This window comes from Phyllobates terribilis, unplaced genomic scaffold (assembly GCF_046119375.1).
Source record: "Phyllobates terribilis strain yellow unplaced genomic scaffold, ASM4611937v1 Scaffold_12__6_contigs__length_324123572, whole genome shotgun sequence".
Taxonomy (NCBI): domain Eukaryota; kingdom Metazoa; phylum Chordata; class Amphibia; order Anura; family Dendrobatidae; genus Phyllobates; species Phyllobates terribilis.
In genome coordinates, this window is record NW_027362772.1 from 85827981 (window position 1) to 86116338 (window position 288358).

The 288358-nt window shown below is 53.5% G+C and overlaps 1 protein-coding gene across 4 annotated transcripts; it reads right to left on the reverse strand.

Annotated features, from left to right (window-relative positions):
- Positions 1-40209: 40209 nt before the first annotated feature.
- On the reverse strand, positions 40210-190317 carry EPHB2 (EPH receptor B2). 4 transcript variants are annotated; one of them, XM_073656023.1, is made up of 16 exons: positions 189889-190317; positions 130181-130245; positions 115527-116211; positions 71953-72108; positions 70434-70769; positions 62388-62512; positions 61080-61242; positions 60893-61001; positions 60610-60725; positions 54203-54325; positions 53757-54004; positions 51205-51420; positions 50810-50959; positions 50405-50598; positions 50066-50221; positions 40210-42829 (listed from the first exon to the last, which is right to left on the reverse strand). In XM_073656023.1, the coding sequence occupies exons 1-16, from the start codon at positions 189944-189946 to the stop codon at positions 42721-42723; spliced, it is 3009 nt and encodes a 1002-aa protein (XP_073512124.1). In that variant the 5' UTR covers positions 189947-190317; the 3' UTR covers positions 40210-42720. The 4 variants fall into 4 exon arrangements, with proteins under 4 accessions (XP_073512124.1, XP_073512125.1, XP_073512126.1 ...); XM_073656024.1 differs by having other exon boundaries at positions 60610-60722; positions 189889-190316; XM_073656025.1 differs by having other exon boundaries at positions 60658-60725; positions 189889-190309.
- Positions 190318-288358: the final 98041 nt, after the last annotated feature.

Sequence of the window (288358 nt, forward strand, 5' to 3'; positions counted from 1 at the left end):
CCCCAAACCACAATATCACATAAATACTGGTATACTGCCACCACCGATCGCTTAACAGGTGGATCGGGTACCCATTAGGTAACGTGAATTAGCGGGTGAGGAACGTGTTTGCTCGACATAGGACAAGAAGGACGAAACTGGTAAATAATTAATGATTTACTCCCAAAAGGTGGGCAGTGTTTACAAAAGATATACAAGATATTACAAAAGAGACAATTTACATATATGCATAAACAGTTATTAAAATAAAAGGGATAAGTAATAGCAAAACCTGCTTCACAAGGTGATGGTCTCAGATTCTGTGGGGGGGACGGCTCCCCGGAAATTAGAGGTGATTCTTCTACGCCGCGTGGTGTGCGTGCGTCCGACGTCCCTGAGAAGAATGACCTGAAAATGTTCGATTTGCTTTTTAGTAACAGGGCCAAATTATTAGGCACCACCCATTTTGTCTACCTCACACGGGGGCTCGGTTTTGTGAAAACACCCAGCTGCATAGAACATAGAAACCATCAGATTTCATATCTTGGTGTGGGGGGGTCCCACATCCAAGATGGAGACATCATGTTGGCCGTCACAAATTTTCACGCAGATGGATATTAAACAGGACCTCTCTATGATGCTCAGAAGCTAAGAAACCAATTCCTCGATTTCTGGGGGTATCCCAGTTATGAAAAATATATCATTGTAACCAGGAAAATGTGAACATTCCAAAAATCTGGTCCCTGGGTTAGTGACCGTCATGTGGGTTTTTAAATTCTACATTAACTGTACAAGCTTTTAAACAATGGGAATTTTGGAGGGAATAATCTAGTTTGAGCTAGAAGCTGTGCTACACTGAGGGTTTACGACGCTAATAAAAATTCTTAGGGTGGGGGCCAGCACTGCAGTTCTATGTCTTCTTACAAACGGATAGGGGGTGGGGGGTTTTCTTTTTTAAAACATCTCTCATTTTTAAAATACATGAAAAAATACCTTTTGCCTGACACTCGGTGATTCTCTACGTGTTGGTTCAGTTCTTGTAGCTTCTTTAGACTTTTGGTTCAGTCCTCGGTGATTCTCTACGTGTTGGTTCAGTTCTTGTAGCTTCTTTAGACTTTTGGTTCAGTCCTCGGTGATTCTCTACGTGTTGGTTCAGCTCTTGTAGCTTCTTTAGACTTTTGGTTCGGTCCTCGGTGATTCTCTACATGTTGGTTCAGTTCTTGTAGCTTCTTTAGACTTTTGGTTCAGTCCTCGGTGATTCTCTATGTGTTGGTTCAGTTCTTGTAGCTTCTTTAGACTTTTGGTTCAGTCCTCGGTGAATCTCTATGTGTTGGTTCAGTTCTTGTAGCTTCTTTAGACTTTTGGTTCGGTCCTCGGTGATTCTCTATGTGTTGGTTCAGTTCTTGTAGCTTCTTTAGACTTTTGGTTCGGTCCTCGGTGATTCTCTACGTGTTGGTTCAGTTCTGGTAGCTTCTTTAGACTTTTGGTTCGGTCCTCGGTGATTCTCTACGTGTTGGTTCAGTTCTTGTAGCTTCTTTAGACTTTTGGTTCAGTCCTCGGTGATTCTCTACGTGTTGGTTCAGTTCTTGTAGCTTCTTTAGGCTTTTGGTTTAGTCCTCGGTGATTCTCTACCTGTTAGTTCAGTTCTAGTAGCTTCTTTAGACTTTTAGTTCGGTCCTCGGTGATTCTCTACGTGTTGGTTCAGTTCTTGTAGCTTCTTTAGACTTTTGGTTCAGTCCTCGGTGATTCTCTACGTGTTGGTTCAGTTCTTGTAGCTTCTTTAGACTTTTGGTTCAGTCCTCGGTGATTCTCTACATGTTGGTTCAGTTCTTGTAGCTTCTTTAGACTTTTGGTTCAGTCCTCGGTGATTCTCTACGTGTTGGTTCAGTTCTTCTAGCTTCTTTAGACTTTTGGTTCGGTCCTCGGTGATTCTCTACGTGTTGGTTCAGTTCTTGTAGCTTCTTTAGACTTTTGGTTCAGTCCTCGGTGATTCTCTACGTCTTGGTTCAGTTCTTCTAGCTTCTTTAGACTTTTGATTCAGTCCTCGGTGATTCTCTACGTGTTGGTACAGTTCTTGTAGCTTCTTCAGACTTTTGGTTCGGTCCGCAGTGATTCTCTAAGCATTTAGTTCCGTCCTTGAAGATTCGTTAGATTTTGGGTCCACTCCTTGGGGACATACCAGGTATTTGGCCCAGTTCTATGAGCTTCTCAAGTTTTTTTCTCAGGAGACATATTTTCTTAGAAGCAGAGATACATTTGCGATGCCATTAATGGTGCTGATGTTGATGGGTCAGGGAGCGATTATCCCGAGCAGTAATAAGAGTATGTAATCAGCAAGTGGTAATATGTGCGCTGTACGGTACATGATCGTTGACAGGATTCTGCATGGCTGACTGAGCCCAGACTCATTAAAGTCTAATATACATCCAGCTTCACAGGTCACGCCAGTCCTTGTATGGCTAGGACATAATTAACTCAAAGTCTGCCTTTAACCCATTGTGTTTGCAGAGGATGGATCTAAGTAAATGTTTGATGTTCTTCATTTTACTTCTTCAAGAAGTTTCATCACCCAATAACACTGAATATTAAGACCCAGTAGATGTGGTTGGCTGAGTGTCCCACGAAGAGGAAGACTGTTCTCCAAATTTACTGATTAACCCAAGAGTTGTAGTTCTTTATATGACTCTATACAACAGCAGAAGTCACAGTTCACATTAAGCCCTGCACTACAGGAGCTTACAATCTAGTAGATGAAGCGGTGAATGGTATGCCCTCAGATCACAATGCAGGAAACAGCTGTAAGGTTCTCTACGCTTCCATCTTGCCCTGCCAATCACTTTCCAAGATGGAGAGTGAGGAGGTCAGCAGACTGCAATATCCTCCTGGACTGGTGAGGTCCTACAGTGGTCTCTGCTACATCTGCTGCTCATTGTGTCTCTTGGATGCTTGATCAAATGGGTTGGCCACAACATGGCAGTGCACAATTAGAACATACGGGGCTATAATTGGCAGCTATGGTGGCTTCAGGACTTGGTGGTAAGATGAAATGTCAGATGGTGTGAAGCCCTCCCCACCTTCAGATCTATCCTGACCATGATCATCTCGCGAGACTCAACAGTGGGAGATGAAGGTCAGATGGTGTGAAGCCCTCCCCACCTTCAGGTCTATCCTGACCATGATCATCTCGCGAGACTCAACAGTGGGAGATGAAGGTCAGATGGTGTGAAGCCCTCCCCACCTTCAGATCTATCCTGACCATGATCATCTCGCAAGACTCAACAGTGGGAGATGAAGGAGCAGAGAAGCCTCGGAGATGGGGAAACCATTCCTATTCTTACTGGTCTAGATCCACCATGTTTGTTGTCCTAGCATCTAGACAATGTCATGAGTACGTTGCGACATGCAAAAAAAAAACGCCCTACAATGGGCGCCGCGTCTGTCACTGTGTCTTGTAAGAAGCGGGGTTATGTGGCGGTCATCCGATAGCGCTTGAGGCCTCCCACTTTCGTTGATGTAACCTAGAAGCAGGGCCTCCTCTCTTGTGCTCTTTCCCGCCAGCTTTCCTACGTCGCACTAATTCCTGAATCCCTGGTCTCTCGATTGAAAAGCTACTCGCTAGATCTGGCAGATCCCCGCCCCCACATCCCGCGGCGCTCTGTCGCTTAACGCATCTTGAACTTTCGAACTCAGACAAAAATTACGATAAAATAAAATCGGTCCAGATTATTTTTTTCGGTGCCCACCGCCCTTCTGTGTGGCTGTGTGAGCGAGTCGCACAGAGTTCAGTGCCCTTTCTCACGTTCTTTCTATAAAAGGGACATTCGGAAAAACATCACATACAATATCCGTCATCCCATCGACGGCGGCCGTGCATAAATAAGTTAAAATTTCTGTAGAAAAGGGCGTCAGAGGGAGGAACGAACACCTTCCGATACCGAGAGGAATAAAAGGCCTCTCGCTGATCTGTGGTGCCGCACGTGGACCAGTGTAGGGCCTTCATACAGGACCTCTCGGTTGGCGCTTTCTGCCTGACCAGACTGATAGATTGTGACCAGCCGTGGTGTGATTAGCGCAGTTGGTGTGAAGGGGCCGTCAGTGCAGATTGAGGTTAATTAGAGGCTCGTCCTTAAACAATGAGGCCCCTTATACAGTGGAGGGAACAGTGACCCTGAACCATTCATACTGCCAGGACCCTCAAACACCCAGCCACCTGCACTAAACCTCCCACATTCCCCAAACTGGGTCATCCTGAGAAGTCCTAGAGAAGGGTTGACGTTGTGTAGACAATGGGCACCGTGCTTAGCAGAAACCAGATGATGGACCTCACATTGTATTGTTAGACCAGCTCAGAAACGATATTCACTCTCGCCACCGATCCTCCGCAGGACCCGCTGCTGTCCTCCAGAAACGGCTGCTCAGCCGGTCACCGCCTACGGTTTTGACCCTTCTCAGCCACCAAGTGGCGATCTCATAGTGTACATCTTGATGATTGCTCCCCCCTAACATTACGGAGTATTAGTAATAGGAGCCGGGCTGACAACCCCTCACACCTGTATACAGGCTGGTTGTCAGATATTATATCAGTGATGTCATCACCAGGGGGCGGGGCTGACAACCTCTCACACCTGTATACAGGCTGGTTGTCACATATTATATCAGTGATGTCATCACCAGGGGGCGGGGCTGACAACACCTCACACCTGTATACAGGCTGGTTGTCAGATATTATATCAGTGATGTCATCACCAGGGGGCCGGGCTGACAACCCCTCACACCTGTATACAGGCTGGTTGTCAGATATTATATCAGTGATGTCATCACCAGGGGGCGGGGCTGACAACCTCTCACACCTGTATACAGGCTGGTTGTCAGATATTATATCAGTGATGTCATCACCAGGGGGCGGGGCTGACAACACCTCACACCTGTATACAGGCTGGTTGTCAGATATTATATCAGTGATGACATCACCAGGGGGCGGAGCTGACAACCCCTCACACCTGTATACAGGCTGGTTGTCAGATATTATATCAGTGATGTCATCACCAGGGGCGGGGCTGACAACCCCTCACACCTGTATACAGGCTGGTTGTCAGATATTATATCAGTGATGACATCACCAGGGGCGGGGCTGACAACCCCTCACACCTGTATACAGGCTGGTTGTCAGATATTATATCAGTGATGTCATCACCAGGGGGCGGGGCTGACAACCCCTCACACCTGTATACAGACTGGTTGTCAGATATTATATCAGTGATGACATCACCAGGGGGCGGGGCTGACAACCTCTCACACCTGTATACAGGCTGGTTGTCAGATATTATATCAGTGATGTCATCACCAGGGGGCGGGTGACAACCCCTCACACCTGTATACAGACTGGTTGTCAGATATTATATCAGTGATGACATCACCAGGGGGCGGGGCTGACAACCCCTCACACCTGTATACAGGCTGGTTGTCAGATATTATATCAGTGATGACATCACCAGGGGGCGGGGCTGACAACCCCTCACACCTGTATACAGGCTGGTTGTCAGATATTATATCAGTGATGACATCACCAGGGGGCGGGGCTGACAACCCCTCACACCTGTATACAGGCTGGTTGTCAGATATTATATCAGTGATGTCATCACCAGGGGCGGGGCTGACAACCCCTCACACCTGTATACAGGCTGGTTGTCAGATATTATACCAGTGATGTCATCACCAGGGGGCGGGGCTGATATCCCCTCACACCTGCATACAGGCTGGTTGTCAGATATTATATCAGTGATGACATCACCAGGGGGCGGGGCTGACAACCCCTCACACCTGTATACAGGCTGGATGTCAGATATTATATCAGTGATGACATCACCAGGGGGCGGGGCTGACAACCCCTCACACCTGTATACAGGCTGGTTGTCAGATATTATATCAGTGATGTCATCACCAGGGGGCGGGGCTGACAACCCCTCACACCTGTATACAGGCTGGTTGTCAGATATTATATCAGTGATGTCATCACCAGGGGGCGGGGCTGACAACCCCTCACACCTGTATACAGGCTGGTTGTAAGATATTATACCAGTGATGTCACCACCAGGGGGCGGGGCTGACAACCCCTCACACCTGTATACAGGCTGGTTGTCAGATATTATATCAGTGATGTCATCACCAGGGGGCGGGGCTGACAACCTCTCACACCTGTATACAGGCTGGTTGTCAGATATTATATCAGTGATGTCATCACCAGGGGGCGGGGCTGACAACCCCTCACACCTGTATACAGGCTGGTTGTAAGATATTATACCAGTGATGTCACCACCAGGGGGCGGGGCTGAAAACCTCTCACACCTGTATAGAGGCTGGTTGTCAGATATTATATCAGTGATGTCATCACCAGGGGGCGGGGCTGACAACCTCTCACACCTGTATACAGGCTGGTTGTCAGATATTATATCAGTGATGTCACCACCAGGGGGCGGGGCTGACAACCCCTCACACCTGTATACGGGCTGGATGTCAGATATTATATCAGTGATGTCATCACCAGGGGGCGGAGCTGACAACCCCTCACACCTGTATACAGGCTGGTTGTCAGATATTATATCAGTGATGTCATCACCAGGGGCCGGGCTGACAACCTCTCACACCTGTATACAGGCTGGTTGTAAGATATTATACCAGTGATGTCACCACCAGGGGGCGGGGCTGAAAACCTCTCACACCTGTATACAGGCTGATTGTCAGATATTATATCAGTGATGTCATCAGCGGGGGCGGGGCTGACAACCCCTCACACCTGTATACAGGTTGGATATCAGATTTTATATCAGTGATGTCATCACCAGGGGGCGGGGCGGACAAACCCTCACACCTGTGTACAGGTTGGTTGTCAGATATTATATCAGTGATGTCATCACGAGGGGGCGGGGCTGACAACTCGTCACACCTGTATACAGGCTGGTTGTCAGATATTATATCAGTGATGACATCACCAGGGGGCGGGGCTGACAACCCCTCACACCTGTATACAGGCTGGTTGTCAGATATTATACCAGTGATGTCACCACCAGGGGGCGGGGCTGACAACCCCTCACACCTGTATACAAGCTGGTTGTCAGATATTATACCAGTGATGTCATCACCAGGGGGCGGGGCTGACAACCTCTCACACCTGTATACAGGCTGGTTGTCAGATATTATATCAGTGATGACATCACCAGGGGGCGGGGCTGACAACCCCTCACACCTGTATACAGGCTGGTTGTCAGATATTATATCAGTGATGTCATCACCAGGGGGCGGGGCTGACAACCCCTCACACCTGTATACAGGCTGGTTGTCAGATATTATATCAGTGATGTCATCACCAGGGGGCGGGGCTGACAACCCCTCACACCTGTATACAAGCTGGTTGTCAGATATTATACCAGTGATGTCACCACCAGGGGGCGGGGCTGACAACCCCTCACACCTGTATACAAGCTGGTTGTCAGATATTATACCAGTGATGTCATCACCAGGGGGCGGGGCTGACAACCTCTCACACCTGTATACAGGCTGGTTGTCAGATATTATATCAGTGATGACATCAGCAGGGGGCGGGGCTGACAACCCCTCACACCTGTATACAGGCTGGTTGTCAGATATTATATCAGTGATGTCATCACCAGGGGGCGGGGCTGACAACCCCTCACACCTGTATACAGGCTGGTTGTCAGATTTTATATCAGTGATGTCATCACCAGGGGGCGGGGCTGACGACCTCTCACACCTGTATACAGGCTGGTTGTCACATATTATATCAGTGATGTCATCACCAGGGGGCGGGGCTGACAACCTCTCACACCTGTATACAGGCTGGTTGTCAGATATTATATCAGTGATGTCATCACCAGGGGGCGGGGCTGACAACCCCTCACACAAGTATACAGGCTGGTTGTCAGATATTATATCAGTGATGACATCACCAGGGGGCGGGGCTGACAACCCGTCAAACCTGAATACAGGCTGGTTGTCAGATATTATATCAGTGATGACATCACCAGGGGGCGGGGCTGACAACCCCTCAAACCTGTATACAGGCTGGTTGTCAGATATTATATCAGTGATGACATCACCAGGGGGCGGGGCTGACAACCCCTCACACCTGTATACAGGCTGGTTGTCAGATATTATATCAGTGATGTCATCACCAGGGGCGGGGCTGACAACACCTCACACCTGTATACAGGCTGGTTGTCAGATATTATATCAGTGATGTCATCACCAGGGGCGGGGCTGATATCCCCTCACACCTGTATACAGGCTGGTTGTCAGATATTATATCAGTGATGTCATCACCAGGGGGCGGGGCTGACAACCCCTCACACCTGTATACAGGCTGGTTGTCAGATATTATATCAGTGATGTCATCACCAGGGGCGGGGCTGACAACACCTCACACCTGTATACAGGCTGGTTGTCAGATATTATATCAGTGATGTCATCACCAGGGGCGGGGCTGACAACACCTCACACCTGTATACAGGCTGGTTGTCAGATATTATATCAGTGATGTCATCACCAGGGGGCGGGGCTGACAACCCCTCACACCTGTATACAGACTGGTTGTCAGATATTATATCAGTGATGACATCACCAGGGGGCGGGGCTGACAACCCCTCACACCTGTATACAGGCTGGATGTCAGATAATATATCAGTGATGTCATCACCAGGGGGCGGGGCTGACAACCCCTCACACCTGTGTACAGGCTGGTTGTCAGATATTATATCAGTGATGACATCACCAGGGGCCGGGCTGACAACCTCTCACACCTGTATACAGGCTGGTTGTCAGATATTATACCAGTGATGTCATCACCAGGGGGCGGGGCTGACAACCCCTCACACCTGTATACAGACTGGTTGTCAGATATTATATCAGTGATGACATCACCAGGGGCCAGGCTGACAACCTCTCACACCTGTATACAGGCTGGTTGTCAGATATTATACCAGTGATGTCATCACCAGGGGGCGGGGCTGACAACCCCTCACACCTGTATACGGGCTGGTTGTCAGATATTATATCAGTGATGTCATCACCAGGGGGCGGGGCTGACAACCCCTCAAACCTGTATACAGGCTGGTTGTCAGATATTATATCAGTGATGTCATCACCAGGGGGCGGGGCTGACAACCCCTCACACCTGTATACAAGCTGGTTGTCAGATATTATATCAGTGATGTCATCACCAGGGGGCGGGGCTGACAACCCCTCAAACCTGTATACAGGCTGGTTGTCAGATATTATATCAGTGATGTCATCACCAGGGGGCAGGGCTGACAACCCCTCAAACCTGTATACAGGCTGGTTGTCAGATATTATATCAGTGATGTCATCACCAGGGGGCGGGGCTGACAACCCCTCACACCTGTATACAAGCTGGATGTCAGATATTATATCAGTGATGTCATCACCAGGGGGCGGGGCTGACAACCTCTCACACCTGTATACCGGCTGGTTGTCAGATATTATATCACTGATGTCATCACCAGGGGGCGGGGCTGACAACCCCTCACACCTGTATACAGACTGGTTGTCAGATATTATATCAGTGATGACATCACCAGGGGGCGGGGCTGACAACCCCTCACACCTGTATACAGGCTGGATGTAAGATATTATATCAGTGATGTCATCACCAGGGGGCGGGGCTACAACCCCTCACACCTGTATACAGGCTGGTTGTCAGATATTATATCACTGATGTCATCACCAGGGGGCGGGGCTGACAACCCCTCAAACCTGTATACAGGCTGGTTGTCAGATATTATATCAGTGATGACATCACCAGGGGCCGGGCTGACAACCTCTCACACCTGTATACAGGCTGGTTGTCAGATATTATACCAGTGATGTCATCACCAGGGGGCGGGGCTGACAACCCCTCACACCTGTATACAGACTGGTTGTCAGATATTATATCAGTGATGACATCACCAGGGGCCAGGCTGACAACCTCTCACACCTGTATACAGGCTGGTTGTCAGATATTATACCAGTGATGTCATCACCAGGGGGCGGGGCTGACAACCCTTCACACTTGTATACAGGCTGGTTGTCAGATATTATATCAGTGATGTCATCACCAGGGGGCGGGGCTGACAACCCCTCAAACCTGTATACAGGCTGGTTGTCAGATATTATATCAGTGATGTCATCACCAGGGGGCGGGGCTGACAACCCCTCACACCTGTATACAAGCTGGTTGTCAGATATTATATCAGTGATGTCATCACCAGGGGGCGGGGCTGACAACCCCTCAAACCTGTATACAGGCTGGTTGTCAGATATTATATCAGTGATGTCATCACCAGGGGGCAGGGCTGACAACCCCTCAAACCTGTATACAGGCTGGTTGTCAGATATTATATCAGTGATGTCATCACCAGGGGGCGGGGCTGACAACCCCTCACACCTGTATACAAGCTGGTTGTCAGATATTATATCAGTGATGTCATCACCAGGGGGCGGGGCTGACAACCTCTCACACCTGTATACCGGCTGGTTGTCAGATATTATATCACTGATGTCATCACCAGGGGGCGGGGCTGACAACCCCTCAAACCTGTATACAGGCTGGTTGTCAGATATTATATCAGTGATGACATCACCAGGGGGCGGGGCTGAAAACCCCTCACACCTGTATACAGGTTGGTTGTAAGATATTATATCAGTGATGTCATCACCAGGGGGCGGGGCTACAACCCCTCACACCTGTATACAAGCTGGTTGTCAGATATTATATCACTGATGTCATCACCAGGGGGCGGGGCTGACAACCCCTCAAACCTGTATACAGGCTGGTTGTCAGATATTATATCAGTGATGACATCACCAGGGGGCGGGGCTGAAAACCCCTCACACCTGTATACAGGCTGGTTGTAAGATATTATATCAGTGATGTCATCACCAGGGGGCGGGGCTACAACCCCTCACACCTGTATACAGGCTGGTTGTCAGATATTATACCAGTGATGTCATCACCAGGGGCGGGGCTGACAACCCCTCACACCTGTATACAGGTTGGTTGTCAGATATTATATCAGTGATATCATCAGTGGGGGCGGGGCTGACAACCCTTCACACTTGTATACAGGCTGGTTGTCAGATATTATATCAGTGATGACATCACCAGGGGGCGGGGCTGACAACCCCTCACACCTGTATACAGGCTGGTTGTCAGATATTATATCAGTGATGTCATCACCAGGGGGCGGGGCTGACAACCCCTCACACCTGTATACAGGTTGGATGTCAGATATTATATCAGTGATGACATCACCAGGGGGCGGGGCTAACAAACCCTCACACCTGTATACAGGCTGGATGTCAGATATTATATCAGTGATGACATCACCAGGGGGCGGGGCTGACAACCCCTCACACCTGTATACAGGCTGGTTGTCAGATATTATATCAGTGATGTCATCACCAGGGGGCGGGGCTGACAACCCCTCACACCTGTATACAGGCTGGTTGTCAGATATTATATCAGTGATGTCATCACCAGAGGGCGGGGCTGACAACCCCTCACACCTGTATACAGGCTGGTTGTCAGATATTATATCAGTGATGTCATCACCAGGGGGCGGTGCTGACAACCCCTCACACCTGTATACAGGCTGGTTGTCAGATATTATATCAGTGATGTCATCACCAGGGGCCGGGCTGACAACCCCTCACACGTGTATACAGGCTGGTTGTCAGATATTATATCAGTGATGTCATCACCAGGGGCCGGGCTGACAACCCCTCACACGTGTATACAGGCTGGTTGTCAGATATTATATCAGTGATGTCATCACCAGGGGCCGGGCTGACAACCCCTCACACGTGTATACAGGCTGGTTGTCAGATATTATATCAGTGATGTCATCACCAGGGGGCGGTGCTGACAACCCCTCACACCTGTATACAGGCTGGTTGTCAGATATTATATCAGTGATGACATCACCAGGGGGCGGGGCTGACAACCCCTCACACCTGTATACAGGCTGGTTGTCAGATATTATATCAGTGATGTCATCACCAGGGGGCGGGGCTGACAACCTCTCACACCTGTATACAGGCTGGTTGTCAGATATTATATCAGTGATGTCATCACCAGGGGCGGGGCTGACAACACCTCACACCTGTATACAGGCTGGTTGTCAGATATTATATCAGTGATGACATCACCAGGGGGCGGAGCTGACAACCCCTCACACCTGTATACAGGCTGGTTGTCAGATATTATATCAGTGATGTCATCACCAGGGGGCGGGGCTGACAACCCCTCACACCTGTATACAGGCTGGTTGTCAGATATTATATCAGTGATGTCATCACCAGGGGGCGGGGCTGACAACCCTTCACACAAGTATACAGGCTGGTTGTCAGATATTATATCAGTGATGACATCACCAGGGGGCGGGGCTGACAACCCGTCAAACCTGAATACAGGCTGGTTGTCAGATATTATATCAGTGATGACATCACCAGGGGGCGGGGCTGACAACCCCTCAAACCTGTATACAGGCTGGTTGTCAGATATTATATCAGTGATGACATCACCAGGGGGCGGGGCTGACAACCCCTCACACCTGTATACAGGCTGGTTGTCAGATATTATATCAGTAATGTCATCACCAGGGGGCGGGGCTGACAACCCCTCACACCTGTATACAGACTGGTTGTCAGATATTATATCAGTGATGTCATCACCAGGGGGCGGGGCTGACAACCCCTCACACCTGTATACAGGCTGGTTGTCAGATATTATATCAGTGATGTCATCACCAGGGGGCGGGGCTGACAACCTCTCACACCTGTATACAGGCTGGATGTCAGATATTATATCAGTGATGACATCACCAGGGGGCGGTGCTGACAACCCCTCACACCTGTATACAGGCTGGTTGTCAGATATTATATCAGTGATGACATCACCAGGGGGCGGGGCTGACAACCCCTCACACCTGTATACAGGCTGGTTGTAAGATATTATACCAGTGATGTCACCACCAGGGGGCGGGGCTGAAAACCTCTCACACCTGTATACAGGCTGGTTGTAAGATATTATACCAGTGATGTCACCACCAGGGGGCGGGGCTGACAACCCCTCACACCTGTATAGAGGCTGGTTGTTAGATATTATATCAGTGATGTCATCACCAGGGGGCGGAGCTGACAACCCGTCACATCTGTATACAGGCTGGTTGTTAGATATTATATCAGTGATGTCATCACCAGGGGGCGGGGCTGACAACCCCTCACACCTGTATACAGGCTGGTTGTCAGATATTATATCAGTGATGTCATCACCAGGGGGCGGGGCTGACAACCTCTCACACCTGTATACAGGCTGGTTGTCAGATATTATATCAGTGATGTCATCACCAGGGGGTGGGGCTGACAACCTCTCACAACTGTATACAGGCTGGTTGTAAGATATTATATCAGTGATGTCATCACCAGGGGGCGGGGCTGACAACCCCTCACAGCTGTATACAGGCTGGTTGTCAGATATTATATCAGTGATGACATCACCAGGGGGCGGGGCTGACAACCCCTCACACCTGTATACAGGTTGGTTGTCAGATATTATATCAGTGATATCATCAGTGGGGGCGGGGCTGACAACCCTTCACACTTGTATACAGGCTGGTTGTCAGATATTATATCAGTGATGACATCACCAGGGGGCGGGGCTGACAACCCCTCACACCTGTATACAGGCTGGTTGTCAGATATTATATCAGTGATGTCATCACCAGGGGCGGGGCTAACAAACCCTCACACCTGTATACAGGCTGGTTGTCAGATATTATATCAGTGATGTCATCAGTGGGGGCGGGGCTGATAACCCCTCACACCTGTATACAGGCTGGATGTCAGATATTATATCAGTGATGACATCACCAGGGGGCGGGGCTGACAACCCCTCACACCTGTACACAGGCTGGTTGTCAGATATTATATCAGTGATGACATCACCAGGGGGCGGGGCTAACAAACCCTCACACCTGTATACAGGCTGGTTGTCAGATATTATATCAGTGATGTCATCAGTGGGGGCGGGGCTGACAACCCCTCACACCTGTATACAGGCTGGATGTCAGATATTATATCAGTGATGACATCACCAGGGGGCGGGGCTGACAACCCCTCACACCTGTATACAGGCTGGTTGTCAGATATTATATCAGTGATGTCATCACCAGGGGGCGGGGCTGACAACCCCTCACACCTGTATACAGGCTGGTTGTCAGATATTATATCAGTGATGTCATCACCAGAGGGCGGGGCTGACAACCCCTCACACCTGTATACAGGCTGGTTGTCAGATATTATATCAGTGATGTCATCACCAGGGGCCGGGCTGACAACCCCTCACACCTGTATACAGGCTGGTTGTCAGATATTATATCAGTGATGTCATCACCAGGGGGCGGGGCTGACAACCCCTCACACCTGTATACAGGCTGGTTGTCAGATATTATATCAGTGATGTCATCACCAGGGGGCGGTGCTGACAACCCCTCACACCTGTATACAGGCTGGTTGTCAGATATTATATCAGTGATGTCATCACCAGGGGCCGGGCTGACAACCCCTCACACCTGTATACAGGCTGGATGTCAGATATTATATCAGTGATGTCATCACCAGGGGGCGGTGCTGACAACCCCTCACACCTGTATACAGACTGGTTGTCAGATATTATATCAGTGATGACATCACCAGGGGGCGGGGCTGACAACCCCTCACACCTGTATACAGGCTGGTTGTCAGATATTATATCAGTGATGTCATCACCAGGGGCCGGGCTGACAACCCCTCACACCTGTATACAGGCTGGTTGTCAGATATTATATCAGTGATGTCATCACCAGGGGGCGGTGCTGACAACCCCTCACACCTGTATACAGGCTGGTTGTCAGATATTATATCAGTGATGTCATCACCAGGGGGCGGTGCTGACAACCCCTCACACCTGTATACAGGCTGGATGTCAGATATTATATCAGTGATGTCATGACCAGGGGGCGGGGCTGACAACCCCTCACACCTGTATACAGGCTGGTAGTCAGATATTATATCAGTGATGTCATCACCAGGGGCGGGGCTGACAACCCCTCACACCTGTATACAGGCTGGTTGTCAGATATTATATCAGTGATGTCATCACCAGGGGGCGGGGCTGACAACCTCTCACACCTGTATACAGGCTGGTAGTCAGATATTATATCAGTGATGTCATCACCAGGGGGCGGGGCTGACAACCCCTCACACCTGTATACAGGCTGGTTGTCAGATATTATATCAGTGATGTCATCATCAGGGGGCGGGGCTGACAACCTCTCACACCTGTATACAGGCAGGTTTTCAGATATTATATCAGTGATGTCATCACCAGGGGGCGGGGCTGACAACCCCTCACACCTGTATACAGGCTGGTTGTCAGATATTATATCAGTGATGACATCACCAGGGGGCGGGGCTGACAACCCCTCACACCTGTATACAGGCTGGTTGTCAGATATTATATCAGTGATGTCATCACCAGGGGGCGGAGCTGACAACCCCTCACACCTGTATACAGGCTGGTTGTCAGATATTATATCAGTGATGTCATCACCAGGGGGCGGGGCTGACAACCCCTCACACCTGTATACAGGCTGGTTGTCAGATATTATATCAGTAATGACATCACCAGGGGGCGGGGCAGAAAACCCCTCACACCTGTATACAGGCTGGTTGTCAGATATTATATCAGTGATGTCATCACCAGGGGGCGGGGCTGACAACCCATCACACCTGTATACAGGCTGGTTGTCAGATATTATATCAGTGATGTCATCACCAGGGGGCCGGGCTGACAACCCATCACACCTGTATACAGGCTGGTTGTCAGATATTATATCAGTGATGTCATCACCAGGGGGCGGGGCTGACAACCCCTCACACCTGTATACAGGCTGGTTGTCAGATATTATATCAGTGATGACATCACCAGGGGGCGGGGCTGACAACCCCTCACACCTGTATACAGGCTGGTTGTCAGATATTATATCAGTGATGACATTACCAGGGGGCGGGGCTGACAACCCCTCACACCTGTATACAGGCTGGTTGTCAGATATTATATCAGTGATGTCATCAGTGGGGGCGGGGCTGACAACCCCTCACACCTGTATACAGGCTGGTTGTCAGATATTATATCAGTGATGTCATCACCAGGGGGCGGGGCTGACAACCCCTCACACCTGTATACAGGCTGGTTGTCAGATATTATATCAGTGATGACTTCACCAGGGGGCGGGGCTGACAACCCCTCACACACCTGTATACAGGCTGGTTGTCAGATATTATATCGGTGATGACATCACCAGGGGGCGTGGCTGACAACCCCTCACTCCTGTATACAGGCTGGTTGTCAGATATTATCTCAGTGATGACATCACCAGGGGGCGGGGCTGACAACCCCTCACACCTGTATACAGGCTGGTTGTCAGATATTATACCAGTGATGTCATCACCAGGGGCGGGGCTGACAACCCCTCACACCTTTATACAGGCTGGTTGTCAGATATTATATTAGTGATGTCATCATCAGGGGGCGGGGCTGACAACCTCTCACACCTGTATACAGGATGGCTGTCAGATATTATATCAGTGATGTCATCACCAGGGGGCGGGGCTGACAACCCCTCACACCTGTATACAGGCTGGTTGTCAGATATTATATCAGTGATGTCATCACCAGGGGGCGGGGCTGACAACCCCTCACACCTGTATACAGGCTCGTTGTCAGATATTATATCAGTGATGTCATCACCAGGGGGCGGGGCTGACAACCCCTCACACCTGTATACAGGCTGGTTGTCAGATATTATATCAGTGATGACATCACCAGGGGGCGGGGCTGACAACCTCTCACACCTGTATACAGGCTGGTTGTCAGATATTATATCAGTGATGTCATCACCAGGGGGCGGGGCTGACAACCCCTCACACCTGTATACAGGCTGGTTGTCAGATATTATATCAGTGATGACATCACCAGGGGGCGGGGCTGACAACCCCTCACACCTGTATACAGGCTGGTTGTCAGATATTATATCAGTGATGACATCACCAGGGGGCGGGGCTGACAACCTCTCACACCTGTATACAGGCTGGTTGTCAGATATTATATTAGTGATGTCATCACCAGGGGGCGGGGCTGACAACCTCTCACACCTGTATACAGGCTGGTTGTCAGATATTATATCAGTGATGACATCACCAGGGGCGGGGCTGACAACCTCTCACACCTGTATACAGGCTGGTTGTCAGATATTATATCAGTGATGTCATCACCAGGGGGCGGGGCCATAAACCCTCACACCTGTATACAGGCTGGTTGTCAGATATTATACCAGTGATGTCATCACCAGGGGGTGGGGCTGACAACCCCTCACACCTGTATACAGGCTGGTTGTCAGATATTATATCAGTGATGTCATCATCAGGGGGCGGGGCTGACAACCCCTCACACCTGTATACAGGCTGGTTGTCACATATTATATCAGTGATGACATCACCAGGGGCGGGCTGACAACCTCTCACACCTGTATACAGGCTGGTTGTCAGATATTATATCAGTGATGTCACCACCAGGGGGCGGGGCTGACAACCCCTCACACCTGTATACAGGCTGGTTGTCAGATATTATATCAGTGATGACATCACCAGGGGGCGGGGCTGACAACCCCTCACACCTGTATACAGGCTGGTTGTCAGATATTATATCAGTGATGTCATCACCAGGGGCGGGCTGACAACCTCTCACACCTGTATACAGGCTGGTTGTCAGATATTATATCAGTGATGACATCACCAGGGGCGGGGCTGACAACCCCTCACACCTGTATACAGGCTGGTTGTCAGATATTATATCAGTGATGTCATCACCAGGGGGCGGGGCTGACAACCCCTCACACCTGTATACAGGCTGGTTGTCAGATAATATATCAGTGATGTCATCACCAGGGGGCGGGGCTGACAACCCCTCACACCTGTATACAGGCTGGTTGTCAGATATTATATCAGTGATGACTTCACCAGGGGGCGGGGCTGACAACCCCTCACACCTGTATACAGGCTGGTTGTCAGATATTATATCAGTGATGACATCACCAGGGGGCGGGGCTGACAACCCCTCACACCTGTATACAGGCTGGTTGTCAGATAATATATCAGTGATGTCATCACCAGGGGGCGGGGCTGACAACCCCTCACACCTGTATACAGGCTGGTTGTCAGATATTATACCAGTGATGACATCACCAGGGGGCGGGGCTGACAACACCTCACACCTGTATACAGGCTGGTTGTCAGATATTATACCAGTGATGTCATCAGTGGGGGCGGGGCTGACAACCCCTCACACCTGTATACAGGCTGGTTGTCAGATATTATATTAGTGATGTCATCACCAGGGGGCGGGGCTGACAACCCCTCACACCTGTATACAGGCTGGTTGTCAGATATTATACCAGTGATGTCATCACCAGGGGCCGGGGCTGACAACCCCTCACACCTGTATACAGGCTGGTTGTCAGATATTATATCAGTAATGACATCACCAGGGGGCGGGGCTGACAACCCTTCACACCTGTATACAGGCTGGTTGTCAGATATTATATCAGTGATGTCATCACCAGGGGGCGGGGCTGACAACCCCTCACACCTGTATACAGGCTGGATGTCAGATATTATATCAGTGATGTCATCACCAGGGGGCGGGGCTGACAACCCCTCACACCTGTATACAGGCTGGTTGTCAGATATTATATCAGTGATGTCATCACCAGGGGGCGGGGCTGACAACCCCTCACACCTGTATACAGGCTGGTTGTCAGATATTATATCAGTGATGTCATCACCAGGGGGCAGGGCTGACAACCTCTCACACCTGTATACAGGCTGGTTGTCAGATATTATATCAGTGATGACATCACCAGGGGGCGGGGCTGACAACCCCTCACACCTGTATACAGGCTGGTTGTCAGATATTATATCAGTGATGACATTACCAGGGGGCGGGGCTGACAACCCCTCACACCTGTATACAGGCTGGTTGTCAGATATTATATCAGTGATGTCATCAGTGGGGGCGGGGCTGACAACCCCTCACACCTGTATACAGGCTGGTTGTCAGATATTATATCAGTGATGTCATCACCAGGGGGCGGGGCTGACAACCCCTCACACCTGTATACAGGCTGGTTGTCAGATATTATATCAGTGATGACTTCACCAGGGGGCGGGGCTGACAACCCCTCACACACCTGTATACAGGCTGGTTGTCAGATATTATATCGGTGATGACATCACCAGGGGGCGTGGCTGACAACCCCTCACTCCTGTATACAGGCTGGTTGTCAGATATTATCTCAGTGATGACATCACCAGGGGGCGGGGCTGACAACCCCTCACACCTGTATACAGGCTGGTTGTCAGATATTATACCAGTGATGTCATCACCAGGGGCGGGGCTGACAACCCCTCACACCTTTATACAGGCTGGTTGTCAGATATTATATTAGTGATGTCATCATCAGGGGGCGGGGCTGACAACCTCTCACACCCGTATACAGGATGGCTGTCAGATATTATATCAGTGATGTCATCACCAGGGGGCGGGGCTGACAACCCCTCACACCTGTATACAGGCTGGTTGTCAGATATTATATCAGTGATGTCATCACCAGGGGGCGGGGCTGACAACCCCTCACACCTGTATACAGGCTCGTTGTCAGATATTATATCAGTGATGTCATCACCAGGGGGCGGGGCTGACAACCCCTCACACCTGTATACAGGCTGGTTGTCAGATATTATATCAGTGATGACATCACCAGGGGGCGGGGCTGACAACCTCTCACACCTGTATACAGGCTGGTTGTCAGATATTATATCAGTGATGACATCACCAGGGGGCGGGGCTGACAACCTCTCACACCTGTATACAGGCTGGTTGTCAGATATTATATCAGTGATGTCATCACCAGGGGGCGGGGCTGACAACCCCTCACACCTGTATACAGGCTGGTTGTCAGATATTATATCAGTGATGACATCACCAGGGGGCGGGGCTGACAACCCCTCACACCTGTATACAGGCTGGTTGTCAGATATTATATCAGTGATGACATCACCAGGGGGCGGGGCTGACAACCTCTCACACCTGTATACAGGCTGGTTGTCAGATATTATATTAGTGATGTCATCACCAGGGGGCGGGGCTGACAACCTCTCACACCTGTATACAGGCTGGTTGTCAGATATTATATCAGTGATGACATCACCAGGGGCGGGGCTGACAACCTCTCACACCTGTATACAGGCTGGTTGTCAGATATTATATCAGTGATGTCATCACCAGGGGGCGGGGCCATAAACCCTCACACCTGTATACAGGCTGGTTGTCAGATATTATACCAGTGATGTCATCACCAGGGGGTGGGGCTGACAACCCCTCACACCTGTATACAGGCTGGTTGTCAGATATTATATCAGTGATGTCATCATCAGGGGGCGGGGCTGACAACCCCTCACACCTGTATACAGGCTGGTTGTCACATATTATATCAGTGATGACATCACCAGGGGCGGGCTGACAACCTCTCACACCTGTATACAGGCTGGTTGTCAGATATTATATCAGTGATGTCACCACCAGGGGGCGGGGCTGACAACCCCTCACACCTGTATACAGGCTGGTTGTCAGATATTATATCAGTGATGACATCACCAGGGGGCGGGGCTGACAACCCCTCACACCTGTATACAGGCTGGTTGTCAGATATTATATCAGTGATGTCATCACCAGGGGCGGGCTGACAACCTCTCACACCTGTATACAGGCTGGTTGTCAGATATTATATCAGTGATGACATCACCAGGGGCGGGGCTGACAACCCCTCACACCTGTATACAGGCTGGTTGTCAGATATTATATCAGTGATGTCATCACCAGGGGGCGGGGCTGACAACCCCTCACACCTGTATACAGGCTGGTTGTCAGATATTATATCAGTGATGACTTCACCAGGGGGCGGGGCTGACAACCCCTCACACCTGTATACAGGCTGGTTGTCAGATATTATATCAGTGATGTCATCACCAGGGGGCGGGGCTGACAACCCCTCACACCTGTATACAGGCTGGTTGTCAGATAATATATCAGTGATGTCATCACCAGGGGGCGGGGCTGACAACCCCTCACACCTGTATACAGGCTGGTTGTCAGATATTATATCAGTGATGACTTCACCAGGGGGCGGGGCTGACAACCCCTCACACCTGTATACAGGCTGGTTGTCAGATATTATATTAGTGATGTCATCACCAGGGGGCGGGGCTGACAACCCCTCACACCTGTATACAGGCTGGTTGTCAGATATTATACCAGTGATGTCATCAGTGGGGGCGGGGCTGACAACCCCTCACACCTGTATACAGGCTGGTTGTCAGATATTATATTAGTGATGTCATCACCAGGGGGCGGGGCTGACAACCCCTCACACCTGTATACAGGCTGGTTGTCAGATATTATATCAGTAATGACATCACCAGGGGGCGGGGCTGACAACCCTTCACACCTGTATACAGGCTGGTTGTCAGATATTATATCAGTGATGTCATCACCAGGGGGCGGGGCTGACAACCCCTCACACCTGTATACAGGCTGGATGTCAGATATTATATCAGTGATGTCATCACCAGGGGGCGGGGCTGACAACCCCTCACACCTGTATACAGGCTGGTTGTCAGATATTATATCAGTGATGTCATCACCAGGGGGCGGGGCTGACAACCCCTCACACCTGTATACAGGCTGGTTGTCAGATATTATATCAGTGATGTCATCACCAGGGGGCAGGGCTGACAACCTCTCACACCTGTATACAGGCTGGTTGTCAGATATTATATCAGTGATGACATCACCAGGGGGCGGGGCTGACAACCCCTCACACCTGTATACAGGCTGGTTGTCAGATATTATATCAGTGATGACATTACCAGGGGGCGGGGCTGACAACCCCTCACACCTGTATACAGGCTGGTTGTCAGATATTATATCAGTGATGTCATCAGTGGGGGCGGGGCTGACAACCCCTCACACCTGTATACAGGCTGGTTGTCAGATATTATATCAGTGATGTCATCACCAGGGGGCGGGGCTGACAACCCCTCACACCTGTATACAGGCTGGTTGTCAGATATTATATCAGTGATGACTTCACCAGGGGGCGGGGCTGACAACCCCTCACACACCTGTATACAGGCTGGTTGTCAGATATTATATCGGTGATGACATCACCAGGGGGCGTGGCTGACAACCCCTCACTCCTGTATACAGGCTGGTTGTCAGATATTATCTCAGTGATGACATCACCAGGGGGCGGGGCTGACAACCCCTCACACCTGTATACAGGCTGGTTGTCAGATATTATACCAGTGATGTCATCACCAGGGGCGGGGCTGACAACCCCTCACACCTTTATACAGGCTGGTTGTCAGATATTATATTAGTGATGTCATCATCAGGGGGCGGGGCTGACAACCTCTCACACCTGTATACAGGATGGCTGTCAGATATTATATCAGTGATGTCATCACCAGGGGGCGGGGCTGACAACCCCTCACACCTGTATACAGGCTGGTTGTCAGATATTATATCAGTGATGTCATCACCAGGGGGCGGGGCTGACAACCCCTCACACCTGTATACAGGCTCGTTGTCAGATATTATATCAGTGATGTCATCACCAGGGGGCGGGGCTGACAACCCCTCACACCTGTATACAGGCTGGTTGTCAGATATTATATCAGTGATGACATCACCAGGGGGCGGGGCTGACAACCTCTCACACCTGTATACAGGCTGGTTGTCAGATATTATATCAGTGATGTCATCACCAGGGGGCGGGGCTGACAACCCCTCACACCTGTATACAGGCTGGTTGTCAGATATTATATCAGTGATGACATCACCAGGGGGCGGGGCTGACAACCCCTCACACCTGTATACAGGCTGGTTGTCAGATATTATATCAGTGATGACATCACCAGGGGGCGGGGCTGACAACCTCTCACACCTGTATACAGGCTGGTTGTCAGATATTATATTAGTGATGTCATCACCAGGGGGCGGGGCTGACAACCTCTCACACCTGTATACAGGCTGGTTGTCAGATATTATATCAGTGATGACATCACCAGGGGCGGGGCTGACAACCTCTCACACCTGTATACAGGCTGGTTGTCAGATATTATATCAGTGATGTCATCACCAGGGGGCGGGGCCATAAACCCTCACACCTGTATACAGGCTGGTTGTCAGATATTATACCAGTGATGTCATCACCAGGGGGTGGGGCTGACAACCCCTCACACCTGTATACAGGCTGGTTGTCAGATATTATATCAGTGATGTCATCATCAGGGGGCGGGGCTGACAACCCCTCACACCTGTATACAGGCTGGTTGTCACATATTATATCAGTGATGACATCACCAGGGGGCGGGGCTGACAACCCCTCACACCTGTATACAGGCTGGTTGTCAGATATTATATCAGTGATGACATCACCAGGGGGCGGGGCTGACAACCCCTCACACCTGTATACAGGCTGGTTGTCAGATATTATATCAGTGATGTCATCACCAGGGGCGGGCTGACAACCTCTCACACCTGTATACAGGCTGGTTGTCAGATATTATATCAGTGATGACATTACCAGGGGGTGGGGCTGACAACCCCTCACACCTGTATACAGGCTGGTTGTCAGATATTATATCAGTGATGACTTCACCAGGGGGCGGGGCTGACAACCCCTCACACCTGTATACAGGCTGGTTGTCAGATATTATATCAGTGATGTCATCACCAGGGGGCGGGGCTGACAACCCCTCACACCTGTATACAGGCTGGTTGTCAGATAATATATCAGTGATGTCATCACCAGGGGGCGGGGCTGACAACCCCTCACACCTGTATACAGGCTGGTTGTCAGATATTATATCAGTGATGACTTCACCAGGGGGCGGGGCTGACAACCCCTCACACCTGTATACAGGCTGGTTGTCAGATATTATATCAGTGATGACATCACCAGGGGGCGGGGCTGACAACCCCTCACACCTGTATACAGGCTGGTTGTCAGATAATATATCAGTGATGTCATCACCAGGGGGCGGGGCTGACAACCCCTCACACCTGTATACAGGCTGGTTGTCAGATATTATACCAGTGATGACATCACCAGGGGGCGGGGCTGACAACACCTCACACCTGTATACAGGCTGGTTGTCAGATATTATACCAGTGATGTCATCAGTGGGGGCGGGGCTGACAACCCCTCACACCTGTATACAGGCTGGTTGTCAGATATTATATTAGTGATGTCATCACCAGGGGGCGGGGCTGACAACCCCTCACACCTGTATACAGGCTGGTTGTCAGATATTATACCAGTGATGTCATCACCAGGGGCCGGGGCTGACAACCCCTCACACCTGTATACAGGCTGGTTGTCAGATATTATATCAGTAATGACATCACCAGGGGGCGGGGCTGACAACCCTTCACACCTGTATACAGGCTGGTTGTCAGATATTATATCAGTGATGTCATCACCAGGGGGCGGGGCTGACAACCCCTCACACCTGTATACAGGCTGGATGTCAGATATTATATCAGTGATGTCATCACCAGGGGGCGGGGCTGACAACCCCTCACACCTGTATACAGGCTGGTTGTCAGATATTATATCAGTGATGTCATCACCAGGGGGCGGGGCTGACAACCCCTCACACCTGTATACAGGCTGGTTGTCAGATATTATATCAGTGATGTCATCACCAGGGGGCAGGGCTGACAACCTCTCACACCTGTATACAGGCTGGTTGTCAGATATTATATCAGTGATGTCATCACCAGGGGGCGGGGCTGACAACCCCTCACACCTGTATACAGGCTGGTTGTCAGATATTATATCAGTAATGACATCACAAGGGGGCGGGGCTGACAACCCCTCACACCTGTATACAGGCTGGTTGTCAGATATTATATCAGTAATGACATCACAAGGGGGCGGGGCTGACAACCCCTCACACCTGTATACAGGCTGGTTGTCAGATATTATATCAGTAATGACATCACAAGGGGGCGGGGCTGACAACCCCTCACACCTGTATACAGGCTGGTTGTCAGATATTATATCAGTAATGACATCACCAGGGGGCGGGGCTGACAACCCCTCACACCTGTATAGAGGCTGGTTGTCAGATATTATATTAGTGATGTCATCACCAGGGGGCGGGGCTGACAACCCCTCACACCTGTATACAGGCTGATTGTCAGATATTATATCAGTGATGTCATCACCAGGGGGCGGGGCTGACAACTCCTCACACCTGTATACAGGCTGGTTGTCAGATATTATATTAGTGATGTCATCACCAGGGGGCGGGGCTGACAACCCCTCACACCTGTATACAGGCTGGTTGTCAGATATTATACCAGTGATGTCATCACCAGGGGGCGGGGCTGACAACCCCTCACACCTGTATACAGGCTGGTTGTCAGATATTATACCAGTGATGTCATCACCAGGGGGCGGGGCTGACAACCCCTCACACCTGTATACAGGCTGGTTGTCAGATATTATATCAGTGATGACATCACCAGGGGGCGGGGCTGACAACCTCTCACACCTGTATACAGGCTGGTTGTCAGATATTATATCAGTGATGTCATAACCAGGCGGCGGGGCTGACAACCCCTCACACCTGTATACAGGCTGGTTGTCAGATATTATACCAGTGATGTCATCACCAGGGGGCGGGGCTGACAACCCCTCACACACCTGTATACAGGCTGGTTGTCAGATATTCTATCAGTGATGTCATCACCAGGGGGCGGGGCTGACAACCTCTCACACCTGTACACAGACTGGTTGTCAGATATTATATCAGTGATGTCATCACCAGGGGGCGGAGCTGACAACCCCTCACATCTGTATACAGGCTGGTTGTTAGATATTATATCAGTGATGTCATCACCAGGGGGCGGAGCTGACAACCCCTCACATCTGTATACAGACTGGTTGTTAGATATTATATCAGTGATGTCATCACCAGGGGGCGGGGCTGAAAACCCTCACACCTGTATACAGGCTGGTTGTTAGATATTATATCAGTGATGTCATCACCAGGGGGCGGGGCTGAAAACCCTCACACCTGTATACAGGCTGGTTGTTAGATATTATATCAGTGATGTCATCACCAGGGGGCGGGGCTGACAACCCCTCACACCTGTATACAGGCTGGTTGTCAGATATTATATCAGTGATGTCATCACCAGGGGGCGGAGCTGACAACCCCTCACATCTGTATACAGGCTGGTTGTTAGATATTATATCAGTGATGTCATCACCAGGGGGCGGGGCTGAAAACCCTCACACCTGTATACAGGCTGGTTGTTAGATATTATATCAGTGATGTCATCACCAGGGGGCGGGGCTGACAACCTCTCACACCTGTATACAGGCTGGTTGTCAGATATTATACCAGTGATGTCATCACCAGGGGGCGGGGCTGACAACCTCTCACACCTGTATACAGGCTGGTTGTCAGATATTATATCAGTGATGTCATCACCAGGGGGCGGGGCTGACAACCTCTCACACCTGTATACAGGCTGGTTGTCAGATATTATACCAGTGATGTCATCACCAGGGGGCGGGGCTGAAAACCCTCACACCTGTATACAGGCTGGTTGTTAGATATTATATCAGTGATGACATCACCAGGGGGCGGGGCTGACAACCCCTCACACCTGTATACAGGCTGGTTGTCAGATATTCTATCAGTGATGTCATCACCAGGGGGCGGAGCTGACAACCCCTCACATCTGTATACAGGCTGGTTGTCAGATATTATACCAGTGATGTCATCACCAGGGGGCGGGGAAGACAACCCCTCACACCTGTATACAGACTGGTTGTCAGATATTATATCAGTGATGTCATCAGTGGGGGCGGGGCTGACAACCTCTCACACCTGTACACAGACTGGTTGTCAGATATTATACCAGTGATGTCATCACCAGGGGGCGGGGCTGACAACCCCTCAAACCTGTATAGAGGCTGGTTGTCAGATATTATACCAGTGATGTCATCACCAGGGGGTGGGGCTGACAACCTCTCACACCTGTATACAGGCTGGTTGTCAGATATTATATCAGTGATGACATCACCAGGGGGCGGGGCTGATATCCCCTCACACCTGCATACAGGCTGGTTGTCAGATATTATATCAGTGATGTCATCACCAGGGGCGGGGCTGACAACCCCTCACACCTGTATACAGGCTGGTTGTCAGATATTATATCAGTGATGACATCACCAGGGGGCGGGGCTGACAACTTCTCACACCTGTATACAGGCTGGTTGTCAGATATTATATCAGTGATGTCATCACCAGGGGCGGGGCTGACAACCCCTCACACCTGTATACAGACTGGTTGTCAGATATTATATCAGTGATGTCATCATCAGGGGGCGGGGCTGACAACCCCTCACACCTGTATACAGGCTGGTTGTCAGATATTATATCAGTGATGACATCACCAGGGGGCGGAGCTGACAACCTCTCACACCTGTATACAGGCTGGTTGTCAGATATTATATCAGTGATGACATCACCAGGGGGCGGGGCTGACAACCTCTCACACCTGTATACAGGCTGGTTGTCAGATATTATATCAGTGATGACATCACCAGGGGGCGGAGCTGACAACCTCTCACACCTGTATACAGGCTGGTTGTCAGATATTATATCACTAATGTCATCACCAGGGGGCGGGGCTGACAACATCTCACACCTGTATACAGGCTGGTTGTCAGATATTATATCAGTGATGACATCAACAGGGGGCGGGGATAACAACCCCTCACACCTGTATACAGGCTGGTTGTCAGATAATATATCAGTGATGACATCACCAGGGGGCGGGGCTGACAACCTCTCACACCTGTATACAGGCTGGTTGTCAGATATTATATCAGTGATGTCATCACCAGGGGCGGGGCTGACAACCCCTCACACCTGTATACAGGCTGGTTGTCAGATATTATATGAGTGATGACATCACCAGGGGGCGGGGCTGACAACCTCTCACACCTGTATACAGGCTGGTTGTCAGATATTATATCAGTGATGACATCACCAGGGGCGGAGCTGACAACCCCTCACACCTGTATACAGGTTGGTTGTCAGATATTATATCAGTGATGACATCACCAGGGGCGGAGCTGACAACCCCTCACACCTGTATACAGGCTGGTTGTCTGATATTATATCAGTGATGTCATCACCAGGGGGCAGGGCTGACAACCTCTCACACCTGTATACAGGCTGGTTGTCAGATATTATATCAGTGATGTCATCACCAGGGGGTGGGGCTGACAACCCCTCACACCTGTATACAGGCTGGTTGTCAGATATTATATCAGTGATGTCATCACCAGGGGGTGGGGCTGACAACCCCTCACACATGTATACAGGTTGGTTGTCAGATATTATATCAGTGATGTCATCACCAGCGGGCGGGGCTGACAACCTCTCACACCTGTATACAGGCTGGTTATCAGATATTATATCAGTGATGACATCACCAGGGGGCGGGGCTGACAACCCTTCACACCTGTATACAGGCTGGCTGTCAGATATTATACCAGTGATGTCATCACCAGCGGGCGGGGCTGACAACCTCTCACACCTGTATACAGGCTGGTTGTCAGATATTATATCACTGATGTCATCACCAGGGGGCGGGGCTGACAACCCCTCACTCCTGTATACAGGCTGGTTGTCAGATATTATATCAGTGATGTCATCACCAGGGGGCGGGGCTGACAACCCCTCACACCTGTATACAGGCTGGTTGTCAGATATTCTATCAGTGATGTCATCACCAGGGGGCGGAGCTGACAACCCCTCACATCTGTATACAGGCTGGCTGTCAGATATTATATCAGTGATGTCATCACCAGGGGGCGGGGCTGACAACCCCTCACACCTGTATACAGGCTGGTTGTCAGATATTATATCAGTGATGTCATCACCAGGGGGCGGAGCTGACAACCCCTCACATCTGTATACAGGCTGGCTGTCAGATATTATATCAGTGATGTCATCACCAGGGGGCGGAGCTGACAACCCCTCACATCTGTATACAGGCTGGCTGTCAGATATTATATCAGTGATGACATCACCAGGGGGCGGGGCTCACAACCTCTCACATCTGTATACAGGCTGGTTGTCAGATATTATATCAGTGATGTCATCACCAGGGGCGGGGCTAACAACCCCTCACACCTGTATACAGGCTGGTTGTCAGATATTATATCAGTGATGTCATCACCAGGGGCCAGGCTGACAACACCTCACACCTGTATACAGGCTGGTTGTCAGATATTATATCAGTGATGACATCACCAGGGGGCGGAGCTGACAACCCCTCACACCTGTATACAGGCTGGTTATCATATATTATATCAGTGATGTCATCACCAGGGGCCAGGCTTACAACCCCTCACACCTGTATACAGGCTGGTTATCATATATTATATCAGTGATGTCATCACCAGGGGCCGGGGCTGACAACCCCTCACACCTGTATACAGGCTGGTTGTCAGATATTATATCAGTGATGACATCACCAGGGGGCGGGGCTGACAACCTCTCACACCTGTATACAGGCTGGTTGTCAGATATTATATCAGTGATGACATCACCAGGGGGCGGGGCTGACAACCTCTCACACCTGTATACAGGCTGGTTGTCAGATATTATATCAGTGATGTCATCACCAGGGGGCGGGGCTGACAACCCCTCACACCTGTATACAGGCTGGTTATCATATATTATATCAGTGATGTCATCACCAGGGGCCAGGCTGACAACCTCTCACACCTGTATACAGGCTGGTTGTCAGATATTATATCAGTGATGACATCACCAGGGGGCGGAGCTGACAACCCCTCACACCTGTATACAGGCTGGTTATCATATATTATATCAGTGATGTCATCACCAGGGGCCAGGCTGACAACCTCTCACACCTGTATACAGGCTGGTTGTCAGATATTATATCAGTGATGACATCACCAGGGGGCGGGGCTGACAACCTCTCACACCTGTATACAGGCTGGTTGTCAGATATTATATCAGTGATGACATCACCAGGGGGCGGAGCTGACAACCCCTCACACATGTATACAGGTTGGTTGTCAGATATTATATCAGTGATGTCATCACCAGCGGGCGGGGCTGACAACCTCTCACACCTGTATACAGGCTGGTTGTCAGATATTATATCAGTGATGACATCACCAGGGGGCGGGGCTGACAACCCCTCACACCTCTATACAGGCTGGTTGTCAGATATTCTATCAGTGATGTCATCACCAGGGGGCGGAGCTGACAACCCCTCACATCTGTATACAGGCTGGTTGTCAGATATTATACCAGTGATGTCATCACCAGGGGGCGGGGAAGACAACCTCTCACACCTGTATAGAGGCTGGTTGTCAGATATTATATCAGTGATGTCATCACCAGGGGGCGGGGCTGACAACCCCTCACACCTGTATAGAGGCTGGTTGTCAGATATTATATCAGTGATGTCATCACCAGGGGGCGGGGCTGACAACCCCTCACACCTGTATAGAGGCTGGTTGTCAGATATTATATCAGTGATGTCATCACCAGGGGGCGGGGCTGACAACCCCTCACACCTGTATACAGACTGGTTGTCAGATATTATATCAGTGATGTCATCAGTGGGGGCGGGGCTGACAACCTCTCACACCTGTACACAGACTGGTTGTCAGATATTATACCAGTGATGTCATCACCAGGGGGCGGGGCTGACAACCCCTCAAACCTGTATAGAGGCTGGTTGTCAGATATTATACCAGTGATGTCATCACCAGGGGGCGGGGCTGACAACCCCTCACACCTGTATACAGGCTGGTTGTCAGATATTATATCAGTGATGTCATCATCAGGGGGCGGTGCTGACAACCCCTCACACCTGTATACAGGCTGGTTGTCAGATATTATACCAGTGATGTCATCACCAGGGGGCGGGGCTGACAACCCCTCACACCTGTATACAGGCTGGTTGTCAGATATTATACCAGTGATGACATCACCAGGGGGCGGAGCTGACAACCTCTCACACCTGTATACAGGCTGGTTGTCAGATATTATATCACTAATGTCATCACCAGGGGGCGGGGCTGACAACCCCTCACACCTGTATACAGGCTGGTTGTCAGATATTATATCAGTGATGACATCAACAGGGGGCGGGGCTGACAACCTCTCACACCTGTATACAGGCTGGTTGTCAGATATTATATCAGTGATGACATCACCAGGGGCGGAGCTGACAACCCCTCACAGCTGTATACAGGCTGGTTGTCAGATATTATATCAGTGATGTCATCACCAGGGGGCGAGGCTGACAACCCCTCACACCTGTATACAGGCTGGTTGTCAGATATTATATCAGTGATGTCATCACCAGGGGGCGGGGCTGACAACCTCTCACACCTGTATACAGGCTGGTTGTCAGATATTATATCAGTGATGACATCACCAGGGGCGGAGCTGACAACCCCTCACAGCTGTATACAGGCTGGTTGTCAGATATTATATCAGTGATGTCATCACCAGGGGGCGGGGCTGACAACCCCTCACACCTGTATACAGGCTGGTTGTCAGATATTATACCAGTGATGACATCACCAGGGGGCGGAGCTGACAACCTCTCACACCTGTATACAGGCTGGTTGTCAGATATTATATCAGTGATGACATCACCAGGGGCGGAGCTGACAACCCCTCACAGCTGTATACAGGCTGGTTGTCAGATATTATATCAGTGATGTCATCACCAGGGGGCGAGGCTGACAACCCCTCACACCTGTATACAGGCTGGTTGTCAGATATTATATCAGTGATGTCATCACCAGGGGGCGGGGCTGACAACCTCTCACACCTGTATACAGGCTGGTTGTCAGATATTATATCAGTGATGACATCACCAGGGGCGGAGCTGACAACCCCTCACAGCTGTATACAGGCTGGTTGTCAGATATTATATCAGTGATGTCATCCCCAGGGGGCGGGGCTGACAACCCCTCACACCTGTATACAGGCTGGTTGTCAGATATTATATCAGTGATGTCATCACCAGGGGGCGGGGCTGACAACCTCTCACACCTGTATACAGGCTGGTTGTCAGATATTATATCAGTGATGTCATCACCAGGGGGTGGGGCTGACAACCTCTCACACCTGTATACAGGCTGGTTGTCAGATATTATATCAGTGATGTCATCACCAGGGGGTGGGGCTGACAACCCCTCACACCTGTATACAGGCTGGCTGTCAGATATTATATCAGTGATGTCATCACCAGCGGGCGGGGCTGACAACCTCTCACACCTGTATACAGGCTGGCTGTCAGATATTATACCAGTGATGTCATCACCAGGGGGCGGGGCTGACAACCTCTCACATCTGTATACAGGCTGGTTGTCAGATATTATATCAGTGATGTCATCACCAGGGGCCAGGCTGACAACCTCTCACACCTGTATACAGGCTGGTTGTCAGATATTATATCAGTGATGTCATCACCAGGGGCGGGGCTGACAACACCTCACACCTGTATACAGGCTGGTTGTCAGATATTATATCAGTGATGACATCACCAGGGGGCGGAGCTGACAACCCCTCACACCTGTATACAGGCTGGAAGTCAGATATTATATCAGTGATGTCATCACCAGGGGGCGGGGCTGACAACCCCTCACACCTGTATACAGGCTGGTTGTCAGATATTATATCAGTGATGTCATCACCAGGGGCCAGGCTGACAACCTCTCACACCTGTATACAGGCTGGTTGTCAGATATTATATCAGTGATGTCATCACCAGGGGCCAGGCTGACAACACCTCACACCTGTATACAGGCTGGTTGTCAGATATTATATCAGTGATGTCATCACCAGGGGCGGGGCTGACAACACCTCACACCTGTATACAGGCTGGTTGTCAGATATTATATCAGTGATGACATCACCAGGGGGCGGAGCTGACAACCCCTCACACCTGTATACAGGCTGGAAGTCAGATATTATATCAGTGATGACATCACCAGGGGGCGGAGCTGACAACCCCTCACACCTGTATACAGGCTGGTTGTCAGATATTATATCAGTGATGTCATCACCAGGGGCCAGGCTGACAACCTCTCACACCTGTATACAGGCTGGTTGTCAGATATTATATCAGTGATGACATCACCAGGGGGCGGAGCTGACAACTCCTCACACCTGTATACAGGCTGGTTGTCAGATATTATATCAGTGATGTCATCACCAGGGGCGGGGCTGACAACACCTCACACCTGTATACAGGCTGGTTGTCAGATATTATATCAGTGATGACATCACCAGGGGGCGGAGCTGACAACCCCTCACACCTGTATACAGGCTGGAAGTCAGATATTATATCAGTGATGTCATCACCAGGGGCGGGGCTGACAACCCCTCACACCTGTATACAGGCTGGTTGTCAGATATTATATCAGTGATGACATCACCAGGGGGCGGAGCTGACAACCCCTCACACCTGTATACAGGCTGGTTGTCAGATATTATATCAGTGATGTCATCACCAGGGGCCAGGCTGACAACCTCTCACACCTGTATACAGGCTGGTTGTCAGATATTATATCAGTGATGACATCACCAGGGGGCGGAGCTGACAACCCCTCACACCTGTATACAGGCTGGAAGTCAGATATTATATCAGTGATGACATCACCAGGGGGCGGAGCTGACAACCCCTCACACCTGTATACAGGCTGGTTGTCAGATATTATATCAGTGATGACATCACCAGGGGGCGGAGCTGACAACCCCTCACACCTGTATACAGGCTGGAAGTCAGATATTATATCAGTGACGTCATCACCGGGGGCGGGGCTGACAACCCCTCACACCTGTATACAGGCTGGTTGTCAGATATTATATCAGTGATGACATCACCAGGGGGCGGGGCTGACAACCCCTCACATCTGTATACAGGCTGGTTATCATATATTATATCAGTGATGTCATCACCAGGGGCCAGGCTGACAACCTCTCACACCTGTATAAAGGCTGGTTGTCAGATATTATATCAGTGATGACATCACCAGGGGGCGGGGCTGACAACCTCTCACACCTGTATACAGGCTGGTTGTCAGATATTATATCAGTGATGACATCACCAGGGGGCGGAGCTGACAACCCCTCACACATGTATACAGGTTGGTTGTCAGATATTATATCAGTGATGTCATCACCAGCGGGCGGGGCTGACAACCTCTCACACCTGTATACAGGCTGGTTGTCAGATATTATATCAGTGATGACATCACCAGGGGGCGGGGCTGACAACCCCTCACACCTGTATACAGGCTGGTTGTCAGATATTCTATCAGTGATGTCATCACCAGGGGGCGGAGCTGACAACCCCTCACACCTGTATACAGGCTGGTTGTCAGATATTATATCAGTGATGTCATCATCAGGGGGCGGTGCTGACAACCCCTCACACCTGTATACAGGCTGGTTGTCAGATATTATATCAGTGATGACATCACCAGGGGGCGGGGCTGACAACACCTCACACCTGTATACAGGCTGGTTGTCAGATATTATACCAGTGATGTCATCAGTGGGGGCGGGGCTGACAACCCCTCACACCTGTATACAGGCTGGTTGTCAGATATTATATCAGTGATGTCATCACCAGGGGGCGGGGAAGACAACCCCTCACACCTGTATACAGGCTGGATGTCAGATATTATATCAGTGATGTCATCACCAGGGGGCGGGGCTGACAACCCCTCACACCTGTATACAGGCTGGTTGTCAGATATTATATTAGTGATGTCATCACCAGGGGGTGGGGCTACAACCCCTCACACCTGTATACAGGCTGGTTGTCAGATATTATACCAGTGATGTCATCACCAGGGGGCGGGGCTGACAACCCATCACACCTGTATACAGGCTGGTTGTCAGATATTATATTAGTGATGTCATCACCAGGGGGCGGGGCTGACAACCTCTCACACCTGTATACAGGCTGGTTGTCAGATATTATATCAGTGATGTCATCACCAGCGTGTGGGGCTGACAACCCCTCACACCTGTATACAGGCTGGTTGTCAGATATTATATCAGTGATGTCATCACCAGGGGGCGGGGCTGACAACCCCTCACACCTGTATACAGGCTGGTTGTCAGATATTATATTAGTGATGTCATCACCAGGGGGCGGGGCTACAACCCCTCACACCTGTATACAGGCTGGTTGTCAGATATTATACCAGTGATGTCATCACCAGGGGGCGGGGCTGACAACCCATCACACCTGTATACAGGCTGGTTGTCAGAGATTATATCAGTGATGTCATCACAAGGGGCGGGGCTGACAACCTCTCACACCTGTATACAGGCTGATTGTCAGATATTATATCAGTGATGACATCACCAGGGGGTGGGGCTGACAACCTCTCACACCTGTATACAGGCTGGTTGTCAGATATTATATCAGTGATGTCATCATCAGGGGGCGGGGCTGACAACATCTTACACCTGTATACAGGCTGGTTGTCAGATATTATATCAGTGATGACATCACCAGGGGCGGGGCTGACAACCTCTCACACCTGTATACAGGCTGGTTGTCAGATATTATATCAGTGATGTCATCATCAGGGGGCGGTGCTGACAACCCCTCACACCTGTATACAGGCTGGTTGTCAGATATTATATCAGTGATGACATCACCAGGGGGCGGGGCTGACAACCCCTCACACCTGTATACAGGCTGGTTGTCAGATATTATATTAGTGATGTCATCACCAGGGGGCGGGGCTGACAACCCATCACACCTGTATACAGGCTGGTTGTCAGAGATTATATCAGTGATGTCATCACAAGGGGCGGGGCTGACAACCCATCACACCTGTATACAGGCTGGCTGTCAGATATTATATCAGTGATGTCATCACCAGGGGGCGGAGCTGACAACCTCTCACACCTGTATACAGGCTGATTGTCAGATATTATATCAGTGATGACATCACCAGGGGGTGGGGCTGACAACCCCTCACACCTGTATACAGGCTGGTTGTCAGATATTATATCAGTGATGACATCACCAGGGGCGGGGCTGACAACCTCTCACACCTGTATACAGGCTGGTTGTCAGATATTATATCAGTGATGTCATCACCAGGGGGCGGGGCTGACAACCCCTCACACCTGTATACAGGCTGGTTGTCAGATATTATATCAGTGATGTCATCACCAGGGGGCGGGGCTGACAACCCCTCACACCTGTATACAGGCTGGATGTCAGATATTATATCAGTGATGTCATCACCAGGGGGCGGGGCTGACAACCTCTCAGACACAGGCAGGTAGGTTGTCAGCAGTAATTAAGGACGTGCTGTAGCATCAGGTGTGGATCTCATGTCTGATCACTTACTGCTACCTGTACACCAGTTTATAACTCCTCACACCTGTATACAGGCCACTAGAGGTGGGGAACGGGCGTGACGTGGCCACTAGAGGTGGGGCACGGGCTTGATATTGAGCTCGAGTGAGATGTGACCACTAGATGTAGGGCACGGGCTTGATGTGGCCACTAGAGGTGGGGCATAGGTGTGATGTGGCCACTAGACGTGGGGCATAGGTGTGATGTGACCACTAGAGGTGGGGCTCGGGTGAGATGTGGCCACTAGATGTGGGGCTCAGACATGATGTGGCCACTAGATGTGGGGCTCAGACATGATGTGGCCACTAGATGTGGGGCACGAGCGTGATGTGGGGCGCGCGTGATGTGGGGCGCGGACATGATGTGGGGCTCGGGTAAAATGTGGCCACTAGATGTGGGGCACGGGTGTGATGTGGGGCATGGGCGTGAAGTGCCCATTATATGTGGGGCGCGGACGTGACGGGCTTGGGTGAAATGTAGCCACTAGATATGGGGCGCGGACATGATGTGGCCACTAGATGTGGGGCGCGGACGTGATGTGGGGCTTGGGTGAAATGTGGCCACTAGATGTGGGGCGCGGACGTGATGTGGCCACTAGATGTGGGGCGCGGACGTGATGTGGCCACTAGATGTGGGGCGCGGACGTGATGTGGCCACTAGCTGTGGGGCGCGGACGTGATGTGGCCACTAGCTGTGGGGCACGGGCGTGATGTGGCCACTAGCTGTGGGGCGCGGACGTGATGTGGCCACTAGCTGTGGGGCGCGGACGTGATGTGGCCACTAGCTGTGGGGCGCGGACGTGATGTGGCCACTAGCTGTGGGGCGCGGACGTGATGTGGCCACTAGATGTGGGGCGCGGACGTGATGTGGCCACTAGCTGTGGGGCGCGGACGTGATGTGGCCACTAGCTGTGGGGCGCGGACGTGATGTGGCCACTAGATGTGGGGCGCGGACGTGATGTGGCCACTAGATGTGGGGCGCGGACGTGATGTGGCCACTAGATGTGGGGCGCGGACATGATGTGGCCACTAGCTGTGGGGCGCGGGCGTAATGTGGCCACTAGCTGTGGGGCGCGGACATGATGTGGCCACTAGATGTGGGGCGCGGACGTGATGTGGCCACTAGATGTGGGGCGCGGACGTGATGTGGCCACTAGCTGTGGGGCGCGGGCGTGATGTGGCCACTAGCTGTGGGGCGCGGGCGTAATGTGGCCACTAGATGTGGGGCGCGGACGTGATGTGGCCACTAGATGTGGGGCGCGGACGTGATGTGGCCACTAGATGTGGGGCGCGGACGTGATGTGGCCACTAGCTGTGGGGCGCGGGCGTAATGTGGCCACTAGATGTGGGGCGCGGACGTGATGTGGCCACTAGATGTGGGGCGCGGACGTGATGTGGCCACTAGATGTGGGGCGCGGACGTGATGTGGCCACTAGATGTGGGGCGCGGACGTGATGTGGCCACTAGCTGTGGGGCGCGGGCGTGATGTGGCCACTAGCTGTGGGGCGCGGACGTGATGTGGCCACTAGATGTGGGGCGCGGACGTGATGTGGGGCTTGGGTGAAATGTGGCCACTAGATGTGGGGCGCGGACGTGATGTGGCCACTAGATGTGGGGCGCGGACGTGATGTGGCCACTAGCTGTGGGGCGCGGACGTGATGTGGCCACTAGATGTGGGGCGCGGGCGTGATGTGGCCACTAGCTGTGGGGCGCGGACGTGATGTGGCCACTAGATGTGGGGCGCGGACGTGATGTGGCCACTAGATGTGGGGCGCGGACGTGATGTGGCCACTAGATGTGGGGCGCGGACATGATGTGGCCACTAGCTGTGGGGCGCGGGCGTAATGTGGCCACTAGCTGTGGGGCGCGGACATGATGTGGCCACTAGATGTGGGGCGCGGACGTGATGTGGCCACTAGATGTGGGGCGCGGACGTGATGTGGCCACTAGATGTGGGGCGCGGACGTGATGTGGCCACTAGCTGTGGGGCGCGGGCGTGATGTGGCCACTAGCTGTGGGGCGCGGACGTGATGTGGCCACTAGCTGTGGGGCGCGGACGTGATGTGGCCACTAGATGTGGGGCGCGGACGTGATGTGGCCACTAGATGTGGGGCGCGGACGTGATGTGGCCACTAGATGTGGGGCGCGGACGTGATGTGGCCACTAGATGTGGGGCGCGGACGTGATGTGGCCACTAGCTGTGGGGCGCGGGCGTGATGTGGCCACTAGCTGTGGGGCGCGGACGTGATGTGGCCACTAGATGTGGGGCGCGGACGTGATGTGGGGCTTGGGTGAAATGTGGCCACTAGATGTGGGGCGCGGACGTGATGTGGCCACTAGATGTGGGGCGCGGACGTGATGTGGCCACTAGCTGTGGGGCGCGGACGTGATGTGGCCACTAGATGTGGGGCGCGGGCGTGATGTGGCCACTAGCTGTGGGGCGCGGACGTGATGTGGCCACTAGATGTGGGGCGCGGGCGTGATGTGGCCACTAGCTGTGGGGCGCGGACATGATGTGGCCACTAGATGTGGGGCGCGGACGTGATGTGGCCACTAGATGTGGGGCGCGGACGTGATGTGGCCACTAGATGTGGGGCGCGGACATGATGTGGCCACTAGCTGTGGGGCGCGGGCGTAATGTGGCCACTAGCTGTGGGGCGCGGACGTGATGTGGCCACTAGATGTGGGGCGCGGACGTGATGTGGCCACTAGATGTGGGGCGCGGACGTGATGTGGCCACTAGATGTGGGGCGCGGACGTGATGTGGCCACTAGCTGTGGGGCGCGGGCGTGATGTGGCCACTAGCTGTGGGGCGCGGACGTGATGTGGCCACTAGCTGTGGGGCGCGGACGTGATGTGGCCACTAGATGTGGGGCGCGGACGTGATGTGGCCACTAGCTGTGGGGCGCGGACGTGATGTGGCCACTAGCTGTGGGGCGCGGACGTGATGTGGCCACTAGATGTGGGGCGTGGACGTGATGTGGCCACTAGCTGTGGGGCGCGGACGTGATGTGGCCACTAGCTGTGGGGCGCGGACGTGATGTGGCCACTAGCTGTGGGGCGCGGACGTGATGTGGCCACTAGCTGTGGGGCGCGGACGTGATGTGGCCACTAGCTGTGGGGCGCGGACGTGATGTGGCCACTAGCTGTGGGGCGCGGACGTGATGTGGCCACTAGCTGTGGGGCGCGGACGTGATGTGGCCACTAGATGTGGGGCGCGGACGTGATGTGGCCACTAGCTGTGGGGCGCGGACGTGATGTGGCCACTAGATGTGGGGCGCGGACATGTGGCCACTAGGTGTGGGGCGAGATTGCACCATCAGAGCTGCTCCCCACCGTGCGGCTACGTCCACATCTACACTCCGTCCCCTGCTTTGGTAATGCTTGGACGAGCCTACGAGTTGTCCGGGATCTTGCTCGGAGGCCCGGGTGGTCTCGGGCGTGCTGTCGCCCCCTCTCTGGGGGGTGTACACATGTGCAATGATGAAACGAAGCCTGGTGACCAGACGCTCTTATAAACAGTCTTTATTTCAGCTATTGCCAGTCATTTATGTGGCGTTTGGCGGGGTCCTCGCTGCTCTCCGCGGGTGGAGCGACTGGGCGAGACTCACAGTGTCGGCGTTTTTCATTGCTTGTGGGGTGGAGGCCATGGTCTACTTGACCGAGACCCCGATTACATCTCTGCTACTTTATATGCTGGTGAGATTCTAGATATCCGACCCATCCCCCCACCTCAGACAGGACAAGAATGGACGACTCCCCACATGATGAACAGCAAGAACACTGAAGACGTGGTGGCACTGCAGCTAGACCGGGGGGCAACACTGCAGCTAGACGGGGGGCCGCCCTGCTGGGGATCGGGGTCTGTTCAGTGTTCTGTGACGCTGGCTCCTGCTGTCTCTTCTGTCACATCCAGAAACACATCACAAAAGGAAGCTCAGACACTGGCCGGGATGCCGCCCAGCCCCCATCGCCCCCCAGGAGACGCACAAGCAGATGAGAAACGTTACTCCCCCATCATGAGGAAGAAGATGTGCTCAGACAGGAGTCACAATGGGCAGCTGGGGTAGGGTGGGCAGCTGGGGTAGGGAAGTCATGCTCGCACCCCCTAAATTGGATGCTCCTTCCCCGAGAAGCAGTGACAACCCCGTACAATAGGGTCAACATTATCCATGAAGACCCTGCTCCACCGCCATGGTCTACACCTGGTCAATGCTGGGTATCACCACCAGACCACATCCCCCCCCCCCCCCGGACCGGAAGATCGGGACACAGCCTTCATTACATCCGCTCCTCACTAATCAGTGTAGCCCTGTAGATAGACGTCCACACCGATGGCCATGACCAATGGAGACAGCTCTCTAACCACAATCATCTCCAGACTGGTGCCAGGTACTTGGAGAGGTGGCCATGCTGGGAAGGGCTGATAATACTGAACCGAAGAGCTCACACTCATGGGAGCAGAGCTCAGACTATACTGATAACAGGGGAACACGGCGGGCACCAGCTGGATTAGTGTCGCCATGATAACTGGAAGAGGTCACTACCGGAAGCATTATATCTCCTTCCACTGAAGGCTACCGGGGCCAGGAGGAAGGAAACATTCAATTCTCACTGCATGCTACCCCATCATCCCAACTACAACCACCATCAAGGGCAGAAAGAACGGACACAAACGCAACCATTTAATGTAGAAGGTGGTAGACTGAGGTGACCAACGTCCTGCAGGTGGAGGGGACCTGAGATGAGGAGCCATCCCTAGACGCAGCTGAAGGCATTGGCTGTGCTACACTGGTACCCATGGGGTTAATCTGGCCTTCAGTTCCGCCGCCGCACATCTGAAAAGCTTATATAATAAGCTGCAGACAGGGTGACGGATGAAGCGCTCGGTGAGGGCGGCCACGTTCAGTCCACCAGCCGCGGCAACGTTCAGTCCACCAGCCGCGGCCACGTTCAGTGCACCAGCCGCGGCCACGTTCAGTGCACCAGCCGCAGCCACGTTCAGTCCACCAGCCGCGGCCACGTTCAGTGCACCAGCCGCGGCCACGTTCAGTCCACCAGCCGCGGCCACGTTCAGTCCACCAGCCGCGGCCACGTTCAGTCCACCAGCCGCGGCCACGTCCAGTCCACCAGCCGCGGCCACGTTCAGTCCACCAGCCGCGCACATGCCGGACCATTGAGGTGGAGTTTTTGTGTGAGTGTTTTTTTTTTTTTAGGTCTCTTTTTCCGGCAACTTCTTTCCGTCAGAGACCGATATCCAAAAACAACGTAAAAAAAAAAAGTCTAATTCTTGTAAACAAAGAAACAGATCTCCCAACGACGACGACATTGACGACAGTGTTCACACTTCATAGTTTTGTCCTCTACGGACATAAAACGGGAAAGAAGACTTGTAAGAAAAAGGGGGTTTTGGCAATCGGAGGTGATCATGGAGGTTTGTGCAGAGGGATCAGACGTCACTCGTGGTGGATCCGGGGATCGGAATGTGGGGGAAATGCAAAAAAAACGCTTGGCAGAACGGAGTCGTCCGTTTATTACAAACACTACAAGTCTCAGCGGCGTCTTCCGTTTCATGGAAAAAGCTGCTTCTAGATAATTCTTGGAACATCTTCAAGATGAAGAGCTTTATCTTCAGATGGAGCGGGGTCCATTTAATGGAAATTAGCTCATCTGTCGCTCAGGTCATTCCCTTGACGAACGGCGCCAGGTTGGCCACGTACCGCAATCTCGCTTAGGACCGCCGGGCAAGTGGGAGCCTAATTCTTCAAGCCCCCTTTCACGTCTTATTGTAATTATTGTTACAAACCCAAGTTTAATGTTCCAAAAAATATTCTTCCCATCAGCCAAAGTCTGACAGTTCCCGGGGAAGCTCTGCGGTCCGGCGGCTCGGAGGGACTGGCGGTCCCATCCGTACCGGGTGCATTAGAGAAATGTCATTGTACCGGGGGTCGGGAGAGGAGGGAAGGCTCAGAACCCAAGTACATAGGAAGTGTGAGGATGAGGAAGCACTCGCCATTCCGCTCAAACTTCTACCGACTGGATCTGGTTCATCTGCGCTCGCATCACCTGAATGCTGTTGAGGATTTTCTTCTGGTGACCGGCCAACGTGACCCCGACCCGGAGGATGTCTCTGAAAGAAAGAGCAGAAGCCATTAGTGTGAGTGCACGGGCTGGAGGTAGCGGCCCCCCGAGCCCTGGTCACCCCACACATGGGCCATAGAGCGAAATCTACAGCACGAAGCCAGAAGGTGGTCAGAGGAGCCTTCAGGCAGGAAGGTCGGGCGCCAGTCATCCCACCAGGGTGCGGATCCATGGCTGACGCAGGTCTACCAGAAGGCCGAGGAAGCTCGCTCCGGAGGATCATGGACACCTCCAGCTCTCGGCCTCGGTGCCTCCAGGCCAGAACACGGCCTTCATCGTCTCTACTAGAGTTCTGATAACATCCTCCTCTCTACAGCATCCAGATCGGGGGTCCGTGAAGGTTCTGTTCACTGTACGATCCCTTCTATAAGGCCAAGACAAGACCCCCGTGATTCATAAACAGCTTGATATCAGACATGGAGTAGAGAAGTCGCCAATCACAAGCGGGGGTCCGTTCTCAGCAGCCACCCTGTCACCCGCGGGCAGCCTCATGAGCTATTAGCCCCTCTATTAGCCCTGAGCCCCCCGTAGAGGCTGTGTAGTGACCGGCGGGTGATCCAGGAGACGCTAATCCTGCAGGAATTCTCCGTCAGACAGGTCTGGAGACCCCTGTCACATGATACAGCGAGGGACGGCCACCCAAATATTCACCTGCAGGCTCACCCCCTCACCAGAGGCAGAGTCCGTACCGGATCAGTGCAGGGTCCATGGGGCTATAGGGACCATATACAGCAGGGACGTATAATATACAACCGGGACCTCCTATCTGTGACCCGCTGAGTGTATAGGGACCGTATACAGCAGGGACATATAATATAGGACCGGGCCCTCGTATCGGTGACCCACTGAGTGTATAGGGACTGTATACAGCAGGGACATATAATATAGGACCAGGACCTCGTATCTGTGACCTGCTGAGTGTATAGGGACCGTATACAGCAGGGACGTATAATATAGGACCGGGGCCTCGTATCTGTGACCCGCTGAGTGTATAGGGACCGTATACAGCAGGGACGTATAATATAGGACCGGGGCCTCGTATCTGTGACCCGCTGAGTGTATAGGGACCGTATACAGCAGGGACATATAATATAGGACCAGGACCTCGTATCTGTGACCCGCTGAGTGTATAGGGACCGTATACAGCAGGGACATATAATATAGGACCAGGACCTCGTATCTGTGACCTGCTGAGTGTATAGGGACTGTATACAGCAGGGACGTATAATATAGGACCGGGGCCTCGTATCTGTGACCCGCTGAGTGTATAGGGACCGTATACAGCAGGGATGTATAATATAGGACCAGGACCTCCCATCTGTGACCCGCTGAGTGTATAGGGACCGTATACAGCAGGGACATATAATATAGGACCAGGACCTCGTATCTGTGACCCGCTGAGTGTATAGGGACCATATACAGCAGGGACGTATAATATAGGACCAGGACCTCGTATCTGTGACCCGCTGAGTGTATAGGGACCATATACAGCAGGGACGTATAATATAGGACCAGGACCTCGTATCTGTGACCCGCTGAGTGTATAGGGACCATATACAGCAGGGACATATAATATAGGACCAGGACCTCGTATCTGTGACCCGCTGAGTGTATAGGGACTGTATACAGCAGGGACGTATAATATAGGACCGGGGCCTCGTATCTGTGACCCGCTGAGTGTATAGGGACTGTATACAGCAGGGACATATAATATAGGACCAGGACCTCGTATCTGTGACCCGCTGAGTGTATAGGGACTGTATACAGCAGGGACATATAATATAGGACCAGGACCTCCCATCTGTGACCCGCTGAGTGTATAGGGACCATATACAGCAGGGACGTATAATATAGGACCAGGACCTCGTATCTGTGACCCGCTGAGTGTATAGGGACTGTATACAGCAGGGACGTATAATATACAACCGGGACCTCCCATCTGTGACCCGCTGAGTGTATAGGGACCATATACAGCAGGGACGTATAATATAGGACCGGGGCCTCGTATCTGTGACCCGCTGAGTGTATAGGGACTGTATACAGCAGGGACGTAAAATAAAGGACCGGGACCTCGTATCTGTGACCCGCTGAGTGTATAGGGACTGTATACAGCAGGGACGTATAATATAGGACCAGGACCTCGTATCTGTGACCCGCTGAGTGTATAGGGACTGTATACAGCAGGGACATATAATATAGGACCAGGACCTCGTATCTGTGACCCGCTGAGTGTATAGGGACTGTATACAGCAGGGACATATAATATAGGACCAGGACCTCCCATCTGTGACCCGCTGAGTGTATAGGGACCATATACAGCAGGGACGTATAATATAGGACCAGGACCTCGTATCTGTGACCCGCTGAGTGTATAGGGACTGTATACAGCAGGGACGTATAATATACAACCGGGACCTCCCATCTGTGACCCGCTGAGTGTATAGGGACCATATACAGCAGGGACGTATAATATAGGACCGGGGCCTCGTATCTGTGACCCGCTGAGTGTATAGGGACTGTATACAGCAGGGACATATAATATAGGACCAGGACCTCGTATCTGTGACCCGCTGAGTGTATAGGGACTGTATACAGCAGGGACGTAAAATAAAGGACCGGGACCTCGTATCTGTGACCCGCTGAGTGTATAGGGACTGTATACAGCAGGGACGTATAATATAGGACCAGGACCTCGTATCTGTGACCCGCTGAGTGTATAGGGACTGTATACAGCAGGGACATATAATATAGGACCAGGACCTCGTATCTGTGACCCGCTGAGTGTATAGGGACCGTATACAGCAGGGACATATAATATAGGACCAGGACCTCGTATCTGTGACCCGCTGAGTGTATAGGGACTGTATACAGCAGGGACGTATAATATAGGACCAGGACCTCGTATCTGTGACCCGCTGAGTGTATAGGGACTGTATACAGCAGGGACGTATAATATACAACCGGGACCTCCCATCTGTGACCCGCTGAGTGTATAGGGACCATATACAGCAGGGACGTATAATATAGGACCGGGGCCTCGTATCTGTGACCCGCTGAGTGTATAGGGACTGTATACAGCAGGGACATATAATATAGGACCGGGACCTCGTATCTGTGACCCGCTGAGTGTATAGGGACTGTATACAGCAGGGACGTATAATATAGGACCAGGCCATCGTATCTGTGACCCGCTGAGTGTATAGGGACTGTATACAGCAGGGACGTATAATATAGGACCAGGACCACGTATCTGTGACCCGCTGAGTGTATAGGGACTGTATACAGCAGGGACATATAATATAGGACCAGGACCACGTATCTGTGACCCGCTGAGTGTATAGGGACCGTACAGAGTAGAGACGTATAATATAGGACCAGGACCTCGTATCTGTGACCTGCTGAGTGTATAGGGACCGTATACAGCAGGGACGTATAATATAGGACCGGGACCTCCCATCTGTGACCCGCTGAGTGTATAGGGACCATATACAGCAGGGACGTATAATATACAACCGGGACCTCCCATCTGTGACCCACTGAGTGTATAGGGACCATATACAGCAGGGACGTATAATATACAACCGGGACCTCCCATCTGTGACCCGCTGAGTGTATAGGGACCATATACAGCAGGGACGTATAATATACAACCGGGACCTCCCATCTGTGACCCACTGAGTGTATAGGGACTGTATACAGCAGGGACGTATAATATACAACCGGGACCTCCCATCTGTGACCCGCTGAGTGTATAGGGACCATATACAGCAGGGACGTAAAATAAAGGACCGGGACCTCGTATCTGTGACCCGCTGAGTGTATAGGGACTGTATACAGCAGGGACATATAATATAGGACCAGGACCTCCCATCTGTGACCCGCTGAGTGTATAGGGACCATATACAGCAGGGACGTATAATATAGGACCAGGACCTCGTATCTGTGACCCGCTGAGTGTATAGGGACTGTATACAGCAGGGACGTATAATATACAACCGGGACCTCCCATCTGTGACCCGCTGAGTGTATAGGGACCATATACAGCAGGGACGTATAATATAGGACCAGGCCCTCGTATCTGTGACCCGCTGAGTGTATAGGGACCATATACAGCAGGGACGTATAATATACAACCGGGACCTCCCATCTGTGACCCACTGAGTGTATAGGGACTGTATACAGCAGGGACGTATAATATACAACCGGGACCTCCCATCTGTGACCCGCTGAGTGTATAGGGACCGTATACAGCAGGGACGTATAATATAGGACCGGGGCCTCGTATCTGTGACCCGCTGAGTGTATAGGGACTGTATACAGCAGGGACGTATAATATAGGACCAGGCCCTCGTATCTGTGACCCGCTGAGTGTATAGGGACCATATACAGCAGGGACGTATAATATACAACCGGGACCTCCCATCTGTGACCCGCTGAGTGTATAGGGACCATATACAGCAGGGACGTATAATATACAACCGGGACCTCCCATCTGTGACCCGCTGAGTGTATAGGGACTGTATACAGCAGGGACGTATAATATAGGACCAGGCCCTCGTATCTGTGACCCGCTGAGTGTATAGGGACCGTATACAGCAGGGACGTATAATATACAACCGGGACCTCCCATCTGTGACCCGCTGAGTGTATAGGGACCATATACAGCAGGGACGTATAATATAGGACCAGGCCCTCGTATCTGTGACCCGCTGAGTGTATAGGGACCATATACAGCAGGGACGTATAATATACAACCGGGACCTCCCATCTGTGACCCGCTGAGTGTATAGGGACTGTATACAGCAGGGACGTATAATATAGGACCAGGCCCTCGTATCTGTGACCCGCTGAGTGTATAGGGACCATATACAGCAGGGACGTATAATATACAACCGGGACCTCCCATCTGTGACCCGCTGAGTGTATAGGGACCATATACAGCAGGGACGTATAATATACAACCGGGACCTCCCATCTGTGACCCGCTGAGTGTATAGGGACCATATACAGCAGGGACGTATAATATACAACCGGGACCTCCCATCTGTGACCCGCTGAGTGTATAGGGACCGTATACAGCAGGGACATATAATATAGGACCGGGCCCTCGTATCGGTGACCCACTGAGTGTATAGGGACTGTATACAGCAGGGACATATAATATAGGACCAGGACCTCGTATCTGTGACCTGCTGAGTGTATAGGGACCGTATACAGCAGGGACGTATAATATAGGACCGGGGCCTCGTATCTGTGACCCGCTGAGTGTATAGGGACCGTATACAGCAGGGACATATAATATAGGACCAGGACCTCGTATCTGTGACCTGCTGAGTGTATAGGGACTGTATACAGCAGGGACGTATAATATAGGACCGGGGCCTCGTATCTGTGACCCGCTGAGTGTATAGGGACCGTATACAGCAGGGACGTATAATATAGGACCAGGACCTCCCATCTGTGACCCGCTGAGTGTATAGGGACCGTATACAGCAGGGACGTATAATATAGGACCAGGACCTCGTATCTGTGACCCGCTGAGTGTATAGGGACCATATACAGCAGGGACGTATAATATAGGACCAGGACCTCGTATCTGTGACCCGCTGAGTGTATAGGGACCATATACAGCAGGGACGTATAATATAGGACCAGGACCTCGTATCTGTGACCCGCTGAGTGTATAGGGACCATATACAGCAGGGACGTATAATATAGGACCAGGACCTCGTATCTGTGACCCGCTGAGTGTATAGGGACTGTATACAGCAGGGACGTATAATATAGGACCGGGGCCTCGTATCTGTGACCCGCTGAGTGTATAGGGACTGTATACAGCAGGGACATATAATATAGGACCAGGACCTCGTATCTGTGACCCGCTGAGTGTATAGGGACTGTATACAGCAGGGACATATAATATAGGACCAGGACCTCCCATCTGTGACCCGCTGAGTGTATAGGGACCATATACAGCAGGGACGTATAATATAGGACCAGGACCTCGTATCTGTGACCCGCTGAGTGTATAGGGACTGTATACAGCAGGGACGTATAATATACAACCGGGACCTCCCATCTGTGACCCGCTGAGTGTATAGGGACCATATACAGCAGGGACGTATAATATAGGACCGGGGCCTCGTATCTGTGACCCGCTGAGTGTATAGGGACTGTATACAGCAGGGACGTAAAATAAAGGACCGGGACCTCGTATCTGTGACCCGCTGAGTGTATAGGGACCGTATACAGCAGGGACATATAATATAGGACCAGGACCTCGTATCTGTGACCCGCTGAGTGTATAGGGACTGTATACAGCAGGGACGTATAATATAGGACCAGGACCTCGTATCTGTGACCCGCTGAGTGTATAGGGACTGTATACAGCAGGGACGTATAATATACAACCGGGACCTCCCATCTGTGACCCGCTGAGTGTATAGGGACCATATACAGCAGGGACGTATAATATAGGACCGGGGCCTCGTATCTGTGACCCGCTGAGTGTATAGGGACTGTATACAGCAGGGACGTATAATATAGGACCAGGCCATCGTATCTGTGACCCGCTGAGTGTATAGGGACTGTATACAGCAGGGACGTATAATATAGGACCAGGACCACGTATCTGTGACCCGCTGAGTGTATAGGGACTGTATACAGCAGGGACATATAATATAGGACCAGGACCACGTATCTGTGACCCGCTGAGTGTATAGGGACCGTACAGAGTAGAGACGTATAATATAGGACCAGGACCACGTATCTGTGACCCGCTGAGTGTATAGGGACCGTATACAGCAGGGACGTATAATATAGGACCGGGACCTCGTATCTGTGACCCGCTGAGTGTATAGGGACTGTATACAGCAGGGACATATAATATAGGACCAGGCCCTCGTATCTGTGACCCGCTGAGTGTATAGGGACCGTATACAGCAGGGACGTATAATATAGGACCAGGACCTCGTATCTGTGACCCGCTGAGTGTATAGGGACTGTATACAGCAGGGACATATAATATAGGACCAGGCCCTCGTATCTGTGACCCGCTGAGTGTATAGGGACCGTATACAGCAGGGACGTATAATATAGGACCAGGACCTCGTATCTGTTACCCGCTGAGTGTATAGGGACCGTACAGAGTAGAGACATACATTACTGTGTGTCCTGGAGGACCCCAGCACTGAGCACGCCCCTCCAGATGTCCAGTCTTACTTACTCCATGATCATCTGTGATACGACATCGAAGGAGGTGAATCCGGCGCCGGTGAAACTCTCCTTGTATTGTCCCATCTTGATGGCGTCCAGCCACTCGTCCACCGTGTTGAAGCTGGTGTAATCCGGGACGGTGCGGTCCAGGAGCGGGAGCGTCACCCTGCGGGAACAACCAGGAGCGTGAGCAGAGTGGGCTAAATACACAGACCCCCACATAATAACCTACATCAGGTGAATACCCCCGCATTTACAGAACTGTGGGGGTCTCATGTCACCAATCATGGCTCATTGGTGGTCACCTAACCCTCTACCTGCCCCAGGAGATGAAGCACGGACGGCGTACCCGGAGGACAGAGGCGCCACGGCCTTCAGACTGTTTGGATTTCGGATCATCTTGTCCAAGGTGTTGACTATTTGCCCAAATTTTGGCCGATGGTTCCTGTCTTTTTGCCAACAGTCAAGCATTAGTTGGTGGAGGGCACTGGGGCAATCCATGGGGGGCGGAAGGCGATAATCCTGCTCGATGGCGTTTATAACCTGCAATACATGATTAGAGCATGTGAAGCCCCCCGTACACGGCCACCCACCATCACATGCTGAGGATACAGGGGCCCCGAGTCATTGCACAAGGTGCCGTTCCTGGTATGCAGCTCCACCGACTTCCTGACACCTCACGCTCAGCAGGTGACTTCCATGCTCGGGTACAATGAACCCCATAGCAGAGGTCGGTCGCCCTCCCCTGACTTACGTCCTGGTTCGTCATGTCCCAGTAGGGTCTCTCCCCATAAGACATCACTTCCCACATGACGATGCCGTAACTCCACACGTCGCTGGCCGATGTGAACTTCCGGTACTGAATGGCTTCCGGGGCCGTCCAGCGGATCGGGATCTTCCCTCCCTACAGAGAAGACAACGTCACAGCCAGTCAATATGGGGGCATGAATGACACCAGGACGGCATCGTACCCAGTATGGGCCATACATCAGGGGTCCTCATTATACTGTGACCCCAAAGCTTGCAGGACGTCATCCGGGGGGGAGAAGCTGAGGGAGTGGATCCTTCGTCATACGGTGGGTCAGGGGGGCCTCATAGTAATGTAAGATGGCATAGAGGGGCACAGCAGAGGCGGCAGACGTCACTCACCAGGGCGCTGGTGTACGTCGGGTCGGAGGTGTCATCTTCCAGGAAGCGAGATAAGCCAAAGTCAGAGACTTTACACACCAGGTTACTGTTCACCAGGATGTTACGGGCAGCCAAGTCCCGGTGGACGTAATTCATATCAGCCAAGTACTTCATACCCGCACCAATGCCCCTCAGCATGCCCACCAGCTGGATGACCGTGAACTGCCCGTCATTCTGCTGCAGAGAAAAAAGAACACACAATTGTAGGAAACCAAACCTCATAAACCAGCCACCCTGGTAGAGAAAGCGGACATTACCAGCCCACCGCCCCAGGAGCAGAAGACGTCACCAGCCCACCGCCCCAGGAGCAAAAGACGTCACCAGCCCACCGCCCCAGGAGCAGAAGACGTCACCAGCCCACCGCCCCAGGAGCAGAAGACGTCACCAGCCCACCGCCCCAGGAGCAGAAGACGTCACCAGCCCACCGCCCCAGGAGCAGAAGACGTCACCAGCCCACCGCCCCAGGAGCAGAAGACGTCACCAGCCCACCGCCCCAGGAGCAGAAGACGTCACCAGCCCACCGCCCCAGGAGCAGAAGACGTCACCAGCCCACCGCCCCAGGAGCAGAAGACGTCACCAGCCCACCAACCCTGAAGCAGAAGACGTCACCAGCCCACCATACGAGGAGCAGCGGAAGTCACCAGCCCACCACCCCAGGAGCAGCAACAGCCCACCACTCCAGGAGCAGCAACAGCCCACCACTCCAGGAGCAGCAACAGCCCACCACTCCAGGAGCAGCAACAGCCCACCACTCCAGGAGCAGCAACAGCCCACCACTCCAGGAGCAGCAACAGCCCACCACTCCAGGAGCAGCAACAGCCCACCACTCCAGGAGCAGCAACAGCCCACCACTCCAGGAGCAGCAACAGCCCACCACTCCAGGAGCAGCAACAGCCCACCACTCCAGGAGCAGCAACAGCCCACCACTCCAGGAGCAGCAACAGCCCACCACTCCAGGAGCAGCAACAGCCCACCACTCCAGGAGCAGCAACAGCCCACCACTCCAGGAGCAGCAACAGCCCACCACTCCAGGAGCAGCAAAAGCCCACCACTCCAGGAGCAGCAACAGCCCACCACTCCAGGAGCAGCAACAGCCCACCACTCCAGGAGCAGCAACAGCCCACCACTCCAGGAGCAGCAACAGCCCACCACTCCAGGAGCAGCAACAGCCCACCACTCCAGGAGCAGCAACAGCCCACCACTCCAGGAGCAGCAACAGCCCACCACTCCAGGAGCAGCAAAAGCCCACCACTCCAGGAGCAGCAAAAGCCCACCACTCCAGGAGCAGCAAAAGCCCACCACTCCAGGAGCAGCAAAAGCCCACCACTCCAGGAGCAGCAACAGCCCACCACTCCAGGAGCAGCAAAAGCCCACCACTCCAGGAGCAGCAACAGCCCACCACTCCAGGAGCAGCAACAGCCCACCACTCCAGGAGCAGCAACAGCCCACCACTCCAGGAGCAGCAACAGCCCACCACTCCAGGAGCAGCAACAGCCCACCACTCCAGGAGCAGCAACAGCCCACCACTCCAGGAGCAGCAAAAGCCCACCACTCCAGGAGCAGCAAAAGCCCACCACTCCAGGAGCAGCAAAAGCCCACCACTCCAGGAGCAGCAAAAGCCCACCACTCCAGGAGCAGCAAAAGCCCACCACTCCAGGAGCAGCAAAAGCCCACCACTCCAGGAGCAGCAACAGCCAACCCTGAAGCAGAAGACGTCACCAGCCCACCACCCGAGGAGCAGCGGAAGTCACCAGCCCACCACCCCAGGAGCAGAAGACGTTACCAGCCCACCACTCCAGGAGCAGCAACAGCCCACCACTCCAGGAGCAGCAAAAGCCCACCACTCCAGGAGCAGCAACAGCCCACCACTCCAGGAGCAGCAACAGCCCACCACTCCAGGAGCAGCAACAGCCCACCACTCCAGGAGCAGCAACAGCCCACCACTCCAGGAGCAGCAACAGCCCACCACTCCAGGAGCAGCAACAGCCCACCACTCCAGGAGCAGCAACAGCCCACCACTCCAGGAGCAGCAACAGCCCACCACTCCAGGAGCAGCAAAAGCCCACCACTCCAGGAGCAGCAAAAGCCCACCACTCCAGGAGCAGCAACAGCCAACCCTGAAGCAGAAGACGTCACCAGCCCACCACCCGAGGAGCAGCGGAAGTCACCAGCCCACCACCCCAGGAGCAGAAGACGTTACCAGCCCACCACTCCAGGAGCAGCAACAGCCCACCACTCCAGGAGCAGCAACAGCCCACCACTCCAGGAGCAGCAACAGCCCACCACTCCAGGAGCAGCAACAGCCCACCACTCCAGGAGCAGCAAAAGCCCACCACTCCAGGAGCAGCAACAGCCCACCACTCCAGGAGCAGCAACAGCCCACCACTCCAGGAGCAGCAGACGTTACCAGCCCACTACCCAAGCAGAAGTAGAGGCTATAAGCAATTATCAAAGCTCCAGATCAGGCACTACAGACCAACCATCACCCTCTATAGCGTCTGACAAGTCCGCACCCGGAGAAATGAGTCCAAGGATCCGTTCTCCATGAACTCGGTGATAATCATGACTGGCGAGCTCTTGGTAACCACTCCTTCCAAATGGATGACGTTGGGGTGGTCAAACTGTCCCATGATGCTGGCCTCACTGAGGAAGTCCCGCCTCTGCTTCTCTGTGTACCCCGACTTCAAAGTCTTGATAGCCACAAAAATCTCTCTCTTTCCTGGGAGCTTCAGGTGTCCGCTGCAAACTTCACCAAACTCTCCTATGGGAATCACAAGAGGAGAGAGACGCCGAAGTGTCAGAAGACGACAACCAGGCAGGAATCAACTACACACGGCACTCCGGGGAAACACAGCGCTCCGGGGAAACACAGCGCGCCGGGGAAACACAGCGCGCCGGGGAAACACAGCGCGCCGGGGAAACACAGCGCGCCGGGGAAACACAGCGCGCCGGCACGTACCTGCTCCAATCACTTGCTCGATTTTCACACACGAAATGTCAATTTCTTTAGCAAATTCACGAACGGCTTCATTGGGATCCTCATATGTAAAAGGATCTATGTAAATTTTCATTCCTGGTGTCACTGCAGTGGAAAACGAAATCTGAGAGACTTGGAGAATGGATAAATATAAAGCTGAGAGCAAGAGGGCTGGGATGGTTAGCGGAAAGTGGAGAGGGGGACGGAAGGTGAGCGGCAAGTGGAGAGGGGGACGGAAGGTGAGCGGCAAGTGGCTAGAGGGCCGGGAAGATGTGCAGCAAGTGGAGAGGGGGACGGAAGGTGAGCGGCAAGTGGCTAGAGGGCCGGGAAGATGTGCGGCAAGGGGGCCGGGAAGATGTGCGGCAAGTGGTGAGGAGGCCAGTAACGTGAGCGGCAAGTGGAGAGGGGGACGGAAGGTGAGCGGCAAGTGGCTAGAGGGCCGGGAAGATGTGTGGCAAGTGGCTAGAGGGCTGGGAAGATGTGGGGCAAGTGGTGAGGAGGCCAGTAATGTGAGCAGCAAGTGGAGAGGGGGACGGAAGGTGAGCGGCAAGTGGAGAGGGGGACGGAAGGTGAGTGGCAAGTGGAGAGGGGGACGGAAGGTGAGCGGCAAGTGGAGAGGAGGACGGAAGGTGAGCGGCAAGTGGCTAGAGGGCCGGGAAGATGTGCGGCAAGTGGCAAGGGGGCCGGGAAGATGTGCGGCAAGTGGTGAGGAGGCCAGTAATGTGAGCGGCAAGTGGAGAGGGGGATGGAAGGTGAGAGGCAAGTGGCTAGAGGGCCGGGAAGATGTGCGGCAAGTGGCTAGAGGGCTGGGAAGAAGTGCGGCAAGTGGTGAGGAGGCCAGTAATGTGAGGGGCAAGTGGAGAGGGGGACGGAAGGTGAGCGGCAAGTGGAGAGGGGGCGGAAGGTGAGCGGCAAGTGGAGAGGGGGACGGAAGGTGAGCGGCAAGTGGAGAGGGGGACGGAAGGTGAGCGGCAAGTGGAGAGGGGGACGGAAGGTGAGCGGCAAGTGGAGAGGGGGATGGAAGGTGAGCGGCAAGTGGCTAGAGGGCCGGGAAGATGTGCGGCAAGTGGCAAGGGGGCCGGGAAGATGTGCGGCAAGTGGTGAAGAGGCCAGTAATGTGAGCGGCAAGTGTAGAGGGGGACGGAAGGTGAGCAGCAAGTGGCTAGAGGGCCGGGAAGATGTGCGGCAAGTGGCTAGAGGGCTGGGAAGATGAGCGGCAAGTGGTGAGGAGGCCAGTAATGTGAGCAGCAAGTGGAGAGGAGGACGGAAGGTGAGCGGCAAGTGGAGAGGGGGACGGAAGGTGAGCGGCAAGTGGAGAGGGGGACGGAAGGTGAGCGGCAAGTGGAGAGGGGGACGGAAGGTGAGCGGCAAGTGGCTACAGGGCCGGGAAGATGTGCGGCAAGTGGCAAGGGGGCCGGGAAGATGTGTGGCAAGTGGTGCGGAGGCCAGTAATGTGAGCGGCAAGTGGAGAGGGGGATGGAAGGTGAGCGGCAAGTGGCTAGAGGGCTGGGAAGATGTGCGGCAAGTGGCTAGAGGGCTGGGAAGATGTGCGGCAAGGAGGCCAGTAATGTGAGCAGCAAGTGGAGAGGGGGACGGAAGGTGAGCGGCAAGTGGAGAGGGGGACGGAAGGTGAGCGGCAAGTGGCTACAGGGCCGGGAAGATGTGCGGCAAGTGGGCCGGGAAGATGTGCGGCAAGTGGTGAGGAGGCCAGTAATGTGAGCAGCAAGTGGAGAGGGGGACGGAAGGTGAGCGGCAAGTGGCTAGTGGGCCGGGAAGATGTGTGGCAAGTGGCTAGAGGGCTGGGAAGATGTGCGGCAAGTGGTGAGGAGGCCAGTAATGTGAGCGGCAAGTGCAGAGGGGGATGGAAGGTGAGCGGCAAGTGGCAAGGGGGCCGGGAAGGTGAGCGGCAAGGGGGCCGGGAAGGTGAGCGGCAAGGGGGCCGGGAAGGTGAGCGGCAAGGGGGCCGGGAAGGTGAGCGGCAAGGGGGCCGGGAAGGTGAGCGGCAAGGGGGCCGGGAAGGTGAGCGGCAAGGGGGCCGGGAAGGTGAGCGGCAAGGGGGCCGGGAAGGTGAGCGGCAAGGGGGCCGGGAAGGTGAGCGGCAAGGGGGCCGGGAAGGTGAGCGGCAAGGGGGCCGGGAAGGTGAGCGGCAAGGGGGCCGGGAAGGTGAGCGGCAAGGGGGCCGGGAAGGTGAGCGGCAAGGGGGCTGGGAAGGTGAGCGGCAAGGGGGCCGGGAAGGTGAGCGGCAAGGGGGCCGGGAAGGTGAGCGGTAAGTAGAGAGGAGACGAGGTGAGGAGGAGAGGAGTTGTCGGGATGCCAAATGGTGAGGGAGGCGGGCGGTGCAAGGGAGGCGGGCGGTGCGAGGGAGGTGCGAGGGAGGCGGGCGGTGTGAGGGAGGCGGGAGGTGCGAGGGAGGCGATCAGGGTGGACTGTGTTACAGGGGTGGCGAGCAGTATAAAGGAGCAGGGAGGTGAGCAGGGTGGACTGTGCTACAGTGGAAGCGAGCAGAGTGGACTGTGTTATAGGGGAGGCGAGAAGGGTGGGCTGTTTTACGAGGGAGGCGAGCAGGGTGGGCTTTTTTACGGGGAGGCGAGCAGAGTGGGCCATGTTACAGGGGAGGCGAGCAGGGTGAGCCGTGTTACAGGGGAGGCGAGCAGGGTGGGCTGTGTTACAGGGGGAGGCGAGCAGGGTGGGCCGTTTTACGGGGAGGCGAGCAGGGTGGGCCGTGTTACAGGGAGGGGCAAGCAGGGTGGGCCGTGTTACAGGGGAGGCGAGCAGGGTGGGCCGTGTTACAGGGGAGGCGAGCAGGGTGGGCCGTGTTACATGGTGGAGGCGAGCAGGGTGGGCCGTGTTACAGGGGAGGCAAGCTGGGTGGGCCGTGTTACATGGTGGAGGCGAGCAGGGTGGGCCGTGTTACAGGGGAGGCGAGCAGGGTGGGCCATGTTACAGGGGAGGCGAGCAGGGTGGGCCGTGTTACAGGGGAGGCGAGCAGGGTGGGTCGTGTTACAGGGAGGGGCGAGCAGGGTGGGCCGTGTTACAGGGGAGGCGAGCAGGGTGGGCCGTGTTACAGGGGAGGCGAGCAGGGTGGGTCGTGTTACAGGGAAGGCGAGCAGGGTGGGCCGTGTTACAGGGAAGGCGAGCAGGGTGGGCCGTGTTACAGGGAAGGCGAGCAGGGTGGGCCGTGTTACAGGGGGGGGCAAGCAGGGTGGGCCGTGTTACAGGGGGGGGCGAGCAGGGTGGGCCGCGTTACATGGTGGAGGTGAGCAGGGTGGGGCGTGTTACATGGTGGAGGCGAGCAGGGTGGGCCGTGTTACATGGTAGAGGTGAGCAGGGCGGGCCGTGTTACAGGGGAGGCGAGCAGGGTGGGCCGTGTTACAGGGGAGGCGAGCAGGGTGGGCCGTGTTACAGGGGAGGCGAGCAGGGTGGGCCGTGTTACAGGGGAGACGAGCAGGGTGGGCCGTGTTACAGGGGAGGCGAGCAGGGTGGGCCGTGTTACAGGGGAGGCGAGCAGGGTGGGCCGTGTTACATGGTGGAGGTGAGTAGGGTGGGCCGTGTTACAGGGGAGGCGAGCAGGGTGGGCCGTGTTACAGGGGAGGCGAGCAGGGTGGGCCGTGTTACAGGGGGGGGCGAGCAGGGTGGGCCGCGTTACATGGTGGAGGTGAGCAGGGTGGGGCGTGTTACATGGTGGAGGCGAGCAGGGTGGGCCGTGTTACATGGTAGAGGTGAGCAGGGCGGGCCGTGTTACAGGGGAGGCGAGCAGGGTGGGCCGTGTTACAGGGGAGGCGAGCAGGGTGGGTCGTGTTACAGGGAGGGGCGAGCAGGGTGGGCCGTGTTACAGGGGAGGCGAGCAGGGTGGGCCGTGTTACAGGGGAGGCGAGCAGGGTGGGTCGTGTTACAGGGGGGGCGAGCAGGGTGGGCCGTGTTACATGGTGGAGGTGAGTAGGGTGGGCCGTGTTACAGGGGAGGCGAGCAGGGTGGGCCGTGATACAGGGGAGGCGAGCAGGGTGGGCCGTGTTACATGGTGGAGGCGAGCAGGGTGGGCCGTGTTACAGGGGAGGCAAGCTGGGTGGGCCGTGTTACATGGTGGAGGCGAGCAGGGTGGGCCGTGTTACAGGGGAGGCGAGCAGGGTGGGCCGTGTTACAGGGGAGGCGAGCAGGGTGGGCCGTGTTACAGGGGAGGCGAGCAGGGTGGGTCGTGTTACAGGGAGGGGCGAGCAGGGTGGGCCGTGTTACAGGGGAGGCGAGCAGGGTGGGCCGTGTTACAGGGGAGGCGAGCAGGGTGGGTCGTGTTACAGGGAAGGCGAGCAGGGTGGGCCGTGTTACAGGGAAGGCGAGCAGGGTGGGCCGTGTTACAGGGAAGGCGAGCAGGGTGGGCCGTGTTACAGGGGGGGGCAAGCAGGGTGGGCCGCGTTACAGGGGGGGCGAGCAGGGTGGGCCGCGTTACATGGTGGAGGTGAGCAGGGTGGGCCGTGTTACAGGGGAGGCGAGCAGGGTGGGCCGTGTTACAGGGGAGGCGAGCAGGGTGGGCCGTGTTACAGGGGAGGCGAGCAGGGTGGGCCGTGTTACAGGGGAGGCGAGCAGGGTGGGCCGTGTTACAGGGGAGGCGAGCAGGGTGGGCCGTGTTACAGGGGAGGCGAGCAGGGTGGGCCGTGTTACAGGGGAGGCGAGCAGGGTGGGCCGTGTTACAGGGGAGGCGAGCAGGGTGGGCCGTGTTACAGGGGAGGCGAGCAGGGTGGGCCGTGTTACAGGGGAGGCGAGCAGGGTGGGCCGTGTTACAGGGGAGGCGAGAAGGGTGGGCCGTGTTACAGGGGAGGCGAGCTGGGTGGGCCGTGTTACATGGTGGAGGCAAGCAGGGTGGGCCGTGTTACAGGGGAGGCGAGCTGGGTGGGCCGTGTTACAGGGGAGGCGAGCAGGGTGGGCCGTGTTACAGGGGAGGCGAGCAGGGTGGGCGAGCAGGGTGGGCCGTGTTATAGGGGAGGCGAGCAGGGTGGGCCGTGTTACAGGGGAGGCGAGCAGGGTGGGCGAGCAGGGTGGGCCGTGTTACAGGGGAGGCGAGCAGGGTGGGCCGTGTTACAGGGGAGGCGAGCAGGGTGGGCCGTGTTACAGGGGAGGCGAGCAGGGTGGGCCGTGTTACAGGGGAGGCAAGCAGGGTGGGCCGTGTTACAGGGGAGGCAAGCAGGGTGGGCCGTGTTACAGGGGAGGCGAGCAGGGTGGGCCGTGTTACAGGGGAGGCGAGCAGGGTGGGCCGTGTTACAGGGGAGGCCAGCAGGGTGGGCCGTGTTACAGGGGAGGCCAGCAGGGTGGGCCGTGTTACAGGGGAGGCCAGCAGGGTGGGCCGTGTTACAGGGGAGGCAAGCAGGGTGGGCCGTGTTACAGGGGAGGCGAGCAGGGTGGGCCGTGTTACAGGGGAGGCGAGCAGGGTGGGCCGTGTTACAGGGGAGGCGAGCAGGGTGGGCCGTGTTACAGGGGAGGCGAGCAGGGTGGGCCGTGTTACATGGTGGGGGAAGCTGGATGATGGGAGGAGGAGCAGCATGACACGAGCAGATGATTTGATGGAGATCTACCATGGAGTGTGACAATCACATGAGCCCACCCCCCGACCTCTCCGTCTGACAACCCTATTTCTGTGCACGGCCACCAGTAAGAAGGGTGGCAGATGGGTGGTCACGATGATCCCAGGGTGGGCCGTGTTACAGGGGAGGCGAGCAGGGTGGGCCGTGTTACAGGGGAGGCGAGCAGGGTGGGCCGTGTTACAGGGGAGGCGAGAAGGGTGGGCCGTGTTACAGGGGAGGCGAGCTGGGTGGGCCGTGTTACATGGTGGAGGCAAGCAGGGTGGGCCGTGTTACAGGGGAGGCGAGCAGGGTGGGCCGTGTTACAGGGGAGGCGAGCAGGGTGGGCCGTGTTACAGGGGAGGCGAGCAGGGTGGGCCGTGTTACAGGGGAGGCGAGCAGGGTGGGCGAGCAGGGTGGGCCGTGTTACAGGGGAGGCGAGCAGGGTGGGCCGTGTTACAGGGGAGGCGAGCAGGGTGGGCCGTGTTACAGGGGAGGCAAGCAGGGTGGGCCGTGTTACATGGTGGGGGAAGCTGGATGATGGGAGGAGGAGCAGCATGACACGAGCAGATGATTTGATGGAGATCTACCATGGAGTGTGACAATCACATGAGCCCACCCCCCGACCTCTCCGTCTGACAACCCTATTTCTGTGCACGGCCACCAGTAAGAAGGGTGGCAGATGGGTGGTCACGATGATCCCATACATAGTGATGTGAAGACCACCCTCACAGGTTACATGGGGGTGGGATGGAGCGTGGTGAGGGTCCCTCGGGGGGACGGATGGGGGTTATGATTTGGTGAATACGTTACAACTTTAGGGGAACAAATTAAGCAACGAACCAAGGAGAGCGCGCGCCCCCACGCCTGGAGAGGGCAGGCGGTACGTACTGTGGCCACTGGTATAGTGCTGCAGTTTGTCTGTGTATTCAGAGTCTGCTCTCTCAAATCCTCGTCTTCTGGAGAAAATACAAAGCGTAGTTAATCCAGGGATCAAACCACTACTACCCCCATCAGATCATCTGTCCTGCAGAGGATCAGCATGGAACGGACGCCGTGTGCTGGACCATGGTACGGCGCCACGTGACGCTGCGGTCCTACTCTATACATATACGCCATACTCTACCTATTGCAGACAATAATGATGACGACCAGGGCGATGAGGAAGACCAGCCCGGCGGCCGAGGAGCCGATGATCAGCGGGAGCTTTTCCTGGAAGCTGCTCTGATACTCAGCTGTAACGAAAGGTCAGAGGTCACCCGCGGGCACCGCTGATGCCAGTGGCCACAGCCAGCACCCAGCTGAGCGCTCACCTTCCGTCATGGTCTGGAAATACATTTTGCCGCTGTATCTGCCGTATCCAGCCACGGTCCGCGCTCTCACCTGAAAGACGTATATGGTGCCCGCCTTCAGGCCGGACACAACCACCGTGTTGGTCGGACTCTTCACCACCGATGAGTTATGTTCTGTCAGGTCCTGCAAATACACAACGCGGAGGCTCTTACCCTGGAGGCCATACTGCTGTCCGGTGCAGCAAGGCGGCAGATACCTGACAATGAGACATCACCACATCCGGGGACGTCCTGCCCACACCCTCGGGCTGCAGGTGGACAAGGAACATTTCTGCCCTCTAAGAGGGGTGAACTCGCCTGTGTGGCACTGCTGGCAAACAGGTCCTCAGGTCTGATGGGTAATAACGCGCGTCAGGACCCACTACCCAAAGTGAAGATCGACTGCAGCTGGCATGAGCGCACCGAAAATACAGGGCATGAAGAGCGGGCGCTAAATGACTGAATGGTCACTACGGAGAGCGGGTGCTGAATGACTGGGCAGTGGGCACTGGGGGGAGCGGGTGCTGAATGACTGGGCAGTGGGCACTGGGGGGAGCGGGCGCTGAATGACTGGGCAGTGGGCACTGGGGGGAGCGGGCACTGAATGACTGGGCAGTGAGCACTGGGGGGGGCGGGCGCTGAATGACTGGGCAGTGGGCACTGGGGGGAGCGGGCGCTGAATGACTGGGCAGTGGGCACTGGGGGGAGCGGGCGCTGAATGACTGGGCAGTGGGCACTGGGGGGAGCGGGCGCTGAATGACTGGGCAGTGGGCACTGGGGGGAGCGGGCACTGAATGACTGGGCAGTGGGCACTAGGGGGGGCGGGCGCTGAATGACTGGGCAGTGGGCACTGGGGGGAGCGGGCGCTGAATGACTGGGCAGTGGGCACTGGGGGGAGCGGGCGCTGAATGACTGGGCAGTGGGCACTGGGGGGAGCGGGCGCTGAATGACTGGGCAGTGGGCACTGAGGGGAGCGGGCGCTGAATGACTGTGCAGTGGGCACTGGGGGGAGCGGGCGCTGAATGACTGGGCAGTGGGCACTGGGGGGAGCGGGCGCTGAATGACTGGGCAGTGGGCACTGGGGGGAGCGGGCGCTGAATGACTGGGCAGTGGGCACTGGGGGGAGCGGGCGCTGAATGACTGGGCAGTGGGCACTGACGTACAGGGATCACTGTACTGGATCAATCTTCGATACAACCAAAGATCTTACAAATGGGGCGGGACTGAACCACCCAGGTAATGGGGGCACGTGAGACCTACGCCAGTGGCGGCAGAGCTAGCACTCCACACCTTTTCATAGTACAGGAGCTCATAGTCCAGGATGACGCCGTTGGGCTGGTCCGGCTGTGACCACGACAGGGTGATGCTGTCCACGGCGCGGCTCACCTGGTGCATGATGGAGACGCTGGACGGAGCTGGAAAAGAGCAGAGCATGGGGGATTAGTGGTGGAGCTGCTCCTGAAGGCAGCGCTGATGCTGGGATTACTGGAGCAGAAAGTTCACCTCTCGTGATGACGGCGCCCCTGACAGCGCACGCCGCTCCGAACTAAGGAGCTGTCAGCTTTAATAGCAGCACTTGGCCTACTTGCCAGGTCGTGCAGCAGAGAACTCCGCACTGACCAGGAGCCTGAGTGCTGGGGGTGCTTTGTGCCTGGGGACTACAACCCCAAGTAGACAGATGACTACTTGACCTTTCTGAGGGGGGATGGGGTGCAAACAGGGATGTGACAATGTGGGGGGCTCGATCATTGACCATCCAAGCTAGGGGCATGAGAAAAGCCGATTACTGACAGTCCGGGCTTTGGGCACAAGAGGCACCAATCATTGACCGTCAGGACTGAGGGAACAGGAGGAGCCGATCATTGACCGCCAGGACTGAGGGCACAGGAGGAGCCGATTATTGACCGCCAGGACTGAGGGCACAAGAGGCACCAATCATTGACCATCAGGACTGAGGGCACAGGAGGAGCCGATTATTGACCATCAGGACTGAGAGCACAGGAGGAGCCGATCATTGACCGTCAGGACTGAGGGCACAGGAGGAGCCAATCATTGACCGTCAGGACTGAGAGCACAGGAGGAGCCGATCATTGACCGTCAGGACTGAGGGCACAGGAGGAGCCGATCATTGACCGTCAGGACTGAGGGCACAGGAGGAGCCGATCATTGACCGTCAGGACTGAGGGCACAGGAGGAGCCGATCATTGACCGTCAGGACTGAGAGCACAGGAGGAGCCGATCATTGACCGTCAGGACTGAGGGCACAGGAGGAGCCGATCATTGACCGTCAGGACTGAGAGCACAGGAGGAGCCGATCATTGACCGTCAGGACTGAGGGCACAGGAGGAGCCGATCATTGACCGTCAGGACTGAGGGCACAGGAGGAGCCGATCATTGACCGTCAGGACTGAGAGCACAGGAGGAGCCGATCATTGACCGTCAGGACTGAGGGCACAGGAGGAGCCGATCATTGACCGTCAGGACTGAGAGCACAGGAGGAGCCGATCATTGACCGTCAGGACTGAGAGCACAGGAGGAGCCGATCATTGACCGTCAGGACTGAGAGCACAGGAGGAGCCGATCATTGACCGTCAGGACTGAGGGCACAGGAGGAGCCGATCATTGACCGTCAGGACTGAGAGCACAGGAGGAGCCAATCATTGACCGTCAGGACTGAGAGCACAGGAGGAGCCAATCATTGACCGTCAGGACTGAGGGCACAGGAGGAGCCGATCATTGACCGTCAGGACTGAGAGCACAAGAGGAGCCGATCATTGACCGTCAGGACTGAGAGCACAGGAGGAGCCAATCACTGACCGCCAGGACTGAGGGCACAGGAGGAGCCGATCATTGACCGCCAGGACTGAGAGCACAGGAGGAGCCAATCATTGACCGTCAGGACTGAGGGCACAGGAGGAGCCAATCATTGACCGTCAGGACTGAGAGCACAGGAGAAGCCAATCACTGACCGCCAGGACTGAGGGCACAGGAGGAGCCGATCATTGACCGCCAGGACTGAGAGCACAGGAGGAGCCAATCATTGACCGTCAGGACTGAGGGCACAGGAGGAGCCAATCATTGACCGTCAGGACTGAGAGCACAGGAGGAGCCAATCATTGACCGTCAGGACTGAGGGCACAGGAGGAGCCAATCATTGACCGTCAGGACTGAGGGCACAGGAGGAGCCAATCATTGACCGTCAGGACTGAGGGCACAGGAGGAGCCAATCATTGACCGTCAGGACTGAGGGCACAGGAGGAGCCAATCATTGACCGTCAGGACTGAGGGCACAGGAGGAGCCAATCATTGACCGTCAGGACTGAGGGCACAGGAGGAGCCAATCATTGACCGTCAGGACTGAGGGCACAGGAGGAGCCAATCATTGACCGTCAGGACTGAGGGCACAGGAGGAGCCAATCATTGACCGTCAGGACTGAGGGCACAGGAGGAGCCGATCATTGACCGTCAGGACTGAGGGCACAGGAGGAGCCGATCATTGACCGTCAGGACTGAGGGCACAGGAGGAGCCGATCATTGACCGTCAGGACTGAGGGCACAGGAGGAGCCGATCATTGACCGTCAGGACTGAGGGCACAGGAGGAGCCGATCATTGACCGTCAGGACTGAGGGCACAGGAGGAGCCGATCATTGACCGTCAGGACTGAGGGCACAGGAGGAGCCGATCATTGACCGTCAGGACTGAGGGCACAGGAGGAGCCGATCATTGACCGTCAGGACTGAGGGCACAGGAGGAGCCAATCATTGACCGTCAGGACTGAGGGCACAGGAGGAGCCGATCATTGACCGTCAGGACTGAGAGCACAGGAGGAGCCGATCATTGACCGTCAGGACTGAGGGCACAGGAGGAGCCGATCATTGACCGTCAGGACTGAGGGCACAGGAGGAGCCAATCATTGACCGTCAGGACTGAGAGCACAGGAGGAGCCGATCATTGACCGTCAGGACTGAGAGCACAGGAGGAGCCGATCATTGACCGTCAGGACTGAGGGCACAGGAGGAGCCAATCATTGACCGTCAGGACTGAGGGCACAGGAGGAGCCGATCATTGACCGTCAGGACTGAGGGCACAGGAGGAGCCGATCATTGACCGTCAGGACTGAGAGCACAGGAGGAGCCGATCATTGACCGTCAGGACTGAGAGCACAGGAGGAGCCAATCATTGACCGTCAGGACTGAGGGCACAGGAGGAGCCAATCATTGACCGTCAGGACTGAGGGCACAGGAGGAGCCAATCATTGACCGTCAGGACTGAGAGCACAGGAGGAGCCAATCATTGACCGTCAGGACTGAGAGCACAGGAGGAGCCGATCATTGACCGTCAGGACTGAGGGCACAGGAGGAGCCAATCATTGACCGTCAGGACTGAGGGCAGAGGAGGAGCCGATCATTGACCGTCAGGACTGAGGGCACAGGAGGAGCCAATCATTGACCGTCAGGACTGAGGGCACAGGAGGAGCCGATCATTGACCGTCAGGACTGAGAGCACAGGAGGAGCCGATCATTGACCGTCAGGACTGAGGGCACAGGAGGAGCCGATCATTGACCGTCAGGACTGAGGGCACAGGAGGAGCCGATCATTGACCGTCAGGACTGAGGGCACAGGAGGAGCCGATCATTGACCATCAGGACTGAGGGCACAGGAGGAGCCAATCATTGACCGTCAGGACTGAGGGCACAGGAGGAGCCGATCATTGACCGTCAGGACTGAGAGCACAGGAGGAGCCGATCATTGACCGTCAGGACTGAGGGCACAGGAGGAGCCAATCATTGACCGTCAGGACTGAGAGCACAGGAGGAGCCGATCATTGACCGTCAGGACTGAGGGCACAGGAGGAGCCGATCATTGACCGTCAGGACTGAGGGCACAGGAGGAGCCGATCATTGACCGTCAGGACTGAGGGCACAGGAGGAGCCGATCATTGACCGTCAGGACTGAGAGCACAGGAGGAGCCGATCATTGACCGTCAGGACTGAGAGCACAGGAGGAGCCGATCATTGACAGTCAGGACTGAGGGCACAGGAGGAGCCGATCATTGACCATCAGGACTGAGAGCACAGGAGGAGCCGATCATTGACCATCAGGACTGAGAGCACAGGAGGAGCCGATCATTGACCATCAGGACTGAGGGCACAGGAGGAGCCGATCATTGACCGTCAGGACTGAGAGCACAGGAGGAGCCGATCACTGACCGTCAGGACTGAGGGCACAGGAGGAGCCAATCACTGACGTTCAGGACTGAGGGCACAAGAGGAGCCGATCACTGACCGTCAGGACTGAGAGCACAGGAGGAGCCGATCACTGACCGTCAGGACTGAGGGCACAGGAGGAGCCGATCATTGACAGTTAGGGTTGAGAAGGGGGAAAGAAAGGAAAAAGAGACCTGGCCCTGAAAAAAGAGAAGGAAAAGGAGTTACCTGGCCCGATACAAGAGGACAAGGAGAAGGGACCCAGCCCGGTACAAGAAGAGAAAGACAAGGAAGAGGTACCTGACCCAAAACAAGAGGACAAAGAGGGATCTAAAGGAGAACAAGGAGGAGGGACCCGGCCCTAATATAAGAGAAGGAGGAAAACGAAAAGGGATCCGGCCATGATACAAAAGGAGGAGGAGGGCTCGTACATTCCCGGATCAGAGCCTGCAGCAGCGGACCCCCAGCACTGAGGGCTCGTACATTCCCTGATGAGAGTCTGCAGCAGCGGACCCCCAGCACTGACCGCTCATACATTCCCGGATCAGAGTCTGCAGCAGCGGACCCCCAGCACTGAGGGCTCGTACATTCCCTGATGAGAGTCTGCAGCAGCGGACCCCCAGCACTGACCGCTCATACATTCCCGGATCAGAGTCTGCAGCAGCGAACCCCCAGCACTGAGGGCTCGTACATTCCCGGATCAGAGCCTGCAGCAGCGGACCCACAGCACTGAGGGCTCGTACATTCCCGGATCAGAGTCTGCAGCAGCGGACCCCCAGCACTGAGGGCTCGTACATTCCCGGATCAGAGTCTGCAGCAGCGGACCCCCAGCACTGAGGGCTCGTACATTCCCGGATCAGAGTCTGCAGCAGCGGACCCCCAGCACTGAGGGCTCGTACATTCCCGGATCAGAGTCTGCAGCAGCGGACCCCCAGCACTGAGGGCTCGTACATTCCCGGATCAGAGTCTGCAGCAGCGGACCCCCAGCACTGAGGGCTCGTACATTCCCGGATCAGAGTCTGCAGCAGCGGACCCCCGGCACTGAGGGCTCGTACATTCCTGGATCAGAGCCTGCAGCAGAGGACCCCCAGCGCTGAGCGCTCGTACATTCCCGAATCAGAGTCTGCAGCAGCGGACCCCCAGCACTGAGGGCTCGTACATTCCTGGATCAGAGCCTGCAATGAGAAGGGGTGTCCAAACTTTTGGTGTGTACTGTATATGTATACATACATACATACACACTAGTGTTCAAAAGTTTGGGGTCATTTAGAAATTTCATTATTTTTGAAAGAAAAGCACATTTTTTTTCAATGAAGCTAACATTAAATTAATCAGAAATCCACTCTATACATTAACAATGTGGTAAATGACTGTTCTAGTTGCAGACGTCTTGTTTTTATTGCAATATCTACATAGGTGTATAGAGGCCCATTTCCAACAACCACCACTCCAGTGTTTTAATGGTACATTGTGTTTGCTAACTGTGTAAGAAGGATAATGGATGTTTAGAAAACCCTAGAAAACCCTTGCACAAGCATGTTAGCCCGGCTGAAAACGGTTTGGCTGATTTGAGAAGTTGTAACATTGACCTTACTTTGAGCTAGTTGAGAATCTGGAGCATTACATTTGTTTGTTCTATGAAACTCTCAAAATGGCCAGAAAAAGAGAACTTTCATGTGAAACTCAACAGTCTGTTCTTGTTCTTAGAAATGAAGGCTATTCCATGCGAGAGATTGCCAAGAAAGTGAAGATTTCCTCCAACGGTGTGTACTACTCCCTTCAGAGGAGAGCACAAACAGGCTCTAACCAGAGTAGAAGGAGAGCACAAACAGGCTGTAACCAGAGCAGAAAGAGAAGTGGGCGCCCCGCTGCACAACTGAGCAACAAGACAAGGACATTAGAGTCTCTAGTGTGAGAAATCGACGCCTCACAGCTCCTCAACTGGCAGCTTCATTAAATAGTACACGCAAAAAACCAGTGTCAACGTCTACAGCGAAGAGGCGACTCCGGGATGCTGGCCTTCAGGGCAAAGTGGCAAAGAAAAAGCCATATCTGAGACAAGCTAATAAAAGCAAAAGATTAATATGGGCAAAAGAACACAGACATTGGACAGAGGAAGATTGGAAAAAAGTTTTATGAACAGACGAATCAAAGTTTGAGGTGTTTGGATCACACAGAAGAACATTTGTGAGACGCAGAACAACTGAAAAGATGCTGGAAGAGTGCCTGACGCCATCTGTCAAGCATGGTGGAGGTAATGTGATGGTCTGGGGTAGCTTTGGTGCTGGTAAAGTGGGAGATTTGTACAAGGTAAATGGGATTTTGAATAAGGAAGGCTATCAGTCCATTTTGCAACACCATGCCATACCCTGTGGACAGCGCTTGATTGGAGCCAATTTCATCCTACAACAGGACAATGACCCAAAGCACACCTCCAAATTATACATGAACTATAGGGAAGAAGCAGGCAGCTGGTATTCTATCTGTAATGGAGCGGCCAGCGCAGTCACCAGATCTCAACCCCATTCAGCTGTTGTGGGAGCAGCTGGACCGTATGGTGCAAAAAGTATATATACACACTGCCGGGAGTACAACTCTCTGCCGTACACTATATATATATATATATACACGGTGCAGATGATGCAGGTTTGGAGCCGCTGACCTGATTTCAGAGCGGAGATGGTATAACGGCATCAATTATAAATGTTACATCCAGGCTCCGACCACCCGGAGCTCAGCACCCAGCACAGGAAGAGGGTCTTACTGACCCCCCATGGACAGAACAGAGGCGACAAGCTTCTAACATTCCCTTATAATGCTTCAGCACGGATATCCCCCTCTATAGCGCTCCAGCACTGATATCTCCCTCTATAGCGCTCCAGCACTGATATCCCCCTCTATAGCGCTCCAGCACTGATATCCCCCTCTATAGCGCTCCAGCACAGATATCTCCCTCTATAGCGCTCCAGCACCGATATCTCCCTCTATAGCACTCCAGCACCGATATCCCCCTCTATAGCACTGATATCCCCCTCTATAGCGCTCCAGCACTGATATCCCCCTCTATAGCGCTCCAGCACTGATATCCCCCTCTATAGCGCTCCAGCACTGATATCTCCCTCTATAGCGCTCCAGCACTGATATCTCCCTCTATAGCACTCCAGCACCGATATCCCCCTCTATAGCACTGATATCCCCCTCTATAGCGCTCCAGCACTGATATCCCCCTCTATAGCGCTCCAGCACTGATATCCCCCTCTATAGCGCTCCAGCACTGATATCCCCCTCTATAGCGCTCCAGCACTGATATCTCCCTCTATAGCGCTCCAGCACTGATATCTCCCTCTATAGCGCTCCAGCACTGATATCTCCCTCTATAGCGCTCCAGCACTGATATCCCCCTCTATAGCGCTGATATCCCCCTCTATAGCGCGGATATCCCCCTCTATAGCGCTCCAGCACTGATATCTCCCTCTATAGCGCTCCAGCACTGATATCCCCCTCTATAGCGCTCCAGCACTGATATCCCCCTCTATAGCGCTGATATCCCCCTCTATAGCGCTGATATCCCCCTCTATAGCGCTCCAGCACTGATATCCCCCTCTATAGCGCTCCAGCACCGATATCTCCCTCTATAGCGCTCCAGCACTGATATCCCCCTCTATAGCGCTGATATCCCCCTCTATAGCGCTCCAGCACTGATATCTCCCTCTATAGCGCTCCAGCACTGATATCTCCCTCTATAGCGCTCCAGCACTGATATCTCCCTCTATAGCGCTCCAGCACTGATATCCCCCTCTATAGCGCTCCAGCACTGATATCCCCCTCTATAGCGCTCCAGCACTGATATCCCCCTCTATAGTGCTGATATCCCCCTCTATAACGCTCCAGCACTGATATCCCCCTCTATAGCGCTCCAGCACTGATATCCCCCTCTATAGTGCTCCAGCACCGATATCTCCCTCTATAGCGCTCCAGCACCGATATCTCCCTCTATAGCGCTCCAGCACTGATATCTCCCTCTATAGCGCTCCAGCACTGATATCCCCCTCTATAGCGCTGATATCCCCCTGTATAGCGCTGATATCCCCCTCTATAGCGCTGCGGTCCGCGCGGCGCGGCACTTACCGGCCTGGTTGGTGGTGATGTTCACGGCTGTGAAGTGCGGGGAGTACGGGCTTTGGTCGGTGACGCCGTTCACAGCCTGGATCTCGAAGGTGTACTGCGTGTGCGCCAGGAGGTCGCTGATGTAGACCCGCGGCTCGGTGAGGCCCAGCTGGCGGGGCGCAAACTGGACGTTGTCTCCGCAGCGCGTGCAGCCCCCGCGCCCCGAGCCACAGCTCTTACAGATGATGTTATACACCAGATCCTCCCGGCCCCCCGAGTCTCGCGGAGACGACCACTCCAGCATCAGGGAGGTCTCGTTAACGCTAGAGATGACCGTCTGTGGGGAGGACGGGGTCGCTGCGGAGAGCAAACAAAGAGACAGTCAGGGAGATACAGAGGGACTGTCCGAGAGTAGACTGCTAACCAGGAGAGAGAGACAGAGAGAGAGAGAGACAAAGAGACAGTCAGGAAGATACAGAGGAACCGTCCGAGAGTAGCCTGCTAACCAGGAGAGAGACAGAGAGAGGACCCCACTGACCATAAGAGCTTACACTCTACAGGAGAGAGGACCCCACTGACCATAAGAGCTTACACTCTACAGAAGAGAGAGAGGACCCCATTGACCATAAGAGCTTACACTCTACAGGAGAGAGAGAGAGGACCCCACTCACCATAAGAGCTTACACTCTACAGAAGAGAGAGGACCCCACTGACTACAAGAGCTTACACTCTACAGGAGAGAGAGAGAGAGAGAGAGGACCCCACTGACCATAAGAGCTTACACTCTATAGGAGAGAGAGAGAGGACCCCACTGACCATAAGAGCTTACACTCTACAGAAGAGAGAGGACCCCACTGACCATAAGAGCTTACACTCTACAGGAGAGAGAGGACCCCACTGACCATAAGAGCTTATACTCTACAGGAGAGTGAGGACCCCACTGACCATAAGAGCTTACACTCTACAGGAGAGAGAGAGAGGACCCCACTGACTACAAGAGCTTACACTCTACAGGAGAGAGAGGACCCCGCTGACCATAAGAGCTTACACTCTACAGAAGAGAGAGGACCCCACTGACTACAAGAGCTTACACTCTACAGGAGAGAGAGGACCCCACTGACCATAAGAGCTTACACTCTACAGGAGAGTGAGGACCCCACTGACCATAAGAGCTTACACTCTACAGGAGAGTGAGGACCCCACTGACCATAAGAGCTTACACTCTACAGGAGAGAGAGAGAGAGAGGACCCCACTGACCATAAGAGCTTACACTCTACAGGAGAGTGAGGACCCCACTGACCATAAGAGCTTACACTCTACAGGAGAGAGAGAGAGATGACCACACTGACCATAAGAGCTTACACTCTACAGGAGAGGGAGAGGACCCCACTGACCATAATAGTTTACACTCTACAGGAGAGAGAGAGAGGACCCCACTGACCATAAGAGCTTACACTCTACAGGAGAGAGAGGACCCCACTGGCCTCCATTTGTCCATTTATTAACTACCCTATTAACCTCATCCCCCAAGTCACATACTGGTACAGGGCATCTGTAAAGGGTCTGAGTCCGCTCGGTAGTAGCCCGTCCGGCACACACAATTGGTGGCCCCCTCAGAGGTGGTCCGGCTGTTGAAGGGGCAGTGTAGGCAGCTGTCATCTCCTTGGTTGGGTTTGAACATTCCTGTAGAACATCCTAAAAAAAAAAAAAAGAACATCACACAATGTACAGCTCTCTGCTCCTCATGGGGAGGGGGACACAATGTACAGCTCTCTGCTCCTCATGGGGATGGGGACACACACACAATGTACAGCTCTCTGCTCCTCATGGGGATGGGGACACACACACAATGTACAGCTCTCTGCTCCTCATGGGGAGGGGGATACAATGTACAGCTCTCTGCTCCTCATGGGGAGGGGGATACAATGTACAGCTCTGTGCTTCTCATGGGTGGACACACAATGTACAGCTCTGTGCTCCTCATGGGGAGGGGGACACACAATGTACAGCTCTGTGCTCCTCATGGGGAGGGGGACACACAATGTACAGCTCTCTGCTCCTCATGGGAGGACACACAATGTACAGCTCTCTGCTCCTCATGGGAGGACACACAATGTACAGCTCTCTGCTCCTCATGGGAGGACACACAATGTACAGCTCTCTGCTCCTCATGGGAGGACACACAATGTACAGCTCTCTGTTCCTCGTGGGAGGACACACCATGTACAGCTCTCTGCTCCTCATGGGAGGACACACCATGTACAGCTCTCTGCTCCTCATGGGGAGGACACACCATGTACAGCTCTCTGCTCCTCGTGGGAGGACACACCATGTACAGCTCTCTGCTCCTCGTGGGAGGACACACCATGTACAGCTCTCTGCTCCTCGTGGGAGGACACACCATGTACAGCTCTCTGCTCCTCATGGGGAGGGGGACACAATGTACAGCTCTCTGCTCCTCATGGGGAGGGGGACACAATGTACAGCACTCTGCTCCTCGTGGGAGGACACACAATGTACAGCTCTCTGCTCCTCGTGAGAGGACACACAATGTACAGCTCTCTGCTCCTCGTAAGAGGACACACCATGTACAGCTCTCTGCTCCTCGTGGGAGGACACACCATGTACAGCTCTCTGCTCCTCGTGGGAGGACACACCATGTACAGCTCTCTGCTCCTCGTGGGAGGACACACCATGTACAGCTCTCTGCTCCTCGTGGGAGGACACACCATGTACAGCTCTCTGCTCCTCGTGGGAGGACACACCATGAACAGCTCTCTGCTCCTCGTGGGAGGACACACAATGAACAGCTCTCTGCTCCTCGTGGGAGGACACACAATGAACAGCTCTCTGCTCCTCGTGGGAGGACACACAATGCACAGCTCTCTGCTCCTCGTGGGAGGACACACAATGCACAGCTCTCTGCTCCTCGTGGGAGGACACACAATGCACAGCTCTCTGCTCCTCGTGGGAGGACACACAATGCACAGCTCTCTGCTCCTCGTGGGAGGACACACAATGCACAGCTCTCTGCTCCTCGTGGGAGGACACACAATGCACAGCTCTCTGCTCCTCGTGGGAGGACACACAATGCACAGCTCTCTGCTCCTCGTGGGAGGACACACAATATACAGCTCTCTGCTCCTCGTGGGAGGACACACAATATACAGCTCTCTGCTCCTCGTGGGAGGACACACAATGTACAGCTCTCTGCTCCTCGTGGGAGGACACACAATGTACAGCTCTCTGCTCCTCGTGGGAGGACACACAATGTACAGCTCTCTGCTCCTCGTGGGAGGACACACAATGTACAGCTCTCTGCTCCTCATGGGAGGACACACAATGTACAGCTCTCTGCTCCTCATGGGAGGACACACAATGTACAGCTCTTTACTCCTCATGGGAGGACACACCATGTACAGCTCTCTGCTCCTCATGGGAGGACACACAATGTACAGCTCTTTACTCCTTTACTCCTCATGGGAGGACACACAATGAACAGCTCTTTACTCCTTTACTCCTCATGGGAGGACACACAATGTACAGCTCTCTGCTCCTCATGGGAGAACACACAATGTACAGCTCTACTCCTCATGGGAGGACACACAATGTACAGCTCTCTGCTCCTCATGGGGAGGGGGACACAATGCACAGCTCTCTGCTCCTCATGAGTGGACACACAATGCACAGCTCTCTGCTCCTCATGAGTGGACACACAATGTACATGCGTTTAAAAAGCTCTTATAATTTACATTCTACCGGAGCAGCGCTCCTTCAGTAGGGTAGAAGTTTGGGGTGGAAGTTCATATAATTCGGGATCAGTCAGGAAATAAGTAGAAGTGTTGCATATGGGGCAGTTGACTTCAACCCTCATCCTCGAGCAACCATCTGCAGCAGAGACCCCTTATTCCTCTGAATTCGCCACTCCTCCAGTGACAGAGATTAAAGAACCAATGGAGGGATTCACCTCGGCGACAATGGGACACGCTAAGAACGCAGGAGCTCCAATTTTCACCGATGGAGTTACTGACAGCCCTCTAGGTGACACGTTGCATCAGCTGCAGCATATTCTTGCATCATTTCTAATAAGTCAAGAAAACACGAAATCTTAACAGGACAAGACATGGGTGGCCGGGGCTTCCTGCAGCAGCTAGCAAACACATCCCAACCCCGACATCCTGCAGCCCTCAAAGCCACACACAGTCACTAAACACAATTTTTCCTAGGGACCATAAATTAGCGCTTCCAGTGTTGGGGTGCACTTGAGCTGCTGGTGTTTGGGGGGCCAGACACGAGTCAATGATGTTGTGAGGCTCACAAGCCGTCAATGTTGGGGGCACACGAGACACTGGTGTTGGAGCGTGGGGGAGGCTCACGAGCCGCCAGTGCCGGCGGGATTCATGTTCTATTTGGGGGGGAGGGTATAGGAAATACAGATTTTCAATATGGAGCTGCCTCTTTTTCAAGGAGCCAAAAGTAATTGGACAATTATCGCAGAATTTCTTTAATGGGCACAGCTTTTCGCTCTTTAATTGAGCAGGTAAAAGGTCTGGAGCTGATTCCAGGTGTGGCATTTGCATTTGGAAGCTGTTGCTGTGAACCCACAACATGCGATCAGAGGAGCTCTCAATGGAAGAGAAACAGACCATCATTAGGCTGAAAAAAAGAAATCCATCACAGAGAAGAAATGTTAGGAGCGGCCAAAAAATAAGAAAAAGCGCCCTGGTGACCTCGGGAACTCTAAAAGTTCTGGACGTCCACAGAAGACAACAGTGGTGGATGATAGCAGAATCCTTCTCATGGTGAAGAAAAACCCCTTCTCAAGATTCTCCCAAGTGAAGACTCTCCAGGAAGGTGGGGTCTCAGTATCTAAGTCCACCATAAAGAGAAGACTTCTTGAGAGCAAATACCGTGGGGTCACCACAAGGTGCAAACCATTAATCAGCCAGAAAATAGAAAGGCCGAATTAGACTTTACCAAAAAATATCTAAAGAAGCCGCCCAGGTCTGGAAAAGCAAAACCAAGATCACACTGTACCAGAATGATGGAAGAAAGTCTGGAGAAGGCTTGGAGCGGCTCCTGGTCCTCGGCACATCCTGTGTAACACATGGTGGAGGCGGTGTGATGGCGTGGGCATGCATGGCTGCCAATGGCACCGGGTCACTAGTGATTACTGATGATGTGCCATAAGACAGAAGCAGCCAGATGAATCGGTGTGTACAGGGCGATACTTTCTGCTCAGATTCACCCAAATCCAGCAAGACTGATTGGACGATGCTTCACAGGACAGACGGACAATGACCCAAAACATCCTGCGAACGCAAAGAAGTGCAATGTCAGAGTTATCACCAGATCTCAGCCCATCGAGCCGCATTTCACAGGCGGAAGACAAAACTAACGGCAGAAAGAGCCGCAAACAAGCGAGAAATGAAGTCACTGCAGTAAAGGCCGCAACGCCTCACACTGGAGGAGACCAGCGATGGTAACGTCCATGGCCTCCAGGCCGTCATTACTGCAAAGCCTCACAGCGGAGGAGACCAGTGATGGTGACGGCCATGGCCTCCAGGCCGTAATTACTGCAAAGCCTCACAGCGGAGGAGACCAGCGATGGTGGCAGCCATGGCCTCCAGACTTGAGGCGGTCATTGCTGCAAAGCTTCACACCAGAGGAGACCAACGATGGTGACGTCCATGGCCTCCAGGCCGTCATTACTGCAAAGCCTCACACCGGAGGAGACCAGCGATGGTGATGTCCATGGCCTCCAGACTTGAGGCGGTCATTACTGCAAAGCCTCACACCGGAGGAGACCAGCGATGGTGACGGCCATGGCCTCCAGACTTGAGGCGGTCATTGCTGCAAAGCCTCACACTGGAGGAAACCAGTGATGGGGATGTCCATGGCCTCCAGACGTGAGGCTGTCATAACTGCAAAGCCTCACACCGGAGGAGACCAGCGATGGTGACGGCCATGGCCTCCAGACTTGAGGCAGTCATTGCTGCAAAGCCTCACACCGGAGGAGACCAGCGATGGTGACTGCCATGGCCTCCAGACTTGAGGTAGTCATTGCTGCAAAGCCTCACACCAGAGGAGACCAGCGATGGTGACGTCCATGGCCTCCAGACTTGAGGCAGTCATTGCTGCAAAGCCTCACACCAGAGGAGACCAGCGATGGTGACGGCCATGGCCTCCAGACGTGAGGCTGTCACCGCTGCAAAGCCTCACACCAGAGGAGACCAGCGATGGTGACGGCCATGGCCTCCAGACGTGAGGCTGTCATTGCTGCAAAGCCTCACACCAGAGGAGATCAGCGATGGTGACGTCCATGGCCTCCAGACGTGAGGCTGTCATTGCTGCAAAGCCTCACACCAGAGGAAACCAGCGATGGTGACGGCCATGGCCTCCAGACGTGAGGCCGTCATTGCTGCAAAGCCTCACACCAGAGGAGATCAGCGATGGTGATGTCCATGGCCTCCAGACGTGAGGCTGTCATTGCTGCAAAGCCTCACACCACAGGAGAGCAGCGATAGTGATGTCCATGGCCTCCAGACGTGAGGCTGTCACTGCTGCAAAGCCTCACACCACAGGAGAGCAGCGATAGTGATGTCCATGGCCTCCAGACGTGAGGCTGTCACTGCTGCAAAGCCTCACACCGGAGGAGACCAGCGATGGTGACGGCCATGGCCTCCAGACTTGAGGCAGTCATTGCTGCAAAGCCTCACACCAGAGGAGACCAGCGATGGTGACGTCCATGGCCTCCAGACTTGAGGCAGTCATTGCTGCAAAGCCTCACACCAGAGGAGGCCAGCGATGGTGACGTCTATGGCCTCCATACTTGAGGCTGTCATTGCTGCAAAGCCTCACACCAGAGGAGACCAGCGATGGTGACGTCCATGGCCTCTGGGGATGGAAGATGCAATATTACCATAAACCAGCCATGACCAGGTGCTCCCTGAAAGATATCAACATAAACTGTTTTATGGTGATATCTTGCGGGGGGAGAGCACCTGTTTATGGCCGGTTCATGGCAATATCCTTCAGGGGGGGAGCACCTGTTTATGGCCGGTTCATGGCGATATCTTGCGGGGGGGGGGGAGCACCTGTTCATGGCCGGTTCATGGCGATATCTTGCGGGGGGGGGGGCACCTGTTTATGGCCGGTTCATGGTGATATCTTGCAGGGGGGGGGGGGGGGGGGTGTGGAAGCACCTGTTTATGGCCGGTTCATGGTGATATCTTGCGGGGGGGGGGGGGGGGAGGGTGTGGAAGCACCTGTTTATGGCCGGTTCACGGTGATATCTTGCGGGGGAGCACCTGTTCATGGCCGGTTCATGGTGATATCTTGCGGGCGAGCACCTGTTCATGGCCGGTTCATGGTGATATCTTGCGGGGGGGAGGAGCACCTGTTTATGGCCGGCCACGACCAGGTGCAAGATCTCACACAGAGGAGTGATCCACATTATCAGAAGTTGTCCAAAAGCCAAGGACCAACTGTGGAGGGTGACAGACCTGGAATAAGTAATGCACTCAGCCAGCATTGGCCTGTGTACACACACACACACACACACACACACACACACACACACACACACACACACTATATACAGTACAGACCAAAAGTTTAGACACAACTTCTCATTTAAAGATTTTTCTGTATTTTCATGATTATGAAATTTGTACATTCACACTGAAGGCATCAAAACTATGAATTACCACATGTGGAATTATATACTTAACAAAAAAGTGTGAAACAACTGAAAATATGTCTTATATTCTAGGTTCTTCAAAGTAGCCACCTTTTGCTTTGATGACTGCTTTGCACACTCTTGGCATTCTCTTGATGAGCTTCAAGAGGTAGTCACCGAAAATGGTCTTCCAACAATCTTGAAGGAGTTCCCAGAGATGCTTAGCACCTGTTGGCCCTTTTGCCTTCACTCTGCGGTCCAGCTCACCCCAAACCATCTCGATTGGGTTCAGGTCTGGTGACTGTGGAGGCCAGGTCATCTGGCGTAGCCCCCCATCACTCTCCTTCTTGGTCAAATAGCCCTTACACAGCCTGGAGGTGTTTGGGGTCATTGTCCTGTTGAAAAATAAATGATGGTGCAACTAAACGCAAACCGGATGGAATAGCATGCCGCTGCAAGATGCTGTGGTAGCCATGCGGGTTCAGTATGCCTTCAATTTTGAATAAATGCCCAACAGTGTCACCAGCAAAGCCCCCCCACACCATCACACCTCCTCCTCCATGCTTCACGGTGGGAACCAGGCATGTAGAGTCCATCTGTTCACCTTTTCTGCGTCGCACAAAGACACGGTGGTTGGAACCAAAGATCTCAAATTTGGACTCATCAAACCAAAGCACAGATTTCCACTGGTCTAATGTCCATTCCTTGAGTTCTTTAGCCCAAACAAGTCTCTTCTGCTTGTTGCCTGTCCTTAGCAGTGGTTTCCTAGCAGCTATTTTACCAAGAAGGTCTGCTGCACAAAGTCTCCTCTTAACAGTTGTTGTAGAGATGTGTCTGCTGCTAGAACTCTGTGTGGCATTGACCTGGTCTCTAATCTGAGCTGCTGTTAACCTGCGATTTCTGAGGCTGGTGACTCGGATAAACTTATCCTCAGAAGCAGAGGTGACTCTTGGTCTTCCTTTCCTGGGGCGGTCCTCATGTGAGCCAGTTTCTTTGTAGCGCTTGATGGTTTCTCAACTGCACTTGGGGACACTTTCAAAGTTTGCCCAATTTTTCGGACTGACTGACCTTCATTTCTTAAAGTAATGATGGCCACTCGTTTTTCTTTACTTAGCTGCTTTTTTCTTGCCATAATACAAATTCTAACAGTCTATTCAGTAGGACTATCAGCTGCGTATCCACCTGACTTCTGCACAACACAACTGATGGTCCCAACCCCATTTATAAGGCAAGAAATCCCACTTATTAAACCTGACAGGGCCCACCTGTGAAGTGAAGACCATTTCCGGTGACTACTTCTTGAAGCTCATCAAGAGAATGCCAAGAGTGTGCAAAGCAGTCATCAAAGCAAAAGGTGGCTACTTTGAAGAACCTAGAATATAAGACATATTTTCAGTGGTTTCACACTTTTTTGTTAAGTATATAATTCCACATGTGGTAATTCATAGTTTTGATGCCTTCAGTGTGAATGTACAATTTTCATAGTCATGAAAATACAGAAAATCTTTAAATGAGGTGTGTCCAAACTTTTGGTCTGTACTGTAATATATATATATATATATATATATATATATATATATATATATATATATATATATATATATATATATATATATATATATACACACACACACACACACACACACACACATATACACACATATAGGCATCATGGCGCCCCGGACCCTCACAGCGTCCTCTCCTGCCAGCAGCAGTCCCCCTCTCAGTGACGGCGGTAGACGACAGGCAGCAGGCTACGTGTAGACGATCAGACATGACAGCAGGGAGGAGGGAGGAGAAGCCGCGACAAAAGCCTCGGCAGCTGCGTGTTTGCAAACAGCGGAGCGGAGCTGTGAGAAGCGCAGAAAGCAGTAATTGTCTCTAATTAGAGGAGGTTGGAGGCTTCCAGCGCCTGACAAAGACGGCTCCTCCCGCCATCGCCACCGCCGCAAAGCCGCTCACAGCTACAGCGCCAACTCTGACACTCTGGGGACAGAAGACACCACTCATCAGCAAATGTCAGTTCAAACCGCCAGTGTCCTTCACTGGGCACCACTACGCCAACCTCAGGACACCGTGGGCACCTACACTGGGCCAAACCTCTGGGCACCTACACAGTGCCAACCTCTGGACACCCTGGGCACCTACACAGTGCCAACCTCAGGACACCGTGGGCACCTACACTGGGCCAAACCTCTGGGCACCTACACTGCGCCAAACCTCTGGGCACCTACACTGCGCCAAACCTCTGGGCACCTACACTGCGCCAAACCTCTGGGCACCTACACTGCGCCAAACCTCTGGGCACCTACACTGCGCCAAACCTCTGGGCACCGTGGGCACCTACACAGTGCCAACCTCTGGACACCCTGGGCACCTACACAGTGCCAACCTCTGGACACCCTGGGCACCTACACAGTGCCAACCTCTGGACACCCTGGGCACCTACACAGTGCCAACCTCTGGACACCCTGGGCACCTACACAGCATGAAACACTAGAGCCACCAGCCACAGAGGAGACACTGGAGGGCAGCGAGCAAGGTGTCAGGGTGGGGATAAGCGGAGCACAGCACCATATGGAAAGGAAGAGGGCAATCAGGAAACAACGAGAGAGAGAATGCAATCAGGAGCTGGCAAGGGGGGTGGGTGGCAATCAGGAGCTGGTGAAGGGGAGCAATTGGGAACCGACAAGGGGGGAAAGAACAATCAGGAACCGAGGATGGGGACAATCAGGAAACAAAGAGGGGGGAAAGAACAATCAGGAGCCGACAAGAGGGGGTAAAGCAATCAGGAACTGAGGATGGGGGCAATCAGGAACCGACGAGGGGGGAAAGAACAATCAGGAACCGAGGATGGGGACAATCAGGAAACAAAGAGGGGGGAAAGAGAACAATCAGGAGCCGACAAGAGGGGGTAAAGCAATCGGGAACTGAGGAAGGGGGCAATCAGGAGCCGACGAGAGGGGAAGAGAGCAATCAGGAGCTGAGGAAGGGGGCAATTAGGAACCAACGAATGGGGAAAGAGCACACATGGACCCTCATATCTTCCGTGTAATATACAACATAAATATAATCTATTACATGGAGGATATAGGATATGAGGGGCAGTATGCTATGATATATATATATATATATATATACACACACACATATATACATAACAGCTCTCATATTCTCCATGTAATATATCACATATATAGTCATGATTGTGTTGGGGCTAACCAGGTCCCTAGATGTACAGGTGCCCTAGTCTATCCTTATTCCCCGGATTACTCCTGAAGGTGGAGACGCTGGGTTCACGTGCCTTGCTATGCTCCTATATTAACCCTCATCTGTCCTCTCCCCCCCCACCCGGGGTAGTGGGAAGTTGAAGTGTATAGGAATACACTAACCAGACAAACAAGGGAAGATGGGCAGGGATAAATGAAAATAAAAACCATACAAAATACACTCGCCAAACAGAGTGGGACACAGGGGAGTTAAAAGAAGGGGAAACCAAATAAGAGAGTATGTGCACAAACAAACACCAAGCAACAATCTCCTGAACAAATCTCCAAACACCAACTCCAACCACGAACTACACCTCCAACTCCAAACCAGGCAGTAAGAACTAATACTGGCATTCCCTAAAGCTATGTGCACACTATGCATTTTTGATGCGTTTTCTTCCGCACAGAAATGCACCAAAAATGCTAAGTAATCCGTCTGCCAGCTAACGCAATGACAATCCTGATGTGCTGTGCACATGATCTGGAATTTTCCACTCAGGCCTCCGGCATCATTTTCATAACCAGCAAAGGAAAAGCCAACCACTGGGGGCTGCTATAACTGGTTGTGGAAGGGGCCATTAGCCAAAAATTCTCGTGCAGCGCCGGTGACGTGAGGTCACCGGAGCTAGTCAGCCAATAATTAGCGCTGAGCTGCAGGGACAGAGGTTACTGGAGTTCAATCAGCTGAACACTGCTGGGAGCGATCGAGCTCTTGTCAGTGTATAGAGTGCTGCCGGGAGCGATCGCGTTCCTGTCAGTGTATAGAGTGCTGCCGGGAGCGATCGTGTTCCTGTCAGTGTATAGAGTGCTGCCGGGAGCGATCGCGCTCCTGTCAGTGTATAGAGTGCTGCCAGGAGCGATCGCGTTCCTGTCAGTGTATAGAGTGCTGCCGGGAGCGATCGCGTTCCTGTCAGTGTATAGAGTGCTGCCGGGAGCGATCCCGTTCCTGTCAGTGTATAGAGTGCTGCCGGGAGAACATCGGGATTACAGCGGTAGGTGAATATAAAGTGTTTGGCCAATTTCCATGAGGAAAAAAACGCACCAAAGATGCACAGTGTGCTCATAGTCTAAGAGGGACCTCCGGAACCTCAGGTCCACGTTTATCAGGATGTGCCACGTGAAAAGAGCGGACCAACCTGGCCGCATAGACGTCAGATACTGGTACCCACATTCTCTCTTCAGAACCGTAACCCTTCCAGTGTACCAGATACTGAAGAGATCGACGAACCAACCGTGAATCCACGATCTTAGCTATCGGAAATTCCAAATTCCCATCAACAATGACCAGGGATGGAGGTGGTTGTGAAGGTTCAGAGGACACAATGTATTTTTTGAGACCCGTGAAACAAATTATAAGAAGAGAAAGTGGGTGACAAAGCAAGAAAAAACGCTACTGGATTGACGATGGCCACAACATTACAAGGACCCATCAACCGGGGTCCCAATTTCCAAGAAGGAACCTTCAACTTCAATGTTCCTACAGTACAATCACACCACATCAACACACAAATTCGGACCCACCAAGGGTCCTTGATCAACCACACTCTTATATCTGGACCCCATCTTCTTCAAATTATCAAGAACACCTTGCCACCATGATATAATAGAGGAAGAAAACCTCAGGTACTCCCGAAGAACGATCCCTACTGAAGGAGCAGATCTGAGAATGAAATCCGCATGCCCCGAAGAGCGGGGATTACCAGTAGATTCAGGAGTTTTATAGAGTCATTACACGCAGAGGGATCTATTATATAGAGTCATTACACGCAGAGGGATCTATTATATAGAGTCATTACACGCAGAGGGATCTATTATATAGAGTCATTACACGCAGAGGGATCTATTATATAGAGTCATTACACGCAGAGGGATCTATTATATAGAGTCATTACACGCAGAGGGATCTATTATATAGTCATTACACGCAGAGGGATCTATTATATAGAGTCATTACACACAGAGGGATCTATTATATAGAGTCATTACACACAGAGGGATCTATTATATAGAGTCATTACACGCAGAGGGATCTATTATATAGAGTCATTACACGCAGAGGGATCTATTATATAGAGTCATTACACGCAGAGGGATCTATTATATAGTCATTACACGCAGAGGGATCTATTATATAGTCATTACACGCAGAGGGATCTATTATATAGAGTCATTACACACAGAGGGATCTATTATATAGAGTCATTACACACAGAGGGATCTATTATATAGAGTCATTACACACAGAGGGATCTATTATATAGAGTCATTACACGCAGAGGGATCTATTATATAGAGTCATTACACGCAGAGGGATCTATTATATAGAGTCATTACACGCAGAGGGATCTATTATATAGAGTCATTACACGCAGAGGGATCTATTATATAGAGTCATTACACGCAGAGGGATCTATTATATAGAGTCATTACACGCAGAGGGATCTATTATATAGAGTCATTACACACAGAGGGATCTATTATATAGAGTCATTACACACAGAGGGATCTATTATATAGAGTCATTACACACAGAGGGATCTATTATATAGAGTCATTACACACAGAGGGATCTATTATATAGAGTCATTACACACAGAGGGATCTATTATATAGAGTCATTACACACAGAGGGATCTATTATATAGAGTCATTACACACAGAGGGATCTATTATATAGTCATTACACACAGAGGGATCTATTATATAGAGTCAAAACACACAGGGATCTATTATATAGAGTCATTACACGCAGAGGGATCTATTATATAGAGTCATTACACACAGAGGGATCTATTATATAGAGTCATTACACACAGAGGGATCTATTATATAGAGTCATTACACACAGAGGGATCTATTATATAGAGCCATTACACGCAGAGGGATCTATTATATAGAGTCATTACACAGAGGGATCTATTATATAGAGTCATTACACACAGAGGGATCTATTATATAGAGTCATTACACACAGAGGGATCTATTTCACGTGGTTATTTCTGTTAATGTTGATGATTATGGCTTACAGCCAATGAAAACACAAGTCATTATCTCAGTAAATTAGAATAATTAACAAAAAACACCTGCAAAGGCTTCCTAAGCGTTTAAAAAGGTCCCTTAGTCTGTTTCAGTAGGCTCCACAATCATGGGGAATTCACGGGAAAGAAAATGACCAAACTTGGGGGTCACCCTGGAGGACAGATATTACGATCCCCACCGGTGGCTCTTTGGTACCTTAGGAGTGAAGACGTAATTTAAAATAGAGTTTACAGGCCTCCGTGAAAACAAACTTATCCCGACCCCCAGAAAACCTATCCGGTAGAGCGATCTTGGGCTCCATCAGGGGTTGCCCGAGAACCGCAAGCCCTATTCCTGAGATGTTTAGGTGCTGTAAAACAACGGAGTGCAAGTCTGCCACCTCCAGGAAGAGTTGCTGCAACTGCCCTGTCAGAGCCGCTACCGGATCCATAATGGATCAAAAAAGGTATGGGCCAGTGTTAGTCACAATGGTGTTGGGACTATGTGTGCTAACCAGGTCCCTAGATCTAGAGGTGCCCTAGTCTATCCCTGTTCGCCAGATTACTCCTGAAGGTGGAGACGCCGGGTTCACGTGCCTTGCTGTGCTCCTATATCAATCCTTATGTGCTCAATCTCCCACTCAGGGTAGTGGGAAGTTGAGGTGTATAGGAATACACTAACCAACCAGACAAGGGAAGACGGACAGGGATAAATGAAAATCACAAACATACTAAATACACTCATCAAACAACAGAGTGGGACACAGGGGAGTTAAAGGAAGGAGAAATCAAATAGAGGATGGGAATGTGCATACAAACAAAACTCCAAGCAACAATCTCCTGAACAAATCTCCAAAGCCAACTCCAACCACACACTACACCTCCAACTCCAAACCAGGCAGTAAGAACTAACACTGACAATCCTGAAGTGCCAGAGGCGAGCATATATAGCAGAGGGAAGTGGCCAACACTGAACAGCTGAGACAATCCAGGGAGGAAAAGTCCAGGAGCTTCAACTGAACCGATTAACCCTTGCACTGCTAGCAAGGAAAAAACCTACACTGTTTAATGAGATGGTTAAGTACTTCTAACTAGTGAGGGAGTGCGTGAAAGCAGACGCTGCGGTCTTCTCGCCCCTCTCTCTTGCGGTATCCTGTGACATATATACTGTACAGCTCTCCTGTCCTCCATGTAATATGCAAATTCAAGAAAAAAATATGTCCAACTTCCCGATCCAACCGTGATTTTATTGTTAATCCATTAAATATATCTACACACGGCAGAAATGCAATAACTGTAGGGGCGACCCCGGGAGACCTCCGCGTTTATAGCGTCCATCATTCCTAGTCCTGGTATACAGATACATGTAGTCACAGTTTATATGTTCGGCCGCCCCATCGTGTGGACGTGTTGGTGGCGCCACTCGCCCTATTATCCAAAGGAAAGAAATGACGGCGCCGGAATCACAGAATCAGAATAAATCATACGGAGGAAATGGGATTATAATCACAAAAAGGAGGAGAAAAGATCCTCAGAATGGACGACCAATGAGGGACAGCAACGAGTCCGGATCTAAACCCCACTGATCCCCTGTGGAGAGATCTTACAACTGCTGTCGGGAGAAGAAGTCTTCACATATGAGACCTGGAGACGATTGTAAGAAGAGTCCAAGACCCCGGAGGAGGAGGAAGAAGAGTCCAAGACCCCAGCTGAGGAGGAAGAAGAGTCCAAGACCCCAGCTGAGGAGGAAGAAGAGTCCAAGACCCCAGCTGAGGAGGAAGAAGAGTCCAAGATCCCAGCTGAGGAGGAAGAAGAGTCCAAGACCCCAGCTGAGGAGGAAGAAGAGTCCAAGACCCCAGCTGAGGAGGAAGAAGAGTCCAAGACCCCAGCTGAGGAGGAAGAAGAGTCCAAGACCCCAGCTGAGGAGGAAGAAGAGTCCAAGACCCCAGCTGAGGAGGAAGAAGAGTCCAAGACCCCAGCTGAGGAGGAAGAAGAGTCCAAGACCCCAGCTGAGGAGGAAGAAGAGTCCAAGATCCCAGCTGAGGAGGAAGAAGCCGATGGTTATAGGAAGCGACTGGAGTAAATAACTGCAATCAAAGGGTGCGACCAAATATTAAGGAGGGGCAACAATTCTGTCCAGCCCATTTTTGGAGATTTGTGTGAAATTATGTCCAATTTGTCTTTTTTTCCCTCTGATTTGTTTCAATACACAAAGTTAATAAACTTCTGCCCGAGCCCAGGCACGGCGCCCCGCTCACGCCCCGAGCCCAGGCACGGCGCCCCGCTCACGCCCCGAGCCCAGGCACGGCGCCCCGCTCACGCCCCGAGCCCAGGCACGGCGCCCAGCTCACGCCCCGAGCCCAGCCACGGCGCCCAGCTCACGCCCCGAGCCCAGGCACGGCGCCCCGCTCACGCCCCGAGCCCAGGCACGGCGCCCCGCTCACGCCCCGAGCCCAGGCACGGCGCCCCGCTCACCCTCGAGCCCAGGCACGGCGCCCCGCTCACGCCCCGAGCCCAGGCACGGCGCCCCACTCACGCCCCGAGCCCAGGCACGGCGCCCTGCTCGCGCCCCGAGCCCAGGCACGGCGCCCCGCTCACGCCCCGAGCCCAGGCACGGCGCCTTGCTCACGCCCCGAGCCCAGGCACGGCGCCCTGCTCGCGCCCCGAGCCCAGGCACGGCGCCCCGCTCACGACCCGAGCCCAGGCACGGCGCCCCGCTCACGACCCGAGCCCAGGCACGGCGCCCTGCTCACGCCCCGAGCATTGAGGTTCTGGGGTGCAGAGTTACGGCCTCTACACAATAACTCCGCTGCTCCCATAGGTTTTCTATGGGATTCAGGTCTGGAGGAAGTGCAGGCCGCTCCATGACTGGATTAATGATGTTATTCCAGTAGTAGGGGCCTGTCACAAAGTGTAGGGCAGTTCTGTGGTGACTATACACACGTGCCCACACTGTAACACCACCACAGGCTCTTCTACTGACAACAGTGGCGCTGTTGGACCAGGTACGTACTACTATGCGCACTGCGATCAGGCCGCACACGAGCGGTGCGATCGCTGTCAGGTGTCCGCTGATTCTCACAGCTGACACCCGGTGCTATGTGTCAGGAGAAGTCCAGCACCGCTCCCGGCACATTAACCCCCGCAATGCTGCACGGCTTCCCACGCCGTCTCTGCAGGGTCCCGGTGGTTGTCATGGTGACCCGATGTCGTCATGACCAAAGTAACTTCTGCCTGTGCAGCGCTGACAGCCGGCATAGCACAGGGATGCTGCTGCATCTCTATGCTGTGCAAGTGATCAACCTGTAAGAAATAAAAGTCCCATAGTGGGATAAAGTGTAAAAGTAAAAACAAAGTGTCAGAAAGTGAAAAAAAAGAACGAAGCAAAAAACATTGCTTTATCATCATACCGCCGAACAAAAAGTGGAATAAAAAGCAATCAAATAGGTGAATGTAAATATAAATGGTACCGCTGAAAACGTCATCTTGTCCCGCAAAAAACAAGCCGCTATACAGCTCCATCAGACAAAAAATAAAAAAGTTATAGCTCTCAGAATAAAGCGATGCAAAAAAAATATTTTTTGCATAAAAGTTTTTATTCTGTAAAAGCGACAAAACATAGAAAAACGATATAAATGTGGTACTGCTGTAAACGTACTGACCCGAAGAATGAAGACGTCTAATCACTTATACCGCACTAGGAACGGCGTAAAAAATAAACGCTAGGGCTGGGGTTAGGTACCCCTCATTTAATGAAAGAAAACCCCCACAATGGTCACAGAAAACTTGATAACTTAATATTTTGTTGAACCTTTTGAGGCAATCACTGCAATCAAACGATTCCTGTAACTGTCAATGAGACTTCTGCACCTCTCTACAGGTATTTTGGCCCATTCCTCATGAGCAAACTGCTCCAGTTGTCTGGTGGTTGAAGGTTGCCTTTTCCAGACGGCATGTTTCAGCTCTTTCCAAAGATGCTCAATAGGATTTAGGTCAGGGCTCATAGAAGCCACTTCAGAATAGTCCAATGTTTTCCTCTTAGCCATTCTTAGATGTTTTTAGCGCTGTGTTTTGGGTCATTATCCTGTTGCAAGACACATGACCTGCGACTGAGACCAAGCTTTCTGACACCGGGCAGCACATTTCTCTCTAGAATCCCTTGATAGTTTTGAGATTTCATTGTACCCTGCACAGATTCAAGACACCCTGTGCCAGATGCAGCAAAGCAGCCCCAGAACATAACAGAGCCTCCACCATGTTTCACAGTAGGGATAGTGTTCTTTTCTTGATATGCTTCATTTTTCCATCTGTGAACATAGAGCTGATGTGCCTTGCCAAAAACTTCCATTTTTCTCTCATCTGTCCATAGGACATTCTCCCAGGAGCTTTGTGGTTTGGCAAATTCTAGTCTGGCTTTTTTAAGATTTTTTTTTTTCAACAATAGTGTTCTCCTTGGTCATCTCCCATGAAGTCCACTTTGGATCAAACAACGACAGATGGTGCGATCTGACACTGATGTTCCTTGAGCTTGAAGTTCACCTTTAATCTCTTTAGAAGTTTTCCTGGGCTCTAATTACCATTCGTATTATCCGTCTATTTGATTTGTCATCAGTTTTCCTCCTGCGGCCACGTCCAGGGAGGTTGGCTACAGTCCCATGGATCTTACATTTCTGAATAATATGTGCAACTAGCCACAGGAACATCAAGCTGCTTGGAGATGGTTTATAACCTTTACCTTTACCATGCTTGTCTATAATTTTCTTTCTAATCTCCTGAGACAACTCTTTCCTTTGCTTCCTCTGGTCCATGTTGAGTGTGGTACACACCATGTCACCAAACAGCACAGTGACTATCTGTAGCCCTATATACAGGCCACTGACAGATTACAAGATTATAGACACCTGTGATGCTAATTAGTGGACACAACTTGATTTATCATGTTCCTTTTGTCACATTATTTTCAGGGGTCTCATCATTTCTGTCCAGGCCTCTTTCATGAGGTTAATTTTTTTTTTAAATTCCGTGGAAGCAGAAAAGCAATGTCTGACCTTCATTTGTTCATTTTCATGGATTTTTAATTCATTATTACTTTTGTCAGATTCAATTTATTTCTGTGACCATTGTGGGTTTTGCCTTCATTAAACGAGGGGGACCAACAATTTTGACCACGCTCAGTAGTGACGGGGGCTGTAGAGTCGGAATCAGGGAAATTGAGGAGTTGGAGGTTTGGCTTACCGACTCCACAGCCCTGATATTAGCGGGTGAAATAAGTATTGAACACATCAATTTTGTAAGTAAATCTATTTGTGAGGCTGGAGACAAACTAGCGAATCACATCCAGTGCGAGAGCAAATGACACTTGGCTCCTGCTCTGCTGCGAGTGTGATCCAAGTGTCAGTGCTTTGTGCTCCGAGTGTCTCGCAAGAGAGGATCACAGAAATTAATTTCTCCATCTCCTCCATTGCCTGTGTCGGCAGAAATCGCACTGCACTCGGATGATATCAGAGTGCAGTGCGATGTTTCACACGCAACCATAGACATATGGGTGCCTGAGATCCGAATTTCGAATGCAATCGCAGCATGCTGCGTTTTTTTTTCAGTCGGAGCAGGAAAAAAACGCTATTGAGAACACAATGATAGGATTAAATTGGTACGAATGCAATCGCGATTAATCGAGCATCCGATTTAATCGCAAGTGGAAATGAGCCCTCAAGGTGCTATTGACATGAAATTCTCTCCAGATGTCGGTAACAACCCGTCCAATCCATACAGGAAAGAAATCACCATATATGTCCATAAATTCTGTGTAATAATGAGAGATGACACCGGGAGAAGTACTGGGAAATGTAATTAATACTTGGTACAAAAGCCTTTATTGTTTCGGTACATTTGTCCATTCATCCTTCCTTCAATTATATTAAGTTTGCCAGTGCGGTATCCTGAAAACCAGCCCCACACTATGATGATCCCACCTACACACTTCACTGTTGGTATGGTGTTTTGGGGTGATATGGCCTCCAAACATGGTGTATATTATGGCATCTAAAAAGTTCAATGTTAGTCCCATCTGACCAGACTATATTCTCAGTATTTTACAGGCTTGGCTAAATGTTGAGTAAACTTTAAACACGCTTGAACATGCTTTTCGCTCAAGCGATCGAATCTTGCGTGGAGAGCGTGCATACAAGCCATGGAGGTTGCGTGGAGAGCGCGCATACAAGCCATGGAGGTTGCGTGGAGAGCGCGCATACAAGCCATGGAGGTTGCGTGGAGAGCGCGCATACAAGCCATGGAGGTTTGGTGGAGAGCGCGCATACAAGCCATGGAGGTTTGGTGGAGAGCGCGCATACAAGCCATGGAGGTTTGGTGGAGAGCGCGCATACAAGCCATGGAGGTTTGGTGGAGAGCGCGCATACAAGCCATGGAGGTTTGGTGGAGAGCGCGCATACAAGCCATGGAGGTTGCGTGGAGAGCGCGCATACAAGCCATGGAGGTTGCGTGGAGAGCGCGCATACAAGCCATGGAGGTTGCGTGGAGAGCGCGCATACAAGCCATGGAGGTTGCGTGGAGAGCGCGCATACAAGCCATGGAGGTTGCGTGGAGAGCGCGCATACAGGCCATGGACGTTGCGTGGAGAGCGCGCATACAGGCCATGGAAGTTGCGTGGAGAGCGCGCATACAGGCCATGGAAGTTGCGTGGAGAGCGCGCATACAGGCCATGGAAGTTGCGTGGAGAGCGCGTATACAGCCATGGAAGTTGCGTAGAGAGCGCGCATACAGGCCATGGATGTTGCGTGGAGAGCGCGCATACAGGCCATAGAAGTTGCGTGGAGAGCGTGCATGGAGGGCGAGTACTTACTTCTAGTTTTCTGTGAAACAATTGTACCTGCTGTTTCCAGGTCTTTCTGTAGCTCTCCACAGGTGGGCTTTGGCACTTGGACAACTCCTCTGATAATTCCTTTCATGCCTCTGTCTGAGGTGTTGCGGGGGAGAGCCTGGTCGTGGCCGGTTTATGGTGAGATCTTTCGGGGGAGAGCTTGGTCGTGGCCGGTTTATGGTGAAATTATGTTTTTTCCACTTCCGGATTATGGCCCCAGCAGTGCTCACTGGAACCTTCATGAGTTTAGAATGTTTTCTGTAACCAATATCATCAGAATGTTTTACAACAATAAGGTTGTAAAGGTCTTGAGACAGCTCACGGGTGTTATCCCTCATGAGATGTTTGTGTGGTACCTTGGTAATGAGACACCTTGTTATAGGCCATCAGATGAACCAGCTGATATTATTTGTCACCAGGTGGCAGGATTGCTTTCTAATTCCTAATAGATCTCAGCCGGCGTCAGCACTTTCCAGGACACTTTGCTCCTTTCTTTCTTCAGTATTTTTCCCGGTGTCATTTCTCATTATTACACATAGATGGTGGCCCGATTCTAACGCATCGGGTATTCTAGAATATGTATGCGGCCGACTGGGCGCAATCAGCAGAACGTTGTTTGCCGCCTAAATCGCTGATTGGTCGCAGCTGGCAACCGCGACCAAGCAGCAAAATGGTGTTTAAATTTGGCAGCAATATCGGTGATTGGTCGCGGGTGGCGGCCGCGACCAATCAGCGAACTGTGTTAGTGAGGACCGGACAGCGTGTTTAAATTTGGCGATATGGTCGCAACCAATCAGCAAAACGGTGTTTAAATTTGGCGCCAATATCGCTGATTGGTCGCGGTTGCTGACCGCGACCAATCAGCAGAGGGGTGCTTAAATTTGGCGCCAATCTCGCTGATTGGTTGTGGTCGGCCGCGACCAATCAGCAGAGCGTTGTTTAAATTTGGCGCCAATCTCGCTTATTGGTCGCAGCTGCCGGTGGCGACCAATCAGCAGAGCGGTGTTTAAATTTGGCACCAAAATCGCTGATTGGTCGCGGCCAGAGACCAATCAGCAGAGCGGTGTTTAAAGTTTCCGCCCATATCGCTGATTGGTCACGGGCGTCGACCGCGACCAATCAGCGTCGTATTAGTGAGGACCGGGGAGCGATGCTGCCTGTGCGGCTACTTCCGCTGCAAGAAGCTGGGAGATGAGCGGCTGCTCGCAGCAGAAGCATCCCGACCGGCGGCGTCGCACTCCGGTCCTCCGTTCACACTTGCCCTCCGGAGATCAGCGGGCCAAGCCGCTGATCTCCCGACGGTAGCCGCATGGAGGTGAGCGGCGCAGCCTGTCAGGGTACTTCTGCTGCCGCTGATATCCCTGCTGCATCGCCGCTGACTTCCGTCCGGCAGATGAGCCGCTAAGGGCCGCCATCTTTTTCTGAAATCCCGCGTCGCTGATAGGCCGCGGCCGGACCAATCAGCGACGCGGGATTTCCTGGACAGACGGGATAAGACTATATATATATGTATATACAGTACAGACCAAAAGTTTGGACACACCTTCTCATTTAAAGATTTTTCTGTATTTTCATGACTATGAAAACTGTACATTCACACTGAAGGCATCAAAACTATGAATTACCACATGTGGAATTATATACTTAACAAAAAAGTGTGAAACAACTGAAAATATGTCTTATATTCTAGGTTCTTCAAAGTAGCCACCTTTTGCTTTGGCGACTGCTTTGCACACTCTTGGCATTCTCTTGATGAGCTTCAAGAGGTAGTCACCGGAAATGGTCTTCACTTCACAGGTGTGCCCTGTCAGGTTTAATAAGTGGGATTTCTTGCCTTATAAATGGGGTTGGGACCATCAGTTGTGTTGTGCAGAAGTCTGGTGGATACACAGCTGATAGTCCTACTGAATAGACTGTTAGAATTTGTATTATGGCAAGAAAAAAGCAGCTAAGTAAAGAGAAACGAGTGGCCATCATTACTTTAAGAAATGGCACCCTGGCACACCAGCCTGACTAAAGAACTGCGACGGGCCTCCAGGGTTGCTGAACGTAGATGGAAAAGGTCCCACTCCCATGAGCACTTCTTCGCATTCAAACAGTCCCTCACTACCTTCAAGTCACACTCACAAACATATTTTGCATCTCTCATATCCTCCCTGTCTCACAACCCTAAACAACTATTCAACACCTTCAATTCTCTCCTCCGTCCTCCAGTGCCTCCTCCCTCTCCTCTTATTTCAGCCGAAGACTTTGCCTCATTCTTCAAGCAGCAGATTGACACCATCAGACAAAGTTTTTGCCTAAAGCCCCCACAGGCCCTCCCCACACCTACTCAACCCTCCTCCTCCAAAACCACATTCTCCACCATTTCTGAAGATCAACTTTCCTCCTTACTCTCCAAATCACACCTCACCACCTGTAAACTTGACCCAATCCCGTCCCACCTCGTCTCAAACCTTACCACTATCTTCATCCCAGCCCTAGCCCACCTCTTCAACCTGTCACTAACAACTGGTGTCTTCCTCTCATGCTTCAAACACGCCTCAATCACACCCATCCTCAAAAAGCCCTCCCTTGACCCATCCTCCGTGTCTAGCTATCGCCCCATATCACTTCTCCCCTATGCCTCAAAACTACAGGAACAACACGTCCATTCTGAGCTGTCCTCCCACCTCTCCTCCTGCTTCCTCTTTGACCGCTTACAATCTGGTTTCCGACTGCACCATTCTACTGAAACGGCCCTGACTAAAGTCACCAACAACCTACTAACCGCCAAATCTAAGTGACACTACTCTGTCCTCCTCCTCCTAGACCTGTCATCTGCCTTTGACACAGTGGACCATTCCCTCTTACTCCAGACTCTCTCATCTCTCGGCATCACAGACTTTGCCCTATCCTGGATCTCCTCATACCTAACAGACCGGACATTCAGCATCTCCCACTCACAGACCACCTCCTCATCTCGCCCCCTATCTGTCGGTGTCCCCCAAGGTTCAGTCCTCGGACCCCTGCTCTTCTCCATCTACACCTTCGGCCTGGGACAGCTCATAGAGTCTCATGGCTTTCAGTATCACCTCTGTGCTGATGACACACAGATCTACCTCTCTGGACCTGATATCTCCTCCCTACTAACCAGAATCCCACAATGTCTGTCTGCTATTTCATCCTTCTTCTCTGACAGATTTCTAAAACTTAACATGGACAAAACAGAATTTATCATCTTTCCACCATCTCATTCAACCCCCCCAACTGACCTATCCATCATAGTCAATGGCTGCCCACTCTCCCCAGTCCCTCAAGCTCGCTGCCTCAGGGTAATCCTGGACTCTGATCTCTCATTCACACCACATATCCAAGCCCTTTCCACCTCCTGCCGACTCCAACTCAAAAATATCTCCCGGATCCGCACATTCCTCAACCACGAATCTGCAAAAACACTAGTGCACGCCCTCATCATCTCCCGCCTCGACTATTGCAACCTCCTGCTCTGTGGCCTCCCCTCTAACACTCTCGCACACCTCCAGTCTATCCTAAACTCTGCTGCTCGACTAATCAACCTGTTCCCCCGCTATTCTCCGGCCTCTCCCCTCTGTCAATCCCTTCACTGGCTCCCCATTGTCCAGAGACTCCAGTTCAAAACCCTAACCATCGTATACAAAGCCATCCACAACCTGTCTCCTCCATATATCTCTGACCTAGTCTCCCATTACATACCTGCACGCAACCTCCGATCCTCACAAGATCTCCTTCTCTACTCCCCTCTTATCTCCTCCTCCCACAACCGTATACAAGATTTCTCTCGTGCTTCCTCCCTACTCTGGAACTCTCTACCCCAACGTATCAGACTCTCGCCTACCGTGGAAACCTTCAAAAGGAACCTGAAGACCCACCTCTTCCAACAAGCCTACAACCTGCAGTAACCACCGCTCCACCATACCGCTGCACGACCAGCTCTACCCTCACCTACTGTATCCTCACCCATCCCCTGTAGACTGTGAGCCCTTGCGGGCAGGATCCTCGCTCCACCATACCGCTGCACGACCAGCTGTACCCTCACCTACTGTATCCTCACCCATCCCTCGTAGATTGTGAGCCCTCGCGGGCAGGGTCCTCTCTCCTCCTGTACCAGTCGCTGTCACATTGTGTTCAAGATTATTGTAATTGTTCTTGTATTATACCCCTTTTTCACATGTAAAGCGCCATGGAGTAAATGGCGCTATAATAATAAATAATAATAATAAATAAAGGTCAGTCAGTGCGAAAAATTGGGCAAACTTTGAATGTGTCCCCAAGTGCAGTTGCAAAAACCATCAAGCGCTACAAAGAAACTGGCTCACATGAGGACCGCCCCAGGAAAGGAAGACCAAGAGTCACCTCTGCTTCAGAGGATAAGTTTATCAGAGTCACCAGCCTCAGAAATTGCAGGTTAACAGCAGCTCAGATTAGAGACCAGGTCAATGCCACCCAGAGTTCTAGCAGCAGACACATCTCTACAACAACTGTTAAGAGGAGACTTTGTGCAGCAGGCCTTCATGGTAAAATAGCTGCTAGGAAACCACTGCTAAGGACAGGCAGCAAGCAGAAGAGACTTGTTTGGGCTAAAGAACACAAGGAATGGACATTAGACCAGTGGAAATCTGTGCTTTGGTCTGAGGAGTCCAAATTTGAGATCTTTGGTTACAACCACCGTGTCTTTGTGCAACGCAGAAAAGGTGAACGGATGGACTCTACATGCCTGGTTCCCACCGTGAAGCATGGAGGAGGAGGTGTGATGGTGTGGGGGTGCTTTGCTGGTGATACTGTTGGAGATTTATTCAAAATTGAAGGCATACTGAACCAGCATGGCTACCACATCATCTTGCAGCGGCATGCTATTCCATCCGGTTTGCGTTTAGTTGGACCATCATTTATTTTTCAACAGGACAATGACCTCAAACACCTCCAGGCTGTGTAAGGGCTATTTGACCAAGAAGGAGAGTGATGGGGGGGCTACGCCAGATGACCTGGCCTCCACAGTCACCAGACCTGAACCCAATCGAGATGGTTTGGGGTGAGCTGGACCGCAGAGTGAAGCCAAAAGGGCCAACAAGTGCTAAGCATCTCTGGGAACTCCTTCAAGATTGTTGGAAGACCATTTCCGGTGACTACCTCTTGAAGCTCATCAAGAGAATGCCAAGAGTGTGCAAAGCAGTCATCAAAGCAAAAGGGGGCTACTGTGAAGACCCTAGAATATAAGACATATTTTCAGTTGTTTCACACTTTTTTGCTAAGTATATAATTCCACATGTGGTAATTCATAGTTTTGATGCCTTCAGTGTGAATGTACAATTTTCATAGTCATGAAAATACAGAAAAATCTTTAAATGAGAAGGTGTGTCCAAACTTTTGGTCTGTACTGTAATATATATTATATATATATATATATATAGTTAGTTTATAGACATCTATGGTGATTTCTTTCCTGTGTGGATTGGACGGATTGTTACCGACATCTGGGGTGAATTTTAAGTCATCTTTACCAATAGATTTACAGAGAACATTGGTGATGTGTTCAATACTTATTTCACCGCTGTATATAGGTTTTATTTATTTTACTCATTTTTATTGCGCCACTAATTCCACAGCGCTTTACAGACATTATGGGCACTGTCCCCATTGGGGCTCACAATCTACATTCCCTATCAGTCTTTGGAGTGTGAGAGGAAACCGGAGAACCCGGAGAAAACCCACGCAAACACGGGGAGAAGATAAACTCCTTGCAGATGTTGTCCTTGGTGGGATTTGAACCCAGGACCCCAGTGCTGCAAGGCTACAGTGCTAACCACTGAGCCACCGTGCTGCCCAAAGACCTTAAATTTTCGGAGACATGTCCTGTGGTCATGTAGGACCTACTCCTCATCTGGTGATGGGCTGCCATACCCCCGATCAGATATGAATCACAACAAATGTCAGCCGAGATTCACCAGCGTCTCCCATCCACACTCCACATCTTCCCTGGACTCCCCCGCACAAAGTTTATGAAACCAACAGCAGGAAAGACTAGATTACTTACCGGTAATCGTGTTTTATGGAGTCCACGACAGTACCCACTTGAGAGATTTTCAGAGAACCATCACTTGGGAGGGACCACCGTTTTGGAGGACAGATCTCCCGAAAACCAAGTCAGAATCAGAGGATAAGTCAAGTCTATAGTGGATGGTGAAGACCATGTAGCTGCCGTACATATCAAGTCGATTGGGAAGTCAACCTTCTCAGCCCAGGAGGAAGCTATGGCCCGTGCGGAATGGACCCTCTCGCCCTCTGGGGAACTTTCACCGAGTAGGCCAGACATATGGCATCCCTGATCCATCGAGACAAGGTGCTCTTTGTAACTGCAGACCCATTCCTGTGGTCCTCAAAGAACACGAACAGAGTCCTACTCTGCCTCCAGGACTGGGCTCTGTCTATGTAATGTAGGACTGACCTCCTAACGTCTAAAGTGGGAAACTTGTGTTCTTCAGAAGTAGAAGGGTCGGAAAAAAAGGAAGGAAGAAAGATTTCATGACTTCTATGAAACCTGGTAGCAGCTTTAGGAAGGTAGGATGGATCAAGTTTCAGGATTATCCTATCTGGAAAGACCGACAGAAAACGAGGATCAATAGACAACTGTTTTAGACATTTTAGAGAGGCTGACTCTAAAGGCTCAAAATGGTGGACTTATGAGGGCCTCAAGGACAAGATTTAAGTCCCCGGGAGGTAAACGAGCCATGTGAACAGGGGTGCTACGCTCACATGCCGCGATGAAACGAGAGACCCATCTATCACCCGCGATATTATAGCTGTTTAATGCCCCTAGAGCTGAGGTGTGAACCTTCAGGGTGCTAACTAAAAGACCCAGCTCTCGAGCCTTCTGAAGAAACTCCATGATTGCTAGTATTGGCACCTCATTGGAGAAAGGTGCAGTATGAAATTCTAGGAATTTCATCCACACTCTATTGTATAATATGGTTGTGGAGTCTTTCCTACTTTGGAGAAGGGTGTTGATCAGGTTGTCTGAAAACACTCTTAATTTTAATAACTGCCTCAAGTTCCACGGCGTCAAGTGGAGACACCTTACCCGAGGATGACGGAATGGATCCTGAGATAGCAGGCCCGGACCTGATGGTAGGATCCAGGGGTCTGACACCGACATGGTTTTGAGCCATGAAAACCATGGTCTTCTGGGCCAAAAGGGAGTGATGAGGATTACCCTCGCTCCTTCCTCCCTGATAACTACTGGAAGCAGGTTCATTGGTGGAAACGCATAAGAGAGATGAAAGTCCCAAGGAGTCTGGAGAGAGTCGACCATCTCTGGATGGTCTGCCATGTTCAGGGAGGCAAACCTCTTGACCTGTCTGTTGGCCCTGGTAGCAAACAGGTCCATCTCGGGAAGACCCCACAACTTCACTATTTTCCTGAAGATCAGGTGACAGAGGACCCACTCTCCTTGGTGGAGATTATGGCGACTTAGGAAGTCCGCTCTGGTATTGTCCACGCCTTTGATGTGAAGGGCTGAGAGAGAGAGAGAAGATGGGATTCTGCCAACACGAGGATCTCCACCGTAGTAGACATCAGAGTCCTTGATCGAGTTCCGCCTTGTCGATTGACGTATGCGACGGACGTGGCGTTGTCGGACAGAATTCTGACTTGAGACCCCCCGCAGCTGTGGGAGAAAGTGATGCAATGCCCGTTTGATGGTTTTTAATTCTCTCAAGTTTGAGGAGTCCTCTGCTTCTTCTAATGACCATCGACCTTGGGCTAGGTTGGTCCCCAAATGGGCCCCCCATCCTACAGGGCTAGCATCTGTCACTACTACTCTAGAGGGCTTAACTACCCACTTAACCGTCCTCGAAAGATTATTCAGACAGGGATCTAACCACTTCTAAGGATAGAGTCAGGCGGCCATTAAGACGGGCCTGTAACAGTTCTTCTGCACAGAGGACTTCCGGTGGAAACACCTAGTATGAAATTGGGCCCACTGAACCGCTGGGATACAAGACCCAGAAATGACTGAGGAGACTGTGGGACCAGTCTGGATTTTTCCAGGTTGATCATCCAGCCCAGAGCCTGCAAGGATGAAATGGTATTAGCCAGGCGATCTCTGCATTGGGCAGCGATCATCCTACCACCAGATAGGTACGGCACAATGAGTGTGTCCTGATGACGTAAGAAGGCCATCACCTCCGATATCATCTTGGTGAAGACACAGGGAGCCATGGAGAGGCCGAACGTCATTGCTGCGAATTGAAAATGGCAGAGATGTCTGTCCATGATGGCCAGATGGTAATAAGCATCCTTTAGGTCTAGGACAGCCACGAAACATCTAGGAAATAAAAGCCTAATCGTAGATCTTATAGACTCCATTTTGAAGGTATGGAAATGTAGAAAGGAGTTTAATCTCTTCAAATTTATGATGGTTCCTATAGAAACCATCTGGCTTAGAGACCAGGAACAAAGGGGAGTAGAACCCACTTTCTTCCTGTTCCGCTGGAACTTCTATCAGGACGTTTTTGGAGAACAGGCTCTGGATTTCGAATTCGAGAGCCTACTGTTGTCTGGGAGAGGACGGAGAAGTTGCTATAAAGGAGTCCTGAGGGATCTGACGAAATTCCAGCTTTAATCCTGATGAAACTAGACTAAGAGTCCAAGCATTAGAGGCAATTTTCCCCCATTGTTGGTCAAAGAACTTCAACCTTCCACCCACCGCAATATCAGGTCTAGCTGAATTTTTTTTGCCGTTCTTTGAGGAGGATCCTCCAAAACAGGGCTCCTTTTTGTTTTGTCTACTTGGTCTCCCACCGGTCCCGGTCCTTTTTTTTAGAGCAAACAGACACCTTTTGAAGGCCCTCCTGTAGGATGGAACAGATGGGTTAGGCAACCCCTTCTTTCTTTCTGCCGCTTTGGTTAGAATCTCATCCAGAACCTTGCCAAACAGGTACTCACCTTGAAATGGCAGTGTGCACAATTTGAATTTTGATTGGCTAAAGGGTTGGAAGGGGGATGCACAAAGGGCACGACGATAACAGTTTGTAAGGCCTGCTGATCTGGCCGCCAGCCGCAGGGAATCCTTCGAGGCATCTGCTAAGTAAGCAGAACCACCTCGTATCAACGGGATAGAGGACAACAACTTCTCCCTGGAAACCTCGTTCTTGATCTGGTCTTCCAGCTGATCTACCCAGACCAACATAGATCTTGCTGTACATGTGGCAGATATGGCTGGTTTAAAGGCTCCCGTGCAGGCTTCCCATGAGCGTTTGAGCAGCATCTCTGCTTTACGATCTAATGGATCCAACAGTAGCCCAGAGTCTTCCACGGGCAACGTAGAACATTTGTGCGAAGAGGCGACAGCCGCGTCTACCTTCGGAACTTTTGTTTCTACCATTCCCATCGTATTCCCTACCGATTTGACTAGGTTATCCATGCTCTCTATGAGAAAGCAGGATCTCCCCTCCTCATCAGATAATGATGACGAGGGACTAGGAGATCTAGCCTGGTTGCTATCAGAAGAGGAGGTAGAAGGGGAAATGTTTTTCGATTTTGACTTATGCTTCCCAGGGTGAACTACATCCCTGAGGGAATGGAGTTCCTCCCTAATTATGGCATGTATGTCTGTGGATTTAATGGACGACTCCTCCGGTAGTCTGGTCTATACAATGCCGAAACAGCCGCTTAGAATAAATGTCAGGAAGGAGCTGCGAGCACAAAGCACATTCCCTGTCTGACCTTTTGGTTCTTTAAGCCTAAAAAGGGTGTATACAGAAAGAAGGGGAATCAGCTTAGTAGGTAGAGAGACTCATAGCACTCACTCAGTGAAGCTTGTTAATGTGGTACCGGTTTTGGAGGTGGAAGCACAGCACGAGATGAAGGCGGACCAGATTTCTTATTCCGCTCACTCCTATCGGTGGAGTCATCTTCTTTGGGGCGTCCACTGCTGCTCTTAGATCTGCTCTGCATATGCACATCCACCACAGGTGGGTGCACTTCCACACCTCCCTGGCCCACCCGGAAGCAGTATATAGCACTTCCGGGTTCAGAACGCTAAATGACCAGTGCGCATGCGCTGGGGCCAAAACCTGGAAGTCCCAGCTGCTGGAGGCGCAGGGCGGCTGATGCTGATGTCCGCACCCTGTGCCTCCTGGATGAGTGCAGCCTGTTGCTTTAACGCACCGTGTTCTCACGAGTCAGGGCGGCCTACCCCGAACGCTGACTTCGTGACATCCATTCCTCAGACGAGGGGATAGTGTCAGGCTGGGCTCTCCCGACGCTGCATCTGGTGCCTCAGACCCTGCCGTTCCCACAGAGACCGCACAGAGGCTGATTGGAACCAGGTAAGCCTTCTTACTGCAGGTTCCCATAAGGACAGGAAACCAAACTGAGGAGGCGAGGGGAACGCCCCTTTTTATCCGTAGGTTTCCTGCCCCTATGGGCGGATCCCCTCTCTCAAGTGGCTGCTGTCATGGCGAGAAGAAAATACTATTTTGCAAGTAAAAAGCTTTCGTCCGCCCCCACGGCATCGGACCCATATCGTCCGCCCCCACGGCATCGGACCCATATCGTCCGCCCCCACGGCATCGGACCCATATCGTCCGCCCCCACGGCATCGGACCCATATCGTCCGCCCCCACGGCATCGGACCCATACTCCATTCCATAGTATCACCCAAAGTGAACTCACAGGAGCACGACCAAGAAGCAGCGCGGATCATCTTTTCCAGCAGGAATCCGGCCTTACAGACCAGAGATGAAAATGAAGGGACTCTGCGCCCTCGGACTCTGCACCCCCATGTCACCTACTGTGAGACACAAGTCTGGATCCAGTGGACAAACAAAACAGCTGCCAACAAGAATAAATCACAAGGATCTCCGGGACAGAGACAGAGGTCTCCGGGACAGGGGTCTCTGGGACAGGGACAGAGCTCTCCGGGACAGGGACAAAAGTCTCCAGGACAGGGACGGAAGTCTCCAGGACAGGGACGAAGTCTCCGGGACAGAAGTCTCCGGGAGAGCTCTCAGGGACAGGGACAGAAGTCTCCAGGACAGAGCTCTCAGGGACAGGGACAGAAGTCTCCAGGACAGAAGTCTCCAGGACAGGGACAGAAGTCTCCAGGACAGAGCTCTCAGGGACAGGGACATTAGTATCCAGGACAGAAGTCTCCAGGACAGAGCTCTCCGGGACAGGGACAGAAGTCTCCAGGACAGAGATCTCAGGGACAGAGACAGAAGTCGCCCGGAGAGCTCTCAGGGACAGGGACAGAAGTCTCCAGGACAGAGATCTCAGGGACAGAGACAGAAGTCTCCAGGACAGAGATCTCAGGGACAGAGACAGAAGTCTCCAGGACAGAAGTCTCCAGGACAGAGATCTCAGGGACAGAGATCTCAGGGACAGAGACAGAAGTCGCCGGGACAGGGACAGAAGTCTCCGGGACAGGGACAGAAGTCTCCGGGTGAGCTCTCAGGGACAGGGACAGAAGTCTCCAGGACAGGGACAGAAGTCTCCAGGACAGAGCTCTCCGGGACATGGACAGAAGTCTCCAGGACAGAGCTCTCAGGGACAGGGACAGAAGTCTCCGGGACAGAGATCTGCAGGACAGAGCTCTCTGGGACAGGGAGAGAAGTCTCCGGGACAGAGCTCTCAGGGACAGAGACAGAAGTCTCCGGGAGAGCTCTCAGGGACAGGGACAGAAGTCTCCGGGACAGGGACAGAAGTCTCCGGGAGAGCTCTCAGGGACAGGGACAGAAGTCTCCAGGACAGGGACAGAAGTCTCCAGGACAGGGACAGAAGTCCCCAGGACAGAGATCTCAGGGACAGAGACAGAAGTCTCCGGGAGAGCTCTCAGGGACAGGGACAGAAGTCTCCGGAACAGAGCTCTACTGGACAGAGACAGAAGTCTCCGGGAGAGCTCTCAGGGACAGGGACAGAAGTCTCCAGGACAGAAGTCTCCAGGACAGGGACAGAAGTCTCCGGGAGAGCTCTCAGGGACAGGGACAGAAGTCTCCAGGACAGGGACAGAAGTCTCCGGGACAGAAGTCTCCAAGACAGGGACAGAAGTCTCCAGGACAGAAGTCTCCAGGACAGAAGTCTCCAGGACAGAAGTCTCCAGGACAGGGACAGAAGTCTCCGGGAGAGCTCTCAGGGACAGGGACAGAAGTCTCCGGGACAGGGACAGAAGTCTCCGGGAGAGCTCTCAGGGACAGGGACAGAAGTCTCCAAGACAGGGACAGAAGTCTCCGGGAGAGCTCTCAGGGACAGGGACAGAAGTCTCCGGAACAGAGCTCTACGGGACAGAGACAGAAGTCTCCGGGAGAGCTCTCAGGGACAGGGACAGAAGTCTCCAGGACAGGGACAGAAGTCTCCGGGACAGAAGTCTCCAAGACAGGGACAGAAGTCTCCAGGACAGAAGTCTCCAGGACAGGGACAGAAGTCTCCGGGAGAGCTCTCAGGGACAGGGACAGAAGTCTCCGGGACAGGGACAGAAGTCTCCGGGAGAGCTCTCAGGGACAGGGACAGAAGTCTCCAAGACAGGGACAGAAGTCTCCGGGAGAGCTCTCAGGGACAGGGACAGAAGTCTCCGGAACAGAGCTCTACGGGACAGAGACAGAAGTCTCCGGGAGAGCTCTCAGGGACAGGGACAGAAGTCTCCAGGACAGGGACAGAAGTCTCCGGGACAGAAGTCTCCAAGACAGGGACAGAAGTCTCCAGGACAGAAGTCTCCAGGACAGGGACAGAAGTCTCCGGGAGAGCTCTCAGGGACAGGGACAGAAGTCTCCGGGACAGGGACAGAAGTCTCCGGGAGAGCTCTCAGGGACAGGGACAGAAGTCTCCAGGACAGAAGTCTCCAGGACAGGGACAGAAGTCTCCGGGAGAGCTCTCAGGGACAGGGACAGAAGTCTCCAGGACAGGGACAGAAGTCTCCGGGACAGAAGTCTCCAAGACAGGGACAGAAGTCTCCAGGACAGAAGTCTCCAGGACAGGGACAGAAGTCTCCGGGAGAGCTCTCAGGGACAGGGACAGAAGTCTCCAGGACAGAAGTCTCCAGGACAGGGACAGAAGTCTCCGGGAGAGCTCTCAGGGACAGGGACAGAAGTCTCCAGGACAGGGACAGAAGTCTCCAGGACAGAAGTCTCCAAGACAGGGACAGAAGTCTCCAGGACAGAAGTCTCCAGGACAGGGACAGAAGTCTCCGGGAGAGCTCTCAGGGACAGGGACAGAAGTCTCCAGGACAGGGACAGAAGTCTCCGGGAGAGCTCTCAGGGACAGGGACAGAAGTCTCCAGGACAGAGCTCTCTGGGACAGGGACAGAAGTCTCCAGGACAGAGATCTCAGGGACAGGGACAGAAGTCTCAGGGACAGGGACAGAAGTCTCCAGGACAGAAGTCTCCAGGACAGGGACAGAAGTCTCCGGGAGAGCTCTCAGGGACAGGGACAGAAGTCTCCGGAACAGAGCTCTACGGGACAGAGACAGAAGTCTCCGGGAGAGCTCTCAGGGACAGGGACAGAAGTCTCCAGGACAGAAGTCTCCAGGACAGGGACAGAAGTCTCCGGGAGAGCTCTCAGGGACAGGGACAGAAGTCTCCAGGACAGGGACAGAAGTCTCCGGGACAGAAGTCTCCAAGACAGGGACAGAAGTTTCCAGGACAGAAGTCTCCAGGACAGGGACAGAAGTCTCCGGGAGAGCTCTCAGGGACAGGGACAGAAGTCTCCAGGACAGGGACAGAAGTCTCCGGGAGAGCTCTCAGGGACAGGGACAGAAGTCTCCAGGACAGAGCTCTCTGGGACAGGGACAGAAGTCTCAGGGACAGGGACAGAAGTCTCCAGGACAGAAGTCTCCAGGACAGGGACAGAAGTCTCCGGGAGAGCTCTCAGGGACAGGGACAGAAGTCTCCGGAACAGAGCTCTACGGGACAGAGACAGAAGTCTCCGGGAGAGCTCTCAGGGACAGGGACAGAAGTCTCCAGGACAGGGACAGAAGTCTCCGGGACAGAAGTCTCCAAGACAGGGACAGAAGTCTCCAGGACAGAAGTCTCCAGGACAGGGACAGAAGTCTCCGGGAGAGCTCTCAGGGACAGGGACAGAAGTCTCCGGGACAGGGACAGAAGTCTCCGGGAGAGCTCTCAGGGACAGGGACAGAAGTCTCCAGGACAGAAGTCTCCAGGACAGGGACAGAAGTCTCCGGGAGAGCTCTCAGGGACAGGGACAGAAGTCTCCAGGACAGGGACAGAAGTCTCCGGGACAGAAGTCTCCAAGACAGGGACAGAAGTCTCCAGGACAGAAGTCTCCAGGACAGGGACAGAAGTCTCCGGGAGAGCTCTCAGGGACAGGGACAGAAGTCTCCGGAACAGAGCTCTACGGGACAGAGACAGAAGTCTCCGGGAGAGCTCTCAGGGACAGGGACAGAAGTCTCCAGGACAGAAGTCTCCAGGACAGGGACAGAAGTCTCCGGGAGAGCTCTCAGGGACAGGGACAGAAGTCTCCAGGACAGGGACAGAAGTCTCCGGGACAGAAGTCTCCAAGACAGGGACAGAAGTCTCCAGGACAGAAGTCTCCAGGACAGGGACAGAAGTCTCCGGGAGAGCTCTCAGGGACAGGGACAGAAGTCTCCAGGACAGGGACAGAAGTCTCCGGGAGAGCTCTCAGGGACAGGGACAGAAGTCTCCAGGACAGAGCTCTCTGGGACAGGGACAGAAGTCTCCAGGACAGAGATCTCAGGGACAGGGACAGAAGTCTCAGGGACAGGGACAGAAGTCTCCAGGACAGAAGTCTCCAGGACAGGGACAGAAGTCTCCGGGAGAGCTCTCAGGGACAGGGACAGAAGTCTCCAGGACAGGGACAGAAGTCTCCGGGAGAGCTCTCAGGGACAGGGACAGAAGTCTCCAGAACAGGGACAGAAGTCTCCAGGACAGAAGTCTCCAGGACAGAGCTCTCAGGGACAGAGACAGAAGTCTCCAGGACAGAGACAGAAGTCTCCGGGAGAGCTCTCTGGGACAGGGACAGAAGTCTCCAGGACAGAGCTCTCAGGGACAGGGACAGAAGTCTCCAGGACAGAGCTCTCTGGGACAGGGACAGAAGTATCCAGGACAGAAGTCTCCAGGACAGAGCTCTCAGGGACAGAGACAGAAGTCTCCAGGACAGAGCTCTCAGGGACAGAGACAGAAGTCTCCAGGACAGAGATCTCAGGGACAGAGACAGAAGTCTCCAGGACAGAGATCTCAGGGACAGAGACAGAAGTCTCCAGGACAGAGATCTCAGGGACAGAGACAGAAGTCTCCAGGACAGAGATCTCAGGGACAGAGACAGAAGTCTCCAGGACAGAGATCTCAGGGACAGAGACAGAAGTCTCCAGGACAGAGATCTCAGGGACAGAGACAGAAGTCTCCAGGACAGAGATCTCAGGGACAGAGACAGAAGTCTCCAGGACAGAGATCTCAGGGACAGAGACAGAAGTCTCCAGGACAGAGATCTCAGGGACAGAGACAGAAGTCTCCAGGACAGAGATCTCAGGGACAGAGACAGAAGTCTCCAGGACAGAGATCTCAGGGACAGAGACAGAAGTCTCCAGGACAGAGATCTCAGGGACAGAGACAGAAGTCTCCAGGACAGAGATCTCAGGGACAGAGACAGAAGTCTCCAGGACAGAGATCTCAGGGACAGAGACAGAAGTCTCCAGGACAGAGATCTCAGGGACAGAGACAGAAGTCTCCGGGAGAGCTCTCAGGGACAGAGACAGAAGTCGCCGGGAGAGCTCTCAGGGACAGGGACAGAAGTCTCCAGGACAGGGACAGAAGTCTCCGGGACAGAAGTCTCCAGGACAGGGACAGAAGTCTCCGGGTGAGCTCTCAGGGACAGGGACAGAAGTCTCCAGGACAGGGACAGAAGTCTCTGGGACAGAAGTCTCCAGGACAGGGACAGAAGTCTCCGGGTGAGCTCTCAGGGACAGGGACAGAAGTCTCCAGGACAGGGACAGAAGTCTCCGGGAGAGCTCTCAGGGACAGGGACAGAAGTCTCCAGGACAGGGACAGCAGTCTCCAGGACAGAGCTCTCCGGGACATGGACAGAAGTCTCCAGGACAGAGCTCTCAGGGACAGAGACAGAAGTCTCCAGGACAGAGACAGAAGTCTCCGGGAGAGCTCTCAGGGACAGGGACAGAAGTCTCCAGGACAGGGACAGAAGTCTCCGGGAGAGCTCTCAGGGACAGGGACAGAAGTCTCCAGGACAGAAGTCTCCAGGACAGGGACAGAAGTCTCCGGGAGAGCTCTCAGGGACAGGGACAGAAGTCTCCAGGACAGAGCTCTCCGGGACAGGGACAGAAGTCTCCAGGACAGAGATCTCAGGGACAGAGACAGAAGTCTCCAAGACAGGGACAGAAGTCTCCGGGAGAGCTCTCAGGGACAGGGACAGAAGTCTCCAGGACAGAGCTCTCTGGGACAGGGACAGAAGTCTCCAGGACAGAGCTCTCTGGGACAGGGACAGAAGTCTCCAGGACAGAGATCTCAGGGACAGGGACAGAAGTCTCAGTGACAGGGACAGAAGTCTCCAGGACAGGGACAGAAGTCTCCAGGACAGGGACAGAAGTCTCCAGGACAGGGACAGAAGTCTCCAGGACAGGGACAGAAGTCTCCAGGACAGGGACAGAAGTCTCCAGGACAGGGACAGAAGTCTCCAGGACAGGGACAGAGCTCTCTGGGACAGGGACAGAAGTCTCCAGGACAGAGATCTCAGGGACAGAGCCAGACGTCTCCAAGACAGGGACAGAAGTCTCCGGGAGAGCTCTCAGGGACAGGGACAGAAGTCTCCAGGACAGAAGTCTCCAGGACAGAAGTCTCCAGGACAGGGACAGAAGTCTCCAGGACAGAAGTCTCCAGGACAGGGACAGAAGTCTCCAGGACAGAAGTCTCCAGGACAGGGACAGAAGTCTCCAGGACAGAAGTCTCCAGGACAGAAGTCTCCAGGACAGAGCTCTCAGGGACAGAGCTCTCAGGGACAGGGACAGAAGTCTCAGGGACAGGGACAGAAGTCTCCAGGACAGGGACAGAAGTCTCCAGGACAGGGACAGAAGTCTCCGGGAGAGCTCTCAGGGACAGGGACAGAAGTCTCCGGGACAGAAGTCTCCGGGACAGAAGTCTCCGGGACAGAGCTCTCTGGGACAGGGACAGAAGTCTCCAGGACAGAGATCTCAGGGACAGAGACAGAAGTCTCCAGGACAGAAGTCTCCAGGACAGAAGTCTCCAGGACAGAAGTCTCCAGGACAGAGCTCTCAGGGACAGAACTCTCAGGGACAGGGACAGAAGTCTCCAGGACAGGGACAGAAGTCTCCAGGACAGAGATCTCAGGGACAGAGACAGAAGTCTCCAGGACAGAAGTCTCCAGGACAGAAGTCTCCAGGACAGAGCTCTCAGGGACAGAACTCTCAGGGACAGGGACAGAAGTCTCAGGGACAGGGACAGAAGTCTCCAGGACAGGGACAGAAGTCTCCAGGACAGAGATCTCAGGGACAGAGACAGAAGTCTCCGGGAGAGCTCTCAGGGACAGGGACAGAAGTCTCCAGGACAGAAGTCTCCAGGACAGGGACAGAAGTCTCCAGGACAGAGCTCTCTGGGACAGGGACAGAAGTCTCCAAGACAGGGACAGAAGTCTCCGGGAGAGCTCTCAGGGACAGGGACAGAAGTCTCCGGGACAGAAGTCTCCGGGACAGAAGTCTCCGGGACAGGGACAGAAGTCTCCAGGACAGAGATCTCCAGGACAGAGATCTCAGGGACAGGGACAGAAGTCTCCAGGACAGAGCTCTCGGGGGCAGGGACAGAAGTCTCCAGGACAGAAGTCTCCGGGACAGAGCTCTCTGGGACAGAGACAGAAGTCTCCAGGACAGAGATCTCAGGGACAGAGACAGAAGTCTCCAGGACAGAGATCTCAGGGACAGGGACAGAAGTCTCAGGGACAGGGACAGAAGTCTCCAGGACAGAAGTCTCCAGGACAGGGACAGAAGTCTCCGGGAGAGCTCTCAGGGACAGGGACAGAAGTCTCCAGGACAGGGACAGAAGTCTCCGGGAGAGCTCTCAGGGACAGGGACAGAAGTCTCCAGAACAGGGACAGAAGTCTCCAGGACAGAAGTCTCCAGGACAGAGCTCTCAGGGACAGAGACAGAAGTCTCCAGGACAGAGACAGAAGTCTCCGGGAGAGCTCTCTGGGACAGGGACAGAAGTCTCCAGGACAGAGCTCTCAGGGACAGGGACAGAAGTCTCCAGGACAGAGCTCTCTGGGACAGGGACAGAAGTATCCAGGACAGAAGTCTCCAGGACAGAGCTCTCAGGGACAGAGACAGAAGTCTCCAGGACAGAGCTCTCAGGGACAGAGACAGAAGTCTCCAGGACAGAGATCTCAGGGACAGAGACAGAAGTCTCCAGGACAGAGATCTCAGGGACAGAGACAGAAGTCTCCAGGACAGAGATCTCAGGGACAGAGACAGAAGTCTCCAGGACAGAGATCTCAGGGACAGAGACAGAAGTCTCCAGGACAGAGATCTCAGGGACAGAGACAGAAGTCTCCAGGACAGAGATCTCAGGGACAGAGACAGAAGTCTCCAGGACAGAGATCTCAGGGACAGAGACAGAAGTCTCCAGGACAGAGATCTCAGGGACAGAGACAGAAGTCTCCAGGACAGAGATCTCAGGGACAGAGACAGAAGTCTCCAGGACAGAGATCTCAGGGACAGAGACAGAAGTCTCCAGGACAGAGATCTCAGGGACAGAGACAGAAGTCTCCAGGACAGAGATCTCAGGGACAGAGACAGAAGTCTCCAGGACAGAGATCTCAGGGACAGAGACAGAAGTCTCCAGGACAGAGATCTCAGGGACAGAGACAGAAGTCTCCAGGACAGAGATCTCAGGGACAGAGACAGAAGTCTCCGGGAGAGCTCTCAGGGACAGAGACAGAAGTCGCCGGGAGAGCTCTCAGGGACAGGGACAGAAGTCTCCGGGACAGAAGTCTCCAGGACAGGGACAGAAGTCTCCGGGTGAGCTCTCAGGGACAGGGACAGAAGTCTCCAGGACAGGGACAGAAGTCTCCGGGACAGAAGTCTCCAGGACAGGGACAGAAGTCTCCGGGTGAGCTCTCAGGGACAGGGACAGAAGTCTCCAGGACAGGGACAGAAGTCTCCGGGAGAGCTCTCAGGGACAGGGACAGAAGTCTCCAGGACAGGGACAGCAGTCTCCAGGACAGAGCTCTCCGGGACATGGACAGAAGTCTCCAGGACAGAGCTCTCAGGGACAGAGACAGAAGTCTCCAGGACAGAGACAGAAGTCTCCGGGAGAGCTCTCAGGGACAGGGACAGAAGTCTCCAGGACAGGGACAGAAGTCTCCGGGAGAGCTCTCAGGGACAGGGACAGAAGTCTCCAGGACAGAAGTCTCCAGGACAGGGACAGAAGTCTCCGGGAGAGCTCTCAGGGACAGGGACAGAAGTCTCCAGGACAGAGCTCTCCGGGACAGGGACAGAAGTCTCCAGGACAGAGATCTCAGGGACAGAGACAGAAGTCTCCAAGACAGGGACAGAAGTCTCCGGGAGAGCTCTCAGGGACAGGGACAGAAGTCTCCAGGACAGAGCTCTCTGGGACAGGGACAGAAGTCTCCAGGACAGAGCTCTCTGGGACAGGGACAGAAGTCTCCAGGACAGAGATCTCAGGGACAGGGACAGAAGTCTCAGTGACAGGGACAGAAGTCTCCAGGACAGGGACAGAAGTCTCCAGGACAGGGACAGAAGTCTCCAGGACAGGGACAGAAGTCTCCAGGACAGGGACAGAGCTCTCTGGGACAGGGACAGAAGTCTCCAGGACAGAGATCTCAGGGACAGAGCCAGACGTCTCCAAGACAGGGACAGAAGTCTCCGGGAGAGCTCTCAGGGACAGGGACAGAAGTCTCCAGGACAGAAGTCTCCAGGACAGAAGTCTCCAGGACAGGGACAGAAGTCTCCAGGACAGAAGTCTCCAGGACAGGGACAGAAGTCTCCAGGACAGAAGTCTCCAGGACAGAAGTCTCCAGGACAGAGCTCTCAGGGACAGAGCTCTCAGGGACAGGGACAGAAGTCTCAGGGACAGGGACAGAAGTCTCCAGGACAGGGACAGAAGTCTCCAGGACAGGGACAGAAGTCTCCGGGAGAGCTCTCAGGGACAGGGACAGAAGTCTCCGGGACAGAAGTCTCCGGGACAGAAGTCTCCGGGACAGAGCTCTCTGGGACAGGGACAGAAGTCTCCAGGACAGAGATCTCAGGGACAGAGACAGAAGTCTCCAGGACAGAAGTCTCCAGGACAGAAGTCTCCAGGACAGAGCTCTCAGGGACAGAACTCTCAGGGACAGGGACAGAAGTCTCCAGGACAGGGACAGAAGTCTCCAGGACAGAGATCTCAGGGACAGAGACAGAAGTCTCCAGGACAGAAGTCTCCAGGACAGAAGTCTCCAGGACAGAGCTCTCAGGGACAGAACTCTCAGGGACAGGGACAGAAGTCTCAGGGACAGGGACAGAAGTCTCCAGGACAGGGACAGAAGTCTCCAGGACAGAGATCTCAGGGACAGAGACAGAAGTCTCCGGGAGAGCTCTCAGGGACAGGGACAGAAGTCTCCAGGACAGAAGTCTCCAGGACAGGGACAGAAGTCTCCAGGACAGAGCTCTCTGGGACAGGGACAGAAGTCTCCAAGACAGGGACAGAAGTCTCCGGGAGAGCTCTCAGGGACAGGGACAGAAGTCTCCGGGACAGAAGTCTCCGGGACAGAAGTCTCCGGGACAGGGACAGAAGTCTCCAGGACAGAGATCTCCAGGACAGAGATCTCAGGGACAGAGACAGAAGTCTCCAGGACAGAGCTCTCGGGGGCAGGGACAGAAGTCTCCAGGACAGAGCTCTCGGGGGCAGGGACAGAAGTCTCCAGGACAGAAGTCTCCGGGACAGAGCTCTCTGGGACAGGGACAGAAGTCTCCAGGACAGAGATCTCAGGGACAGAGACAGAAGTCTCCAGGACAGAGATCTCAGGGACAGAGACAGAAGTCTCCAGGACAGAGCTCTCGGGGGCAGGGACAGAAGTCTCCAGGACAGAAGTCTCCGGGACAGAGCTCTCTGGGACAGGGACAGAAGTCTCCAGGACAGAAGTCTCCAGGACAGGGACAGAAGTCTCCAGGACAGAAGTCTCCAGGACAGAAGTCTCCAGGACAGGGCCGCATCAAATTCTGATTACTCAAGTTCCCAAGAGTTAAATCCCAGAAGGGAAAGTCTGTAACTAGAATAAAAAAAAAAAAAAAGAAAAAAAAAAAAGAGATTCTACTCCATCTTCTCCATTCTGAGGATCTTTTCTCCTCCTTTTTGTGATTATAATCCCATTTCCTCCGTATGATTTATTCTGATTCTGTGATTCCGGCGCCGTCATTTCTTTCCTTTGGATAATAGGGCGAGTGGGGCCACCAACACGTCCACACGATGGGGCGGCCGAACATATAAACTGTGACTACATGTATCTGTATACCAGGACTAGGAATGATGGACGCTATAAACGCGGAGGTCTCCCGGGGTCGCCCCTACAGTTATTGCATTTCTGCCGTGTGTAGATATATTTAATGGATTAACAATAAAATCACGGTTGGATCTGGAAGTTGGACCTTTAATTTCCTTTAACATAAATCTACAAACGCTGGCGGTGGAGTGGTCCCGTGTTCCCCACCATGAGGAACAGAAAGGCGAGCTGGAGTTATGTCTTTATACTTTCACAATGTAATATATTACATGCAATATACAGCCCCCCATGCAATATACAGCCCCTCATATCCTCCACTCAATATACAGCCCCTCATATCCTCCATGTAATATACAACCCCTCATATCCTCCATGTAATATACAACCCCTCATATCCTCCACGCAATATACAGCCCCTGATGTCCTCTACGCAATATACAGCCCCTCATATCCTCCATGCAATATACAGCCCCTCATATCCTCCATGCAATATACAGCCCCTCATATCCTCCACGCAATATACAGCCCCTCATATCCTCCACGCAATATACAGCCCCTCATATCCTCCACGCAATATACAGCCCCTGATGTCCTCTACGCAATATACAGCCCCTCATATCCTCCATGCAATATACAGCCCCTCATATCCTCCACGCAATATACAGCCCCTCATATCCTCCACGCAATATACAGCCCCTGATATCTTCCATGCAATATACAGCCCCTGATGTCCTCTACGCAATATACAGCCCCTCATATCCTCCATGTAATATACAACCCCTCATATCCTCCATGCAATATACAGCCCCTGATGTCCTCTACGCAATATATAGCCCCTCATATCCTCCATGCAATATACAGCCCCTCATATCCTCCATGCAATATAGTACATATATACACTATATACAACCCCTCATTGTCCCAACTCCACATAATATACCACATATAATATTCAGCCCTCATATCCTCTATATAATAAACCCCATATAATACAACTCCTGGCAAAAACTCTGGAATCACCGGGCTCGGTGGATGTTCATTCAGTTGTTTAATTTTGTTGATGAAAAGCAGATCACAGACATGGCACAAAACTAAAGTCATTTCAAAAGGCAACTTTAGGGCTTTAAGAAACACTAAAAGAAATCAAGATTAAAAATGTGCTATTCAATAAGGGAAATTTTTTTTCAGACCAATCAGAAGGAAAAAATTATGGAATCACTCAATTCTGAGGAAAAAATGATGGAATCACCCTGTAAATTTTCATTTCCAAAACTAACACCTGCATCAAATTAGATCTGCTCGTTAGTCTGCATCTAAAAAGGAGTGATCACACCTTGGAGAGCTGTTGCACCAAGTGGACTGACATGAATCATGGCTCCAACACGAGAGATGTCAATTGAAACAAAGGAGAGGATTATCAAACTCTTAAAAGAAGGCAAATCATCACGCAATGTTGCAAAAGATGTTGGTTGTTCACAGTCAGCTGTGTCTAAAACCAGGGCCAAATACAAACATGGGAAGGTTGTTAAAGGCAATCATACTGGTAGACCAAGGAAGGCATCAAAGAATCAAGACCGGAAACTTAAAGCAATATGTCTCCAAAACAGGAAATGCACAACAAAACAAATGAGGAACGAATGGGAGGAAACTGGAGTCAATGTCTGTGACCGAACTGTAAGAAACCGCCTAAAGGAAATGGGATTTACAAACAGAAAAGCTAAACATAAGCCATCATTAACACCTAAACAGAAAAAAACAAGGTTACAATGGGCTAAGGAAAAGCAATCGTGGACTGTGGATGACTGGATGAAAGTCATTCAGTGATGAATCGCGAATCTGCATTGGGCAAGGTGATGATGCGGGAACTTTTGTTTGGTGCCGTTCCAATGAGATTTATAAAGATGACTGCATGAAGAGAACAAGCAAATCTCCACAGTCATTGATGATATGGGGCTGCATGTCAGGTAAAGGCACTGGGGAGATGGCTGTCATTACATCTTCAATAAATGCCCAAGTTTACATTGATATTTTGGACAGTTTTCTTATCCCATCAATTGAAAGGATGTTTGGGGATGATGATGATAATGCATCCTGCCATAGAGCAAAAACTGTGAAAACATTCCTTGAAAGAAGACACATAAGGTCAATGTCATGGGCTGCAAATAGTGCGGATCTCAATCCAATTCAAAATCTTTGGTGGAAGTTGGAGAAAATGGTCCATGACAAGGCTCCAACCTGCAAAGCTGATCTGGCAACAGCAATCAGAGAAAGTTGGAGCCAGACTGATGAAGAGTACTGTTTGTCACTCAGTACGTCCATGCCTCAGAGACTGCAAGCTGTTATTAAAGCCAGAGGTGGTGCAACAAAATACTAGTGATGTATTGGAGTGTTCTTTTGTGTGTTTCTTTTTCATGATTCCATAATTTTTTCCTTAGAATTGAGTGATTCCATAATTTTTTCCCTCTGCTTGGTCTGAAAAAAAATTACCCTTACTGAGTACCACATTTTTAATCTTGATTTCTTTTAGTGTTTCTTAAAGCCCTAAAGTTGCCTTTTGAAATGACTTTAGTTTTGTGCCATGTCTGTGATCTGCTTTTTTTCAACAACATTAAACAACTGAATGAACATCCTCCGAGCCCGGTGATTCCAGAATTTTTGCCAGGGATTGTATTCAGCCCTCATATCCTGTATATAATATACCACATATAATATTCAGCCCTCCATACCCACCATGTTGTACCCACCATATTGTAGGCCATATTTACCTCTGCAAACGGTTCCGTTCTCCACTGATTCGTACCCGGCTTTACACATGCAGCGCCCGATGGGCACCAGCCATTCTCCATCCCCGTTACAGTACAGTTTGATCGGAACATCCACCTCCTCCGCGTTGGATATACAACTCCCTCGAGCTGCCACCAAAGAGGTGCTCTCTGCTCCAGACAAGGTTTCCTGAAATACTGCACCATTTTGAATCACTCGCGGACACTTCCGGTAATAAACTCGCACGGCGATAAGAGACATACAGCCGCCATAGTCTTGGAATGCCAGGTAAAATCCATTCTTAGAAACTGGGCCAAAACTTCGCACCTCTGTGTTGATCTTCATCACCCGTCCCCCCAGATCCACCTGGGAGAAGCTCTCGTCAGCAGCTATGGTGTCCACCTTGGCCCAAGGGGTCTCCATCCAGAGTGGGTAAGTCTTGGTGGCAGAGTCACTATCTGATTCATAATAGTAAAGGTTAAAGGTCTCTTTACAGGAGCCGGGGACATTGGGGATGCTGCTACAATCCCGGACAGAGAACTTCATCTCCACGTGGATGCGGTGCGCCCCCCGACGTCGGATGTACTTGCTTCTCAACCAGTTGTTCTGACTGGACTCGAAGACGTTACACACTTGGTAGGTCCGGATGGTGTTCATGTTCTCATCGTAACCACTCACCTCTTCCCACTGCAAGAGAGGAACATACAGCATGAGTATACCGTCACAGACAGGACAACCCTCACCCCTCCGCAGGATCTACAACAGTGGACAAATAACATGGACAATGAAAACTTCAAAGTCATCAGGAGGAAATGGATCTTCAACCCACTAGGCAGCACCAGACACTTCGTAGCCGTGTGGGTTACCGGGCTCCTGGAGATCTGCATCCAAGAAGCCTTCTCCACAAGGATTGGGAGCTCGCCTTGGACAAGTGACGGGGAGACATGCTGAAGACAGAGCAACGGGCAGGACTCCACATAAATCACAAGTCACCTGCCACCGAGCGCGGCAATCTCCGTACCAGTCACCCACCGTAGCAAGTCACAGGGCGCAGAAGCAGCCAACACGGCCGACGAGGAACAGTCACAGGGCTCAGAAGCAACCAACACGGCCAACGGAATACGAGGAACAGTCACAGGATGTAGAAGCACCCAACACGGCCAACAGAATACGAGGAACAGTCACAGGGTGCAGAAGCACCCAACACGGCCCACGAAATACGAGGAAAAGTCACAGGGTGTAGAAGCACCCAACATGGCCCACGAAATACGAGGAACAGTCACAGGATGTAGAAGCACCCAACATGGCCCAAGAAATACGAGGAACAGTCACAGGATGTAGAGGCACCCAACACGGCCAACGGAATACGAGGAACAGTCACAGGGTGCAGAAGCACCCAACACGGCCCACGAAATACGAGGAAAAGTCACAGGGTGTAGAAGCACCCAACATGGCCCACGAAATACGAGGAACAGTCACAGGATGTAGAAGCACCCAACATGGCCCACGAAATACGAGGAACAGTCACAGGATGTAGAGGCACCCAACACGGCCAACGGAATACGAGGAACAGTCACAGGGCACAGAAGCACCCAACGAGGAACAGTCACAGGGCGCAGAAGCACCAGACACGGCCCGGGAGGAACAGTCACAGGGAGCAGAAGCACCCAACACGGCCCCGGAGGAACAGTCACAGGGAGCAGAAGCACCCAACATGGCCCACGGCGGACGAGGAACAGTCACAGGGCGCAGAAGCACCCAACACGGCCCACGGAATACGAGGAACAGTCACAGGGCTCAGAAGCAACCAACACGGCCAACAGAATACGAGGAACAGTCACAGGGTGCAGAAGCACCCAACACGGCCCACGAAATACGAGGAAAAGTCACAGGGTGTAGAAGCACCCAACATGGCCCACGAAATACGAGGAACAGTCACAGGATGTAGAAGCACCCAACATGGCCCAAGAAATACGAGGAACAGTCACAGGATGTAGAGGCACCCAACACGGCCAACGGAATACGAGGAACAGTCACAGGGTGCAGAAGCACCCAACACGGCCCACGAAATACGAGGAAAAGTCACAGGGTGTAGAAGCACCCAACATGGCCCACGAAATACGAGGAACAGTCACAGGATGTAGAAGCACCCAACATGGCCCACGAAATACGAGGAACAGTCACAGGATGTAGAGGCACCCAACACGGCCAACGGAATACGAGGAACAGTCACAGGGCACAGAAGCACCCAACGAGGAACAGTCACAGGGCGCAGAAGCACCAGACACGGCCCGGGAGGAACAGTCACAGGGAGCAGAAGCACCCAACACGGCCCCGGAGGAACAGTCACAGGGAGCAGAAGCACCCAACACGGCCCACGGCGGACGAGGAACAGTCACAGGGCGCAGAAGCACCCAACACGGCCCACGGAATACGAGGAACAGTCACAGGGTGTAGAAGCACCCAACACGGCAGACGAGGAACAGTCACAGGGCGCAGAAGCACCAGACACGGCCCCGGAGGAACAGTCACAGGGAGCAGAAGCACCCAACACGGCCCACGGCGGACGAGGAACAGTTACAGGGCGCAGAAGCACCCAACACGGCCAACGGAATACGAGGAACAGTCACAGGGTGCAGAAGCGCCCAACACGGTCCACGGCAGACGAGGAACAGTCACAGGGTGCAGAAGCACCAGACACGGCCCCGGAGGAACAGTCACAGGGTGCAGAAGCACCCAACACGGCCCACGGCGGACGAGGAACAGTTACAGGGCGCAGAAACACCCAACACGGCCCACGGGAATACGAAGAACAGTCACAGGGCGCAGAAGCCCCCGACACGGCCGACGAGTAACAGTCACAGGGAGCAGAAGCCCCCGACACGGCCGACGAGGAACAGTCACAGGGAGCAGAAGCCCCCGACACAGTCAACGGAATATGGGGAACAGTCACAGGGTGCAGGAGCACCCAACACGGCGGAAGAGGAACAGTCACAGGGAGCAGAAGCACCCAACACGGCCCACGGAATATGAAGAACAGTCACAGGGCGCAGAAGCGCCCAACACAGCCAATGGAATATGAGGAACAGTCACAGGGTGCAGAAGCACCCAACACGGCCAACGGGGAACAGTCACAGGGAGCAAAAGCACCAGACACGGGCCCGAAGGAACAGTCACATGGAGCAGAAACACCAGACACGGGCCTGGAGGAACAGTCACAGGGCGCAGAAACACCAGACACGGCCCACGTAATACGAAGAACAGTCACAGGGAGCAGAAGCACCCAACATGGCCGACGAGGAACAGTCACAGGGAGCAGAAGCACCCAACACAGTCAACGGGGAACAGTCACAGGGAGCAAAAGCACCAGACACGGGCCCGAAGGAACAGTCACATGGAGCAGAAACACCAGACACGGGCCTGGAGGAACAGTCACAGGGCGCAGAAACACCAGACACGGCCCACGAAATACGAGGAAAAGTCACAGGGTGTAGAAGCACCCAACATGGCCCACGAAATACGAGGAACAGTCACAGGATGTAGAAGCACCCAACATGGCCCACGAAATACGAGGAACAGTCACAGGATGTAGAGGCACCCAACACGGCCAACGGAATACGAGGAACAGTCACAGGGCACAGAAGCACCCAACGAGGAACAGTCACAGGGCGCAGAAGCACCAGACACGGCCCGGGAGGAACAGTCACAGGGAGCAGAAGCACCCAACACGGCCCCGGAGGAACAGTCACAGGGAGCAGAAGCACCCAACACGGCCCACGGCGGACGAGGAACAGTCACAGGGCGCAGAAGCACCCAACACGGCCCACGGAATACGAGGAACAGTCACAGGGTGTAGAAGCACCCAACACGGCAGACGAGGAACAGTCACAGGGCGCAGAAGCACCAGACACGGCCCCGGAGGAACAGTCACAGGGAGCAGAAGCACCCAACACGGCCCACGGCGGACGAGGAACAGTCACAGGGCGCAGAAGCACCCAACACGGCCAACGGAATACGAGGAACAGTCACAGGGTGCAGAAGCGCCCAACACGGTCCACGGCAGACGAGGAACAGTCACAGGGTGCAGAAGCACCAGACACGGCCCCGGAGGAACAGTCACAGGGTGCAGAAGCACCCAACACGGCCCACGGCGGACGAGGAACAGTTACAGGGCGCAGAAACACCCAACACGGCCCACGGGAATACGAAGAACAGTCACAGGGCGCAGAAGCCCCCGACACGGCCGACGAGTAACAGTCACAGGGAGCAGAAGCCCCCGACACGGCCGACGAGGAACAGTCACAGGGAGCAGAAGCCCCCGACACAGTCAACGGAATATGGGGAACAGTCACAGGGTGCAGGAGCACCCAACACGGCGGAAGAGGAACAGTCACAGGGAGCAGAAGCACCCAACACGGCCCACGGAATATGAAGAACAGTCACAGGGCGCAGAAGCGCCCAACACAGCCAATGGAATATGAGGAACAGTCACAGGGTGCAGAAGCACCCAACACGGCCAACGGGGAACAGTCACAGGGAGCAAAAGCACCAGACACGGGCCCGAAGGAACAGTCACATGGAGCAGAAACACCAGACACGGGCCTGGAGGAACAGTCACAGGGCGCAGAAACACCAGACACGGCCCACGTAATACGAAGAACAGTCACAGGGAGCAGAAGCACCCAACATGGCCGACGAGGAACAGTCACAGGGAGCAGAAGCACCCAACACAGTCAACGGAATATGGGGAACAGTCACAGGGTGCAGAAGCACCCAACACAGTCCATGGAATATGAGGAACAGTCACAGGGTGCAGAAGCACCCAACACGGCCCACGGCGGACGAGGAACAGTCACAAGGCACAGAAACACCAGACACGGGCCCGGAGGAACAGTCACAGGGCGCAGGAACACCAGACACGGCCCACGGAATACGAGGAACAGTCACAGGGAGCAGAAGCACCCAACACGGCCCACGGCGGACGAGGAACAGTCACAAGGCACAGAAACACCAGACACGGGCCCGGAGGAACAGTCACAGGGCGCAGAAGCACCAGACACGGCCCACGGAATACGAGGAACAGTCACAGGGAGCAGAAGCACCCAACACGGCCCACGGCGGACGAGGAACAGTCACAAGGCACAGAAACACCAGACACGGGCCCGGAGGAACAGTCACAGGGCGCAGAAACACCAGACACGGCCCACGGAATACGAGGAACAGTCACAGGGAGCAGAAGCACCCAACACGGCCAACGGAATACGAAGAACAGTCACAGGGAGCAGAAGCACCCAACACGGCCCATGGAATAAGAAGAACAGTCACAGGGAGCAGAAGTACCCAACACGGCCCATGGAATAAGAAGAACAGTCACAGAGTGCAGAAGCACCCAACACAGCCAACGGAATATGAGGAACAGTCACAGGGAGCAGAAGCACCAAACACGGCCCACGAGGAACAGTCACAGGGAGCAGCAGCACCAAAAACGGCCCACGAGGAACAGTCACAGGGAGCAGCAGCACCCAACACGGCCCACGAGGAACAGTCACAGGGAGCAGCAGCACCCAACACGGCCCACGAGGAACAGTCACAGGGAGCAGCAGCACCCAACACGGCCCAAGAGGAACAGTCACAGGGAGCAGAAGCACCCAACACGGCCCACGAGGAACAGACACAGGGAGCAGCAGCACCCAACACGGCCCACGAGGAACAGTCACAGGGAGCAGCAGCACCCAACACGGCCCACGAGGAACAGTCACAGGGAGCAGCAGCACCCAACACGGCCCACGAGGAACAGTCACAGGGAGCAGCAGCACCCAACACGGCCCACGAGGAACAGACACAGGGAGCAGCAGCACCCAACACGGCCCACGAGGAACAGACACAGGGAGCAGCAGCACCCAACACGGCCCACGAGGAACAGACACAGGGAGCAGCAGCACCCAACACGGCCCACGAGGGGAACACTCACAGGGCGCAGCAGCACCCAACACGGCCCACGAGTAACAGTCACAGGGAGTAGCAGCACCCAACACAGCCCACGGCGGACGAAGAACAGTCACAAGGCACAGAAGCACCAGACACGGCCCCGGAGGAACAGTCACAGGGCGCAGAAGCACCAGACACGGCCCCGGAGGAACAGTCACAGGGAGCAGAAGCACCAGACACGGCCCCGGAGGAGCAGTCTCAGGGAGCAGAAGTACCAGACACGGCCCCGGAGGAACAGTCACAGGGCGCAGAAGCCCCCGACACGGCCCACGGAATACGAGGAACAGTCACAGGGAGCAGAAGCACCCAACACGGCCCACGGCGGACGAGGAACAGTCACAAGGGGCAGAAACACCAGACACGGGCCCGGAGGAACAGTCACAGGGCGCAGAAACACCAGACACGGCCCACGGAATACGAGGAACAGTCACAGGGAGCAGAAGCACCCAACACGGCCAACGGAATACGAAGAACAGTCACAGGGAGCAGAAGCACCCAACACGGCCCATGGAATAAGAAGAACAGTCACAGGGAGCAGAAGCACCCAACACGGCCCATGGAATAAGAAGAACAGTCACAGGGAGCAGAAGCACCCAACACAGCCAACGGAATATGAGGAACAGTCACAGGGAGCAGAAGCACCAAACACGGCCCACGAGGAACAGTCACAGGGAGCAGCAGCACCCAACACAGCCCACAAGGAACAGCCACAGGACGCAGCAGCACCCAACACGGCCCACGAGGAACAGTCACAGGGAGCAGCAGCACCCAACACGGCCCACGAGGAACAGTCACAGGGAGCAGCAGCACCCAACACGGCCCACGAGGAACAGACACAGGGAGCAGCAGCACCCAACACGGCCCACGAGGAACAGACACAGGGAGCAGCAGCACACAACACGGCCCACGAGGAACAGACACAGGGAGCAGCAGCACCCAACACGGCCCACGAGGAACAGACACAGGGAGCAGCAGCACCCAACACGGCCCACGAGGGGAACAGTCACAGGGCGCAGCAGCACCCAACACGGCCCACGAGTAACAGTCACAGGGAGTAGCAGCACCCAACACAGCCCACGGCGGACGAAGAACAGTCACAAGGCACAGAAGCACCAGACACGGCCCCGGAGGAACAGTCACAGGGCGCAGAAGCACCAGACACGGCCCCGGAGGAACAGTCACAGGGAGCAGAAGCACCAGACACGGCCCCGGAGGAACAGTCACAGGGAGCAGAAACACCAGACAAGGCCCCGGAGGAGCAGTCTCAGGGAGCAGAAGCACCAGACACGGCCCCGGAGAAACAGTCACAGGGTGCAGAAGCACTAGACCCGTCCCCGGAGGAACAGTCACAGGGAGCAGAAGCACCAGACACGGCCCCGGAGGAGCAGTCACAGGGAGCAGAAGCACCAGACACGGCCCCGGAGGAACAGTCACAGGGCGGAGAAGCACCAGACAAGGCCCCGGAGGAACAGTCACAGGGCGCAGAAGCACCAGACACAGGCCCAGAGGAACAGTCACAGGGCGCAGAAACACCAGACACGGCCCCGGAGGAACAGTCACAGGGAGCAGAAGCACCAGACAAGGCCCCGGAGGAACAGTCACAGGGCGCAGAAGCACCAGACACAGGCCCAGAGGAACAGTCACAGGGCGCAGAAACACCAGACACGGCCCCGGAGGAACAGTCACAGGGAGCAGAAGCACCAGACACGGCCCCGGAGGAACAGTCACAGGGTGCAGAAGCACCAGACACGGCCCCGGAGGAACAGTCACAGGGTGCAGAAGCACCAGACACGGCCCCGGAGGAACAGTCACAGGGCGGAGAAGCACCAGACACGGCCCCGGAGGAACAGTCACAGGGTGCAGAAGCACCAGACACGGCCCCGGAGGAACAGTCACAGGGCGGAGAAGCACCCAACTCGGCCCACGGCGGACGAGGAACAGTCACAGGGCGCAGAAGCACCAGACAAGGCCCCGGAGGAGCAGTCACAGGGAGCAGAAGCACCAGACACGGCCCCGGAGGAACAGTCACAGGGAGCAGAAGCACCAGACACGGCCCCGGAGGAACAGTCACAGGGTGCAGAAGCACCAGACACGGCCCCGGAGGATTATTAAGTGGGAAAGGGAAGAGAGGAAAAGGTGTTAATGATGATTAAAATATAATCTTTATTGAAAATTGCTATTAAAATTAATTGTAAAATTACACAAAAACATACATTAACAAATGCACATAGGGACACCAGCTAGGAATTTTAGACAATGACCCACAAAGGCCCGGTTACGTAGTGAGGTTGGAAAGATCCTAAAGGGAATGCCTAACCCAGTCCCTTGTAATAAGTGGGTTATGGCTGGATATTTTACACATCAATTTCCCAATAGAAAAGTTTTTTTAAGAATGGCTGTCTCAATTGGAGTCAGATTTTATAGAAAAACTACAATCTGACCTAAAAATGATCCTCCTGATATGGCGGAAGAACTACCAGGCACGTGATCCATCTCAGATGAGTCTATGTGATCTGACAGCACCTATTGTGGGACCCATAGATCATCTATTATATTATGATGCCATAAATGTAATGGGTACATCTGTGGATATAGAAGATGGCCTCCAGATACTGGAACCTGTGGACAGGAGGATCACACCGTCCATCTATGCTACGGTCCACACCAGGCGGCCAAGGTCTACAGCCGCTGTAGTGATCGGTGCACGTGTTACAGGTGCAGACACACAGCGGCTGTATTGTCCTGCGGTGTCAACGCTATGGTCAGCATGACTCCATATAACTGCACATTATTATTCTATTGGCGTATATACATGATTCCCTATCCACCTTCACTATCATAACTTAGGACACGTCCCTGACGCGCGTTTTCCCCGGAGGAGCAGTCACAGGGTACAGAAACACCAGACACGGCGGATGAGGAACAATTACAGGGAGCAGAAACACCAGACACGGCCCCGGAGGAACAGTCACAGGGAGCAGCAGCACCAGACACGGCCCCAGAGGAGCAGTCACAGGGAGCAGAAACACCAGACACGGCCCCGGAGGAAAAGTCACAGGGCGCAGAAACACCAGACACGGCCCCGGAGGAACAGTCACAGGGAGCAGAAGCACCAGACACGGCCCCGGAGGAACAGTCACAGGGCGGAGAAGCACCAGACACGGCCCTGGAGGAACAGTCACAGGGAGCAGCAGCACCAGACACGGCCCCAGAGGAGCAGTCACAGGGAGCAGAAACACCAGACACGGCCCCGGAGGAAAAGTCACAGGGCGCAGAAACACCAGACACGGCCCCGGAGGAACAGTCACAGGGCGGAGAAGCACCAGACACGGCCCCGGAGGAACAGTCACAGGGCGCAGAAACACCAGACACGGCCCCGGAGGAACAGTCACAGGGAGCAGAACCACCCAACACGGCCCACTGTGGACGAGGAGCAGTCACAGGGCGCAGAAATACCAGACACGGGCCCGGAGGAACAGCCACAGGACGCAGAAATACCAGACACGGACCACGGAATACAAAGAACAGTCACAGGGTGCAGAACCACCCAACACTGCCAACGAGGAACAGTCACAGGGTGCAAAACCACCCAACACGGCCAACGAGGAACAGTCACAGGGAGCAGAAACACCCAACATGGCCAACGGAGGACGAGGAACAGTCAAGGGGTGAAGAAACACCCGACAGCTCTCGGCGAACAAGGAACAGTCACAGGGCGCAGAGACACCAGACACGGCCCACTGTGGACGAGGAGCAGTCACAGGGCGCAGAAACACCAGACAGGGCCCACTGTGGACAAGGAACAGTCACAGGGCACAGAAACACCAGACACGGCCCCGGAGGAACAGTCACAGGGCGCAGAAGCACCAGACACGGACCACGGAATACAAAACAGTCACAGGGTGCAGAACCACCCAACACGGCCAACGAGGAACAGTCACAGGGCGCAGAAGCACCAGACACGGCCCCGGAGGAACAGTCACAGGGCGCAGAAGCACCAGACAGGGCCCACTGTGGACAAGGAACAGTCACAGGGCACAGAAACACCAGACACGGCCCCGGAGGAACAGTCACAGGGCGCAGAAACACCAGACACGGACCACGGAATACAAAGAACAGTCACAGGGTGCAGAACCACCCAACACGGCCAACGAGAAACAGTCACAGGGCGCAGAAGCACCAGACACGGCCCCGGAGGAACAGTCACAGGGAGCAGAAGCACCAGACACGGCCCACTGTGGACGAGGAGCAGTCACAGGGCGCAGAAACACCAGACACGGCCCACTGTGGACGAGGAGCAGTCACAGGGCGCAGAAACACCAGACACGGCCCACTGTGGACGAGGAGCAGTCACAGGGCGCAGAAACACCAGACACTGCCCACTGTGGACGAGGAGGAGTCACAGGGCGCAGAAGCAGCAGACACTGCCCACTGTGGACGAGGAAAAGTCACAGGACGCAGAGACACCAGACACGGCCCACTGTGGACGAGGAGCAGTCACAGGGCGCAGAAGCACCAGACACGGCCCACTGTGGACGAGGAGCAGTCACAGGGCGCAGAAACACCAGACACGGCCTACTGTGGACGAGGAGCAGTCACAGGGCGCAGAAACACCAGACACAGCCCACTGTGGACGAGGAGCAGTCACAGGGCGCAGAGACCCCAGACACGGCCCACTGTGGACGAGGAGCAGTCACAGGGCGCAGAAACACCAGACAGGGCCCACTGTGGACGAGGAGCAGTCACAGGGCGCAGAAGCACCAGACACGGCCCACTGTGGACGAGGAGCAGTCACAGGGCGCAGAAGCAGCAGACACGGCCCACTGTGGACGAGGAGCAGTCACAGGGCGCAGAAGCAGCAGACAAGGCCCACTGTGGACGAGGAGCAGTCACAGGGCGCAGAAGCAGCAGACAAGGCCCACTGTGGACGAGGAGCAGTCACAGGGCGCAGAGACACCAGACACGGCCCACTGTGGACGAGGAGCAGTCACAGGGCGCAGAAACACCAGACACGGCCCACTGTGGACGAGGAGCAGTCACAGGGCGCAGAAACACCAGACACGGCCCACTGTGGACGAGGAGCAGTCACAGGGCGCAGAAACACCAGACAGGGCCCACTGTGGACGAGGAGCAGTCACAGGGCGCAGAGACACCAGACAGGGCCCACTGTGGACGAGGAGCAGTCACAGGGCGCAGAGACCCCAGACACGGCAAACTGTGGACGAGGAGCAGTCACAGGGCGCAGAGACCCCAGACACTGCCCACTGTGGACGAGGAGAAGTCACAGGGCGCAGAGACCCCAGACACGGCCCACTGTGGACGAGGAGCAGTCACAGGGCGCAGAAACACCAGACACGGCCCACTGTGGACGAGGAGCAGTCACAGGGCGCAGAGACCCCAGACACGGCCCACTGTGGACGAAGAGCAGTCACAGGGCGCAGAGACCCCAGACACGGCCCACTGTGGACGAGGAGTAGTCACAGGGCGCAGAGACCCCAGACACGGCCCACTGTGGACGAGGAGCAGTCACAGGGCGCAGAAACACCAGACAGGGCCCACTGTGGACGAGGAGCAGTCACAGGGCGCAGAAACACCAGACAGGGCCCACTGTGGACGAGGAGCAGTCACAGGGCGCAGAAACACCAGACAGGGCCCACTGTGGACGAGGAGCAGTCACAGGGCGCAGAGACCCCAGACAGGGCCCACTGTGGACGAGGAGCAGTCACAGGGCGCAGAGACCCCAGACAGTGCCCACTGTGGACGAGGAGCAGTCACAGGGCGTAGAGACCCCAGACACGGCCCACTGTGGACGAGGAGCAGTCACAGGGCGCAGAGACCCCAGACACGGCCCACTGTGGACGAGGAGCAGTCACAGGGCGCAGAGACCCCAGACACGGCCCACTGTGGACGAGGAGCAGTCACAGGGCGCAGAGACCCCAGACACGGCCCACTGTGGACGAGGAGCAGTCACAGGGCGCAGAGACCCCAGACAGGGCCCACTGTGGACGAGGAGCAGTCACAGGGCGCAGAAGCACCAGACAAGGCCCACTGTGGACGAGGAGCAGTCACAGGGCGCAGAGACCCCAGACACGGCCCACTGTGGACGAGGAGCAGTCACAGGGCGCAGAAACACCAGACACGGCCCACTGTGGACGAGGAGCAGTCACAGGGCGCAGAAACACCAGACACGGCCCACTGTGGACGAGGAGCAGTCACAGGGCGCAGAAACACCAGACACGGCCCACTGTGGACGAGGAGCAGTCACAGGGCGCAGAAGCAGCAGACACGGCCCACTGTGGACGAGGAGCAGTCACAGGGCGCAGAGACACCAGACACGGCCCACTGTGGACGAGGAGCAGTCACAGGGCGCAGAAACACCAGACACGGCCCACTGTGGACGAGGAGCAGTCACAGGGCGCAGAAACACCAGACACGGCCCACTGTGGACGAGGAGCAGTCACAGGGCGCAGAGACACCAGACACGGCCCACTGTGGACGAGGAGCAGTCACAGGGCGCAGAGACACCAGACACGGCCCACTGTGGACGAGGAGCAGTCACAGGGCGCAGAAACACCAGACACGGCCCACTGTGGACGAGGAGCAGTCACAGGGCGCAGAGACACCAGACACGGCCCACTGTGGACGAGGAGCAGTCACAGGGCGCAGAGACACCAGACACGGCCCACTGTGGACGAGGAGCAGTCACAGAGCGCAGAAACACCAGACACGGCCCACTGTGGACGAGGAGCAGTCACAGGGCGCAGAAATCGGCCTGACGGAGAGAATGTCGGCTCCGGGTCAGAACCGCAGATCGAACGCTGACAACACCAGGCCCAGAAACAATGGCAGTAAATTATATGGCAATGTGAACGGCGTCACTGAAAAGTAGAAACCATCCCGCAGCAGACCGGCGCTCAGACGACTGCGGGAAAGTGCGCGGCTCCGGGAGAAAAGCAGGAGGACACAAAAGCTCAAAAGCAAAAATTAGCTGCAACAGGAAAGGGTTAAAAATAGGACTAGTGTCTCTGGTGGTCTCTGGTAACATCCCCCCCACTTTGTGCTGTTACTTGGTTGCCATGACAACCTGCCTCCATTGCAAGTATCGCTACCAAATAAGCAGAAGAGACGTGAGGGGGAAGGGAGCGCGGCCGCATTGTGCGACTGTCACCGGGAAGCATGGCGGCCTCACTAATCCCAGAGTCCTCGCACCAGGCAGGTGCCCCCCGCGCTAATTAGGACCCTCGGCCTTTATCCTGCTCCTCTAATTAACATGCCGAGCGCTGGAGAGAGAACAATAACCCCCAGCCTCCTCAGTACCGCGCCCGGGGGTGGGCGGAGGAGACAGGGCCGCATTAGCAGACGAGGAGACCAGGCGGATGGGAGACTGAGCCCCCCCAGTAACCAGAGCCCCGCTACTGCCCCCCAGTAACCAGAGCCCCGCTACTGCCCCCCAGTAACCAGAGCCCCGCTACTGCCCCCCAGTAACCAGAGCCCTGCTACTGCCCCCCAGTAACCAGAGCCCCCCAGCAACCAGAGCCCCGCTACTGCCCCCCCAATAACCAGAGCCCCCCATCAACCAGAGCCCCGCTACTGCCCCCCCAGTAACCAGAGCCACCCCCAGTAACCAGAGCCCCGCTACTGCCCCCAAGTAACCAGAGCCCCGCTACTGCCCCCCCAGTAACTAGAACCCCGCTACTGCCCCCCCAATAACCAGAGCCCCGCTACTGCCCCCCCAATAACCAGAGCCCCGCTACTGCCCCCCCAGTAACTAGAGCCCCGCTACTGCCCCCCCAATAACCAGAGCCCCGCTACTGCCCCCCAATAACCAGAGCTCCGCTACTGCCCCCCAGCAACAAGAGCCCCGCTACTGCCCCCACAATAACCAGAGCCCCTCCAGTAACCAGAGCCCCGCTACTGCCCCCCCAGTAACCAGAGCCCCCCCCAGCAACAAGAGCCCTGCTACTGCCCCCACAATAACCAGAGCCCCTCCAGCAACCAGAGCCGCGCTACTGCCCCCCAATAACCAGAGCCCCTCCAGCAACCAGAGCCGCGCTACTGCCCCCCAATAACCAGAGCCCCTCCAGCAACCAGAGCCACGCTACTGCCCCCCAATAACCAGAGCCCCTCCAGCAACCAGAGCCGCGCTACAGCCCCCCAATAACCAGAGCCCCACCCAGTAACCAGACCCCCAATAACCTGAGCCCCACTACTGCCCCCTAAAAACCAGAGCCCCACTACTACCCCCCAAAGTCATGAGCTCCTGGCAGAGGTCGGTCTCCACCTTGTGACACTTGGGCCTTGTTCACACGCAGCGTTTTTCCTTAATTGTTTTACCCAGAGAAAACAACGAAGAAAATAACACTGCAACAAACAGGAATAAAACAAGCTAATAATCAGAACAAGGAGACAACAGCAGACGCCGCAGCGGCAACAGGCGACGCAGCAGCAGGCGACGCAGCAGCAGGCGACGCAGCAGAGAAAAGAACAGCAGACGCCGCAGCAGACGCCGCAGCAGACGCCCACGATTTGAACACCGCACTTTTACTGCCAACAGAGCGGATTTTAGCTGCAAAAGAAAACGCTGCATGTGAACAAAGCCTTGAGATGTGATACCAGTGCGGGCCATGGTCCGGAGGGGCCGGATCTGCCCTATGACGCAGTCACTCACCCCCGATAGCGGGTGTACGGTCCAGCCCAGCTCCGCCGTCGCCGTCGTGGAATCCATTAACGTTTCTGAAAAATACACAGAAGTAAAAATCAATGAGAGGGGCGAGGACACAAGATCTCACAGAAGTAGAGGTGACCCCCCTACTACAGCGCACACACCCCCCCACCCCCTACTACAGCACACACACCCCCCACCCCCCTACTACAGCGCACACCCCCCCCACCCCCTACTACAGCACACATCCCCCCCACCCCCCTACTACAGCGCACACCCCCCCCAACCCCTACTACAGCACACACACCCCCACCCCCCTACTACAGCACACACACCCCCCACCCCCCTACTACAGCACACACACCCCCCTACTACAGCACACACACCCCCCACCCCCCTACTACAGCACACACACCCCCCACCCCCCTACTACAGCACACACACCCCCCACCCCCCTACTACAGCACACACACCCCCCACCCCCCTACTACAGCACACACACCCCCCACCCCCCTACTACAGCGCACACCCCCCCCACCCCCTACTACAGCACACCCCCCCCCACCCCCTACTACAGCACACACACCCCCCCACCCCCTACTACAGCGCACACACCCCCCCACCCCCTACTACAGCACACACACCCCCCACCCCCCTACTACAGCACACACACCCCCCACCCCCCTACTACAGCACACACACCCCCCACCCCCCTACTACAGCACACACACCCCCCTACTACAGCGCACACACCCCCCCACCCCCTACTACAGCACACACACCCCCCACCCCCCTACTACAGCGCACACCCCCCCACCCCCTACTACAGCACACACACCCCCCCACCCCCTACTACAGCACACACACCCCCCACCCCCCTACTACAGCGCACACCCCCCAAACCCCCTACTACAGCACACACACCCCCCCACCCCCTACTACAGCACACACACCCCCCACCCCCCTACTACAGCGCACACCCCCCCCACCCCCTACTACAGCACACACACCCCCCACCCCCCTACTGCAGCACACACCCCCCCCACCACCCCCCTACTACAGCACACACCCCCACCACAGCACACACATACCCCCACCACCCCCCTACTACAGCACACACACACCCCCACCACCCCCCTACTACAGCACACACCCCCACCACCCCCCTACTACAGCACACACCCCCACCACCCCCCTACTACAGCACACACCCCCCCACCCCCCTACTACAGCGCACACACCCCCCCCACCCCCCTACTACAGCACACACCCCCCCCACCCCCCTACTACAGCACACACACCCCCCACCCCCCTACTACAGCACACACACCCCCCACCCCCCTACTACAGCACACACCCCCCCCACCACCCCCCTACTACAGCACACACCCCCACCACAGCGCACACACACCCCACCCCCCTACTACAGCACACACATACCCCCACCACCCCCCTACTACAGCACACACACACCCCCACCACCCCCCTACTACAGCACACACACCCCCCACCCCCCTACTACAGCACACACCCCCCCACCCCCCTACTACAGCGCACACACACCCCCCACCCCCCTACTACAGCGCACACACCCCCCACCCCCCTACTACAGCACACACCCCCCCTACTACAGCACACACCCCCCCCACCCCCCTACTACAGCACACACCCCCCCCACCCCCCTACTACAGCACACACACCCCCCACCCCCCTACTACAGCACACACACCCCCCACCCCCCTACTACAGCACACACACCCCCCACCCCCCTACTACAGCACACACCCCCCCCACCCCCCTACTACAGCACACACACCCCCCACCCCCCTACTACAGCACACACCCCCCCACCCCCCTACTACAGCGCACACACCCCCCACCCCCCTACTACAGCACACACCCCCCCTACTACAGCACACACCCCCCCACCCCCCTACTACAGCACACACACCCCCCACCCCCCTACTACAGCACACACACCCCCCACCCCCCTACTACAGCACACACCCCCCCCACCCCCCTACTACAGCACACACACCCCCCCACCCCCCTACTACAGCACACCCACCCCCCACCCCCCCCTACTACAGCACACCCCCCCACCACCCCCCTACTACAGCACACACACCCCCCACCCCCCCTACTACAGCACACACACCCCCCACCCCCCCTACTACAGCACACACACCCCCCACCCCCCTACTACAGCACACACACCCCCCACCCCCCTACTACAGCACACACACCCCCCACCCCCCTACTACAGCACACACACCCCCCACCCCCCTACTACAGCACACACCCCCCCCCACCCCCCTACTACAGCGCACACACCCCCCCACCCCCCTACTACAGCGCACACCCCCCCCACCCCCCTACTACAGCACACACCCCCCCCACCCCCCTACTACAGCACACACCCCCCCCACCCCCCTACTACAGCACACACCCCCCCCACCCCCCTACTACAGCACACACACCCCCCACCCCCCTACTACAGCACACACCCCCCCCACCCCCCTACTACAGCACACACACCCCCCACCCCCCTACTACAGCACACACACCCCCCACCCCCCTACTACAGCACACACACCCCCCACCCCCCTACTACAGCACACACACCCCCCACCCCCCTACTACAGCACACACCCCCCCCACCCCCCTACTACAGCACACACCCCCCCCACCCCCCTACTACAGCACACACCCCCCCCACCCCCCTACTACAGCACACACCCCCCCCACCACCCCCCTACTACAGCACACACCCCCACCACCACCCCCCTACTACAGCACACACCCCCACCACCCCCCTACTACAGCACACCCACCCCCCACCCCCCCCTACTACAGCACACCCCCCCACCACCCCCCTACTACAGCACACACACCCCCCACCCCCCCTACTACAGCACACACACCCCCCACCCCCCCTACTACAGCACACACACCCCCCACCCCCCTACTACAGCACACACACCCCCCACCCCCCTACTACAGCACACACACCCCCCACCCCCCTACTACAGCACACACACCCCCCACCCCCCTACTACAGCACACACCCCCCCCACCCCCCTACTACAGCACACACACCCCCCTACTACAGCACACACACCCCCCACCCCCCTACTACAGCACACACACCCCCCCACCCCCTACTACAGCGCACACCCCCCCACCCCCTACTACAGCACACACACCCCCCCACCCCCCTACTACAGCACACACACACACACCCCCACCCCCCACTACAACACCCCCCCACTACAGCACACACCCCCTCAGCACCCCCCCTACTACAGCACACCCCCCACTACTACAGCACCCACCCACCCCCGACACCCCTCCTACAGCACACATACACCCCCTACTACAGCACACACCCCCTACTACAGCACACACCCCCCACTACAGCACCCCCCCACTACAGCACACACCCCCTCACTACAGCACACACCCCCCACTACAGCACACACCCCCCACTACAGCACACACCCCCTCACTACAGCATACACACCCCACAGCACCCCCCCCCACTACAGCACACCCCCCACTACTACAGCACCCACCCACCCCCGACACCGCTCCTACAGCACACATACACCCCCTACTACAGCACACACCCCCTACTACAGCACACACCCCCCACTACAGCACACACCCCCCACTACAGCACACACCCCCCACTACAGCATACACACCCCACTACAGCACCCACCCACGACACCCCTCCTACAGCACACACACCCCCACCACCCCCCTACTACAGCACACACCCCCCCCCACTCCCCTACTACAGCACACACACACACACCCCCACCCCCCACTACAACACCCCCCCACTACAGCACACAATCCCTCAGCACCCCCCCTACTACAGCACACCCCCCACTACTACAGCACCCACCCACCCCCGACACCCCTCCTACAGCACACATACACCCCCTACTACAGCACACACCCCCTACTACAGCACACACCCCCCACTACAGCACACACCCCCCACTACAGCACACACCCCCCACTACAGCACCCCCCCACTACAGCACACACCCCCTCACTACAGCACACACCCCCCACTACAGCACCCCCCCACTACAGCACACACCCCCTCACTACAGCATACACACCCCACAGCACCCCCCCCACTACAGCACACCCCCCACTACTACAGCACCCACCCACCCCCGACACCGCTCCTACAGCACACATACACCCCCTACTACAGCACACACCCCCTACTACAGCACACACCCCCCACTACAGCACACACCCCCCACTACAGCACACACCCCCCACTACAGCACACACCCCCCCACTACAGCATACACACACCACTACAGCACCCACCCACGACACCCCTCCTACAGCACACACACCCCCACCACCCTCCTACTACAGCACACACACCCCCACCACCCCCCTACTACAGCACACACACCCCCACCACCCCCCTACTACAGCACACACACCCCCACCACCCCCCTACTACAGCACACACACCCCCCCACCACCCCCTACTACAGCACACAAACACACACCCCCCACCCCCCTACTACAGCACACACCCCCCACCACCCCCCTACTACAGCACACACACCCCCCCACCACCCCCCTACTACAGCACACAAACACACACCCCCCTACTACAGCACACACACCCCCACCACCCCCCTACTACAGCACACACACCCCCACCACCCCCCTACTACAGCACACACACCCCCACCACCCCCCTACTACAGCACACACACCCCCACCACCCCCCTACTACAGCACACACACCCCCACCACCCCCCTACTACAGCACACACCCCCCACCACCCCCCTACTATAGCACACACACCCCCCACCACCCCCCTACTACAGCACACACACACCCCCACCCCCCCCTACTACAGCACACACACACCCCCCACCCCCTACTACAGCACACACACCCCCACCCCCCTACTACAGCACACACCCCCCACCACCCCCCTACTACAGCACACACACCCCCCACCACCCCCTACTACAGCACACACCCCACCCCCCCACTACTACAGCACACACCCACCCCCCCCACTACTACAGCACACACCCCCCCCCACTACTACAGCACACAAACACACACCCCCCCACCACCGCCCTACTACAGCACACACACACCCCCCACCCCCCTACTACAGCACACACACCCCCCCCCCACCCCCCTACTACAGCACACACACCCCCCTACTACAGCACACAAACCACCCCCCCCCACCCCCCTACTACAGCACACACACACACCCCCCCCCCCACCCCCTACTACAGCACACACACACACACCCCCCACCCCCCTACTACAGCACACACACACACCCCCCACCACAGCACACACACACACCCCCCACCCCCCTACTACAGCACACACACCCCACCACCCCCCTACTACAGCACACACACACACACCCCCACCCCCCTACTACAGCACACACACACACACCCCACCACCCCCCTACTACAGCACACACACCCCCCCACCACCCCCCTACTACAGCACACACACCCCCTCACCACCCCCCTACTACAGCACACACACACCCCCACCACAGCACACGCCCCCCCCACCACCCTCCTACTACAGCACACACACCTCCACCACAGCACACACACCCCCCCACCACCCCCCTACTACAGCACACCCCCCCCAACCACAGCACACACCCCCCACCACCCCCCTACAGCACACCCCCCCAACCACAGCACACACCCCCCACCACCCCCCTACTACAGCACACCCCCCCCAACCACAGCACACACCCCCCACCACCCCCCTACTACAGCACACACACCCCCAACCACAGCACACACCCCCCACCACCCTACTACAGCACACACACCCCCACCCCCTACTACAGCACACAAACACACACCCCCCACCCCCCTACTACAGCACACAAACACACACCCTCTCACCACCCCACTACTACAGCACACACACACACCCCCACTACTACAGCACACACCCCACACCCCCACTACAGCACACACACCCCCACCACCCCACTACAACACACACCCCACCCCCCTACTACAGCACACACACACCCCCACCACAGCACACACACACCCCCACCACCCCCCTACTACAGCACACAAACACACACCCCCCACCCCCCTACTACAGCACACACACACCCCCCTACTACAGCACACACACACACCCCCCACCCCCCTACTACAGCACACACACCCCCCACCCCCCTACTACAGCACACACACCCCACCACCCCCCTACTACAGCACACACACACACCCCCCACCACCCCCACTACAGCACACACACACACCCCCCCCACCACCCCCCTACTACAGCACACACACACCCCCCCACCACCCCCCTACTACAGCACACACACCCCTCACCACCCCCCTACTACAGCACACACACCCCTCACCACCCCCCTACTACAGCACACACACCCCCACCACCCCACTACTACAGCACACACACACACCCCCACACCCCCACTACAGCACACCCCACCCCCCTACTACAGCACACACACACCCCCACCACACCCCCCCATCACCCCCCTACTACAGCACACACACCCCCACCACCCCCCTACTACAGCACACACACCCCCACCACCCCCTACTACAGCACACACACCCCCCCACCACCCCCCTACTACAGCACACCCCCCCCAACCACAGCACACACCCCCCACCACCCCCCTACTACAGCACACACACCCCCACCATCCCCCTACTACAGCACACACACACACACACACCCCACCACGCCCCTACTACAGCACACACACCCCACACCACGCCCCTACTACAGCACACACACCCCACACCACGCCCCTACTACAGCACACACACACCCCCACCACCCCCCTACTACAGCACACACACCCCCCACCACCCCTACTACAGCACACACCCCCCCCACCACCCCCCTACTACAGCACACCCCCACCACCCCACTACTACAGCACACACACCCCACACCACGCCCCTACTACAGCACACACACACCCCCCACCACCCCCCTACTACAGCACACACACCCCCCCCCACCACCCCTACTACAGCACACACCCCCCCCCACCACCCCCTACTACAGCCACACCCCCACCCCCACCCCCTACTACAGCACACACACACCCCCCCACCCCCCTACTACAGCACACACACCCCCCCCACCCCCCTACTACAGCACACACACCCCCCCCACCCCCCTACTACAGCACACACACACCCCCCCACCCCCCTACTACACCACCCCCCTACTACAGCACACCCCCCCACCACAGCACACACCCCCCCACTATCCCCCTACTACAGCACACACACCCCCCACCACCCCCCTACTACAGCACACACACACCCCCCCCACCCCCCCTTACTACAGCACACACCCCCCACCACCCCCCTACTACAGCACACCCCCCCCACCACCCCCCTACTACAGCACACACCCCCTCACCACCCCCCTACAGCACACCCCCCCCCACCCCCCCACTACTACAGCACACACACACCCCCCACCACCCCACTACTACAGCACACACACACCCCCACAGCACACCCCCCCCACCCACCTACTACAGCACACACACCCACACCCCCACCCCCCTACTACAGCACACACCCCCCCACCCACCTACTACAGCACACACCCCCCCCACCCACTACAGCACACACACCCACACCCCCCTACTACAGCACACACACCCCCCTACTACAGCACACACACCCCCCCACTACAGCACACACACCCCCCCCACCCCCCTACTACAGCACACACACACACCCTCCTACTACAGCACACACACACACCCCCCTACTACAGCACACACACACACCCCCCTACTACAGCACACACACACACACCCCTACTACAGCACACACACACACCCCCCTACTACAGCACACACACACACACCCCCCTACTACAGCACACACACACACACCCCCCTACTACAGCACACACACACACACCCCCCTACTACAGCACACACACACACACCCCTACTACAGCACACACACACACCCCCCCCTACTACAGCACACACACACACACCCCTACTACAGCACACACACACACCCCCCTACTACAGCACACACACACCCCCCACCCCCCTACTACAGCACACACCCCTACTACAGCACACACACCACCACCCCCCTACTACAGCACACACACACCACCACCCCCCTACTACAGCACACCCCCCCACCCCCCTACTACAGCACACACACCCCACCCCCCTACTACAGCACACACCCCTACTACAGCACACACACACCACCACCCCCCTACTACAGCACACACACACCACCACCCCCCTACTACAGCACACACACACACCCCACCCCCCCCACCACAGCACACACCCCTACTACAGCACACACACACCACCACCCCCCTACTACAGCACACACACACCCCCCACCCCCCTACTACAGCACACCCCCCCACCCCCCTACTACAGCACACACACCCCCCACCCCCCTACTACAGCACACCCCCCCACCCCCCTACTACAGCACACCCCCCCACCCCCCTACTACAGCACACACACCCCCCACCCCCCTACCACAGCACACACCCCCCCACCCCCTACCACAGCACACACACCCCCACCACCCCCTACTACAGCACACACACACACCCCACCCCCTACTACAGCACACACACACCCCCCACCCCCTACTACAGCACACACACACCCCCACCCCCTACTACAGCACACACACACCCCCTACTACAGCACACACACCCCCACCACCCCCTACTACAGCACACACACACCCCCCACCCCCTACTACAGCACACACACACACCCCCCTACTACAGCACACACACCCCCACCACCCCCTACTACAGCACACACACACCCCCCACCCCCTACTACAGCACACACACACCCCCCACCCCCTACTACAGCACACACACACACCCCACCCCCTACTACAGCACACACACACCCCACCCCCCTACTACAGCACACACACACACCCCCCTACTACAGCACACACACACACCCCACCCCCCTACTACAGCACACCCCCCACCCCCCTACTACAGCACACACACACCCCCACCCCCCTACTACAGCACACCCCCCACCCCCTACTACAGCACACACCCCCCCCACTACAGCACACCCCCCACCCCCCTACTACAGCACACCCCCCACCCCCCTACTACAGCACACACACCCCCCCACCCCCTACTACAGCACACACACACCCCCCACCCCCTACTACAGCACACACACACCCCCCACCCCCTACTACAGCACACACACCCCCACCACCCCCTACTACAGCACACACACCCCCACCACCCCCTACTACAGCACACACACACCCCCACCACCCCCTACTACAGCACACACACACCCCCACCACCCCCTACTACAGCACACACACACCCCCCACCCCCTACTACAGCACACACACACCCCCCACCCCCTACTACAGCACACACGCCACCCCCCTACTACAGCACACACACCCCCACCACCCCCAACTACAGCACACACACACACCCCCCACCCCCTACTACAGCACACACACACACCCCCCTACTACAGCACACACACCCCCACCACCCCCTACTACAGCACACACACACCCCCCACCCCTACTACAGCACACACACACACCCCCCTACTACAGCACACACACCCCCACCACCCCCTACTACAGCACACACACCCCCACCACCCCCTACTACAGCACACACACCCCCACCACCCCCTACTACAGCACACACACCCCCCACCCCCCTACTACAGCACACCCCCCACCCCCCTACTACAGCACACCCCCCACCCCCTACTACAGCACACACACACACCCCCCTACTACAGCACACACACCCCCACCACCCCCTACTACAGCACACACACCCCCACCACCCCCTACTACAGCACACACACCCCCCACCACCCCCTACTACAGCACACACACCCCCCACCCCCCTACTACAGCACACCCCCCACCCCCCTACTACAGCACACCCCCCACCCCCCTACTACAGCACACCCCCCTACTACAGCACACATTCTTCCTTTGCAGTAATGATAATGTGGATGCGCTACAATCGCAAAACATGGCAGCCTCGGCCCCGGGGGCATTGGTCCTACATAAAGGCTACATTCAAGCTGCAGTCACCGACACTGAGCCATTGTGAGCTCAGTACAAACATGCCAGGAGGCCCAACCAGCCAGCAGAGACGGGCAGCGTCCCGGGGACCCCACCAGCCAGCAGAGACGGGCAGAGTCCCGGGGACCCCACCAGCCAGCAGAGACGGGCAGAGTCCCGGGGACCCCACCAGCCAGCAGAGACGGGCAGAGTCCCGGGGACCCCACCAGCCAGCAGAGACGGGCAGAGTCCCGGGGACCCCACCAGCCAGCAGAGACGGGCAGCGTCCCGGGGACCCCACCAGCCAGCAGAGACGGGCAGCGTCCCGGGGACCCCACCAGCCAGGAGAGACTGGCAGCGTCCCGGGGACCCCACCAGCCAGGAGAGACGGCGAGCGTCCCGGGGACCCCACCAGCCAGGAGAGACGGCGAGCGTCCCGGGACCCCACCAGCCAGCAGAGACGGGCAGAGTCCCGGGGACCCCACCAGCCAGCAGAGACGGGCAGAGTCCCGGGGACCCCACCAGCCAGCAGAGACGGGCAGCGTCCCGGGGACCCCACCAGCCAGCAGAGACGGGCAGAGTCCCGGGGACCCCACCAGCCAGCAGAGACGGGCAGCGTCCCGGGGACCCCACCAGCCAGCAGAGACGGGCAGCGTCCCGGGGACCCCACCAGCCATGTGAGAGAGCATCGAGTTGTCTGAGGTTCATGTGAAACAATGGCGGCTGGGAGAAGTGCAGCAGTATAGTAAACCTGATGCGCCGCAGCCAACATGGGAAAAATGGTACGCTCATTACCACGCCACATGCTGGCCCCGGAGTGTTCACATGTGGATGGACCCGGTGGGGCCACTCCCGCCTGTCCTGCCAGTCACAGAGTGTAGATCTGGACAGCCTGTGCCATCACCCCCTCCTCACACCACTCGCCTCCCCCGCCCTCCTTGTGAGCCGCAGCTCAGGGGTCTTTACACAGCCTCTATTACTAAAATCCAAAGAGCTCTATCTCTTGCCCCAGAGTCTCCGCACTGCTCTCCTGGGAGTGTTCTCCCTCCCCCAGATTCAGAACTGTCTCTTCTCAATATCAGGAGTGCACAGCCGCCATGTTCACACCTGCCAATCGCAATCCCGTCCTCACCTGATACATGAGGAGGAAGAAGAAGAGGGGGAGCAGACAGCGACCAGAGGAGGGAGAAGAAGAGGGGAGCAGACAGCGACCAGAGGAGGGAGAAGAAGAGGGGGAGCAGACAACGACCAGAGGAGGGAGAAGAAGAGGGGGAGCAGACAACGACCAGAGGAGGGGAGAAGAAGAGGGGGAGCAGACAGCGACCAGAGGAGGGGAGAAGAAGAGGGGGAGCAGACAGCGACCAGAGGAGGGAGAAGAAGAGGGGGAGCAGACAGCGACCAGAGGAGGGAGAAGAAGAGGGGGAGCAGACAGCGACCAGAGGAGGGAGAAGAAGAGGGGGAGCAGACAGCGACCAGAGGAGGGAGAAGAAGAGGGGGAGCAGACAGCGACCAGAGGAGGGAGAAGAAGAGGGGGAGCAGACAGCGACCAGAGGAGGGAGAAGAAGAGGGGGAGCAGACAGCGACCAGAGGAGGGAGAAGAAGAGGGGGAGCAGACAACGACCAGAGGAGGGAGAAGAAGAGGGGGAGCAGACAACGACCAGAGGAGGGAGAAGAAGAGGGGGAGCAGACAGCGACCAGAGGAGGGGAGAAGAAGAGGGGGAGCAGACAGCGACCAGAGGAGGGAGAAGAAGAGGGGGAGCAGACAGCGACCAGAGGAGGGAGAAGAAGAGGGGGAGCAGACAGCGACCAGAGGAGGGAGAAGAAGAGGGGGAGCAGACAGCGACCAGAGGAGGGAGAAGAAGAGGGGGAGCAGACAGCGACCAGAGGAGGGAGAAGAAGAGGGGGCGCAGACAGCGACCAGAGGAGGGAGAAGAAGAGGGGGAGCAGACAGCGACCAGAGGAGGGAGAAGAAGAGGGGGAGCAGACAGCGACCAGAGGAGGGAGAAGAAGAGGGGGAGCAGACAGCGACCAGAGGAGGGAGAAGAAGAGGGGGAGCAGACAGCGACCAGAGGAGGGAGAAGAAGAGGGGGAGCAGACAGCGACCAGATGAGGAAGAAGAAGAGGGGGCGCAGACAGCGACCAGAGGAGGAAGAAGAAGAGGGGGCGCAGACAGCGACCAGAGGAGGAGGAAGAAGAAGAAGAAGAAGAAGAGGGGGCGCAGACAGCGACCAGGGGAGGGAGAAGAAGGGGTGCGCAGACAGCGACCAGAGGAGGGGAGAAGAAGAGGGGGCGCAGACAGCGACCAGAGGAGGGGAGAAGAAGAGGGGGCGCAGACAGCGACCAGAGGAGGGGAAGAAGAGGGGGTGCAGACAGCGACCAGAGGAGGGGAGAAGAAGAGGGGGAGCAGACAGCGACCAGAGGAGGGGAGAAGAAGAGGGGGAGCAGACAGCGACCAGAGGAGGAAGAAGAAGAGGGGGGCAGCAGACAGCGACAAGAGGAGGAAGAAGAAGAGGGGGGCAGCAGACAGCGACAAGAGGAGGGGAAGAAGAGGGGGGCAGCAGACAGCGACCAGAGGAGGGGGAAGAAGAGGGGGCAGCAGACAGCGACCAGAGGAGGGGAAGAAGAGGGGGGCAGCAGACAGCGACCAGAGGAGGGAGAAGAAGAGGGGGAGCAGACAGTGACCAGAGGAGGGAGAAGAAGAGGCGCAGACAGCGACCAGAGGAGGGGAAGAAGAGGCGCAGACAGCGACCAGAGGAGGGGAAGAAGAGGGGGAGCAGACAGCGACCAGAGGAGGAAGAAGAAGAGGGGGCGCAGACAGCGACCAGAGGAGGAGGAAGAAGAAGAAGAAGAAGAGGGGGCGCAGACAGCGACCAGAGGAGGGAGAAGAAGGGGTGCGCAGACAGCGACCAGAGGAGGGGAGAAGAAGAGGGGGCGCAGACAGCGACCAGAGGAGGGGAGAAGAAGAGGGGGCGCAGACAGCGACCAGAGGAGGGGAGAAGAAGAGGGGGCGCAGACAGCGACCAGAGGAGGGGAAGAAGAGGGGGTGCAGACAGCGACCAGAGGAGGGGAAGAAGAGGGGGAGCAGACAGCGACCAGAGGAGGGGAGAAGAAGAGGGGGAGCAGACAGCGACCAGAGGAGGGGAGAAGAAGAGGGGGAGCAGACAGCGACCAGAGGAGGGGAGAAGAAGAGGGGGAGCAGACAGCGACCAGAGGAGGGAGAAGAAGAGGGGGAGCAGACAGCGACCAGAGGAGGGGAGAAGAAGAGGGGGAGCAGACAGCGACCAGAGGAGGGAGAAGAAGAGGGGGCGCAGACAGCGACCAGAGGAGGGAGAAGAAGGGGTGCGCAGACAGCGACCAGAGGAGGGGAGAAGAAGAGGGGGCGCAGACAGCGACCAGAGGAGGGGAGAAGAAGAGGGGGCGCAGACAGCGACCAGAGGAGGGGAAGAAGAGGGGGTGCAGACAGCGACCAGAGGAGGGGAGAAGAAGAGGGGGAGCAGACAGTTGTGGGCACTGTAATCCCCTGACATTAATGTGGAGGATGCTGGAGAGCTTCTTATATTAAGTACACCCTGCCTTCTGCTTGCAGTCAGTGAATGGTGACACTGACTTATTACTGTATTCTCGTGCCTCGTTTTTTCGCATTTTGAGGGGCCACACGGTGCCGTTTGTGGTCCCAGTGCAGGACGCGCTGTGTCTGATCTCCGCTGATCATTTCCAGCAGTTTTGCAGCATTTTTCACACATTCACATAAATGGGGAACACAAAATGCAGAAAAAAAAGAAAGCAATAAAAGCGCGTCACATGCTGCGGCGTTTTCCGGCTAAGACTCCAGAGTTTATTACTTCTGCTCCAAAACCAGAGAGGCAGGAAGGACGAGAATACAGGAGGGGAAAAAACACAGCGTGTGAATGAGGCCTGAGGAACCGCATTGATTATACAGGTAATCACTGCAAACACCGCGCAAAAGACGCAGCAAAAGCCAGTGTGAACATACGGCTACAGCTGTGTCCTGTGCCAGTTACAATGTATCTGTGCAGGTAACAGCAATGGGTCTCCAAAGACAAGACCAAAGATGTCACGCGGCTAGAGTGCACCTCAAGGGCAAAGGGCGCGCCTCCCGGGGGGCAAAGGGCGCGCCTCCCGGGGGGCAAAGGGCGCAGCTAGATTCACCCTTCCACTGCTCTCCTCTGGGCGATGCAACAGGTTATCGCTGCAATCTCCAAAAACCGGGGATTGTCCTGGGAAACTGGACGGAGCCATGCACAAACATGGAGGAGCCGGAGGAGGTCTTGCGTCTCTCTCGCCTTTTGCAATCATGCACACGTGGTGCGGCACAGAGGCTGAAAGCATTGCGTCGGGGCAGACATTTGCGCGGACACTATACGGCCGTGGACGCTGCTCACAGCTTCACACAGACCGTCAGATCCCTGGACACCATACAGACAAGAAGAAGAAGTGCAGCAAGCTACCCAGATACAACACTGACCGACTCCAGAACCACAAATTATACAGGACAGGGAGGAGGTGAGCTGTGCCATCACCTACTGTGAATGATGGATCATGTGTTATCTACTGTATATAGAGGAGTTATCAGCCAGGATAGGGGAAGGAGGAGGGGAGCGGTGCCATCACCGCAAGTCAAACAAGCAAGCAATGCCCCTCAGCAAGAAAGCCGCGCTTCAACCCATCAGGGGAGACCGCCGCTGCATCCATGTGTCTGCGGGAGCAGCGACCTTATTAGAAAGCATAAGACAGCACTGACACAGGAAAGAACACGAATTCCAACAAAATACCCTTTGATGTTACCATAATCTGCACAAATCCACCGAGGTGGATTTTCGAGTGGAAAGAAAAAAAGGAAAATAATGTGGTTGCATAAGTCTGCACACCCTTAACGACGCTACAGCGATCCCGACAAGGATACGACCTGGCAGGGATCGTTGCTGCGTCGCTACGTGGTCGCTCGTGAGATGTCAAATAGTCAGATCTTCCCAATGACGCAGCAACGATACGGCGACCCGTGGCGACCTGTATAACGGTGATGGCGGTCGTTGGGACATGGTCACATAGCAGCTACTCTGGCGATTCAGACCTCGATGAAGGACGACTTATCAGTCACCAACGAGGTCGTTGATAAGGTGTCACCGATGCATGCTACCCAGCGGGACCTCAAGGATCAAAAAATGGTCCAGGCCATTCCGACACGACCAGCGATCTCGCTTAGGGTGACGGGGGCTTCACACTAATACTTTGCTGCAGTCACTGTGAATTTTAGGCAACGTTCAGTCTTATTTGGTCGGGGTCTAACAGCGCGGCGATCTTTGCCGAATCCTCCTCGCAGCAGCTCCACATTTGTCATCTCCTGTGTACAGCACCCACTTCAGGTCACCACAGATTGTCCCTCGGCCACTCCAGATCTTCCATCTTCTCCTGGTGACTTGGAGGTCATTTAGGGCCGTTGTCTGGTGAGAGGTGAAATTCCTCATCTTCAGCTTTTAGCCGCAGCCAAAGGGTTCTGATGTAGAATAGTCTGAGAATTGTTGTGTCCAAACTGATGTTCATGTCTACTCCTCTATGGTCAGTCCTCATCTGGATACTGTGTCCAGTTCTGGGAGGTATTAGGAGAAGCATAGAGTCTAGATCACGTGAAGTAATTATCCCCCTCTACTCCTCCTTGGTCAGACCTCATCTGGATACTGTGTCCAGTTCTGGGAGGTATTAGGAGAAGCATAGAGTCTAGATCACGTGAAGTGATTATCCCCTCTACTCCTCCTTGGTCAGACCTCATCTGGATACTGTGTCCAGTTCTGGGAGGTATTAGGAGAAGCATAGAGTCTAGATCACGTGAAGTAATTATCCCTCTCTACTCCTCCTTGGTCAGACCTCATCTGGATATGGTGTCCAGTTCTGGGAGGTATTAGGAGAAGCATAGAGTCTAGATCACGTGAAGTAATTATCCCTCTCTACTCCTCCTTGGTCAGACCTCATCTGGATACTGTGTCCAGTTCTGGGAGGTATTAGGAGAAGCATAGAGTCTAGATCACGTGAAGTAATTATCCTCCTCTACTCCTCCTTGGTCAGACCTCATCTGGATACTGTGTCCAGTTCTGGGAGGTATTAGGAGAAGCATAGAGTCTAGATCACGTGAAGTAATTATCCTCCTCTACTCCTCCTTGGTCAGACCTCATCTGGATACTGTGTCCAGTTCTGGGAGGTATTAGGAGAAGCATAGAGTCTAGATCACGTGAAGTAATTATCCCCCTCTACTCCTCCTTGGTCAGACCTCATCTGGATACTGTGCCCAGTTCTGAGAGGTATTAGGAGAAGCACAGAGTCTAGATCACGTGAAGTAATTATCCCCCTCTACTCCTCCTTGGTCAGACCTCATCTGGATACTGTGTCCAGTTCTGGGAGGTATTAGGAGAAGCACAGAGTCTAGATCACATGAAGTAATTATCCCCCTCTACTCCTCCTTGGTCAGATCTCATCTGGATACTGTGTCCAGTTCTGGGAGGTATTAGGAGAAGCATAGAGTCTAGATCACATGAAGTAATTATCCCCCTCTACTCCTCCTTGGTCAGACCTCATCTGGATACTGTGTCCAGTTCTGGGAGGTATTAGGAGAAGCATAGAGTCTAGATCACGTGAAGTAATTATCCCCCTCTACTCCTCCTTGGTCAGACCTCATCTGGATACTGTGTCCAGTTCTGGGACGTATTAGGAGAAGCTTAGAGTCTAGATCACGTGAAGTAATTATCCCCTCTACTCCTCCTTGGTCAGACCTCATCTGGATACTGTGTCCAGTTCTGGGAGGTATTAGGAGAAGCATAGAGTCTAGATCACGTGAAGTAATTATCCCCCTCTATTCCTCCTTGGTCAGACCTCATCTGGATACTGTGTCCAGTTCTGGGACGTATTAGGAGAAGCTTAGAGTCTAGATCACGTGAAGTAATTATCCCCTCTACTCCTCCTTGGTCAGACCTCATCTGGATACTGTGCCCAGTTCTGAGAGGTATTAGGAGAAGCACAGAGTCTAGATCACGTGAAGTAATTATCCCCTCTACTCCTCCTTGGTCAGACCTTATCTGGATACTGTGTCCAGTTCTGAGCACCACATCTTAAAGACATTGAAAAACTGGAGCAAGTTCAGAGAAGAGCGACCAGGATGGTGAGCAGTCTGCAAACTATGTCCTACGAGGAACTGTTAGAGGATCTGGGAATGTTTAGCTGTAAAAGAGAAGACTGAGAGGACACTTAATAGCCGTCTACAGATATCTGAAGGGCTGTCACACTGTAGAGGGATCAGATTTATTCTCATTTAGACATGGAAACACAAGAAGCAATGGGATGAAACTGAAAGGAGAAGATACAGATTAGATATTAGAAGACACTTTTCACAGTGAGGTGATCAATGAGTGGAACAGGCGGCCACGAGAGGTGGTGAGTTCTCCTTCAATGGAAGTCTTCAAACAGAGGCTGGACAGGCGTCTGTCTGAGATGGTTTAGTGAATCCTACATTGAGCAGGGTACTGGACACTTTGCCTCAGGAGGTCCCTTACAACTCTAATATTCTAGGATTTGTAATCCTCTTCTCCTTGACTAAAGCCCCAGTTCTAGCTGAAGACCAGCCCCAGAGCCCATGGCTGCCTCCACCATGCCTCACTGTTGGGATGGGTTCTCTGGTGATGACCGGTATCTGCTTTGTGCCTTGTGGATTTATGGCCGCAAAGTTCCCCCTTGGTCTCATTAGACTAAACACATTTCTGCTTGTGGTTGACGTGATTGAGGTTCTGGCAGAACATCGCCAAGCTGGATGTTTTGTATTACAAGGTTTCCCCGCTTCCCCTGTTCCCACAGGACGGACATATGGAGATTGTGGTCACGTGCAGCACACAACCAGGACTGTCCAAAAATTCCTGCAGCTCCTCTAATGTTGTTGCCGGCCTCTTGCATCCTCCAAGAATGATTTTTTTCTTGTCTGTTCATCAATGTGTGAGGGATATAAGAGTTCTGGGTAATGTTAATCTGCTGCCGGATTTCAGCCTTCAGCCCCTTCTTGTCACAGTGTCCATGGCGGATCTGATGCCCGAGAAATGTTTTTGTACCTTCTCCTGATTGACAACTTCTCACACAGATCTTTTGCTGTGTTGTCAGCTGTTTACTGACCAGAAAAGGTCACGAAAATCCTCAGAGCAGTGACACTTTCTCTAGGGTTAATTGAAATCCCTGTAAATGAAGGAAGCGGAGCACTGTCTGAGCACAACCACATCCCCAATTATAGGAGGGTGTTCACACTTATGCAAACACATTATTGAAGTTTTGTTAATTTTATTTTCTCCCTCAAAATGATTTCAGTTTATTTTTCAGTGGATTTGTATATATAGTGGTAGTTCGCTCACTCAGCTGCACATGGAGGTAGACACAGGTACGTTGTCTCTTTAAAACTTCTGGTTGGTTTATTAAAAAAAAAAAAAAATGTAGCATAAACCAACACTGAGTCCATAACAGAAAACACAGCCTGCTAGACAAACAGGAAAAAACAGAGCAAAATGGCAACACAAAGCACAGTCTTTGTGGTAGCAGGGATCCACCTGCTCAGTGTGGTTCTGGATCGCTCCACACAAATAGATCTGGAGTTCCTCACGCCAGACCTACTGAACACTGAATGCCTCAGCTGGCTGAGTATTTAAACCTCCCCCAGACCACACCCTGAGGCGGAGAGATATGGTGAATGGCCTCCCACCCTTCACAATGGCCATTCACAAAAAACAGTCCCTTTTACTATTAACTTAACCCCTCTCCACAAATAACATGCTGGAGGAAATTTAGTCTGATCTACAAGTACAACCAGATCCTTCTCTATGCTCTGTATATACTATATATCCACAGCTCCTCTCTGTAGTCACACGCTCTGTATATATTATATATCCACAGCTCCCCTCTGTAGTCACACGATCTGTATATACTATATATCCACAGCTCCTCTCTGTAGTCACAAGCTCTGTATATACTATATATCCACAGCTCCTCTCTGTAGTCCCACGCTCTGTATATACTATATATCCACAGCTCCTCTCTGTAGTCCCACGCTCTGTATATACTATATATCCACAGCTCCCCTCTGTACTATATATCCACAGCTCCTCTGTAGTCACACGCTCTGTATATACTATATATCCACAGCTCCTCTGTAGTCACACGCTCTGTATATACTATATATCCACAGCTCCTCTGTAGTCACACGCTCTGTATATACTATATATCCATAGCTCCTCTGCAGTCACACGCTCTGTATATACTATATATCCACAGCTCCCCTCTGTAGTCACACGTCCTGTATATACTATATATCCACAGCTCCCCTCTGTAGTCACACGCTCTGTATATACTATATATCCACAGCTCCCCTCTGTAGTCACACGCTCTGTATATATATTGTAGAGGTTTGGTACTCACGCAGCCGCTTTTGAGGTAGTCACATGAGTCAGTTTCTTTTAAAATGTCCAAGGCAGGTTTATTTGGGCTTCATAAACCGCACTCTCCAGGTAAATGAAACACAGCCTTGTCCGGCACAAAATAACAAAGCAAGAAACCAGTCCATACAGTGCTGCGGGTTCGCCCGCTCACAGTCAGTGTCCTGTAGCACAAACACTCTGGAGGTCTCCACACCTCCAGCCACAGACACTGAATGAGACACTCGATCTCCATTTTATACACACACCCTGGGATGGGGATATGTGAGCAGCCAATCCCGCCCAAGTCCTATGACTGCTTGTAAAACCTGGCCCTGACACGCCCTATTAACCCTCTCAGCACTATACGTGCTGGAGCATGCTTTCCCGGTTTTACATCACTGAAGGTTCCAACCTCAGCGATACATATCTCCCGTCAAGGACATGTCTGGTGGCCATCATACACTCACTTCATATAAACTTTTCAGGTTGGTTTGACAACTTCTGTCCTTAGTAAGTCCTCGCTGGAGATCACTTAGGGTCATTTTCTACCACATACTCCTTCCCTCGGATATATGTCCCCACAGTGGACGTTAATCTTACTGGCCTATAATTACCTAGGAAAGAGCTGCAGCCATTGTGGTCCTGGCAGCACATTAGCTCCGTACCCATCGCTCACCTCAGCACCAGTCATTAGTGTCTATAGATTATGTGCAGAGGAACAGCAATAGCTGAGCCAAGCTCCTTAAGGACCCTGGGATGTAGACCATCATGGCGGCTGTGTTCACATCCATTTCATGCAGCTTAGTTTGGAGCAGGCCTATAGGCAGCCACCCGAGCATGAGAGCACAGACCAATTAACCTGCAAAAAGGCCAACATGACTACGAAGCCCGACCTGGCACTGCCCAGAGGCGGAGGGCAAGAGGGGCGGCCGGCACTGCCCAGAGGCGGAGGGCAAGAGGGGCGGCCGGCACTGCCCAGAGGCGGAGGGCAAGAGAGGCGGAGGGCAAGAGAGGCGGAGGGCAAGAGAGGCGGAGGGCAAGAGAGGCGGCCGGCACTGCCCAGAGGCGGAGGGCAAGAGGGGCGGCCGGCACGGCCCAGAGGCGGAGGGCAAGAGGGGCGGCCGGCACTGCCCAGAGGCGGAGGGCAAGAGGGGCGGCCGGCACTGCCCAGAGGCGGAGGGCAAGAGGGGCGGCCGGCACTGCCCAGAGGCGGAGGGCAAGAGGGGCGGCCGGCACTGCCCAGAGGCGGAGGGCAAGAGGGGCGGCCGGCACTGCCCAGAGGCGGAGGGCAAGAGGGGCAGAGAAGAGGAGGGGGCAGAGAAGAGGAGGGGGCAGAGAAGAGGAGGGGGCAGAGAAGAGGAGGGGGAAGAGAAGAGGAGGGGGAAGAGAAGAGGAGGGGGAAGAGAAGAGGAGGGGGAAGAGAAGAGGAGGGGGAAGAGAAGAGGAGGGGGAAGAGAAGAGGAGGGGGAAGAGAAGAGGAGGGGGAAGAGAAGAGGAGGGGGCAGAGAAGAGGAGGGGGAAGAGGGGCAGAGAAGAGGAGGGGGAAGAGAAGAGGAGGGGGAAGAGAAGAGGAGGGGGAAGAGAAGAGGAGGGGGAAGAGAAGAGGAGGGGGAAGAGAAGAGGAGGGGGAAGAGAAGAGGAGGGGGAAGAGAAGAGGAGGGGGAAGAGAAGAGGAGGGGGAAGAGAAGAGGAGGGGGAAGAGAAGAGGAGGGGGAAGAGAAGAGGAGGGGGAAGAGAAGAGGAGGGGGAAGAGAAGAGGAGGGGGAAGAGAAGAGGAGGGGGAAGAGAAGAGGAGGGGGAAGAGAAGAGGAGGGGGAAGAGAAGAGGAGGGGGAAGAGAAGAGGAGGGGGAAGAGAAGAGGAGGGGAAGAGAGGCGGAGGGGGAAGAGAAGAGGAGGGGAAGAGAGGCGGAGGGGAAGAGAGGCGGAGGGGAAGAGGGGCGGCTGGCGCTGCCCAGAGGCGGAGAGGCGGCCGGCGCTGCCCAGAGGCGGAGAGGCGGCCGGCGCTGCCCAGAGGCGGAGGGCAAGAGGGGCGGCCGGCGCTGCCCAGAGGCGGAGGGCAAGAGGGGCGGCCGGCGCTGCCCAGAGGCGGAGGGCAAGAGGGGCGGCGCTGCCCAGAGGCGGAGAGGCGGCCGGCGCTGCCCAGAGGCGGAGAGGCGGCCGGCGCTGCCCAGAGGCGGAGAGGCGGCCGGCGCTGCCCAGAGGCGGAGAGGCGGCCGGCGCTGCCCAGAGGCGGAGAGGCGGCCGGCGCTGCCCAGAGGCGGAGAGGCGGCCGGCGCTGCCCAGAGGCGGAGAGGCGGCCGGCGCTGCCCAGAGGCGGAGAGGCGGCCGGCGCTGCCCAGCATTACATGGGAGTGCCGGTATTTAGGACAGTCTTCAGAGGACACCCGTAATCTCAGGACTGACGTTCTCCGACGGTAGAGGCGCCACTGACGTTACAGCTGTGCAGCGATGAATGCCGGTGACAGGAGGGCACAGAGGAACATGCACACTGCCACTACGAAGACCAGCACTGCCACACCCTGTACAGCGAACCCACAGAGCTGACAATCCAATGTCCTCCTTTAATAGAGCAGCGCCGTCTCCTCAGCACTCGCTAATACCGCCACGTCCCCACACGTCCCCATAATTAATCCCAGCCGCGGCCTCTGCTCTGGACGCCCCCCTCACTGCTGACTACAACACGCAGGAGACTGCAGGAAGAAAGCGCAGAAGCACGGGGCGGCAGCTGCCAGCCACTACAGGGGCCCCCCAAGACACTACAGGGGCCCCCCCGAGACACTACAGGGGCCCCCCTGAAATGCTGCAGGGGACACAGGCTCCCAGGGCAGGGGTTCAGTGTAGAATATTATCCTCCTCTCGGAGGTCTGCAGACAACGCAGAACAATGGGATTCAGCAGAGCTCGTCTTCAGGGGTCCGGCTGCCCCCCCCACCCCCCACCAGCCGCACAATAAGACAAAGCTGCGCCAGGACCTGACGGAACAAAGACAGAGAGCGCGAGAGCGAAAGAGAGAGAGAGACAGAGAGCGCGAGAGCAAAAGAGAGAGAGAGAGACAGAGAGCGCGAGAGCAAAAGAGAGAGACAGAGAGCGCGAAAGAGAGAGAGAGAGACAGAGAGCGCGAGAGCAAAAGAGAGAGAGAGAGACAGAGAGCGCGAGAGCAAAAGAGAGAGAGAGAGAGACAGAGAGCGCGAGAGCGAAAGAGAGAGAGACAGAGAGCGCGAGAGCGAAAGAGAGAGACAGAGAGCGCGAGAGCGAAAGAGAGAGAGAGACAGAGAGCGCGAGAGCGAAAGAGAGAGAGAGACAGAGAGCGCAAGAGCAAAAGAGAGAGAGAGAGACAGAGAGCGCGAGAGCAAAAGAGAGAGACAGAGAGCGCGAGAGCGAAAGAGAGAGAGAGAGACAGAGAGCGCGAGAGCAAAAGAGAGAGAGAGAGAGACAGAGAGCGCGAGAGCGAAAGAGAGAGAGACAGAGAGCGCGAGAGCGAAAGAGAGAGACAGAGAGCGCGAGAGCGAAAGAGAGAGACAGAGAGCGCGAGAGCGAAAGAGAGAGAGAGACAGAGAGCGCGAGAGCGAAAGAGAGAGAGACAGAGAGCGCAAGAGCGAAAGAGAGAGAGAGACAGAGAGCGCGAGAGCGAAAGAGAGAGACAGAGAGCGCGAGAGCGAAAGAGAGAGAGAGACAGAGAGCGCGAGAGCGAAAGAGAGAGAGAGACAGAGAGCGCGAGAGCAAAAGAGAGAGAGAGACAGAGAGCGCGAGAGCAAAAGAGAGAGAGAGAGACAGAGAGCGCGAGAGCAAAAGAGAGAGAGAGACAGAGACCGCGAGAGCGAAAGAGAGAGAGAGACAGAGACCGCGAGAGCGAAAGAGAGAGAGAGACAGAGCGCGAGAGCGAAAGAGAGAGAGAGACAGAGCGCGAGAGCGAAAGAGAGAGAGAGACAGAGAGCGCGAGAGCGAAAGAGAGAGAGAGAGAGCGCGAGAGCGAAAGAGAGAGAGAGAGACAGAGCGCGAGAGCGAAAGAGAGAGAGAGAGACAGAGCGCGAGAGCGAAAGAGAGAGAGAGACAGAGCGCGAGAGCGAAAGAGAGAGAGAGAGACAGAGCGCGAGAGCGAAAGAGAGAGAGAGACAGAGCGCGAGAGCGAAAGAGAGAGAGAGAGACAGAGCGCGAGAGCAAAAGAGAGAGAGAGAGAGAGAGACAGAGAGCGCGAGAGCGAAAGAGAGAGAGAGAGAGAGAGAGACAGAGCGCGAGAGCGAAAGAGAGAGACAGAGAGCGCGAGCGAAAGAGAGAGAGACAGAGAGCGCGAGAGCGAAAGAGAGAGAGACAGAGAGCGCGAGAGCGAAAGAGAGAGAGAGACAGAGAGCGCGAGAGCGAAAGAGAGAGAGAGACAGAGCGCGAGAGCGAAAGAGAGAGAGAGACAGAGAGCGCGAGAGCGAAAGAGAGAGAGAGACAGAGCGCGAGAGCGAAAGAGAGAGAGAGACAGAGAGCGCGAGAGCAAAAGAGAGAGAGAGAGACAGAGAGCGCGAGAGCAAAAGAGAGAGAGAGACAGAGCGCGAGAGCGAAAGAGAGAGAGAGACAGAGCGCGAGAGCAAAAGAGAGAGAGAGAGACAGAGAGCGCGAGAGCGAAAGAGAGAGAGACAGAGAGCGCGAGAGCAAAAGAGAGAGAGAGAGACAGAGAGCGCGAGAGCAAAAGAGAGAGAGAGAGACAGAGAGCGCGAGAGCGAAAGAGAGAGAGACAGAGAGCGCGAGAGCGAAAGAGAGAGAGACAGAGAGCGCGAGAGCGAAAGAGAGAGAGACAGAGAGCGCGAGAGCGAAAGAGAGAGAGACAGAGAGCGCGAGAGCGAAAGAGAGAGAGACAGAGCGCGAGAGCGAAAGAGAGAGAGAGAGACAGAGAGCGCGAGAGCGAAAGAGAGAGAGAGAGACAGAGAGCGCGAGAGCGAAAGAGAGAGAGACAGAGAGCGCGAGAGCGAAAGAGAGAAAGAGAGACAGAGAGCGCGAGAGCGAAAGAGAGAGAGAGACAGAGCGCGAGAGCGAAAGAGAGAGAGAGAGACAGAGAGCGCGAGAGCGAAAGAGAGAGAGAGAGACAGAGAGCGCGAGAGCGAAAGAGAGAGAGACAGAGAGCGCGAGAGCGAAAGAGAGAGAGAGACAGAGACCGCGAGAGCGAAAGAGAGAGAGAGACAGAGCGCGAGAGCAAAAGAGAGAGAGAGAGACAGAGAGCGCGAGAGCGAAAGAGAGAGAGAGAGAGAGCGCGAGAGCGAAAGAGAGAGAGACAGAGAGCGCGAGAGCGAAAGAGAGAGAGAGACAGAGACCGCGAGAGCGAAAGAGAGAGAGAGACAGAGACCGCGAGAGCGAAAGAGAGAGAGAGACAGAGCGCGAGAGCGAAAGAGAGAGAGAGACAGAGAGCGCGAGAGCGAAAGAGAGAGAGAGACAGAGAGCGCGAGAGCGAAAGAGAGAGAGACAGAGAGCGCGAGAGCGAAAGAGAGAGAGACAGAGAGCGCGAGAGCGAAAGAGAGAGAGACAGAGAGCGCGAGAGCGAAAGAGAGAGAGAGAGACAGAGACCGCGAGAGCGAAAGAGAGAGAGAGAGACAGAGAGCGCGAGAGCGAAAGAGAGAGAGAGAGACAGAGAGCGCGAGAGCGAAAGAGAGAGAGAGAGACAGAGAGCGCGAGAGCGAAAGAGAGAGAGACAGAGAGCGCGAGAGCGAAAGAGAGAGAGACAGAGAGCGCGAGAGCGAAAGAGAGAGAGAGAGAGACAGAGCGCGAGAGCGAAAGAGAGAGAGACAAAGAGTGCGAGAGCGAAAGAGAGAGAGACAAAGAGCGCGAGAGACAGAGCGAGACAGAGCGCGCGAGAGCGAAAGAGAGAGAGACAGAGAGCGCGAGAGCGAAAGAGAGAGAGAGAGACAGAGAGCGCGAGAGCGAAAGAGAGAGAGAGACAGAGAGCGCGCGAGCGAAAGAGAGAGAGACAGAGAGCGCGAGAGCGAAAGAGAGAGAGACAGAGCGCGAGAGCGAAAGAAAGAGAGAGACAGAGAGCGCGAGAGCGAAAGAGAGAGAGACAGAGAGCGCGAGAGCGAAAGAGAGAGAGAGAGACAGAGAGCGCGAGAGCGAAAGAGAGAGAGAGAGACAGAGAGCGAGACAGAGAGCGCGAGAGAGAAAGAGAGAGAGAGAGAGAGCGCGAGAGCGAAAGAGAGAGAGACAGAGAGCGCGAGAGCGAAAGAGAGAGAGAGAGAGAGAGACAGAGAGCGCGAGAGCGAAAGAGAGAGAGAGAGACAGAGAGCGAGACAGAGAGCGCGAGAGAGAAAGAGAGAGAGAGAGACAGAGAGCGCGAGAGCGAAAGAGAGAGAGACAGAGAGCGCGAGAGCGAAAGAGAGAGAGAGAGACAGAGCGCGAGAGACAGAGCGAGACAGAGCGCGCGAGAGCGAAAGAGAGAGAGAGAGACAGAGAGCGCGAGAGCGAAAGAGAGAGAGAGAGACAGAGAGCGCGAGAGCGAAAGAGAGAGAGAGACAGAGCGCGAGAGCGAAAGAAAGAGAGAGACAGAGAGCGCGAGAGCGAAAGAGAGAGAGACAGAGAGCGCGAGAGCGAAAGAGAGAGAGAGAGAGACAGAGAGCGCGAGAGCGAAAGAGAGAGAGAGAGAGACAGAGAGCGCGAGAGCGAAAGAGAGAGAGAGAGACAGAGAGCGAGACAGAGAGCGCGAGAGAGAAAGAGAGAGAGAGAGAGAGCGCGAGAGCGAAAGAGAGAGAGACAGAGAGCGCGAGAGCGAAAGAGAGAGAGAGAGAGAGAGACAGAGAGCGCGAGAGCGAAAGAGAGAGAGAGAGACAGAGAGCGAGACAGAGAGCGCGAGAGAGAAAGAGAGAGAGAGAGACAGAGAGCGCGAGAGCGAAAGAGAGAGAGACAGAGAGCGCGAGAGCGAAAGAGAGAGACAGAGAGCGCGAGAGCGAAAGAGAGAGAGACAGAGAGCGCGAGAGCGAAAGAGAGAGAAAGACAGAGAGCGCGAGAGCGAAAGAGAGAGAAAGACAGAGAGCGCGAGAGCGAAAGAGAGAGAAAGAGAGAGCGCGAGAGCGAAAGAGAGAGAGACAAAGAGCGCGAGAGCGAAAGAGAGACAAAGAGCGCGAGAGACAGAGCGCGCGAGAGCGAAAGAGAGAGAGAGACAGAGAGCGCGAGAGCGAAAGAGAGAGAGAGAGAGACAGAGAGCGCGAGAGCGAAAGAGAGAGAGACAGAGAGCGCGAGAGCGAAAGAGAGAGAGACAGAGCGCGAGAGCGAAAGAGAGAGAGACAGAGCGCGAGAGCGAAAGAGAGAGAGACAGAGCGCGAGAGCGAAAGAGAGAGAGACAGAGCGCGAGAGCGAAAGAGAGAGAGACAGAGCGCGAGAGCGAAAGAGAGAGAGACAGAGCGCGAGAGCGAAAGAGAGAGAGACAGAGCGCGAGAGCGAAAGAGAGAGAGACAGAGCGCGAGAGCGAAAGAGAGAGAGACAGAGCGCGAGAGCGAAAGAGAGAGAGACAGAGCGCGAGAGCGAAAGAGAGACAGAGCGCGAGAGCGAAAGAGAGAGAGACAAAGAGCGCGAGAGCGAAAGAGAGAGGGACAAAGAGCGCGCGAGAGACAGAGCGCGCGAGAGACAGAGCGCGCGAGAGACAGAGCGCGCGAGAGACAGAGAGAGGGACAAAGAGCGCGCGAGAGACAGAGCGCGCGAGAGACAGAGCGCGCGAGAGACAGAGCGCGCGAGAGACAGAGCGCGCGAGAGACAGAGCGCGCGAGAGACAGAGCGCGCGAGAGACAGAGCGCGCGAGAGACAGAGCGCGCGAGAGACAGAGCGCGCGAGAGAGAAAGAGAGAGAGAGAGACAGAGGCTTCTATTGTATTAAATACTTATTTCCTGCAGTAAAATGCAGATTAATTCTGGAACAATCCTACAATGGATCCTCTGGATTATTCTTAGATTCCGTCTCTCACAGGTGAAGAGACCGACGAGAACAATCACAGATCTCTCCATTCTGTGGAGGGGGAAAACTTACAGGATCGGGAGCGGGTCAAATACTGGTTACCCACCGTATATACTAATATATATCTCAACACATCTACTGCTCCTCTGCCCATTACATAGAATCCTAGAAAGCTCTGATTGGTGGAGACCTCCGGGGTCCTCGTGTCCAACCCCCGACTGGAGTCAGTAAACCATCTCAGACAGATGTCTGTCCAGCCTCTGAAGACGTCCAGTGATGGAGACCTCACCACCTCTCGTGGCCGCCTGCTCCCCTCATTTATCTCCTCACTGTCATACAGGGTCTTCTAATATCTAATCTGTATCTTCTCCTTTCAGTTTCATCCCATTGCGTCTCGTCTTTCCTTGTGTAAATGAGAATAAAGCTGATCCCTCTACAGTGTGACAGCCCTTCAGATATCTGTAGACGGCTATTAAGTCTCCTCTCTGTCTTCTCTTTTACAACTAAACATTCCCAGACTCTATAACTGTTCCTCGTAGGACATAGTTTACACTCCGCTCACCATACTGGTCGCTCTTTTCTGAACTTGCTCCAGTTTTTCCATGTCTTTTTTAAAATGTTGTGCCCAGAACTCGACCCAGTATCCAGATAAGGTCTGACCAAGGAGGAGTAGAGGGGGATAATTACTTCACGTGATCTAGACTCTATGCTTCTCCTAATACCTCCCAGAACTGGACGCAGTATCCAGATGAGGTCTGACCAAGGAGGAGTAGAGGGGGATAATTACTTCACGTGATCTAGACTCTATGCTTCTCCTAATACCTCCCAGAACTGGAGACAGTATCCAGATGAGGTCTGACCAAGGAGGAGTAGAGGAGGATAATTACTTCACGTGATCTAGACTCTATGCTTCTCCTAATACCTCCCAGAACTGGACACAGTATCCAGATGAGGTCTGTCCAAGGAGGAGTAGAGGGGATAATTACTTCACGTGATCTAGACTCTATGCTTCTCCTAATACCTCCCAGAACTGGACACAGTATCCAGATGAGGTCTGGCCAAGGAGGAGTAGAGGGGGATAATTACTTCATGTGATCTAGACTCTATGCTTCTCCTAATACCTCCCAGAACTGGACACAGTATACAGATGAGGTCTGACCAAGGAGGAGTAGAGGGGATAATTACTTCACGAGATCTAGACTCTATGCTTCTCCTAATACCTCCCAGAACTGGACACAGTATCCAGATGAGGCCTGACCAAGGAGGAGTAGAGGGGAGAATTACTTCACGTGATCTAGACTCTATGCTTCTCCTAATACCTCCCAGAACTGGACACAGTATCCAGATGAGGTCTGACCAAGGAGGAGTAGAGGAGGATAATTACTTCACGTGATCTAGACTCTATGCTTCTCCTAATACCTCCCAGAACTGGACACAGTATCCAGATGAGGTCTGACCAAGGAGGAGTAGAGGGGGATAATTACTTCACATGATCTAGACTCTATGCTTCTCCTAATACCTCCCAGAACTGGACGCAGTATTCCAGATGAGGTCTGACCAAGGAGGAGTAGAGGGGATAATTACTTCACGTGATCTAGACTCTATGCTTCTCCTAATACCTCCCAGAACTGGACACAGTATCCAGATGAGGTCTGACCAAGGAGGAGTAGAGGGGGATAATTACTTCACGTGATCTAGACTCTATGCTTCTCCTAATACCTCCCAGAACTGGACACAGTATTCAGATGAGGTCCGACCAAGGAGGAGTAGAGGGGATAATTACTTCACGTGATCTAGACTCTATGCTTCTCCTAATACCTCCCAGAACTGGACACAGTATCCAGATGAGGTCTGGCCAAGGAGGAGTAGAGGGGGATAATTACTTCATGTGATCTAGACTCTATGCTTCTCCTAATACCTCCCAGAACTGGACACAGTATACAGATGAGGTCTGACCAAGGAGGAGTAGAGGGGATAATTACTTCACGTGATCTAGACTCTGTGCTTCTCCTAATACCTCCCAGAACTGGACACAGTATCCAGATGAGGTCTGACCAAGGAGGAGTAGAGGGGATAATGACTTCACGTGATCTAGACTCTATGCTTCTCCTAATACCTCCCAGAACTGGACACAGTATCCAGATGAGGTCTGACCAAGGAGGAGTAGAGGGGGATAATTACTTCACGTGATCTAGACTCTATGCTTCTCCTAATACCTCCCGGAACTGGACACAGTATCCAGATGAGGCCTGACCAAGGAGGAGTAGAGGGGGATAATTACTTCACGTGATCTAGACTCTATGCTTCTCCTAATACCTCCCAGAACTGGACACAGTATCCAGATGAGGTCTGGCCAAGGAGGAGTAGAGTGGGATAATTACTTCACGTGATCTAGACTCTATGCTTCTCCTAATACCTCCCAGAACTGGACACAGTATCCAGTTGAGGTCTGACCAAGGAGGAGTAGAGGGGATAATTACTTCACGTGATCTAGACTCTGTGCTTCTCCTAATACCTCCCAGAACTGGACACAGTATCCAGATGAGGTCTGACCAATGAGGAGTAGAGGGGATAATGACTTCACGTGATCTAGACTCTATGCTTCTCCTAATACCTCCCAGAACTGGCACAGTATCCAGATGAGATCTGACCAAAGAGGAGTAGAGGGGATAATTACTTCACGTGATCTAGACTCTATGCTTCTCCTAATACCTCCCAGAACTGGACACAGTATCCAGATGAGGTCTGACAAAGGAGGAGTAGAGGGGATAATTACTTCACGTGATCTAGACTCTATGCTTCTCCTAATACCTCCCAGAACTGGACACAGTATCCAGATGAGGTCTGGCCAAGGAGGAGTAGAGGGGGATAATCACTTCATGTGATCTAGACTCTATGCTTCTCCTAATACCTCCCAGAACTGGACACAGTATCCAGATGAGGTCTGACCAAGGAGGAGTAGAGGCGGATAATTACTTCACGTGATCTAGACTCTATGCTTCTCCTAATACCTCCCAGAACTGGACACAGTATCCAGATGAGGTCTGACCAAGGAGGAGTAGAGGGGATAATTACTTCACGTGATCTAGACTCTCTGCTTCTCCTAATACCTCCCAGAACTGGACACAGTATCCAGATGAGGTCTGACCAAGGAGGAGTAGAGGGGATAATTACTTCACGTGATCTAGACTCTATGCTTCTCCTAATACCTCCCAGAACTGGACACAGTATCCAGATGAGGTCTGACCAAGGAGGAGTAGAGGGGAGAATTACTTCACGTGATCTAGACTCTATGCTTCTCCTAATACCTCCCAGAACTGGACACAGTATCCAGATGAGGTCTGACCAAGGAGGAGTAGAGGATAATTACTTCACGTGATCTAGACTCTCTGCTTCTCCTAATACCTCCCAGAACTGGACACAGTATCCAGATGAGGTCTGACCAAGGAGGAGTAGAGGATAATTACTTCACGTGATCTAGACTCTGTGCTTCTCCTAATACCTCCCAGAACTGGACACAGTATCTAGATGAGGTCTGACCAAGGAGGAGTAGAGGATAATTACTTCACGTGATCTAGACTCTATGCTTCTCCTAATACCTCCCAGAACTGGACACAGTATCCAGATGAGGTCTGACCAAGGAGGAGTAGAGGGGATAATTACTTAACGTGATCTAGACTCTATGCTTCTCCTAATACCTCCCAGAACTGGACACAGTATCCAGATGAGCTCTGACCAAGGAGGAGTAGAAGGGATAATTACTTCACGTGATCTAGACTCTATGCTTCTCCTAATACCTCCCAGAACTGGACACAGTATCCAGATGAGGTCTGACCAAGGAGGAGTAGAGGAGGATAATTACTTCACGTGATCTAGACTCTATGCTTCTCCTAATACCTCCCAGAACTGGGCACAGTATCCAGATGAGGTCTGACCAAGGAGGAGTAGAGGGGGATAATTACTTCACATGATCTAGACTCTATGCTTCTCCTAATACCTCCCAGAACTGGACGCAGTATTCCAGATGAGGTCTGACCAAGGAGGAGTAGAGGGGATAATTACTTCACGTGATCTAGACTCTATGCTTCTCCTAATACCTCCCAGAACTGGACACAGTATCCAGATGAGGTCTGACCAAGGAGGAGTAGAGGGGGATAATTACTTCACGTGATCTAGACTCTATGCTTCTCCTAATACCTCCCAGAACTGGACACAGTATTCAGATGAGGTCCGACCAAGGAGGAGTAAAGGGGATAATTACTTCACGTGATCTAGACTCTATGCTTCTCCTAATACCTCCCAGAACTGGACACAGTTTCCAGATGAGGTCTGTCCAAGGAGGAGTAGAGGGGGATAATTACTTCACGTGATCTAGACTCTATGCTTCTCCTAATACCTCCCAGAACTGGACACAGTATACAGATGAGGTCTGACCAAGGAGGAGTAGAGGGGGATAATTACTTCACGTGATCTAGACTCTATGCTTCTCCTAATACCTCCCAGAACTGGACACAGTATCCAGATGAGGTCTGGCCAAGGAGGAGTAGAGTGGGATAATTACTTCACGTGATCTAGACTCTATGCTTCTCCTAATACCTCCCAGAACTGGACACAGTATCCAGTTGAGGTCTGACCAAGGAGGAGTAGAGGGGATAATTACTTCACGTGATCTAGACTCTGTGCTTCTCCTAATACCTCCCAGAACTGGACACAGTATCCAGATGAGGTCTGACCAATGAGGAGTAGAGGGGATAATGACTTCACGTGATCTAGACTCTATGCTTCTCCTAATACCTCCCAGAACTGGCACAGTATCCAGATGAGATCTGACCAAAGAGGAGTAGAGGGGATAATTACTTCACGTGATCTAGACTCTATGCTTCTCCTAATACCTCCCGGAACTGGACACAGTATCCAGATGAGGCCTGACCAAGGAGGAGTAGAGGGGGATAATTACTTCACGTGATCTAGACTCTATGCTTCTCCTAATACCTCCCAGAACTGGACACAGTATCCAGATGAGGTCTGGCCAAGGAGGAGTAGAGTGGGATAATTACTTCACGTGATCTAGACTCTATGCTTCTCCTAATACCTCCCAGAACTGGACACAGTATCCAGTTGAGGTCTGACCAAGGAGGAGTAGAGGGGATAATTACTTCACGTGATCTAGACTCTGTGCTTCTCCTAATACCTCCCAGAACTGGACACAGTATCCAGATGAGGTCTGACCAATGAGGAGTAGAGGGGATAATGACTTCACGTGATCTAGACTCTATGCTTCTCCTAATACCTCCCAGAACTGGCACAGTATCCAGATGAGATCTGACCAAAGAGGAGTAGAGGGGATAATTACTTCACGTGATCTAGACTCTATGCTTCTCCTAATACCTCCCAGAACTGGACACAGTATCCAGATGAGGTCTGACAAAGGAGGAGTAGAGGGGATAATTACTTCACGTGATCTAGACTCTATGCTTCTCCTAATACCTCCCAGAACTGGACACAGTATCCAGATGAGGTCTGGCCAAGGAGGAGTAGAGGGGGATAATCACTTCATGTGATCTAGACTCTATGCTTCTCCTAATACCTCCCAGAACTGGACACAGTATCCAGATGAGGTCTGACCAAGGAGGAGTAGAGGCGGATAATTACTTCACGTGATCTAGACTCTATGCTTCTCCTAATACCTCCCAGAACTGGACACAGTATCCAGATGAGGTCTGACCAAGGAGGAGTAGAGGGGATAATTACTTCACGTGATCTAGACTCTCTGCTTCTCCTAATACCTCCCAGAACTGGACACAGTATCCAGATGAGGTCTGACCAAGGAGGAGTAGAGGGGATAATTACTTCACGTGATCTAGACTCTATGCTTCTCCTAATACCTCTCAGAACTGGACACAGTATCCAGATGAGGTCTGACCAAGGAGGAGTAGAGGGGAGAATTACTTCACGTGATCTAGACTCTATGCTTCTCCTAATACCTCCCAGAACTGGACACAGTATCCAGATGAGGTCTGACCAAGGAGGAGTAGAGTGGATAATGAATTCACGTGATCTAGACTCTATGCTTCTCCTAATACCTCCCAGAACTGGACACAGTATCCAGATGAGGTCTGACCAAGGAGGAGTAGAGGATAATTACTTCACGTGATCTAGACTCTCTGCTTCTCCTAATACCTCCCAGAACTGGACACAGTATCCAGATGAGGTCTGACCAAGGAGGAGTAGAGGATAATTACTTCACGTGATCTAGACTCTGTGCTTCTCCTAATACCTCCCAGAACTGGACACAGTATCTAGATGAGGTCTGACCAAGGAGGAGTAGAGGATAATTACTTCACGTGATCTAGACTCTCTGCTTCTCCTAATACCTCCCAGAACTGGACACAGTATCCAGATGAGGTCTGACCAAGGAGGAGTAGAGGGGATAATTACTTAACGTGATCTAGACTCTATGCTTCTCCTAATACGTCCCAGAACTGGACACAGTATCCAGATGAGGTCTGACCAAGGAGGAGTAGAGGGGAGAATTACTTCACGTGATCTAGACTCTATGCTTCTCCTAATACCTCCCAGAACTGGACACAGTATCCAGATGAGGTCTGACCAAGGAGGAGTAGAGGGGATAATTACTTCACGTGATCTAGACTCTATGCTTCTCCTAATACCTCCCAGAACTGGACACAGTATCCAGATGAGCTCTGACCAAGGAGGAGTAGAAGGGATAATTACTTCACGGGATCTAGACTCTATGCTTCTCCTAATACCTCCCAGAACTGGACACAGTATCCAGATGAGGTCTGACCAAGGAGGAGTAGAGGAGGATAATTACTTCACGTGATCTAGACTCTATGCTTCTCCTAATACCTCCCAGAACTGGGCACAGTATCCAGATGAGGTCTGACCAAGGAGGAGTAGAGGGGGATAATTACTTCACATGATCTAGACTCTATGCTTCTCCTAATACCTCCCAGAACTGGACGCAGTATTCCAGATGAGGTCTGACCAAGGAGGAGTAGAGGGGATAATTACTTCACGTGATCTAGACTCTATGCTTCTCCTAATACCTCCCAGAACTGGACACAGTATCCAGATGAGGTCTGACCAAGGAGGAGTAGAGGGGGATAATTACTTCACGTGATCTAGACTCTATGCTTCTCCTAATACCTCCCAGAACTGGACACAGTATTCAGATGAGGTCCGACCAAGGAGGAGTAGAGGGGATAATTACTTCACGTGATCTAGACTCTATGCTTCTCCTAATACCTCCCAGAACTGGACACAGTTTCCAGATGAGGTCTGTCCAAGGAGGAGTAGAGGGGGATAATTACTTCACGTGATCTAGACTCTATGCTTCTCCTAATACCTCCCAGAACTGGACACAGTATACAGATGAGGTCTGACCAAGGAGGAGTAGAGGGGGATAATTACTTCACGTGATCTAGACTCTATGCTTCTCCTAATACCTCCCAGAACTGGACACAGTATCCAGATGAGGTCTGGCCAAGGAAGAGTAGAGTGGGATAATTACTTCACGTGATCTAGACTCTATGCTTCTCCTAATACCTCCCAGAACTGGACACAGTATCCAGTTGAGGTCTGACCAAGGAGGAGTAGAGGGGATAATTACTTCACGTGATCTAGACTCTGTGCTTCTCCTAATACCTCCCAGAACTGGACACAGTATCCAGATGAGGTCTGACCAATGAGGAGTAGAGGGGATAATGACTTCACGTGATCTAGACTCTATGCTTCTCCTAATACCTCCCAGAACTGGCACAGTATCCAGATGAGATCTGACCAAAGAGGAGTAGAGGGGATAATTACTTCACGTGATCTAGACTCTATGCTTCTCCTAATACCTCCCAGAACTGGACACAGTATCCAGATGAGGTCTGACAAAGGAGGAGTAGAGGGGATAATTACTTCACGTGATCTAGACTCTATGCTTCTCCTAATACCTCCCAGAATTGGACACAGTATCCAGATGAGGTCTGACCAAGGAGGAGTAGAGGGGATAATTACTTCACGTGATCTAGACTCTATGCTTCTCCTAATACCTCCCAGAACTGGACACAGTATCCAGATGAGGTCTGGCCAAGGAGGAGTAGAGGGGGATAATTACTTCACGTGATCTAGACTCTATGCTTCTCCTAATACCTCCCAGAACTGGACACAGTATCCAGTTGAAGTCTGACCAAGGAGAAGTAGAGGGGATAATGACTTCACGTGATCTAGACTCTATGCTTCTCCTAATACCTCCCAGAACTGGACACAGTATCCAGTTGAGGTCTGACCAAGGAGGAGTAGAGGGGGATAATTACTTCACGTGATCTAGACTCTATGCTTCTCCTGATACCTCTCAGAACTGGGCACAGTATCCAGATGAGGTCTGACCAAGGAGGAGGAGAGGGGGATAATTACTTCACGTGATCTAGACTCTGTGCTTCTCCTAATACCTCTCAGAACTGGACACAGTATCCAGATGAGGCCTGACCAAGGAGGAGTAGAGTGGGATAATTACTTCACGTGATCTAGACTCTATGCTTCTCCTAATAACTCCCAGAACTGGGCACAGTATCCAGATGAGGTCTGACCAAGGAGGAGTAGAGGGGGATAATTACTTCACGTGATCTAGACTCTATGCTTCTCCTAATAACTCCCAGAACTGGGCACAGTATCCAGATGAGGCCTGACCAAGGAGGAGTAGAGGGGGATAATTACTTCACGTGATCTAGACTCTTATGCTTCTCCTAATACCTCCCAGAACTGGACACAGTATCCAGATGAGGTCTGACCAAGGAGGAGTAGAGGGGATAATTACTTCACGTGATCTAGACTCTATGCTTCTCCTAATACCTCCCAGAACTAGACACAGTATCCAGATGAGGTCTGACCAAGGAGGAGGAGAGGGGGATAATTACTTCACGTGATCTAGACTCTATGCTTCTCCTGATACCTCTCAGAACTGGGCACAGTATCCAGATGAGGTCTGACCAAGGAGGAGTAGAGGAGGATAATTACTTCACGTGATCTAGACTCTGTGCTTCTCCTAATACCTCCCAGAACTGGACACAGTATCCAGATGAGGTCTGACCAAGGAGGAGGAGAGGGGGATAATTACTTCACGTGATCTAGACTCTATGCTTCTCCTGATACCTCTCAGAACTGGGCACAGTATCCAGATGAGGTCTGACCAAGGAGGAGTAGAGGAGGATAATTACTTCACGCGATCTAGACTCTGTGCTTCTCCTAATACCTCCCAGAACTGGACACAGTATCCAGATGAGGTCTGACCAAGGAGGAGTAGAGGGGATAATTACTTCACATGATCTAGACTCTATGCTTCTCCTAATACCTCCCAGAACTGGACACAGTATCCAGTTGAGGTCTGACCAAGGAGGAGTAGAGGGGATAATTACTTCACGTGATCTAGACTCTGTGCTTCTCCTAATACCTCCCAGAACTGGACACAGTATCCAGATGAGGTCTTGCCAAGGAGGAGTAGAGGAGGATAATTACTTCACGTGATCTAGAATCTATGCTTCTCCTAATACCTCCCAGAACTGGAGACAGTATCCAGATGAGGTCTGACCAAGGAGGAGTAGAGGGGATAATTACTTCACGTGATCTAGACTCTGTGCTTCTCCTAATACATCACAGAACTGGACACAGTATCCAGATGAGGTCTGACCAAGGAGGAGTAGAGGGGGATAATTACTTCACATGATCTAGACTCTATGCTTCTCCTAATACCTCCCAGAACTGGACACAGTATGCAGATGAGGTCTGACCAAGGAGGAGTAGAGGGGGATAATTACTTCACGTGATCTAGACTCTATGCTTCTCCAAATACCTCCCAGAACTGGGCACAGTATCCAGATGAGGTCTGACCAAGGAGGAGTAGAGGGGGATAATTACTTCACGTGATCTAGACTCTATGCTTCTCCTGATACCTCTCAGAACTGGACACAGTATCCAGATGAGGTCTGACCAAGGAGGAGTAGAGGGGGATAATTACTTCACGTGATCTAGACTCTATGCTTCTCCTAATACTTCCCAGAACTGGACACAGTATCCAGATGAGGTCTGACCAAGGAGGAGTAGAGGGGATAATTACTTCACATGATCTAGATTCTGTGCTTCTCCTAATACCTCCCAGAACTGGACACAGTATCCAGATGAGGTCTGACCAAGGAGGAGTAGAGGATAATTACTTCACGTGATCTAGACTCTCTGCTTCTCCTAATACCTCCCAGAACTGGACACAGTATCCAGATGAGGTCTGACCAAGGAGGAGTAGAGGGGAGAATTACTTCACATGATCTAGACCCTCTGCTTCTCCTAATACCTCCCAGAACTGGACACAGTATCCAGATGATGTCTGACCAAGGAGGAGTAGAGGGGATAATTACTTCACGTGATCTAGACTCTCTGCTTCTCCTAATACCTCCCAGAACTGGACATAGTATCTAGATGAGGTCTGACCAAGGAGGAGTAAAGTGCGATAATGATTTCACGTGATCTAGACTCTGTGCTTCTCCTAACACCTCCCAGAACTGGGCACAGTATCCAGATGAGGACTGACCAAGGAGGAGTAGAGGGGATAATTACTTCACGTGATCTAGACTCTGTGCTTCTCCTAATACCTCCCAGAACTTGAAACAGTATCCAGATGAGGTCTGACCAAGGAGGAGTAGAGGAGGATAATTACTTCACGTGATCTAGACTCTGTGCTTCTCCTAATACCTCCCAGAACTGGGCACAGTATCCAGATGAGGTCTGACCAAGGAGGAGTAGAGGGGGATAATTACTTCACGTGATGTAGACTCTATGCTTCTCCTAATACCTCTCAGAACTGGGCACAGTATCCAGATGAGGTCTGACCAAGGAGGAGTAGAGGGGGATAATTACTTCACGTGATCTAGACTCTATGCTTCTCCTGATACCTCTCAGAACTGGGCACAGTATCCAGATGAGGTCTGACCAAGGAGGAGTAGAGGGGGATAATTACTTCACGTGATCTAGACTCTATGCTTCTCCAAATACCTCCCAGAACTGGACACAGTATCCAGATGAGGCCTGACCAAGGAGGAGTAGAGGGAGATAATTACTTCACGTGATCTAGACTCTATGCTTCTCCTAATAACTCTCAGAACTGGGCACAGTATCCAGATGAGGTCTGACCAAGGAGGAGTAGAGGGGGATAATTACTTCACGTGATCTAGACTCTATGCTTCTCCTGATACTTCCCAGAACTGGACACAGTATCCAGATGAGGTCTGACCAAGGAGGAGTAGAGGGGATAATTACTTCACATGATCTAGACTCTATGCTTCTCCTAATACCTCCCAGAACTGGACACAGTATCCAGTTGAGGTCTGACCAAGGAGGAGTAGAGGGGATAATTACTTCACGTGATCTAGACTCTGTGCTTCTCCTAATACCTTCCAGAACTGGACACAGTATCCAGATGAGGTCTTGCCAAGGAGGAGTAGAGGAGGATAATTACTTCACGTGATCTAGAATCTATGCTTCTCCTAATACCTCCCAGAACTGGAGACAGTATCCAGATGAGGTCTGACCAAGGAGGAGTAGAGGGGATAATTACTTCACGTGATCTAGACTCTGTGCTTCTCCTAATACATCACAGAACTGGACACAGTATCCAGATGAGGTCTGACCAAGGAGGAGTAGAGGGGGATAATTACTTCACATGATCTAGACTCTATGCTTCTCCTAATACCTCCCAGAACTGGACACAGTATGCAGATGAGGTCTGACCAAGGAGGAGTAGAGGGGGATAATTACTTCACGTGATCTAGACTCTATGCTTCTCCAAATACCTCCCAGAACTGGACACAGTATCCAGATGAGGCCTGACCAAGGAGGAGTAGAGGGGGATAATTACTTCACGTGATCTAGACTCTATGCTTCTCCTAATAACTCTCAGAACTGGGCACAGTATCCAGATGAGGTCTGACCAAGGAGGAGTAGAGGGGGATAATTACTTCACGTGATCTAGACTCTATGCTTCTCCTGATACCTCTCAGAACTGGACACAGTATCCAGATGAGGTCTGACCAAGGAGGAGTAGAGGGGGATAATTACTTCACGTGATCTAGACTCTATGCTTCTCCTAATACTTCCCAGAACTGGACACAGTATCCAGATGAGGTCTGACCAAGGAGGAGGAGAGGGGGATAATTACTTCACGTGATCTAGACTCTATGCTTCTCCTAATACCTCCCAGAACTGGGCACAGTATCCAGATGAGGTCTGACCAAGGAGGAGTAGAGGGGGATAATTACTTCACGTGATGTAGACTCTATGCTTCTCCTAATACCTCCCAGAACTGGACACAGTATCCAGATGAGGTCTGACCAAGGAGGAGTAGAGGGGATAATTACTTCACATGATCTAGACTCTATGCTTCTCCTAATACCTCCCAGAACTGGACACAGTATCCAGTTGAGGTCTGACCAAGGAGGAGTAGAGGGGATAATTACTTCACGTGATCTAGACTCTGTGCTTCTCCTAATACCTCCCAGAACTGGACACAGTATCCAGATGAGGTCTTGCCAAGGAGGAGTAGAGGAGGATAATTACTTCACGTGATCTAGAATCTATGCTTCTCCTAATACCTCCCAGAACTGGAGACAGTATCTAGATGAGGTCTGACCAAGGAGGAGTAGAGGGGATAATTACTTCACGTGATCTAGACTCTGTGCTTCTCCTAATATCCTAATACATCACAGAACTGGACACAGTATCCAGATGAGGTCTGACCAAGGAGGAGTAGAGGGGGATAATTACTTCACATGATCTAGACTCTATGCTTCTCCTAATACCTCCCAGAACTGGACACAGTATGCAGATGAGATCTGACCAAGGAGGAGTAGAGGGGGATAATTACTTCACGTGATCTAGACTCTATGCTTCTCCAAATACCTCCCAGAACTGGACACAGTATCCAGATGAGGACTGACCAAGGAGGAGTAGAGGGGATAATTACTTCACGTGATCTAGACTCTGTGCTTCTCCTAATACCTCCCAGAACTTGAAACCGTATCCAGATGAGGTCTGACCAAGGAGGAGTAGAGGAGGATAATTACTTCACGTGATCTAGACTCTGTGCTTCTCCTAATACCTCCCAGAACTGGACACAGTATCCAGATGAGGTCTGACCAAGGAGGAGTAGAGGGGATAATTACTTCACATGATCTAGACTCTATGCTTCTCCTAATACCTCCCAGAACTGGACACAGTATCCAGATGAGGTCTGACCAAGGAGGAGTAGAGGGGATAATGACTTCACGTGATCTAGACTCTATGCTTCTCCTAATACCTCCCAGAACTGGAGACAGTATCTAGATGAAGTCTGACCAAGGAGGAGTAGAGGGGATAATTACTTCACGTGATCTAGACTCTGTGCTTCTCCTAATACATCACAGAACTGGACACAGTATCCAGATGAGGTCTGACCAAGGAGTAGAGGGGGATAATTACTTCACATGATCTAGACTCTATGCTTCTCCTAATACCTCCCAGAACTGGACACAGTATGCAGATGAGATCTGACCAAGGAGGAGTAGAGGGGGATAATTACTTCACGTGATCTAGACTCTATGCTTCTCCAAATACCTCCCAGAACTGGGCACAGTATCCAGATGAGGTCTGACCAAGGAGGAGTAGAGGGGGATAATTACTTCACGTGATCTAGACTCTTATGCTTCTCCTAATACCTCCCAGAACCGGACACAGTATCCAGATGAGGTCTGACCAAGGAGGAGTAGAGGGGGATAATTACTTCACGTGATCTAGACTCTATGCTTCTCCTAATACCTCTCAGAACTGGACACAGTATCCAGATGAGGTCTGACCAAGGAGGAGGAGAGGGGGATAATTACTTCACGTGATCTAGACTCTATGCTTCTCCTAATACCTCCCAGAACTGGGCACAGTATCCAGATGAGGTCTGACCAAGGAGGAGTAGAGGGGGATAATTACTTCACGTGATCTAGACTCTATGCTTCTCCTGATACCTCTCAGAACTGGGCACAGTATCCAGATGAGGTCTGACCAAGGAGGAGTAGAGGAGGATAATTACTTCACGTGATCTAGACTCTGTGCTTCTCCTAATACCTCCCAGAACTGGACACAGTATCCAGATGAGGTCTGACCAAGGAGGAGTAGAGGGGGATAATTACTTCACATGATCTAGACTCTATGCTTCTCCTAATACCTCCCAGAACTGGACACAGTATCCAGATGAGGTCTGACCAAGGAGGAGTAGAGGGGATAATTACTTCACATGATCTAGACTCTATGCTTCTCCTAATACCTCCCAGAACTGGACACAGTATCCACTTGAGGTCTGACCAAGGAGGAGTAGAGGGGATAATTACTTCACGTGATCTAGACTCTGTGCTTCTCCTAATACCTCCCAGAACTGGACACAGTATCCAGATGAGGTCTTGCCAAGGAGGAGTAGAGGAGGATAATTACTTCACGTGATCTAGAATCTATGCTTCTCCTAATACCTCCCAGAACTGGAGACAGTATCCAGATGAGGTCTGACCAAGGAGGAGTAGAGGGGATAATTACTTCACGTGATCTAGACTCTGTGCTTCTCCTAATACATCACAGAACTGGACACAGTATCCAGATGAGGTCTGACCAAGGAGGAGTAGAGGGGGATAATTACTTCACATGATCTAGACTCTATGCTTCTCCTAATACCTCCCAGAACTGGACACAGTATGCAGATGAGGTCTGACCAAGGAGGAGTAGAGGGGGATAATTACTTCACGTGATCTAGACTCTATGCTTCTCCAAATACCTCCCAGAACTGGACACAGTATCCAGATGAGGCCTGACCAAGGAGGAGTAGAGGGGGATAATTACTTCACGTGATCTAGACTCTATGCTTCTCCTAATAACTCTCAGAACTGGGCACAGTATCCAGATGAGGTCTGACCAAGGAGGAGTAGAGGGGGATAATTACTTCACGTGATCTAGACTCTATGCTTCTCCTGATACCTCTCAGAACTGGACACAGTATCCAGATGAGGTCTGACCAAGGAGGAGTAGAGGGGGATAATTACTTCACGTGATCTAGACTCTATGCTTCTCCTGATACCTCTCAGAACTGGACACAGTATCCAGATGAGGTCTGACCAAGGAGGAGTAGAGGGGGATAATTACTTCACGTGATCTAGACTCTATGCTTCTCCTAATAACTCTCAGAACTGGGCACAGTATCCAGATGAGGTCTGACCAAGGAGGAGTAGAGGGGGATAATTACTTCATGTGATCTAGACTCTATGCTTCTCCTAATACCTCCCAGAACTGGACACAGTATCCAGATGAGGTCTGACCAAGGAGGAGTAGAGGGGATAATTACTTCACATGATCTAGACTCTGTGCTTCTCCTAATACCTCCCAGAACTGGACACAGTATCCAGATGAGGTCTGACCAAGGAGGAGTAGAGGATAATTACTTCACGTGATCTAGACTCTCTGCTTCTCCTAAAACCTCCCAGAACTGGACACAGTATCCAGATGAGGTCTGACCAAGGAGGAGTAGAGGGGATAATTACTTCACATGATCTAAACCCTCTGCTTCTCCTAATACCTCCCAGAACTGGACACAGTATCCAGATGATGTCTGACCAAGGAGGAGTAGAGGGGATAATTACTTCACGTGATCTAGACTCTCTGCTTCTCCTAATACCTCCCAGAACTGGACATAGTATCTAGATGAGGTCTGACCAAGGAGGAGTAAAGTGCGATAATGATTTCACGTGATCTAGACTCTGTGCTTCTCCTAATACCTCCCAGAACTGGACACAGTATCCAGATGAGGTCTGACCAAGGAGGAGTAGAGGAGGATAATTACTTCACGTGATCTAGACTCTGTGCTTCTCCTAATACCTCCCAGAACTGGACACAGTATCCAGATGAGGTCTGACCAAGGAGGAGTAGAGGGGATAATTACTTCACATGATCTAGACTCTATGCTTCTCCTAATACCTCCCAGAACTGGACACAGTATCCAGATGAGGTCTGACCAAGGAGGAGTAGAGGGGATAATGACTTCACGTGATCTAGACTCTATGCTTCTCCTAACACCTCCCAGAACTGGACACAGTATCCAGATGAGGTCTGACCAAGGAGGAGTAGAGGAGGATAATTACTTCACGTGATCTAGACTCTGTGCTTCTCCTAATACCTCCCAGAACTGGACACAGTATCCAGATGAGGTCTGACCAAGGAGGAGTAGAGGGGGATAATTACTTCACATGATCTAGACTCTATGCTTCTCCTAATACCTCCCAGAACTGGACACAGTATCCAGTTGAGGTCTGACCAAGGAGGAGTAGAGGGGATAATTACTTCACGTGATCTAGACTCTGTGCTTCTCCTAATACCTCCCAGAACTGGACACAGTATCCAGATGAGGTCTGACCAAGGAGGAGTAGAGGAGGATAATTACTTCACGTGATCTAGACTCTGTGCTTCTCCTAATACCTCCCAGAACTGGACACAGTATCCAGATGAGGTCTGACCAAGGAGGAGTAGAGGATAATTACTTCACGTGATCTAGACTCTCTGCTTCTCCTAATACCTCCCAGAACTGGACACAGTATCCAGATGAGGTCTGACCAAGGAGGAGTAGAGGGGATAATTACTTCACATGATCTAGACTCTCTGCTTCTCCTAATACCTCCCAGAACTGGACACAGTATCCAGATGATGTCTGACCAAGGAGGAGTAGAGGGGATAATTACTTCACGTGATCTAGACTCTCTGCTTCTCCTAATACCTCCCAGAACTGGACATAGTATCTAGATGAGGTCTGACCAAGGAGGAGTAAAGTGCGATAATGATTTCACGTGATCTAGACTTTGTGCTTCTCCTAACACCTCCCAGAACTGGACACAGTATCCAGATGAGGTCTGACCAAGGAGGAGTAGAGGAGGATAATTACTTCACGTGATCTAGACTCTGTGCTTCTCCTAATACCTCCCAGAACTGGACACAGTATCCAGATGAGGTCTGACCAAGGAGGAGTAGAGGGGATAATTACTTCACATGATCTAGACTCTATGCTTCTCCTAATACCTCCCAGAACTGGACACAGTATCAAGATGAGGTCTGACCAAGGAGGAGTTGAGGGGGATAATTACTTCATGTGATCTAGACTCTATGCTTCTCCTAATACCTCCCAGAACTGGACACAGTATCCAGATGAGGTCTGACCAAGGAGGAGTAGAGGAGGATAATTACTTCACGTGATCTAGACTCTATGCTTCTCCTAATACCTCCCAGAACTGGACACAGTATCCAGATGAGGTCTGACCAAGGAGGAGGAGAGGGGGATAATTACTTCACGTGATGTAGACTATGCTTCTCCTAATACCTCTCAGAACTGGGCACAGTATCCAGATGAGGTCTGACCAAGGAGGAGTAGAGGGGGATAATTACTTCACGTGATCTAGACTCTATGCTTCTCCTGATACCTCTCAGAACTGGGCACAGTATCCAGATGAGGTCTGACCAAGGAGGAGTAGAGGAGGATAATTACTTCACGTGATCTAGACTCTGTGCTTCTCCTAATACCTCCCAGAACTGGACACAGTATCCAGATGAGGTCTGACCAAGGAGGAGTAGAGGGGAATAATTACTTCACATGATCTAGACTCTATGCTTCTCCTAATACCTCCCAGAACTGGACACAGTATCCAGATGAGGTCTGACCAAGGAGGAGTAGAGGGGATAATGACTTCACGTGATCTAGACTCTATGCTTCTCCTAATACCTCCCAGAACTGGACACAGTATCCAGTTGAGGTCTGACCAAGGAGGAGTAGAGGGGATAATTACTTCACGTGATCTAGACTCTGTGCTTCTCCTAATACCTCCCAGAACTGGACACAGTATCCAGATGAGGTCTTGCCAAGGAGGAGTAGAGGAGGATAATTACTTCACGTGATCTAGAATCTATGCTTCTCCTAATACCTCCCAGAACTGGAGACAGTATCCAGATGAGGTCTGACCAAGGAGGAGTAGAGGGGGATAATTACTTCACGTGATCTAGACTCTGTGCTTCTCCTAATACATCACAGAACTGGACACAGTATCCAGATGAGGTCTGACCAAGGAGGAGTAGAGGGGATAATTACTTCACGTGATCTAGACTCTGTGCTTCTCCTAACACCTCCCAGAACTGGGCACAGTATCCAGATGAGGACTGACCAAGGAGGAGTAGAGGGGATAATTACTTCACGTGATCTAGACTCTGTGCTTCTCCTAATACCTCCCAGAACTTGAAACAGTATCCAGATGAGGTCTGACCAAGGAGGAGTAGAGGAGGATAATTACTTCACGTGATCTAGACTCTGTGCTTCTCCTAATACCTCCCAGAACTGGACACAGTATCCAGATGAGGACTGTCCAAGGAGGAGTAGAGGGGATAATTACTTCACATGATCTAGACTCTATGCTTCTCCTAATACCTCCCAGAACTGGACACAGTATCCAGATGAGGTCTGACCAAGGAGGAGTAGAGGGGGATAATTACTTCACGTGATCTAGACTCTCTGCTTCTCCTAATACCTCCCAGAACTGGACACAGTATCCAGATGAGGTGTGACCAAGGAGGAGTAGAGGGGGATAATTACTTCACGTGATCTAGACTCTATGCTTCTCCTAATACCTCCCAGAACTGGACACAGTATCCAGATGAGGTCTGACGAAGGAGGAGTAGCGGGGATAATTACTTCACATGATCTAGACTCTATGCTTCTCCTAATACCTCCCAGAACTGGACACAGTATCCAGTTGAGGTCTGACCAAGGAGGAGTAGAGGGGATAATTACTTCACGCGATCTAGACTCTGTGCTTCTCCTAATACCTCCCAGAACTGGACACAGTATCCAGATGAGGTCTTGCCAAGGAGGAGTAGAGGAGGATAATTACTTCACGTGATCTAGACTCTATGCTTCTCCTAATACCTCCCAGAACTGGGCACAGTATCCAGATGAGGTCTGACCAAGGAGGAGTAGAGGGGGATAATTACTTCACGTGATCTAGACTCTATGCTTCTCCTAATACCTCCCAGAACCGGACACAGTATGCAGATGAGGTCTGACCAAGGAGGAGTAGAGGGGGATAATTACTTCACGTGATCTAGACTCTATGCTTCTCCAAATACCTCCCAGAACTGGACACAGTATCCAGACGAGGCCTGACCAAGGAGGAGTAGAGGGGGATAATTACTTCACGTGATCTAGACTCTATGCTTCTCCTAATAACTCTCAGAACTGGGCACAGTATCCAGATGAGGTTTGACCAAGGAGGAGTAGAGGGGGATAATTACTTCACGTGATCTAGACTCTATGCTTCTCCTGATACCTCTCAGAACTGGACACAGTATCCAGATGAGGTCTGACCAAGGAGGAGTAGAGGGGGTAATTACTTCACATGATCTAGACTCTGTGCTTCTCCTAATACCTCCCAGAACTGGACACAGTATCCAGATGAGGTCTGACCAAGGAGGAGTAGAGGATAATTACTTCACGTGATCTAGACTCTCTGCTTCTCCTAATACCTCCCAGAACTGGACACAGTATCCAGATGAGGTCTGACCAAGGAGGAGTAGAGGGGATAATTACTTCACATGATCTAGACTCTCTGCTTCTCCTAATACCTCCCAGAACTGGACACAGTATCCAGATGATGTCTGACCAAGGAGGAGTAGAGGGGATAATTACTTCACGTGATCTAGACTCTCTGCTTCTCCTAATACCTCCCAGAAATGGACATAGTATCTAGATGAGGTCTGACCAAGGAGGAGTAAAGTGCGATAATGATTTCACGTGATCTAGACTTTGTGCTTCTCCTAATACCTCCCAGAACTGGACACAGTATCCAGATGAGGTCTGACCAAGGAGGAGTAGAGGGGATAATTACTTCACGTGATCTAGACTCTGTGCTTCTCCTAACACCTCCCAGAACTGGGCACAGTATCCAGATGAGGACTGACCAAGGAGGAGTAGAGGGGATAATTACTTCACGTGATCTAGACTCTGTGCTTCTCCTAATACCTCCCAGAACTTGAAACAGTATCCAGATGAGGTCTGACCAAGGAGGAGTAGAGGAGGATAATTACTTCACGTGATCTAGACTCTGTGCTTCTCCTAATACCTCCCAGAACTGGACACAGTATCCAGATGAGGTCTGACCAAGGAGGAGTAGAGGGGATAATTACTTCACATGATCTAGACTCTATGCTTCTCCTAATACCTCCCAGAACTGGACACAGTATCCAGATGAGGTCTGACCAAGGAGGAGTTGAGGGGGATAATTACTTCATGTGATCTAGACTCTATGCTTCTCCTAATACCTCCCAGAACTGGACACAGTATCCAGATGAGGTCTGACCAAGGAGGAGTAGAGGAGGATAATTACTTCACGTGATCTAGACTCTATGCTTCTCCTAATACCTCCCAGAACTGGACACAGTATCCAGATGAGGTCTGACCAAGGAGGAGGAGAGGGGGATAATTACTTCACGTGATGTAGACTATGCTTCTCCTAATACCTCTCAGAACTGGGCACAGTATCCAGATGAGGTCTGACCAAGGAGGAGTAGAGGGGGATAATTACTTCACGTGATCTAGACTCTATGCTTCTCCTGATACCTCTCAGAACTGGGCACAGTATCCAGATGAGGTCTGACCAAGGAGGAGTAGAGGAGGATAATTACTTCACGTGATCTAGACTCTGTGCTTCTCCTAATACCTCCCAGAACTGGACACAGTATCCAGATGAGGTCTGACCAAGGAGGAGTAGAGGGGGATAATTACTTCACATGATCTAGACTCTATGCTTCTCCTAATACCTCCCAGAACTGGACACAGTATCCAGTTGAGATCTGACCAAGGAGGAGTAGAGGGGATAATTACTTCACGTGATCTAGACTCTGTGCTTCTCCTAATACCTCCCAGAACTGGACACAGTATCCAGATGAGGTCTGACCAAGGAGGAGTAGAGGGGGATAATTACTTCACATGATCTAGACTCTATGCTTCTCCTAATACCTCCCAGAACTGGACACAGTATCCAGTTGAGGTCTGACCAAGGAGGAGTAGAGGGGATAATTACTTCACGTGATCTAGACTCTGTGCTTCTCCTAAATCCTCCCAGTACTGCACACAGTATCCAGATGAGGTCTGACCAAGGAGGAGTAGAGGGGGATAATGACTTCACGTGATCTAGACTCTATGCTTCTCCTAATACCTCCCAGAACTGGACACAGTATCCAGATGAGGTCTGACCAAGGAGGAGTAGAGGGGATAATTACTTCACATGATCTAGACTCTGTGCTTCTCCTAACACCTCCCAGAACTGGACACAGTATCCAGATGAGGTCTGACCAAGGAGGAGTAGAGGGGATAATTACTTCACGTGATCTAGACTGTATGCTTCTCCTAATACCTCCCAGAACTGGACACAGTATCCAGATGAGGTCTGACCAAGGAGGAGTAGAGGGGATAATTACTTCACGTGATCTAGACTCTATGCTTCTCCTAATACCTCCCAGAACTGGACACAGTATCCAGATGAGGTCTGACCAAGGAGGAGTAGAGGGGATAATTACTTCACATGATCTAGACTCTGTGCTTCTCCTAACACCTCCCAGAACTGGACACAGTATCCAGATGAGGTCTGACCAAGGAGGAGTAGAGGGGATAATTACTTCACGTGATCTAGACTGTATGCTTCTCCTAATACCTCCCAGAACTGGACACAGTATCCAGATGAGGTCTGACCAAGGAGGAGTAAAGACCGATAATGACTTCACGTGATCTAGACTGTATGCTTCTGTTAATACATCCCAGAATTGTATTTGCCTTTTTTGCAGCTGCATCACACTGTTGACTCATGTTCAGTCTATGATCTATTAGTATACCTAAGTCTTTTTCACATGTACTGTTGCTTAGCTCTATTCCTCCCATTCTGTATATGCTTTTTTCATTTTTATTGCCCAGATGTAGTACTTTGCATTTTTCCCTGTTAAAAACCATTCTGTTGGTTGCTGCCCACTGCTCCAGTTTATTTAGGTCTTTTTGAATCCTCTCTCTCTCTTCTCTAGTATTAGCTATCCCTCCTAGCTTTGTGTCATCAGCAAATTGAATCAGTTTACCCTCAATTCCTTCATATAAATCATTGATAAACACACACACATACATAATTTTTTATTATATCCAAAGTAGACGCAGCCGCCTCCATAGTGCGCTCGCTGATTAGTGCTTTGTTGACCCCTCCTGTTATGACGACGTTTCGCTCCCAGTGTGGAGCTTCTTCCAGCAGTGAATCATACAACAGATGTAGAAATAGTCATTAATATATAAATCATTGTCCACAAAACCCACGAATGCAGAGGGTGCAGAGTGCGCAGAGGGTGCGGAGGGTGCAGAGGGTGCAGAGGGTGCAGAGGGTGCAGAGGGTGCAGAGGGTGCAGAGGGTGCAGAGGGTGCAGAGTGCATTTATATCCTGAGACAGAGAAGTTCTCCAAGAACAGATCTTACATATTGTCAGCCATCACTGTCATATTCTTATGGATTTCATCACATGTACAGAACTCATCATCCTCCTCATGAGTCGCCCACCATCCGTCATATAGAGGCAGATCTGTATCTGACCGCGCTGCTCCGGAAGTCGCAGGGCGCATGCTCACAATCTATAGAAGGAATATAGATTACTAAGCATGCGCAGAGGAGTGTCGCTTCCTTCTATAGATTGCTAAGCATGAACAGAGGAGTGTCGCTTCCTTCTATAGATTGCTAAGCATGCGCAGAGGAGTGTCGCTTCCTTCTATAGATCGTGAGTATGCGCAGAGGAGTGTCGCTTCCTTCTATAGATCGTGAGCATGCGCAGAGGAGGGTCGCTTCCTTCTATAGATCGTGAGCATGCGCAGAGGAGGGTCGCTTCCTTCTATAGATCGTGAGCATGCGCAGAGGAGGGTCGCTTCCTTCTATAGACTCCAAGCATGCGCAGAGGAGTGTCGCTTCCCTCTATAGATTGTGAGCATGCGCAGAGGAGTGTCGCTTCCCTCTATAGATTGTGAGCATGCGCAGAGGAGGGTCGCTTCCCTCTATAGATTGTGAGCATGCGCAGAGGAGGGTCGCTTCCCTCTATAATTGTGAGCATGCGCAGAGGAGGGTCGCTTCCTTCTATAGACTCCGAGCATGCGCAGAGGAGGATCGCTTCCTTCTATAGACTCCGAGCATGCGCAGAGGAGGATCGCTTCCTTCTATAGACTCCGAGCATGCGCAGAGGAGGATCGCTTCCTTCTATAGATCGTGAGCATGCGCAGAGGAGGATCGCTTCCTTCTATAGATTGTGAGCATGCGCAGAGGAGGATCGCTTCCTTCTATAGATTGTGAGCATGCGCAGAGGAGGGTCGCTTCCTTCTATAGATTGTGAGCATGCGCCCTGCGACTTCCGGAGCAGCGCGGTCAGATACAGATCTGCCTCTATATGACGGATGGTGGGCGACTCATGAGGAGGATGAGGAGTTCTGTACATGTGATGAAATCCATAAGAATATGACAGTGATGGCTGACAATATGTAAGATCTGTTCTTGGAGAACTTCTCTGTCTCAGGATATAAATGCACTCTGCACACTCTGCACACTCTGCACACTCTGCACACTCTGCACACTCTGCACACTCTGCACACTCTGCACACTCTGCACACTCTGCACACTCTGCACACTCTGCACCTTTTGGGTTTTGTGGACAATGAATTATATATTAACTAAATGGTGGCCCGATTCTAACGCATCGGGTATTCTAGAATATGCATGCGGTACACCGGGCGCAATCAGCACGGCGGTGTTAAAATTATGCGCCAAGATCACTGATTGGTCGTGGCCTCTGGCCACGACCAATCAGCGAATCGTATTGGTGAGGAGCGGGGAGTGTTATCGTATTGGTGAGGAGCGGGGAGTGGAATCGTATTAGTGAGGAGCGGGGAGTGGAATCGTATTGGTGCGGAGCGGGGAGCGGAATCGTATTAGTGAGGACCGGGGAGAGGAATCGTATTGGTGAGGAGCGGGGAGAGGAATCGTATTAGTGAGGAGCGGGGAGCGGAATCGTATTGGTGAGGAGCGGGGAGAGGAATCGTATTAGTGAGGACCGGGGAGAGGAATCGTATTGGTGAGGAGCGGGGAGCGGAATCGTATTGGTGAGGAGCGGGGAGAGGAATCGTATTGGTGAGGAGCGGGGAGAGGAATCGTATTGGTGAGGAGCGGGGAGAGGAATCGTATTGGTGAGGAGCGGGGAGTGGAATCGTATTGGTGAGGAGCGGGGAGCGGAATCGTATTGGTGAGGAGCGGGGAGAGGAATCGTATTGGTGAGGAGCGGGGAGCGGAATCGTATTGGTGAGGAGCGGGGAGAGGAATCGTATTGGTGAGGAGCGGGGAGCGGAATCGTATTGGTGAGGACCGGGGAGAGGAATCGTATTGGTGAGGAGCGGGGAGTGGAATCGTATTGGTGAGGAGCGGGGAGAGGAATCGTATTGGTGAGAAGCGGGGAGCGGAATCGTATTGGTGAGGACCGGGGAGCGGAATCGTATTGGTGAGGAGCGGGGAGCGGAATCGTATTGGTGAGGACCGGGGAGAGGAATCGTATTGGTGAGGAGCGGGGAGCGGAATCGTATTAGTGAGGAGCGGGGAGCGGAATCGTATTAGTGAGGAGCGAGGAGCGGAATCGTATTAGTGAGGAGCGGGGAGAGGAATCGTATTGGTGAGGAGCGGGGAGCGGAATCGTATTGGTGAGGAGCGGGGAGAGGAATCGTATTGGTGAGGAGCGGGGAGCGGAATCGTATTGGTGAGGACCGGGGAGAGGAATCGTATTGGTGAGGAGCGGGGAGCGGAATCGTATTAGTGAGGACCGGGGAGCGGAATCGTATTGGTGAGGAGCGGGGAGCGGAATCGTATTGGTGAGGAGCGGGGAGCGGAATCGTATTGGTGAGGAGCGGGGAGCGGAATCGTATTAGTGAGGAGCGGGGAGCGGAATCGTATTAGTGAGGAGCGGGGAGCGGAATCGTATTAGTGAGGAGCGGGGAGCGGAATCGTATTAGTGAGGAGCGAGGAGCGGAATCGTATTAGTGAGGAGCGGGGAGAGGAATCGTATTGGTGAGGAGCGGGGAGCGGAATCGTATTAGTGAGGAGCGGGGAGCGGAATCGTATTAGTGAGGAGCGAGGAGCGGAATCGTATTAGTGAGGAGCGGGGAGAGGAATCGTATTGGTGAGGAGCGGGGAGCGGAATCGTATTGGTGAGGAGCGGGGAGAGGAATCGTATTGGTGAGGAGCGGGGAGCGGAATCGTATTGGTGAGGACCGGGGAGAGGAATCGTATTGGTGAGGAGCGGGGAGCGGAATCGTATTAGTGAGGACCGGGGAGCGGAATCGTATTGGTGAGGAGCGGGGAGCGGAATCGTATTGGTGAGGAGCGGGGAGCGGAATCGTATTGGTGAGGAGCGGGGAGCGGAATCGTATTAGTGAGGAGCGGGGAGCGGAATCGTATTAGTGAGGAGCGGGGAGCGGAATCGTATTAGTGAGGAGCGAGGAGCGGAATCGTATTAGTGAGGAGCGGGGAGCGGAATCGTATTAGTGAGGAGCGGGGAGCGGAATCGTATTAGTGAGGAGCGGGGAGCGGAATCGTATTAGTGAGGAGCGGAATCGTATTAGTGAGGAGCGGGGAGCGGAATCGTATTAGTGAGGAGCGAGGAGCGGAATCGTATTAGTGAGGAGCGGGGAGCGGAATCGTATTGGTGAGGAGCGGGGAGCGGAATCGTATTAGTGAGGAGCGGGGAGCGGAATCGTATTAGTGAGGAGCGGGGAGCGGAATCGTATTAGTGAGGAGCGAGGAGCGGAATCGTATTAGTGAGGAGCGAGGAGCGGAATCGTATTAGTGAGGAGCGGGGAGCGGAATCGTATTGGTGAGGAGCGGGGAGCGGAATCGTATTAGTGAGGAGCGGGGAGCGGAATCGTATTAGTGAGGAGCGGGGAGCGGAATCGTATTAGTGAGGAGCGGGGAGCGGAATCGTATTAGTGAGGAGCGAGGAGCGGAATCGTATTAGTGAGGAGCGGGGAGCGGAATCGTATTAGTGAGGAGCGAGGAGCGGAATCGTATTAGTGAGGAGCGGGGAGCGGAATCGTATTAGTGAGGAGCGAGGAGCGGAATCGTATTAGTGAGGAGCGGGGAGCGGAATCGTATTAGCGAGGAGCGGAATCGTATTAGTGAGGAGCGGGGAGCGGAATCGTATTGGTGAGGAGCGGGGAGCGGAATCGTATTAGTGAGGAGCGAGGAGCGGAATCGTATTAGTGAGGAGCGGAATCGTATTAGTGAGGAGCGGGGAGCGGAATCGTATTGGTGAGGAGCGGGGAGCGGAATCGTATTAGTGAGGAGCGAGGAGCGGAATCGTATTAGTGAGGAGCGGGGAGTGGAATCGTATTAGTGAGGAGCGGGGAGCGGAATCGTATTAGTGAGGAGCGAGGAGCGGAATCGTATTAGTGAGGAGCGGGGAGCGGAATCGTATTAGTGAGGAGCGGGGAGCGGAATCGTATTAGTGAGGAGCGGGGAGCGGAATCGTATTAGTGAGGAGCGGGGAGCGGAATCGTATTGGTGAGGAGCGGGGAGCGGAATCGTATTGGTGAGGAGCGGGGAGCGGAATCGTATTGGTGAGGAGCGGGGAGCGGAATCGTATTGGTGAGGACCGGGGAGCGGAATCGTATTGGTGAGGAGCGGGGAGCGGAATCGTATTGGTGAGGAGCGGGGAGCGGAATCGTATTGGTGAGGACCGGGGAGCGGCGCTGCCTGTGCGGCTACTTCCACTGTGAGAAGCCGGGACATGAGCGGGCGCTCGCAGCAGAAGTATCCCGACCGGCGGCGCCGCTCCTCGGTCCTCCGCTCACACCCTAGCCGCATGGAGGTCAGCGGCGCCGGCGGTCGAGGTCCTTCTGCTGCTACCGGCCGGGAGATGAGCCACTAATGGCCGCCATCTTTTTCTCAAATCCCGCGTCGCTGATTGGCCGCGGCTGGACCAATCAGCGATGCGGGATTTCCTGAACAGACAGACGGGATAAGACGATTATATATTAATGACTATTTCTACATCTGTTGTATAATGATTCACTGCTGGAAGAAGCTCCACACTGGGAGCGAAACGTCGTCACAACAGGAGGGGTCAACAAAGCACTAATCAGCGAGCGCACTATGGAGGCGGCAGAGGATACAGGTTCAGCTTCAGCTGTAAGACGTCTCTGCTACTGCTGCACCTGTGTATATATATACACACACACCCATATACAGCTCCTCACCCCTCTATATTATAACCCCTATATACAGCTCCTCTCTCCCCGCATATACGGAATTCTCCCCTGTATACAGTTCCTCTCACCCCATACCACACGCCTCTCCCCTGTATACAGCTCCTCTCCCCCCCGAATACAGCTCCCATCCATCCCGCTCCCCCATGTACAGTTCATCACCCCCATACCCCGCTCCTCTCCCCCCATACACAGTTCCTCCCCCCATACCCCGCTCCTCTCCCCCATACACAGTTCCTCTCCCCCATACCCCGCTCCTCTCCCCCATACACAGCTCCTCTCCCCCCATACCCCGCTCCAATCCCCCATTACCCCGCTCCTCTCCCCATACCCCGCTCCTCTCCCCATACCCCGCTCCTCCCCCCATACCCCGCTCCTCTCCCCCCATACCCCGCTCCTCTCCCCCCATACCCCGCTCCTCTCCCCCATACCCCGCTCCTCTCCCCATACACAGCTCCTCTCCCCCCATACACAGCTCCTCCCCCCCATACCCCGCTCCTTTCCCCCATACCCCGCTCCTCTCCCCCATACCCCGCTCCTCTCCCCATACACAGCTCCTCTCCCCCCATACACAGCTCCTCCCCCCATACCCCGCTCCTCTCCCCCCATACACAGCTCCTCTCCCCCCATACCCCGCTCCTCTCCCCCATACACAGCTCCTCTCCCCCATACACAGCTCCTCTCCCCCCATACCCCGCTCCTCTCCCCATACCCCGCTCCTCCCCCCATACCCCGCTCCTCTCCCCATACACAGCTCCTCTCCCCCCATACCCCGCTCCTCTCCCCCATACCCCGCTCCTCCCCCCATACACAGCTCCTCTCCCCCCATACCCCGCTCCTCTCCCCCCATACACAGCTCCTCCCCCCCATACCCCGCTCCTTTCCCCCATACCCCGCTCCTCTCCCCCATACCCCGCTCCTCTCCCCATACACAGCTCCTCCCCCCATACACAGCTCCTCTCCCCCCATACCCCGCTCCTCTCCCCCCATACACAGCTCCTCCCCCCATACCCCGCTCCTCTCCCCCCATACCCCGCTCCTCTCCCCCCATACACAGCTCCTCCCCCCATACCCCGCTCCTCTCCCCCCATACCCCGCTCCTCTCCCCCCATACACAGCTCCTCCCCCCCATACACAGCTCCTCTCCCCCCATACCCCGCTCCTCTCCCCCATACACAGCTCCTCTCCCCCCATACCCCGCTCCTCTCCCCCATACCCCGCTCCTCTCCCCCCATACCCCGCTCCTCTCCCCCATACCCCGCTCCTCTCCCCATACACAGCTCCTCCCCCCATACACAGCTCCTCTCCCCCCATACCCCGCTCCTCTCCCCCCATACACAGCTCCTCCCCCCATACCCCGCTCCTCTCCCCCCATACCCCGCTCCTCTCCCCATACACAGCTCCTCTCCCCCCATACACAGCTCCTCTCCCCCCATACACAGCTCCCCCCCCCATACCCCGCTCCTCTCCCCCCATACACAGCTCCTCCCCCCCATACCCCGCTCCTCTCCCCCATACCCCGCTCCTCTCCCCCCATACCCCGCTCCTCTCCCCCCATACCCCGCTCCTCTCCCCCATACCCCGCTCCTCTCCCCATACACAGCTCCTCTCCCCCATACACAGCTCCTCCCCCCCATACCCCGCTCCTCTCCCCCCATACACAGCTCCTCTCCCCCCATACACAGCTCCTCTCCCCCCATACACAGCTCCTCTCCCCCCATACACAGCTCCTCTCCCCCCATACACAGTTCCTCTCCCCCATACCCCGCTCCTCTCCCCCCATACACAGCTCCTCTCCCCCCATACACAGCTCCTCTCCCCCCATACACAGCTCCTCTCCCCCCATACACAGTTCCTCTCCCCCATACCCCGCTCCTCTCCCCCATACCCCGCTCCTCTCCCCCATACCCCGCTCCTCCCCCCATACACAGCTCCTCCCCCCATACCCCGCTCCTCTCCACCCATACACAGCTCCTCTCCCCCCATACCCCGCTCCTCTCCCCCCATACACAGCTCCTCTCCCCCCATACACAGCTCCTCTCCCCCCATACACAGCTCCTCTCCCCCCATACACAGCTCCTCTCCCCCCATACACAGCTCCTCTCCCCCCATACACAGCTCCTCTCCCCCATACACAGCTCCTCTCCCCCCATACACAGTTCCTCTCCCCCATACCCCGCTCCTCTCCCCCATACCCCGCTCCTCTCCCCCATACCCCGCTCCTCTCCCCATACACAGCTCCTCCCCCCATACCCCGCTCCTCTCCACCCATACACAGCTCCTCTCCCCCCATACCCCGCTCCTCTCCCCCCATACACAGCTCCTCTCCCCCATACCCCGCTCCTCTCCCCCCATACACAGCTCCTCTCCCCCCATACACAGCTCCTCTCCCCCCATACACAGCTCCTCTCCCCCCATACCCCGCTCCTCTCCCCCATACCCCGCTCCTCTCCCCCCATACACAGCTCCTCTCCCCCATACACAGCTCCTCTCCCCCATACACAGCTCCTCTCCCCCATACCCCGCTCCTCTCCCCATACACCGTTCCTCCCCCCCATACCCCGCTCCTCTCCCCCATACACAGTTCCTCCCCCCCATACCCCGCTCCTCTCCCCCCATACCCCGCTCCTCTCCCCCCATACCCCGCTCCTCTCCCCCATACCCCGCTCCTCCCCCCCCATACACAGCTCCTCTCCCCCATACACAGCTCCTCCCCCCCATACCCCGCTCCTCTCCCCCATACACAGCTCCTCTCCCCCCATACACAGCTCCTCTCCCCCCATACACAGCTCCTCTCCCCCCATACACAGCTCCTCTCCCCCATACACAGCTCCTCTCCCCCCATACACAGTTCCTCTCCCCCCATACCCCGCTCCTCTCCCCCATACCCCGCTCCTCTCCCCCCATACCCCGCTCCTCTCCCCCCATACCCCGCTCCTCTCCCCCATACCCCGCTCCTCTCCCCATACACAGCTCCTCCCCCCATACCCCGCTCCTCTCCACCCATACCCCGCTCCTCTCCCCCCATACACAGCTCCTCTCCCCCCATACACAGCTCCTCTCCCCCCATACACAGCTCCTCTCCCCCATACCCCGCTCCTCTCCCCCCATACACAGCTCCTCTCCCCCCATACACAGCTCCTCCCCCCCATACACAGCTCCTCTCCCCCCATACACAGCTCCTCTCCCCCCATACACAGCTCCTCTCCCCCATACCCCGCTCCTCTCCCCCCATACACAGCTCCTCTCCCCCCATACACAGCTCCTCTCCCCCCATACACAGCTCCTCTCCCCCATACACAGCTCCTCTCCCCCATACCCCGCTCCTCTCCCCCATACCCCGCTCCTCTCCCCATACACCGTTCCTCCCCCCCATACCCCGCTCCTCTCCCCCATACACAGTTCCTCCCCCCCATACCCCGCTCCTCTCCCCCATACACCTTCTCTTCCCCATACCCCGCTCCTCTCCCCCCAATACACCGCTCCTCTCCCCCCATACACAGTTTCTCTTCCCCATACCCCGCTCCTCTCCCCCATACACAGTTCCTCCCCCCATACACAGTTCCTCCCCCATACCCCGCTCCTCTCCCCCATACACAGTTCCTCCCCCCCATACCCCGCTCCTCTCCCCCATACAGTTCCTCCCCCATACCCCGCTCCTCTCCCCCATACACAGTTCCTCCCCCCATACACAGTTCCTCCCCCCCATACCCCGCTCCTCTCCCCCATACACAGTTCCTCCCCCATACACAGTTCCTCCCCCCCATACCCCGCTCCTCTCCCCCATACACAGTTCCTCCCCCATACACAGTTCCTCCCCCCCATACCCCGCTCCTCTCCCCCATACACAGTTCCTCCCCCATACACAGTTCCTCCCCCCATACCCCGCTCCTCTCCCCCATACACAGTTCCTCCCCCCATACCCCGCTCCTCTCCCCCATACACAGTTCCTCCCCCCATACACAGTTCCTCCCCCCCATACCCCGCTCCTCTCCCCCATACACAGTTCCTCCCCCCATACACAGTTCCTCCCCCCATACCCCGCTCCTCTCCCCCATACACAGTTCCTACCCCCATACACAGCTCCTCCCCCCATACCCTGCTCCTCTCCCCCATACACAGTTCCTCCCCCCCCATACCCCGCTCCTCTCCCCCATACACAGTTCCTCCCCCCATACACAGTTCCTCCCCCCCATACCCCGCTCCTCTCCCCCATACACAGTTCCTCCCCCATACACAGTTCCTCCCCCCATACCCCGCTCCTCTCCCCCATACACAGTTCCTCCCCCCATACACAGTTCCTCCCCCCCATACCCCGCTCCTCTCCCCCATACACAGTTCCTCCCCCCATACACAGTTCCTCCCCCCCATACCCCGCTCCTCTCCCCCATACACAGTTCCTCCCCCCCATACCCCGCTCCTCTCCCCCATACACAGTTCCTACCCCCATACACAGCTCCTCCCCCCATACCCTGCTCCTCTCCCCCATACACAGTTCCTCCCCCCCCCCATACCCCGCTCCTCTCCCCCATACACAGTTCCTCCCCCCATACACAGTTCCTCCCCCCCATACCCCGCTCCTCTCCCCCATACACAGTTCCTCCCCCCCCATACACAGTTCCTCCCCCCCATACCCCGCTCCTCTCCCCCATACACAGTTCCTCCCCCCCATACCCCGCTCCTCTCCCCCAATACACAGTTCCTCCCCCCATACACAGTTCCTCCCCCCATACCCCGCTCCTCTCCCCCCATACACAGTTCCTCCCCCCTCCATCCCGCTCCCCCGGCTCTCACCTTCCACAGCCCGGGTCAGGGGCAGCAGCAGGCACACGATGATCCCGCTCAGAGCCATGCCGGGCCGGGGGCGGCGCTCACATCAGTGCGGGGGCCCCGGGAGCGCAGCATGCAGGGGCCCGAGCTGACCGCGGCCGCGACAACCATCAGACTGAGGGGAGAGGGGAGACGGCGGAGGAGCCGGGGCGGAGCGCACCACTCAGCGCCAGCACGGGGGAGCCGCACACACCGCCACCGCCCCCCGCTGTGCAGCGCTCCTGCTCCACCGCCGACACTACACGAATCCTGTCAGCAGGAGGTCACCACAGCTCCCCACACCGCCCCGCTGGCCGGAATAAACCCCAGCACCACAACCGCCACCCCTCCCAGAAAATGGACTCGCCCCGAACTGTCAATCAAGAGACAGGCCGAGATTTCATCGGAAGAAAGGAAAGAGGAGAATAGAGGGGGAGACGGAGGGGTGTACCAGGAGAGACGGGGGAGTACTGGGGTATACCAGGAGACACAGGGGTGTACCAGGAGAGACGGGGGGAGTACTGGGGTGTACCAGGAGAGACGGGGGAGTACTGGGGTGTACCAGGAGAGATGGGGGAGTACTGGGGTGTACCAGGAGAGACGGGGGAGTACTGGGGTGTACCAGGAGAGACGGGGGAGTACTGGGGTATACCAGGAGACACAGGGGTGTACCAGGAGAGACGGGGGGAGTACTGGGGTGTACCAGGAGAGACGGGGGAGTACTGGGGTGTACCAGGAGAGATGGGGGAGTACTGGGGTGTACCAGGAGAGACGGGGGAGTACTGGGGTGTACCAGGAGAGACGGGGGAGTACTGGGGTATACCAGGAGACACAGGGGTGTACCAGGAGAGACGGGGGGGGGGGGGGGAGTACTGGGGTGTACCAGGAGAGACGGGGGAGTACTGGGGTATACCAGGAGACACAGGGGTGTACCAGGAGAGACGGGGGGAGTACTGTTGTGTACCAGGAGAGACGGGGGAGTACTGGGGTGTACCAGGAGAGATGGGGGAGTACTGGGGTATACCAGGAGACACAAGGGTGTACCAGGAGAGACGGGGGGAGTACTGGGGTGTACGAGGAGAGACGGGGGAGTACTGGGGTGTACCAGGAGAGACGGGGGAGTACTGGGGTATACCAGGAGACACGGGTGTACCAGGAGAGACGGGGGGAGTACTGGGGTGTACCAGGAGAGACGGGGGAGTACTGGGGTGTACCAGGAGAGACGGGGGAGTACTGGGGTATACCAGGAGACACAGGGGTGTACCAGGAGAGACGGGGGAGTACTGGGGTGTACCAGGAGAGACGGGGGAGTACTGGGGTGTACCAGGAGAGACGGGGGAGTACTGGGGTATACCAGGAGACACGGGGGAGTACTAGGGTATACCAGGAGAGACGGGGGAGTACTGGGGTATACCAGGAGACACAGGGGTGTACCAGGAGAGACGGGGGGGGGGGGAGTACTGGGGTGTACCAGGAGAGACGGGGGAGTACTGGGGTATACCAGGAGACACAGGGGTGTACCAGGAGAGACGGGGGAGTACTGGGGTGTACCAGGAGAGACGGGGGAGTACTGGGGTGTACCAGGAGAGACCGGAGAGTACTGGGGTGTACCAGGAGAGACGGGGGGAGTACTGGGGTGTACCAGGAGAGACGGAGGAGTACTAGGGTGTACCAGGAGAGACGGGGGAGTACTAGGGTATACCAGGAGAGACGGGGGAGTACTGGGGTGTACCAGGAGAGATGGGGGGAGTACTGGGGTGTACCAGGAGAGACGGGGGGAGTACTGGGGTGTACCAGGAGAGACGGGGGAGTACTAGGGTGTACCAGGAGAGACGGGGGAGTACTGGGGTGTAACAGGAGAGACGGGGGGAGTACTGGGGTGTACCAGGAGAGACGGGGAGTACCAGGAGAGACGGGGGAGTACTGGGGTATACCAGGAGAGACGGGGGAGTACTGGGGTGTACCAGGAGAGACGGGGGAGTACTGGGGTGTACCAGGAGAGACAGGGGAGTACTGGGGTATACCAGGAGAGACGGGGGAGTACTGGGGTGTGACGCGGGAGTACTGGGGTGTACCAGGAGAGACGAGGGAGTACTGGGGTGTACCAGGAGAGACAGGGGTGTACCAGGAGAGACAGGGGAGTACTGGGGTGTACCAGGAGAGACGGGGGAGTACTGGGGTGTACCAAGAGAAACGGGGGAGACACAGGCGTGTACCAGGAGAGATGGGGGAGTACTGGGGTGTACCAGGAGAAACGGGGGAGACAGAGGGGTGTACCAGGAGAGACGGGGGAGTACTGAGGTGTACCAGGAGAAACGGGGGAGACAGAGGGGTGTACCAGGAGAGACGGGGGAGTACTGGGGTGTACCAGGAGAGACGGGGGAGACAGAGGGGTGTACCAGGAGAGACGGGGAGTACTGGGGTGTACCAGGAGAGACGGGGGAGTACTGGGGTGTACCAGGAGAGACGGGGGAGTACTGGGGTGTTCCAGGAGAGACGGGGGAGTACTGGGGTGTACCAGGAGAGAAGGGGGAGACAGAGGGGTGTACCAAGAGAGACGGGGGAGACACAGGGGTGTACCAGGAGAGACGGGGGAGTACTGGGATGTACCAGGAGAGACGGGGGAGTACTGGGGTGTACCCGGAGAGATGGGGGAGTACTGGGGTGTACCAGGAGAGACGGGGGAGTACTGGGGTATACCAGGAAAGACGGGGGAGACACACAGGTGTACCACGAGAGACGGGGGAGTACTGGGGTGTACCAGGAGAGACGGGGGAGTACAGGGGTATACCACGAGAGACGGGGGAGACATATGGGTGTACCAGGAGAGACTGGGGAGTACTGGAGTGTACTAGGAGAGACGGGGAGTACTGGGGTGTACCAGGAGAGAAGTGGGAGTACTGGGGTGTACCAGGAGAGACGGGGAGTACTGGGTGTGTATCAGGAGAGATCGGGGAGTACTGGGGTGTACCAGGAGACACAGGGGTGTAACAGGAGAGACGGGGGAATACTGGGGTGTACGGGAAGAGACGGGGGAGTACTGGGGTGTACCAGGAGAGGAGGGAGTACTGGGTTGTACCAGGAGAGAAGGAGGAGTACTGGGGTGTACCAGGGGAAGCCGGGGGAGACACAGGAGTGTACCATGAGAGAGCTGGGGGAGACACAAGGGTGTACCAGGAGAGAGCCGTGGGAGACACAATCATGTACCAGGAGAGAGCTGGGGGAGACACATGGATGTACCAGGAGAAAGCTGGGGAAGACACATGGATGTACCAGGAGAAAGCTGAGGAGACACATGGGTGTACCAGAAGAGAGCTGGGGGAAACACAGGAGTGTACCAGGAGAAAGCTAGGGTAGACCCGGGGGTGTACCAGGAGAGAGCTGGGGGAAACACAGGAGTGTACCAGGAGATAGCTGGGGGAGACACATGGGTGTACCATGAGAGGGCTGGGGAGACACATGGGTGTACCAGGAGAGCGACGGGGGAGACACATGGGTGTACCAGTAGAGAGCTGGGGGAGACACGGGTGTACCAGGAGAGAGCTGTAGGAGACACAGGGGTGTACCAGGAGAGAGCTGGGGGTGACACAGGGTTGTACCAGGAGAGAGCTGGGGGAGACACAGGGGTGTACCAGGAGAGAGACGGGGGAGACACATGGGTGTACCAGTAGAGAGATGGGGGAGACACAGGGGCGTACCAGGAGAGAGCTGTAGGAGACACATGGGTGTACCAGGCGAGAGCTAGGGGAGACACATGGGTGTACCCAGAGAGAGACGGGGAGACACAGGGATTTACCAGGAGAAAGCTGGAGGAAACACAGGGGAGAGCTGAGGGAGACACAAGGGTGTACCTGGAGAGAGCTAGGGGAGACACGTGGATGTACCAGGAGAGAGCTGGAGGAGACACAGGGGTGTACCAGGAGAAAGCTGTAGGATACACATGGGTGTACCAGGAGAGAGCTGGGGAGACACATGGGTGTACCAGGAGAGAGCTGGGGAGACACATGGGTGAACCAGGAAAAAGCTGGGGGAGACACATGAATGTACCAGGAGAGAGCTGGGGAGACACATGGGTGTACCAGGAGAGAGCCAGGGGAGACACATAGATGTACCAGGAGAGAGCTGGGGAGACACATGGATGTACCATGAGAGAGGTGGGGGAGACACATGGATGTACCAGGAGAGAGCTGAGGGGACACATGGATGTACCAGGAGAGAGCTAGGGGAGACACATGGGCGTGCCAGGAGAGAGCCAGGGGAGACACATGGATGTACCAGGAGAGTGCTGGGTGAGACACATGGGTGTACCAGGAAAAAGCTGGGGGAGACACATGGATGTACCAGGAGATAGCTGGGGGAGACAGAGGGGTGTACCAGGAAAGAGCTGGGGGAGACACATGGATGTACCAGGAGAGAGCTGGGGGGGACACATGGGTGTACCAATAGAGAACTGAAGGAGATACAGGGGTGTACAAGGAGAGAGCTGTAGGAGACGCATGGGTGTACCAGGAGAGAGCTGGGGGAGACACATGGGTGTACCACGAGAGAGCCAGATTAGACACAGGGGTGTACCAGGAGAGAGCCGGGGGAGACACAAGCATGTACCAGGGGAGAGCCGGGGGAGACACAGGAGTGTACCAGGAGAGAGCTAGGGGAGACACATGGGTGTACCAAGAGAACTGGAGAAGACACAAGCATGTACCAGGGGAGAGCCGGGGGAGACACAGGGGTGTACCAGGAGAGAGCCGGGGGAGACACAGGGGTGCACCAGGAGAGAGCCGGGGGAGACACAAGCATGTACCAGGGGAGAGCTGGGGGAGATACATGGGTGTACCAGGAGAGAGCCGGGGGAGACACAGGGGTGTACCAGGAGAGAGCCGGGGGAGACACAGGGTGGTACCAAGAGAACCGGAGGAGACACAAGCATGTACCAGGGGAGAGCTGGGGGAGATACCTGGGTGTACCAGGAGAGAGCCGGGGGAGACACAGGTTTACCAGGAGAGAGCCAGGGGAGACACAGGGGTGTACCAAGAGAACCGGGGGAGGAGACACAAGCATTTACCAGCTGAGAGCTGGGAAGACACATGGGTGTACCAGGAGAGAGCCGGGGGAGACACAGAAGTGTATCGGGATAGAGCTGGGGGAGACACATGGGTGTACCAGGAGAGAACTGGGGGAGACACAGAAGTGTATTGGGATATAGCTGAGGGAGACACATGGGTGTACCAGGAGAGAGCTAGGGGAGACCCATGGGTGTACCAGGAGAGACAAGGGAGTACTGGAGTGTACCAGGAGAGATGGGGAAGACAATGGTATACCAGGAGAGAGCTAGGGGAGACACATGGGTGTGCCATGAGAGAGCTGGGGGAGACACATGGGTGTGCCATGAGAGAGCTGGGGGAGACACATGGGTGTACCATGAGAGAGCTGGGGAGACACATGGGTGTACCAGGAGAGAGCCAGGGGAGACACATGGGTGTACCAGGAGAGAGACGGGGGAGACACATGGGTGTACCACGAGAGAGCTGGATGAGACATGGGTGTACCTGGAGAGAGCTGGGGGAGACACATGAGTGTACCTGGAGGGAGCTGGGGGAGACCCATGGGTGTACCAGGAGAGATCTGGGGGAGACCCATGGGTGTGCCAGGAGAGAGCTAGGGGAGACACAGGAGTGTACCAGGAGAGAGCTGGATGAGACATGGGTGTACCTGGAGAGAGCTGGGGGAGACACATGGGTGTACCAGGAGAGAGCTGGATGAGACATGGGTGTACCTGGAGAGAGCTGGGGGAGACACATGGGTGTACCTGGAGGGAGCTGGGGGAGACCCATGGGTGTACCAGGAGAGAGCTGTAGGAAAAACAGGGGTGTACCAGGAGAGAGCTGGAGGAGACAGGGGTGTACCAGGAGAGAGCTATAGGAGACACAGGAGTGTACCAGGAGAGAGCTAGGGGAGACACATGGGTGTACCAGGAGAGAGCCAGGGGACACACATGTGTGTACCAGGAGAGAGCTGGGGGAGACACATGGATGTACCAGGAGAGAGATAAGGGAGACACATGAGTTTACCAGGAGAGAGCTGTAGGAGTCACATGGGTGTACCAGGAGATAGCTGGGGGAGACAAATGGATGTACCAGGAGAGAGCTGGGGGAGACACAGGAGTGTACCAGGAGAGAGCTGGGGAAGACACATGGGTGTACCAGGAGAGAGCTGGGGAAGACACATGGGTGTACCAGGAGAGAGCTGGGGAAGACACAAGGCTGTACCAGGAGAGAGCTGGGGGAGACACATGGGTGTACCTGGAGAGAACTGGGGAAGACACATGGGTGTACCAGTAGAGAACTGGAGGAGATACACGGGTGTACCAGGAGAGAGCTGGGAGATATACACAGGAGAGCTGAGGGAGACACAAGGGTGTGCCAGAAGAGAGCCAGGGGAGACACATGGGTGTACCAGAAGAGACAAGGGAGTACTGGAGTGTACCAGGAGAGACGGGGAAGACGGGTATATCAGGAGATGCAGAGGGAGTACTGGGGTGTACCAGGAGAGAGAAGAGACTACTAGCGTGCACCTGGAGAGATAGGGGAGGATTGGGGTGTACCAGGAGAGATGGGGAAGTACTGGGGTGTACTAGAAGAGATAGGGGACTACTGGGGTGTATCAGGAGAGACGGGGGAGTATTGTCATTTACCAGGGGAGACGGGGAGTATTGGGGTATACCAGTAGAGATGGGGGAGTACTGGGGTGTTCAAGGGGAGACGAAGGAGTCCTTGGTGTACCAGGAGAGATTCAGAGGAGACACGGGTGTATCAGGAGAGAGACGGAGGGAGACACATGGGTGTATCAGGAGAGAGCTTTAGGAGACACATGGGTGTAACAGGAGAGAGCCGGGGGAGGCACATTGGTGTACCAGGGGGAGGCGGGGGAGACACAGGGGTGTACCAGGATTGACCCGGAGAACACTCATGGGTGTAGCAAGAGAGCCAGGGAGTACAGGGAGAGGAGCATAGAGATGGAAACACAGGGGTGTTTCAGGAGAGTGCCAGGGGAGACACAAGGATATATTAGGAGAGAGCCGGGGGAGACACAAGGGTGTACCAGGAGAGAATTGGCGGATACACAGGGGTATACGAGAAGAGAGCCGGGGGAGACACAGGGGCGTACCAAGAGAGCCAGGGGAGACACAAGGATATACCAGGAGAGAGTCGGGGGAGACACATGGGTGTACCAGGAGAGAATCGGCGGAGACACAGGGGTGTACGAGAAGAGAGCTGGAGGAGACACAGGGGTGTACCTTGAGAGAGCTGTAGGAGACAGATGGATGTACCAGGAGAGATCTGGGGGAGACACATGGGTGTACCAGGAGAGAGCTGTAGGAGACACATGGGTGTACCAGGAGAGATCTGGAGGAGACACATGGGTGTACCAGGAGAGAGCTGGGGGAGACACAGGATTATGCTAGGAGAAAGCTGGGGGAGACACATGGGTGTACCAGGAGAGAGCTGGGGCAGACACATGGGTGTACCAGGAGAGAGCTGGGGGAGACACCTGGGTGTACCAGGAGAGAGCTGGGGGAGACACATGGGTTTCCCAGGAGAGAGCTGGGGGAGACACATGGGTGTACCAGGAGAGAGCTATGGGAGACACATGGGTGTACCAGGAGAGAGCTGGGGGAGACACATGGGTGTACCAGGAGAGAGCTGGAGAAGACACATGGATGTACCAGGAGAAAGCTGAGGAGACACATGGGTGTACCAGAAGAGAGCTGGGGGAAACACAGGAGTGTACCAGGAGAAAGCTAGGGTAGACCCGGGGGTGTACCAGGAGAGAGCTGAGGGAAACACAGGCGTGTACCAGGAGATAGCTGGGGGAGAAACATGGGTGTACCATGAGAGGGCTGGGGAGACACATGGGTGTACCAGAAGAGAGACGGGGGAGACACATGGGTGTACCAGTAGAGAGCTGGGGGAGACACAGGGGTGTACCAGGAGAGAGCTGTAGGAGACACAGGGGTGTACCAGGAGAGAGCTGGGGGTGACACAGGGTTGTACCAGGAGAGAGCTGGGGGAGACACAGGGGTGTACCAGGAGAGAGACGGGGGAGACACATGGGTGTACCAGGAGAGATCTGGAGGAGACACATGGGTGTACCAGGAGAGAGCTGGGGGAGACACAGGATTATGCTAGGAGAAAGCTGGGGGAGACACATGGGTGTACCAGGAAAGAGCTGGGGCAGACACATGGGTGTACCAGGAGAGAGCTGGGGGAGACACCTGGGTGTACCAGGAGAGAGCTGGGGGAGACACATGGGTTTCCCAGGAGAGAGCTGGGGGAGACACATGGGTGTACCAGGAGAGAGCTATGGGGGACACATGGGTGTACCAGGAGAGAGCTGGGGGAGACACATGGGTGTACCAGGAGAGAGCTGGGGAAGACACATGGATGTACCAGGAGAAAGCTGAGGAGACACATGGGTGTACCAGAAGAGAGCTGGGGGAAACACAGGAGTGTACCAGGAGAAAGCTAGGGTAGACCCGGGGGTGTACCAGGAGAGAGCTGGGGGAAACACAGGAGTGTACCAGGAGATAGCTGGGGGAGAAACATGGGTGTACCATGAGAGGGCTGGGGAGACACATGGGTGTACCAGAAGAGAGACGGGGGAGACACATGGGTGTACCAGTAGAGAGCTGGGGGAGACACAGGGGTGTACCAGGAGAGAGCTGTAGGAGACACAGGGGTGTACCAGGAGAGAGCTGGGGGTGACACAGGGTTGTACCAGGAGAGAGCTGGGGGAGACACAGGGGTGTACCAGGAGAGAGACGGGGGAGACACATGGGTGTACCAGGAGAGATCTGGAGGAGACACATGGGTGTACCAGGAGAGAGATGGGGGAGACACAGGATTATGCTAGGAGAAAGCTGGGGGAGACACATGGGTGTACCAGGAAAGAGCTGGGGCAGACACATGGGTGTACCAGGAGAGAGCTGGGGGAGACACCTGGGTGTACCAGGAGAGAGCTGGGGGAGACACATGGGTTTCCCAGGAGAGAGCTGGGGGAGACACATGGGTGTACCAGGAGAGAGCTATGGGAGACACATGGGTGTACCAGGAGAGAGCTGGGGGTGACACATGGGTGTACCAGGAGAGAGCTGGGGAAGACACATGGATGTACCAGGAGAAAGCTGAGGAGACACATGGGTGTACCAGAAGAGAGCTGGGGGAAACACAGGAGTGTACCAGGAGAAAGCTAGGGTAGACCCGGGGGTGTACCAGGAGAGAGCTCGGGGAAACAGGAATGTACCAGGAGATAGCTGGGGGAGACACATGGGTGTACCATGAGAGGGCTGGGGAGACACATGGGTGTACCAGGAGAGAGACGGGGGAGACACATGGGTGTACCAGTAGAGAGCTGGGGGAGACACGGGTGTACCAGGAGAGAGCTGTAGGAGACACAGGGTTGTACCAGGAGAGAGCTGGGGGAGACACGGGTGTACCAGTAGAGAGATGGGGGAGACACAGGGGCGTACCAGGAGAGAGCTGTAGGAGACACAGGGGTGTACCAGGAGAGAGCTAGGGGAGACACATGGGTGTACCCGGAGACAGACGGGGGAGACACAGGGATTTACCAGGAGAAAGCTGGAGGAAACACAGGGGAGAGCTGAGGGAGACACAAGGGTGTACCTGGAGAGAGCTAGGGGAGATACAGGGGTGTACCAAGAGAACCGGAGGAGACACAAGCATGTACCAGGGGAGAGCCGGGGGAGACACAGGGGTGTACCAGGAGAGAGCCGGGGGAGACACAGGGGTTTACCAGGAGAGAGCCGGGGGAGACACAAGCATGTACCAGGGGAGAGCTGGTGGAGATACATGGGTGTACCAGGAGAGAGCCGGGGGAGACACAGGGGTGTACCAGGAGAGAGCCGGGGGAGACACAGGGTTGTACCAAGAGAACCGGAGGAGACACAAGCATGTACCAGGGGAGAGCTGGGGGAGATACCTGGGTGTACCAGGAGAGAGCCGGGGGAGACACAGGTTTACCAGGAGAGAGCCAGGGGAGACACAGGGGTGTACCAAGAGAACCGGGGGAGGAGACACAAGCATTTACCAGCTGAGAGCTGGGAAGACACATGGGTGTACCAGGAGAGAGCCGGGGGAGACACAGAAGTGTATCGGGATAGAGCTGGGGGAGACACATGGGTGTACCAGGAAAGAACTGGGGGAGACACAGAAGTGTATCGGGATAGAGCTGGGGGAGACACATGGGTGTACCAGGAGAGAGCTAGGGGAGACCCATGGGTGTACCAGGAGAGACAAGGGAGTACTGGAGTGTGCCAGGAGAGATGGGGAAGACAATGGTATACCAGGAGAGAGCTAGGGGAGACACATGGGTGTGCCATGAGAGAGCTGGGGGAGACACATGGGTGTACCATGAGAGAGCTGGGGAGACACATGGGTGTACCAGGAGAGAGCCAGGGGAGACACATGGGTGTACCAGGAGAGAGACGGGGGAGACACATGGGTGTACCAGGAGAGAGCTGGATGAGACATGGGTGTACCTGGAGAGAGCTGGGGGAGACACATGGGTGTACCTGGAGAGAGCTGGGGGAGACCCATGGGTGTACCAGGAGAGAGCTGTAGGAAAAACAGGGGTGTACCAGGAGAGAGCTGGAGGAGACAGGGGTGTACCAGGAGAGAGCTATAGGAGACACAGGGGTGTACCAGGAGAGAGCTGTAGGAGACACATGGGTGTACCAGTAGAGAGCTAGGGGAGACACATGGGTGTACCAGGAGAGAGCCAGGGGACACACGTGTGTACCAGGAGAGAGCTGGGGGAGACACATGGATGTACCAGGAGAGAGATAAGGGAGACACATGAGTTTACCAGGAGAGAGCTAGGGGAGACACATGGGTGTACCAGGAGAGAGCTGTAGGAGACACATGGGTGTACCAGGAGATAGCTGGGGGAGACACATGGATGTACCAGGAGAGAGCTGGGGGAGACACAGGAGTGTACCAGGAGAGAGCTGGGGAAGACACATGGGTGTACCAGGAGAGAGCTGGGGGAGACACATGGATGTACCAGGAGAGAGCTGGGGAAGACACATGGGTGTACCAGAAGAGAGCTGGGGAAGACACAAGGGTGTACCAGGAGAGAGCTGGGGGAGACACATGGGTGTACCTGGAGAGAGCTGGGGAAGACACATGGGTGTACCAGTAGAGAACTGGAGGAGATACACGGGTGTACCAGGAGAGAGCTGGGAGATATACACAGGAGAGCTGAGGGAGTCACAAGGGTGTGCCAGAAGAGAGCCAGGGGAGACACATGGGTGTACCAGGAGAGACAAGGGAGTACTGGAGTGTACCAGGAGAGACGGGGAAGACAGGGGTATATCAGGAGATATGGAGGGAGTACTGGGGTGTACCAGGAGAGAGAAGAGACTACTAGCGTGCACCTGGAGAGATAGGGGAGGATTGGGGTGTACCAGGAGAGATGGGGAAGTACTGGGGTGTACTAGAAGAGATAGGGGACTACTGGGGTGTATCAGGAGAGACGGGGGAGTATTGTCATTTACCAGGGGAGACGGGGAGTATTTGGGATATACCAGTGGAGATGGGGGAGTACTGGGGTGTTCAAGGGGAGACGAAGGAGTCCTGGGGTGTACCAGGAGAGATTCAGAGGAGACACGGGTGTACCAGGAGAGAGCCGGGGGAGACACAGAAGTGTATCGGGATAGAGCTGGGGGAGACACATGGGTGTACCAGGAGAGAACTGGGGGAGACACAGAAGTGTATCGGGATAGAGCTGGGGGAGACACATGGGTGTACCAGGAGAGAACTAGGGGAGACCCATGGGTGTACCAGGAGAGACAAGGGAGTACTGGAGTGTACCAGGAGAGATGGGGAAGACAATGGTATACCAGGAGAGAGCTAGGGGAGACACATGGGTGTGCCATGAGAGAGCTGGGGTAGACACATGGGTGTACCATGAGAGCTGGGGAGACACATGGGTGTACCAGGAGAGAGCCAGGGGAGACACATGGGTGTACCAGGAGAGAGACGGGGGAGACACATGGGTGTACCAGGAGAGAGCTGGATGAGACATGGGTGTACCTGGAGAGAGCTGGGGGAGACACATGGGTGTACCTGGAGAGAGCTGGGGGAGACCCATGGGTGTACCAGGAGAGAGCTGTAGGAAAAACAGGGGTGTACCAGGAGAGAGCTGGAGGAGACAGGGGTATACCAGGAGAGAGCTATAGGAGACACAGGGGTGTACCAGGAGAGAGCTGTAGGAGACACATGGGTGTACCAGGAGAGAGCTAGGGGAGACACATGGGTGTACCAGGAGAGAGCCAGGGGACACACATGTGTGTACCAGGAGAGAGCTGGGGGAGACACATGGATGTACCAGGAGAGAGATAAGGGAGACACATGAGTTTACCAGGAGAGAGCTAGGGGAGACACATGGGTGTACCAGGAGAGAGCTGTAGGAGACACATGGGTGTACCAGGAGATAGCTGGGGGAGACACATGGATGTACCAGGAGAGAGCTGGGGAAGACACATGGGTGTACCAGGAGAGAGCTGGGGGAGACACATGGATGTACCAGGAGAGAGCTGGGGAAGACACATGGGTGTACCAGAAGAGAGCTGGGGAAGACACAAGGGTGTACCAGGAGAGAGCTGGGGGAGACACATGGGTGTACCTGGAGAGAGCTGGGGAAGACACATGGGTGTACCAGTAGAGAACTGGAGGAGATACACGGGTGTACCAGGAGAGAGCTGGGAGATATACACAGGAGAGCTGAGGGAGACACAAGGGTGTGCCAGAAGAGAGCCAGGGGAGACACATGGGTGTACCAGGAGAGACAAGGGAGTACTGGAGTGTACCAGGAGAGACGGGGAAGACAGGGGTATATCAGGAGATACGGAGGGAGTACTGGGGTGTACCAGGAGAGAGAAGAGACTACTAGCGTGCACCTGGAGAGATAGGGGAGGATTGGGGTGTACCAGGAGAGATGGGGAAGTACTGGGGTGTACTAGAAGAGATAGGGGACTACTCTGGTGTATCAGGAGAGACGGGGGAGTATTGTCATTTACCAGGGGAGACGGGGAGTATTTGGGATATACCAGTAGAGATGGGGGAGTACTGGGGTGTTCAAGGGGAGACGAAGGAGTCCTGGGGTGTACCAGGAGAGATTCAGAGGAGACACGGGTGTACCAGGAGAGAGCCGGGGGAGACACAGAAGTGTATCGGGATAGAGCTGGGGGAGACACATGGGTGTACCAGGAGAGAACTGGGGGAGACACAGAAGTATATCGGGATAGAGCTGGGGGAGACACATGGGTGTACCAGGAGATAGCTAGGGGAGACCCATGGGTGTACCAGGAGAGACAAGGGAGTACTGGAGTGTACCAGGAGAGATGGGGAAGACAATGGTATACCAGGAGAGAGCTAGGGGAGACACATGAGTGTGCCATGAGAGAGCTGGGGGAGACACATGGGTGTACCATGAGAGAGCTGGGGAGACACATGGGTGTACCAGGAGAGAGCCAGGGGAGACACATGGGTGTACCAGGAGAGAGACGGGGGAGACACATGGGTGTACCAGGAGAGAGCTGGATGAGACATGGGTGTACCTGGAGAGAGCTGGGGGAGACACATGGGTGTACCTGGAGAGAGCTGGGGGAGACCCATGGGTGTACCAGGAGAGAGCTGTAGGAAAAACAGGGGTGTACCAGGAGAGAGCTGGAGGAGACAGGGGTGTACCAGGAGAGAGCTGTAGGAGACACAGGGGTGTACCAGGAGAGAGCTGTAGGAGACACATGGGTGTACCAGTAGAGAGCTAGGGGAGACACATGGGTGTACCAGGAGAGAGCCAGGGGACACACATGTGTGTACCAGGAGAGAGCTGGGGGAGACACATGGATGTACCAGGAGAGAGATAAGGGAGACACATGAGTTTACCAGGAGAGAGCTAGGGGAGACACATGGGTGTACCAGGAGAGAGCTGTAGGAGACACATGGGTGTACCAGGAGATAGCTGGGGGAGACACATGGATGTACCAGGAGAGAGCTGGGGGAGACACAGGAGTGTACCAGGAGAGAGCTGGGGAAGACACATGGGTGTACCAGAAGAGAGCTGGGGGAGACACATGGATGTACCAGGAGAGAGCTGGGGAAGACACATGGGTGTACCAGAAGAGAGCTGGGGAAGACACAAGGGTGTACCAGGAGAGAGCTGGGGGAGACACATGGGTGTACCTGGAGAGAGCTGGGGAAGACACATGGGTGTACCAGTAGAGAACTGGAGGAGATACACGGGTGTACCAGGAGAGAGCTGGGAGATATACACAGGAGAGCTGAGGGAGACACAAGGGTGTGCCAGAAGAGAGCCAGGGGAGACACATGGGTGTACCAGGAGAGACAAGGGAGTACTGGAGTGTACCAGGAGAGACGGGGAAGACAGGGGTATATCAGGAGATACGGAGGGAGTACTGGGGTGTACCAGGAGAGAGAAGAGACTACTAGCGTGCACCTGGAGAGATAGGGGAGGATTGGGGTGTACCAGGAGAGATGGGGAAGTACTGGGGTGTACTAGAAGAGATAGGGGACTACTGGGGTGTATCAGGAGAGACGGGGGAGTATTGTCATTTACCAGGGGAGACGGGGAGTATTTGGGATATACCAGTAGAGATGGGGGAGTACTGGGGTGTTCAAGGGGAGACGAAGGAGTCCTGGGGCGTACCAGGAGAGATTCAGAGGAGACACGGGTGTACCAGGAGAGAGCCGGGGGAGACACAGAAGTGTATCGGGATAGAGCTGGGGGAGACACATGGGTGTACCAGGAGAGAACTGGGGGAGACACAGAAGTGTATCGGGATAGAGCTGGGGGAGACACATGGGTGTACCAGGAGAGAGCTAGGGGAGACCCATGGGTGTACCAGGAGAGAAAAGGGAGTACTGGAGTGTACCAGGAGAGATGGGGAAGACAATGGTATACCAGGAGAGAGCTAGGGGAGACACATGGGTGTGCCATGAGAGAGCTGGGGGAGACACATGGGTGTACCATGAGAGAGCTGGGGAGACACATGGGTGTACCAGGAGAGAGCCAGGGGAGACACATGGGTGTACCAGGAGAGAGACGGGGGAGACACATGGGTGTACCAGGAGAGAGCTGGATGAGACATGGGTGTACCTGGAGAGAGCTGGGGGAGACACATGGGTGTACCTGGAGAGAGCTGGGGGAGACCCATGGGTGTACCAGGAGAGAGCTGTAGGAAAAACAGGGGTGTACCAGGAGAGAGCTGGAGGAGACAGGGGTGTACCAGGAGAGAGCTATAGGAGACACAGGGGTGTACCAGGAGAGAGCTGTAGGAGACACATGGGTGTACCAGGAGAGAGCTAGGGGAGACACATGGGTGTACCAGGAGAGAGCCAGGGGACACACATGTGTGTACCAGGAGAGAGCTGGGGGAGACACATGGATGTACCAGGAGAGAGATAAGGGAGACACATGAGTTTACCAGGAGAGAGCTAGGGGAGACACATGGGTGTACCAGGAGAGAGCTGTAGGAGACACATGGGTGTACCAGGAGATAGCTGGGGGAGACACATGGGTGTACCAGGAGAGAGCTGGGGAAGACACATGGGTGTACCAGGAGAGAGCTGGGGGAGACACATGGATGTACCAGGAGAGAGCTGGGGAAGACACATGGGTGTACCAGAAGAGAGCTGGGGAAGACACAAGGGTGTACCAGGAGAGAGCTGGGGGAGACACATGGGTGTACCTGGAGAGAGCTGGGGAAGACACATGGGTGTACCAGTAGAGAACTGGAGGAGATACACGGGTGTACCAGGAGAGAGCTGGGAGATATACACAGGAGAGCTGAGGGAGACACAAGGGTGTGTCAGAAGAGAGCCAGGGGAGACACATGGGTGTACCAGGAGAGACAAGGGAGTACTGGAGTGTACCAGGAGAGACGGGGAAGACAGGGGTATATCAGGAGATACGGAGGGAGTACTGGGGTGTACCAGGAGAGAGAAGAGACTACTAGCGTGCACCTGGAGAGATAGGGGAGGATTGGGGTGTACCAGGAGAGATGGGGAAGTACTGGGGTGTACTAGAAGAGATAGGGGACTACTGGGGTGTATCAGGAGAGACGGGGGAGTATTGTCATTTACCAGGGGAGACGGGGAGTATTGGGGTATACCAGTAGAGATGGGGGCGTACTGGGGTGTTCATGGGGAGACGAAGGAGTCCTGGGGTGTACCAGGAGAGATTCAGAGGAGACACGGGTGTATCAGGAGAGAGACGGGGGGAGACACATGGGTGTATCAGGAGAGAGCTTTAGGAGACACATGGGTGTAACAGGAGAGAGCCGGGGGAGGCATATGGGTGTACCAGGGGGAGACACAGGGGTGTACCAGGAGCGACCCGGAGAACACTCATGGGTATAGCAAGAGAGCCAGGGAGTACAGGGAGAGGAGCATAGAGATGGAAACACAGGGGTGTATCAGGAGAGTGCCAGGGGAGACACAAGGATATATCAGGAGAGAGCCGGGGGAGACACAAGGGTGTACCAGGAGAGAATCGGCGGATACACAGGGGTGTACGAGAAGAGAGCCGGGGGAGACACAGGGGCGTACCAAGAGAGCCAGGGGAGACACAAGGATATACCAGGAGAGAGTCGGGGGAGACACATGGGTGTACCAGGAGAGAATCGGCGGAGACACAGGGGTGTACGAGAAGAGAGCCGGGGGAGACACAGGGGTGTACCAGGAGAGAGCTGGGGGAGACACAGGGGTGTACCAGGAGTGGGCCGGGGGAGACCCAAGGATGTGCCAGGAGAGAATCGGCGGAGAAACAGGGGTGTACTATTAGAACTCTCCTGTTAGGTTTTTTTTAGTTTGCTGGACACATGACCATTTTTGCCTATTTAATCCGGCTCCGCCCTCCTGGCCTTGCTGGACTTCATTGTATTTACTACTCTTGAGCTAACTTGGTGCTCTGTTGCCGTTCTCTGTTAGTTTTGCTAGGTCTTCTGACCTCTATGCTTTTTGTTGTGTGTTTGTCTTTGACTGCTACTATTTCTGCTAGGAGGTGTCCAACTTATCCCAGTCCCTAGTTCTTGTAGGGATCCCTCCCTCACATCTATAGGTCTTCGTTCAGACTAGCCGAGGACTTTAGCGGGTCTGATCGCAGGATCAGGTTCCCCGTTACATCGTAGGGATCTAGTTTAGTTCTATTGTAGGGACAGTTCTCCTGTCTTTCCTTAGTCCCTGTAGCAGATCATAACATGTACGAGAAGAGAGCCGGGGGAGACACAGGGGTGTACCAGGAGAGAGCTAGGGGAGACACAGGGGTGTACCAGGAGAGAGCTAGGGAAGACACAGGGATGTACCATGAGAGAGCCGGGGGAGACACAGGGTTGTACCAGTAGAGAGCCGGGGGAGACACGGGTGTACCAAGAGAGACAGGGGAGACACAAGCATGTACCTGGGGAGAGCCGGGGGAGACACATGGGCATACCAGGAAAGAGCTGGGGTCGACACATCGGTGTACCAGGAGAGAGCTGGGGGAGAAACATGGGTTTACCAGGAAAGAGCTGGGTGAGACACATGGGTGTACCAGGAGAGAGCTGGGAAGACACATGGGTGTACCAGGAGAGAGCTGGTGGAGAAACATTGGTGTACCAGGAGAGAGCTAGGGAGACAAATGGGTGTACAAGGAGAGAGACGGGGGAGACACAGGGATTTACCAGGAGAAAGCTGGGGGAGACACAGGGAAGAGCTGAGGGAGACACAAGGGTGTACCAGGACAGAGCTAGGTGAGACACAGGAGTGTACCAGGAGAGAAATGGGGCAGACACATGGGTATACCAGGGGAGAGCTAGGGGAGACACATGGGTGTACCAGGAGAGAGCTGGGGGAGAAACATAGGTGTACCAGGAGAGAGCTGGGGGAAACACATGGGTGTACCAGGAGAGAGCTGGGGGAGAAACATGGCTTTACCAGGAGAGAGCTGGGGAGACATATGTGTGTCCAAGTAGAGAGCTGGAGGAGACACAGGGGTGTACCTGGAGAGAGCTGTAGGAGACAGATGGGTGTACCAGGAGAGATCTGGGGGAGACACATGGGTGTACCAGGAGAGAGCTGTAGGAGACACATGGGTGTACCAGGAGAGATCTGGAGGAGACACATGGGTGTACCAGGAGAGAGCTGGGGGAGACACAGGATTATGCTAGGAGAAAGCTGGGGGAGACACATGGGTGTACCAGGAGAGAGCTGGGGCAGACACATGGGTGTACCAGGAGAGAGCTGGGGGAGACACCTGGGTGTACCAGGAGAGAGCTGGGGGAGACACATGGGTGTACCAGGAGAGAGCTGGGGGAGACACAGGGGTGTACCAGGATAAAGCTGGGGGATGCACAGGGGTGTACCAGAAGAGAGCTGAAGGAGACATATGGGTGTACAATGAGATAGCCAGAGGAGACACAAGGGTGTAGTAGGAGTGAACTGTGGGAAACACAGGGGTGTACCAGGAGAGCCAGGGGAGACACAAGGATGTACCAGGAGAGAGCTGGGGGAGACACAGGGGTGTACCAGTAGAGAGCTGGGGGAGACACGGGTGTACCAGGAGAGAGCTGCGGGGAGACATAGGAGTGTACCAAGAGAGCCTGAGGAGACACAACGATGTTCCATTAGAGAGATGGGGGAGATACATGGGTGTACAAGGAGAGAGCTAGAGGAGACATATGAGTGTACCAAGAGTGAGCTGAGGTAGACACAGGAATGTACCAGGAGAGAGCTAGGGAAGATAGGGGTGTACCAGGAGAGAGCTAGGGAAGACACAGGGGTGTACCAGGAGAAAGCTGGGGGAGACAGAGGGTTGTACCAGGAGAGAGCTAGGGGAGACACATGGGTGTACCAGGATAGAGCTGGGGGAGACACAAGGATGTACCAGGAGAGAGCTGGGGGAGACACAAGAGAGAGTCGGGGGAGACAAATGGGTGTACCAGGAGAGAGCTGGGGGAGACACATGGGTGTACCAGGAGAGAGCCGAGGAAGACACGGGTGTACCAGAAGAGAGCTTGGGGAGACACATGGGTGTACTAGGAGAGAGCTTGGGGAGACACATGGGTGTACCAGGAGAGAGCTGGGGGAGACACATGGGTGTACCAGGAGAGAGCCGGGGGAGACACAGGAGTGTACCAGGAGAGAGCTGGGGGAAACACATGGGTGTACTAGGAGAGAGCCGGGGGAGAAACATGGGTGTACCAGGAGAGAGCTGGGGGAAACACAAGGGTGTACTATGAGAGAGCTGGGGGAGAAACATGGCTTTACCAGGAGAGAGCTTGAGAAGACACATGGGTGTACCAGGAGAGAGCTAGGGGAGACACAGGGGTGTACCAGGAGAGAGCTAGGGGAGACACAGGGGTGTACCAGGAGAGAGCCGGGGGAGACACAGGGGTGTACCAAGAGAGACAGGGGAGACACAAGCATGTACCTGGGGAGAGCAGGGGGAGACACATGGGCATACCAGGAAAGAGCTGGGGTCGACATATCATAGAATGTAGAGTTGGAAGGGACCTCCTGGGTCATCTGGTCCAACCCCCTGCTCAAAGCAGGATTCACTAAATCATCTCAGACAGATGTCTGTCCAGCCTCTGTGTGAAGACGTCCATTGAAGGGGAACTCACCACCTCTCGTGGCAGCCTGTTCCACTCATTGATCACCCTCACTGTCAAAAAGTTTTTTCTAATATCTAATCTGTGTCTCCTCCCATTTAGTTTCATCCCATTGCTTCTAGTCTTTCCTTGTGCAAATGAGAATAAAGATGATCCTTCTACAATGTGACAGCCCTTGACATATTTGTAGACAGCTATTAAGTCTCCTCTCAGTCTTCTTTTTTGCAAGCTAAACATTCCCAAATCCTGCAACCGTTCCTCATAGGACATGGTTTGCAGACCAGTCACCATTCTGGTCGCTCTTCTCTGAACTTGCTCCAGTTTGTCGATTTCTTTTTTAAAATGTGGTGCCCAAAACTGTACACAGTATTCCAGATGAGGTCTGACCAAAGAGGAGTAAAGTCCGATAATGACTTCACGTGATCTAGACTGTATGCTTCTGTTAATACATCCCAGAATTGGGGTGTACCAGGAGAGAGCTGGGGGAAAAACATGGGTGTACCAGGAAAGAGCTGGGGTCGACACATAGGTGTACCAGGAGAGAGCTGGGAAGACACATGGGTGTACCAGGAGAGAGCTGGTGGAGAAACATGGGTGTACCAGGAGAGAGCTGGGGAGACACATGGGTGTACAAGGAGAGAGACGGGGGAGCCACAGGGATTTACCAGGAGAAAGCTGGGGGAGACACAGGGAAGAGCTGAGGGAGACACAAGGGTGTACTAGGACAGAGCTAGGGGAGACACAGGAGTGTACCAGGAGAGAATTGGGGCAGACACATGGGTGTACCAGGAGAGAGCTAGGGGAGACACATGGGTGTACCAGGAGAGAGCTGGGGAAGAAACATGGGTGTACCAGGAGAGAGCTGGGGGAAACACATGGGTGTACCAGGAGAGAGCTGGGGGAGAAACATGGCTTTACCAGGAGAGAGCTTGAGAAGACACATGGGTTTACCAGGAGAGAGCTTGGGGAGACACATGGGTGTATCAGGAGAGAGCCGGGGGAGACACAGGAGTGTACCAGGAGAGAGCTGGGGGAAACATATGGGTGTATCAGGAGGGAATCGGCGGAGACATAGGGGTGTACCAGGATAGAGCCGGGGGAGACACAAGGATGTACCAGGAGAGAGCTGGGGGAGACAGGAGAGAGTCGGGGGAGACAAATGGGTGTACCAGGAGAGAGCTGGGGGAGACACATGGGTGTACCAGAAGAGAGCCGAGGAAGACACAGGGGTGTACCAGAAGAGAGCTTGGGGAGACACATGGGTGTACTAGGAGAGAGCTTGGGGAGACACATGGGTGTACCAGGAGAGAGCTGGGGGAGACACATGGGTGTACCAGGAGAGAGCCGGGGGAGACACAGGAGTGTACCAGGAGAGGGCTGGGGGAAACACATGGGTGTACTAGGAGAGCGCCGGGGGAGAAACATGGGTGTACCAGGAGAGAGCTGGGGGAAACACAAGGGTGTACTAGGAGAGAGCTGGGGGAGAAACATGGCTTTACCAGGAGAGAGATTGGGAAGACACATGGGTTTACCAGGAGAGAGCTTGGAGAGACACATGGGTGTACTAGGAGAGAGCCGGGGGAGACACAGGAGTGTACCAGGAGAGAGCTGGGGGAGACACATGGGTGTACCTGGAGAGAGCTGGGGAAGACACATGGGTGTGCCAGTAGAGAACTGGAGGAGATACACGGGTGTACCAGGAGAGAGCTGGGAGATATACACAGTAGAGCTGAGGGAGACACAAGGGTGTGCCAGAAGAGAGCCGGGGGAGACACAGGAGTCTATCAGGAGAGAGCTGGGGGAGACACATGGGTGTACCAGGAGAGAGCTGGGGGAGACTCAAGGGTGTACCAGGAGAGAGCCGTAGGAGACACAGGGGTGTACCAGGAGAGAGCTGGGGGAGACACAGGATTGTGCCAGGAGAGAGCCGGGGGAGACACAGGGGTGTACCAAGAGAGCCAGGGGAGACACAAGTATGTACCTGGGGAGAGCTGGGGAAGATACATGAGTATACCAGGAAAGAGCTGGGGTCGACACATGGGTGTACCTGGAGAGAGACGGGGGAGACACAGGGATTTACCAGGAGAAAGCTGGGGGAGACACAGGGGAGAGCTGAGGGAGACACAAGGGTGTACATGAAGAGAGCTATGGGAAACACAGGAGTGTACCAGGAGAGAATTGGGGCAGACACAGGAGTGTACCAGGAGAAAGCTAGGGGAGACCCGGGGGTGTACCAGGAGAGAGCTGGGGGAGACACATGGGTGTACCAGGAGAGAGCTGGGGAGACACATGGGTGTACCAGGAGAGAGACGGGGGAGACACATGGATTTACCAGGAGAAAGCTGGGGGAGACACAGGGGAAAGCTGAGGGAGACACAAGGGTGTACCAGGAGAGAGCTAGGGGAGACACATGGGTGTACCAGGAGAGAGCTGGGGGAGACACATGGGTGTCCAAGTAGAGAGCCGGAGGAGACACAGGGGTGTACCAGGAGAGAGCTGTAGGAGACAGATGGGTGTACCTGGAGAGATCTGGAGGAGACACATGGGTGTACCAGGAGAGAGCTGTAGGAAACACATGGGTGTACCAGGAGAGATGTGGAGGAGACACATGGGTGTACCAGGAGAGAGCTGGGGGAGACACATGGGTGTACCAGGAGAGAGTCGGGGAAGACCCAGGGGTGTACCAGGAGAGAGCTTGGGGAGACACATAGGTGTACTAGGAGAGAGCCGGGGGAGACACAGGGGTGTACCAGGAGAGAGCAAGGGAAGACACATGGGTGTACCAGGAGAGAGCTGTAGGAGACAGATGGGTGTACCTGGAGAGATCTGGAGGAGACACATGGGTGTACCAAGAGAGAGCTGTAGGAGACACATGGGTGTACCAGGAGAGATCTGGAGGAGACACATGGGTGTACCAGGAGCGAGCCGGGGGAGACACATGGGTGTACCAGGAGAGAGCTGGGGGAGACACAAGGGTGTACCAGTAGAGAGCTGGGGGAGACACGAGTGTACCAGGAGAGAGTTGGGGGGAGACATAGGAGTGTACCAAGAGAGCCTGGGGAGACACAACGATGTACCATTAGAGAGATGGGGGAGATATACGGGTGTACCAGGAGAGAGCTAGAGGAGACACATGGGTGTACCAGGAGAGAGCTGGGGGAGACAGAGGGGTGTACCAGGAGAGAGCTAGGGGAGACACATGGGTGTACCAGGATAGAGCCGGGGGAGACACAAGGATGTACCAGGAGAGAGCTGGGGGAGACAAATGGGTGTACCAGGAGAGAGCTGGGGGAGACACATGGGTGTACCAGGAGAGCGTCGGGGAAGACCCAGGGGTGTACCAGGAGAGAGCTTGGGGAGTCACATGGGTGTACTAGGAGAGAGCCGGGGGAGACACAGGGGTGTACCAGGAGAGAGCAAGGGAAGACACATGGGTGTACCAGGAGAGCTGGGGGAGACAGAGGGGTGTACCAGGAGAGAGCTAGGGGAGACACATGGATGTACCAGGATACAGCCGTGGGAGACACAAGGATGTGTCAGGAGAGAGCTGGGGGAGAGAAATGGGTGTACCATGAGAGAGCTGGGGGAGACACAGGGGTGTACCAGGAGAGAGCTTGGGGAGACAAATGGGTGTACTAGGAGAGAGCCGGGGGAGACACAGGGGTGTACCAGGAGAGAGCTTGGGGAGACACATGGGTGTACTACGATAGAGCTGGGGGAGACACAGGGGTGTACCAGGAGAGAGCTGGGGGAGACACATGGGTGTACCAGGAGAGAGCTGGGGAGACACATGGGTGTACCAGGAGAGAGACGGGGGAGACACAGGGATTTACCAGGAGAAAGCTGGGGGAGACACAGGGGAAAGCTGAGGGAGACACAAGGGTGTACCAGGAGAGAGCTAGGGGAGACACATGGGTGTACCAGGAGAGAGCTGGGAGAGACACATGGGTGTCCAAGTAAAGAGCCGGAGGAGACAGGGGTGTACCAGGAGAGAGCTGTAGGAGACAGATGGGTGTACCTGAAGAGATCTGGAGGAGACACATGGGTGTACCAGGAGAGAGCTGTAGGAGACGCATGGGTGTACCAGGAGAGATCTGGAGGAGACACATGGGTGTACCAGGAGTGAGCCGGGGGAGACACATGGGTGTACCAGGACAGAGCTGGGGGAGACACAAGGGTGTACCAGTAGAGAGCTGGGGGAGACACGAGTGTACCAGGAGAGAGTTGGGGGGAGACATAGGAGTGTTCCAAGAGAGCCTGGGGAGACACAACGATGTACCATTAGAGAGATGGGGGAGATATACGGGTGTACCAGGAGAGAGCTAGAGGAGACACATGGGTGTACCAGCAGAGAGCTGGGGGAGACAGAGGGGTGTACCAGGAGAGAGCTAGGGGAGACACATGGGTGTACCAGGATAGAGCCGGGGGAGACACAAGGATGTACCAGGAGAGAGCTGGGGGAGACAAATGGGTGTACCAGGAGAGAGCTTGGGGAGACACATGGGTGTATCAGGAGAGAGTCGGGGAAGATACAGGGGTGTACCAGGAGAGAGCTTGGGGAGACACATGGGTGTACTAGGATAGAGCCGGGGGAGACCCAGGGGTGTACCAGGAGAGAGCTTGGAGAGACACATGGGTGTACTTACGATAGAGCTTGGGGAGACACAGGGGTGTACCAGGAGAGAGCTGGGAGAGACACATGGGTGTACCAGGAGAGAGCCGGGGGAGACACAGGAGTGTACCAGGAGAGAGCTGGGGGAAACACATGGGTGTACTAGGAGAGAGCTGGGGGAGAAACATGGGTTTACCAGGAGAGAGCTGGGGGATACACAGGGGTGTACCAGGAGAGAGCTGGGGGAGACACAGGGGTGTACTAGGAAAGAGCTAAGGGAGACACATGGGTGTACCGGGAGAGAGCTGGGGAAGAAACATGGGTTTTCCAAGTGAGAGCTGGGGGAGACACATGGGTGTATTAGGAGAGAGCTGGGGGAGACACATGGGTGTGCCAGGAGAGAGCTGGGGGAGACAGAAGGGTGTGCCAGGAGAGAGCAAGGGGAGACACAAGGATGTACCAGGAGAGAGCTGGGGGAGACAAATGGGTGTACCAGGAGCGAGCTGGGGAAGACACATGGGTGTACTAGGAGAGAGCCGGGGAAGACACAGGGGTGTACCAGGAGAGAGCTTGGGGAGACACAGGAGAGAGTCGGGGGAGACAAATGGGTGTACCAGGAGAGAGCTGGGGGAGACACATGGGTGTACCAGGAGAGAGCCGAGGAAGACACAGGGGTGTACCAGAAGAGAGCTTGGGGATACACATGGGTGGACTAAGAGAGAGCCGGGGGAGACACAAGGATGTACCAGGAGAGAGCTGGGGGAGACACAGGGGTGTAGCAGGAGAGAGCTGGGGGAGACACATGGGTGTACCAGGAGAGAGCTTGGGGAGACACATGGGTGTACCAGGAGAGAGCTGGGGAGACACATGGGTGTAGCTAGAGAGAGTCGGGGGAGACACAGGAGTGTACCAGTAGAGAGCTGGGGGAAACACATGGGTGTACTATGAGAGCCGGGGGAGAAACATGGGTGTACCAGGAGAGAGCTGGGGGAGACACATGGGTGTACCAGGAGAGAGCTGGGGAGACACATGGGTGTACTAGGAGAGAGCCGGGGGACAAACATGGGTGTACCAGGAGAGAGCTGGGGGAAACACATGGGTGTACTAGGAGAGAGCTGGGGGAGAAACATGGCATTACCAGGAGAGAGCTGGGTGAGACACATGGGTGTACCAGGAAAGAGCTGGGGAGACACATGGGTGTCCAAGTAGAGAGCTGGAGGAGACACAGGGGTGTACCAGGAGAGAGCTGTAGGAGACACATGGGTGTACCAGGAGCGAGCCGAGGGAGACACAAGGGTGTACCAGGAGAGAGCTGGGGGAGACAGGATTGTGCTAGGAGAAAGCTGGGGGAGACACATGGGTGTACCAGGAGAGAGCTGGGGGAGACACAGGGGTGTACCAGGATAAAGCTGGGGGATACACAGGGGTGTACCAGAAGAGAGCTGGAGGAGACATATGGGTGTACAATAAGATAGCCGGAGGAGACACAAGGGTGCAGCAGGAGTGAAATGTGGGAGACACAAGGATGTACCAGGAGAGAGCTGGGGCAGACACAGGGGAGTACCAGTAGAGAGCTGGGGGAGACACGGGTGTACCAGGAGAGAGCTGCGGGGAGACATAGGAGTGTACCAAGAGAGCCTGGGGAGACACAACGATGTTCCATTAGAGAGATGGGGGAGATACATGGGTGTACCAGGAGAGAGCTAGAGGAGACTCAGGGGTGTACCAGGAGAGAGCTAGGGAAGACACAGGGGTGTACCAGGAGAGAGGTAGGGAAGACACAGGGGTGTACCAGGATAGAGCCGGGGGAGACACAGGAGTGTACCAGGAGAGAGCTAGGGGAGACACCTGGGTGTACCAGGATAGAGCCGGGGGAGACACAAGGATGTACCAGGAGAGAGCTGGGGGAGACACAGGAGAGAGTCGGGGGAGACAAATGGGTGTACCAGGAGAGAGCTGGGGGAGACACATGGGTGTACCAGGAGAGAGCCGAGGAAGACACAGGGGTGTACCAGAAGAGAGCTTGGGGAGACACATGGGTGTACTAGGAGAGAGCCGGGGGAGACACAAGGATGTACCAGGAGATAGCTGGGGGAGACACAGGGGTGTAGCAGGAGAGAGCTGGGGGAGACACATGGGTGTACCAGGAGAGAGCCGGGGGAACCACAGAAGTGTACCAGGATAGAGCTGGGGGAAACACCTGGGTGTGCTGGGAGAGAGCCGGGGGAGAAACATGGGTGTACCAGGAGAGAGCTGGGGAAAACACATAGGTGTACTAGGAGAGAGCTGGGGGAGAAACATGGCTTTACCAGGAGAGAGCTTGGGAAGACACATGGGTGTACCAGGAGAGAGCTTGGGGAGACACATGGGTGTACCAGGAGAGAGCTGGGGGAAACACATGGGTGTACCAGGAGAGAATTGGCGGAGACACAGGGGTGTACGAGAAGAGAGCCAGGGGAGACAGGGGTGTACCAGGAGAGAGCTGGGGGAGACACATGGGTGTACCAGGAGAGAGTCGGGGGAGACACAAGGGTGTACCAGGAGAGAGCAGTGGGAGACACAGGGGTGTTTCAGGAGAGAGCTTGGGGAGACACAAGGGTGTACCAGGAGAGAGCCGTGGGAGACACAGTGGTGTACCAAGAGAGCCAGATGAGACACAAGGATGTGCCGTTAGAGAATCGGCGGAGACACAGGGGTGTACCAGGAGAGAGCTGGGGGAGACACAGGGTTGTACCAGGAGAGAGTCGGGGGAGACACAGGGGTGAACCAAGAGAGCCAGGGGAGACACAAGTATGTACCTGGGGAGAGCTGGGCAAGATGCATGAGTATACCAGGAAAGAGCTGGGGTCGACACATAGGTGTACCAGGAGAGAGACGGGGGAGACACAGGGATTTACCAGGAGAAAGCTGGGGGAGACACAGGGGAGAGCTGAGGGAGACACAAGGGTGTACCTGAAGAGAGCTATGGGAAACACAGGGGTGTACCAGGAGAGAATTGGGGCAGACACAGGAGTGTACCAGGAGAAAGCTAGGGGAGACCTGGGGGTGTACCAGGAGAGAGCTGGGGGAGACACATGGGTGTACCAGGAGAGATCTGGGGAGACACATGGGTGTACCAGGAGAGAGACGGGGGAGACACAGGCATTTACCAGGAGAAAGCTGGGGGAGACACAGGGGAAAGCTGAGGGAGACACAAGGGTGTACCAGGAGAGAGCTAGGGGAGACACATGGGTGTACCAGGAGAGATCTGGGGAGACACATGGGTGTACCAGGAGAGAGACGGGGGAGACACAGGCATTTACCAGGAGAAAGCTAGGGGAGACACAGGGGAAAGCTGAGGGAGACACAAGGGTGTACCAGGAGAGAGCTAGGGGAGACACATGGGTGTACCAGGAGAGAGCTGGGGGAGACACATGGGTGTCCAAGTAGAGAGCCGGAGGAGACACAGGGGTGTACCAGGAGAGAGCTGTAGGAGACAGATGGATGTACCAGGAGAGATTTGGGGAGACACATGGGTGTACCAGGAGAGAGCTGTAGGAGACACATGGGTGTACCAGGAGCGAGCCAGGGGAGGCACAAGGGTGTACCAGGAGAGAGCTAGGGGATACACAGTATTGTGCTAGGAGAAAGCTGGGGGGACACATGGGTGTACCTGGAGATAGCTGGGTGATACACATGAGTGTACCAGGAGAGAACTGGGGGAGACACAGGGGTGTACCAGGAGAAAGCTGGGGGATGCACAGGGGTGTACCAGGAGAGAGCCGGAGGAGACACAAGGGTGTAGCAGGAGTGAACTGTGGGAAACACAGGGGTGTACCAGGAGAGCTAGGGGAGACACAAGGATGTACCTGGAGAGAGCTGGGAGAGACACAAGGGTGGACCAGTAGAGAGCTGGGGGAGACACGAGTGTACCAGGAGAGAGTTTGGGGGAGACCTAGGAGTGCACCAAGAGAGCCTGGGGAGACACAACGATGTACCAATAGAGAGATGGGGGAGATATATGGGTGTACCAGGAGAGAGCTAGAGGAGACATATGAGTGCACCAAGAGTGAGCTGAGGTAGACACAGGAGTGTTCCAGGACAAAGCTATGGAAGACACATGGTTGTACAAGGAGAGAGCTGGGGGAGACAGAGGGGTGTACCAGGAGAGAGGTAGTGGAGACACATGGGTGTACCAGGATAGAGCCGGGGGAGACACAAGGATGTACCAGGAGAGAGCTGGGGGAGACAAATGGGTGTACCAGGAGAGAGCTGGGGGAGACATATGGGTGTACCAGGAGAGAGCCGGGGAAGACTCAGGTGTACCAGGAGAGAGCTGGGGGAGACACATGGGTGTACTAGGAGAGATCTGGGGGAGACACAATGATGTGCCAGGAGAGAGCTGTGGGAGACACAGGGGTGTACCAGGAGAGAGCTGGGGGAGACACATGGGTGTACCAAGAGAGAGCCGGGAGAGACACAGGAGTGTACCAGGAGAGAGCTGGGGGAAACACATGGGTGTACTAGGAGAGAGCTGGGGGAGAAACATGGGTTTACGAGGAGAGAGCTGGGGGAGACACAGGGGTGTACCAGGAGAGAGCTGGGGGAGACACAGGGGTGTACTAGGAGAGAGCTGGGGGAGACACATGGGTGTACTAGGAGAGAGCTGGGGGAGAAACATGGGTTTACCAAGTGAGAGCTGGGGGAGACACATGGGTGTACTATGAGAGAGCTGGGGGAGACACATGGGTGTGCCAGGAGAGAGCTGGGGGAGACAGAGGGGTGTGCCAGGAGAGAGCTAGGGGAGACATATGAGTGCACCAAGAGTGAGCTGAGGTAGACACAGGAGTGTACAAGGACAAAGCTATGGAAGACACATGGGTGTACAAGGAGAGAGCTGGGGGAGACAGAGGGGTGTACCAGGAGAGAGGTAGTGGAGACACATGGGTGTACCAGGATAGAGCCGGGGGAGACACAAGGATGTACCAGGAGAGAGCTGGGGGAGACAAATGGGTGTACCAGGAGAGAGCTGGGGGAGACATATGGGTGTACCAGGAGAGAGCCGGGGAAGACTCAGGTGTACCAGGAGAGAGCTGGGGGAGACACATGGGTGTACTAGGAGAGATCTGGGGGAGACACAATGATGTGCCAGGAGAGAGCTGTGGGAGACACAGGGGTGTACCAGGAGAGAGCTGGGGGAGACACATGGGTGTACCAAGAGAGAGCCGGGAGAGACACAGGAGTGTACCAGGAGAGAGCTGGGGGAAACACATGGGTGTACTAGGAGAGAGCTGGGGGAGAAACATGGGTTTACGAGGAGAGAGCTGGGGGAGACACAGGGGTGTACCAGGAGAGAGCTGGGGGAGACACAGGGGTGTACTAGGAGAGAGCTGGGGGAGACACATGGGTGTACTAGGAGAGAGCTGGGGGAGAAACATGGGTTTACCAAGTGAGAGCTGGGGGAGACACATGGGTGTACTATGAGAGAGCTGGGGGAGACACATGGGTGTGCCAGGAGAGAGCTGGGGGAGACAGAGGGGTGTGCCAGGAGAGAGCTAGGGGAGACACATGGATGTACCAGGATACAGCCGGGGGAGACACAAGGATGTACCAGGAGAGAGCTGGGGGAGTCACAGGGTTGTACCAGGAGAGAGCCGGGGAGACACAGGGGTGTACCAAGAGAGCCAGGGGAGACACGAGTATGTACCTGGGGAGAGCTGGGGAAGATACATGAGTATACTAGGAAAGAGCTGGGGTCGACACATGGGTGTACCAGGAGAGAGACATGGGAGACACAGGGATTTGCCACGAGAAAGCTGGGGGAGACACAGGGGAGAGCTGAGGGAGACACAACGGTGTACCTGAAGAGAGCTATGGGAAACACAGGAGTGTACCAGGAGAGAATTGGGGCAGACACAGGAGTGTACCAGGAGAAAGCTAGGGAAGACCCAGGGGTGTACCAGGAGAGAGCTGGGGAGACACATGGGTGTACCAGGAGAGAGACGGGGGAGACACAGGGATTTACCAGGAGAAAGCTGGGGGAGACACATGGGTGTACCAGGAGAGAGCTGGGGGAGACACATGGGTGTCGAAGTAGAGAGCCGGAGGAGACACAGGGATGTACCAGGAGAGAGCTGTAGGAGACAGATGGGTGTACCTGGAGAGATCTGGAGGAGACACATGGGTGTACCAGGAGAGAGCTGTAGGAGACACATGGGTGTACCAGGAGAGAGCTGGGGGAGACACAAGGGTGTACCAGCAGAGAGCTGGGGGAGACACGAGTGTACCAGGAGAGAGTTGGGGGGAGACATAGGAGTGTACCAAGAGAGCCTGGGGAAACACAACGATGTACCATTAGAGAGATGGGGGAGATATATGGGTGTACCAGGAGAGAGCTAGAGTAGACACATGGGTGTACGAGGAGAGAGCTGGGGGAGACAGAGGGGTGTACCAGGAGAGAGCTAGGGGAGACACATGGGTGTACCAGAATAGAGCCGGGGGAGACACAATTATGTACCAGGAGAGAGCTGGGGGAGACAAATGGGTGTACCAGGAGAGAGCTGGGGGAGACACATGGGTGTACCAGGAGAGAGTCGGAGAAGACACAGGGTTGTACCAGGAGAGAGCTTGGGGAGACACAGGGGGGTCATAGGAGAGAGGCGGGGGAGACACAGGGGTGTACCAGGAAAGAGCTAGGGAAGACACATGGGTGTACCAGGAGAGAGCTGGGGGAGACAGAGGGGTGTATTAGGAGAGAGCTAGGGGAGACACATGGGTGTAACAGGATACAGCCGGGGGAGACACAAGGATGTACCAGGAGAGAGCTGGGGGAGACAAATGGGTGTACCAGGAGAGAGCTGGGGGAGACACATGGGTGTACCAGGAGAGAGTCGGTGAAGACACAGGGGTGTACCAGGAGAGAGCTTGGGGAGACACATGGGTGTACTAGGAGAGAGCCGGGGGAGACACAGGGGTGTACTACGATAGAGCTTGGGGAGACACATGGGTGTACTACGATAGAGCTGGGGGAGACACAGGGGTGTTCCAGGAGAGAGCTGGGGGAGACACATGGGTGTACCAGGAGAGAGCTGGGGAGACACATGGGTGTACCAGGAGGGAGACGGGGGAGACACAGGGATTTACCAGGAGAAAGCTGGGGGAGACACAGGGTAAAGCTGAGAGAGACACAAGGGTGTACCAGGAGAGAGCTAGGGGAGACACATGGGTGTACCAGGAGAGAGCTGGGGGAGACACATGGGTGTCCAAGTAGAGAGCCGGAGGAGACACGGGTGTACCAGGAGAGAGCTGTAGGAGACAGATGGGTGTACCTGGAGAGATCTGGAGGAGACACATGGGTGTACCAGGAGAGAGCTGTAGGAGACACATTGGTGTACCAGGAGAGATCTGGAGGAGACACATGGGTGTACCAGGAGCGAGCCGGGGGAGACACATGGGTGTACCAGGAGAGAGCTGGGGGAGACACAAGGATGTACCAGTAGAGAGCTGGGGGAGACACGAGTGTACCAGGAGAGAGTTGGGGGGAGACATAGGAGTGTACCAAGAGAGCCTGGGGAGACACAACGATGTACCATTAGAGAGATGGTGGAGATATACGGGTGTACCAGGAGAGAGCTAGAGGAGACAAATGGGTGTACCAGGAGAGAGCTGGGGGAGACAGAGGGGTGTACCAGGAGAGAGCTAGGGGAGACCCATGGGTGTACCAGGATAGAGCCGGGGGAGACACAAGGATGTACCAGGAGAGAGCTGGGGAGACAAATGGGTGTACCAGGAGAGAGCTGGGGGAGACACATGGGTGTACCAGGAGAGAGTCGGGGAAGACACAGGGGTGTACCAGGAGAGAGCTTGGGGAGACACTTGGGTGTACTAGGAGAGAGCCGGGGGAGACACAGGGGTGTACCAGGAGAGAGCTAGGGAAGACACATGGGTGTACCAGGAGAGAGCTGGGGGAGACAGAGGGGTGTACCAGGAGAGAGCTAGGGGAGACACATGGGTGTACCAGGATAGAGCCGGGGGAGACACAAGGATGTACCAGGAGAGAGCTGGGGGAGACAAATGGGTGTACCAGGAGAGAGCTGGGGGAGACACATGGGTGTACCAGGAGAGAGTCGGGGAAGACACAGGGGTATACCAGGAGAGAGCTTGGGGAGACACATGGGTGTACTAGGAGAGAGCCGGGGGAGACACAGGGGTGTACCAGGAGAGAGCTTGGGGAGACACATGGGTGTACTACGATAGAGCTGGGGGAGACACATGGGTGTACCACGAGAGAGCCGGGGGAGACACAGGAGTGTACCAGGAGAGAGCTGGGGGAAACACATGGGTGTTCTAGGAGAGAGCTGGGGGACAAACATGGGTTTACCAGGAGAGAGCTGGGGGATACACAGGGGTGTACCAGGAGAGTGCTGGGGGAGACACAGGAGTGTACCAGGAGAGAGCTGGGGGAAACACATGGGTGTACTAGGAGAGAGCTGGGGGACAAACATGGGTTTACCAGGAGAGAGCTGGGGGATACACAGGGGTGTACTAGGAAAGAGCTGGGGGAGACACATGGGTTTACTAGGAGAGAGCTGGGGAAGAAACATGGGTTTACCAAGTGAGAGCTGGCGGAGACACATGGGTGTATTAGGAGAGAGCTGGGGGAGACACATGGGTGTGCCAGGAGAGAGCTGGGGGAGACAGAGGGGTGTGCCAGGAGAGAGCAAGGGGAGACACAAGGATGTACCAGGAGAGAGCTGGGGGAGACAAATGGGTGTACCAGGAGAGAGCTGGGGAAGACACAGGGGTGTACCAGGAGAGAGCAAGACACACATGGGTGTACCAGGAGAGAGCTGGGGGAGACACAGGAGAGAGTCGGGGAAGACAAATGGGTGTACCAGGAGAGTGCTGGGGGAGACACATGGGTGTACCAGGAGAGAGCCGAGGAAGACACAGGGGTGTACCAGAAGAGAGCTTGGGGAGACACATGGGTGGACTAGGAGAGAGCCGGGGGAGACACAATGATGTACCAGGAGAGAGCTGGGGGAGACACAGGGGTGTAGCAGGAGAGAGCTGGGGGAAACACATGGGTGTTCCAGGAGAGAGCTTGGGGAGACACATGGGTGTACCAGGAGAGACCAGGGGGAGACACATGGGTGTACCAGGAGAGAGCCGGGGGAGAAACATGGGTGTACCAGGAGAGAGCTGGGGGAAACACATGGGTGTACTAGGAGAGAGCCGGGGGAGAAACATGGGTGTACCAGGAGAGAGCTGGGGGAGACACATGGGTGTACCAGGAGAGAGCTGGTGAAACACATGGGTGTACTAGGAGAGAGCTGGGAGAGAAACATGGCTTTACCAGGAGAGAGCTGGGTGAGACACATGGGTGTACCAGGAGAGAGCTGGGGAGACACATGGGTGTCCAAGTAGAGAGCTGGAGGAGACACATGGATGTACCTGGAGAGAGCTGGGGGATACACAGGGGTTTACCAGGAGAGAGCTGGGTGAGACACATGGGTGTACCAGGAGAGAGCTGGGGAGACACATGGGTGTCCAATAGAGAGCTGGAGGAGACACATGGATGTACCTGGAGAGAGCTGGGGGAGACACATGGGTTTACCAGGAGAGAGCTGGGGGATACACAGGGGTGTACCAGGAGAGTGCTGGGGGAGACACAGGGGTGTACTAGGAAAGAGCTGGGGGAGACACATGGGTGTACCAGGAGAGAGCTGGGGAAGAAACATGGGTTTACCAAGTGAGAGCTGGGGGAGACACATGGGTGTATTAGGAGAGAGCTGGGGGAGACACATGGGTGTGCCAGGAGAGAGCTGGGGGAGACAGAGGGGTGTGCCAGGAGAGAGCAAGGGGAGACACAAGGATGTACCAGGAGAGAGCTGGGGGAGACAAATGGGTGTACCCGGAGAGAGCTGGGGAAGACACAGGGGTGTACCAGGAGAGAGCAGGACACACATGGGTGTACCAGGAGAGAGCTGGGGGAGACACAGGAGAGAGTCGGGGAAGACAAATGGGTGTACCAGGAGAGTGCTCGGGGAGACACATGGGTGTACCAGGAGAGAGCCGAGGAAGACACAGGGGTGTACCAGAGGAGAGGTTGGGGAGACACATGGGTGGACTAGGAGAGAGCCGGGGGAGACACAATGATGTACCAGGAGAGAGCTGGGGGAGACACAGGGGTGTAACAGGAGAGAGCTGGGGGAGACACATGGGTGTTCCAAGGAGAGAGCTTGGGGAGACACATGGGTGTACCAGGAGAGACCTGGGGGAGACACATGGGTGTACCAGGAGAGAGTCGGGGGAGAAAGATGGGTGTGCCAGGAGAGAGCTGGGGGAAACACATGGGTGTACTAGGAGAGAGCTGGTGAAACACATGGGTGTACTAGGAGAGAGCTGGGAGAGAAACATGGCTTTACCAGGAGAGAGCTGGGGGAGACACATGGGTGTACCAGGAGAGAGCTGGGGAGACACATGGGTGTCCAAGTAGAGAGCTGGAGGAGACACATGGATGTACCTGGAGAGAGCTGTAGGAGACAGATTGGTGTATCAGGAGAGAGCTGGGGAAGACACAGGGGTGTACCAGGAGAGAGCTGGGGGAGACACAGGAGAGAGTCGGGGGAGACAAATGGGTGTACCAGGAGAGAGCTGGGGGAGACACATGGGTGTACCAGAAGAGAGCTTGGGGAGACAGGGGGCTGTACAGAGATCTCCCCCATGACCTGTTTATACCAAGGATGGTGACAAAGACGAGGGGGCACACTATGCGTCTGGAGGAAAGGAGGTTCCTGCACCAGCATAGAAGGGGATTCTTTACGGTCAGAGCCGTGAGACTCTGGAACTCTCTGGGAGAGGAAGTGGTGATGTCCAACTCACTTAACAAGTTCAAGAGAGGCCTGGACGCCTTTCTTGAGAACAATAAAATTACATCTTATGCTTAGTGATAGTTAATTAATCCAGGGATTTAATCTGACGGCCAGATTGGTGTCGGGAAGTGAATTTTTCCTCAATGATGTAAATTGGCCTATACCGCATGGTATAGGAATAGCGGAATAGCTGCAGTGCACAAGAAATAGGCTGAACTGGATGGACGCTTGTCTTTTTTCGGCCTTATAAACTATGTAACTATGTAACTATATGAGACACAGGGGTGTACCAGGAGAGAGCTGGGGGAGACACAGGGGTGTACCAGGAGAGAGCTTGGGGAGACACAGGGATTTACCACGAGAAAGCTGGGGGAGACACAGGGGAGAGCTGAGGGAGACACAACGGTGTACCTGAAGAGAGCTTTGGGAAACACAGGAGTGTACCAGGAGAGAATTGGGGCAGACACAGGAGTGTACCAGGAGAAAGCTAGGTAAGACCCAGGGGTGTACCAGGAGAGAGCTGGGGGAGACACATGGGTGTACCAGGAGAGAGCTGGGGAGACACATGGGTGTACCAGGAGAGAGACGGGGGAGACACAGGGATTTACCAGGAGAAAGCTGGGGGAGACACATGGGTGTACCAGGAGAGAGCTGGGGGAGACACATGGGTGCCCAAGTAAAGAGCCGGAGGAGACACAGGGGTGTACCAGGAGAGAGCTGTAGGAGACAGATGGGTGTACCTGGAGAGATCTGGAGGAGACACATGGGTGTACCAGGAGAGAGCTGTAGGAGACACATGGGTGTACCAGGAGAGATCTGGAGGAGACACATGGGTGTACCAGGAGCGAGCCGGGGGAGACACATGGGTGTACCAGGAGAGAGCTGGGGCAGACACAAGGGTGTACCAGTAGAGAGCTGGGGGAGACACGAGTGTACCAGGAGAGAGTTGGGGGGAGACATAGGAGTGTACCAAGAGAGCCTGGGGAAACACAACGATGTACCATTAGAGAGATGGGGGAGATATATGGGTGTACCAGGAGAGAGCTAGAGTAGACACATGGGTGTACGAGGAGAGAGCTGGGGGAGACAGAGGGGTGTACCAGGAGAGAGCTAGGGGAGACATATGGGTGTACTACGATAGAGCTGGGGGAGACACAGGGGTGTACCAGGAGAGAGCTGGGGGAGACACATGGGTGTACCAGGAGAGAGCTGGGGAGACACATGGGTGTACCAGGAGGGAGACGGGGGAGACACATGGGTGTCCAAGTAGAGAGCCGGAGGAGACACGGGTGTACCAGGAGAGAGCTGTAGGAGACAGATGGGTGTACCTGGAGAGATCTGGAGGAGACACATGGGTGTACCAGGAGAGAGCTGTAGGAGACACATGGGTGTACCAGGAGAGATCTGGAGGAGACACATGGGTGTACCAGGAGCGAGCCGGGGGAGACACATGGGTGTACCAGGAGAGAGCTGGGGGAGACACAAGGATGTACCAGTAGAGAGCTGGGGGAGACACGAGTGTACCAGGAGAGAGTTGGGGGGAGACATAGGAGTGTACCAAGAGAGCCTGGGGTGACACAACGATGTACCATTAGAGAGATGGGGGAGATATACGGGTGTACCAGGAGAGAGCTTGAGGAGACACATGGGTGTACCAGGAGAGAGCTGGGGGAGACAGAGGGGTGTACCAGGAGAGAGCTAGGGGAGACCCATGGGTGTACCAGGATAGAGCCGGGGGAGACACAAGGATGTACCAGGATAGTGCTGGGGCGACAAATGGGTGTACCAGGAGAGAGCTGGGGGAGACACATGGGTGTACCAGGAGAGAGTCGGGGAAGACACAGGGGTGTACCAGGAGAGAGCTTGGGGAGACACATGGGTGTACCAGGAGAGAGCTTGGGGAGACACATGGGTGTACCAGGAGAGAGCTGGGGGAGACAGAGGGGTGTACCAGGAGAGAGCTAGGGGAGACACATGGGTGTACCAGGATAGAGCCGGGGGAGACACAAGGATGTACCAGGAGAGAGCTGGGGGAGACACATGGGTGTACTAGGAGAGAGCCGGGGAAGACACAGGGGTGTACCAGGAGAGAGCTGGGGGAGACACAGGAGAGAGTCGGGGGAGACAAATGGGTGTACCAGGAGAGAGCCGAGGAAGACACAGGGGTGTACCAGAAGAGAGCTTGGGGAGACAGGGGGCTGTACAGAGATCTCTCCCATGACCTGTTTATACCAAGGATGGTGACAAAGACGAGGGGGCACACTATGCGTCTGGAGGAAAGGAGGTTCCTGCACCAGCATAGAAGGGGATTCTTTACGGTCAGAGCCGTGAGACTCTGGAACTCTCTGGGAGAGGAAGTGGTGATGTCCAACTCACTTAATGAGTTCAAGAGAGGCCTGGACGCCTTTCTTGAGAACAATAAAATTACATCTTATGCTTAGTGATAGTTAATTAATCCAGGGATTTAATCTGACTGCCAGATTGGAGTCGGGAAGTGAATTTTTCCTCAATGATGTAAATTGGCCTATACCGCATGGTATAGGAATAGCGGAATAGCTGCAGTGCACAAGAAATAGGCTGAACTGGATGGACGCTTGTCTTTTTTCGGCCTTATAAACTATGTAACTATGTAACTATATGAGACACAGGGGTGTACCAGGAGAGAGCTGGGGGAGACACAGGGGTGTAGCAGGAGAGAGCTGGGGGAGACACATGGGTGTTCCAGGAGAGAGCTGGGGAAGACACATGGGTGTACCAGGAGAGACCTGGGGGAGACACATGGGTGTACCAGGAGAGACCTGGGGGAGACACATGGGTGTACCAGGAGAGAGCCGGGGGAGAAACATGGGTGTACCAGGAGAGAGCTGGGGGAAACACATGGGTGTACTAGGAGAGAGCCGGGGGAGAAACATGGGTGTACCAGGAGAGAGCTGGGGGAGACACATGGGTGTACCAGGAGAGAGCTGGGGGAAACACATGGGTGTACTAGGAGAGAGCCGGGGGAGAAACATGGGTGTACCAGGAGAGAGCTGGGGGAGACACATGGGTGTACCAGGAGAGAGCTGGGGGAAACACATGGTTGTACTAGGAGAGAGCTGGGAGAGAAACATGGCTTTACCAGGAGAGAGCTGGGTGAGACACATGGGTGTCCAAGTAGAGAGCTGGAGGAGACACAGGGGTGTACCTGGAGAGAGCTGTAGGAGACAGATTGGTGTATCAGGAGAGAGCTGGGGAAGACACATGGTTGTACTAGGAGAGAGCTGGGGAAGACACAGGGGTGTACCAGGAGAGAGCAGGACACACATGGGTGTACCAGGAGAGAGCTGGGGGAGACACATGGATGTACCAGGAGCGAGACGGGGGAGACACAAGGGTGTACCAGGAGAGAGCTGGGGGAGACAGGATTGTGCTAGGAGAAATCTGGGGGAGACACATGGGTGTACCAGGAGAGAACTGGGGGAGACACAGGGGTGTACCAGGATAAAGCTGGGGGATACACAGGGGTGTACCAGAAGAGAGCTGGAGAAGACATATGGGTGTACAATGAGATAGCCGGAGGAGACACAAGGGTGTAGCAGGAGTGAACTGTGGGAAACACATCGGTGTACCTGGAGAGCCAGGGGAGACACAAGGATGTGCCAGGAGAGAGCTGGGGGAGACACAGGGGTTTACCAGTAGAGAGCTGGGGGAGACATAGGAGTGTACCAAGAGAGCCTGGGGAGACACAACGATGTTCCATTAGAGAAATGGGGGAGATACATGGGTGTACCAGGAGAGAGCTAGAGGAGACACAGGGGTGTACCAGTAGAGAGCTAGGGAAGACACAGGGGTGTACCAGGAGAAAGCTGGGGGAGACAGAGGGGTGTACCAGGATAGAGCCGGGGGGAGACACAGGAGTGTACCAGGAGAGAGCTAGGGGAGACACATGGGTGTACCAGGAGAGAGCCGGGGGAGACACAAGGGTGTACCAGGAGAGAGCTGGGGGATACACAGGATTGTGCTAGGAGAAAGCTGGGGGAGACACATGGGTGTACCAGGAGATAGCTGGGTGATACGCATGAGTGTGCCAGGAGAGAACTGGGGTGGACACAGGTGTGTACCAGGAGAAAGCTGGGGGAAACACATGGGTGTACTAGGAGAGAGCTGGGGGAAACACATGGGTGTACTAGGAGAGAGCTGGGGGAGAAACATGGGTGTACCAGGAGAGAGCTGGGGGAAACACATGGTTGTACTAGGAGAGAGCTGGGAGAGAAACATGGCTTTACCAGGAGAGGGCTGGGTGAGACACATGGGTGTACCAGGAGAGAGCTGGGGAGACACATGGGTGTCCAAGTAGAGAGCTGGAGGAGACACAGGGGTGTACCTGGAGAGAGCTGTAGGAGACAGATTGGTGTATCAGGAGAGAGCTGGGGAAGACACATGGTTGTACTAGGAGAGAGCCGGGGAAGACACAAGGGTGTACCAGGAGAGAGCTGGGGGAGACACATGGATGTACCAGGAGCGAGCCGGAGTAGACACAAGGGTGTACCAGGAGAGAGCTGGGGGAGACAGGATTGTGCTAGGAGAAAGCTGGGGGAGACACAGGGGTGTACCAGGAGAGAACTGGGGGAGACACAGGGGTGTACCAGGATAAAGCTGGGGGATACACAGGGGTGTACCAGAAGAGAGCTGAAGGAGACATATGGGTGTACAATGAGATAGCCGGAGGAGACACAAGGGTGTAGCAGGAGTGAACTGTGGGAAACACAGGGGTGTACCTGGAGAGCCAGGGGAGACACAAGGATGTACCAGGAGAGAGCTGGGGGAGACACAGGGGTTTACCAGTAGAGAGCTGGGGGAGACATAGGAGTGTACCAAGAGAGCCTGGGGAGACACAACGATGTTCCATTAGAGAAATGGGGGAGATACATGGGTGTACCAGGAGAGAGCTAGAGGAGACACAGGGGTGTACCAGTAGAGAGCTAGGGAAGACACAGGGGTTTACCAGGAGAGAGCTAGGGAAGACACAGGGGTGTACCAGGAGAAAGCTGGGGGAGACAGAGGGGTGTACCAGGATAGAGCCGGGGGGAGACACAGGAGTGTACCAGGAGAGAGCTAGGGGAGACACATGGGTGTACCAGGATAGAGCCGGGGGAGACACAAGGATGTACCAGGAGAGAGCTGGGGGAGACACAGGAGAGAGTCGGGGGAGACAAATGGGTGTACCAGGAGAGAGCCGGAGGAGACACAGGGGTGTACCAGGAGAGAGCTGTAGGAGACAGATGGGTGTACCAGGAGAGATCTGGGGAGACAGACGGGTGTACCAGGAGAGAGCTGTAGGAGACACATGGGTGTACCAGGAGCGAGCCGGGGGAGACACAAGGGTGTACCAGGAGAGAGCTGGGGGATACACAGGATTGTGCTAGGAGAAAGCTGGGGGAGACACATGGGTGTACCAGGAGATAGCTGGGTGATACGCATGAGTGTGCCAGGAGAGAACTGGGGGAGACACAGGTGTGTACCAGGAGAAAGCTGGGGGATACACAGGGGTGTACCAGGAGAGAGCCGGAGGAGACACAAGGGTGTAGCAGAAGTGAACTGTGGGAAACACAGCGGTGTACCAGGAGAGCCAGGAGAGACACAAGGATGTACCAGGAGAGAGCTGGGGGAGACACAAGGGTGTACCAGTAGAGAGCTGGGGGAGACACGAGTGTACAAGGAGAGAGCTGGGGGGAAACATAGGAGTGTACCAAGAGAGCCTGGGGAGACACAACGATGTACCATTAGAGAGATGGGGGAGATATATGGGTGTACCAGGAGAGAGCTAGAGGAGACATATGAGTGTACCAAGAGTGAGCTGAGGAAGACACAGGAGTGTACCAGGAGAAAGCTAGGGAAGACACATGGGTGTACCAGGATAGAGCTGGGGGAGACAGAGGGGTGTACCAGGAGAGAGCTAGGGGAGACACATGGGTGTACCAGGATAGAGCCGGGGGAGACACAAGGATGTACCAGGAGAGAGCCGGGGAAGACACAGGTGTACCAGGAGAGAGCTTGGGGAGACACATGGGTGTACTAGGAGAGAGCCGGGGGAGACACAATGATGTGCCAGGAGAGAGCTGGGGGAGACACAGGGGTGTACCAGGAGAGAGCTGGGGGAGACACATGGGTGTACCAAGAGAGAGCTTGGGGAGACACATGGGTGTACCAGGAGAGAGCCGGGGGAGACACAGGAGTGTACCAGGAGAGAGCTGGGGGAAACACATGGGTGTACTAGGAGAGAGCTGGGGGAGAAACATGGGTTTACCAGGAGAGAGCTGGGGGAGACACAGGGGTGTACCAGGAGAGAGCTGGGGGAGACACAGGAGTGTACTAGGAGAGAGCTGGGGGAGACACATGGGTGTACTAGGAGAGAGCTGGGGGAGACACAGGAGTGTACTAGGAGAGAGCTGGGGGAGACACAGGGGTGTACCAGGAGAGAGCTGGGGGAGACACAGGAGTGTACTAGGAGAGAGCTGGGGGAGACACATGGGTGTACTAGGAGAGAGCTGGGGGAGAAACATGGGTTTACCAAGTGAGAGCTGGGGGAGACACATGGGTGTACTATGAGAGAGCTGGGGGAGACACATGGGTGTGCCAGGAGAGAGCTGGGGGAGACAGAGGGGTGTGCCAGGAGAGAGCTAGGGGAGACACATGGGTGTACCAGGATACAGCCGGGGGAGACACAAGGATGTACCAGGAGAGAGCTGGGGGAGACACATGGGTTTACCAGGAGAGAGCTGGAGACACATGGGTTTACCAGGAGATAGCTGGGGGAGACACATGGGTGTACCAGGAGAGAGCTGGGGAGACACATGAGTTTACTAAGTGAGAGCTGGGGGAGACACATGGGTGTACTAGGAGAGAGCTGGGGGAGACACATGGGTGTGCCAGGAGAGAGCTGGGGGAGACAGAGGGGTGTGCCAGGAGTGAGCTAGGGGAGACACAGGGGTGTACCAGGAGAGAGCTGGGGGAGACACATGGGTTTACCAGGAGAGAGCTAGAGACACATGGGTTTACCAGGAGATAGCTGGGGGAGACACATGGGTTTACCAGGAGAGAGCTGGGGGAGACACATGGGTTTACCAGGAGAGAGAAAGAGACACATGGGTTTACCAGGAGAGAGCTGGGGGAGACACATGGGTTTACCAGGAGAGAGCAGGAGACACATGGGTTTACCAGGAGAGAGCAGAAGACACATGGGTTTACCAGGAGAGAGCAGGAGACTCAGGGGTGTACCAGGAGAGAGCTGGGGGAGACACAGGGGTGTACCAGGAGAGAGCCAGGGGAGACACAAGCATGTACCTGGGGAGAGCTGGGGGAGACACATGGGTGTACCAGGAGAGACCTGGGGGAGACACATGGGTGTACCAGGAGAGAGCTGGGGAGACACAAGCATGTACCAGGAGAGAGCTGGGGGAGACACAGGGGTGTACCAGGAGAGAGCTGGGGGAGACACATGGGTGTACCAGGAGAGAGCTGGGGAGACACATGGGTGTAGTAGGAGAGAGCTGGGGAAGACACAAGGGTGTACCTGGGGAGAGCTGGGGGAGACACATGGGTGTACCAGGAGAGAGCTGGGGAAGACACAAGGGTGTACCTGGGGAGAGCTGGGGGAGACACATGGGTGTACCAGGAGAGAGCTGGGGGAGACTCTTGAGAGGCTACAGGAGTTGTCGCAAAGTATCTAAAATCCAGGGTCTCATCCCTTGGTCATGGTCCACACCAGGGCTAACAGTTGTAGTTTGAATAGCTTTTGTTTTTGGGATTCCTTTCCATGTCCCATAGGGATCAACTGGCATAGACAATTACTAGTGATGAGCGAGCATACTCACAAGCACTCGGTACTCGCCTCTGCATCTCAGTACTCGAGACGCTCGGAGCTCGCTGATTATTTCCGGGGTTGCTCGGTGGGAGCTCAGGTCTCCTCCCTGCTCCCATGTTTGGCGCTCTTTAGAGAGCCAATGAACATGCAGGGATTGCCTGCCACTCACTGTAATGCGGCAGCCATGTTGGTTGTGGCATTACAGTGATTGGCTGGCCACACAGCGTCATCAGGTGTATATCAGACCTGGCACCGCCATGCTCGGCACAGTCACTCCGGATCAGACAGTGTAGGGAGAGCTGCTGCTGCGTCAGGGAGAGATTTGCTTGTGTATTAGGTAGTGTAGGGAGAAAAACCGTACATTACACATATCCATCTTAACAAACAGTCCTTCTGAGGACTAATCCATCTGCAGAGATATCAGGCAGGCAGGGTGTATAGGCAGGCAGGGTATATAGGCAGGCAGGCAGTGTATATAGGCAGGCAGGCAAGGTATATAGCACAAGAGGCTCCATTCCAATTCTGCCTTCTGCTGCTGTTAGATATTTCTATACAAAGTGTAACGGGTCTGGGAGGCGGAACCTCTGAGCAACTTATACAAGGGGGCAGTCCTTGTAAGGAAGCGGGTGGCGACCAGGGAAGACAGGCAGGCGGTCACAGCAGGTGACCGGGACAGTCTCTAGGCAAACGGGCAGGAGGTCACGGCAAGTGACCGGGGCAGTCTCTGGGTAAACGGGCGGCAGGTCACGGCAAGTGACCGGGGCAGTCTCTGGGTAAACGGGCGGCAGGTCACAGCAGGTGACCGGGACAGTCTCTGGGTAAACGGGCAGGCGGTCACAGCAGGTGACCGGGACAGTCTCTGGGTAAACGGGCAGGCGGTCACAGCAGGTGACCGGGACAGTCTCTGGGCAAACGGGCAGGAGGTCACGGCAAGTGACCGGGGCAGTCTCTGGGGAAACGGGCGGCAGGTCACAGCAAGTGACCGGGGCAGTCTCTGGGTAAACGGGCAGGAGGTCACGGCAAGTGACCGGGGCAGTCTCTGGGTAAACGGGCAGGAGGTCACGGCAAGTGACCGGGGCAGTTTCTGGGTAAACGGGCGGCAGGTCACGGCAAGTGACCGGGGCAGTCTCTGGGTAAATGGGCAGGAGGTCACGGCAAGTGACCGGGACAGTCTCTGGGCAAACGGGCAGGAGGTCACGGCAAGTGACCGGGGCAGTCTCTGGGTAAACGGGCGGCAGGTCACGGCAAGTGACCGGGGCAGTCTCTGGGTAAACGGGCAGGAGGTCACGGCAAGTGACCGGGGCAGTCTCTGGGTAAATGGGCAGGAGGTCACGGCAAGTGACCGGGGCAGTCTCTGGGTAAACGGGCAGGAGGTCACGGCAAGTGACCGGGACAGTCTCTGGGTATAGGGTAGGTACGACCTGTGACGGCTGAGCCTCCAGGTAGGCTAGCAGGCAGATGGCAGGTGAGCAGGCGAGAGTCTCAGGATAAGCAGGTGGTCACAGCACGTGACAGCGGAGCCTCTAGGTAAGCTAACAGGCAGGTAGCAGATGAGCGCTCCCAGGTGAGCGGGTAAGAGTCTCTGGACTGGCAGGTGGTCACAGCACGTGACGGCGGAGCCTCCAGGTAGGCTAACAGGCAGGTAGCAGATGAGCGCTCCCAGGTGAGCGGGTAAGAGTCTCTGGACTGGCAGGTGGTCACAGCACGTGACAGCGGAGCCTCTAGGTAGGCTAGCAGGCAGGTAGCAGGTGAGCGCTCCCAGGTGAGCGGGCAAGAGTCTCTGGCCTTGCAGGTGGTCACTGCACGTGACGGCGGAGCCTCCAGGTAGGCTATCAGGCAGGTAGCAGGTGAGCGCTCCCAGGTGAGCGGGCAAGCTGGTCCATAGACAGACTGACAGGTGTCGGAAGGCAGAGCGTCGGACCTCAGGCTAGCAAGCAGGAAAGCGGATGACAGGCAGGAATCAGGCAGCAAACTGGCAGGAATCTGGCAGGTAACCGGCAACGGGACCTGAGGGCTGAAGCAGAGTAGTGAACAGTGCAACAACATTGCTCGGGCACCTCCATTTTGGAGGAGGTGCCTTATATATGGAGGGATCCTCCGGCCATTGGCCGGGGACTCCTTAGGGCGACGCGCGTGGCCCCCTTAAGAGAGGGGGAGAGCGCGCGCGCGCGCCCTAAGCACAGTGACGGGGGGAGAGCGGGCGCTGCAGGCAGAGCGGGAGGAAGCCGCCGGGCACGGAGCAGAGAGGTGAGGGGAACAGCGTCCCTGCCTAGCAGGAGGCAGGGACGCCGACGCTACACAAAGGCCCAGGTCTCAGGGGCCAGGAATACTTTTCTTTGGATCTTAATCCTCATTATTTGCTTAAAAAGCAATCCAGAGAACACCGTTTTTCTGCACCATTTCCTTGTTGGCACTGCAGAATACAGCCAGGTCCTTTCCATATTACAGCGCTAGAAATCCAACTATTTAAAACTGTGTTTTCTCCGTCACACGGATCACATATAATGGCGCTGAAAATACTGCCATTTCTGGCCTCCATTGAAATTTTGTTGCAGTGTGTTAGTGAAGTTATTGACACCAGTTTGCTGTTAAAAATACCGTATTTTTCGGACCATAAGACGCACTTTTTTCCCCCAATATTTGGGAGGAAAATGGAGGGGGGTCTTATGGTCCGAACGTTACCTGCGGTGGTGGTGAAGTGGGATCGCAGGGCCCTCCAAGAACGCGGTGGTGGTAGCGGCGGCATCAGCGACAGCAGAGGTGAGGCAGATCAGCTGGGGCCGGGACCTGTGCCTGGCCGGTACTGGGGCTGGTGTCGGGCTGTGAGCAGCGTCGGGCGGCGAAGCAGTGCGGCCTGCGCAGGTTTCCGGTGCGCGCGGACATCTTCCTAGAGCTGTGATCTACAGGAAAATGGCCACCCGAGCCGGAACATGCACAGACCAGTAGCTCTGGTGACCATTTTCCTGTAAATCACAGCTCTGGGAAGATGTCCGCATGCATCGGATACCTGCGCAGGCCACACTGCTACGCCGCTCACTGCCCGATACAGGCCCCAGCCTGAGGACCCAGCCACAGCCTGGTACAGGCCCAAGCCCGAGACCCCAACATCAGCCCGGTACAGGCCCAAGCCCGAGGCCCCAGTATCAGCCCGGTACAGGCCCCAGCCCCAGCTGGAGGCCTCAGCCCCAGCCGGAGGCCTCATCCCCAGCCAGAGGCCTCAGCCCCAGTCAAGGCCTCAGCCCCAGCCAGAGGCCTCAGCCCCTGCCCCAGCCAGAGGCTTCAGCCCCAGCCACAGGCCCCAGCCCAGGAACCGGCCAGGCTAAGGGCCTCAGCCAGGCACAGGCCCCGGCACAGGCTCCACAGCAACTGACCTCTTCTGCTGCAGCCACCGACTTCCTGTGGGACCCTGCCTCCTGTGACCCTCGCTCCACAGCCCCCCAGGTAAGATACCGTACCTATTCAGACTATAAGATGGACCCCCATCTTATAAAAAATATATTTTTTCTATTTTCCACCCCAAAATTTGGGGTGCGTCTTATGGTCTAGTGCGTCTTATAGTCCTAAAAATACGGTAGTTACCTACAGGCCAGCTATTTAAAACTGTGGTTTGTCCGTCACACGGATCACATATAAGTTCACTCAAAATTCAGCGATTTGTAGTGAGCGTGGAAGATACTGTCCTCCATTTAAAATGGGCAAGGCACGTGGCAAGGGACGGGGAACTGGACGTGATGGTGATGGTGCATGCAGAGGCCGAGGCTGTGGGCAAGCTGAAATTGTGCCACAGTGTAGCATCGGCGTCTCTGCCCCCTGACAGGCAGAGACGCCGTCCCCCTTACCGCCGGGCCCGGCGTCTTCCGGCCCTCCTGCTGCTGCTGCTGCCGGTGCGCGCAGCTTCCCGACCACTGTGCTTAGGGGGCGCGCGTGCTGTCCTAAGGAGTCCCCGGCCAATGGCCGGAGGACCTCTCATATAAAAGGCACCTCCTTCAAAATGGAGGTGCCCGTGCAAGGTTGTAGCTCTCATAGAAGAAAAAAGCGATCAAGATCACCCAAAAGAATGTTTCTTAATATAAAAGACAAGGAGCGCTCCTTGAAAAAGGTGTCGAAACGCGCGTCGGAGCGGCGGGTGGTCCCCATACCTTCATTTATATTACACTGGCTTGAGGTCATGACGGTTTTTTTTTTTGCCTAATATGATCTGTGTATATATCCTCTAATGTGGATTGTTCTGTCTACCTGTTATATAGGATATTCTTTAAACTACCAGGGCCAAATATGCTATTGCTTTAAAATTATTGGTGTTATTCATATTTATTGAATGGTTTAAGGTGTGACACCCTATCTCTGGAGTACGAGTATTTATTTCTTTTTATATTTCTATTTTTAAAGAATATTCAATAAACATATTATATTTTAAACCTAAATACTCAATTTTTGTGTTTTGGACTGATATCTCCTACACAAGTTGTTGTTACGAGTATTTAAAGATGTCCAGGAAAATAATACTGGTCTATAGTAAACAGTTCATTGAATAGTCACCAAATAGTTAAGCATCAAACTATCCACAAGAGATAGATGTATGGACAATTAATTCATACCTGGACATAGGACCATATGGTGTGGGAGCTCACAGAGGGGCCACGCGTCCACCCCAACGCGCGTTTCAGCGCTGCCTTCTTCGTAAACCATCTCAGGAGCTGTGTCTCTTTAAATGATTGCCCAGCCAATGGGTGAAGATGGGAGGACCATGAGTGACGCATGTATCGTCACGGTTGTTGGGTCGACCCGTGACGTCGGCGTCAAGCGGCAGATCATGCGGAAGTCACGTGGGCCCATGTGACTCCGCAGGTCCTTGCAGGTAGACGCCAAAGACCACGGGGCGCTGTGCCAGCCCGCGAAGCGCATGCGTGCAGGTCCTATCAGCCCCAAACACTATCCCAGTGCTCAAAGAATGCAGTACATAAACGGCACATAACCCCCCAATGTTACATGTCACCTTTATCACAACTCATACAATGCGATCAGAAGGTCAGTTTAGCAATACATTTAAATCTGGATAATAATACGTTATCATATAAAACGCAATATATCAGATATGTTATAATGAATGGAAAAGTTTCATACATTAACCAACCCAATGACAACATGTACATACTTTATAATGTCTTCATTCATATGAATATAGATAGTTAACATATCAGTGTACAGACAATAGCTCACATATAATAAAAATGACATACATCACAACCACTACAGTCCTCACACCTAAATTATCCATACATGTGAAGTAGTCATTATGGGGTCCGAAATGTATATATAGACATGCACTGCATCCCCCAAGAATGTAAGTGTCCCTGTAGGGGAACGTGTGCGCACCCACCAATATAGGCAAAATATCATGGACAGGAGGTGTCCACGCCGGGCACGACAAAAACCCAAAAGGAGTCCGTACATGACCCGACGTGGACCACCCCTGCACTGCGTGAGACACACGGCCAAACTGCAATGGATAAGCTCTCATACAATGGGTACAAAAAAAATCACAGTATCAACGGGTCAGGAAAGCAATCGATGCACAGCGAGGCACTTGTCATTCCCCGACCAAGTGAATTTTCCTCTCCACCCATGGTTGAAGATAAGCGGCATCAGAAGAGATATAACTGGGCCACATCCATCCCAAGAAGATTTAGCAACAGATATAGATGGATACACACTGTGAAAAATAAAATAAAAAACAATTGAAAAACAATATAGATGTATATTGCAGGCAGAGAGCGATCAGAGAAAAGGGACAAAACTGAGGTTCTCGTTCAATCCACAAGGATGTACCGGGCCTGAGATCCAGATCCATCGTGACTGTAGTTGAGCTAGACGCTGACTGAGTTTTCCTCCACGGATCCCATATTTAAGTAGATGGATGCCTCTAATCTTTAGTAAGGAGCTATCACAGCCGTGACATAGCCTGAAGTGTCGCGGTATTGTCCTGAGTGTGGAAGTGTCCACTCAGTCGACTGCCGCCAATATACCCAACACATCTTCCCTTACTCTCACTTTAAGTTGGTGCGTAGTTAGGCCAATATAGATTAGTCCACAAGGACATGTGGCGTAATAGATGACAAAGCGAGAGGTACAGGTGATGCGGATCCTGATTTCATATACCTTAGTGCCAGCCGCATTAGTGAAGGTATTCACTCTTTCCACGTTCGGGCAGGCAACACATCGACCGCAACACACAGGACTTGAGGCACCCAAAATTGTAGTCACGGATTCAGTCTGGCAATGACTGTGTATTAGTTGGTCCCGTAGATTTTTGGAGCGACGTACATTGATAGATGGACGATCAGGAAGAATTTTTGAAAGCGTGGGATCTGTCAATAAAATTGGCCACGTCTTAGTCAAGCATTCCCTCGTGCGTCCAAACTGCCCATGGTAATTTGTTATGAATCTCACTTTGTCCTCCATCTTGGGACTCTTTCCTTTATATAATAATTCATTTCGACTAGAGAATTTGGCACAATGATATGCTCTTTTTACCATGCGTCCGCTGTAGCCCCTTTCGTAGAATCTATTTTTCAGGTCTTCTGACTGTCTAACAAATTCCATGTCATCAGAGCAAAGTCTACGCAAGCGCAGGAATTGGCCTGTTGGTACAGCCTGAATCATGTAAGGGGGGTGAGAAGATGACGCATGGAATAGCATATTTGTAGATGTGTCTTTCCTATAGATACTAGTCTGTAAGAAATTATCTCGATCCCTACTGAGAGTCACATCTAAGAAATTAACTATGTTCCTATCCCACGTATATGTGATAAAGATGTTCATGTCATTCTTCTTGAGGGACTCCATAAACTCAAGTAGGCCCTCAACAGTGCCCTGCCAGATCAGCAGGATGTCATCAATGTACCGCGTCCAAAAGGGGACGCAGTCCATTGATGCCCGCCGATCCGGCAGGGTGAGGTCCCTCTCCCACAGCCCCAGGAAAAGATTGGCTTATGCCGGGGCAAAAGCTGCCCCCATGGCGGTACCCTGGAGCTGTAGGTAGAAGGACCCCTTAAAAGTAAAAAAAGTTATGTGTGAGGGCAAACTCCAAGAGTTCCATCACCAATTTAATCATCTCACTCGATAGACTTGATGCATTTAAAAAGAAAGCAGTTGCCCTAAGACCATCCACATGTTTGATACTCGTGTAGAGAGACTCTACGTCTCCTGTCACTAGAATCATATCTGAATCCAAGCACAGGCCATCAACTCTTTTTAGTAGTTCACCCGTATTCAGGAGAAACGAGGGAAGACATTCTACTAGGGGTTGTAATTTACTGTCAATCCATTGATTGACATTTTCTAAGAAGTTCCCTGCCCCTGTAATAATTGGACGGCCCGGTGGTGTGGAAACATTTTTGTGCACTTTGGGCAACAAGTATAGTGTAGAAATCATAGGCTCACTGATAAGTAGTGCTGAAGCCAGCTCCTTAGTGATGACAGCATTAGCTACAGCTTGATTAATAATCTTGGACAATTGTACAGAGAAAGAGGCCAAAGGGTTGAACGTCAATCGTTTGTAACAAGTTTTGTTGTTCAGTTGGCCATAGGCCTCTCTCTCATACATATCTTTAGGCCATAGCACTATGTTGCCACCTTTGTCAGCCGGCTTCAGCAACACATCAGGAAGATTTTGAAGAGTCCGTAAACGTTCACGTTCCTTCCTGGTAAAATTATCGTTTTGTATGTGTGGCGCCCTGCTGCGCACTGGTGCCACAGATCCCAGAGGGGTGCATGGATGGAATTCTCCCCAGTGGCCTCAATACATACAGACACCTCCACCCAAGTCATAGAATCATAGAATGGTAGAGTTGGAAGGGACCTCCTGGGTCATCTGGTCCAACCCCCTGCTCAAAGCAGGATTCACTAAATCATCTCAGACAGATGTCTGTCCAGCCTCTGTTTGAAGACGTCCATTGAAGGGGAACTCACCACCTCTCGTGGCAGCCTGTTCCACTCATTAATCACCCTAACTGTCAAAAAGTTTTTTCTAATATCTAATCTGTGTCTCCTCCCATTTAGTTTCATCCCATTGCTTCTAGTCTTTCCTTGTGTAAATGAGAATAAAGATGATCCTTCTACAATGTGACAGCCCTTGACATATTTGTAGACAGCTATTAAGTCTCCTCTCAGTCTTCTTTTTTGCAAGCTAAACATTCCCAAATCCTGCAACCGTTCCTCATAGGACATGGTTTGCAGACCAGTCACCATTCTGGTCGCTCTTCTCTGAACTTGCTCCAGTTTGTCGATGTCTTTTTTAAAATGTGGTGCCCAAAACTGTACACAGTATTCCAGATGAGGTCTGACCAAAGAGGAGTAAAGACCGATAATGACTTCACGTGATCTAGACTGTATGCTTCTGTTAATACATCCCAGAATTGTATTTGCCTTTTTTGCTGCTGCATCACACTGTTGACTCATGTTCAGTCTATGATCTATTAGTATACCTAAGTCTTTTTCACATGTACTGTTGCTTAGCTGTATTCCTCCTATTCTGTATATGCTTTTTTCATTTTTATTGCCCAGATGTAGTACTTTGCATTTTTCCCTGTTAAAAAACATTCTGTTGGTTGCTGCCCACTGCTCCAGTTTATTTAGGTCTTTTTGAATCCTCTCTCTCTCTTCTCTAGTATTAGCTATCCCTCCTAGCTTTGTGTCATCAGCAAATTTAATCAGTTTACCCTCAATTCCTTCATCTAAATCATTGATGAAGATGTTGAACAATACAGGTCCCAGGACAGAGCCCTGTGGTACCCCACTTGAGACATTCATCCAGCTGGATGTGAAGCCATTTACAACCACCCTTTGAGTCCGATCACTAAGCCAGTTATGAATCCACCTAACAGTTGCCTGGTCCATTGCATACTTGGTCATTTTTTCAATAAGGATGGTGTGAGATACTTTGTCAAATGCTTTGCTGAAGTCAAGATATACTATATCTACAGCATTTCCCTGATCCACCCAGTCAGTGATTCTGTCATAGAAGGAAATTAAGTTAGTCTGACATGACTTGTTAGTTACAAACCCATGCTGACTCTGGTTAATCACTTAATTCTTATCCAGGTACTTACATACATGTTGTTTAATAATTTGTTCAAAGATCTTTCCTGGTATAGAAGTCAGACTCACCGGCGTATAGTTCCCTGGGTCCACCTTCTTCCCCTTTTTGAAGATAGGAACAACATTTGCTCTTCTCCAGTCTTCTGGGACTTCTCCTGTTCTCCAAGAATTTTCAAAGATTATGGAGAGTGGTTCTAAAATTTCTTCTACGATCTCCTTCAGTACTCTGGGGTGTAATTCATCTGGACCTGGAGACTTGAACTCATTTATGTTAGCTAAATATTCCTTCACAATCTTTCTGTTTACAGATAACTTGGATTCTTCTATTCCTTTAAAAGGACAGTGAAGATCAGTTGATGTTACATTTTGTTTCTGAGAGAAAACAGATGCAAAATAGGAATTAAAAAGTTCGGCCTTCTCAACATCCTGTCTTACCATTTCTCCATTTTCATCCTGTAAAAATCCTATAGCATCTTTGACTTTTCTTTTACTTTTGACATACCCCCAAAATCCTTTTTTATTGCTTTTGACATCTCTTGCAAGCCTTAATTCATTGTCAGCTTTAGCTAACCTGGTACGTGCCCTGCAGGATCTGCAGACTGCATTATAATCTTCTTTAGATATGCCTCCCTCTTTCCATTTAATAAACATTTCTTTCTTTCTTTTTAGCATGTGTTTAAGTTCTGTGTTCATCCATCCTGGTTTCCTTAAATGCTTCCCATTCTTCCTACTTTTCGGGATTGTTAACGATTGTGCTTTGAGAATCTCATTTTTAAAAATTTCCCATCCTTCCTGGACATTTTTGTCCTTAAGGACATCCAGCCATTGGATCCCTCCTATTCTCTTTCTGAGTCTCTTAAAATCTGCCTTTCTAAAATCTAACCTTGAAGTTTGAGTCTTCACATGTCTTCCTCCTCTAGTTATCCAAAATTCTATAATAACATGATCGCTGCCTCCTAGGGTCCCAGCCACCTTTACCTCCTCAACCATTTCCTCCCTGTTTATAAGGATTAGATCCAAAGTAGCAGATCCCCTTGTTTTCTCCCCTACCTTTTGGAAGATAAAGTTGTCAGCAAGAGAGGATAAGAATTTGCTTGACCTGTTAGTTTTACTTGAGAGAGATTCCCAACAAATGTCTGGATAGTTCAAATCTCCCATGACCACTACGTCATATTTTTTGGAGAACTTGGTCATTTGATACATAAAGAGTTCATCCATATCTTCAGCTTGCCCAGGTGGCCTGTAGTAAATGCCTACAATGGTGTCCTTTCCGCTGTTCTCTCCTTGTATTCTTACCCAGACAGTTCCCACAGAACTCCCAGTCTCTGAAGCTTCAATCTCTGTGCAGATATTCGCTTTTCTAACATACAATGCGACACCTCCTCCTCGTTTATCAAGTCTGTTTCTTGCAAATAAGTTGTATCCTTTTAGCCTTTTATTCCAATCATGTGTATCGTCCCACCAAGTTTCAGTGATTCCAATGACATCATATTCCTTTTCCTGCGTTAGTAGTTCCAATTCTCCTTGTTTGTTGCCCATGCTTTGTGCATTTGTATAAAAACATTTTAGTTTGTGATTGGTTTCTCTTCCTCCCATATTTTTATTATTTAGATTTTTTTGTCTTTGTTCTTCCTTTCCACTTCCAGTAGCAGAGATCTCAATAGTATTTGTCAGCTGTATGGCTTTTTCTGGCCTTTTGCTTCCCTTCCCACATTGTTCTGGTATAAAGCTCTTCTGATGAGTGTAGCAAGGCGACTTCCAAATACATGTTTTCTAGTCTTCGTAAGGTGCACCCCATCTCTAGCAAGTAGTCCATCGTATAGGTAATTCATTCCGTGATCCAGAAATCCAAATCCTTGTTGACGGCACCATCGACGTAGCCAGTTGTTCACCTGTAGAATCTTATTCCACCTCATTGTTCCATGGCCATCCACTGGGAGGATGGATGAGAAGACCACCTGCGCTCCCAATTCTTTCACTTTCTTGCCCAAGTCTTCAAAGTCACTGCAGATGGTTTCCAGGTCCTTTCTTGCGGTGTCATTTGTCCCCACATGTATTAGCAGGAATGGGTAGTGATCTGTAGGTCTGAAGAGTCTTGATATCCTGTCAGAGACATCTTTAATTTTTGCTCCTGGAAGACAGCACATTTCTCTTGAGGTTATGTCTGGTCTGCAGATAGCGGCCTCTGTTCCTCTCAACAGGGAATCCCCCATGACCACCACTCTCCGTTTTTTCTTCACAACATTCTTCTTTCTCCATCCAGGAGGATTCTGAGGACTTACAAGGTTATTCATTGCTGGCAAAGTCTTATCTTGCTGTATTTCTTCATGGTTCTCCTGCGTGAGAGCCTGGTACTGGTTCCTGAGCAGTATGGGTGCTGACTGCCTCTCGATCCTCCTGCTTCTGGGGGTCACAGGCTTCCATTCCTCTGTTTCATCAGGTGCAGTGAGAATTTCTTCTCTTTCTGAATCATGAAGAGATAATTCTGCTCTGTCTAAGAACTCTTCACCTTCCTTAATGATTTTCAAGGTAGTTAACCTCTCTTCTAGATTTCGCAACTTTTCCTCCAACAGGGACACAAGCTTGCATTTCTGGCATGTGAAGTTTGGCTTTTCCACTGGCAAGTCTGTGAACATGTAGCAGGATATGCAGCTCACCAAATGGCTCCTGGACTCTTCCATGTTCTTACTGTTAATGTTCTGAAAACAGTGAAAAAAGCTTAAAAAAGCTTACCGATGTCCTCTTTCCAGCTCCAACAGCCAAAATCCAGTGTTCTTTGAGCTCGCGGAGACTCTTCACTTACCCCAAAATGCAGTGGGAATATGCAAATTATCTCCACTAGATGGAGCCCTGTCAGGTATATAAATACTGGGGGGTGGAGTTCAGGAAGTCAGTCAGTGGGAAGCAGACAGTGTGACACCATGCTGCAGCTCCAGGCAAGCTGAACTCTGTGTGGCTGAAGGCCAGGCAAGGCCCAAGCTGCGGGCTAGTCTGGCCAGTGAGAGCCTGGAGCGGGCTAGAAGGCAAGTGAGAGTTCCTGTCAGGCACAGACAGGGACAGAACTCAGAGAGTCTGCTAAGGGAGTCTGCATGAGAGAGTCTGCAGACTGAGGAGAAGAAAGAGAAACGCATGGGGGGCAGAGGCGCATAACAGGCTCACCCCGAACCATATACCGGACACCAGGTCTGCGCCTACAGGGATCTTTATGACCAGTAGGAACAACCGGAATCCCTGGAGAACTACAAGTCCCAGGTTAACCAACCGCTGACCACAGCAACAGGGTTAGGTACCACTAAGGCTCCAGAAACCAGGAATAGTGTGAACCAGGAGAAAACCCTACCGCCAGGTCAGTAGGTACAAGAAGGAAGCAGTAAGTAAGCCAGGCCTAGCTCCAGGCAGGCCCGAAGCTTAGAGAGTAAAAGACACAGATCAGGAGGCCTTACACCCGCTCACTGGGAAGAGTCCAGAAATGTACCCTTCGCCCTGAGTGCCCTGGACCGTACCTGCATCACCACCAGTAAAGGTATTGACGTTTACCCCTGCGTGTGTGCCTGTACTTTCTCTGGAACCGTCCTGCCGTCTCTCTCCTGCTTCCACCATCTTTCTCCACCTCTACGCTGCCCTGAGGCCTGCTCCACCTGTGGGGAGCCGTCCCATAGCCTCAGTGGACTGCCGCAGCGCTGGTAACCTCTTACCAGAATCCACAGGTGGCGTCACGAAAAATACCAAAAATCCCCATATAAAAGCATTCCCCCATTTCACTGACCGCCCTGGGTCACGGGCCGGGCCAGCCACCGTGATATCCCCCCGGCAACCAGAGGCCCGGCTGCCGAGTACCCCACGGCCCTGGGGGCGCGTCATATGTATCGTGGGATACGCTCAAATTCTTTTGATACTACCTTAACAAACAGATCTATGCTAGCGCAAGTGGACAGTAGGGGAAATTTCTTTGACTTTACTTTAATTGATGAAGGGATCTTACCTCCCTCTTCAATGTTATGCTCAATAGCAAGTTCCTCAAGTGTTCGCAAGGCTATTTGCTCTTCTTCTGTTGGAAAAAGATTCAATTGTTTATCATTAAAATAATATTTTTTGAACATCAAGGACCTTGCAAACAAATGAAGATCTTTCACTGCGGTGAACACATCAATAATGCAACATCGATGTCAGTCAACTCATGAGTACTAAGGTTAATTACCTTGTTGTCCCCACTGTCCACAAACGACTGTTTGTACGGTCTACGTCTATATGGATGGAAGTTAACGTCACGCGATCTTTTAAGGCTTAGTCCTGATCTCGTAGTAATGGATGAAGACGACATGCCCGATGATTCACTAAGAGATGAAAGTGATGTAATTGAAGATGTACGTTGTGCATACGGAGGTTGAGTGGTGGATTTCCTCCGATAATATACTGTATTAGAGGCAAAGTCTCGTTGGTCTCTTGACATTTTCGATGTTTGAGTGTCATGAATTTTTTTTGACACATTGGTCTAAATTTTTCTCTATTTGAGCATCAAAGAACTGAAATTTTTCGCTTGGTCATGTAGTTCTAACTTTACTTTGTGCTTCGTCGATAGAATTATCAAGGGCCAGAATGGACTTAGTATTGTGTTCAATAAGTTTCTGCATGAATCCCCAGGAGCATGCGTTAGATAAGTTCTCCCAACCAGAAATAAAGTCATTATCATCCACTACAAATGTGGGAATCACCCGTACCCTCAGCCCTCTTGGAATCAGTTTATTGGTGATGTATCTCTGTAGAAATGCTCTATTCCACCATAATTTAGTCAGTTTGAGTAACAACTCCTGAATGGATTGAACCTGATTGTCCCAATCTTGATTACTCTCTACCCGCTGTTCAGTACCACCAGAGCCAAACACCTGATCCATTTGACCGAGCCAGGCCTGTTCCTTAGCTCTGAAATCCATCCCCATTGAAAACAAAGAAAACGTGCATAACACGGGAAAAATGAGTATACTTATAATTCTCAACTGGTGCATATTAATTGTTAAATGAGCAAAATAACTCACACCTGAGGATGCTAGTAAGGGTAAATCGCCACCCATAAAGACTCATAGAAGAAAAAAGCGATCAAGATCACCCAAAAGAATGTTTCTTAATATAACAGACAAATTTTATTGTATGAATATAAAATGCAAAATGCAATACACATGCTTGACAAAAATGGTGCAAATACATACACTATAAAAAAGCCATCGTAATGTAGGACCGACGGGGTCCGTTCTGTGAGAATCACAACAGCTCAGTGGCCATGTGCACTGTCATTAAGTGACCCAACTAGCCATACTAGAGTCCAAGTAAATGTACAAGTATTTAAAGATGTCCAGGAAAATAATACTGGTCTATAGTAAACAGTTCATTGAATAATCACCAAATAGTTAAGCATCAAACTATCCACAAGAGATAGATGTATGGACAATTAATTCATACCTGGACATAGGACCATATGGTGTGGGAGCTTACAGAGGGGCCACGCGTCCACCCCAACGCGTGTTTCGGTTGTAGCTCTGTGTTGTAGCTCTGTGTTCTAAACTCTGCTTCAGCCCTCAGGTCTTGCTGCTAGTCTGACTACCAGTCCAGTCCGCCAGCCTGACTACTAGTACAGTCCGCCAACCTGACTACCAGTCCAGTCCGCCAGCCTGACTACCAGTCCAGTCCGCCAGCCTGACTACCAGTCCAGTCTGCCCGCCTGTCTACCTGTGTCCGCCAGCCAAGTAAACTCTCCAGCCCGATGGTCTGTCTACGGTCCTAACCCGCCAGTCTGTCTATGGGCCAGGCTTGCCTGCCTACCCGGAGAACGTACCAGTTACCTGCCGTGCCTACCAGCCAGCCTACCTGGAGGCTCCTGCCAGTTACCCGTGGTGTCTGCCAGTCCGTCTTTCCGGATCACCCGTCAGCTTGCCTGCCGTGCTCATCTGCTGTACCGGTCAGTCCCTGCCTTCTGACCCGTGGGAGTCACCTGCTCTCATACAAGGACTGGTCCAGAGTAGCGCCTGGTCCCTCTGCTCGGTACTTCCCTGGTTCACGGAGTCGATTGAGCCGCCATGCAACATTGGTCAGTCATACTTGATACCAAGTTATGCCCCTCTGGTCCCTCCTTGCACCGCAGCACAGAGGTTCCACCACCCGGATCCGTAACAGTTTGCACAGGCCATGGAACCCGGTGGCCCCCAGGCTCCTTCGCTTGCTGACCTATACCAGGAGGTTTCTCGTCAGAGATCCCAACAGGAAACCATCCTCACCTAACTGCGGTCTGTCAACTCTGGCCTGGACACGCTGTCCGTCTCACCAGTGTCCGCCTCGAGCCGACCGACACCCGCTCAGGCGGCGCCTCTGCCTACCAGTGCCACGGCATCCAGCTCAGGACCCCGGCTCTCTGCGCCTCCTCGTTTTGGGGTGACCCTGTCTTATGTCGGGGTTTTCTGAACCAGTGTATTCTGCACTTTGAACTACTGGCACATCAGTTTCCCTCCGACCGGGCCAAGGTGGCGTTCATCATGTCTCACCTCACCGGGGAAGCATTGGCATGGCTAAACCCTCTATGGGAGAGAAGGGATCCCCTGGTGTCCGATCTTCCGGCTTTCCTTACTGCCTTCCGGAAGGTCTTCGATGAGCCCGGACGAAGGACTTCTACTGCCTCCTCATTGCTCCGACTCCGCCAAGGGAGTCTCACCGTGGGCCAGTATGCCATACAGTTCCGTACCCTCGCTTCTGAGCTTGCCTGGAACAACGAGGCCCTGGTGTCCACCTTCTGGGATGGTCTTTCTGGACGGATCAAGGACGAGCTAGCCGGCCGGGACATTCCTACCACCCTGGATGACCTGGTGTCACTAGCTACCCGGATTGACATCCGTTTCCTGGAACGAGCTAAGGAGACTACCCGAGAGAGAAGATTTCCTCGTCTTGCTCCTGTTTTCCAGAAACCTGCCTCCCAACCTGCAACTCCCCGGGCACGCTCGCCCGAACCCATGCAGATTGAACAGTCAAGTCTCGCCAAGAAACACGCCGTGCCTAGGGGAGCTGTTTCTACTGTGGTAGTAAGGAGCATCTGATCATTTCCTGCCCGGAGAAGCCGGGAAACTCCAGTGTCTAGTACCACTCGGAGAGGTCGCCCTAGGCAAGAGTAAATCCTCTCCGTTCTTGACATTATCCATTTCTATTTCCTGTGAAGAGATCCACTTCTTTGAGACCGCCCACCTGGATTCCGGAGCCGCTGGTAATCTTATTTCTCAGTCCCTTGTAGAGAAGTATCAGATTCCCACCAAACCTCTGGCTGAACCATTGTCAGTCGCTTCCGTGGATGGAAGACTCCTTCCGGTGACCATCTTGCTCGTCACAGAGCTTGTAACCCTTCAGGTGGGAATGTTGCACTCGGAGAGGATCTCCTTCCATGCGCTATCCGGACTTTCTCACTCCCTTTTGCTAGGTCTACCCAGGCTACAGAGACATGAACCCATTCTAAATTGGCGATCCGGTGAGGTGCTCCGTTGGGGGCAGGATTGCCATGAGACCTGCCTGGTTCCGGTTTGCCCGGTTCGACCTCCGTCTACTCCGGCTAATTTACCTGGTCTACCGGCACCTTACTGGTCCTATGCAGATGTCTTCGCCAAGAAGGAGGCAGAGACACTGCCACCTCACAGACCATATGATTGCCCTATCGACCTGGTACCCGGTGCCACTCCACCCCGTCGGCGTATGTACCCCTTGTCGCTGGCCGAAACCCGGGCCATGTCGGAGTACATCGAAGAAAATCTGGCTAGGGGATTCATCCAGAAATCTACCTCCCCGGCTGGAGCTGGATTCTTCTTCGTAAAAAAGAAAGACGGTTCACTACGCCCCTGTATCGATTATAGGGGACTTAACGAGATTACTATCAAAAATAAATACACCCTGCCACTCATCTCAGAGCTGCTCGACCGCCTTAAAGGCGCGAAGATCTTCACCAAGCTCGATCTTTGTGTGGCGTATAACTTGGTCCGGATCCGCCAAGAAGACGAGTGGAAGACTGCATTCAATACCCGGGACGACCACTATGAATACCGTGTGATGCCCTTCGGGCTCTGTAATGCTCCAGCCGTCTTCCAAGAACTAGTTAACGACATCTTCCGTGACCTCTTATATTCATGTGTGGTGGTGTACCTGGACGAGATCTTGGTCTTCTCTCCGGATCTACCCACACACCGGAGGGATGTTCGTCAGGTCCTGCTTAGGCTCAGGCAGAATCACCTATATGCAAAATTTGAGAAATGCCTCTTCGAGCAGACCTCTCTTCCGTTCCTGGACTATATTATCTCTAAGACTGGTCTACGGATGGACCCCGAGAAGGTCTCTGCCGTCTTAAAGTGGCCCCGACCGGAGGGGTTGAAGGCGATTCAGCGATTCCTGGGCTTCGCTAACTATTACCGCCTCTTCATCCCGCATTTCTCTTCCCGGACTGCACCCATAAGGGTGCTAATCCTAAGGAATGGACGTCCAAAGCGGAGGAGGCCTTCCTCTCCTTAAAACAAGCCTTCTCTTCTGCCCCGGTGCTGCACCGTCCGGATTGCAACAAACAGTTCTTTCTGGAGGTTGATGCTTGCTCTTCCGGAACCGGAGCGGTGCTCACCCAGAAATCTCCGTCCGGGAGAATGGTAACCTGCGGCTTCTTCTCCAAGCTCTTCTCCTCGTCCGAGCACAACTATTCCATAGAAGACCGAGAACTGCTAGCCATCAAATTGGCGCTGGAGGAGTGGCATTACCTGCTAGAGGGGGCTCTGCACCCGGTGGTCATCTACACTGACCACAAAAACCTGGCATATCTACAAAATGCCCAAAGACTCAATCCGCGTCAGGCCCGGTGGTCTTTGTTCTTCACCCGTTTCAACTTTACCCTACATTACCGCCCTGCGGACAAGAACGTTAAAGCCAACGCTTTGTCCCGATCCTTCCTGTCTTCCGATCAAGAGAAGGAGCCTATGCATGTCATCGATCCCTCCAAAGTGATGAGTGTGGCTCCCTTGGACCTGTCTCGTCTCCCACCTGGTAAGACGTTTGTAGCGGTTCCGGATCGTAAGAAGGTTCTTCAATGGGGTCATTCATCTAAACTAGCCGGCCGTGCTGGCCAGCGGAGGACCTTCCTGCTCATTACCCGGCATTACTGGTGGCCTTCCCTGCGCAAGGATGTTGTAGACTTCGTCACGGCCTGTTCATCCTGTGCCCGCAACAAGGTTCCCAGACGTCTTCCAGCCGGCCGTCTCCTGCCTCTTCCCGTACTTGCTGCCCTGTGGCAACACATTGCTATGGACGTTATTACTGATCTCCCTGTTTCTGCCAGTTGTACTGTCATTTGGGTGGTCGCTGACTGCTTTTCTTAAATGGCCCACTTTATCCCTCTGCCTGGTCTCCTGTCTGCATCTGTGCTGGCTAAGGACTTCATCCATCACTTCTTTCGTCTCCATGGCCTACCCCTCCACATTGTGTCTGATCGAGGGGTCCAGTTCACTTTGCGCTTCTGGAGAGCTACGTTTAAGCTGCTGGATGTCTCCCTGGATTTCTCCTCTGCTTATCATCCTCAGTCCAATGGCCAAGTGGAACGAATCAACCAGATCCTTACCAGCTTCCTCCGGCACTTCGTCAACGCTCACCATACCGATTGGGTAGAGTTCCTACCATAGGCAGAGTTCTCCTATAATAACCATGAGAGTGAATCTTCTTACAAGTCCCCGTTCTTTGTGGTCTACACCCCCGGATTCCGTTTCCTGTCTCCGCTTCAGTGGACAATCCTGCCGCGGAATCTCTGGTCAGCGAATTTTCCACCATTTGGGAGGACACTAGATCCGCACTTCTTCAATCCTCCGAGCGGATGAAGAGACATACTGATAAGAGACGTCTGGATCCGCCTCAATTCCGTCCAGGAGACAAGGTTTGTCTCTCCTCCAAACATGTTCGTTTCAAAATACCCTCCTATAAGTTGGGTCCACGGTTCATTGGTCCATTTGAAGTCCTCAAGCAAATCAATTCAGTGGCCTACAAGTTAAAACTCCCGGCCACCTCACGGATTCCCAACTCCTTCCACGTATCTCTCTTTAAACCGGTTGTTCTTAATTCTTTTTCCGACGATCCAGGTACCTCCCCAGCTCCGGTCTCCACCAAGAGGGTAAGAGGAAAAACCTTTTTTCTGGTGGATTGGAAGGGGTTTGGCCCACAGGAGAGAACTTGGGAACCCAGGGAGAACATCCACGCCCCGCTTCTTCTTAAAAATTTTTTTTCGGACCTAAAGAAGAGGGGGCGTTAAGGGGGGGGTACTGTAGAATCGGCGTCTCTGCCCCCTGACAGGCTGAGATGTCGTCCCCCTTACCGCCGCGCTCTGGGCCTGGCGTCTTACGGACCTCCTGCTGCTGCTGCCGGCGCGCGCAGCTTCCCAAGCACTGTGCTTAGGGCGCGCGATTCCCTCCCTCTTAAAGGGGCTGCGCGCGCCATCCTAAGGAGTCCCCGGCCAATGGCCAGAGGACCTCTCATATAAAAAGCACCTCCTCCAAAATGGAGGTGCCCATGCAAGGTTGTTGCTCTGTGTTCTAAACTCTGCTTTAGCCCTCAAGTCCCACTGCTAGCCTGACTACCAGTCCAGTCCACCAGCCTGACTACTAGTCCAGTCCGCCAGCCTGACTACCAGTCCAGTCCACCAGCCTGACTACTAGTCTAGTCTGCCAGCCTGACTACCAGTCCAGTCCGCCAGCCTGACTACCAGTCCATTCCGCCAGCCTGTCTACCTGTGTCCGCCAGCCAAGTACACTCTCCAGCCCGACGGTCTGCCTACGGTCCTAATCCGCCAGTCTGTCTATGGGCCAGGCTTGCCTGCCTACCCGGAGAACGTACCAGTTACCTACCGTGCCTACCAGCCAGACTACCTGGAGGCTTCTGCTAGTTACGCGTGGTGTCTGCCGTCCGTCTTCCCGGATCACCCGTCAGCCTGCCTGCCGTGCTCATCTACTGTACTGGTTAGTCCCTGCCTTCTGACCCGTGGGAGTCACCTGCTCTCATATAAGGACTGGTCCAGAGTAGCACCTGGTCCCTCTGCTCGGTCCTTCCCTGGTTCACGGAGTCAATTGAGCCGCCATGCGACCTTGGTCAGTCTGAGTTGATACCTAGTTACACCCCTCTGGTTCCTCCTTGCACCGGAGCACAGAGGTTCCACCACCCAGATCCGTAACACACAGCAAACAACCACATCTTCTCGCCCAACCTTCCTATCCCAATTACTAGGGGACCGCAGCACACCACTATTGAACCCAAAGCAGTGTCAAAAGGTTGTTGGTTGGATAGCGGATAATGCTTCCAGTCACTTTGCCACCACCACCACCCTGTCTTCCACACTGTCAAGTCTCAGTAGCCGTGTGTCACGCCAGATGTGAATGCAATACATGGGGAAAGGTAAATAAATATATATTTATTAATGATCTAGTGGAAGGGTTGCATAGTAAAATAGCAATATTTGCAGATGATACTAAACTTTGTAAAGTAGTTAATACAGATGAGGATAGGGCACAGCTACAGGAGGATTTAGATAAATTTGGGAGTTGGGCCAAAAAATGGCAAATGGGGTTCAATGCCGATAAATGTAAGGTCATGCACATAGGAAAGAAAAACAGCAGTCACCCATACATATTAAATGGGAAACCGTTGGGGAAATGTGACATGGAGAAGGACCTGGGCGTCTTGGTTAATAGCAAATTAAATTGGAGTGCCCAGTGTCAGGCAGCAGCTGCGAAGGAAATAGAGTCATGGCATGCATCAGAAGAGGAATAGGAGCATGTGATGAGAACATTGTTCTTCCTCTGTATAAAGCGCTGGTAAGGCCGCACTTAGAATATTGTGCACAGTTCTGGGCTCCGGTGCTCAGGAAAGACATATTGGAGCTAGAGAGGGTACAAAGGAGGGCGACTAAGGTAATAAAGGGAATGGAGGGACTAGAATACCCAGAGAGGTTGTCAAAATTAGGCCTATTTACGTTGGAAAAGAGAAGGCTTAGGGGAGACCTCATAAACATGTATAAATACATCAGGGGGCAGTACAGAGATCTCTCCCATGACCTGTTTATACCAAGGATGGTGACAAAGACGAGGGGGCACACTATGCGTCTGGAGGAAAGGATGTTCCTGCACCAGCATAGAAGGGGATTCTTTACGGTCAGAGCCGTGAGACTCTGGAACTCTCTGGGAGAGGAAGTGGTGATGTCCAACTCACTTAATGAGTTCAAGAGAGGCCTGGACGCCTTTCTTGAGAACAATAAAATTACATCTTATGCTTAGTGATAGTTAATTAATCCAGGGATTTAATCTGACTGCCAGATTGGAGTCGGGAAGTGAATTTTTCCTCAATGATGTAAATTGGCCTATACCGCATGTTTTTTTTTTTGCCTTCCCCTGGATCAACGCTGTGGAATAGCTGCAGTGCACAAGAAATAGGCTGAACTGGATGGACGCTTGTCTTTTTTCGGCCTTATAAACTATGTAACTATGTAACTATGTAAAGGGAGCCCAGACGCTAGGGAAAAGGGAAGTGGTGACCTTCTAAACTGGACTAGCGTCACCCTGTCTTCCCCTACCATCCCCATACAGCCTCTGCAGCTGTCGCCGATCACGTGCATCACACTACTATCCCTGGCATAAGGCTACAACTGGGGGTGGAAGGAGATGAGCACTAGTCAATCTCCACTAGCACTCTAAAGACAAAAGGGGAAGACAACACAGGGGAATTACAACTTAGCTTTACAAGAAACTCCAACAGGGCACACGGTCTCAAGACTCCAAAGAGGACATGATGCTACTTCAGCCAAGTTCCAAGTAGGAATGAGTATAATCAGCAACGCCCACATAGAGACACCAGGTATATATACACCCATAGAATCATAGAATCATAGAATCATAGAATGGTAGAGTTGGAAGGGACCTCCTGGGTCATCTGGTCCAACCCCCTGCTCAAAGCAGGATTCACTAGATCATCTCAGACAGATGTCTGTCCAGCCTCTGTTTGAAGACGTCCATTGAAGGGGAACTCACCACCTCTCGTGGCAGCCTGTTCCACTCATTAATCACCCTAACTGTCAAAAAGTTTTTTCTAATATCTAATCTGTGTCTCCTCCCATTTAGTTTCATCCCATTGCTTCTAGTCTTTCCTTGTGCAAATGAGAATAAAGATGATCCTTCTACAATGTGACAGCCCTTGACATATTTGTAGACAGCTATTAAGTCTCCTCTCAGTCTTCTTTTTTGCAAGCTAAACATTCCCAAATCCTGCAACCGTTCCTCATAGGACATGGTTTGCAGACCAGTCACCATTCTGGTCGCTCTTCTCTGAACTTGCTCCAGTTTGTCTATATCTTTTTTAAAATGTGGTGCCCAAAACTGTACACAGTATTCCAGATGAGGTCTGACCAAAGAGGAGTAAAGACCGATAATGACTTCACGTGATCTAGACTGTATGCTTCTGTTAATACATCCCAGAATTGTATTTGCCTTTTTTGCTGCTGCATCACACTGTTGACTCATGTTCAGTCTATGATCTATTAGTATACCTAAGTCTTTTTCACATGTACTGTTGCTTAGCTCTATTCCTCCCATTCTGTATATGCTTTTTTCATTTTTATTGCCCAGATGTAGTACTTTGCATTTTTCCCTGTTAAAAACCATTCTGTTGGTTGCTGCCCACTGCTCCAGTTTATTTAGGTCTTTTTGAATCCTCTCTCTCTCTTCTCTAGTATTAGCTATCCCTCCTAGCTTTGTGTCATCAGCAAATTTAATCAGTTTACCCTCAATTCCTTCATCTAAATCATTGATAAAGATGTTGAACAATACAGGTCCCAGGACGGAGCCCTGTGGTACCCCACTTGAGACATTCATCCAGCTGGATGTGAAGCCATTTACAACCACCCTTTGAGTCCGATCACTAAGCCAGTTATGAATCCACCTAACAGTTGCCTGGTCCATTGCATACTTGGTCATTTTTTCAATAAGGATGGTGTGAGATACTTTGTCAAATGCTTTGCTGAAGTCAAGATATACTATATCTACAGCATTTCCCTGATCCACCCAGTCAGTGATACTGTCATAGAAGGAAATTAAGTTAGTCTGACATGACTTGTTAGTTACAAACCCATGCTGACTCTGGTTAATCACTTCATTCTTATCCATATACTTACATACATGTTGTTTAATAATTTGTTCAAAGATCTTTCCTGGTATAGAAGTCAGACTCACCGGCCTATAGTTCCCTGGGTCCACCTTCTTCCCCTTTTTGAAGATAGGAACAACATTTGCTCTTCTCCAGTCTTCTGGGACTTCTCCTGTTCTCCAAGAATTTTCAAAGATTATGGAGAGTGGTTCTAAAATTTCTTCTACGATCTCCTTCAGTACTCTGGGGTGTAATTCATCTGGACCTGGAGACTTGAACTCATTTATGTTAGCTAAATATTCCCTCACAATCTTTCTGTTTACAGATAACTTGGATTCCTCTATTCCTTTAAAAGGACAGTGAAGATCAGTTGATGTTACATTTTCTTTCTGAGAGAAAACAGATGCAAAATAGGAATTAAAAAGTTCGGCCTTCTCAACATCCTCTCTTACCATTTCTCCATTTTCATCCTGTAAAAATCCTATAGCATCTTTGACTTTTCTTTTACTTTTGACATACCCCCAAAATCCTTTTTTATTGCTTTTGACATCTCTTGCAAGCCTTAATTCATTGTCAGCTTTAGCTAACCTGATACGTGCCCTGCAGGATCTGCAGACTGCATTATAATCTTCTTTAGATATGCCTCCCTCTTTCCATTTAATAAACATTTCTTTCTTTCTTTTTAGCATGTGTTTAAGTTCTGTGTTCATCCATCCTGGTTTCCTTAAATGCTTCCCATTCTTCCTACTTTTCGGGATTGTTAACGATTGTGCTTTGAGAATCTCATTTTTAAAAATTTCCCATCCTTCCTGGACATTTTTGTCCTTAAGGACATCTAGCCATTGGATCCCTCCTATTCTCTTTCTGAGTCTCTTAAAATCTGCCTTTCTAAAATCTAACCTTGAAGTCTGAGTCTTCACATGTCTTCCTCCTCTAGTTATCCAAAATTCTATAATAGCATGATCGCTGCCTCCTAGGGTCCCAGCCACCTTTACCTCCTCAACCATTTCCTCCCTGTTTATAAGGATTAGATCCAAAGTAGCAGATCCCCTTGTTTTCTCCCCTACCTTTTGGAAGATAAAGTTGTCAGGCCAGAGGGAGATAGTTGTTGGTTCCTAAAGACAACAATCTCCTATCTAGAAAGCTGTCTGCATTGCCAAACGTGGAGATCTCTACAGGCCACTGCAGGGTGACTGTCTGTCACCTCCGACAAACCCGTGACACCGTGAGTCTGGACCACATATTCCTCACCCTGATCCTCCTTCCTCCCACCATGCCGAGTGCCCGGAGACAACTGATCCCACACTTGGACACTATGAAGAGCTGTTCACTTTTCCATTTATAGATTCGGACCTCTCACCCGGTCCACTTGAAGCGGGGCAAGAGGAGATCGCATGTAGCGATGCCCAAATATTTGAGCAGCCACGGTCATACAAAGGCGACGGTGGGAAAGTGTCACAAGAGGTGGACGATGATGAGACACAATTGCCAGAAAGTCAGGAGGAGGACCAGGGTGCGAAAGTAGAAGACGAGGTGGTGGATGATATAGTAACTGACCCAACCTGGCAGGAGTACATGCAGAGCGAGGACAGCAGCACACAGGGGAAGGGAGGCAGAGCACCCCAACAGGCAGGAAGAAGCAGTGTGGTGGCCGCAGACAGAAGGCAGGCAACTGTTCCCCCATAACATCAACACGAAGGAAGTTGCCAGTACAACTGATAGATCTTCCCGAGTCTGGTTGTTTCTTAAAGACTGCCGATAACCCCAAAAAGGCCATTTGCACCACCTGCCAGACCAGCATCAGCAGTGTTAGCAAAACTACCAACCTGACCACCACCAGTATGATCAGGCACATGGCAGCAAAGCACTCGACTTTGTGGGCCGAACTCAAGGGTCCAGGAACAGTGTCTGCGGGTGGCACCACTGCTTCTTCAGCTGTTGTGCATGCAAGCCAATCCCCTGTCCATAGTGCATGCGAAGATGCCTCCTGCCCTGCACCTGTCGTTGCACACTCTCAACTAGCACCATCAACAAGCACATCCTTGTCCCAGCGCAGCTTTCAGTTGTCCATTCCCCAGTCCTTGGAATGCAAGTGCAAATACGCAGCCAACGCCCCACAGGCCACACAACTAAATTCCCACATTTTGCGACTGCTTGCGCTCGAAATGTTGCCTTTTAGGCTCGTGGAGATGGAAGCTTTCCGCAACCTGATGGCGGTGGCCGTCCCTCGGCACTCGGTCCCCAGACGCCACTATTTCTCCCGGTGTGCCATCCCCGCATTACACAAGCACGTGTCCCAAAACATTAGCCGTGCCTCAACAATGCAGTTACTACCTAAGCACGGACACGTGGAAAAGTGCTTGGGGGCAGGGACGGGACATCTCGCTGCCGGCACACTGGGTTAACATAGTGGAAGGAATACATCCTCCTGACGCCGAGGATTGTGGGCCCTAGGTCAATCAGGGTTGCCCCCACCCACAGTCTACAGCTCCTGCACCTCTTCCTCCTCAGCCCCCTCCTCCTCTTCAGCCTCCATCTCCGAAATGACCACATCAGTCACAAGCTGGAAGCACTGCAGCACAGCCTCAGCCAAGCGGCAACAGGCTGTGCTGAAGCTAATATGCTTAGGTGACAAACCGCACAATGCTGAAGAGTTGTGGACAGCTCTGAAAGAGCAGGCAGATCTGTGGCTGACACCGCTGAGCCTACAGCCAGGCATGGTCGTGTGTGACAATAGCCGGAACCTGGTGGCGGCTCTGAGGCGAGGCAAGCTTACACATGTACCATGCCTGGCCTATGTGCTTATCCTCGTGGTTCAGCGGTTTCTCAAATCCTACCCGGAGCTGCCAGATGTGGTTGTTAAACTACGCCTGTGTGCCCATTTTAGAAAGTCAGCTACAGCTTCCGCCGCCCTTTCCGTGCTTCAGCAGAGTTTGCAGCTTCTGGCTCACAGACTGATGTGTGATGTCCCCACGCGTTGGATCTCTACACTGCAGATGTTGGGAAGGATTTGTGAGCAGATGGGGGCAGTTGTTGACTACTACATATTTCTCAGGAAAATCCATTTTGGTTTCTTTTTTGTATGCTTTATTGTGAGTCTGTAAAAGTGGCGTAATACTCTGACAACGTTATTGAAAGCAGTGACCTGGGAGTCATAAATGCTTCCAGGGGTCTTCCCCATGCTGTTCCCATGTCACTTGAGCACTGTTCCCATCGATTTCTGCAATTCCCAGAGCCTCTGCAGACCGCCGGGGGGAGCCGCCAGAAAAATGCTCGAGTTTCCCATAGACTTACAGTACAGACCAAAAGTTTGGACACACCTTCTCATTTAAAGATTTTTCTGTATTTTCATGACTTTGAAAATTGTACATTCACACTGAAGGCATCAAAACTATGAACTACCACATGTGGAATTATATACTTAACAAAAAAGTGTGAAACATTGAAAATATGTCTTATATTCTAGGTTCTTCAAAGTAGCCACCTTTTGCTTTGATGACTGCTTTGCACACTCTTGGCATTCTCTTGATGAGCTTCAAGAGGTAGTCACCGGAAATGGTCTTCACTTCACAGGTGTGCCCTGTCAGGTTTAATAAGTGGGATTTCTTGCCTTATAAATGGGGTTGGGACCATCAGTTGTGTTGTGCAGAAGTCTGGTGGATACACAGCCGATAGTCCTACTGAATAGACTGTTAGAATTTGTATTATGGCAAGAAAAAAGCAGCTAAGTAAAGAAAAACGAGTGGCCATCATTACTTTAAGAAATGAAGGTCAGTCAGTCCGAAAAATTGGGCAAACTTTGAATGTGTCCCCAAGTGCAGTTGCAAAAACCATCAAGCGCTACAAAGAAACTGGCTCACATGAGGACCGCCCCAGGAAAGGAAGACCAAGAGTCACCTCTGCTTCTGAGGATAAGTTTATCCAGGGTCACCAGCCTCAGAAATCGCAGGTTAACATCAGCTCAGATTAGAGACCAGGTAAATGCCACACAGAGTTCTAGCAGCAAACACATCTCTTCAACAACTGTTAAGAGGAGACTTTGTGCAGCAGGCCTTCATGGTAAAATAGCTGCTAGGAAACCACTGCTAGGGACAGGCAACAAGCAGAAGAGACTTGTTTGGGCTAAAGAACACAAGGAATGGACATTAGACCAGTGGAAATCTGTGCTTTGGTCTGATGAGTCCAAATTTGAGATCTTTGCTTCCAACCACCGTTTCTTTGTGCGATGCAGAAAAGGTGAACGGATGGACTCTACATGCCTGGTTCCCACCGGGAAGCATGGAGGAGGAGGTGTGATGGTGTGGGGGGGCTTTGCTGGTGACACTGTTGGGGATTTATTCAAAATTTAAGGCATACTGAACCAGCATGGCTACCACAGCATCTTGCAGCGGCATGCTATTCCATCTGGTTTGCGTTTAGTTGGACCATCATTTATTTTTCAACAGGACAATGACCTCAAACAACCTCCAGGCTGTGTAAGGGCTATTTGACCAAGAAGGAGAGTGATGGGGGGCTAAGCCAGATGACCTGGCCTCCACAGTCACCAGACCTGACTGAACCCAATCGAGATGGTTTGGGGTGAGCTGGACCGCAGAGTGAAGGCAAAAGGGCCAACAGGTGCTAAGCATCTCTGGGAACTCCTTCAAGATTGTTGGAAGACCATTTTCGGTGACTACCTCTTGAAGCTCATCAAGAGAATGCCAAGAGTGTGCAAAGCAGTCATCAAAGCAAAAGGTGGCTACTTTGAAGAACCTAGAATATAAGACATATTTTCAGTTGTTTCACACTTTTTTGTTAAGTATATAATTCCACATGTGGTAATTCATAGTTTTGATGCCTTCAGTGTGAATGTACAATTTTCAAAGTCATGAAAATACAGAAAAATCTTTAAATGAGAAGGTGTGTCCAAACTTTTGGTCTGTACTGTACATTGGGCTCGTTGCTCGTGTAATAGTAAGGAAGGGTGTAACCTTACCCTGAGACTGAAGTAGTTAGAATTACATATCCCCATAGTTAGGCACTCTCTGAACTGCTATTAGGTAAAGTTACGGGGTTAATTTCAGTGGTGCAGTCAGTGGAGTAAGGGGGAAACAAAGTGACAGGGATAGACATTGGGCATGTCTAGAGGTTAGATATAATTCTTTCTGGGGCTGCAGTACTTTTTATCAGCCACAAGATGCCACTGCTGGGCACAGTTGTCAGTGAGAGGCAAAGCAGTTGCTAAGCAGATGGCTTAGTGGGTGGAGCCTCTGGGTGTGCTAAAAATAGCAGCAGACATTATTTTTGAGTCAGTTGAAGCCCTGTCAGGGGCGTGACAGGAACTCTTACGTGCAGACGTCCAGGGAAATTGGCTGCTAGGGTAGACTGGGGCTCTCTACTCTCAGACAGTGAATCCATAGTGTGAATATCTCCTCACGCAGGAGTCCCATTAGCCGGTCAGAGAAACTCAACAGAGGTATTGAGGACCCGAAGCACTACTTGTCTGCAGTTAGCTGAGGAAAATAGGACTCCAGGATAAGCCGTGAGGGAGATAAAGGATCTGGGCATACTGTCGCTGGTGAGGAACCGTCTCTTAGGCTAAGGAATAGAAACAGAGAGATGCTTCACCCAAAGAGGGCACCAGGGCTGAAAATGATTTTAGCACCTGTATGGGAGACAAGAACCTGTTGGGCCTTATCCAATCTACCAGACTGTAAATATTGTAATTGGAGTAAGTGAAGAATGTCACATGCACAGCCACACATCAGAGGGAGGACATGAATTGTCTGTAAGGTGCCAAAGCGAGCAGGGGCCACAACTCACCCACGACTACCTCGCTGGTGCACCTTACATTTGGCATAGTCAGCAGGATGCGAACTCCTCGCATGAAGAAAACGGGGAAGAGCCGACATAGAACACCGAGGAGAAAGTGTTGGAAGACATGTGGCACAAGATTGCAGCCAGAAGCATGAATTCTAAGATGGAGAAAATGGAGGTAAAGTATAGGAGAAGAACCGCTTATCGTGGGAGTGGACGGCGCCGGAGAGCGCAAAAAGGTGTCCAGCCCCTGCGAGTTCCAATGGCTGGATGTCCTTAAGGACAAAAATGTCCAGGAAGGATGGGAAATTTTTAAAAATGAGATTCTCAAAGCACAATTGTTAACAATCCCGAAAAGTAGGAAGAATGGGAAGCATTTAAGGAAACCAGGATGAATGAACACAGAACTTAAACACATGCTAAAAAGAAAGAAAGAAATGTTTATTAAATGGAAAGAGGGAGGCATATCTAAAGAAGATTATAATGCAGTCTGCAGAACCTGTAGGGCACGTATCAGGTTAGCTAAAGCTGACAATGAATTAAGGCTTCCAAGAGATGTCAAAAGCAATAAAAAAGGATTTTGGGGGTATGTCAAAAGTAAAAGAAAAGTCAAAGATGCTATAGGATTTTAACAGGATGAAAATGGTGAAATGGTAAGAAAGGATGTTGAGAAGGCCGAACTTTTTAATTCCTATTTTGCATCAGTTTTCTCTCAGAAAGAAAATGTAACATCAACTGATCTTCACTGTCCTATTAAAGGAATAGAAGAATCCAGGTTATCTGTAAACAGAGAGATTGTGTGGGAATATTTAGCTAACATAAATGAGTTCAAGTCTCTAGGTCCAGATGAATTACACCCCAGAGTACTGAAGGAGATCGTAGAAGAAATTTTAGAACCACTCTCCATAATCTTTGAAAATTCTTGGAGAACAGGAGAAGTCCCAGAAGACTGGAGAAGAGCAAATGTTGTTCCTATCTTCAAAAAGGGGAAGGTGGACCCAGGGAACTATAGGCCGGTGAGTCTGACTTCTATACCAGGAAAGATCTTTGAACAAATTATTAAACAATATGTATGTTAGTACCTGGATAAGAATGAAGTGATTAACCAGAGTCAGCATGGGTTTGTAACTAACAAGTCATGTCAGACTAACTTAATTTCCTTCTATGACAGAATCACTGACTGGGTGGATCAGGGAAATGCTGTAGATATAGTATATATCTTGACTTCAGCAAACCATTTGACAAAGTATCTCACACCATCCTTATTGAGAAAATGACCAAGTATGGAATGGACAAGGCAACTGTTAGGTGGATTCATAACTGGCTTAGTGATCGGACTCAAAGAGTGGTCGTAAATGGCTTCACATCCAGTTGGAAGAATGTCTCAAGTGGGGTACCACAGGGCTCCGTCCTGGGTCCTGTATTGTTCAACATCTTTATCAATGATTTAGATAAAGGAATTGAGGGTAAACTGATTAAATTTGCTGAGGACACAAAGCTAGGAGGGATAGCTAATACTAGAGAAGAGAGAGAGAGGATTCAAAAAGACCTAAATAAACTGGAGCAGTGGGCAGCAACCAACAGAATGGTTTATAACAGGGAAAAATGCAAAGTACTACATCTGGGCAATAAAAATGAAAAAAACATATACAGAATTGGAGGAATAGAGCTAAGCAACAGTACATGTGAAAAAGACTTAGGTATACTAATAGATCATAGACTGAACATGAGTCAACAGTGTGATGCAGCAGCAAAAAAGGCAAATACAATTCTGGGATGTAGTAACAGAAGCATACAGTCTAGATCACGTGAAGTCATTATCAGACTTTACTCCTCTTTGGTCAGACCTCATCGGGAATACTGCGTCCAGTTCTGGGCGCCACATTTTAAAAAAGACATCGACAAACTGGAGCAAGTTCAGAGAAGAGCGACCAGAATAGTGACCGGTCTGCAAACCATGTCCTATGAGGAACGGTTACAGGATTTGGGAATGTTTAGCTTGCAAAAAAGAAGACTGAGAGGAGACTTAATAGCTGTCTACAAATATCTCAAGGGCTGTCACATTGTAGAAGGATCATCTTTATTCTCATTTGCACAAGGAAAGACTAGAAGCAATGAGATGAAACGGAATGGGAGGAGACACAGATTAGATATTAGAAAAAACTTTTTGACAGTTAGGGTGATCAATGAGTGGAACAGGCGGCCACGAGAGGTGGTGAGTTCCCCTTCAATGGACGTCTTCAAACAGAGGCTGGACAGACATCTGTCTGAGATGATTTAGTGAATCCTGCTTTGAGCAGGGGGTTGGACCAGATGACCCAGGAGGTCCCTTCCAACTCTACCATTCTATGATTCTATGGTTCCAGCTCAGAGAAGAATGGGCCCAGCAGTAAAGATGCGTCCCAGGATGGGACGTCCAGTAAAAAAGAGGGTGTGGCACAGAGCGAAGCCCGGTCCAGTGAGTATCAGCGCGTCAAGAGAAGGGGCGCGGCTGAAGGCGGAGCTGCCGGGAGTAATTTGTGATGCGATGGTCACTTTGGGAGCCCGGCCTAGAAATAGGAGGAGACGGACGTGCAGAAAGCGCGTCACCAGTCAGCGACCAGCGCCATTCCTGTGTAAGCTTTCGACAGAGAAGGAGCAGAGAGAGGACACCAGGAAGAATATGGCACGCGGTGGGTCGATTCAGGAGCAGCACACTGTGCTCCGCACCTATCTGAGGGGGAGAGAAGAGTCCACAGGCAGCGCGGCTGAGGACCAGTCAGCCGCGTCACAGACACCCGGGTCCATGGAGGAGGAAGTCCTCGAGAAGGATGAGGAAGTCTTCTGACGGAGGGCCAAAAAAGAGGCACAGCAGCGGTGGGCTAGGGAGGCCCCTAAAAGATTTCTACCCCCACCCAAGGCTGATGTCCTTCAAGAGGAGAAGCCCAAGAAATGCCAATGGGGAGAGTTTGATAGCGAAGAGGAGGAAGGCTTCGCAAGCTGCGGGGATGCTGACTCTTCTGGTGAGGTGCACGCTGTCAGCTCCCCGCCAAAACAACCAGGAGAGGTTGAAGGAGCTGGTCAGGGGACTGCCGGGGATTCTCAAGCTGGCGCCAGCAATGTGGTCCACAACTTTAAGGTTACCAGCTACAGCCCTACCGAAGTCGGCTGCGGCAGCGCTACTGTAACATACCTGGCGGCGTCCTTGCATAGTGGTCCACCTCCCACTGTGCAAGAGAGTGCATTTGATCTCCAATTCAGAATGTCTCTCTGGCTTCCCTCCATGCTGTTTGTTTGTCTCTGTTTCTGCTGCTTAAGGGCGGCGCCCGATCACTTCCTGCTTTTTGTACCTGCTGCAGGCACACCCCTTGTGCGTCCTCAGCCTATTGCTGTCTGTCACCTGGTATTTAAACCAGCTGCTCCAATTAACCGATGCCTGAGCATCTTGCCCTGTCAGTTGGCTTTTTGTCTCTGACATGCCAGGTCCTGTGTATGTTACCTGTCTTTCAGTATTTGTTCCCGTGTCTGTACTGTGTCCTACCTGTGTACTCTAACCTGCAGTCTGTACACGCTCTCTAGCCTGTTGTCTTCTGCCTATCCTGGAGGCTGTATTTCCAGGCCAGTGTGAACACGCTCCTAGCCTGTTCTTTCCGCCTTCTAGGGGCCGCATACCTAGACCCGTTCCTGTATCTTGCCTGCTCTTGTTTGTATACTCTTCTAGCCTGTTATCTGTTTTTCTCTATGTCCGTACCTTCCCTTTTCTTGCAGAATCTGATCCCGTACCTATCTCCTACTCGTTGTCTTTGTACTCCCGTTTGTGAGTTTGGAGTCCACTCTCTACTTCATTGCAAGTATCCTGTGTGTATCTGGTTCTGCCTTTCCCTTCCAATCTGTTCCGTGTGAACAGAGCCCTGTCCCCTCCGCGTCTGCGGTTTCGCTTTGCTCAGCCCGGTCCACCGCGTCTGCAGTTTCGCTTTGCTCAGCTCTGTCCACCGCGTCTGCGGTTTCGCTTTGCTCAGCCCTGTCCACCGCGTCTGCGGTTTCGCTTTGCTCAGCCCTGTCCACCGCGTCTGCAGTTTCACTTTGCTCAGCCCTGTCCACCGCGTCTGCGGTTTCGCTTTGCTCAGCCCTGTCCACCGCGTCTGCGGTTTCGCTTTGCTCAGCCCTGTCCACCGCGTCTGCGGTTTCGCTTTGCTCAGCCCTGTCCACCGCGTCTGCGGTTTCGCTTTGCTCAGCCCTGTCCACCGCGTCTGCGGTTTCGCTTTGCTCAGCCCTGTCCACCGCGTCTGCGGTTTCGCTTTGCTCAGCCCTGTCCACCGCGTCTGCGGTTTGGCTTTGCTTAGCCCTGTCCACCGCGTCTGCGGTTTCGCTTTGCTCAGCCCTGTCCACAGCATCTGCGGTTTCGCTTTGCTCAGCCCTGTCCACCGTGTCTGCGGTTTCGCTTTGCTCAGCCCTGTCCACCTGGTCTGCGGTTTCGCTTTGCTTAGCCCTGTCCACCGCGTCTGCGGTTTCGCTTTGCTCAGCCCTGTCCACCGCGTCTGCGGTTTCGCTTTGCTCAGCCCTGTCCACCGCGTCTGCGGTTTCGCTTTGCTCAGCTCTGTCCACCGCGTCTGCGGTTTTGCTTTGCTCAGCTCTGTCCACCGCATCTGCGGTTTCGCTTTGCTCAGCCCTGTCCACCGCATCTGCGGTTTCGCTTTGCTCAGCCCTGTCCACCGCGTCTGCAGTTTCGCTTTGCTCAGCCCTGTCCACCGCGTCTGCGGTTTCGCTTTGCTCTGTCCTGTCCACCGCGTCTGCGGTTTCGCTTTGCTCTGCCCTGTCCACTGCATCTGCGGTTTCGCTTCGCTCTGCCCAGTCCACCGCGTCTGCGGTTTCGCTTTGCTCTGCCCTGTCCGCCACGTCTGCGGTTTCGCTTTGCTCAGCCCTGTCCACCGCGTCTGCGGTTTCGCTTTGCTCAGCCCTGTCCACCGCGTCTGCGGTTTCGCTTTGCTCAGCTCTGTCCACCGCGTCTGCGGTTTCGCTTTGCTTAGCTCTGTCCACCGCGTCTGCGGTTTCGCTTTGCTTTACCCTGTCCACCGCGTCTGCGGTTTCGCTTTGCTCAGCCTTGTCCACCGCGTCTGCGGTTTCGCTTTGCTCTGCCCTGTCCACCGCGTCTGCGGTTTCGAATTTGTCTCCCAGTCTGTACTGGGCCTGCGCTCTAGTCTGCCTGTTCCTGTATTCCCCGGTGTGGGTCAACAGCCGTGTCCGGAGTCTGACCTGGAGTACACCCTGGTCCCTCTGCTCGGTTCCTCCCTGGTGCACTGGCGTCGTATGCCGTCATGCGACCTTTGTCGGATCGGGCAGATACTTAGTTACGCCCCTCCAGGCACTCTCCGGTTCATGGCACAGTGGAATCACTACATACACACGCACATGCCACTCAGCCCCGGCGTGTGCATTACAGCTACGTCCACGGATGAGGACCTCGGGCCTAGCAGGTACCCTGACCAGCCTTGGAGATGGAAGAAACCACTTTCATCTGCAGCATAAACTGCCTTTATGAAGGAGCGGAAGGAGGCACAGAAGAAGTGAGCACTTCTACTCAAAAGGTCCGTTGACCTTCCTGTTGCTTTAAAAATAGGACCCACTGGTGGTGGTTCCTACCAGGGACTCTTTCCTAAAGAAGGCGGATTGCCCTATGTTAGCCTAAGGGCCAGAAAAATAGGAGGACTGTTTCCCTACCTCTCAGGCCAAGGAGGCCTCAAGCAGCACCAAGTTGTGTACCTAAGTGAGCTGCTCTTTTATTTCTATTTTTTTATATTTTTGTTGCGCCTGTTGAGCCTTTTTCTGCTGGAATTTACAACGCTGAGGATTGATGTCCTCTGCTACTAAGAGACTTGCGGCCTAGCTGGAAGAACCGGTGACCTCCGCTAGGGCCAGGAAGAAAGAGACTCATGGGGTGTTTCCCTGTGTGCCTCAGAACGTAGCCCTTGAAGGAGATTGAGGGCTATTGGTGTTTGACCCGTAAAGATATCGACAAGGACACTGTGCTTCTAGGGTCCTTACCAAGAAGGACCGGTACTTGTGAATACTGTTGAAAGCTATGACAATGGACTGTCTGAGATGCTGTTCCGGGGCCCTTAACCGAGAAGGGCCGGTATCCACCTGAGAAGAAGATTTCAAGAATCGTCGAGTACTAAAATGTTTAGTAATTTGATATACAGTACAGACCAAAAAGTTTGGACACACCTTCTCATTTAAAGATTTTTCTGTATTTTCATGACTATGAAAATTGTACATTTACACTGAAGGCATCAAAACTATGAATTAACACATGTGGAATTATATACTTAACAAAAAAGTGGGAAACAACTGAAAATATGTCTTATATTCTAGGTTCTTCAAAGTAGCCACCTTTTGCTTTGATGACTGCTTTGCACACTCTTGGCATTCTCTTGATGAGCTTCAAGAGGTAGTCACCGGAAATGGTCTTCCAGCAATCTTGAAGGAGTTCCCAGAGATTCTTAGCACTTGTTGGCCCTTTTGCCTTCACTCTGCGGTCCAGCTCACCCCAAACCATCTCGATTGGGTTCAGGTCTGGTGACTGTGGAGGCCAGGTCATCTGGCGTAGCACCCCATCACTCTCCTTCTGGGTCAAATAGCCCTTACACAGCCTGAGCAAAGCAAAACCGCAGATGCGGTGGACAGGGCAGAGCAAAGCGAAACCGCAGATGCGGTGGACTGGGCAGAGCAAAGCGAAACCGCAGACGCGGTGGACAGGGCAGAGCAAAGCGAAACCGCAGACGCGGTGGACAGGACAGAGCAAAGCGAAACCGCAGACGCGGTGGACAGGGCTGAGCAAAGCGAAACCACAGACGCGGTGGACAGGGCTGAGCAAAGCGAAACCGCAGACGCGGTGGACAGAGCTGAGCAAAGCGAAACCGCAGATGCGGTGGACAGGGCTGAGCAAAGCGAAACCGCAGATGCGGTGGACTGGGCAGAGCAAAGCGAAACCGCAGATGCGGTGGACAGGGCAGAGCAAAGCGAAACCGCAGACGCGGTGGACAGGACAGAGCAAAGCGAAACCGCAGACGCGGTGGACAGGGCTGAGCAAAGCGAAACCACAGACGCGGTGGACAGGGCTGAGCAAAGCGAAACCGCAGACGCGGTGGACAGAGCTGAGCAAAGCGAAACCGCAGACACGGTGGAGAGAGCTGAGCAAAGCGAAACCGCAGACGCGGTGGACAGGGCTGAGCAAAGCGAAACCGCAGACGCGGTGGACAGGGCTGAGCAAAGCGAAACCGCAGACGCGGTGGACAGGGCTGAGCAAAGCGAAACCGCAGACGCGGTGGACAGGGCTGAGCAAAGCGAAACCGCAGACGCGGTGGACAGGGCTGAGCAAAGTGAAACCGCAGATGCGGTGGACAGGGCTGAGCAAAGCGAAACCGCAGACGCGGTGGACAGGGCTGAGCAAAGCGAAACCGCAGACGCGGTGGACAGAGCTGAGCAAAGCGAAACCGCAGACGCGGTGGACAGGGCTGAGCAAAGCGAAACCGCAGACGCGGAGGGGACAGGGCTCTGTTCACACGGAACAGATTGGAAGGGAAAGGCAGAACCAGATACACACAGGATACTTGCAATGAAGTAGAGAGTGGACTCCAAACTCACAAACGGGAGTACAAAGACAACGAGTAGGAGATAGGTACGGGATCAGATTCTGCAAGAAAAGGGAAGGTACGGACATAGAGAAAAACAGATAACAGGCTAGAAGAGTATACAAACAAGAGAAGGCAAGATACAGGAACGGGTCTAGGTATGCGGCCCCTAGAAGGCGGAAAGAACAGGCTAGGAGCGTGTTCACACTGGCCTGGAAATACAGCCTCCAGGATAGGCAGAAGACAACAGGCTAGAGAGCGTGTACAGACTGCAGGTTAGAGTACACAGGTAGGACACAGTACAGACACGGGAACAAATACTGCAAGACAGGTAACATACACAGGACCTGGCATGTCAGAGACAAAAAGCCAACTGACAGGGCAAGATGCTCAGGCATGGGTTAATTGGAGCAGCTGGTTTAAATACCAGGCGACAGACAGCAATAGGCTGAGGACGCACAAGGGGTGTGCCTGCAGCAGGTACAAAAAGCAGGAAGTGATCGGGCGCCGCCCTTAAGCAGCAGAAACAGAGGCAAACAAACAGCATGGAGGGAAGCCAGAGAGACATTCTGAATTTGAGATCAATTTTGCGCTCTTGCACAGTGGGAGATGGACCACTATGCAATGACGCCGCCAGGTATGTTACAGTACCCCCCCCCTTACGCCCCCTCTTCTTCAGGCCTGCCAGAATCTTCCACAGGGAAATCGAGGGCCAATCCTTCACTTCAAGAAGATCACTTCCACTGTCCACAGGAAAAACTGGTCTCATCTGGGTAGCTAGGATGCTACCTCCTATCCAGCCATCCTCAGCAACAGACGAAACGGGTGGAGTACCAGGAACAGCACACAAGGAAGTCTCTCTCCACATATTTTCAGGTGGCACCCAGAGGGTACAGAAGACAACTGGAAGTCCTCCGCTGGGTTGGAGGGGGGCAGAGACTCGGGGGTAACCTCCGCTTCGGAGTACACTTGTTCAGACTCACTGGATGAAGCAGGCGAGGTATCAGGTACTGCGTATAGGAGAGTCTCAGTCCATTCGCTATCAAGTAGCACCCCGAAGGGTTCAGGAGACACCTGGAGGTCCTCTGCCGGGTCAGAGGAGTGCAGAGACTCGGGGGTAACCTCTGCTTCAGAGAACACTAGGTCGGACTCACTGGACGAATCAGGCGAGGTAACAGGTGCCGAGTATAGGAAAGTCTCTGTCCATTCACCACCAGGTGGCACCCCGAAGGGTTCTGGAGACAATTGGAGGTCCTCCGCCTGGTCGGAGGGGTGTAGAGACTCGGGAATAACCTCTGCTTCGGAGTACACTAGGTTAGACTCACTAGGAGAAGCGAGTGAGGTATCAGATCCAAGATATAGGAAAGTCTCTGTCCATTCACCACCAGGTGGCACCCCGAAGGGTTCTGGAGACAACTGGAGGTACTCCGCCTGGTTTGGAGCGGTGTAGAGACTCGGGAGTAATCTCTGCTTCGGAGTACACTAGGTTGGACTCACTGGACAAAGTGAGCGAGGTATCAGGTACAGAGTATAGAAGAGTCTCTGTCCTTTCGCTACCAGGTAGCACCCCGAAGGGCTCAGGAGACAACTGGAGGTCCTCTGCCAGGTCAGAGGGGTGAAGAGACTCATGTGTAACCTCTGCTTCGGAGTACACTAGGTCGGACTCACTGGATGAAGCAGCCGAAGTATCGGATACCGGGTGTAGGGAAGTCTCTCTCCATTTGTCATCAGGTGGTATCCCGGAGGATTCAGGAGGCAACAGGGGGTCCTCCGCCAGGTAGTAGAGATGCGCAGACTCGGAGGTAATCACTGCTTCAGAGTACCCTTGGACAGGCTCACCGGTTAAAGTTTTGATGCCTTCAGTGTGAATGTACAATTTTCATAGTCATGAAAATACAGAAATTTCTTTAAATGAGAAGGTGTGTCCAAACTTTTTGTCTGTAGTGTATGTTAAGTGTGTTAATTGTGGTTTGTTGTCTGGTATGGTCGAGGATGACCATCATTAAAGTGTGGGGGAATGTAATAGTGAGGAAGAGTGTAACCTTCCCCTGAGACTGAAGTAGTTAGAATTACATATCCCCATAGTTAGGCACTCCCTGAACTGCTATTAGGTAAAGTTACGGGGTTAATTTCAGTGGTGCAGTCAGTGGAGTAAGGGGGACGCGTAGTGACAGGGATAGACATTGGGTATGTCTAGAGGTTAGATATAATTCTTTGTGGGGCTGCAGTACTTTTTATCAGCCACAAGATGCCACTGCTGGGCACAGTTGTCAGTGAGAGGCAAGGCAGTTGCTAAGCAGATGGCTTAGTGAGTGGAGCCTCTGGGTGTGCTAAAAATAGCTGCAGCCATTATTTTTGAGTCAGGGACTTGACAGGAACTCTTACGTGTGGACGTCCAGGGAAATTGGCTGCTAGGGTAGACGGGGCTCTCTACTCTCAGACAGTGAATCCGTAGTGTGAATATCTCCTCATGCAGGAGTCCCATTAGCTGGCCGGAGAAACTCAACAGAGGTATTGGGGACCCAGAGCACTTCTAGTCTGCAGGTAGCAGAGGAAAATAGAACTCCAGGATAAGCCGTGAGGGAGATAAAGGATCTGGGCATACTGTCGCTGGTGAGGAACCGTCTCTTAGGCTAAGGAATAGAAACAGAGAGATGCTTCACCCAAAGAGGGCACCAGGGCTGAAGATGATTTTAGCACCTGTATGGGAGACAAAAACCTGTTGGGCCTTATCCAATCTACCAGACTGTAAATATTGTAATTACTCCTTTCCCCCAAGTAAAACCCCAGTTATGGTTAATAACTTTGTGTCCTCTGAAATTATTACTGTCCTCTGAAATGTCTGGAGACAGCTGCGACCGGATGGTGTGAAGTAAGTGAAGAATGTCACATGCACAGCCACACATGAGAGGGAGGACACGAATTGTCTGTAAAGTGCCAAAGCGAGCAGGGGTCACAACTGGCCCATGACTACCTCGCTGGGGCACCTTACACTCGAGTCAACCACCTGAGCATTCCAATGTGCTCAACCTGAGCAACGAGCACCTGAGCATTTTAGTGCTCGCCCATCACTAACAATTACTTGTTCCTTCCCCTCCTGGACCTGGGCCAGCACAGTGCCTAGACTGTAGAGACTCCCATCCGTGTATAACACAAATGGTTGAGAGAAGTCTGCAAAGTCCAAGGCAGGAGAATTTGTCAATGAGCTTTAGCGCCTGGAAGGCTTTTTCTTGCCTCAGCCCCCACTGAATCAGTCAACTATTGGGACCTCCTGCCGTCACCCTAAGGAGTTCAATCTTCGATAGTCCACACAGAACCTCAGTGCCGTCCTTCTTCCGGACTAACACAATGTGCGCAGCCCAGGGCATCTGGATTTCTCATATCACCCCATTGTGTAACATGTGGGCTGTAACGGGTCTGGGAGGCGGAACCTCAGAGCTACTATACAAGGAGGCGGTCCTTGTAAGGGAGCGGGTGACGACCAGGGAAGACGGGCTGGAAGTCTCAGCAGGTGAACGGGACAGTCTCTGAGTGAACGGGACAGTCTCTGAGTGAACGGGACAGTCTCTGAGTGAACGGGCTGGAGGTCACGGCAAGTGACCGGGGCAGTCTCTAGGTATAGGGTTGGTACGACCTGTGGCGGCTGAAGATAGACGTGAGCTCCCAGGTGAGCAGGCGAGAGTCTCTGGATGAACGGGTGGTCACAGCAAGTGACGGCGGAGACTCCAGGAAGACCAGCGGACAGGCGACAGATGAGCGCTCCCAGGTGAGCGGGCAGAAGTCTCTGGACAGGCGGGTGGTCACAGCACGTGACGGCGGAGCCTCCGGGTAGGCAAACAGACAGGTAGCAGAAGAGCGCTCCCAGGTGAGCGGGCAGGAGTCACTGGACAGGCAGGTGGTCACAGCACGTGACGGCGGAGCCTCCAGGTAGGCTAGCAGGCAGATAGCAGATGTGCGCTCCCAGGTGAGCGGGCAAGCTGGTCCATAGACAGACTGACAGGAGTTGGAAGGCAGACCGTCGGACCTCAGGCAGGCAGGCAGGTAGCTGATGTGCGCTCCCAGGTGAGCGGGCAGGCTGGTCCTTAGACAGACTGACAGGATTAGTAAGGCAGACCGTCGGACCTCAGACAAGCTGGCAGGTATCTGATGTGCGCTCCCAGGTGAGCGGGCAGGCTGGTCCTTAGACAGACTGACAGGATTAGTAAGGCAGACCGTCGGACCTCAGACTAGCAGGCAGGTAGCAAGTAATCAGGCAGGAATCTGGCAGGTAACTGGCAGGTAACTGGCAACGGGACCTGAGGGCTGAAGCACAGGTGAGACACAGGTGCAAACAACATTGCTCGGGCACCTCCGTTTTGGAGGAGGTGCCTTATATATGGTAAAGTCCTCCGGCCATTGGCCGGGGACTCCTTAGGACGGCGCGCGCGGCCCCTTTAAGAGGGAGGGAGGGCGCGCGCGCGCGCCCTAAGCACAGTGGCCAGGAAGGAGCGCGCGCTGCCAGCAGAGCAGGAGAGGGACGCCGGGCACGGAGCAGAGCGGTGAGGGGAACAGCGTCCCTGCCTAGCAGAGGGCAGGGACGCCGGCACTACAGTACCCCCCCCCTTTAGGCCCCCCCTTTTTAGGCCAGATAGAAATTTAGCTAGGATGAGAGGGGCATGGATGTTCTCCCGGGGCTCCCACGTTCTCTCCTCAGGACCAAACCCCTTCCAATCTACCAGAAAAAAGGTCTTTCCTCTTACCCTTTTGGTGGCAAGAATGTTCTCTACCTCAAACTCGTCCTCAGCAGAAACCGGAGCAGGAGGTGTACCTGTAGACTTGGAAAAAGAGTTAAGCACCACGGGTTTGAGGAGAGATACATGGAAGGAGTTAGGGATCCGTAAGTTGGCCGGGAGTTTCAATTTATAGGCCACCGGGTTGATCTGACTGATGACCTCCAGAGGACCGATGAACCGAGGCCCTAACTTGTAAGAAGGTATCTTGAGTCGAACATATTTAGATGAGAGCCAGACTTTATCTCCTGGACGAAATTGTGGAGGATCCAGGCGTTTTTTGTCAGCGTGTCTTTTCATACGCTCGGAAGACAGAAGGAGTGCGGACCGGGTACTCTCCCATATGGAGGAAAATTTGCTAACGAGAGATTCCGCAGCCGGGTTGTCCACAGAGGTGGAGACAGGAAAAGGAATCCGAGGATGCTGACCAAAGACTACAAAAAACGGGGATTTGGAGGAGGATTCGCTCTCGTGATTATTATAAGAGAACTCGGCCCATGGTAGGAAATCCACCCAGTCAGAATGGTGGGCATTAACGAAGTGCCGGAGGTAACTGGTCAGGTTCTGATTGATCCGCTCCACTTGACCATTGGACTGTGGGTGGTAAGCGGAAGAGAAGTCCAGGGTGACGTCTAGTAGTTTACAAGTGGCTCTCCAGAAACGTGAGGTGAACTGTACCCCACGATCCGACACGATGTGGAGGGGCAGGCCATGAAGACGGAAGATGTGGCGGATAAAGTCTTTAGCCAGCTCGGGTGCAGACGGAAGGCCTGGCAGGGGAATAAAGTGAGCCATCTTGGAAAAGCGGTCAGCGACCACCCAAATGACCGTACAACCGGCAGAGACGGGGAGATCAGTTATAAAGTCCATTGCTATAAGCTGCCAGGGGGCAGCAGGTACAGGAAGCGGAAGGAGGCGTCCGGCTGGCAGATGTCTCGGGACTTTGTTGCGGGCGCAGGACACACAGGCAGAAACAAAGTCTATTATGTCCTTGTGCAGGGTAGGCCACCAATAGTGCCGGGCAATAAGCTGGAGGGTCTTTTTCTGACCGGCGTGGCCAGCTAGTTTAGACGAATGGCCCCAGTGTAGGATCTTCTCCCGATCAGGTACTGAAACAAACGTCTTACCGGGAGGGAGACGATTTAGACTCACGGGAGCCACCTGCATTACTCTGGCGGGATCGATGATATGTTTAGGTTCTTCCTCGAGATCGGACACCAGAAAGGATCGGGACAAGGCGTCTGCTTTGACGTTTTTGTCAGCCGGGCGAAAATGAAGAACAAAATCAAAGCGAGCAAAAAACAAGGACCACCGGGCTTGGCGCGGGTTAAGTCTCTGGGCATGCTGGAGGTAAGCCAAGTTCTTGTGGTCAGTGTAAATTATTACCGGATGAAGAGCCCCCTCGAGTAGGTAACGCCACTCCTCCAACGCCAGTTTGATGGCCAATAACTCTCGGTCTCCTATGGAATAGTTGCGCTCAGAAGAGGAGAAGAGTTTGGAGAAGAAGCCACAAGTTACCATTCTCCCGGAAGATGATTTTTGAGTAAGTACCGCTCCGGCTCCAGAGGAGGAGGCGTCAACTTCCAGGAAGAACTGCTTGTTGCCGTCCGGGCGATGCAGCACCGGGGCGGAAGAGAAGGCCTGTTTTAGGGAAAGAAAGGCCTCCTCTGCTTCGGGCGGCCACTCTTTGGGATTAGTACCCTTACGGGTGAGTGCGGAAATTGGGGCAGTCCGGGAAGAGAAGTGCGGGATGAAGAGGCGGTAATAGTTGGCGAAGCCCAGGAACCGTTGAATAACCTTCAACCCCTCTGGTCGGGGCCATTTCTCGATGGCAGACAGTTTCTCAGGATCCATTTGTAGGCCGGTCTGAGAGATAATGTAGCCCAGAAACGGAAGCGAGGTCTGCTCAAAGAGGCACTTCTCATATTTAGCGTAGAGATGGTTCTGCCTGAGCCTGAGCAGGACCTGACGAACGTCCCTCCGGTGAGTCTGGAGATCCGGAGAGAAGACCAAGATGTCGTCCAGGTACACCACTACGCAGGAGTAGAGAAGGTCCCGGAAGATGTCATTGACCAACTCTTGAAAGACGGCAGGAGCGTTACAGAGACCAAAGGGCATTACCAGATATTCATAGTGGCCGTCCCGGGTGTTGAATGCCGTCTTCCATTCCTCCCCCTGACGGATACGAACCAGGTTGTACGCCCCACGGAGGTCCAGTTTGGTGAAGATTCTAGCCCCCCTCAGACGATCAAATAACTCCGGAATGAGCGGAAGGGGGTACTTATTCTTCACCGTGATCTGGTTAAGGCCTCTATAGTCTATACAGGGACGGAGAGAGCCGTCCTTCTTTTTGACGAAAAAGAAGCCTGCTCCCGCCGGGGAGGTAGATTTCCGAATGAATCCCCTGGCCAGATTTTCCTCAATATATTCGGACATCGACCGGGTCTCAGCAGCGGATAATGGATAAATACGCCCACGGGGAGGAGAAGTACCAGGTAACAGGTCGATAGGACAGTCGTATGGTCTATGAGGGGGTAGTGTCTCTGCCTCCTTTTTATTAAAGACATCAGCATAAGACCAATAAGGAATCGGAAGTCCAGGTAGATTAGCTGGGGTAGGAGAAGGACGGACGGGATGAACGGGAACCAGACAGGTCTTATGGCAGCCCTGTCCCCAGCGAAGGACTTCTCCGGTCTGCCAGTCAAGAACGGGTGCATGTTTCTGGAGCCAAGGTAGGTCTAGCAAGAGGGCGTGAGAGAGTCCAGGCAGAACATGGAAGGAGATACTTTCAGAATGCAGCATTCCCACCTGCAGAGTAATGGATTCGGTGATGAGTTGGATGGGGCGTGGTAAGAGCCCCCCATCCACGGCAGCAACAGACAAGGGTACAGCCAGAGGTTTGGTGGGGATGCGGTATTTCTCTACCAGGGACTGTGAAATAAGATTCCCGGCTGCTCCAGAGTCCAGTTGGGCTAGTTCGAAATAACGGTTCTCCCCGTAGACGATTGAAACTGACAACAGCAGGGATGGAGAGGATTTATTCTTGTCTAGGTGGACCTCTCTGAGCGAACCTAGACACAGGCGTTTCCCGATCTCTCCGGGCAGGCACGGATCCGGTGCTCCTTACTGCCACAGTAGAAGCAGGTCCCCTCGGCACAACGTAAGTCCTGACGGGTCTTGACCATCTTGGTCTGGTCGACCTGCATAGGCTCAGGAGGGTGTACCTGGTTAGAGACAGAAGGAGTGACGGGTTTCTGAAAAGTAGGAGCTAGACGTGGTAACCTCCTCTCACGGGTGACCTCTCTGGCACGCTCCTGGAACCGTAGGTCAATCCGGGTGGCAAGAGTTATTAAGTCATCGAGAGTGGTAGGAATGTCCCGACCGGCAAGTTCATCTTTAATACGGCCGGACAGACCCTCCCAGAAGACGGAAATCAGAGCGTCGTTATCCCAGGCCAGCTCCGAGGCAAGGGTACGGAACCGTATGGCATATTGGCCCACGGTGAGACTTTCCTGACGGAGGCGTAGCAACGATGATGCGGATGAGGTCTTCCGTCCGGGTTCGTCGAAGACTTTCCGGAAAGCCGTGAGAAAAGCAGGCAAGTTGGACACCAGGGGGTCTCCTCTCTCCCATAGAGGATTTAGCCAGGCCAGGGCCTCCCCGGTGAGATGGGACATGATGAATGCAATTTTGGCTCGGTCGGAGTTAAACTGGTGGGACAAAAGTTCAAAGTGCAGGGTGCACAGATTTATGAAGCCCCGAGCCTGAGCGGAGTCGCCTCCGAAGCGAGGAGGTGCAGAAAGCCGGGGTCCAGGGTAGGATACTATGGTATTAGTGGGCAGCGGAGCTGCCGGATTGCGAGACATGGCACTGGCGGAGGTTGCTGGTGGAGCAGTCAGAGTGTCCAGGCGAGTATTGACATTCCGCAGGTGACCCAGGATGGACTCCTGTTGGGACCTTTGACGGGACAGTTCATGACACAGGTCCGAGAGCGAGGGAGCTTGGGTGCCACCGGGTTCCATGGCCCGAGCAAACTGTAACGGGTCTGGGAGGCGGAACCTCAGAGCTACTATACAAGGAGGCGGTCCTTGTAAGGGAGCGGGTGGCGACCAGGGAAGACGGGCTGGAAGTCTCAGCAGGTGAACGGGACAGTCTCTGAGTGAACGGGACAGTCTCTGAGTGAACGGGCTGGAGGTCACGGCAAGTGACCGGGGCAGTCTCTAGGTATAGGGTTGGTACGACCTGTGGCGGCTGAAGATAGACGTGAGCTCCCAGGTGAGCAGGCGAGAGTCTCTGGATGAACGGGTGGTCACAGCAAGTGACGGCGGAGCCTCCAGGAAGACCAGCGGACAGGCGACAGATGAGCGCTCCCAGGTGAGCGGGCAGAAGTCTCTGGACAGGCGGGTGGTCACAGCACGTGACGGCGAAGCCTCCGGGTAGGCAAACAGACAGGTAGCAGAAGAGCGCTCCCAGGTGAGCGGGCAGGAGTCACTGGACAGGCAGGTGGTCACAGCACGTGACGGCGGAGCCTCCAGGTAGGCTAGCAGGCAGATAGCAGATGTGCGCTCCCAGGTGAGCGGGCAAGCTGGTCCATAGACAGACTGACAGGAGTTGGAAGGCAGACCGTCGGACCTCAGGCAGGCAGGCAGGTAGCTGATGTGCGCTCCCAGGTGAGCGGGCAGGCTGGTCCTTAGACAGACTGACAGGATTAGTAAGGCAGACCGTCGGACCTCAGACAAGCTGGCAGGTATCTGATGTGCGCTCCCAGGTGAGCGGGCAGGCTGGTCCTTAGACAGACTGACAGGATTAGTAAGGCAGACCGTCGGACCTCAGACTAGCAGGCAGGTAGCAAGTAATCAGGCAGGAATCTGGCAGGTAACTGGCAGGTAACTGGCAACGGGACCTGAGGGCTGAAGCACAGGTGAGACACAGGTGCAAACAACATTGCTCGGGCACCTCCATTTTGGAGGAGGTGCCTTATATATGGTAAAGTCCTCCGGCCATTGGCCGGGGACTCCTTAGGACGGCGCGCGCGGCCCCTTTAAGAGGGAGGGAGGGCGCGCGCGCGCGCCCTAAGCACAGTGGCCAGGAAGGAGCGCGCGCTGCCAGCAGAGCGGGAGAGGGACGCCGGGCACGGAGCAGAGCGGTGAGGGGAACAGCGTCCCTGCCTAGCAGAGGGCAGGGACGCCGGCACTACATGGGCCAACAGATCCTGTATCTCTTCCTGATATATCTGGGGTGGAATTTGACTATACCTTTTCCGTATAGGGGCCGTACTTCTCGTAGGCATCTCATGTTGATTGGCCTTTTTACATTCAAAATCGTCATTGTGCCGAGCAAACACTTCCTAATATCACCCCAACAGGTCTTCCACCTTCCCCACTTCCTGGAGGAAAACTCAGATCTACTTCCATCTACTCCAGGATATCACGTCCGTCTCTCGCTTTGTGCTCGCTTTTCTTCCGGTCTATGGACACTGATGATGTCCAAGGATACCCATCTGCAGGAGTCAAATTCACACCTTCCGATTTTGTGAAGTTCTCTTTAATCATATAGACATGTGCCAATTCCTTCCAGGGAACCAGCCGTACGTCCCATGTAGTGGGACTCTCGGAAACATTGTCTTCTGAGCTTTCAGTCGATCTCTTAGTGGAACACTTTAGGTTAACGGACGTCCACAAATGCTGGCTACCTCGGTTAGGGCAATTCTTCAACGTGTCCCACTCCTCTACAAGTCCAAAACTTGACTCTGCGCTCGTCTGGTGTGCGCCTAGGTCTGTATCGCTGATCTCCAGGAGGGGGTTAGCCCCCTCTAGTCGCTCTTCATACCAGGATACGGAATTTGGTTCCGGGGTAGCTGCAGGGGTGTTTCTTACACTCTGTAGCTCTCCCCTGATTTCTCGCATTTCCTGGCATAATTCACGGGACTAGTCTGGTTCGGCAGTACTTCATGGCTTCAGACAATACTCGCCATGGTCAGGGCCTCTTGTTCCCTAGCTTCTGCTCCGACCTCGAGAAAGCTCATGTTGGGATAATAGCGCAGACGTCATTCAGGGCCTGTCTCAGGTAGGTGTCTCTTAGACTTGCATCCAGCTGGTCTCTTAATACTTCATCCAGTGGGCCCAGTTCTCTATATCCACTTTTGGTTTTCTTAGTAATGTGAGCCATTACTTCTTGCAGAGCATTTACATATTGGGCCACCATCTCTCCCGCTCTCTGAACCACACAAAGAGGCGAATGCGCAGATGACCTAAATCGGTGATATCGCCGTGGATGTCCTCCACAATCTTGATCACCTTATCTACAATATATTGGTCTCGTGGCTGCCTGAACATGACCGTCTGTCAGGCCTCTCCGTCTAAGGCCAACAAGACTATCTCCGCCTGTAAACGAAGGTGTCAGAGACTGCATTTGTAGGATGCTCTTTAGACGTTCAACCCAGTCCCACATCAGTAATTTGTCACCTTTAAACTTTGGTATGTTGCTGAGCATAGGGGGAGGCTGCCTCCAGTGGTCTCAGTTACCGACTGATCCGCCATTTCGGAGCTCGAGTGTTGCATCCTACCGACTGTCTGCTCACTCGATTCCTTTACTCAGGTCTGCTCTCTCGGTGCCTTTACTCAGGTCTGCTCTCTCGAGTCTTCACTCAGGTCTGCTCTCTCTGTTCCTTTACTCAGGTCTGCTCTCTTGGTTCCTTTACTCAGGTCTGCTCTCTCAGTTCCTTTACTCGGGTCTGCTCTCTAGAGTCTTCACTCAGGTCTGCTCTCTCGGTTCCTTTACTCAGGTCTGCTCTCTCGGTTCCTTTACTCTGGTCTGCTCTCTCGGTTCCTTTACTCAGGTCTGCTCTCTCGGTTCCTTTACTCAGGTCTGCTCTCTCGGTTCCTTTACTCAGGTCTGCTCTCTCGGTTCCTTTACTCAGGTCTGCTCTCTCGGTTCCTTTACTCAGGTCTGCTCTCTCGGTTCCTTTACTCTGGTCTGCTCTCTCGGTTCCTTTACTCTGGTCTGCTCTCTCGGTTCCTTTACTCAGGTCTGCTCTCTCGGTTCCTTTACTCAGGTCTGCTCTCTCGGTTCCTTTACTCAGGTCTGCTCTCTCGGTTCCTTTACTCAGGTCTGCTCTCTCGGTTCCTTTACTCTGGTCTGCTCTCTCGGTTCCTTTACTCTGGTCTGCTCTCTCGGTTCCTTTACTCAGGTCTGCTCTCTCGGTTCCTTTACTCAGGTCTGCTCTCTCGGTTCTTCACTCGGATCTGATCTCTTGTAATGGCGGCCAAAAGCTAACTCCGCTGCTTACACGACCATCCTGTTACAGATCCAGGCGCCGATTCCTTTTCTCCACCTTCCTGAGCCCTTTATTAACTGCACCACAGCTGTCACCTGACCTGGAGCCTCCTCAAATCTCTTATGTAAGGGGTCGTGTACTTAGCTCTTCAGTTCCTTCTAAAGTAGTTCTCTCTGCCTTCATTTTTCTTATGATCTTTGTTCAGCAGATGGTGATGTTCATGTGGTGCCCGTGTCTATAGCGCCACAAAATGCCTGCATGTGTAATATAATCCATATGCATTGCCAGCAATGGTGAGGGATAAGTTCTCTGCTGTTTTCATTACATACACACATTGCTCCCGATCCCTTACTGGAGGATTGTGCACTTTTGTCCAAACCAGGAAGTTGTGGACAGAGGGGGGAGGAGGGGCTTCAGTTGGAGTGTGAGGAGGAAGGAGCATGATGGAGTAGTTCCCTGTGCAAGGGAGAGAAGCCTGCTCTCTGCAAGGGCAAGCAGCACAAGGCACGGTCCAGTCTCTAGAGCACAGAGACTTCCAGAGTCCAGTCCCTAGAGCACAGAGACTTCCAGAGTTCAGTCCCTAGAGCACAGAGACTTCCAGAGTCCAGTCCCTAGAGCACAGAGACTTCCAGAGTCCAGTCCCTAGCGCACAGAGACTTCCAGAGTCCAGTCCCTAGAGCACAGAGACTTCCAGAGTCCAGTCCCTAGAGCACAGAGACTTCCAGAGTTCAGTCCCTAGAGCACAGAGACTTCCAGAGTCCAGTCCCTAGAGCACAGAGACTTCCAGAGTCCAGTCCCTAGCGCACAGAGACTTCCAGAGTCCAGTCCCTAGAGCACAGAGACTTCCAGAGTCCAGTCCCTAGAGCACAGAGACTTCCAGAGTCCAGTCCCTAGAGCACAGAGACTTCCAGAGTCCAGTCCCTAGAGCACAGAGACTTCCAGAGTCCAGTCCCTAGAGCACAGAGACTTCCAGAGTCCAGTCCCTAGCGCACAGAGACTTCCAGAGTCCAGTCCCTAGAGCACAGAGTCTGTGCTAAACTGTGAGTCTGCTCGGTCTTCATATAGCGAGCAGTGAAGTGTTTTCCCAGGAGCTCAGCAACTGCATGGAGTCAAAGACACTGCTGCAAGAGAAAGTGAGTGTTCTGACAGGATTCATGTTGCCTGCTCGCTGGAAGATCCAGAACTGGTCACCTTGGATCCCTGGGGATCCAAGGAATCGTCTACCAGAGGTATAATTAGCAGCAGGAAGGCTACACAACCTCACAGCAGAGAATCTGAACCCTCACCATGCTGGTCTGTCCAAAACCCTGTATGTGAATTGTATAGAAGCTTCTGGAACTGTTAGCAGAATTCCAGTAAAAGGTACAAACTGGTTATCACCCTTTCTAAAGCTAATTATTTTCTGCTGCGCCATTCCTGCTCCATCTTCCCTGGGAGCCAGCCCTGGTTGAGAAGGGTTAATCATCTGGCACTGTCCATCACCACCTAACTCCCAGGGACCCTCATCAGTGCCCGGCCATACCAAGCCAAACATCCCAACTGGCGTCACAAACCTTTTTATTATTAACCCCCACAATTGATAAAGACTGGCGCGCGCCCCCGGTCGGCCCATACCAGCACTCGTGCACCAGTACCGTGACCGCAGCGGCCCGGCTGGGCGGCACATTCACCTGCAGACACCCGTTAGGCATTACTGCGTGTGTCTTCTCACTCATTCATGCCCTCACAGTATCACACGGGATAGGATTAGGATGTTTTTAGATTCCGCATAAAAGCCTTCGAGGTCGCTGTGTTCATGACATCACATCCACTTTGCTTGAACAGTTAAACACAGCTGAATTTCTTTCCAAAAAAACTGTAGAAAATGCACAGCACTTACGCTACATGTGAACACGGCCTAACGGAAAGTGGATGTGATTCTATGAACACTACGGCCTCCGTGTGTCTAAAGACTCTGCTGGACTCTGCGGTTTTGGTGCTTTTTTCTCTATAAACTTCTATGTGGAGCCTGAAAAATGCATGTAAAAAAACACAGTCGCATTTTTAAAAAGATTGTCCACTACATTTTCATTGATGACCTATCCTTAGGATAGGTCATTAATGTCTGATCGGTCGGGGTCCGAAACCCACCACCCCCGCCAATCAGCTGTTTTAGGTGTGTGCAGAGGCTTCCGCCAGCTGGAACTGCTCGATTGTGGAGCTGCTCAGTCTTCTGATAGCAGCTGTGGTGTCACTCGTCTTCTTCACACTTAGGTACCAGTTTCCAGTCATCTCTGTGGTGGCATTCCTCCTCTTCACACTTAGGCACCAGTCTCCAGTCCTCTCTGTGGTGTCACTCCTCCTCTTCACACTTAGGCACCAGTCTCCAGCGGTCTCTCTGGTGTCACTCCTCCTCTTTACACTTAGGCACCAGTCTCCAGCCATCTCTGTGGTGGCATTCCTCCTCTTCACACTTAGGCACCAGCCTCCAGTCCTCTCTGTGGTGTCACTCCTCTTCTTCACACTTAGGCACCAGTCTCCAGTCCTCTCTGTGGTGGCATTCCTCCTCTTCACACTTAGGCACCAGTCTCCAGTCCTCTCTGTGGTGTCACTCCTCCTCTTCACACTTAGGCACCAGTCTCCAGCGGTCTCTCTGGTGTCACTCCTCCTCTTTACACTTAGGCACCAGTCTCCAGCCATCTCTGTGGTGGCATTCCTCCTCTTCACACTTAGGCACCAGCCTCCAGTCCTCTCTGTGGTGTCACTCCTCTTCTTCACACTTAGGCACCAGTCTCCAGTCCTCTCTGTGGTGGCATTCCTCCTCTTCACACTTAGGCACCAGTCTCCAGCCATCTCTGTAGTGGCATTCCTCCTCTTCACACTTAGGCACCAGTCTCCAGTCATCTCTGTGGTGTCACTCCTCCTCTTCACACTTAGGCACCAGTCTCCAGTCCTCTCTGTGGTGTCACTCCTCCTCTTTACACTTAGGCACCAGTCTCCAGTCCTCTCTGTGGTGGCACTCCTCCTCTTCACTTAGGCACCAGTCTCCAGCCATCTCTGTGGTGGCATTCCTCCTCTTCACACTTAGGCACCAGTCTCCAGTCATCTCTGTGGTGTCACTCCTCCTCTTCACACTTAGGCACCAGTCTCCAGTCCTCTCTGTGGTGTCACTCCTCCTCTTTACACTTAGGCACCTGTCTCCAGTCCTCTCTGTGGTGGCATTCCTCCTCTTCACACTTAGGCACCAGTCTCCAGTGATATCTGTGGTGTCACTCCTCCTCTTCACACTTAGGCACCAGACTCCAGTCCTCTCTGTGGTGTCACTCCTCCTCTTTACACTTAGGCACCAGTCTCCAGTCCTCTCTGTGGTGTCATTCCTCCTCTTCACACTTAGGCACCAGTCTCCAGTCATCTCTGTGGTATCACTCCTCCTCTTCACACTTAGGCACCCGTCTTCAGCCATCTCTGTGATGTCACTCCTCCTCTTCACACTTAGGCACCAGTCTCCAGTCCTCTCTGTGGTGGTACTCCTCCTCTTCACACTTAGGCACCAGTCTCCAGTCCTCTCTGTGGTGGCACTCCTCCTCTTCACACTTAAGCACCAGTCTCCAGTCCTCTCTGTGGTGTCACTCCTCCTCTACACACTTAGGCACCAGTCTCCAGCCATCTCTGTGGTGGCACTCCTCCTCTTCATACTTAGGCACCAGTCTCCAGTCCTCTCTGTGGTGGCACTCCTCCTCCTCACACTTAAGCACCAGTCTCCTGTCCTCTCTGTGGTTTCACTCCTCCTCTTCACACTTATGCACTAGTCTCCAGTCATCTCTGTGGTGTCACTCCTCCTATTCACACTTAGGCACCAGTCTCCAGTCATCTCTGTGATGTCACTCCTCCTCTTCACACTTAGGCACCAGTCTCCAGTCCTCTCTGTGGTGTCACTCCTCCTCTTCACACTTAGGCACCAGTCTCCAGTCCTCTCTGTGGTGTCACTCCTCGTCTTCACACTTAGGCACCAGTCTACAGTCATCTCTGTGGTGTCACTCCTCCTCTTCACACTTAGGCACCAGTCTCCAGTCATCTCTGTGGTGTCACTCCTCCTCTTCACACTTAGGCACCAGTCTCCAGTCATCTCTGTGGTGTCACTCCTCCTCTTCACACTTAGGCACCAGCCTCCAGTCCTCTCTGTGGTGTCACTCCTCCTCTTCACACTTAGGCACCAGTCTCCAGTCATCTCTGTAGTGGCACTCCTCCTCCTCTTCACACTTAGGCACCAGTCTCCAGTCATCTCTGTGGTGTCACTCCTCCTCCTCACACTTAGGCACCAGTCTCCTGTCCTCTCTGTGGTGTCACTCCTCTTCTTCACACTTAGGCACCAGTCTCCAGTCCTCTCTGTGGTGTCACTCCTCTTCTTCACACTTAGGCACCAGTCTCCAGTCCTCTCTGTGGTGGCATTCCTCCTCTTCACACTTAGGCACCAGTCTCCAGCCATCTCTGTAGTGGCATTCCTCCTCTTCACACTTAGGCACCAGTCTCAAGTCATCTCTGTGGTGTCACTCCTCTTCTTCACACTTAGGCACCAGTCTCCAGTCCTCTCTGTGGTGTCACTCCTCCTCTTTACACTTAGGCACCAGTCTCCAGTCCTCTCTGTGGTGGCATTCCTCCTCCTCACACTTAGGCACCAGTTTCCAGTGATCTCTGTGGTGTCACTCCTCCTCTTCACACTTAGTCACCAGTCTCCAGTCCTCTCTGTGGTGTCACTCCTCCTCTTTACACTTAGGCACCAGTCTCCAGTCCTCTCTGTGGTGGCACTCCTCCTCTTCACACTTAGGCACCAGTCTCCAGCCATCTCTGTGGTGGCATTCCTCCTCTTCACACTTAGGCACCAGTCTCCAGTCATCTCTGTGGTGTCACTCCTCCTCTTCACACTTAGGCACCAGTCTCCAGTCCTCTCTGTGGTGTCACTCCTCCTCTTTACACTTAGGCACCAGTCTCCAGTCCTCTCTGTGGTGGCATTCCTCCTCTTCACACTTAGGCACCAGTCTCCAGTGATATCTGTGGTGTCACTCCTCCTCTTCACACTTAGGCACCAGACTCCAGTCCTCTCTGTGGTGGTACTCCTCCTCTTCACACTTAGGCACCAGTCTCCAGTCCTCTCTGTGTTGGCACTCCTCCTCTTCACACTTAAGCACCAGTCTCCAGTCCTCTCTGTGGTGTCACTCCTCCTCTACACACTTAGGCACCAGTCTCCAGCCATCTCTGTGGTGGCACTCCTCCTCTTCATACTTAGGCACCAGTCTCCAATCCTCTCTGTGGTGGCACTCCTCCTCTTCACACTTAAGCACCAGTCTCCTGTCCTCTCTGTGGTTTCACTCCTCCTCTTCACACTTATGCACTAGTCTCCAGTCATCTCTGTGGTGTCACTCCTCCTATTCACACTTAGGCACCAGTCTTCAGTCATCTCTGTGGTGTCACTCCTCCTCTTCACACTTAGGCACCAGTCTCCAGTCCTCTCTGTGGTGTCACTCCTCCTCTTCACACTTAGGCACCAGTCTCCAGTCCTCTCTGTGGTGTCACTCCTCGTCTTCACACTTAGGCACCAGTCTACAGTCATTTCTGTGGTGTCACTCCTCCTCTTCACACTTAGGCACCAGTCTCCAGTCATCTCTGTGGTGCCACTCCTCCTCTTCACACTTAGGCACCAGTCTCCAGTCATCTCTGTGGTGTCACTCCTCCTCTTCACACTTAGGCACCAGCCTCCAGTCCTCTCTGTGGTGTCACTCCTCCTCTTCACACTTAGGCACCAGTCTCCAGTCATCTCTGTAGTGGCACTCCTCCTCCTCTTCACACTTAGGCACCAGTCTCCAGTCATCTCTGTGGTGTCACTCCTCCTCCTCACACTTAGGCACCAGTCTCCAGTCATCTCTGTGGTGTCACTTCTCCTCTTCACACTTAGGCACCAGTCTCCAGTCCTCTCTGTGGTGTCACTCCTCCTCCTCACACTTAGGCACCAGTCTCCAGCCGTCTCTGTAGTGGCACTCCTCTTCCTCACACTTAGGCACCAATTTCCAGTCTCTCTGTGGTGTCACTCCTCCTCACACTTAGGCAGAAGTCTCCAGCCATCTGTCTCTGTAGTGGCACTCCTCCTCCTCACACTTAAGCAGCAGTCTCCAGCCATCTCTGTAGTGACACTCCTCCTCCTCACACTTAGGCACCAGTCTCCAGTCCTCTCTGTGGTGTCATTCCTCCTCCTCACACTTAGGCATCAGTCTCCAGCCGTCTGTCTCTGTAGTGGCACTCCTCCTCACGCTTAGGCACCAGTCTCCAGCCCAGCCTATTCTTTAGTGACACTCCTCCTCCTCACACTTAGAAACCAGTCTCCAGCCGTCTCTCTGGTGTCATTCCTCCTTCTCACACTTAGGCACCAGTCTTCAGTCCTCTCTGTGGTGTCACGCCTCCTCCTAACACTTAGGCACCAGCCTCCAGCCACGTCTGTGGTGGCACTCCTCCTCTTCACACTTAGGCACCAGTCTCCAGTATTCTCTGTGGTGGCACTCCTCCTCTTCACACTTAAGCACCAGTCTCCTGTCCTCTCTGTGGTGTCACTCCTCCTCCTCACACTTAGGCACTCGTCTCCAGCCATCTCTGTAGTGGCACTCCTCCTCCTCACACTTAGGCACCTGTCTCCAGCCATCTCTGTAGTGGCACTCCTCCTCCTCACACTTAGGTACCTGACTCCAGCCATCTCTGTAGTGGCACTCCTCC

Excerpts from the sequence above, each read along its gene's own strand:
- EPHB2 (XM_073656023.1), bottom strand. The coding sequence starts at position 189,946 with ATGGCTCTGAGCGGGATCATCGTGTGCCTGCTGCTGCCCCTGACCCGG. Across the intron at positions 60,726-60,892 it reads ATCATTATTGTCTGCAATAG|AAGACGAGGATTTGAGAGAG; the intron begins GTAGAGTATGGC and ends TATTTTCTCCAG. Across the intron at positions 51,421-53,756 it reads CCTTGGACTCATTTCTCCGG|CAGAATGACGGGCAGTTCAC; the intron begins GTGCGGACTTGT and ends TTTTCTCTGCAG.